Below are 241951 nucleotides of genomic sequence, written 5' to 3' on the forward strand. Positions count from 1 at the left end.
AGGCCTCTCAACACGTGGTCACAATTTCACCGTAACTGCAGAATATTTAACAGTGATGGACCCACTCAGGGCTAGGCTTTCAGCAATAGGGTTTTATTTACCTCTAAAGAGAGGAACAGATGGCGTCAGTTGTATCTACAGAAGATCCCTCATCTTTAAGAATGGAGGAATTAGGAATAATGATACAAATGGCAAATATGTTACATTCTATCAGAAATTCTAGCAGATCAGATCCTATGCAGATGTGTCCTCCCCTACTTTCCTCGTGACTGAGCATGTGTCACAGGCTAAGCACCTTTTCTAAAAGGCAACATGATCTGATAAGTTAAAGGAGTCGTCCACTTTCAGTAAATGAATTATTGTGAGTTATTGTTTGTATACGTAATTACATTTTTTTTTGAATTTTCCAACATACCTTCTGTGTTAATTACTCACAATTTTTCAGTAATCTGCTTGTTGTCATTCATTCTGCTTACTTCCAGTTTATAAAAATCAGTCCATGGTCATGTGATGGACAGACAAGTTCACAGCTCGTTACAGGACAAATGTCTAATTACTGTGGTGTGACTGTAATAAGCTGTGCACCTGTGTCCATCACATGACCATGGACTATATATCACATGACCATGGACTATATATCACATGACCATGAACTATATATCACATGATCATGGTCTGATTTTTATCCTCTCAAAGTAAGAGATCTAGAAAACCATGAGAAATTGATAAATAAAAATTGTATAACTCATATGAAGACAATACCATTTGTTATTTGTTTACTGTCTGAAGGCTAAACCAAACTAGGATCTTATCCAGAACCGAGTGGCAGTTAGCAATGTTGTGATGTTTTAGTATAATATATTTAGTATACTCCATCAACTGTACTGAGTGTAATGTCCTATTCTGATGAGTATCAAACCAGTATGCCGGTTGTCATGTAGTCCAAGTCTGAAGGAATAGGTATGGACTGCACATGGACTCATGCACAAGTTTTGGTCCTTCGGAGATAAAATAGCGATAATACACAGAGTCCGATGGACCCCACTGACCGTTATTAGAAAACTGGAACCAGTGAACTGATGAAGGAAAAAATCCTCCATGCAGAACTTTTTCCTCCAGCAATTTTCAGGAGGACACTACGTTGGAGTCTTCAACAGAAATGTGGACGTAGCCTTAAAAAGTATGCCCTATTTTGAGCCATTTTTCGGAATCAGAATAGCATTTCCATGTGCAGTTTGACATTTCCTGTGCATCTGTTTCTTCTCCCTTATTAGCTGTGGTTTCTGGGGCACCTCAGAGGAAAAAATATTGGTTGTGTGAATAGTGCCTAAGGAGTACAAATTGTCATGTAGTTTATTTTAGTAAATTTTTTCTCTCTACATAGACAAATAGAGAAATAGATTGTTTTTATTTTATTTATTTTTTTTTTGCCAGTTTGTATGAGTTTTTCATAGAGCTTATTGAGAAGTGTTATCCCTGCACTATTTCATCCGACCCCGTACAGATGTAGCACCGTTTAGCAGACCCTGCTCCGCAGTTTTGATGCTGTCTGACTGGTATGTGTTCAGGAAGCTTGAAATACTTTTACAGTCTGCTGTGGTTTGAGAAAATACAAAGAAGAATTTCTCACTGGTCTTTTCTGTTGTTTCCATTTGCACTGCACATCATAGATGTAGACTTGCATGTCAGAGGAGTAAGACACATATAGCATCAACCCATTAATGATCTACCTGGGCATCGAATGAAGCCTTCACACTATAGACAAGCAACAATTACTGATACTAATATATCCTGATATTGTCTGTACATATAGAGTCTATATTATAGACATTACTCTACCTGTAAATACCAGACAAGCTTGTAACATCTAATCCTCTTCTAGGTCTATTGACTGCTGCTTGACCACTCCTTTATCACATGCTTATTCTGTGACCATATGCTTTTACCATGTGAGTACTATGTGATACATGACAAGTATGCGCCCACTCCCATATCATTCAGTTGTTCTGTAATACCAGGTCCTGCATGTCCTTGCAGCTGTTTATGAATAGTATGTTGACCAGGACTCTTGGATGTGCAGTAAGTACAAAGTGCTGTTATATCTTCAGTGCCTGGAGCATTTTAGGGGGAACATAAATGGACCCTGGAGGTTATTTTTACAAGGTCAGTATTGTGCTGGACTTAAATATTGCTTTATGTCAACTATTGTATTCTATTTTCAGTCATCGGAAAATCAGATATATATGAGAAAAATATTGGCTGCAGACAGATGAGGGCTAACTCTGACACCACACAGGCCTCCTTGCCAACCTTAGGCTGGCTGACATGTAATTTTATCAGTGGTGCTCCACATCATTCTGCCCATCTCTCCTTCCCTCCACAGTGATTCCAGAGCCCTTGTATAGACCCCTCCTCTGCCTATATCCACATGTCCCCTTTCTTTGGGTGGTTTGGGTTCTATATTCCTTTCCTTCTCCAGTGTTGCCATGTCCATAGCTTTCAGTTGATGTCCAGGTCTCCCCACATGCCCATCATTATTTCAGTCACTTCATGTACTCTGTATTTTGTCCTCCTCTATGGAACATACATGCTTCATGTCACTTGTTCTCACCTGTAGTGACCATCCATCAGTATTTGGACAGAGACCTTATAGTACTACTTTGGTTTTCTTAGTACTTAGTCTACATGGCAGCAATTAAACTAAAGGCGATTTCCAAAATTCATGGTCCAGCTACAAACAAGTGTTTTCAGTTTATTTTTGTAAATTTTACAGAGAATCGGTCACCAGAACCCAGAATATCAACCCAACTCCTTGAATCAATGAGGGTGTTGCCACTTACATCTTTGGAGCAATGGAAACACCTTTGTTGGTCCAGAGAGACGATTTGTGATACATCGGCATCGATTCACAAGGGGAAAATGCCATCTGATTCAGTGGACCCTAACCTATCTATGTACAGGGTTGGGTTGATATACTGGGCTCTGGTGACACACTCTCTTTAAGGAGGAGTTCATTGGCAGTTGTATTAATTCCCATGTATTGAGCTCCCTCTAGTGGTGGCTCTGCAGGCAGCTATTTTTTCGCTTTCTAAAATTGAATGAGCTGTATAGAGGATTTTTATCAATGTATTTATATTAGTCATCTAGTGTAAATATATTGAAATATACAGACCATGTGAGATATGCCATAATTAATATCTTAATATGTATGGTGTAGCTGTTCATTAAGACTCGCATACTATATGGCAGTCTTAGGAAATTGATAGCATAAAGTACTAGGGTGTGAAATTTTCATTATTGAAAAACTTTCTACAAAAACATCACAGGGTGGGGGGTCTTGGGGGGATCACTATTGGGCCTATGATATTGAGAAGATGACGACTTCTGGAATTAGTGGGCCGGAAGCCCATGTCTTAAGAACATCTCCTCCTAGTATGAATTGCATATTATCTGACACAACTGGTTTTAGATACATTAACCCTTAAGGTTGTAAAATCAATGTAATTTGTGGGAACCACATTATAGAGCAGGGGGAGCTGACCAGATTGAGATATGTATACTTTAGTTTTGTGGGGTAAGAAGATTCAGTAAAACCTCTGATAATTCTATCCTTGAGCCCAGTGGCCGGTCTTTCTCAAAGATTAACAAGCTTTCTTGTATGAGCGTACAGTGACATCAGTCATTCATTGAGTAGTACCGCCCACTGGACTCTTATGCCCATAATGAGCGGAGAGCTAAATGAATGACTTTTAATGAAATTTTCCCACAAACCTATATGTGATTCTGCTCAGCTAATTTTGCTCTGTTAGGGCTAGTTCACACGTGAACTGCCCGCGCGGGTTTTGACACAGAGAGAGACGCGGCGAGCCGCGTCTCTCTCTTGTCAAAACCCGCCCGCCGCGGCCATCGCTGTCGCGGCTTAACCCTCTGCTGTCGGCTCAAATGAATGAGCTGACATAGGAGGGAGCTGCCGGGGGCGGAAGCCGCGCGGCTTCCGCCTGAAGAAATGACATGTCCTTTCTTTTCTCCGCTAGCAGCAGCCCGCCGCTAGCGGAGAAAAGAAGCCCGGCGGTCTCCATAGACCACCATTATAAGGGGTGGTTTTGGACACGAAATCCGCTGTCAAAAACCTCCCCTTATACTCACGTGTGAACTAGCCCTTACTTGGTATCTGCAGATTCGGACCTCATTTTCAATGTGATGGGTTTCAGCTGCAGTTTCTTTAGTATTTTTGACAGATTTACATAAAAATTCCCTTTTCTATTTAGTTGTAACCTACAATGCAGTAGGAATGGGCTGACTTGCAGACACGGACAGATTTTCTTAAGGCCGAAGATTAAAACGTGGTGACTGTCTGTAAAATATGCACATCTGCCCCAGTATCAGCAGATATTTTACTGTTTACATGTAAATCATGACTGGTTACTATTGACTTTCCCTTTTTTGTGGTATTTCTACCAGAATTAGGGTTTATTTTCTTGTCTGGGAATGTGACCCTTTGCATATATAGATATATACAGTATATAGCTGACGTTGACGGTGATTGTTTTGGGAAGCTCATTACGTGTAGCATCTATTGTCAGCAATATTCTTATTGATTTCCAATATTCCTATCATATTACTGGATTGTTTGTTGGGTAAGAGCTTAGAAAATGTAAACATGTAAAAGGATTTTCACTTTATTTATGCTTTATTATGGCGGCTGAAAAATAAAACCTGAACATTTATTTCTCTTTGTTTGTACAGTTCTGTGTCAAAGGCATTATGGGAGGAATATGCAAATCTGTCTCCCAAGATGTAAATAGGGAGACAGTGCCTCTGTTATGCTGCCCTCTATTGGAAGCACCCTGAACATCATGCCCAACTTTCCCAGAAGCCTTTACTGCATAATGTGGGGTTTTTACCAAGTCAATTTCTCAGCTACGGATGGCTGTTTCGGTCTGGTTGGACCTCGTCAGCGCAGTGTAGAGAGAACTGACTTGGTAGAACTGAGAGACCCGACCAGATAACAGAGGCACTGTCTCTCTATTTACATCTTGGGAGACAGATTTGCATATTCTTCCCATGTTTCCTTGAAGTGGAGCAACTATGGCTGTATAAGTCTCCACACACCTAATAGGTGGTTTCTCCTTAAGGAGGAACATTATCCCCAGGGCTGGCTCCAGGTTTTTATGGGCCCTTGGGCGACAGAGCCTCAGTGGGCCCCCTTGTAAAGGAGGCGGGGGAGTCGAGACACTGTGCGTCGCAGATGAAGCAAGTAACGTCATGCAGGAGTGTGGCGTCACCAACGCCATACCTCCCAATTTTTAAAGAGTAGAAAGAGGGGCAAAATGTGTGGCGCGCTCTGCGCGCCGCGGCACATTTGGCTCCACCCACTTTTGTTGATTCCACCCATTCTCATTAATTTATCATGTGCTCCCACACAGTACAATCCTCCTACAGTCACCCGTAAATTATATGCCCCCCCCTCCATCTCTCCCCCAGTTTCATATACACCCTTCCTCTGTCCCCAGTTTCATGTCCCCCCCTCCATCTCTGTCCCCAGTTTCATCACGTTCTCCCCCTTCATCTGCCCACAGTTTTATGTCCCCCGTCTCTGCCCCAGTGTCATGCTGTTCCACCCCTCCCCTTCATTTGCCCTCCAGTTTCATTGGGCCCCCTCCATCTCTGTCCCCAGTTTCATGCCGTTCTCTCCCCACCCCCTTCATCTTCCCCAGTGTCATGCCGTTCCCCCCCTCCCCTTCATTTGCCCCCCAGTTTCATGGGCCCCCTTCATTATGTTCCACCTTTATATTTAATAAAAAAAAAAAAACACTTACACTCACCTTCCATCACTCACCTTCCATCGTTCCCCCGACGCTCCTCTCTCCGCTCTCTCACTCCAGCCACATACGCGATTAAAGCAGGAGCTGTGAGTTCAGCTCCTGCTTAGCTGCGGCCCGGCTTGCGTGTGTAGGCGCGATGTGATGACGTCATCGCGCTTACACACGCAAGCCGGGCCGGAGCTTTAAAGCAGGAGCTGAACTCACAGCTACTGCTTTAATCGCCTACGTATTCAGCTCATCGGCGGATGGACGCCGATGAGCTGAAATCGTGACAGGCAAGTGCTGGGGCGGGCAAGTGCCGGGGGGGCCCCCAGAGGCTCTGTGGGCCCCGGCATTTGCCCGACTATGCCGTGCGCTGACGCCGGCCCTGATTATCCCCATAATCAAAGGCATTAGGCCATGTTCACAATTGGGAGGCTTTTTTTGGAGGCTGATTTTGAGGCAGATTCAGCGTCAAAATCAGCACCAAAAAACTCTGTGTGCACTTACCCTAAGGCCCACGTAGCTAAAAAAAGACGCAGCAAAAAAAAAAAAAAAAATGCTGTAAAATCAGATTGGGTTTTTTCCTGCAGGGTTTTTCACTGTGTTTTTGCAGTGCTTTTCTCTGTGGTTTCCACAGCTAAAATTGACATGCTGCATTTTTTTCCCCAAAAGTTAGCTTTTCTGCAGAAGTTTTTTCTCTCTGGTGTGGGGATGGGATTAGCCAAAATCTCATTCACTTTATAGTTACTGTAAAACAAACGGGTTTTTTTTCTGCTCCATTTCTGCAGTAGGCAAAAACACTGCATTTCTGCAATGTGGAGTCTTATCCTTAAAGTGTTTTTCCCATCTCGTAGAGCAATAGTGTGCTCTCTATATTCTCTAGGATATGCCATCATTTTATGATTAGTGGGGGTCTGACCTCTGGTACCATAACCACTCCTGAGAATGAAGGGAATACAGCTCTGATTCAGTTCAGCAGCACTTTCAGTGTTCACATTATCATCATTACCTTCCCTCCATTATCCTCATATATCCTTCAAGCCTGGAGTCAGTGAGCCATCTCGAGCCATAAATTCATGCCTAACTGAACTACAAGAATGGATTAATGCCAGCTGGCTAAAGCTGAACCCAGACAGAGTCCTCATGGATGGAGGTCAGCGCTTAATGGCAAAATGTCAACTTGTACATCCAACAGCTCTATTTCTAAGAAACACAACCCATCAAAGCTCAGAATAACTTGGTCATAGTTATTGATGGAGAACTGTCTCTCAGGACCAAGGTATCCTCCATTATCAAATCTTCATACTTCCACCCGAGGAACATTGTAAAAATGAAACACCTTATTCCAATGTAGACCTCTCTACTCTGGTCCATACCTTCATAACATCACATCTGGAATACTGTCCTAAATGAAGGTTTTCCAGATAAAGAAATACATTGCCTTCAGCAAGTCCAAAATGCTTCAGCAAGGTTAATAACTAGAGATGAGCGAGTAGTACTCGATCGAGTAGGTATTCGATCGAATACTACGGTATTCAAAATACTTGTACTCGATCGAGTACCACTCGCTGTTCGAATGTAAAAGTTCGATGCAAAACCAGCATTGATTGGCCGAATGCTATACAGTCGGGCAATCAACGCTGGTTCTTCTCCTACCTTTAGAAGTCTTCTCCGTGCAGCTTCCCCGCGGTGTCTTCCGGCTCTTCATTCACTCTGCCAGGCATCGGGCCTGGGCAGAGCCGACTGCGCATGTCTGCTTGTAGTGCGGGCATGCGCAGTCGGCTCTGCCCAGGCCCGATGCCTGGCAGAGTGAATGAAGAGCCGGAAGACGCCGAGGGGACGCTGTAAGGAGAAGACTGCACGGAGGATCCAGCCCGACCCTCACTCGTGGACTTGGTAAGTATAATTTGATCGAACGTTGCCTACCCCTGAAACAAGCATTTTCCCCCCATAGACTATAATAGGGTTCGATATTCGATTCGAGTAGTCGAATATTGAGGGGCAACTCGAAACGAATATCGAACCTTGAACATTTTACTGTTCGCTCATCTCTATTAATAACCAAACAACCCCCATTAAGCCTATGATAGATGAGAGCACTGGATTTTAATGGCAGCCCTGTGAACTTAGTCTTTCTTTGCACAGTGTTATGTCCAGACACTGACTGTTTTGGGAACTGCATCACAGATTTGAAGATATGAGATGGGAATACACAGCACTCAAATAAGTTTCCAACAGCTATAAGATGGCAACCCCAAGTGTACCACTTACCGTGAATGTAATTCTGTAGTTGTAGCAAAAAGAGTGACTGAAGTGATAGCTAGAACTGTGATAGTCTCTCCCCATATCCTGTATAGGATATCTCTCCCACTCTCTGCATCCTTTAATAGGCGATGCTGCTACGCAGATTCCAGTTCACAGTTAGAGTTCCTCTCTCTCCCACCATTCTTGATTAATCAGTGTGATTAGTTTTGTGTCTGATATAATTAGGCTTTGTATTGTCCAGTGGGTGGTCTCAGACAGGAGCAGCCAGGGGTGTGATTCTGGACTCTGTTATACTGTCTGCCTCTGAGTGGACAGAGCTCTTAATAACACCCCCTTGACTGCTTCTGCCTGAGACCACCCACATGACAGTACAAAGTCTAATTAGCATGTCAGACTCCAAAACTAACTGTATTGATTGCTTGGAAATGGTGGGAGCTAGAGAAAAATATTCAGCTGTGCTAGAATCAGTGGGAAGGAGCCTATAAAAGGATACAAAGAACTACAGTTGATGGAGGTGTTATCCTCATATATACAGTGGGGCAAAAAAGTATTTAGTCAGTCACCAATAGTGCAAGTTCTCCCACTTAAAAAGATGAAAGGCGTCTGTAATTTACATCATAGGTAGACCTCAACTATGAGAGACAAAATGAGAAAACAAATCCAGAAAATCACATTGTCTGATTTTTTAAGAATTTATTTTCAAATTATGGTGGAAAAGAAGTATTTGGTCAGTAACAAAATTTCATCTCAATACTTTGTTATATATCCTTTGTTGGCAATGACAGAGGTCAAACGTTTTCTGTAAGTCTTCACAAGGTTGGCACACACTGTTGTTGGTATGTTGGCCCATTCCTCCATGCAGATCTCCCTTAGAGCAGTGATGTTTTGGGGCTGTCGCTTGGCGACACGGACTTTCAACTCCCTCCAAAGGTTTTCTATAGGGTTGAGATCTGGAGACTGGCTAGGCCACTCCAGGACCTTGAAATGCTTCTTACAAAGCCACTCCTTCGTTGCCCTGGCGGTGTGCTTTGGATCATTGTCATGTTGAAAGACCCAGCCACGTTTCATCTTCAATGCCCTTGCTGATGGAAGGAGGTTTGCACTCATAATCTCACGATACATGGCCCCATTCATTCTTTCATGTACCCGGATCAGTTGTCCTGGCCCCTTTACAGAGAAACAGCCCCAAAGCATGATGTTTCCACCCCCATGCTTTACAGTAGGTATGGTGTTTGATGGATGCAACTCAGTATTCTTTTTCCTCCAAACACGAAAAGTTGTGTTTCTACCAAACAGTTCCAGTTTGGTTTCATCAGACCATAGCACATTCTCCCAATACTCTTCTGGATCATCCAAATGCTCTCTAGCAAACTTCAGACGGGCCCGGACATGTACTGGCTTAAGCAGTGGGACACGTCTGGCACTGCAGGATCTGAGTCCCTGGCGGCGTAGTGTGTTACTGATGGTAGGCTTTGTTACATTGGTCCCAGCTCTCTGCAGTTCATTCACTAGGTCCCCCCGCGTGGTTCTGGGATTTTTGCTCACCGTTCTTGTGATCATTTTGACCCCACGGGGTGAGATTTTGCGTGGAGCCCCAGAACGAGGGAGATTATCAGTGGTCTTGTATGTCTTCCATTTTCTAATTATTGCTCCCACAGTTGATTTCTTCACACTAAGCTGGTAGCCTATTGCAGATTCAGTCTTCCCAGCCTGGTGCAGGGCTACAATTTTGTTTCTGGTGTCCTTTGACAGCTCTTTGGTCTTCACCATAGTGGAGTTTGGAGTCTGACTGTTTGAGGGTGTGCACAGGTGTCTTTTTATACTGATAACAAGTTTAAACAGGTGCCATTAGTACAGGTAATGAGTGGAGGAAAGAGGAGACTCTTAAAGAAGAAGTTACAGGTCTGTGAGAGCCAGAAATCTTCATTGTTTGTAGGTGACCAAATACTTATTTTCCACCATAATTTGAAAAAAAATTCTTACAAAATCAGACAATGTGATTTTCTGGATTTGTTTTCTCATTTTGTCTCTCATAGTTGAGGTCGACCTATGATGTAAATTACAGACGCCTCTCATCTTTTTAAGTGGTGGAACTTGCACTATTGGTGACTGACTAAATACTTTTTTGCCCCACTGTATATGCGGTTTTATATACCGCTAGAAAGACGACAGTGCATTGAATTCAGCACACTGTTGGCTTTCCCGGTGTGTACCCTGGGGCTTGAGATATTGGTAATAAAAATTAATCTATGCCCACTGTCAGAAGGGTGTTCCTGACAGTCTAGCATCATCTCTGGGCTGTGAGGAATGACCCCCTTTCTCCTATAAAGTACTCGTCCATAGTCCTGCACTGTTAGAGGGGCATTCCATATCGCCCAGCAATGACGCTGAGCTCTGAGGAACACCCCCCAGCACAAGTCTATGACGCTAGACTGTCAGGAACGTCTTTCTGACGGTGGGGAGAGAGTAATTTCAGCACATGATGGGGCACATACTGGGAAAGCCAACAGTGCACTGAATTCATCGCATCGCATTCATCAGCTTTCTAGCGGTATATAAACCACATGTGTCCGAGGACAGGAAAAGTCCTCTTTAACTGAAAATATCCTATATGGACTTTTTTTCCGTATAATGATAGAAGACAAAATGAAGGGGGGGTTTCCAGGTATAAAAATATAGAACAGACTTTACTGATGGGATCTTTTCATGTGTTTCTGACGTATCAGGAGATTATTCTGCCCACACTTCCTCTTAAGAAAAGTAAAACAGGAAAAATCAGTTTCTCAAAAAAGAAGATCTATAAAAGGGAAGTATTATGATGTGTGCAATGGATTTCTTTTAGCTCTTTTTCCTCAAAAACCACAGATTACAAAATTAGGCAATGGGGGAAAAGTAATGATTTTGTGTTAGTTATATATGAGACACAATGGAAGGAGGTACGTGCGGTAGACTGTACTATTGTGCAAGGTAAAGGGAAAGAAGGGAATTTTTCTGTCCAACAAGGCCAGGGTAGTTTATTGGTCATTTAGTGAGAATTATAGGTGTTGTCCGGGGAGTATTCATTTTCTTACCAGATCCTGGTGATGCTTCCAGGGATGTCACAACCTCCAGGTCATGTGATCCAAGGCAGTGTTCACCTCTTCCCCACACTTAGGGGGCATTCACACGGAGTAACGCCGGGCGTGTATCACAGCTGTACACGCCAGCGTTACGGCAGACTGCCGAACACTTCCCATTCACTTCAATGGGAGCGCTCATAACAGCGGTGTTTACGAGCACTCCCATTGAAGTGAATGGGAAGTGTTCGGCAGTCTGCCGTAACGCCGGCGTGTACGGCTGTGATACACGCCCGGCGTTACTCCATGTGAATGCCCCCTTATATATTGTTATATAGCTGTAATAGAAAAGTGTTTTGGTTTTGACATTCCTCCCTTAGCCACAAGCAAACAGAATAAGAATCTCATTGACTAGCGCCATTTTGGAGAATCTGTACTATACTTTACAACAAATCTGCCACTTGTTATAATGAGGCCTCTGTTCAGTAGACGACTGCATTCCTCTGTTATTCCTCCTAGAAATTTAAGAATAAATTGACAGCTGGGTGTTACCATTTAGGGGAGTGTCTCTATATACTCAAGCTGTTTAATCATTCAAGAGAGTGTCTGATTGTATAGGAACATGCCCTGCTTTCCAATACGGTGATAACACCCAGTTGTCAACTTATTTCTTCTAAAGTTTTTAGGAAGAATAAAGAATCACAGAGATGTAAGAAAAGATGCACTAGAAGGTCTTCTTTTGACTCAGGTCTTTTTTTGTTGCAGATTTAGCTGCATTTAAATAAAAAAATAAAATTAGGCAAACCCAGGAGTGGTTACAAAAGGAATAGGAAATATAAAGGAAGCTGTTATATTTCTCCCTTCTGCTTAATGCACATCTGGCTTTGGCTTTAAAAAAAACACAGCAAAATCCACAACAAAAAATGCAGCTTTTCCTCAACATGGGCCTGGGGCCCACGGGATGGAAACTCCGCAATTGAAAAATCGCGGTGTTTTACAGTACGGGCAAAGTGGATGGGATTCTAGCGAATCCCTCGTCCACATTGCAGTAAAAACCACCATGCAGACACACCGCGATTTCCAAAAGCGGGGCGGTTTTGGAAATCGCTGCATGTCAATTATAACTACAGAAATGCCGGCGGTTTCCCATAGGTATGATTGTAACCGAAAGTCCACAGAAAAAATCTGTTTAAAGTGCTGCGGGATGAACTGCGATGCGTTGCTGCTGTGGTTTTTCCCACAGTGCTTTTTGCTGCGGGACATCCCATGGGGTCTTAGCCTAAAGTGGTTTTCAAGGAAAGCTAAATTGTCAGCCTTGGCCAGATTCTGCAGGTTCAGATTTTCAGCTCTGAGAAAAGGGATGGGTTTTGCTTTTCAAATTAGCAATCCAGCCAGCCCCATACTATACAGTATATCACACCAAGCAACAGGGAAGAGGAATGTGGTGCTGGATACATGAACCTTTGTCAGAAACATGGTGGGCGCCCAAAGTTCAAAACCTGTAGAATTCAGGCCAGATGCTTGTAAATTACCTCCCCTGGACAATCCCTGTAACCCCTCATTTGTTTACTCGCTTGGATCCACTAGAATTATTATATCCGAGAATAGCATGATGAACCTATCATAATGGCTCACATTTAGTAAGTTCCTTTCCTCTCCACATGTTCTGTGCAGAGATCTGGCAGCAAGCACACGGACCCAATTATAGTCTATGAGGTCTGTGTGCTTTTACTGCACAGCGTTGGCAATTGCGTTTGGTATTCTGTTCGGGGGGTTCCCATGTGGACTTGCCCAGACGGAATACAAACGCAGACGTGAACCAACGCTTACCCTCTAGGCTACATTCACTCGATAGTGAAATAGCCAGACATTACATGGATGAAACTATTAGTTTTTAACATGTGTTTTCTATCAGTATATCACCTATTTTTCATGTTTTCTGGTTGTTTGTCCTTTTTAGGCCAAGGCCCCACGTAGCTGGCTGCAGCGAAAAAAGCCCTGCATGAAAACTGCAGCAGCAATGCATTGTGGCTTTTCCCGCAGAGCTTTCACAGAAAGTCTGTAGAGGTTTCCTGTGCGGACTTTCTGCATCCATTACACCTATAAGGAAACCGCTGGCGTTTCCGTAGGTATAATTTACATGCTGAAATTTTCAAAATTACGACATGTGGATGGGATTCACAGAGCTGAACATTTTTGCAGTTTATGCCACGACCTAAATTTCCATTTTGCATCAGTTTGTCATTAGAGATGGGCGAGTACTAGTGGAAACGGCCGTTTCGAATAGCACGCAAACTTTGCCGGCGGCCGGCCGCTTAAACCCCTGCATACATTCATTCCTATGGGTGCATGCTATTCGAAACGGGAGTTTCGAATAGTACTCGCTCATCTCTATTTGTCATCCATTTTTAATTGTGAGCTAGAAAAATGGATGAACTACACTGGTCTGTTTTTAATAGTCATCACATGGATGCAAATCCATTTTGACAGATGTTAAAATTGGACCTATTGACTTAGGCTGAGTTCACACAGAGTTTTTTGGTCAGGAATATGGTCAGGAAAAATCCACTCAAGAAAATTCCCGAGGTGTTTTTTGAGGCGTTTTCCGCCTGAAAAAATCTATGCAAGTCAATGGGAGGTGGAAAATCTGCTGGGCGTTTTTTTAAGGCCTTTTTTTGACAAAAAAAAAAGCCTCAAAAACGCCTCAGAAAACACCTCAAATAAACACTAGCAGTTTTTCCGCTTCCCATTCACTTGCATTGATTTTTTCAGGCGGGAAATGCCTGAAGAATGGACATGTCGCTTCTTTTTTCTGCTAGCATAAAATACGGTAGTGGAGAAAAAAAAAAACAGGTTAGATAGGACTGTATGGTGAAGCGTTTTTTTGGAGGAGGATTTTGAGGCGGATCCCTGACCAAAAAACTCTGTGTGGGTAAGTTCATACAGGCCGCCTCAGGTTCCAGACAAAAAAACGGGTAGCCGCAACTGAAAGCCGGTGCATCCAGTGGTGCTCTCCGCTCTGGATTAGGCACAATGAATGGGCCTAGACGGGAGGAGGGAGTGTCTTCAGGCCAAATCGTGAGACGACTACGCCTGAACAATGAGCATCTCGCTTTTTTTCTGGGAGCCGGTACAAACCGTTTCTTCTGGCTCCTGGAAAAAAGAAGCAACTTGCTCATTGTTCAGGCCGATTCACTTCGCGAATTGGCCTGAAGACACTCCTTCCTCCCAACTAGGCCGATTTGTTCAGGTTTCGGAACAAAATACCCGTGTGAACTTACCCTTACAGTTAGGAGTCAGTTACCATCAGGGCTGTGGAGAAATCAACATTCAGATTCTCTTTGTATGCAGATTTGTTGTAGAAGTTTTCGGTATTGTCCCATTTATTTGAATAAGTGGATATTCAGACTAATGCGTCGTACACCCAAGGGAAATCCCTCATATACTCAAGTCTATGGAAATGGCATGTTTTATTCATTTAACGGATCGGTCGCAAGGACCATAAAAAAAAATGGTCATGTGAATAGGTCCATTAATGTCTGTGGGGCCATGTACAGGCTGTTAATTCAACGAATAGCTCATGGCCAGAGAACCCTGTCGTGTGAATAAGCACTTACAGAAATCTCACCATAAGTTGCAAAAATAATCATAAAATAAAATGTATGCAACATATACTGTATGGCACATGCGACAGTACCTTCACCACGCATTGGCATAGAATTTATAAATTCCCAAAATCTATGAGGAAACTGCTCATACTACAATTCTGTTTTCTAACAGTACAGAGTTATAAGACAACTCTAAAATGTAACCTTTGGTAGTCACTGTTGCTTTATATAAAAAGACTATTTCCCCCATTTTCCAACAAGCAAATGCATTATTTGCACAGATGATTTTAATAGAAGAAGCGTAGCATTGCAAGGCTTTTCTTTGGAAATCAGAAAACAGGAAACCTTGGTCTTTTTTCGATTCCAGAATTCTTTGGAGCCTGTTCCGTGCCCTGATGTCTGTGCAAGTGTTCAGTTACAGTGGATGAAGTCTTTTCCTTTAGCTGCATCCAAGCTATTTAGTTGTGATCAGATGATCCGGGCAGCAGGAACTGATTGGAGCGGCTGCTGGCTGCAGCTGCAGTGTAGGCTGCTTCCAGGGACAAGGAGCCACTGTTGTACAAACACAGCAGCAACATAGAAGTTATTTTGTGGGCTTCAGGATGCAGATATGGGCTGTGCTGCCAGCATTGTTCTGCTCCAAGCCTTTCGCTCTGTGGTACAGAGGAGCTGTCCTCACATTTGCACAAGACGACAAGAAGATCTGTCACATGAAATTGTGCTACAGGATGATGTGGATGAAATAAGCAGACCCAGAACTCTGATCATAATGGTAGAGTATGCCTTTGCAAACTGTGACAGTGGCGACGGGATTATTTATACAGATCCAGCTGTGGCATTTCTATTAGGAGTGTGCACAGGGGCTTAATCCCTTTCATTTCTGCATCCTTTTCCACGCTGCTCTGTATAAATGTTATATATTGCTATGTCCAGGCTAAAGCTGTCTATACCTTATGTAACACTGCTAGGATTTGCTGGTGCTTGTTGTGACTTCTGCTGCCTGCTGTTGCTTACATGTTTATGTCTGATAGTTCTGGATTAATGACAGACACTGACGTATGGAGTGGTATGATGTAGGTAATAGTACGTATAGGCTTCCTATTTTTGGCACAACCTGTATCGCATACCTGACTATTTTTTTGGACTTGTGCATTTTTTTTTTAGTGTTTATTATTATAAAATAATTCTCAATTATGGTCTTATTTCCTTTAGTCAGTGGGATGTAGAAGTGATATTCTGCAACGTGTAACATTAGGAAGGCCTGTAGAAAGCAGAGTAAATGTTTGTTTTATTGTAATGGGCTGGCTGGCTGGTAAATATTCATGGGCACTTTTGCTCTCGGCATTTTCTACAGTTGAGGAATGAAGATAACATCAGTGCACGGCTTTCAGTATCTGACATGTAAAGGTTTCTTGTACATACACAATGGTCATCATTATAATATGCTCCTTGTCTTTATGTACATTAGACCTCCATTGGGGATACAGCATTGGGTATATGTGAATAAAATACAGGGTCGTCTTCTTTTACAGCATCTATGTTGGTGTTGGCCTTTAGACTAGTGTTGACAAGCAGGCCAATAAAAACTGGCTACATGGCAGCTCCTAGAACCACAGAATCTTCTTCTTTGGGCCTAGACAAGGTTTGCAACACAAGGAACCTGTATACTCTATTACAGAATAGTCCAATTCAAGCTCTGTGTTCCAGATTATTTTGGCCACTTGTTAACAAACTACTTAAAGGGCCACTAACATTAAAGTTTATAGCAATACAATTTGCTGTGCAGTTTAGTGTAGTTTATTAAATCTATTATTCTCTGTTATCAGTCATTGAGATATAGTGTTCATTGCCAATACCAAACCCAAAAATGTGTCTGTTTCCATGTGTGCTGCTGGGAGCCTCCAAAAACATGTGTATGGTTGGTACATGCAGCCCTTCATATATTGCATTTTTTTACCCACTTACTCTACAGGGATGTGTAGTCGGTAGGCGAAATTACTGACTCTGACTCCTCCATATTTCCTTCAAGAATGGACAGACAGAAGCAGTAAAGATCCTCTGATACATTCAATAGCTAGAGATTGACTTTCTATCAAAGTAAATCTGTAACAAACTTTGTATCTAATTTTACATGATTGATAATTGTATATTATAATTATTTTTTTTTTTTTTTTAAGTTGGAGTAGGTAAGTTTTTTCCAATTCCACCCAAAATTGGTTCTGACTCCAACTCTGACTCCACCGCCCTGACACTCCACTATATTGCACTGTATTTCAATTGTAGGATATCCTTGTACATGATATGATAGAATTCTCTAAGTAGCCCAAACCAAAGCTAAATTGCTAATAAACCCATCATTTTACTATGTACACGTCTTGACTCTGACACTGTCTTAGACATAACTTAAGTCCATAGAAATTGTAATGTAATAGTAATAATAGAATCTAATGTATCGGTAATCTCATGGAGAATATGCACAGTCACAAGTTAGTGCAAAAGTCTTGCAGGCAGAATTAAAGGGGATGTCCAATTTAAAAATCTTTTTTTAAAATTTTTTTATGTAACCCTTTTAGGGAATTCTTCATTATCAGAGGGGGTGTCAAACAAATATTTTTACAGTAACAAATGTTAATTTTGCAATTTCTGCGTTATGCTTCTCATTCAATGTAATTGGGGGTTGGACTGTGCAGTTTGCATAAGTTTGTTGTATGGCTTCTACATCTGTACCCCTAAACATATAACCCAATAATTTTAAAGGTTCTGGGCATAACTTCCAGGGTAGCAGACATAACAGCTTTCCTGAGACCCCGCAACAAATGGGGCCAATTCCACTGAAACTAGGGTGCGGTTAGTGATAACTATGGATGATGGAATGGGATGTCAAAAATGGAGTGTGTCTCCTTTACTTCACTGGAACATCATAATGACTGCATGTAACATTATAATTACCATTTTCATATGTGATATCACACTGCACAAAGTATTATCCCTGAGTTATGATGCCATAGTGGCCTTAGTGCACTGTGTATATATCTCTGAGCTATGTCATAGTGGACATTATCCCTGCACTGTGTATATTATCCCCGTCTTTTGACGTCATTGTGTAAATTATCTCTGTACTTTCATGCCACTGTGTGCATTATCCTTATACTGTGACATCACTATATGCGGTATCTGAAATCTAAAATCACTAGGTTGGTTATATCTGTATACAAGACAAACCAAAATAGTCACACTTTTCAAGTTCTGAACTTGCTGCTTAAGGTGGTCCTGGTAGAGAAGAACCCTATAGCAAGTCTTGATATAGAACCCAAGTTTATTTGTTACATCCCTGAATGGACACTAGGTATTATTTAAAGGGGTTGTCCAGGCAAAAATGGACAACTCTTAACTTTTAAATCAGCCAGAGGCATTGAAATTTTTTTTTTCTTTTTTTTTTTTTTTTAAAAAAATGCATACTCTGTTCTCGATGCTCCAGTGTCCTCCACGTGTCCCAGTTCTTCCTCTTTGGCGGCTTCTCTCTGGTCTCTATTGGAATTCCGCTGAAACTGCTGGTTGGCCTTAGCGGTCAGATGATCACTGAGGTCAATCAGCAAAGATCCTGCAATGTCATTACCTGTGAAGTAGTCACCGTCAATGTCACTACCATGTGAGTATGCATTTTTTTTTTTTTTTTTTCAATTCCCCTAAATTATTTTAAAGTTAAAAGTGTTGTGTCCATTTTTGCCTGGACAGCCCCTTTCATTTTCCCTGTGGTATCACTGCAAGGAAATTGCACACTTACTGAGAGGTTTTCCTACAGAATCCAGTGGTAGGATACTTTCTTATCTGATGATTGCCCTGGATCCCTGGAGTAAGGGTAAGGTCAGCTAAACATTGTTTTCTCCAATGTTGTCCCAGTGTTTTTGTCAATATGTATATTAACTACCGTATTTGAAACAATGAGGGCATTCCCATTGCTCCAACAATAATGGGAATGCCTCTAAGAGGTAAGCTACAAAGTTGCCATTACTCCAAAGAGGTCATTTGCATATTGATAACAAATAGTGCTTTCGAAAAACAACAGATAAGTAGATAAGTTAGGGTCACATGAATCAGTCTGTGTGTTGTATTCTGGTGACAGATTCCTTTGAAATCCAAAGTTGACAACCTTTTAAAGGGGGCTGTCTGGTTTAGTCAGGGTTCTTTTCCATACACTGTTAGCGATTTCTGAGTTAATAGAGAAGGCCTCTTGTACAGAACCCTACTCTGTTAGCCACAGGATATTGCAGCTACAAAGCAAACCTCTCCTCATGAGGAAGTAACATATGAATGTATTTCATGCACTGTCCGTTGATTTTAATTGGCAATGTGTTATACTACATTCCTCTTATGGTGGCGCTGCAGCTCCTTTAAAATCAAGGAGGTATATACAGATATTAACATAGAAGGTGGATAAAGACAAAGGTCCATGAAGTCCAACCTATAATCTTACAGAGTTGATTCAGATGAAGACAAAAGACCACCATGATGCCAATTGTCCCATGTCAAGAGAAAAAAATTCCTTCCAGGCTCTGGCAATCCATAAACCCTGGATCAACTTGTCTTTCGCCAATAATCAAAGACTCATAACCTGTAATATTTCCTTTCAAGAAACACATCTAAACCCTTCTTGAACTTATACAATGAATTCACCATCACCACATCCTGCGGCAGTTTCATAGTGTCGCTGCTCTTATAGAAAAGAACTTGATGGGTATAGAGCAGGGGTGCTCACACTTTTTCAGCATGTGAGCTACTTCATAAACTGACCAAGGCAAAAGATCTACTACCCACTTCTTGTGGGCGGGGCCGTGGCGGGCCAGTGGGCGGGACGGGTCATGTCTGTGGGTGGGGCCGGACATGTGGGCGGGGTCGGGAGGAGCGTGAGAGTATGAGACAGCGGCGTTCTGTGGCCGCCCAGGGATCCCCGGTGCTTGCAGGCTGAGAGTTATCTCTGGACACTGGCAGGCTGTGATGTCCGGAGATGACTCTCAGCCTGCGCTGTGAACAAGCAGCACCCCGGCTCCCTCCATCCCTAAGAGCTGGGAGCGCGTCATCCTCCGGAGCTGCTGCTGCCCGGCCTGCAAGTGTCCGGAGTGCTTGTTCACAGCACAGGCTGAGAGTCGACTCTCAGCCTGCACTGTGAACAAGCAGACACCGAGGATCCCTGGCTGCATCCCGCGATCGACCCATACGTCCTTTGTGATCGACCAGTAGATCGCGATCAACGTATTGGGCACCCCTGGTATAGAGGATGTCCCCTAGTGACTATCACAGGCCTAGGAGAACAAAGATCATCAGAAAAGTCTTTATACTGTCATGTTTTTGCACAACCCATGGATATGTGACATCTACACAACTCCATTATTGTGGTTCAACGCTTCTTTTGACTGTATACAATTTGGATATGACCTGGCTATTTGTGACGTGAGAACTAAAGTTTTCATCTAGTTTTCTTATATGTCATTATACATATTTCAAACACTGTGTAGGTGACAATGACCCGTCAATCATGTTGTGAGGTAGCAGAAAACCACAGACCAAGGAATAGTCTGTAGATCTTCGTCAACTTTCTGTAGTGATGTGTGGCGGCTGTTAAACTGAAGCTGGAAATTTGTGGTATCAAGTAAAATATGTACATAGTGAGAATGTAAGATAATGTCATATTATATCTCTACAGAAAACATGAGTCACATTGCAACATTTCAGAGAGAAAGGTAGAAACAGACCACATATCCCAATATAATACATTGATATTATGCAAATTCTACAAAAATTAACACGAAGTTCTTAGTATACGTATTGATCAAGGTGTAAGCCCATTACCCACTTCACGGTGACCTCTATTTGGTGGGTCCCTATTCTACTGGGTATGGTGCGACACAGCAAACACCATCACCACAACACAAAGTTGCAAATTTACACCAATTTTCAAGACTGCTTAGTTAAAAAAATTCTCCCTAGTCACACTAATATTATAAATGTGAAACTTTGCGTGTTTGGATGTTTGTTAGTCAATCACGCAAAAACAGATGAATGGATTTGAATGAAATTTGGCACATAGGTAGATTGTAACCTCGATTAAAACATAGGCTACTTTTTATCCCAGTAAATTACATGGCTTCATATGAATTTATGTTCACATACTATATTTCAATGCTCTTGGCTGCAGCTTAACTCAGAGAGATAACAGACCTGGCTTTATCAGAAGCTATGTAAACACTCAGCTAACCCTCAGTGTATTCTGTACATGCATTTATACATATTATCTGATCAGCTCCAGGCAGTGCTGACACACTGGATGAGAAAACATTGTTAATCTAAATTGGCACTTTGCTACTTTTAAACATGCTGGGAAAAAGAAAATCTAATTTGTTGCAAAATTCTAAAAAAAACGACAGCTATGAATGTAGCCAGAAGTCAACAGAGTTCTCCTCAAGCGGAGCTGACGGGGATCATCAGTGCCAAAAACACGCTCATTATATGGTGTCCCAGTGAGCTGCTGAGATTCCAGAACAATCACAGGCACAGTACGAGGAATGAGTTCAGCGGCAGGCCAGCTTAACAGCTGCCGAAACACTAGAGCAGGCTGATTATCAACTCCAACTACATGCTCATTATATGGCGTATCAGCGAGCTACTGAGATGTCGGAACAATCACAGGCACGGCGTGAGGAACAAGTTCAGGAGCAGGACAGCTTAAGATCTACCAAAACACTGGAGCAGGCACACCATCGATGGCAGCAATTTGCTGAATATAGGCGGATCATCGACGCCAACAAAACGCAGACAAAGTCGTGGGCAGAGAAACACACACAAACGACATACAAAATACATGAGTGCAAAACTGGGCAATTCTTATAGGGCCACTACACAAACAAAAAATAAATTATACCCGTGCGAAGCCAGGTCCTCCTGCTAGTATATAATAATAAAACAGTGACCGCTATCTCTGGGTACACTGAGTCAAACATGGAGTCATAAATGGAGGACTGCATGCCACTCGTAGGACCGCCCCTATGACTAGATCACTATTTCTAAGCAAAAAAAAGCAGAGATATGCTGTAAATCAATCTGTTCAGCTCCTCCTGCTGTATAACTTGCTGCCCATATAGATATGACTGTAAGCACAAGGCTATACATTTCCTTTATTCAACGTTACTTGCTAGATGAGTTTCTTAATTTTTCTTTTCCTTTTAGAAGCACTTAATGGGGTTATCCAATATAGAAAAAAACCTTCTGCCCAGTGGTGGTAGGGCTTTTTCTTCTTTATACAGGTCCCTAAGCTGCGGTCACCAGTGATGTCCCGTTTCAGCTGAGTGATTGCTGCAGTCAATCACAGGCCTCAGCAGTGACCTCTTCACAAATGGCACATGACTGGTGTGACATCCTGTTTGTGAAGAGGTCACTGCTGAGGCCTGTGACTAGTTGCCTCGCTCGACTGGCACAAATAACAAAAACTGTAAAGAGAAGACCGGACCTCTCACCATTGTAAACAGAGGCCTGTGTAGAGAGGGGTAATAAAAAAAATAGTCAGACAAATCCTTTAGGCGGTAAAACACAGTCGTAAATCATTTCCAAACTACAAAGTTTAGAGGGAAAATCCTCATTTGCCAACTGATGGAGACTTGTGATAACATTTGTCACATGTGGATGGTTATGATCACGTTTGTCCTTATTTTATATTAACAAAGCACAAAAATATAAGGACTATGGGGTCAAACAGATTTAAGTACAATCTATGCATAGCTAAGATGACGCATATACTGAACTTATTACATACATAAGTGAATACATACAAAGTGACCTTGTGTCAGAATCTGTAAGTAAAGTCTAGAAAACAAACATTTACTTTGGTCATGAGGACTCATGTGATGTATTCATGGCGTCTTCTCCCCCCACTTATCAGCTGTATAACTGAAGATATACATAACTTATGCACAGTATGACATAATACTCTACCTAGCAAGCAGTAACTTCTCTAGTAACAGCACCCAATCACTCTGGATTTAATAGGAAAAGACTCTTTATTATGGGTTGTCTGGCTTGGAAACACATTTTCTCCACAATGTACATCTCAAACTCCATTACAGTTTTTAAAGGTGTTTTCCTACCATTTGTCCTTATTGCTTATCCACTATGTGAACGGAGCAGTGGTGCACATGCCAGGCCACGACTACAGCCACTTCTATGGGACCAGATGACAATAGGGTGAATGAGGCAATGGCCAAGCATGCTTACTTCCACTCTATTCTCAGTGGGCATTTGAGGATCCTCATTGTCCTCTCAGGTGCGGGTCTCCACCAACAAGGCCTGAACCTGAAGTGTCCGTATAACACAGCACTAGAATATGACATCTCAGGTTATGTTGGTGACATGTCAGTTGCTTTGCAGATGACTCTAACCTATAACCTTAAAGCCTTCACTTTTATTATAGGCACCAAATGGAATCCTAAAACCTGTCATAATCGATCTTTCTATAGTTTCACCATGTACTTCTTATTCAGGATCATTACTAGATGGAAACCTTCTTATAATGAGTCTAATGCATTGTTCCTCACAGGATCAGAGAATAGATTTGCAGTCAGTGATGCTGGCAAGTATCATAGCCGCACCTGGGTGTAGATAATGGGAGAAATGTCAGAGAGAATTGTACAATTACCATATAGGCCGCATGCTTATTACTGTCATCCCTCGGAGTAATTACTGGAGCCTTACCTATGAACCACAGTGTAGAAGAGAGATCCTTATACTCCATTGTTCTTTCATCTTTCTCTAGTCTCTTCTACCATAGCCACTTAGTGTTGGGTTTAATGAGTCGATGGCATTCTCTGCTACACAGTTCAGTAAGCCGGCTGCACACGAAGGGATTTATTACCATTATCTGCTCTTTTTTATGAAGATAGAAGCAGAATATATATTCATATAGTCAAGTATTGTTGCTTAAAGACTTAAACGAGCCATATAAATTAGAGTTTAGACTGCCGAAGCGGCAGATTTTAGACTGGCCCATATAGCCAACCATTAACTAAAGGTGATCAGAACCAAAATCTGTTGTGATCTGTTGTGTATGGGCTAGACTGACTGACCTGTGGGAGATTTTTGTATTGTGGCCAGTTGGTTTGTACTACTAATAGACCCACAAAGTGTCCATCATTTCTTGTTTTCAGCATTTCATTATCATTGAACGATATTCATAGACTCTTCATGGAAGGTATTACGGCTGATTTTGAAGTTCATGTCAGTAAGTCCTTAAAGACTTATCTGTTACACATGGGGGGGGGGGGGGGCTTTAGGCCCCAGGCCCCAGTCCTCACAATTTTATAAAAACGATGGCGGACATGACCAGTGGTCACACAGCACATCTTATTCCAAGAGAGAAAAGAGGGAAAACAAACAATGTGTCAGGTTAGCAATAGTGTTCCATAGGGTTCCATCACATTTCTTTATTCTTTTATTTCATAATGACTCATATATACGATCACTTTTACAGAACTTATGTGAATTTGGGTGATATTTATTATCACTAGAACATTTCCACCTTGTATTTTAATTTTTATACAATGTATAATACAGTAAATGTCTAATATTATAGTATCAATTATTCTAAAACAAGTACAATCTCTTGTATTTTCTACATGTTCCCTAAATCCTACCCTGTCAGAGGAAGCAATGGCTGGCTACCTTGTCTACTGTATGGGAATGTGATATTACACATTGCCTGTTCAAATAAATAGGGGGTCATGTCATACATGGTTTTACCAGACCAAATCTGCTCTTTTGCAGTGGCTCCGCACTATGGCTAATGGACCTCTTTGATATATGCCTCCATACATCCCAATGCTCTCGCCGTTTTCAGATAACTGTTTTAGTCCAGGACTCCACGTGCCTTAAATGCTTTGGTTTGGCTGTAGCGGAAACGCCGTGGCAAAATCGTGGCATTTTACAGTCACTGCAAAATGGATCCCATCTAGCGAATTCCATCCACACATAGTGGAAAAATACATGCAGCGGACACACTGCGATTTCCAAAAACATTGCAGTTTTGGAAACTGCAGCATGTGAATTATACATACAGAAACACCGGCTGTTTCCCTATACGAGGTATAGTAGGTATAATGGAAGAAGAAAGTCTGCAGAGGAAATGTCTATGAAAAGTGCTACAGGAAAGCCACAGTGTGTTTTTTCCCACATCGTTTTTTTTTGCTGTGGTCTGCTACATGAGGCCTTAACCTCAGGCTAACTTCACATCGGTGCTCAGGTTTCCATTCAAATCAGTTTGGGGACCCCCTGAACGTTAACCTAATCTGCATAAAAAAGCGGTTACCTTAGGAAACCCGTGGACCCCATAAACTATAATGCCATCCACATGGTTTCCGTTCAGTTTCTGCCCTAAAAAGAGCAGAAAAATGCGGAGAGGGTAACGGAATCCACATATGGAGTACAAGCGCTAATGTGAACCGAGTCTTAGGCTGAGGCCCCATGGATATGAGAGATATATAGGAAGTATTTCTAGTTTTTCTAAGATAGATTTTCTGGATTTTTTTTAAAGCTTTTCTTGTAAATCTGGAGCCATGTTGGCTGCATATAGAGTTACAAAGCTTGTCCTGATCATAAGCTGTGTACACAGTAGCAAAGTTCTTTACAAAAGACGTCTTGTACATTTAGGTCTTATTCACACTTCAGTGATTTTTATCAGCAATTATCTGCAAAAGCAGAAACAGGTCAAAAACACAGAACAGGTACAAATCTTTCCATTTTACTGTATCTCTGTGTAGCTTCCACTCTTTTTTTGGCTTACAAGCACTGATGCTAATCACTGACGAAAATACTGATGTGTGATTAAGACCACAGATTGGATTGTACATTACAAATCCTCAGTACAAAACAAATGGATGCGGCTTTCAAAACCCCAAAAAAATTCTGAGCGAAAAGCAGAAAACCCTTTGTATTTTCACATTAATAGCATGCTCATATTGTTGCTAAAAGCACCAGATATTTACAACAAATTTTACCCTTTGTATGTGAAACTTGGCCAGATTTTGTAATGAATTTACAGTCAAAATTATCTGCTGGGCTGAACTTAGGCTTTAGGAAACCCCTCTATGTAGCTGCTCCACATACAGTCCTGTGTTTTGTACATCTTATTTTGCACCGTATGACATGCAGTATGCTATTTATTGTGTATTTGTCAATGACCCAGCTGTCCTGTTCTTGGGTGGTTGACGTAGGGAAAGGTACAAAGTAGTGCACTTGGCCTGTAGAGAGGGGGAGGGGTACGTGATCTACCCTGGTTCTTGGTGCCTTATAGGTTGATTTGAAACACATTTACAGTATATCATACATTAAGCTAAGTTCACATCTGTGCCGGAACCACTGCCACAGAAACCGCCTGAAGTCGTCAGACTGAAAAGTCCTATATAGAGGACGCCTGTGTCAGTCTACGGGGTCTGCTGGCGTCTGTGAGTAGCCACTGTTTTGGTTGTTGGACTCTCTGTCGTATGGGTACCATGGCGGACCTAAACAACAGAGAGCCCAGTGCAGATTTGAACCTAGTCAATGCACGTATCACATTGAAAGCAATAGGGAAAAAAGACTCCCATTGATTTCAATGGGTAGTGCTCGTATGCCGGCACCCTTTCAAGTCAATGGGAGCTGGTTTTTACTCGCTCATTCTGAACGACTTTTATGTTCAGAATGAGTGGAGTGTATACTCCGTGTGAAGGCTCCCTTACTGTTTTTTTATATGCTGTTTTTAGGCACGCAATACACATTAAAAAAAGAAAAGGAATGCAAAATGCACCAGAATTCTGTTGTAATTTGCGTAAAAAAAACAGTGTAACACTCTTCAGACAATTTTAAATTGTGTGAATATTCGCAAAGTTCACTTGCAAGTTTTAGTTTGGTTTGAAGTGGAAGTGCTATTATAATACCCGGGAGCCTCTTTAGACCCCAGAGCATAATATTCAGAGGCCCAGTAGCGGTGCAGAAAGATGAAAAAAAAAACAACTCATACTCGCTTTTCCCCATCTCTATAGGGCTCGGTCATAGTGTCCAGTCCTGGCCTCTTCCAGTGTCCTGCATGACGTAATTTGCCGCTGAAGCCTGTGTCTGGTGAACATGGATTAATAAATTCCCCCTGCAACAAAATTCAGTATAGGCCCAGGGAGAAATTTTGTAGACAACACAAAAGTAAGCCAGTGCTGCATCCTCTTCCTTCTCAACATGTGGAGCTCCAGTGGTTCCTATCAGAAAGAGATGACGTAGCAATGTGCCATCTGAGATGGGGCAATCCTGTGAAATACTAGAATTCTGTCTGCTGGCTCTTGTCATATGGCTTTATAGAGCTCTCTTACAAGGCATTAGTAGCTGTATACATCTGTACAGTATTTACTAAGCTCTGTTTTGTGGTGGTTACAAGTAAACATAAATTTATTTTCACACAACGAGGGAGATTTATTACCTTGTTGCCCAGAGCAACCAATCACAGTGTACCTTTAATTTAACATAGTGCTCTGAAAAAATGAAAGCTGTGCTGTGATTGGTTGCTGTTATACAATTTAATAAAGCTAACCAATTAAAACACTCCCTTTAAAACATGGCCTCTGGGGCAGTCCGCTGACCACCCTGCGTCCCGCCCTCAGGAACCCTGGCAAACAACCAGACGTGTAACTTGAAGCACCAGGGCCCTAATACAAAATTCCTCACAGTACAGTGCAATAGGCGCTACTGTGAGGAAGGGTGTTCCTGACTGACTGTCACCCTTCTGACGGTGAAGAGCTACAGTACTGGCACCGATAGCTCTTCACGGGGGACACAGAACGTGAACGCCGATAGTGCGCTAAATTCAGCGCACTGTCAGCTTTCTAGTGGTGTATAAAACCACATGTGCCCCAGGTGGTGAAAGGTCCTCTATAATACAAAAGTCCGTCAGGTCCAGGAGTCACTTGTGCAGCTCTCTGTCCTAGGGTTCCATATATATTGTTGTCTAACTGTAATTCTATAGGGATAGATATTGTCGCCACCCTTATGGAGTCCCTTACTATATACAGTCCTATGAAAAAGTTTGGGCACCCCTATTAATCTTAATCATTTTTAGTTCTAAATATTTTGGTGTTTGTAACAGCCATTTCAGTTTGATATATCTAATAACTGATGGACACAGTAATATTTCAGGATTGAAATGAGGTTTATTGTAGTAACAGAAAATGTGCAATATGCATTAAACCAAAATTTGACCGTTGCAAAAGTATGGGCACCTCAACAGAAAACTGACATTAATATTTAGCAGATCCTCCTTTTGCAAAGATAACAGCCTCTAGTCGCTTCCTGTAGCTTTTAATCAGTTCCTGGATCCTGGATGAAGGTATTTTGGACCATTCCTCTTTACAAAACAATTCAAGTTCAGTTAAGTTTGATGGTCGCCGAGCATGGACAGCCCGCTCTCAAGTGATCTGAAAACAAAGATTGTTCAACATAGTTGTTCAGGGGAAGGATACAAAAAGTTGTCTCAGAGATTTAACCTGTCAGTTTCCACTGTGAGGAACATAGTAAGGAAATGGAAGACCACAGGGACAGTTCTTGTTAAGCCCAGAAGTGGCAGGCCAAGAAAAATATCAGAAAGGCAGAGAAGAAGAATGGTGAGAACAGTCAAGGACAATCCACAGACCACCTCCAAAGAGCTGCAGCATCATCTTGCTGCAGATGGTGTCACTGTGCATCGGTCAACAATACAGCACACTTTGCACAAGGAGAAGCTGTATGGGAGAGTGATGAGAAAGAAGCCGTTTCTGCAAGTACGCCACAATCAGAGTCGCCTGAGGTATGCAAAAGCACATTTGGACAAGCCAGCTTCCTTTTGGAAGAAGGTCCTGTGGACTGATGAAAGAAAGATTGAGTTGTTTGGTCATACAAAAAGGTGTTATGCATGGCGTCCAAAAAAAACAGCATTCTAAGAAAAACACTTGCTACCCACTGTAAAATTTGGTGGAGGTTCCTTCATGCTTTGTGGCTGTGTGGCCAATGCTGGCACCGGGAATCTTGTTAAAGTTGAAGGTCGCATGGATTCCACTCAATATCAGCAGATTTTTGAGAATAATGTTCAAGAATCAGTGACAAAGTTGAAGTTACGCCGGGGATGGATATTTCAGCAAGACAATGATCCAAAACACTGCTCCAAATCGACTCAGGCATTCATGCAGAGGAACAATTACAATGTTCTGGAATGGCCATTCCAGTGCCCAGACCTGAATATCATTGAACATCTGTGGGATGATTTGAAGCGGGCTGTCCATGCTCAGCGACCATCAAACTTAACTGAACTTGAATTGTTTTGTAAAGAGGAATGGTCCAAAATCCCTTAATCCAGGATCCAGGAACTGATTAAAAGCTACAGGAAGCGACTAGAGGCTGTTATCTTTGCAAAAGGAGGATCCACTAAATATTAATGTCAGTTTTCTGTTGAGGTGCCCATACTTTTGCACCGGTCAAATTTTGGTTTAATGCATATTGCACATTTTCTGTTAGTACAATAAACCTCATTTCAATCCTGAAATATTACTGTGTCCATCAGTTATTAGATATATCAAACTGAAATGGCTTCTGCAAACACCAAAATATTTAGAACTAAAAATGATTAAGATTAATAGGGGTGCCCAAACTTTTTCATAGGACTGTACGTGACAGGGCAGTGAGATACGTAATAATTACATTATATATCATTTAGCGTATAAGTAAAATATCCTTCTTCTCAATGCAAAGCTCTTAAATCAGGTTAAAGTCCAAATCATTCTCTGTGGATATGGACTTTAAGTCAATACATTCACAGGCTCAGGATTCACATTGTAAGGCGCTAGACGTTTATTTATACATTAGGCTTCTGTGAGGTACGATCTTAAAGGGGTTGTTGGCTTAGACAAGCCTTTGTTATAAACCCCATGAGGGAGTCTTTATCAGAGAGGAGGATTATTGTGAATGGCCTCTGTGGGCCCAGAGGGCGCTCAGTTTGGGAAGAGTCAGTGAGAGTTATTTATCATTTGCATAATTTAATGAGCCTTCTTCACTTGTGACATTTTTGTCTTGCTAATTCATCAGAAAGGTGCACTTGCATCATAAATCTTGCATCATAAATTCGCTCCGTGAAAATGTTCTTACTATGCTGAATTAGATGATGGCATGATGGCCTTTTTTTTTGCATTTGTGACTATTTTGTGCCTTTTTAAAATAGCCACATTTTCGAAATGTGTCAAAAAAAAGACACAACATAAACCACAACCTATTTTTTATGCTCCACCACTCAGGCCTTGACTAGAAAGGGAGGTACTATGAGCACTGAGCCACAGACTGATCTAGAGTCAGAGCCTGCAAGCAGCGCTGTGGGAAAGGAAATAAGTCAGCATGGTTAGTATTTTTGTTTGTTTAATGTATTATATTGTTGGACCACTGGAGGGAAATCTTAAAGTGTGATTGGCCACTTAGGGGTCATCTTAAAGGAGTTATCCAGCTTTCAAATGCATCCACAGCAGTGCTAGATACTCACTGCTCTCATGTGCACACTTTGGTTGGCTTTATTTTACTTGCTGTGCTTTGTATCAGTGTCATTTACATGCAGCGAATATGTGGAAATAGTACATTTCCCTTGATTCATCTGCCTGCTCTCACTTCCTGTGTACCACTCCCCCTTCCACTTTTCCCTGCAATAAAATCACAGGTTATAAATCACTTCCACATCTGAGGTTACATGCTGCTGTGAAGTTTTCCTTGATGGTGAACACTGCTCACAGGGAGGGGTAGTCAGCTTGTAAACGAACCATTACAGCTGAGTAGAGATGAGCGAACACTATTCGAAACAGCCGTTTCGAATAGCACGCTCCCATAGAAATGAATGGACGTAGCTGGCACATTTATTTCTGTGGGAGCATGCTATTCGAAGCTGGATAACCCCTTTAATGTGTGATGGGCTACTGCAAGGATGTGTGGTGGGATATGGGGGGGGGGCATTTTAATGTGTTTGGACCACTGAGAGGACACTATATTATGTGGAGCCACTGCAGGGTCATTTGACTGTGTGATGAGCCACTGAGGGGCATTATATTGTATGGAGCCACTAATGGGCCATTTTACTATTTACTGGACCACTGAGGTCGCATTATATTGTATGGGGGCCACTGAGGAGACATTATACTGTGTGAGGCCACGAAAGGGCATTATACTATGGGGACCACTGAGGGGCATTATACATGGTGGTGTAGACATCATCACTATATGTTATAATGGGCAATATTACTGTGATAGCGCAGAAAGAGACATAATAGAGATGAGTAGGGTCAAAGTGGACATGGTCAGGGGAACAACCTAACCCAAAATAATTTGCTGCACGCTGCCACACTAATCCATCTTTGTGCTGTCTGAAAGTTGGGACATATATCAAATCAAATCAAACAGGCTTTATTGGCACGTCTGAATAGATATTTGGCATTGTCAAAGCTAGTAAAGTGTGTGGTGGGGGGGGGAGTTGGAGTCTGGGGGGGCGGGGAGTGGTGGGTATGGGGGGGTGGGGGGGTTGATTTGGGGTATAACAGTCCGTGGAGTCTCATCTTCCTCTTAGTTGGTGGCCGCTATATGGGGAGGTGGGGCGGGTGGTTTGGGGTATAACAGTCCGTGTGGTCTCATCTTCCTCTTAGTTGGTGGCCGCTATATGGGGAGGTGGGGTGGGGTGGGTGGTTTGGGGTATAACAGTCCGTGTGGTCTCATCTTCCTCTTAGTTGGTGACCGCTATATGGGGAGGTGGGGTGGGGTGGGTGGTTTGGGGTATAACAGGCCGTGGGGTCTCATCTTCCTCTTGTTTGGTGACAGCTGGACACGTATTGGACAGCGATCTCCACAGTGGCCTACTCGTCTCCCAGTAGGATGTAGCGTTTCCTCTTCTCGTCTGCAGATGTGAAGTCTGGGATGTGGGTAGAGAGTCTTTGGAAGTAGACGGCCCTCACAGCTGAGTATTTGGTGCAGTGTAACAGGAAGTGGGTCTCGTCTTCTAGGGCCCCCTGGTCACAGTGCTGGCACAGTCTGTTCTCCCGTGGCTTGTACGTCTGCCTGTGTGTGTATCTAAGTGTGGTTGTTGGGCGGGCACACTACTGACACCTTTGCACTGGTTCCACCAATGTGTTAAAACAGCCCTGCTAGCAGATTCTAAAGCCTGAGGCCAATCCATCATCCATAGACTACATAGACTATATAAAGCTGACCAAAAGGTAGGGTGCCAGTGGCAAATCTCTTGACTGCCTGGCTTCTGGAATTTGTCTGTTACACCCACAGACATGCATGTAATAATAATGCCGTATGTCTGACAATACTAAACCTGAATATTGGATATGTGAAGTACCATGTATTTGTAACTAGCTTTTACCCACGACTTCGTCTGCGGTGATTTTGAGAATTGGGCGGACACAGACGTGTGAAACTGTAAAAGTGCTTTAAAAAGTTTGGTGGGATAGCAAATGTGATGTGTTATATTGTGTATGTAGTGATACAGACAATGTGATGTGTTCTATTGTGTATGTAGTGATACAGACAATGTGATGTGTTGTATTGTGTATGTAGTGAGTCAGACAATGTGATGTGTTATATTGTGTATGTAGTGATACAGACAATGTGATGTGTTATATTGTGTATGTAGTGATACAGACAATGTGATGTGTTATATTGTGTATGTAGTGATACAGACAATGTGATGTGTTATATTGTGTATGTAGTGATACAGACAATGTGATGTGTTGTATTGTGTATGTCAGGGGTCCTCAAACTGCGGCCCGCCAAGCACCTCTGTCTGGCCCCGCCGACAACGCCGGCAGGCGTGCATTTATGATGAAGCTCCTGGGGAGCTTGGGCCAGGCCATGGAGCGCACTTCACTTTACCTATTGGAGGGCAACGCTCCCGATGTCTGTGCGACCTGCTCTGCCTCCGGCCCACTGTTTAAAAAGTTTGAGGACCCCTGGTGTATGTAGTGATACAGACAGTGTTATGTAAATGTGAGTGAGTAGAGTGAGGGCTACTCCTGAGGCGACAGTAAGGAGTGTGCAGGCAGGTTGAGGCAGGAAATGCCAGGCAGTGTGTGTGAGTGTGTAGGTAGTGATACATACAATGTGATGTGTTGTGTATGTAGTGATACAGACAATGTGATGTGTTATGTGAGTGAGTAGAGTGAGGGCTACTCCTGAGGTGACAGTAAGGAGTGTGCAGGCAGGTTGAGGCAGGAAATGCCAGGCAGTGTGTGTGAGTGTGTAGGTAGTGATACAGACAATGTGATGTGTTGTGTATGTAGTGATACAGACAATGTGATGTGTTATGTGAGTGAGTAGAGTGAGGGCTACTCCTGAGGTGACAGTAAGGAGTGTGCAGGCAGGTTGAGGCAGGAAATGCCAGGCAGTGTGTGTGAGTCTATAGCTGGGGCTAGGAGTCCTGCTTTTGTGAGTCTCCTGCTAGGAAGCCATGTTGTTTAGTGGCACCAAAAGTAGCCTGTGACTCAATCCTAAGGGAAAACTATGTTTTATGACTAAGCAACTAGTACAGAAGAAAAGCCTTTTTTAGGACCTTAACCACTCTGGCAGTCTAGTTTCACCACATTCATGAGCAGAGACCCCCATGATGATTTCAGAACAGCATATAACAGTTGCCTATATGAGTCTTAGTGGGCATTGCCCATTAAAAATTTCCCCATAGAGAGGTAAACTTTCCCTTTTCACTTGCGGTCTCCTGTTTCACCACCTAGTCCTTCTGTGCACTCTATGTACCGATAGTAAAACTGAGGAACTTACAATATATGGCCAATATTTCACATCTTTAGGCTTCGCTCACATGTGCGTTCGTGTAAGGTACAGTAATAGAAGTCCTGGATCTGATGACTTATGGCACCTATGGCACCATGATGGGCGCCAGCATTTTGTCCAGGATTTTTAACAAACATTGTGATGGCGGCTCCTAAAGAATGAATGAAACCTTACATGCATTTATTTGCATCCTGTATATAGGCATCACCAGGAGACGTCTATAGGGTCATTTATTGTATTAACAATAACTGATGTTTTCTTTGCATGACAATGGTTGTACAATTACTGCTAAATGATCTGTTCTTTCCTTATTACTATATTTTTAGTAATTGACTCATCATTATCTTCCAGGCACAAGTTATTATGCTCCGCTATATGGTACAAATGAATACGACATTAGCTGTAATTTGGACTATCTTAATGTTATACCTGATGATAATGATGAGGTTAAGCTTAAGGTCATCTTTCTTTATGTCATGTGATTAGAATAGAGACCTATGCTCGTTGTATTACATATTTTTGTGTATAGTCAAGAGAATGAAGTTGACTATACACCACATATATATGTGATTGTAAAGACTGTACCTATTGCTGTCAATTGCCTTTCATATATGTTCATTGACAAGTAAAGAAGGCTCTGAAGGCTTAAAGAACTTTATTTCACACAGATTGTGGGATATTTTTTTTTAATGTAGATTGTGAGCTCCCATATAGGGATCACAATGTATATATTTTTTTTACTATCAGTATGTCTTTGTAGAATGGGAGGAAATCCACACAAACATGGGGAGAACATACAAACTCCTTGCAGATGTTGTTCTTGGCGGGATTTGAACCCAGGACTCCACTGCTGCAGTGCCAACTACTGAGCCACCGTGTTGCCCCAGGGATTGCCTTATTAAAACTGGCGTGTAGTATTCCAGACCTAATAATCCACTGCACTGGAGCGAGATGCACTAAAATTATTAAGAAGGCACACACCTCTGGTGATCCAGGCTCCTGATGCTGAAATACATTTTCTGGTGCGAATAAGGTTACATTCTCCTCCTCTCTAGTTCTTGAAGTGTTTTCCAGTCATCTTGAGGTCAGCACTCTTGGTGCATTCCTATGAGAGCCCACATCTCACTTCCATAAGATTTCCTTGAGTATCTTGAGTGTCTTCTTCTGAATTGGCTGCCAAAGAGGAGTTCACATGGGGCAGCGGTCTGCAGGATGAAGCAAAGTGTAAATTAATGTCAGGAAGGGGTTAATTGTATGGCTGATCCCTATATTTTCCACAAGGGAATATGTTATCATATTGACATCATATTGATTCTGTTGATTTTGTCCCGATTTTGATAGAAAAAGCCTCCTATATACAGTATACATAGGGTGGTAATACAGCCATGTGTTTGAGGCATACAGTAAGTGAGAATCTATATATATATATTTATATACAGTACTTACTGAAAATATTTTAGTAAAATAATAACTACTGTGAATATATAGACACATTTCAATTTTCAGTTCAGTAGATTCAGAAATGCACATTAAAGTAGGAAAGGAACCTGTAGGCGCCAAACTGGTATAATGTGGGAACGCTCTTGGCTCTGTGCCTAATCTTTGCAGCTGGCAGCATGGACATCTGGAGATAGTAAACTGTGGAGTAAATCTACGAAAATAGTCTGACTGACTATAATGAGATGTAACCATGTTACAGTATGTGTGTACACATGGTGCATTCACTGCAGGTACAGCATTATACACATACTGTAATAGGCACATGCAAAATATTGGTACAAGCTGCATTAGTGGTACATGGGGAGCACCTTATTTACATGGCGTCTGGGCGTCACTTTGTTCATCTTGGCTAAAGCTTTCTACTTATGGGGTGGTCAAAAGTACTGGAAATATGCTTCATGTATGAAGGGATATGATCTACCTCAGGAAGCCTTTGGCCACATATGACTACAATTCCTGGCCAACGACAGGTCTAAAGACTCAAACATCATCCTAGGCATGCAGTGTATTTCAGGCTGCACACTACTTACATGGTGCTCTGTTGGTGTGTATGCTGGGCAAATCTTTGGGTGTACTCACTGACATACCTATGGACGTAGTAACCAAATTTGCAATAGCCAAATAGTATATTGTTTAGACTGAGATAGGTGAGGATCGTGCAACGCCAACTTTATTGAACATTGTAGTCACATCTATTAAAGAGATTTTCTAAGCCAAAAATATTGATGACCTATCCTATAGTTATCAGTAGCTAATACACATGAAAATGGAACAGGAAGTAGACAGCGCTGTTCTCTTTGTAATGGCAAAACCGACTCATTGCAGCTTAGCTCATGTTCAAATTAATTGGATCTGATCTGCAGTACCCGGTCTGACCACCACACGGAGAACAGTGCTGTTTGCTTCCTGCTCCATTCTCTGTGTATCAACTGCTGAAAACAATTGATATTAGGTGGTGTCAGACCCCATCTATCTGGTATTTATTAGCTATTTTTATTATACAGCACTCATATATTAAGTACGGAAATCCCATTAATGAAAGACTTATACAATGTATAGGCATACAGATTCATATTTTTTGGTGATATGTTTGGGAAAGGTCAGCAACAAACCAACTGTGGACCATTTATCAATCCATGCATACTAATTTTGTGCTGAAAAAAAGATGTAAATTTCGGTGCATGCAATATTCACACTCACATTTGTTGCTTGAGCCTCTCACAACTTTCCAAAAGAGCTGTTTTTTTTTAGAATTTGGGCAGGGTGTTGTAGCAGAGATTCTTGCAGTTTGACATATTTGCGATAGTCTGCAACAGAAATTGATACTTTGACACTTATTGGTACCTCTTAAGCCATGACCCTTGAGGGCTACAGAAAAATTCCAACCAACTGTGCCAGAATCAGTGGAGCAGCCGCTACTAAGGGAGGCAAAGAACTGGAGTCGACGGACATGGTATAAGGTCCTCTTTGACCTGCCCAGACCAGACAAATCGAGAGAGGATGAGAAGTGTAAGAGAAGACTGCCACTTCTACTGGCCTGTTGTAGTTCTCTGCCACATATGTCATTGCTGTAGGTTATTTATAAGTCACCCATAGATTAGTGTACAGGAAGCAGTGAATCGGAGCAGACTTCCTGTATAGGGCATAGCATGTATTTTTATGGGGTTTTACAGCTGAATTACAAGTACATCTTTTATTCTTCTACTTTATAAAAAAAAAAAAAAAAAATATCTTTGGCAACATATAAAAGTTACTACTGCCAAAAATCACAGACCACCCATGTGTTTATCGGTTTGTAGTGACCTAGCTAACAAAGAGGTACAGCACGTAATATTATGGGGCCCAGCACTAAACTGAATGAATTGCTTTCCCTTTCTCCAGTACAGTAATAGCATTGGCTGCACCCAACACTAGAGGGAGCTCACTACAAACACAACTAGCTGATTTTTACAGTGCCCATTGAGTTTAATACTAACTGCATAAGCTTGTAGACATATAGCTTCCCCTAGTGGTGTCTGTTTGCAAATATACTTTTATCATGTAATGCTTTAGCTTTCTGAACAGAGATTTACAGCTGTATGTGTGAAAAATGTAGCCTATAGAGATAAATTATGAAACGATAGTGGGTCTTAAGGTTTATAAAAGCCTAATACATTGGGCACAGTTATCAGAAGGGGTGAGGCCACTCTGAATTTTACTATAGGGCTTTATGATTTCTGTGTACTTCCTGTTTCTTAATAGCTGCATCTTACAAGTTGGGTGTTGACCAAATTGTTTGCTATAACATTTACTAAACCTTAAAGGGGTTATTTGGAAATAAGATATTGATTGCTGTGGCCTCTTCTCTACGTATCAAGGACAGCACCATATACAGTCCTATGAAAAAGTTTGGGCACCCCTATTAATCTTAATCATTTTTAGTTATAAATATTTTGGTATTTGCAACAGCCATTTCAGTTTGATATATCTAATAACTGATGGACACAGTAATATTTCAGGATTGAAATGAGGTTTATTGTACTAACAGAAAATGTGCAATATGCATTAAACCAAAATTTGACCGGTGCAAAAGTATGGGCACCTCAACAGAAAAGTGACATTAATATTTAGTAGATCCTCCTTTTGCAAAGATAACAGCCTCTAGTCGCTTCCTGTAGCTTTTAATCAGTTCCTGGATCCTGGATAAAGGTATTTTGGACAAACAATTCAAGTTCAGTTAAGTTAGATGGTCGCCGAGCATGGACAGCCCGCTTCAAATCATCCCACAGATGTTCAATGATATTCAGGTCTGGGGACTGGGATGGCCATTCCAGAACATTGTCATTGTTCCTCTGCATGAATGCCTGAGTTGATTTGGAGCGGTGTTTTGGATCATTGTCTTGCTGAAATATCCATCCCCGGCGTAACTTCAACTTCGTCACTGATTCTTGAACATTATTCTCAAGAATCTGCTGATACTGAGTGGAATCCATGCGACCCTCAACTTTAACAAGATTCCCGGTGCCGGCATTGGCCACACAGCCCCAAAGCATGATGGAACCTCCACCAAATTTTACAGTGGGTAGCAAGTGTTTTTCTTGGAATGCTGTTTCTTTTTGGACGCCATGCATAACGCCTTTTTTTTTATAACCAAACAACTCAATCTTTGTTTCCAAAATGAAGTTGGCTTCTCCAAATGTGCTTTTGCATACCTCAGGCAACTCTATTTGTGGTGTACGTGCAGAAACGGCTTCTTTCTCATCACTCTCCCATACAGCTTCTCCTTGTGCAAAGTGCGCTGTATTGCTGACTGATGCACAGTGACACCATCTGCAGCAAGATGATGCTGCAGCTCTTTGGAGGTGGTCTGTGGATTGTCCTTGACTGTTCTCACCATTCTTCTTCTCTGCCTTTCTGATATTTTTCTTGGCCTGCCACTTCTGGGCTTAACAAGAACTGTCCCTGTGGTCTTCCATTTCCTTACTATGTTCCTCACAGTGGAAACTGACAGGTTAAATCTCTGAGACAACGTTTTGTATCCTTCCCCTGAACAACTATGTTGAACAATCTTTGTTTTCAGATCATTTGAGAGCGGGCTGTCCATGTTCGGCGACCATCAAACTTAACTGAACTTGAATTGTTTTGTAGAAAGAAATGGTCCAAAATACCTTCATCCAGGATCCAGGAACTGATTAAAAGCTACAGGAAGCGACTAGAGGCTGTTATCTTTGCAAAAGGAGGATGTACTAAATATTAATGTCACTTTTCTGTTGAGGTGCCCATACTTTTGCACCGGTCAAATTTTGGTTTAATGCATATTGCGCATTTTCTGTTAGCACAATAAACCTCATTTCAATCCTGAAATATTACTGTGTCCATCAGTTATTAGATATATCAAACTGAAATGGCTGTTGCAAACACCAAAATATTTAGAACTAAAAATGATTAAGATTAATAGGGGTGCCCAAACTTTTTCATAGGACTGTATTGTATAGTGGCTGTGTTTGGTACTGCAGTTCTTCCCATTTGAATGGGACTGAGCTTCCTTATTGCCATGTAACCAATAAACGTGACGTCAAAGTCTGAGAATAATAATAACTTTATTTATAAAGCGCTAACATATTCCGCAGCATTTTACAGATCAGAGAACAAATGAACAAAGAATATTTGACCTTACAATGTGACAAAGAATTAACACATCAAACAATAGGAGTGAGGGACTTGCTTGAATTAAGAATTCAGTAGTCTCAGACAACCCTTTTGGCCTAGGCTATCTTGGGTTTTGGACCAATGGAAATATTCTGTTTTGCAACAATCACTACAACACACATTACTGTGTAAAACTTCAGCTATGTGCATTATGTATGTTGATACATATGCAAAATTGAAAAGAGATAACCTGATGCATTGTAACAATGGATTTATATTTTATCATGTATAATGTATGCAGTTGTAGTAAATTCTATGCTAAGTACTACAGATGGATGTTAACAAGAAGGTTCCTGTTTACTGACAGCAAACACTCAAAGAGGACCTTTCATGTCCTCATGCATATGCAGCTGTCAGCTTTCCCTTTATGTGCCCCCGGCTGCCGTTAGTTTTGGCACCAACCTCTTCCCACTGTCAGAAGGGCATTCCAGAAAGTCTGGCTGGGCTGTGAGAAACGTCCCTCCTTACGGTACTTGTCCATAGACTTGTACTGGGGAGGGGGCCTTCCTCACATCACAGCATCATCACTGGGCGGTAAGGAACACCCCCTCTGACAGTACAGTACGGGACTACGGACAAGTACTGTACTAGAGGGGCATTCCTCAGAGCCCAGCTAGACTGTCGGGAACACCCTTCTGACAGTGGGCAGAGGTTGGTGCCAAAACTACCGGCACCGATATCTCCAGCCCAGGAGGCACATAAAAGGAAAGTTGCCCGCTGAATTTGGCTTTCTAGTGATATATAAAACCGCATGTGCAGGAAGACATGAAAGGTCCTCTTTAAAAGGGACTGAGCTGCAGTACGAGGCACAGCCACTACCAGATGTATGGGTATATTCACACGGAGGAATCTGCCATGGATTTGGGAGTGAATTCCATCCCAAATCTTCCTCCTGTTTAAAAAAATAGGAAGCAGAGATCACCGCAGGACATGGAAAAAAATCACTCATTCAGCAAAGGATAGTCACAGGATAGTGCAGGGGCATTGACATTGCGCAGAACAGAGCAGAGAGAATGGAGGGTGACACTCGGCTAGAACTGCATGCATGGGTGCGTGATCACTGTAGGAAATTACCAAACTCCCAGAATTATCTGCAGATATGTTATTGTGAATAGTCATCCCTTCATCAGGCTAGGATCATGAGAAGGAAGGGGAGTATACAATAGTAAATACCAGCGAAGAAAATTACACAATTAATGCAAAGGAGTAAGAAACTGGCAGAAATTCATCCCTTGCACCGTATTACTTGTATTATAAACCTGGGCTACGTTATCAAATGTGCAGGATGCAGAGTATACAAAGAGGGCCTGGTATAGGGCTGCCATATGGGAGCAGACTTAAAGGAGTTGTCCAGGATTGTATGCTTCCAACGTACTGTTGACTTTGTTCCCTGTGAAGTGACCGACTCCAGTAATGTAGCTCAATTCCCATTGACTTCAATGGATAGGCAATAAAATCTGATATCTTGGACAACCTCTTTTAATATTAGCTGAAATTCCCTTTTTCTAATACAAAGCTCAACGTTATTTGTATAATCAAAGACTTATACAAAAGATATAAAATAAATCTCCTTCTGTTTCACAACTAACCAGGCATAAAGATGAAAACGTTTGGAAAGTACAGAATAAATTTGGCGCATTTCTTGTTACCCATTTTTGCTTTGCGATAGAATTCTGCTGCATTTTACAGATGAGTATCGCAGACATGGAATAATAGTAGACAGCTATAAGGAGGCAAATACTGTAAATGCAGTAGATGCTAGTTATATGCTCTCCTCTGGAGGTTACTCATGTCTGCACTGTTGCTATGTTGACGGTTCATGTAAATGTAAAACTTTGTGTTTCTGGAAGGTGTGAGCAGTGCTTCTTCCTTTCAGTATGAGGCTAAGTCATACTTCCCTTTCACAGGCGTGTGACTTAGCGCCCTGTTCTATATAGCTGTAAGTAAGGCTTCACATGCAACCCGTCTATGGAGACTGTGTTACTTAATACAATGAGCTTGAAGGGGAAAGTGTTCCGGAGAGAGCAGTGCCCGGAATCATGGAAGAAGCGCAAAACCATGAGAAGAGTCTATCAAGGTGGACTTCCAAGAATGAGCTGTGTAGGTGATGACTCTTTCATGCTTTACATGTCTTCTATTCTTACTGTTTTGGTTTAGAAAGCCCTAAAGATAATGTATATGTAGTGTACAACGTCTGAACATACCAAGGATTTGTGTCCAACCATTGGTAGAATGTAACAAAATCAGTATAAATAGTATTCATAACAAAAACAGATGGTAGGTGGATCAGTATACAGATAGATAGATAGATAGATAGATAGATAGATAGATAGATAGATAGATAGATAGATAGATAGATAGGAGATCAGTATACAGATATGATTAGAAGATCGATAGATAGATGGATGGATAGATATTTTTTCATAGAATGTGAATAGTAAACTTGTGTTGGCTACATTTGCATTTATTGCGATTTTTGCCACTGGATCCCTGTTTACTATATCTGCACTAATGGGAGTTACCGCATGTTCCCCAGGTTATCCCTATAGAGCAGAGGTTAATAAGTTATTATTATATGCATATATTTATTCAGTATGTTACCGCAGACAGCATCTACACCGACAACCATTAGCATTCTGGATGCCACATGCTACAGGGTGTGACTAACCTGATTGTATCAGAAAGAAACCGAAGACACTGGTTATGAAACAAAATCTATCTTTGTGAAGGGAAATAATAATGGCTGTATAGAAGTTGTGTTACTTGTATTGGTATGTACTGTACTGTAAGGTAGATAGGTAATAGATATGTACCGGAGAAGTATCCTTTTACATGGACCTCAGTATAAAGTTGTAGATGTAGACAACCCATAACACTGCACAGTCTGTGGTTATCAGACAGTTCCGTTTCAGACAGTCTGTATCTGAGTCTTGTAAAGGAGGAAGTTTGGATTGTTGGGTTATTTGCAGCTATAAGGCGGTAAAGCTTGGCACACTGACTAGTTATGTACAAGTCTATATAAAATACTATTGTATTGCCTGGTATTGTAAAGTGACCCTTATCATGACAATTGAATATATTGCTTTTACAGTGTTACATGAATTCAGGGTTCACAGCTACTATACCATATATATTGCATCTATAGACAATTTATTCGAAATATCATAGAACTATTTGTTATGTACTGCTAGGTTATTATATAGTAACTGTGTAGAAAGATCTCCAGAAGCTCAGACTAGATAAATCATTACAAGTCATTCTGGAGAAAGGAGAAGCCTGCTGTAGAATGGAAAGCACCTGCTGTCCCATAAAGTGTCTGTGCACTTTGGTAGGTTCTTTGACTAAAATATTTAGTAACTACATTAGGTGCATTATGCATGCTGCATTATGTATATATCAGGGAACATTAGGTGCAGTTTCCTATTGCAGCATAATGTTATTGTCCAAGTCACTCTAAACGCAAGCAGGAGCAAACCAGACCTGGAGCATGGATGTCACGTGAACAATGAAACCCAACATGGCTTACCTAGGCTGCCTTCACATGTGACAAACTGGGTTGCACCAATTTCTGCAACGGGAAATCAGTTCCATTCATCTGGATAGGATTGTTTTTAGCAACAAGTGCATGTGTCTTTACATTAGTAAGTTATGATCACATAAAAAATACATTGCAGAATTCTTTGCAAGACTATCTGCTGCATATGAAGGTATACTAACAGGGCCATGACTGTACTATGGCAGTTTATTTGTGCTAGTGCCACTAGTGTCATGCACCTTCATTAATATTCTATTCAGCAATTACCCTTTGAGCAACTTTCTTCATGGAATTACTGCAGACAGCCCAGCGACTGACTGCTGCCCACAGGTTACGCAATTTGAGAATACACTTTTTACAGCACATGGTGTGTGTCACAGCTTTTTTCATTTACACTTTCCAAATTTACATTACCCTGCTGAGCACCTTGGAAGACTTATGGATTTATTCTTCTTTCTCGATTTGTCTCATGCTTCATTCTGACACATTGTAGCTGTATGATTTCTGTATATTAAATTACAATGAAATCTTGTCCATGAACCATGACTATATACTAACAGGCAGCTTGTATATGTCATGTTGCTCTGGTTATACACCATGCACTTATTTGGCAATGAGCCCGTAGGTTCTTCTGACAATTACCAGCTCTCACTTACACGGAAGGAGATATTCCTATGTTATACATCTACTGTGATCATACTGTTCATCACCCCCCCACCCCCCCCGCCCCCTTATTGTGCAAGTGATAAACGGTCAGAAGATGGGCGATTTCTCATTGACCACTGGTTATCTATATCTGTCTTCACAGTCCGTAATGATGCATTTCCAATGAACACATTGGATGACAGTGGTTGTCATATAATGTGACCATGGCAGGATTAAATGGAACCTATCACGTGGTTTTTCCACCATAAACTGTCCCCAACATGTACAGATGAAGTCATTTCCTTTCCATTGGTCTCCTCTATAATATTTCTGTTGTAGAAAAATAAAATTATAAATGTCACAAAACATAAAAAGTTACCCCATGTAGTCACAGAGGGCGGGGAGCCGCTTCATCTGAGTCACACTGTCCTCTTACTTATCACACCTCGTGGACGCGATTAAAATCTCCTCACAGTCCCCTCACTCCTTGACATCACGAGAACAATGTTAGTCATGTCCAGGAGGTGTGACCAGCAATGGGACAGTGTGACTCGGCTGCAGCTTCTCTCCGCCCCCCTGACTACTTAGGATAATTCACAGATGACTTTTTACAACTTCAAACATTTATAATTTCACTTTTCTGCACCAGAAAAATTACAAATGTGCACCAATGGGAAGTAAGCACTGTATCCTGCACATGATGGGGCCAGTTCATTGGAGAAAAACCACCTGCCAGGTTCCCCTTTAAATATAGCTATAAACAAGGTAAATCACTGGTTACTACTAGAGATGAGCGAACACTAAAATGTTCGAGGTTCGAAATTCGAATCGAACAGCCGCTCACTGTTCGTGTGTTCGAACGGGTTTCGAACCCCATTATAGTCTATGGGGAACATATACTCGTTAAGGGGGAAACCCAAATCCGTGTCTGGAGGGTCACCAAGTCCACTATGACACCACAGGAAATGATGCCAACACCTCTGGAATGACACTGGGACAGCAGGGGAAGCATGTCTGGGGGCATCTAACACACCAAAGACCCTCTATTACCCCAACATCACAGCCTAACAACTACACACTTTACACACTCAATACCACCTCTCTGACAGTAGGAAAACACCTTGAAACATGTGTATTTGGCACTTGCAGTGAGGAGAGCTTGTCACCAGCAGTGAATTTGGCCCTTGTAGTAAGTTGAGGTTGGCACCAACATTTGTTTTGAAAATCAGGGTGGATTGAGCCTCTAACCAGCAGAGTTTGGGCAAATTCATGGTGGAAGGAGCCTCTAAAAAACCCAGTTTGGACCAATTCATGGTGGAGGGAGCCTCTAAACAGCCCAGTTTGGACCAATTCATGGTGGAGGGAGCCTCTAAACAGCCCAGTTTGGGCAAATTCATGGTGGAGGGAGCCTCTAACCAGCCCAGTTTGGGCAAATTCATGGTGGAGGGAGCCTCTAAAAACCCCCGTTTGGACCAATTCATGGTGGAGGGAGCCTCTAAACAGCCCAGTTTGGGCAAATTCATGGTGGAGGGAGCCTCTAACCAGCCCAGTTTGGACCAATTCATGGTGGAGGGAGCCTCTAAAAACCCCAGTTTGGACCAATTCATGGTGGAGGGAGCCTCTAAAAACCCCAGTTTGGACCAATTCATGGTGGAGGGAGCCTCTAAAAACCCCAGTTTGGACCAATTCATGCTGGAGGGAGCCTCTAAACAGCCCAGTTTGGGCAAATTCATGGTGGAGGGAGCCTCTAAAAACCCCAGTTTGGACCAATTCATGGTGGAGGGAGCCTCTAAAAACCCCAATTTGGACCAATTCATGGTGGAGGGAGCCTCTAAACAGCCCAGTTTGGGCAAATTCATGGTGGAGGGAGCCTCTAAAAACCCCAGTTTGGACCAATTCATGGTGGAGGGAGCCTCTAAAAACCCCAGTTTGGACCAATTCATGGTGGAGGGAGCCTCTAAAAAACCCAGTTTGGACCAATTCATGGTGGAGGGAGCCTCTAAACAGCCCAGTTTGGGCAAATTCATGGTGGAGGGAGCCTCTAAAAACCCCAGTTTGGACCAATTCATGGTGGAGGGAGCCTCTAAAAACCCCAGTTTGGACCAATTCATGGTGGAGGGAGCCTCTAAAAAACCCAGTTTGGACCAATTCATGGTGGAGGGAGCCTCTAACCAGCCCAGTTTGGACCAATTCATGGTGGAGGGAGCCTCTAAAAACCCCAGTTTGGACCAATTCATGGTGGAGGGAGCCTCTAAACAGCCCAGTTTGGACCAATTCATGGTGGAGGGAGCCTCTAAAAACCCCAATTTGGACCAATTCAAGGTGGAGGGAGCCTCTAACCAGCCCAGTTTGGACCAATTCATGGTGGAGGGAGCCTCTAACCAGCCCAGTTTGGGCAAATTCATGGTGGAGGGAGCCTCTAAAAACCCCAATTTGGACCAATTCATGGTGGAGGGAGCCTCTAAACAGCCCAGTTTGGGCAAATTCATGGTGGAGGGAGCCTCTAAAAACCCCAGTTTGGACCAATTCATGGTGGAGGGAGCCTCTAAAAAACCCAGTTTGGACCAATTCATGGTGGAGGGAGCCTCTAACCAGCCCAGTTTGGACCAATTCATGGTGGAGGGAGCCTCTAAAAACCCCAGTTTGGACCAATTCATGGTGGAGGGAGCCTCTAAACAGCCCAGTTTGGACCAATTCATGGTGGAGGGAGCCTCTAAAAACCCCAATTTGGACCAATTCATGGTGGAGGGAGCCTCTAACCAGCCCAGTTTGGACCAATTCATGGTGGAGGGAGCCTCTAACCAGCCCAGTTTGGGCAAATTCATGGTGGAGGGAGCCTCTAAAAACCCCAATTTGGACCAATTCATGGTGGAGGGAGCCTCTAAACAGCCCAGTTTGGGCAAATTCATGGTGGAGGGAGCCTCTAAAACCCCCAGTTTGGACCAATTCATGGTGGAGGGAGCCTCTAAAAACCCCAGTTTGGACCAATTCATGGTGGAGGGAGCCTCTAAAAAACCCAGTTTGGACCAATTCATGGTGGAGGGAGCCTCTAAACAGCCCAGTTTGGGCAAATTCATGGTGGAGGGAGCCTCTAAAAACCCCAGTTTGGACCAATTCATGGTGGAGGGAGCCTCTAAAAACCCCAGTTTGGACCAATTCATGGTGGAGGGAGCCTCTAAAAAACCCAGTTTGGACCAATTCATGGTGGAGGGAGCCTCTAACCAGCCCAGTTTGGACCAATTCATGGTGGAGGGAGCCTCTAAACAGCCCAGTTTGGGCAAATTCATGGTGGAGGGAGCCTCTAACCAGCCCAGTTTGGACCAATTCATGGTGGAGGGAGCCTCTAAAAACCCCAGTTTGGACCAATTCATGGTGGAGGGAGCCTCTAAAAACCCCAGTTTGGACCAATTCATGGTGGAGGGAGCCTCTAAAAACCCCAGTTTGGACCAATTCATGGTGGAGGGAGCCTCTAAAAAACCCAGTTTGGACCAATTCATGGTGGAGGGAGCCTCTAACCAGCCCAGTTTGGACCAATTCATGGTGGAGGGAGCCTCTAAAAACCCCAGTTTGGACCAATTCATGGTGGAGGGAGCCTCTAAACAGCCCAGTTTGGACCAATTCATGGTGGAGGGAGCCTCTAAAAACCCCAATTTGGACCAATTCATGGTGGAGGGAGCCTCTAACCAGCCCAGTTTGGACCAATTCATGGTGGAGGGAGCCTCTAACCAGCCCAGTTTGGGCAAATTCATGGTGGAGGGAGCCTCTAAAAACCCCAATTTGGACCAATTCATGGTGGAGGGAGCCTCTAAACAGCCCAGTTTTGGCAAATTCATGGTGGAGGGAGCCTCTAAAAACCCCAGTTTGGACCAATTCATGGTGGAGGGAGCCTCTAACCAGCCCAGTTTGGGCAAATTCATGGTGGAGGGAGCCTCTAACCAGCAGAGTTGTGGGAAAGCAGGGTGGAGGGAGCCTCTAACCAGCAGAGTTGGTGGAAATCAGGGTGGAGGGAGCCTCTAACCAGCAGAGTTGGGGGAAATCATGTTGGAGGGAGCCTAGTATTAGCAGAATTGTGCAACGCTTATGGTGGATGAGTATGAGGATGCGGAGGAATTGGAGAGGTTGAGTACAGACATGGAGTTTCATGTTGGGGTGCTTTACACAGGTGGGCACAAAAATGAAGGCTCTATCCAGTGGTGGTTCATTTTTATCAAAGTGAGCCGGTCGGCACTCTCAGCTGACAGACGGGTGCGCTTGTCAGTGATGATGCCACCGGCTGCACTGAACACCCTCTCAGATAGGACGCTGGCGGCAGGACAGGACAGCACCTCCAAGGCATATAGGGCAAGTTCAAGCCACAGGTCCAACTTCGACACCCAATACGTGTAGGGCGCAGAGGGGTCGGAGAGGACAGGGCTGTGGTCGGAAAGGTATTCCCGCAACATGCGCCTATACTTCTCACGCCTGGTGACACTAGGACCCTCTGTGGCGGCACTTTGGCGAGGGGGTGCCATCAAGGTGTCCCAGACCTTAGACAGTGTGCCCCTCGTTTGTGTGGACCGGTGAGAACTTGGTCGCCTACTGGAGGAACTGTCCTCCCTGCCGCCAACGTCACATGCTGGAAACATCTCCATCATATTCTGCACCAATTGCCTGTGGCAAGCATTGATGCGATTGGCCCTCCCCTCTACCGGAATAAAAGACGAGATGTTGTTTTTATACCGGGGGTCAAGGATAGCAAAGATCCAGTACTGGTTGTCCTCCATGATTTTGACAATACGCTTGTCGGTTGTAAAGCACCCCAACATGAACTCAGCCATGTCTGCCACAGTGTTAGTTGGCATGACTCCTCTGGCCCCACCGGAAAGTTCAATCTCCATTTCCTCCTCATCCTCCATGTCTACCCATCCGCGCTGCAACAATGGGACGATTCGAAGTTGCCCGGAAGCCTCCTGTATCACCATCACATCATCGGACAACTCTTCTTCCTCCTCCTCCTCCTCCTCCTCCTCCATTAAACGCGATGAAGCGGACAGATGTGTGGACCTACTCTCCAGCTGTGACGGATCGGATGCTATCCCTGACTCCTCTGTGTGATCTGAGTTATCCCTGATGTCCATGGCCACTCATGGATGAGAAACTGAGGCAGCTGACTTTGTGGCACCCTAGGGTTTTGTAGCTGGTATTCCATCAAAGGTCTCTGCTGCTCAACCACTCTATTCAACATCTGAAACGTTGAGTTCCAGCGTGTGGGGACGTCGCACAAAAGCCGGTGTTGTGGCACATGCAGGCGTTGCTGGAGAGATTTTAAGCTAGCAGCGGCTACTGTCGACTTGCGAAAGTGGGCGCACATGCGCCGCACTTTCACCAGTAGCTCTGGAACATTGGGGTAGCTCTTTAGGAAACGTTGCACCACTAGGTTGAAGACGTGGGCCAGGCATGGAACATGTTGGAGTCCGGCAAGCTCCAGAACTGCTACCAGGTTCCGGCCGTTATCACAAACGACCATGCCTGGGCCCAGGTGCAGCGGCTCAAACCATATTGCCGTCTCATCGAGGAGGGCATCCCTCACCTCGAAGGCAGTGTGCTGTCTGTCCCCCAAGCTGATCAGCTTCAGCACAGCCTGCTGACGTCTACCAACGCCAGTGCTGCAACGTTTCCAACTCGTAGCTGGGGTCAATCTAACAGCGGAGGAGGAGGCGGTGGCGGAGGAGGAGGCGGTGGCGGAGGAGGAGGCGGTAGAGGAGGAGGAGGAGGGGGGTGTTCTTCTCGTGTCCCTGCCAGGAATGTTAGGCGGGGAGACGAGGTACACCGGGCCAGTTTGGGAAGCAGTCCCAGCCTCAACTACATTCACCCAGTGTGCCGTCAGTGAAATGTAGCGTCCCTGTCCGCATGCACTTGTCCACGCGTCGGTGGTCAAGTGGACCTTTGTGCAAAGCGCGGAACTAAGGGCCCGCCTGATGTTGAGTGACACGTGCTGGTGCAAGGCGGGGACGGCACACCGGGAGAAGTAGTGACGGCTAGGGACGGCATAGCGAGGTGCCGCAGTTGCCATCAGGTCCAGGAAGGTGGGAGTTTCAACAAGCCGGAACGCCAACATCTCCTGGGCCAGCAGTTTAGCGATGTTGGCGTTCAAGGCTTGCGCGTGTGGGTGGTTAGCAGTGTATTTCTGCCGCCGCTCCAATGTCTGAGAGATGGTGGGTTGTTGTAAAGAAGCGCCTGATGGTGCCTTTGATGGTGCAGGAGAAGGAGATAAGACAGGAACAGGGGAGGATGAGGGAGAAGTCAACAAAGTGGCGGAGGCAGATGAAGTGGTGTCCTGGCTCGTCCTCTGGAGTGCATCGCCAGCACAGTCAGCAGTGGCAGTGGCAGAGGCAGAGGCAGTGGCAGAGGCAGTGGCAGTGGCGTGAACGGCAGGCGGCCTTTGTCCTGCCGTTGCTGCCTGCCACTGATTCCAGTGCTTGGATTCCAAATGACGGTGCATTGAAGTGGTGGACAGGTTGCTCTTCTCAGAGCCCCTAATCAATTTCGAGAGGCAAATTGTGCAGACAACACTATATCTGTCCTCGGCGCATTCCTTGAAAAAACTCCACACCTTTGAGAAACGTGCCCTCGAGGTGGGAGTTTTTCGGGGCTGGGTACGAACTGGAACATCTTGGGAGATTCCGGGTGTGGCCTGGCTTCGCCTAAGCTGCTGACCTCTGCCTCTGCCTCTAGCTACCCTTTTTGGTGCTGCACTTGCCTCAACATCCACACTACTTTCCCCGCTTGACATCCCCCCTGTCCAGGTCGGGTCAGTGTCCTCATCATCCACCACTTCCTCTTCCAACTCCTATCTCATCTCCTCCTCCCGCACAATGCGCCGGTCAACTGGATGCCCTGACGGCAACTGCGTCACATCATCGTCGATGAGGGTGGGTTGCTGGTCATCCACCACCAAATCGAACGGAGATGGAGGAGACTCTAGTGTTTGAGCATCTGGACACAGATGCTCCTCTGTTAGGTTCGTGGAATCGTGACGTGGAGAGGCAGGTTGAGGGACAATGAAAGGAGCGGAGAACAGCTCTGGGGAGCAGGGACAGTTGGGGTTATTGTTCTGTGAAGCTTGGGAATTTTGGGAGGAAGGAGGACAAGACTGTTGGGTAATAGGAGGAGAGGAGGCAGAGTCTGACTGGCTGCTGGACAATGTGCTGTAAGCGTTCTCTGACAGCCATTGCAAGACCTGTTCCTGGTTCTCGGGCCTACTAAGGTTTGTACCCTGCAGTTTAGTTAATGTGGCAAGCAACCCTGGCACTGTGGAGTGGCGCAATGCTTGCTGCCCCACAGGAGTAGGCACGGGACGCCCTGTGGCTTCACTGCTACCTTGCTCCCCAGAACCATTCCCCCGACCTCGCCCACGGCCTCGTCCACGTCCCTTTCCGGGAGCCTTGCGCATTTTGAATTCCCAGTTAGAAATTGGCACTATATACCAGTAGCAAAAATTGTGGGTGCACGTAACCCCAATATATTCTTTGAATTCCCAGTCAGACAATGGCACTATATACCAGTAGCAAGAAATGAGGGTATTTATAACCCCAATATATTCTTTGAATTCCCAGTCAGACAATGGCACTGTATACCAGTAGTAAAAATTGTGGGTGCACGTAACCCCAATATATTCTTTGAATTACCAGTCAGAAACTGGCACTATATGGCAGTAGCAAGAAATGAGGGTATTTGTATTCCCAATATATTCTTTGAATTCCCAGTCAGAAACTGGCACTGTATACCAGTAGTAAAAATTGTGGGTGCAAGTAACCCCAATATATTCTTTGAATTCCCAGTCAGACAATGGCACTATATACCAGTAGCAAGAAATGAGGGTATTTATAACCCCAATATATTCTTTGAATTCCCAGTCAGAAACTGGCACTATATGGCAGTAGCAAGAAATGAGGGTATTTATAACCCCAATATATTCTTTGAATTCCCAGTCAGACAATGGCACTGTATACCAGTAGTAAAAATTGTGGGTGCACGTAACCCCAATATATTCTTTGAATTACCAGTCAGAAACTGGCACTATATGGCAGTAGCAAGAAATGAGGGTATTTGTAACCCCAATATATTCTTTGAATTCCCAGTCAGAAACTGGCACTGTATACCAGTAGTAAAAATTGTGGGTGCACGTAACCCCAATATATTCTTTGAATTCCCAGTTAGACAATGGCACTATATACCAGTAGCAAGAAATGAGGGTATTTATAACCCCAATATATTCTTTGAATTCCCAGTCAGAAACTGGCACTATATGGCAGTAGCAAGAAATGAGGGTATTTGTAACCCCAATATATTCTTTGAATTCCCAGTCAGAAACTGGCACTGTATACCAGTAGTAAAAATTGTGGGTGCACGTAACCCCAATATATTCTTTGAATTACCAGTCAAAAACTGGCACTATATGGCAGTAGCAAGAAATGAGGGTATTTGTAACCCCAATATATTCTTTGAATTCCCAGTCAGAAACTGGCACTGTATACCAGTAGTAAAAATTGTGGGTGCACGTAACCCCAATATATTCTTTGAATTCCCAGTCAGACAATGGCACTATATACCAGTAGCAAGAAATGAGGGTATTTATAACCCCAATATATTCTTTGAATTCCCAGTCAGACAATGGCACTGTATACCAGTAGTAAAAATTGTGGGTGCACGTAACCCCAATATATTCTTTGAATTCCCAGTCAGAAACTGGCACTATATGGCAGTAGCAAGAAATGAGGGTATTTATAACCCCAATATATTCTTTGAATTCCCAGTCAGACAATGGCACTGTATACCAGTAGTAAAAATTGTGGGTGCACGTAACCCCAATATATTCTTTGAATTCCCAGTCAGAAACTGGCACTATATGGCAGTAGCAAGAAATGAGGGTATTTGTAACCCCAATATATTCTTTGAATTCCCAGTCAGAAACTGGCACTGTATACCAGTAGTAAAAATTGTGGGTGCACGTAACCCCAATATATTCTTTGAATTCCCAGTCAGACAATGGCACTATATACCAGTAGCAAGAAATGAGGGTATTTATAACCCCAATATATTCTTTGAATTCCCAGTCAGAAACTGGCACTATATGGCAGTAGCAAGAAATGAGGGTATTTATAACCCCAATATATTCTTTGAATTCCCAGTCAGACAATGGCACTGTATACCAGTAGTAAAAATTGTGGGTGCACGTAACCCCAATATATTCTTTGAATTACCAGTCAGAAACTGGCACTATATGGCAGTAGCAAGAAATGAGGGTATTTGTAACCCCAATATATTCTTTGAATTCCCAGTCAGAAACTGGCACTGTATACCAGTAGTAAAAATTGTGGGTGCACGTAACCCCAATATATTCTTTGAATTCCCAGTCAGACAATGGCACTATATACCAGTAGCAAGAAATGAGGGTATTTATAACCCCAATATATTCTTTGAATTACCAGTCAGAAACTGGCACTATATGGCAGTAGCAAGAAATGAGGGTATTTGTAATCCCAATATATTCTTTGAATTCCCAGTCAGAAACTGGCACTGTATACCAGTAGTAAAAATTGTGGGTGCACGTAACCCCAATATATTCTTTGAATTCCCAGTCAGACAATGGCACTATATACCAGTAGCAAGAAATGAGGGTATTTATAACCCCAATATATTCTTTGAATTACCAGTCAGAAACTGGCACTATATGGCAGTAGCAAGAAATGAGGGTATTTGTAACCCCAATATATTCTTTGAATTCCCATTCAGAAACTGGCACTGTATACCAGTAGTAAAAATTGTGGGTGCACGTAACCCCAATATATTCTTTGAATTACCAGTCAGAAACTGGCACTATATGGCAGTAGCAAGAAATGAGGGTATTTGTAACCCCAATATATTCTTTGAATTCCCAGTCAGAAACTGGCACTGTATACCAGTAGTAAAAATTGTGGGTGCACGTAACCCCAATATATTCTTTGAATTCCCAGTCAGACAATGGCACTATATACCAGTAGCAAGAAATGAGGGTATTTATAACCCCAATATATTCTTTGAATTACCAGTCAGAAACTGGCACTATATGGCAGTAGCAAGAAATGAGGGTATTTGTAACCCCAATATATTCTTTGAATTCCCAGTCAGAAACTGGCACTGTATACCAGTAGTAAAAATTGTGGGTGCACGTAACCCCAATATATTCTTTGAATTACCAGTCAGAAACTGGCACTATATGGCAGTAGCAAGAAATGAGGGTATTTGTAACCCCAATATATTCTTTGAATTCCCAGTCAGAAACTGGCACTGTATACCAGTAGTAAAAATTGTGGGTGCACGTAACCCCAATATATTCTTTGAATTCCCAGTCAGACAATGGCACTATATACCAGTAGCAAGAAATGAGGGTATTTATAACCCTAATATATTCTTTGAATTCCCAGTCAGACAATGGCACTGTATACCAGTAGTAAAAATTGTGGGTGCACTTAACCCAATATATTCTTTGAATTCCCAGTCAGAAACTGGCACTATATGGCAGTAGCAAGAAATGAGGGTATTTATAACCCCAATATATTGTTTGAATTCCCAGTCAGACAATGGCACTGTATACCAGTAGTAAAAATTGTGGGTGCGCGTAACCCCAATATATTCTTTGAATTACCAGTCAGAAACTGGCAATATATGGCAGTAGCAAGAAATGAGGGTATTTGTAACCCCAATATATTCTTTGAATTCCCAGTCAGAAACTGGCACTGTATACCAGTAGTAAAAATTGTGGGTGCACGTAACCCCAATATATTCTTTGAATTCCCAGTCAGACAATGGCACTATATACCAGTAGTAAGAAATGAGGGTATTTATAACCCCAATATATTCTTTGAATTACCAGTCAGAAACTGGCACTATATGGCAGTAGCAAGAAATGAGGGTATTTATAACCCCAATATATTCTTTGAATTCCCAGTCAGAAACTGGCACTGTATACCAGTAGTAAAAATTGTGGGTGCACGTAACCCCAATATATTCTTTGAATTCCCAGTCAGACAATGGCACTATATGGCAGTAGCAAAAATAGTGGGTGTATATAGCCCCAATTCTATTGCTAGGGGACTTGCAGGGTATTTCTGGGGTGAAGGTGGGGGGGCACACCGTTGGAACGGGTATCGGGGGTATATATCGGGTATACGGGAATACACTGACAGTGTATTCCATTCAGGATCCTGGGAAAGCTGGGTTGCGGCGATTGAGCCCGTCAGTGCCACGTTACACTGACAAGCTTCTCCCTGGAATTTAGCTCTTACAAGAGCTGTTGTGGTTGTCTTCTCCTTCCTATCCTAGCCTGTCCCTGCCTACCCAGAATCTAAGCCCTAGCTAGCTGGACGGAAACCTCCGTCCTCGGTGAATTGCAAGCTCAGAATGACGCGAACCTGGGCGGCGCTGTTCTTTTAAATTAGAGGTCACATGTTTTTGGCAGCCAATGGGTTTTGCCTACTTTTCTCAACGTCACCGGTGTCGTAGTTCCTGTCCCACCTACCCTGCGCTGTTATTGGAGCAAAAAAGGCGCCAGGGAAGGTGGGAGGGGAATCGAGTAATGGCGCACTTTACCACGCGGTGTTCGATTCGATTCGAACATGCCGAACAGCCTAATATCCGATCGAACATGAGTTCGATAGAACACTGTTCGCTCATCTCTAGTTACTACAAGTACTAGAAGTGTAATGGAATTACACATCAGTACTTGTATTATTTATTGCTAGTTCCCTAGGAAGCTTTTGCAGCATGTTAGAAATATACCCTAAAATTAAAGAGCATTTCTTAAAGGGGATGTGCCACAAACAAGATATATCTCCTATATACAGTATAGGACATCAATTTCTGATGTGGGTCTAAACTCAGGGATAACCCTGACCACGAGAAAGGTGGTTGTGAATTTCAGTTATACAGGACTGCAAAGATTCTTGAATAAAGTGCCCAACTATCTTTGGCAGATTCCATAGAGTTGAATGGAGTGTCAGGGCTTATGCTCAACCACATCTACATTTAAACAGGGTGATCTGTGACCGTGACGGTCCCAATGGTCAACAGACATTTATTCCCTATCCTGCCACAGTCTTAGCACTTGTATGAATGGCTGGATAGCTATATATGTAGCCAAGTTTAACAGCATTAAATGAACAGTTTCAGCCATCTTTAACATGACTATTTCAATGGCTTTCTACGGCTATTGTTTTGCAATATCACAGTGCAGGAAGTTATTAGATTCAAGTTAAAGACAATTACACTTGTTTTTTTGTTTTTTTGGGTTTTTTTAAATGTAGATTGTGAGCCCCACATAGAGCTCACAATGTACATTTTTCCCTATCAGTATGTCTTTTTTGGAATATGGGATGGAAATCCATGCAAACACAGGGAGAACATACAAACTTCTTGCAGATGGTTTTTTGTCCTTGGCGGGATTTGATGATTGAAAGGATTACCACCCTGCAGAGTTATGATGAAGGCTAAGTAGTGGGCTGCAGCAAAAAAGTGATGCAGGAAAAAGTGCTGCGGCAATGCATCACAATTTTTCGCAAAAGTCTTTTTAACTGGGGTTCCCTCTGTGGACTTTCTGCTTCAGAAATTGTCAGTGTTTCCATAGTTATAATTGATAAGCTGTGATTTCCAAAGCTGCAATGTTTTAGGAAATCTCAGCATTTCCACTGCGCCTATTTATCTGCAATGTGCAGACAGGGTTCCCTAGAATCCCATCCACTTTGTGGGCAATCTAAAACGCTGTAGTTTTTGCTGCATCCTTTTGCTGGGTTCACACTACTGCTGCTGTCCACCCAGGGGTTTCCGTCCTAAACCCCAGGAAAACTGGACAGGGAACAAGCCGTTCACCTTTAAAACCCATTCATTTGCTGGAAACAGGTTTTTTTTGTACAAACTCAAAGTCGTACATGCAGGACTTTGTGTTCATTCTTTTAGAATGAATTGTACTTTGTATTAGATAGTTAGACATCCATTGCTTAACTGAGGTGCCAGTCTCAAACCACTTCTGCAGACTACACAGAATTTTAGCTGATGTTACTATCTCTGTGGTTTTTCGGACGTGATGTTCTAATTGTCTTGTGTTTACGTTTTTGTCTTTTTAGTTATATATTTGTCTTCTGTATAATAGAAAATGTATTTCTTAGTCCCCCTTTAATTACAAGGATCGAGCGGGATTCCAGTTATTATCTCACCTAGCAATGCTATTGGCAGTCCTTGTCTGAAATGCTGCCCACTTTTTACAACCCATGGTAATAGATTTATAACAAGCTCAAAGTGCTTGACCATTCACTATAATATCCAATAGGCAGGCTCTAAATCTATCTGACCACCAGACAGTATGCCTGCTTATAAAAAATATTAGCCTGTGGCTCAGCCCTAAGGTTTTGTGGTAGGATGGATTTGTGTGTTGTCTGCATAAAAACTTATCTGTTCTTTTTTTTATGGAGAATTGTGGGATTTTCACATCTGAAAAACTAGCTAGAAATTTCAGTGAACCCACAAAATGTCACATACAAGATCTCATACAGATTAGATCTCTTCTAGATGAAAGAAGCAGTCTTGGAAGTGCGCAAGCGACCCCAAAATAGCCTTAACCACCTCACCGAGCAGTGGTTAAATGATGCTAATAGGCGTAGGGTAGCAACTAGAGATGAGCGAATAGTATTTGATTGAATACCTCGCTCCCATAGGAATGCGTGTAAGCGGCCGAACACCAAGGGGTTAAGCGCATCGAATATTCACTGCGCTTAACCCCTTGGTGTTCGGCCGCTTACACGCATTCCTATGCGAGCGAGGTATTCGATCAAATACTATTCGCTCATCTCTAGTAGCAACCTCCTCTAGGTGGCACTACAGAGATGGTTTACTTTCATCTTAAGAAAGGGCTAATCTGCATAGATTTTTTCCCAGGAAGCATTACCTGGCTTAAGAGACTCTCTACTCTTAGAAACAGTTTCCCCAAGTCATATAATATCATAGTCATTTTTTTGGGGGGGAAATCCCAGCTGTTGTCTTCTCTGCCAAGAAAACTGATATTGTAGAAAACACCATGGGATGTCTACAAGTGGTAAGTATTTCTAATACTAAACCCATGCCAAGAATTACATAGAACACTTCTCGATTTTTCAACGCTATATGGCTACATAGCCCTAGTACCTTGTCCCAAGGCCTCAGTATCCCTATTTACCGTCTATTAGGTAATATGGGGAATACATTTTTCCCTACTGTCTTACTGAGTGTAGCCGCCTCACACTGAGTGCATTAAGGCTATGCTAGTAAGATATTGTTTCATAACACTGAGTGCTAGCTTGTATTTTCCAATTGCTTCACCTACGCATATGGCAGAAGCACATGGCAAGTGTTTAACTGTTTTACCAGTTCTATCATTAGGGGAATAATTTAATAGCTGTGATATGCAATATTAACTTTAATGCTCAGTAAAGCCATGTGCTGGAGGGGCGCCAGAATTGTCTCTGTTCTCTTCTGCCATATGTGCTGGTTGCACATTCCAGAGATGCAGAAGGAGGATGTGTCCCTCCATGACTCCTCCACACTCTCAGTTTACACGGAATTCACTATTTTCTTTACTGTCTGTAGTATAGTACAGACTATTTCATCGCTGAGTCTCTGAGTCTTCAATATCAGCTTTGCTGCAGCTTCTAAGTCGGATACACTATTAGTCTATTCTTCACGTTATCGCCTATTCAACCCTATGTAAACCTGACGTGCTGAAAAAGCACAGTAACATGAGACTAGGTATATAGCTGTAGGTGTAGTACACCTGCTTATTTTTTATACTGGTACTGATTCAGGGATGTGCAGTTTATTCTAATAATTCACTATTTTAAAGAATTGTGATCCTGATTTGCATCACTTTTAGCCCCACCAGGACTGTAATATATTCCATGCAGGCTTTGTCCTCCCCGCTGCAGACTACCATGAACAGTCTCTCTGCTGTAGGCAGTGGTTGGATAGTAAGAGAAGAAATCCTGCATTAAATATATCTATCTCTTTCTCCCGCTGACAGTTTGCATAACTATTTTAGTTTTTTAAGTAAAAATTTGGCTATTCCTTTGCATCTGTTTTTTGTATTCATTAATGGCTGCTGAGGGGCATTCACACTTGCGCCCGAGTCCGCCCGCCAGACATGCAGGACTTTGTGTCCGTCCAAAAAAAAGGCTGCATATGGACATCGGCGGTTTGCTTTAAAAACCGATTCACACGAATGGGTTTTAAAACTGACTGCTGGGAGGACGTCCCCTATGCAGTTTGCCTGGGGAATAGGATGGAGACTCAGTGGGCGCAAGCGTGAACACCCCCTTAAAGTGGTTGCTGGATTACTGTGCTGTGACTATGACAAGCTGTGCACCTCTGTGTCCATCACATGACCGTGGACCGGATATCACATGACCATGGACTGGATATTACATGACCATGGACCGGATATCACTTGACTATAGACTGTTTTTTTACCCACTGGAAGCAAAGAAATAAAGGAAGTAGAGATCTAGAAAAAATAAACAAATACAAGAAATTGATACAAAAAGTGGTTCAGAACATCAGAACATTATATAACTTTTCTTCATACGTTCAATAACATGAATTTTCTAAACCTGGACAACCCCTGTAGTTGATGCATGATATTTTTGCAGTAGTCTCAAAGTTGTGCACAAACTTATTTCACATAAAACATTAAAGATTGGTCAGCACATTGGACATGTCTTATTTGGTAAAATGAAATTATGATTCTAGAATGTGTTCTGCCGTTCCATAAGACAAGTGACCCTTGATCAGATGATGTCCACACACGTTTTGGCAGATGGCATTTAACACCTCCTAGACAAAGGCAATCTGCCAAAATGCATGTTGGGGTGAATGCAATCTGATCAAGGGTCAACTATCTCTAAAGATCAGGACTGATCATTCTGTGTGTTGACACTTGTTTTTATTAGCCATATATTAGGTTGGTTGTACCTGTATGGTTTAGGATAAACATTTATACTGCACTTTATAGTTGGCAGCTTCCATGAGCAGTTCGCACCTGTATTATTACATGTCTGTACTGTTTTGCTCCTGGCCCTTTTGACATATTAAGCTTAGTAATTTCTTACCTCATTCCTTTGTCTCCAGTTAGCAATAATTGTGTAAGTGTTTCTCTGGTGCTGGAAGAAGCCAAGGCTTATATTTTTATGGATATCCCCTTTGAAGTCATTGTGCGCTGTTTAGCTATAGCTATAATGAATCTGAAGCACTAGGGAAGCAAAGGCTGCTACAATGTAACATACATACATCATACTTTGTTCACTGGAAATGTTGTTCCTTTAGGCGTATTGCTCTGTAAAATGAATGAATAACGATGATATTATAATGTATCTGATCTTATTACTCTACTTGTACTCTATCTAATCTAATGTACGTCTTCTGTGAACCCATAGGCTATCCTTTATAAAGTCATTCCCTTAAGATAGTAGTGACTGTGGAGTCCATGACTTGGAGATGCTGGATTACCATTAATGGCTTACCATACGTTATACCATCACAGTAAAATAATAATGGCCAACGTGAAAGAGTCATAAATTTACTTTAATGTTTTCCTCTATATGCCGCTGACATACCCTTCAAGCACAATGTAAAGGTACAGTAGGCCATCAATATATGATGAATAGGGCACAACAACTCCCATCCTCATCATTGATCAGCTCAATAACAGAACTGAGTTATTGGAACATGTGAATAGACCCAAAGTACCCGTCATAATCGTGGCGGATGAGTTTTTGCTAATTGACAGAACTTTACATGCACTTGAGTTTCTTACTCTTAGATGCACACGTCTTATGGCTAGCTAAAGATTAGAGATATTATATCATTTATCTAACCCTTTAATGACACAGAGTAATTTTGGGGTGTTAAAGGGGTTGTCCTAGCTTAAATGGACACCCAAATTATATTTTTAAATTGGCGTAGGGTGAAAATAAAACAATACTCACCTGTCCCTGATACTCCGGTGTTTCCCCACACATTCCTGCAGCTCTGTTGTTGTCTTCTGGTGGAAGAGCCAGGCAGCAGATGGGTATTCCAATAAAGTAAATCCTTCCAAATTGCATAACTTGTTTATATTTCTACCGACATAGCTATGTGAAGGCTTATTCTTTGCGTGACAAGTTGTAATTTCATTTGGCACCATTTTGGGGTACATATAATGTTTTGATTATCTTTAAGAAACACTTTTCAGGGGTCCATGTTCAATTCTAATATTTTGGCATTTTGTTATCACAGTGCTCACGCTCCATAACGTGGCAACTTTGTCCAGCAGGTCATTACCATTACAGCAATACCAGATCGGCGATACCACATATATATTGGTTTTATTATGTTTTATCGCTATTGCTGAATAATATTTTCCAAAAACAAACGATTTTACTGTGGTCACCGTATTCTGATACTTGTAACTATTTTACTGTTTGATTGATGGAGTTATGTAAGATCTCTCTTTTTGCGAGGCAAGTTGTAGTTTTTATTGCCACAAATTTTTAACATGTATGACTTTTTGTTCACTTTTTATTGTTATTATGATTTTCATATTATGCTTTTTTTTTGTTTTTTTACAGTGTTCAGCGTATGTTATAAATAACACTATTTTCGATACTGTGCACTATAAAGACATATTGGAATACCTAATACTTGTCTCTGTTTGTTTGTTTCTATCTGTATCTTTCTGCTTGGCTCTTGCATTGAACTAGGGCCCATTTAACTCTGCGAGCCAAGGATATGTGCCCACACAGTTGTAGACCTCAGGCAGTAGCAAGAAGCTGCAGGATGACTGGTTATTGGGGTCTCTGTAATGCAGTTGTGAACATGGGGCCCAGGGAGGAAGGATACTGGTTGGCCTGAGTCTTCTCCTAGATGTCATTTCAGCATCTCAAAATATAAAAGTAAACTGCTTAGTTTCTTAAATAATCTGCCCAGTATATTATACCAACACATTATCTGGTAAGAAGCTGTATAATGAGTATGAAGTACAATGAGTTTGCTTTGCCATGCCAGGGTGAGCTGAGGGCCCACCTGTTTCAGGGGCCTATTGGGGGGATCACCTGCTCTCCTGCAGGACAGTGTGAGCCTTCACTTGTTTATTGGTCTTCCATAAGAGTTTAGAAATGTAATACCCATAGCACTAGCAAGGGACGTCTATTGGTCATTAACACTTGTAGATCCTTCCAACTTGGAGGGTAAGGGAAGTTTTGTGGTTCTTTCTTCTTCGGAGCAGGCTTATGTTAGGCCTCATGCGTCTGAACTTTTTATTGGGTTCACTTTTTATGGACTTGGTTATGACTAAAATATGTAGGTGCCTTTCCGTTTAGTTTAATGTAATGCTGTTTGAAACTTTTTGCTTTAAGGATTATTAATTTTAACTGAATTGTGAAGCGGTTTAATCTCTACATACACAGCTCCACATCCTCTCCTTTTTTTGTGGTTAACACAAGCCCGGAGGCTGTATTTCCAGCAACAGCAGAACGTTTCACTTACAAGGCCTGTACTCATGTTTTTCCAAATTGTGACTATAAAAATCTTATCATGCTATAGTCAGTTGTCACACTACCAATATACATGTTACCATTGCCATATTATTATTGGGTATAATTTAGCTATCATTAATCATGTGATGTGACCATAGTGACAACCCAGGTATTTAATGCAAATGAATAGGTGGTTGTTAGAGGCCTGTTCTATTAATAGTATCCGTGACTCATACGATACATGTAATAACAGTAAGATCTTGCTGAAAATCCTGTCCTATAACAGTACACATATAATTAATGAATAATTCGTCAGGGCTCCATGAATAAAGCTCCTTCTGAATTAAGTGATGGGCGGCATAAGCTAATAGCATTTGAGTATTTGGCTGAAAGTTTACAGTATTTTGTAACTATTTCTTGTGCTTTTCTACCTCGACTATAAAACATGGTGTATTTTATTTTGCAGCATGAAAAGCCTAAACTCCTAGAGCCATTGGATTACGAGTCCGCCATTACAGAGCTAGAAAATAGTTATTCCAACGACCCTCTAAAAGATCTTGTATTATTCCCTGAAGACGACTTTTCAGTAAGTACGCTTTTACAATGGCTTGCTTTATCTTCTAGGTGGTATTGTATAATCTATGAATCTCTTTTCATGAACAAAGATTTCAGTACATTGTAGCAGCGATGCATGGAATAATATGTAGCCAGCTGTTAGGGAGCGTTGTGTATGGTGGTATAGAAACATCTACTGCAGTCATATTTTATAGATTTATCCTTTCCATAACTCCATCCTTTATTACATTGGCCCCACCACTAAAGTTCACACAGAGTTTTTTGGTCAGGAAACTGACTCAAATTCCTCCTCCTAAAAACGCCTCGCCATAGAACTGTATGGTGAGGTGTTTTTTGGAGGAGTAATTTGAGTCAGTTTCCTGACCAAATTACTGACCAAAAAACTCTGTGTGAACGTAATATGATCTCTGGTTGTAATAAATGCTAGGGTGTTCTTGGATTACAAGGGTTTAGTCACCCCCTCCTTCTTTAACATTATAGTGTTCACACCTACAAACTAGGGCACATACAGTAGTACCTACATACCAGTGTCACCAATTTACCATTGTGCATAGAGATTTACTTAAAGCCACATATTAGCATCCATAGAAAATAAACTGCAATAGATGTGCCGATGCAAAATTGCTAGAAATATCAAAGTGTCTTCCTCCTTACTGTTTTTGATTTTTAATATCTTTTTGCAAATAGAAATGTGTCATCTTCAGTATTTATTAGTAAAGCATAGAGCTGACTATACATTTTTAAAGAACTGTCAGCTGAACAGATGTCTTCCATCACATCCCCATTACACATACATGTGTTTTTAGGGGGAATAAGTCACTGTTGCACACCTCTGGCAGTGGCTTTTCTCCCTTGAGAAGAAAGGATCAGACTGTAACATCTCTGCCTGTTCGGGCCTCTGCGCCACCCTCTGCTCGTGTGCTGCGGCGCAGGAGGCGTGTGCAGTTTGATAATCTGCTTAAAGTTTTTAGTCGCACTGTGTGAACTCAGCTCTAGTTCTGTGATTGCATTTGAACCACACCCATCTTCTGCCTATGTTGCCTCGGTCCATTAAGTGGTTAATCTGTCTTGCCTGTGATTGACAGCTTTCCTTCCTATCAGGTTCAGGGCGGGTTCTTCCTCCCCTATTTAGTCTTGGCTCACAGTCACACTGGTGCCATTTATTGCCCTTGCTTTCTGGTATCTCTTGCTGTTATTTACTTGTATGCTAATCCTTGACCTCTGGCTTTCCTACTGACTATTCTCTTGACTCCGATTTGGCACTGCATCGCTCTCTTGTTACCGAACCCTGGCTACCTGACCTCCCTTTGTTGTTGTACGTCTTGTCTGCGTTTTGTGTTTCACGTATTCAGGGAGGGATTGTCTTCGTGGTTGTCGCCTATTACCTAGGATAGGGTCTGGCAATAGGAAGGGCAAGCGGGGGGCTTCAGTTTAGGGCTCACTGTCCCTTGTGCCCCTCCCTCCAGGGTTCACCAGCAGCTTCTGGGGAATTATCATCTGGTTATTCCCTAACACAGACATGTTGAATTTCAGTACGTCCCACCCTTCTTTTCACAATCATCTTCTATCACGGAAGGTAGTTCAGTATCTCAGACTGTTACCTTGCACTGCTGGAGCCCTAGGCTTGAATCCAGCCAAAGGCAAGATCTGTTTGGCGTTTGTATGTTCTCAATGTGTTTGCATGGGTTTTCTCCCATACTTCCAAGACATATTGATATGTAAGAAGAGCTCTACTTAGGACAATGATTGATGACAGTATGTAAAGTGCTTCAGAGTATGTTACTGCTTTATATATTAGATGTCTTCTGTGTACAATGAATTTGTACAGTTGGATCAACATGCGGTACATTGAAAGAGTATTGACACTTAAAGAGACCTGGTCAGCAGCTCCTGTGGAGTGCACTAGAGAAGAAGCCAGGAAGGCAAGGTGTTATTTCTACACAAAGTGTTAATGTATTCAATATGGTATTCCCCAGTAATATTTGCAATGACACTAAAAATACCATTGTAGATGTTATTCCTCTAATTCAGGAAAAAGGCCATTTATTGAACCCCTATAAAAGAAAATATGCAGCAAGCCAGACATGTAAATAACTCTACGATACCAATAATTGTCTAATATCGTTAAATATAAGTAATTTTATTTTGAAACCGGAGTCAGTTACTTTTTTCGTACTCGACAACCCTGGTTTATATAAGGTACTGTGTGTGTATACCTTATTTTAGATTATACTGCAACTGAAATATAGTGGAAAGAGGAAATTGGTGGTCGTAGCTTAGACTAGGAAGGTAGTGCCAGTAATGCCAATGTCCCCATCTCTATTTTTACTTAGCGCCCGCTTACTGTTTATATCTTGGCGTCCATATACTGAAAGACATACTAACGTGTATTGCTGCACTTACTAAAATCAGTCCTGACTGCCTCATGGAGCAACCCCAAAATGGAGATCACTGTAAACATTTTAGAAAGCCGTAACGGTTAGAGATGAGCGAACAGTGTTCTATCGAACACATGTTCGATCGGATATCAGGGTGTTCGCCATGTTCGAATCGAATCGAACACCACGTGGTAAAGTGCGCCAAAATTCGATTCCCCTCCCACCTTCCCTGGCGCCTTTTTTGCACCAATAACAGCGCAGGGGAGGTGGGACAGGAACTACGACACTGGGGGCATTGAAAAAAATTGGAAAAAGTCATTGGCTGCCGAAATCAGGTGACCTCCATTTTAGACGAATAGTGGATTTCAAATCCGGGTCATATGAGAATGTGAACTTTGTGACTATGAGACAGGGATAGCTGTACAGGCAGGGATAGCTAGGGATAACCTTTATTTAGGGGGGAATGTTATTAAAAATAACTTTTTGGGGCTCTATCGGGTGTGTAATTGTGATTTTTGTGAGATAAACTTTTTCCCATAGGGATGCATTGGCCAGCGCTGATTGGCCGAATTCCGTACTCTGGCCAATCAGTGCTGGCCAATGCATTCTATTAGCTTGATGAAGCAGAGTGTGCACAAGGGTTCAAGCGCACCCTCGGCTCTGATGTAGGAGAGCCGAGGGTGCACTTGAACCCTTGTGCACCCTCAGCTCTGCTACATCAGAGCCGAGGGTGCACTTGAACCCTTGTGCACACTCTGCTTCATCAAGCTAATAGAATGCATTGGCCAGCGCTGATTGGCCAATGTATTCTATTAGCCTGATGAAGTAGAGCTGAATGTGTGTGCTAAGCACACACATTCAGCTCTACTTCATCGGGCTAATAGAATGCATTGGCCAGCGCTGATTGGCCAGAGTACGGAACTCGACCAATCAGCGCTGGCTCTGCTGGAGGAGGCGGAGTCTAAGATCGCTCCACACCAGTCTCCATTCAGGTCCGACCTTAGACTCCGCCTCCTCCGGCAGAGCCAGCGCTGATTGGCCGAAGGCTGGCCAATGCATTCCTATGCGAATGCAGAGACTTAGCAGTGCTGAGTCAGTTTTGCTCAACTACACATCTGATGCACACTCGGCACTGCTACATCAGATGTAGCAATCTGATGTAGCAGAGCCGAGGGTGCACTAGAACCCCTGTGCAAACTCAGTTCACGCTAATAGAATGCATTGGCCAGCGCTGATTGGCCAATGCATTCTATTAGCCCGATGAAGTAGAGCTGAATGTGTGTGCTAAGCACACACATTCAGCACTGCTTCATCAAGCCAATACAATGCATTAGCCAGTGCTGATTGGCCAGAGTACGGAATTCGGCCAATCAGCGCTGGCCAATGCATTCTATTAGCCCGATGAAGTAGAGCTGAATGTGTGTGCTAAGCACACACATTCAGCACTGCTTCATCAAGCCAATACAATGCATTAGCCAGTGCTGATTGGCCAGAGTACGGAATTCGGCCAATCAGCGCTGGCTCTGCTGGAGGAGGCGGAGTCTAAGATCGCTCCACACCAGTCTCCATTCAGGTCCGACCTTAGACTCCGCCTCCTCCAGCAGAGCCAGCGCTGATTGGCCGAATTCCGTACTCTGGCCAATCAGCACTGGCTAATGCATTGTATTGGCTTGATGAAGCAGTGCTGAATGTGTGTGCTTAGCACACACATTCAGCTCTACTTCATCGGGCTAATAGAATGCATTGGCCAGCGCTGATTGGCCGAATTCCGTACTCTGGCCAATCAGCACTGGCTAATGCATTGTATTGGCTTGATGAAGCAGTGCTGAATGTGTGTGCTTAGCACACACATTCAGCTCTACTTCATCGGGCTAATAGAATGCATTGGCCAATCAGCGCTGGCCAATGCATTCTATTAGCGTGAACTGAGTTTGCACAGGGGTTCTAGTGCACCCTCGGCTCTGCTACATCAGATTGCTACATCTGATGTAGCAGTGCCGAGTGTGCATCAGATGTGTAGTTGAGCAAAACTGACTCAGCACTGCTAAGTCTGCATTCGCATAGGAATGCATTGGCCAGCCTTCGGCCAATCAGCGCTGGCTCTGCCGGAGGAGGCGGAGTCTAAGGTCGGACCTGAATGGAGACTGGTGTGGAGCGATCTTAGACTCCGCCTCCTCCAGCAGAGCCAGCGCTGATTGGCCGAATTCCGTACTCTGGCCAATCAGCACTGGCTAATGCATTGTATTGGCTTGATGAAGCAGTGCTGAATGTGTGTGCTTAGCACACACATTCAGCTCTACTTCATCGGGCTAATAGAATGCATTGGCCAGCGCTGATTGGCCGAATTCCGTACTCTGGCCAATCAGCACTGGCTAATGCATTGTATTGGCGTGATGAAGCAGTGCTGAATGTGTGTGCTTAGCACACACATTCAGCTCTACTTCATCGGGCTAATAGAATGCATTGGCCAATCAGCGCTGGCCAATGCATTCTATTAGCGTGAACTGAGTTTGCACAGGGGTTCTAGTGCACCCTCGGCTCTGCTACATCAGATTGCTACATCTGATGTAGCAGTGCCGAGTGTGCATCAGATGTATAGTTGAGCAAAACTGACTCAGCACTGCTAAGTCTGCATTCGCATAGGAATGCATTGGCCAGCCTTCGGCCAATCAGCGCTGGCTCTGCCGGAGGAGGCGGAGTCTAAGGTCGGACCTGAATGGAGACTGGTGTGGAGCGATCTTAGACTCCGCCTCCTCCAGCAGAGCCAGCGCTGATTGGCCGAATTCCGTACTCTGGCCAATCAGCACTGGCTAATGCATTGTATTGGCTTGATGAAGCAGTGTTGAATGTGTGTGCTTAGCACACACATTCAGCTCTACTTCATCGGGCTAATAGAATGCATTGGCCAGCGCTGATTGGCTGAATTCCGTACTCTGGCCAATCAGCACTGGCTAATGCATTGTATTGGCTTGATGAAGCAGTGCTGAATGTGTGTGCTTAGCACACACATTCAGCTCTACTTCATCGGGCTAATAGAATGCATTGGCCAATCAGCGCTGGCCAATGCATTCTATTAGCGTGAACTGAGTTTGCACAGGGGTTCTAGTGCACCCTCGGCTCTGCTACATCAGATTGCTACATCTGATGTAGCAGTGCCGAGTGTGCATCAGATGTGTAGTTGAGCAAAACTGACTCAGCACTGCTAAGTCTGCATTCGCATAGGAATGCATTGGCCAGCCTTCGGCCAATCAGCGCTGGCTCTGCCGGAGGAGGCGGAGTCTAAGGTCGGACCTGAATGGAGACTGGTGTGGAGCGATCTTAGACTCCGCCTCCTCCAGCAGAGCCAGCGCTGATTGGCCGAATTCCGTACTCTGGCCAATCAGCACTGGCTAATGCATTGTATTGGCTTGATGAAGCAGTGCTGAATGTGTGTGCTTAGCACACACATTCAGCTCTACTTCATCGGGCTAATAGAATGCATTGGCCAATCAGCGCTGGCCAATGCATTCTATTAGCGTGAACTGAGTTTGCACAGGGGTTCTAGTGCACCCTCGGCTCTGCTACATCAGATTGCTACATCTGATGTAGCAGTGCCGAGTGTGCATCAGATGTGTAGTTGAGCAAAACTGACTCAGCACTGCTAAGTCTGCATTCGCATAGGAATGCATTGGCCAGCCTTCGGCCAATCAGCGCTGGCTCTGCCGGAGGAGGCGGAGTCTAAGGTCGGACCTGAATGGAGACTGGTGTGGAGCGATCTTAGACTCCGCCTCCTCCAGCAGAGCCAGCGCTGATTGGCCGAATTCCGTACTCTGGCCAATCAGCACTGGCTAATGCATTGTATTGGCTTGATGAAGCAGTGCTGAATGTGTGTGCTTAGCACACACATTCAGCTCTACTTCATCGGGCTAATAGAATGCATTGGCCAATCAGCGCTGGCCAATGCATTCTATTAGCGTGAACTGAGTTTGCACAGGGGTTCTAGTGCACCCTCGGCTCTGCTACATCAGATTGCTACATCTGATGTAGCAGTGCCGAGTGTGCATCAGATGTGTAGTTGAGCAAAACTGACTCAGCACTGCTAAGTCTGCATTCGCATAGGAATGCATTGGCCAGCCTTCGGCCAATCAGCGCTGGCTCTGCCGGAGGAGGCGGAGTCTAAGGTCGGACCTGAATGGAGACTGGTGTGGAGCTATCTTAGACTCCGCCTCCTCCAGCAGAGCCAGCGCTGATTGGTCGAGTTCCGTACTCTGGCCAATCAGCACTGGCCAATGCATTTCTATGGGGAAAAGTTAGCTTGCGAAAATCGCAAACTGACAGGGATTTCCATGAAATAAAGTGACTTTTATGCCCCCAGACATGCTTCCCCTGCTGTCCCAGTGTCATTCCAGGGTGTTGGTATCATTTCCTGGGGTGTCATAGTGGACTTGGTGACCCTCCAGACACGAATTTGGGTTTCCCCCTTAACGAGTTTATGTTCCCCATAGACTATAATGGGGTTCGAAACCCATTCGAACACTCGAACAGTGAGCGGCTGTTCGAATCGAATTTCGAACCTCGAACATTTTAGTGTTCGCTCATCTCTAGTAACGGTGTGTCATTTCTTATATATATATTAAAATGATGTGCTAAAAAGATTATTTTCATATGGAATCTGGCCGCTTGTGCTGGATACAAAAGCCATGTTTCCATAATGGAACATATACTTATTGCTGGCAAGCACTGCCTCATAATAATGAGAACAAGTTAACTCCAAGTACTTCAGCGCTCTGCTGTATATTGTGAGAAATGCAAGAACTGTAAATGTGGCTTATATATACCATAAGAATTACAGCCATTTACTGGGGGCCACAAAGTGACAATTGCTGCTCTGGGATAGCTACATGGAAATGGCAGTAGTCACGTTTCTTGGCTTTCCCATTGCATACATTGACCTTGACTTTATGCTGTGAAGATTCTTTATTCCAAATTTAGAAACCAGAAAAGCACACTTTTTTCTTAAAAAAAAGAGCTAAATACAACAATATTATTGTGGGCAAGTAAGACCGTTTGTTTCTCTTTCAGACGGTTTTATAAATCCCCTAAAGGAGATTGCTTGTTTAGTTTTACCTGTCTTAGGACAGACATGGATGGCCTACCTGCTATCAGTATCCAATGAGCGAACACTGCTGTGCACCTGGCGATCACTAAGCCAAAATTGCAGTTGCATAAGTGTTACTTTATCTCCTGTTGCCTCAGCTTGAGGTCGCATACTTGGCAATTTACTGTAATAGGTCAACCATGCAGCCTTAAGAACAAACTCATCAAATTTATTTTACCCACTAAATTGTATTATCCTTTATTAGAACTCTTTATTGTACCATTCCTCTGCTATTCTTCCTGGAAAGGTAATTGTCAATTGACTAGTGGTTTTTATCATTCTCCTTGTCAATAGAGTTTCTGTACACAGTCTATGTCTGTCTGTATACAGTCTATGTCTGTCTGTATGTTAGGATGGGGTCCCGCAGGCTTCCCGTCCAGCGCATAGCGCCACCTGCGGGCCAGTCCAACCCTCGCCTTCGGCATCATGCAGTGAGGTGTCTGGAGTCTAAATCCAGCTTTCGGCCCACTGAGCATGCTCAGACATTTTGGAGCCGCTCAGAGGCTAAGTGCCATTCTTTCCCTACTGAGCATGCTCAGACTTTTTGGAGCCGCTCAGAGGCTAAGTCCCATGTTGCCCATACTGAGCATGATCGGTGGCATCATGGCCACCGCCCTGTTGGGCGGGAACTAGCCTTTATATGGTATGAGCCGACGCCTGCCCGGTGCTCACACTTTCACTAAGTACCTTGAGACAGGAGGTTAGGGCCAGGTTCCTGTTAATGGTAGGAGCAGTCTCTAGGGATCTAGGTAGAATTCCTTGGTCCTGCCAGTGGGAATCAGTAGCCATTTAACTGTCTTCTCACTTTGTAGCTCCTAGCTGTTGCAGGAGCATGTTTTGTTGCTGACCTGGGGTGAAGGTTAACCCTTGGCAGCCTTGCTGTTTCAGCTGTACTGTGCACCTGTCCAGTAAGGTTAACTGGCAGGGTGTTGTTGCAGCTTGTTCACATTGTGTACTGCACCATGTGACTGCCAGTGCAGTTTAACTGGTAGCACACTGTTCAGACCTTACAGCCGCCCATCTGGGCCTGTGGACCTCGCTGCAGTGCCTTGTAGACAGTGCCAGATTGTCTAAAGATGTAGGAGAGCTCATAGGTCCTCTTTAAGACCAATATATATTATAGTTCAGTTTACTGCAACCATTCATCCCTACATCTAGTTTATCTACTACATTCACTATAGAAGTTATTACCCTTGGCATTTCCATAATGACCATAGGCCTCGTGGACGCTATAGAGCCGTGTACAAGGAGCCTGTACAATGAATCCCTACAGCTTCATGGTACAGATCTGGACCTATGAGTTGATTCTGTATGTATAGTTATGAGAACAGAGACATATATAGAAGGAGTAGAGGCCTATAGACTTCTAGGGGAGCCATGTGCAGGAGCTGATATCTATGAAATGTCATTATTATTGAATTTAGTGCTTATTTTGAGGAAAATTGCTGAAAATAACTATGCAGACTAATATAGATACCATAACTATGTAGGATAATAAGGATATAACACTGTGTACAGTGAATTACAAGAGACTCTAAAAGTTTTCTGTTTTATGCAGACGTTAAACATTTAACACATTTGTGGGATGGCAGTATTTCTTCTGAAAGATATATTCATGAAGAAGAAGCAATACAGTAGCTGTCTGGGCTGCTCATCTATTATGAATGTGCAGTGAAAGGTATCATCCACTACAATAAATGTGCTCGCTCAAGGAAAACATAGTACTGAGCGCTCGCCTCAAGCATCTCCCAGTAGCAGCTCTGCCGGCTCTTCCCTTCTGATTTGTGTTTTTATGTGAGTTCTGTTTTTTCTTCACGCATTTCTTTCAGTTTTGTAAGCTATAAGATGGTGGATAGAAGAGTAAAGGTCCCATTACTTTATTGTCTCAATATCCATAGTACTTGATTGGCCTTGACTAGCAGAGTCTCCACTTTGCCAACAGGTCAGAGTTTGGTGCTAGCTTCCAGGAAATTGCAGAGACAGATCAGTATGAGGATGTGGTCACTGTGGGCACCTTGGAGGTTGGTGTCACAGGAACAGAGCTCTTGTAGAGATTCGCCATCATATTGCCAGCTGGCATGCTGTGTGGTTTGGGGAGACGAGGCAGATCAGCAGGAGGACGATGTCATGGGGAGAATGTGCTGTGTGGTCAGGCAGTGCTATGGCATGGAGAATATAGTGCTGGCTACAGACACAGGGAATCGGGTTACCTGTTATAGGGAAGTTTCACGCTTATTGTAGGGTGGGATGTATAGAGAATGGGGCGTTGGGTGTCTTATTCTGATGTGGGGTACATTGCAGTGATCCAGAGCTCCACTTCTTCCTGAGGAGATGGCTGTGGTACAAAGTGTAGCAGTGTACATTGCACATTATCACGTTATAGCGTTCTTGTCAGGCGGTAGACCGCTCACTAAAGTATAAATATCTGGTATAATAGATATACTAATATCATGGTTGACTGCATGCTATAGTAACATTGAATCAACTTACAGATGAATGTATACTTGGCAGGCTCCATCACTTGGATACACATCAGGCCTTAGTGTAGAATCTTTCTTATGCCACTTTCATGTTTCACTTGGCATTTTTTATTGTCAGGATTGTTGCTATATATATTGATATGCCAGTAGAATTACATAAAAAGACCCTAATTTTTTTTCCCCTCATACACTCACAAAACCATAGTTACAGAACGTTGTATGTAACAGCGCCACTCCCCATCACACCGACCTGCCAAAGGGAGCAAACAGGTCACCTGGCCCGGCGGTACTCCAGTGCTTTCAGAGATTGGTCCCAAAGAATACGCACCGCACTCACAGGTCACAATGTCACTGGGCTCTACACTTGCCGGTGGTTACAGCAGGATTATGTAACAATTCACGAAAGATAAGATATACAGCAACTTTGTAGGTAACACAGAACACAGATACTACAGTGTTACTATAGTGTGAAGTCAACCACAACTGTGTGTGTGTGTTTTTAACCAATAATATTATCTAGGTGGCATAAAACCAGAGATACAACCATTTGATAAATGCTTCACCTCTGAATACTGCATTGAGCACATGTGTGATCCCTGGCAGGGCTTAGTTAGGGCATTGCTAAATGAAACTTTACAACCTGTTTTCTATTAAAAGAAGATTTGACACATAAAGTATATTGCAGAAATGTCTCCTCCTCCCTCCTCCCCGACACAATAGCAAAAAATAAAATAAAATGGGAATTACACTTTGATGTCAGTCAAGCACTTGAAGTCACTATTATGTCTTCCTCCACCTTACTTGATAGATGACTTGTAGGTAGAAATGGGACACAAGCAGGCATTGCAAAACAGATATCTGTACTGTTGGATATGGCAGTATAGCAGTATGGCGTTACGCCAGCTGCACGAGTGCGGACAACTACATGTGGTACCTAACAGCTTTAAGAGGTTGTTACAGGACTGTGGTACCTGTGGCACCTAAAAGCCCCTCTGCAATGTAATAACAATGACATCTGGCTCCAGTAATACGCTGACATTAAGTCAGCCATGAATGCTGGGGGGTGAACCCTGAAGAATAGTGAATACAGTCTGCACCGCAGTGTGAGCGGAAGAAATGTGATGTTATTTAGGCATGAAGATAAAGATATACAGTCCTCCTCCTCTGCATGTAACAGAAAGCCAACATTGATGATGGTATCTGTCGTGGAAGCGGGAGGATTTTCTATGCTAAAATGCGGTTATTACCCACAGATACTGACCTAACATGGCTCTCTCAGGTTTCTTCTTTTTCATGAAAAAAGTATTGCAGTAGGCTGTAGCATTATTACAACCAAAACGCAGTGAAAACCTGATGAAACAGACCCTCATATGAACAGGGCCTTATTCAGTGTATACTTTTCTACACTTTTTTTCCACTTTGCATGTATAACTATATGAATAAATGGGTATTTTCCATTCCACTTCTCATTACTACAGTATATATTTCTACATGATCTAACAATATCTGTACTAGTTGGACAGCACCCATCAAGATTCAGTATTGACAAGGTGGAATGGCAATACCCTGCTGTCTATTTATTCATACATTTCCAGGAGGAATAATAGAGGAACAATGCAGTGCAGGGCTCCAAGAAAAATATGTTCCAGAAATATTCCATGGAAGATACAGAAAGATTATGAATGATAATCTGTTTTCCCTTAGCCCAAACAGCAGCACAACTGGGGTATTTCTGCCCCTATGAGCTGTTAGGACAGGTGGAATTTTTAATTACCTAACAGCTTTTGACCCCTATAAGAGGCCGGAAGACCTGCTCCTCCCTTGTGTTAGTAACAAGTATGATATACAGAGAGCAATTTATGCCAAGAGCTACACACACATACACAAATCTGTACAATAGCACCTCTTAGGGAGGGAGCCTTGTGCTGCTGTTTGGGCTAAGGGAAAACAGATTATCATTCATAATCTTTCTTTCCCCCTACGCCCAACAGCAGCACAACTGGGGATTTAGCAAGTATTATCTCCCCTAGGGCGGGACCTCCTGGCAGGCTGATGCCAAGACGGAGTGCCCAAATGCTGTAGCATCGGCCGTACGCCAGTCCAATCTGTAGTGTTTGGCAAAAGTCAGCTGTGAGCTCCAAGAGGCTGCAGCACATATCTGCTCTAGAGAGAGGAACCGTGGAAGGGGGGGTGTACTGAGAGGGAATTAGAAGGGGGCATTCTTACGGCCACGAGATGAGCCCCGACCTCTTCCTCTCCCGGATCGCCGCTGGCCTCTGGTGCCTCTCCAGGTGCCTCTTCCTCGAAAGGAGGTACTCCGACCTTCAAGAGGCTGTGGCAGGTTCTTGCCCTTGGAGTCAGCCCAGCCTTCCATGATGTGGTCGAGCTCCCTTCCGAACAGCCATCCGGGCTCAAAGGGGAGACCACAGAGGCTATTTTTGGAAGTAAGGTCAGCCTTCCAGGGCTTCAGCCATAGGGGTCGGTGAGCCACAGTAGCCAGTGCCATGGATCTAGCCGCCAGACGGGTCTGAAAATGGGTAGCCTCTGTCAGGTGATCCACCAACAGCGTGATGTCGGACACTGCCGTGAGGAGATCATCACGATCCACGCCGGAATCGATGTCCTTGGCCAGGGATGACAGTTCTGCGCGTAAGCTCATTCGCGACCATGCCCAAAGAGGCCTGGGCAGAGGCGGACGAATATACACGCCTCAAAGATCCTTCGACTCGGCGATCCATGGGGTCCCTGAGGCCCGAGCCGTCCTCTGATGGAAGGATGGAGCGCCTTGATAACTTGGCCACGGCGACGTCCACCTTTGGTGTGGGACCCCACGCCTTTAGTTGACTTTCAGAGACGGGAAAAAGTGCCTTGAAGCGTGTGGATGGCGCAAAGGATTTCTCCGGGTGCCTCCATTCGCCCTCCATCTGGCAGAGCATCTCCGAAGAGGGCCTGAAGGTACGAGACCTATGGCTAGAGCCTTCCCCGCCTTCCCGGTCTCTCATTCTTAGGGTCTTGAATACTCTGGACATTTTGTCCAGGGGAAAAATCTCCTTCTCCTCCTCCGTACTAGAAGACAACTCCACATCCCTGAGGCGCAGTTTTTCCAGAGGCAGCAGGGACAATTCACAATCCAGCCATGGCCTCTTGGCCAGGGAGACGGCTTCCATCCTTTTCATGGAGTCCTGGACGTACCCCTTCACCCAGGAAACCATCTCTCGCATGGGAGTTGTTTCAACAGAGGGGGCCCTTCACCCCTGACAGAACCGATATTGGGAGTCATCAGGCAGCGGCACTCTACAGGAAGCGCACGCCAGATGCTTCCTTTTGGAAGCAGCCTTCCTTCTAGGAGGAACAGTGGAGGAAGAAGAAGACATTCTGAGGAGGAAGAAAAGGATACACTAACTACTTACTGCCCCCAGGGATGCAACTCCACAACCTCCCCCCCCCGGCCATGTCCACCAAACCTTAGTCAATGAAGACAGCTCTCCAGCAATGAAGTGACCAGGGAGCTTCACCAACTGATGTGCTTGCAACCGGAGCGACAAGCACTAACTGAAGCTCTATGGGGACTTAAATAGGCCAGGGGGCAGGGTTTTGCCCGGAGCCCCGCCCAGGGGGCAGGGGCTACAATGGAGCCAGAATCTCCATGAGAAAAGGGGAGGGGGGAAGACAGGGGGGAGGGGGGGGATCCGACTCAGGTATGGTCCCAAGGACCGGGGGACCCCCCCCCCCCCCCCCCGAACTACCACGGCAATGCTCGTGTCTAGGGGTTATTCTCTTTCCGTCCGCCGCGAGACCAGCGCACTGCGCATGCGCGGCGGACCCTGCTAGACGGCGGACCCGAGGAACCTGAGAAAGGTTCCTAGGCCTAGCGTTCCTATATCCGGGAAAAGCCCCGACCCGGCACGCCAGCCAGACAGGAGCGCGCACGAGCCAGCAGGGTCCCCACCGGGAGAAGAGGACCCCTGCTGAAAAAAGAAGAGGATGTCCAAGAAAAAGATCTTCCGCTGTCAGGTACGGATGGGGGAGAGTAGTGGACCCCTATAGGAGGTCAGAACACCTGCTCCCCCCCTGACCACCTGTCCTGTCCCACAGGACAGAAAAAAACACAAGGGAGGAGCATGTCTTCCGGCCTCTTATAGCGGTCAAAAGCTGTTAGGTAATTAAAAATTCCACCTGTCCTAACAGCTCATAGGGGCAGAAATACCCCAGTTGTGCTGCTGTTGGGCTTAGGGGGAAAAGTATTTAGTGCAAAAGACATATCAGAGGAGCTGATAAAGAGACGAAAGTGCCTTATGTAGCAAAGTTGCTGCGAGAAGTCAGAGGAACGTTAAAAGGGCTTATCTTTATGTTTTGATCCTCCTCTAATAATTAAAGAAAAATGAATACCTCTCCTATTCTTACTACTTAGAATCCTCTCTGTGCAGAGATGTACCAATCAGCTTCTAACCACATTTGGCCACATCTCCTCTCCTGTTCCTGTAACATAGTCAGACGTCTACACACTGACAGAGTAAGATCACTGGAACAATAACTAGCCATATCTAGTGGTTAGTTTCTTGTATGGGAACCACCAGGAGGAATATATACAGCTAGTGTTACTGTACTTAGCTATTGCTTCAGAATATAGGCAGAAATCTTTGGTGTTATGTACTTTCTTCTCCCTGGTGCCATCCCACCCCTCTTTTCACTTGGAAGAAGAAATGTCATTTAGACAATGATCATCAATTTAATTATCAGTTTTTTTCCTATTTCACATTTGTGTCCAGTTTTACACTATATTTTTTTCTGCACTTTTGTATCCAGGTTTCGCATACATTTTAATGGCATTTTTCTCACTGTGGTCAGATGTTAATTAATTAAATTTTCTTTGGCTTTTTTCACATTATATGTCATCTTTTGTTCTCTTGCTTTTTTTTTTTTAATCTAGAGCCTAGAGTGGCTTGAAAGGAATGAGACTTATATAAGAAGCTCTTAGGATAAGGCCTCATTGGACAGAAACGCAACGCGGGAACAACTGCGGCGTGAACGCATTGTGGTTCTTCCTGCAGTGCTTTGAACAGAAAGTTTACTGAGTTTTCCTCCGCTGACTTTCTGTTACAATTACATCTACGGGGACGCTGCCAGCGTTTCCGTAGATATAATTGACATGCTGCGATTTGCGAAGCCGCAACGGTTTTGGAAATTGCAGCGTGTCCGCGCTGCGATTTTTTTTTCCTGCAAAGTGGGCATGGGATTCGCATGAATCCCATCCACTTTGTAAGTACTGTAAAACGCCTCAATTTTTTGCACCGTAGGCAAATTGCGGCGTTTCCTGCCTGTGGGGCCCTAGATTTATAGTTTTGCATTCTGTTAAATGCACTCCTGGCTCTGGCTTAAAAAACTACAGCAAAATCTGCAACAACTAAAAAATGCAGCTTTTTCACAACCTGTGGCACCATTCCTGCCAGATTGTCTGGTATTGCAGCTCATCTCCATTAAAAGATGTTACAAAGTTACTGGGAGAAAGCCAAAATGTATTTCATAACCTGTGGCAACCCTTTTAAATGTATAAAGCCTCAGAGAACACCATCGTTTAGACAATTCTGATCATCCAAGCATTGCATTGCAAGACGAATCTATTCTGACATTGCCATACATATTTATTTCCATAGTCTTTCTCACCCCTCCCTCTCATGTAGCCATATTTTTAATTTTAGCCTGTATGTTACTCATATGGTTGTATGACTCACATTATGCACAGAGGAACTGTATCTTCCCCATTCTCACTTCCGATAATTAGTGTCAGTGCATCTGATTTTATGTAGTTAAAGGGGTTGTCCCATCACAAGGATCCTATCTATACTGCTTGTTAATGTGGATGTAACACTTTTTCCTAAATACACTGCTTCAGCAAAACTGCTTTGTTTGTCCACTATCTTACTTTATTCAATTCTTTGTGGCCACAGCCCTGACTTAGCTGCTCATGAGTCAAGTGATGTATCTGCTGCTCTCAGGGGGAGGAGGATGGGCTAAGTGCACGGGAGCGAGCCTGTGTATCTAGCTATTCCTGTGTCTACACCATGTGACCTAGGTTCCTATTAGCAGATAGAGGAGAGGAGCTGCTTTCATTTCTTCTGTTCTCCCAGTTATCAGGCTAGCTAATTCAATTGTGTTCATTATGGCAGAGACAGGCAGTCTCTGTATGTAACACAGAATGGAGTTGCTGCTGCCTGTACTTCATAGTCCAATATGGGGGGCGGAGCTAACGGCAGGTTGCATGTGAAACCCCGCCCACCAAATGATGCAAGAAACCAGGAAGAAAGAAGATTTTACATCAGTAAAGACTGGTGAGTATGCGACGTGGGAATACCCCTTTAAAGGGGTGGTCCAATTTCAGACAAAAACAGAGACTGATGTTATTTTTTTGTAGAGTGAAAAGTTATGTCATTTTTCAATGTACTTTCTCCATCAATTCCTCACAGCTTCTAGATCACAGCTTTTTACATTCATTGCATAAAAATCCGACCATGGTCATGTGATTTACGGTCCATGTTCATGTGATTTACGGTCCATGGTCATGTGATGGACACAGGTGCACAGCCTGTTACAGTCACAGCCCAGTAATCAGACACCTGCCTAGTAACGAGCTGTGCACCTGTGGGCAATGTGTACAAATTGTAACATTTTATCTATTTTTTCACTGGTGACAAAGTCACATACAGTGTGTTTATTGTGTTGGCAAACCGTCCGGGGGAGTCTGCATGAGGTTCACCCCAAATGGACTACTGAATGCATTGGCAAATGTGTGCAGTGAAAGCACACGGACTTCAAAGACTATAATGGGGTCCGTGTGCTTTTCACACGAGTCAGGAAAGTAGATCGAACTCCCCCGATCGGATTACCAACGCAGATGTGAACGAGGCCTCACTTGCATTGGAATAAGTGGGGATCTCCAGCACTGTGTGAAGTGGGTGGCTGCCTGTGATCAGAAAACCACTAATCTTGGACATTTAACCCTTTGGCAGCTTTTTTTGTTAAAGATTTTGTTTTCGAGCCAAATCCAGGAGTGGAATGAGCAGAAGGAAGAAGTATAAGAACTTTCTATATATCGCACATTCCTCTTATAGACATTCTTGGCTTTCACTCAAAAAAATGCAAAATCTGCGACAAATTTTTGCGAATCCCATACCCACCTTGCGGTAAAAACTTGCAGCATGTCAGTTATATCTATGGAAATGCTGGCGGCTTCCCTGTAGATATAATTGTAACTCAAAGTCCACGGAGAGGAACTATGCAAACTTTCTGTTTAAAGCGCTGCAGGAAGAACCGCTATGTGTCGCCGCAGTTTTTCACGAAGTGCTTTATAGCTGTGGGTTGTCCCGTGGGGCCATAGCCTAAGACAGCATTTTTTTCCACAGCATTTCCAGCATGCTAAAATTCCTCCAAGCTGATGTGCAAGACATATGGAAACATATACAGTAGATGCAGTTATATCTGCAAAGGTTCACATACTTTCACCACTTACAGATATGGGCTGTTGGATCATTTTCTCCTATAAATTAATGACCAAGTCTATTATTTTTTACTCTTATGTTTGATTTGGTTTTCTTTATCTACTTTTAGGACTTGGGTGAAAATGTAAAGTAGTTTTAGGTTAAATATAGATAGAAATATAGAAAATTCTGTAGGGTTCACAAACTTTCCAGAATTACTGTATTTACAAACTGCAGATCTGTACTTTTGGCATGAGGAATGTTCTTTTCACGCTTGACATCATCAGGACTGCATTGAAGTTTAATGGGTTTATGCTCATTATTTTTAAGCATCAGTCATTGCTCCGTCGATATATAAAATCAATCTGCGCAGTGTTTTGTAGGATCCTTGGAGCCAGAACACTCTGACCTCTATTATGATAAATACTCTTGGAGGATGCCACCAGCAAACGTCATTTTTTAGTTCTGAATGCAGTATGTATACTTCTTACAATAGATCTTTACTAGGAAAGGTTGGTGGCTGGAAAGAGGTTGTAAACAATTGTATTACCTTTGCGGATTGCGAACTGTCTATCTAATAATACAGTATACAAATAAGAGGCCAATACTGCATAGCAAGTGTGGAGAAACTCATATAGCAATAAATAGAAAAAACTTTCACACTCTAATAGAATAAAACTATTCAAGTTTAAGTAATATCTAAATAGAAAAAACATACAGATACAAATAACATCATCTAATAGAAATACAAATATTGTGGGGAATCAAAGAGATAATAGTACCAGTAAACACCAAGGTGGTATGTGTAGTACAAGGTGACACAATAAGTAATAGGTAGTGAATAGAGTATCTGTAAAAAGCAATATATATGCCCATAAGACCATAGTATATATTATGCACAAACCCCATTACCCTTGGACTTTTGGTCCTTTATCTACAGACTTTAGTTAAAATAGTAAGGCTGCCTTCACACGGAGTAACGCCGGGCTTGTAAAAATCCTCATTCACAGCCATACACGCGAGCACTGCGGAAGGCTCCCGAACACTTCCCATTCACTTCAATGGGAGCGCTCGTAAAGCCGGCTTTACGAGCGCTCCCATTGAAGTGAATGGGAAGTGTTCGGGAGCCTTCCGCAGCGCTCGCATGTACGGCTGTGAATGAGGATTTTTACAAGCCCAACGTTACTCCGTGTGAAGGCAGCCTTACTATTTTAACTAAAGTCTGTAGATAAAGGACCAAAGTCCAAGTGTAATGGGGTTTGCGCAGGACTAGTATTAGAACCAAGTAAGGCTAGGTTCACACCTGCGCCTATAGAGGTTCCTCTCTGGCGTTTCCCTAGGTATAATTAACATGCTGCAATTTCCAAAACCGCGCCAGATTTTGAAATCACTGCGTGTCTGCAGTGCAGTTCTTCCCGCGATGTGGGCATGGGATTCACTAGAATGTTATGACTGTAAAACGCCCTATAAAACGCCTCAGCCTTAAGTGGATTAGGTTTCCATTTATCGGGTCCCCAAGTGGATCCAAGGAACGGAAAGCCGAACGCGGTTGTGAACCTAGCGTAAGATCAGGCAAATGCCAGGATTGGCAGGAGGAGGAAGGGTGGACTGCTTCTGTCTACTCTATATCCATTGTAGGTTATCTTACACAGAATAGTAAAAAAAATAACTACGTAGGATACTGCAGTGTTTTCTCTGCTGTCTGTGAGAGGATTTTCTAAATACTACAGTAGTAATGTGCTAATATAAAGAGATAGGTGTCTAATCTCAGTTCCTTTCAAGACCTTATTCTTCTTTTTGCTGTTATGTGCAAGATTTGTCTTTTGCATCCCCTATATTGTGGAACTCACTACCATGATACATAAGAGGACCCTGAAGACCCACGTCTTCAGGAGAGCCTGCCACGTTCAATAACCATACTACCACCACATCACTATTAGAGGAGCTTTGATCCTGATACTGACTCTATCCCCGTTCCTATAGATTATAAACCCGATAGAGGCTGGGTCCGCTACCCTTCTGTACCAGTTGGTCACTACATTAGTGTATTCTGTTTGTAAACCCTCACCAGATATGCACCATGGAATTAAATATAATAATAATAATAATAATAATAATAATAATAATAATAATAATAATGATTAATAATAATAATAAATGTATCTCTGTAAGGAAAATATGTAAAGTTACTACTATGGTTTTCATAGCCAAATGCTCAGATACCTGAAAAGTGAACTGAATGAGTATATGTTAATCCAATCTGTTTCACGGTTAGTCCTACATCAGCTCGCTGTTCATACTTTACCTGCAATATCTGTTGGAAGGTTATGGTAACCTTGAATAAACTTTTTCAAGATTTTGGAATGAAGGTTAGAATATTTTTGAGTCTGTACACTGTTATATCCTTAGTGTTGTTGAGGTCCCGGTGGGTTTTGTATAAAATAACCACCAATACAGTATTTTTTATTCTTATTTGATGCTTTGAATAAAATAAAGTTGTTTACTTGAAAGCATCGTACAAATCTTCAGGTGGTGAGACTGAAATTTTACTTGCTAATACAAGCTTTTTACTATCTTACCTCAGATATAACCATTTGTTATGACAGCTATGCTACTTAGAAGCGAATATTTTTGCATATTTATAGGAAGCAATGACACACTGAAAACTGGAAAACCTTGGGGAATCCCACACTAAAATGCACCTGCCCGAAACTGAATGTACTGTAATTATTAGACCTTGTTCTTCAATGTAACTGTATTAAAGACTAGATCCAGCTGAGCTGTGAGGTCAGGATGTGTACAGCTGGTATCGTTGGATGGTTTCATATCAGATCTGAATGGAGCGCTTCATTGTTATTCATATTTTTCTGTTACTAAGAATCGGTGGTGGTTTGATACATTGTTCATTAGTCATAAAGGGATGAAAGTGATGTCACTGACACCATGTTCTTCACCCAAGCAGGATCGACAGGCCTTGCATTGAAAAGATATTATAAAGGAATAAAGGGTTGTTTTAGCAATGGTTTGGTCTGACTAAGGCTGGCCATACATATTACATTTCAGGAGAGCGCCATGAGAGCCGTCCAACTGATTATAAGATTCTTCATACTATATGATCAGCAGTGTGAATAGATCTCTTATTTTCTATAGGACCGAGCACATGGCCATCAAACTCTGCAGTGTGAATACAGATCAAAGAGATCAACAATAACACTGTAATAATATTACCAATGTAGTATAATAATATATCTCTCATTATCACAGACAGCCTTTAGTATGAAAGCCGACATCCAAGAAACAGCTATTGGAATATTCTTTTATACAGTTTTGTTGCCACAGCCTCTTAGGAGCAATATGTGATACATGCTATTGTTGAATATAAGAATAGGGGGAGTCCTCATTGAACAACTCAATTCCAAAATTAGAAGACTCACTTTTTTTTTTACAGATTTTTTAATGCTGTATATAGATTTTTTTTTTGCTATGTATATACTGCCATAAATTAGTGCATCAATCACTCAAAAGACTTCAGACAGTAATAGACCCTTCTTCAGTCAGTGTATGCAGTAGTATGCATGTTGCTTCTGATGGGACAACCTCTTTAAAGACGCCATTCATTTGCACATAATTATTGCTCTTGGCAACAATAACATTAAATAAAATTACAACTAAGGGGGAGTTCACACTTGCACCTGCTGCCAGTCCATCATGAGTCCGCATGAAATTGCAGAAAAACAAATTGGGAACAGTTAGCAAACAGGCCATTTTAAAACCTATTCATGACCATGGGTTTTTAAAGCAATCCGCAGATGTCCATTTGCAGTCTCTCCACCGTGAATCTGCTCTTTTTGGACGGACACAAAAAGTCCTGCATGTCCAACTTTGTGTTCGTCTAAAAAAAGCGGATTCATGGTGGAATGGCTGCAAATGGACACCTGCGGATTGCTTTAAAAACCCATTGTAGTGAATGGATTTTTAAATGGACCAATTGCAAACCATTCCCAATGTGTTTTTCTGCAATTTCAGTGGATTCCCGATTACTGTGCTCTTCATTTCTGTAATGCTGTTTTATAAGTGGAGGTAAACTTACTACTCTCCTATAGCTCCCAAAGACATTGGTATTGAAAGCAGCATACATCATAAGCCCTGCACTTGTCCATTACTGGCACATAACCTAGCAGCACTGGAGGATAGAAGAGTGTGCCATGTTCATACATGATATTAGAAAAGTAAGGTTACTTTCTACCAGATTCACCGCCACTCTCGTCTATGGGCTATGTATGGTTTTGTAATATAACACCTATATCTCTCATAACGGTGGTTGTTTTATATAAGCTACAGATACAGTGTCACTCTTGTCTATGGGCTGTGTGTGTTATTGTAGTTTAATGCCATTTAGGTGGGTTATGGGGCTGTGAAAGAACAAAGTAGCCATATATAAGTGAACACAATTAAAGCAAAGCTTCTACAGTATATTCAGTGGTCTGTACTCTGTATGTATATGTTTTATTGCTGTGTAAGTAATGAGTGAAAGATAATATTCATTGAAAAGTCTGAGGGTTTCACTAAAGAAAAATCACAGTGCATTATCTTTTATGTGCACATATGGATTAAATTAACTCCTAAATGTCCACCAATAACCATTTTAAGATGGTCATTATGGAGCTTTATTGTACAGTGCTGTAGAATAGCTCCTGTGCCATCCTATAGCAGGTCCTCTACTGATGTGATGGCTGGGATTGGAGAAAGTATACTAGTACGTTATTAGCTTAAAATGAAGATAAAAATAGTCATATCAGAACGTTAGCAAAATGTGGTTGTTTTATAAAACAACATTTAAGCAAAACTGGAACAATTAAAACCAATCAACAGAACTTTTACTTTCTATTCTGCATTCACACTTTACTGAAACCTCTTTTTACCTTTGCATCCTGAAATGGCTTCCTATTCTCTTTGAAGTTTTTTACCGGAAACACCCTGCATTGTGTGCACAGCGTGCAGAGATTGCTTATACATGACACTTTTCTAATAAAGATACTTGCTTATTACTAAGACTTGTACATAGAGTTGTCAAATCTCATATGATGCTGATTATTTTCCCAAGGAGATTTACTTTCTATTCAAGTGAACAGGAGTTGAGTTTCTACACAGAGAATAGAGCTATCTGCTTCTCGCTCTGTTCTCTGTATAGTGACTGCTGAGAACATCTGGTTGTCAGTCCCCCACCATACTGATATTGATGACCTATCCTAATAATCAGTATTATTAATTAACCAAAATAGGATAATAAGCTGCATACTAAATCCAGTACAACAACCAGGAACCCACTACACCTAACCATATATCCTACAAATGTTTCTTAGAAAAATCCAACAAATATTTGACTTATCATATCGAAATAACATAATAATAGTAAACATATTTTTATTACACCAAGTTATACAGATATCTGAGGGCGGGTTCACACCTGCGCCCAGTCTCCGCTTTGTGGGTTTCCGTCTTCTGCCCGAGAAACTGAACAGGAGACGGAAACCCGGCAGTCAGTGTCCGTCCGTAAGAGTCGTCTTGTCTCCACGCCAAAACCGTTTTTTTTTAACTGGACACAAAGTCCTGCATGTCTGATTTTATGTTCGGTTAAAAAAAAATGGTTTAGCGGCAGAGACGAGAAGACTCTCATGGATGGATACTTTTCAAACCCATTCAAGTGAATGGGTTTGAAAACTGACTGTGGATTTCCATCTCCTGTCCAGTTTCTCGGGCAGAAGACGGAAACCTTCAAAGTGGAGACCAGGCGCAGATGTGAACCTAGATAGAACAGTGTGACATGCACAGCAATACATCACAATTTATTACAAATGAAGATACTGGCAAAAGATCGCAATTCATATATAATAACTGATAAATGGATACATAAATAAGTCTCCTGCTTACCTGTATTACCACCAATATATCCACTAACTCACAAAATATACGCAAATTAGATTCCAAAGTACCCGCTGTGATTTATTGGATATATTGGTGGTAATCCAGGTAAACAGGAGATACAGGACTAGGAACCTATTTGCTCAGGCATCTTCCTGTGGGGGAAGGTGCCTTAAATAGTAACATGTGTAGGAAAGTGGCTGGGAACAGATAGAAGAGTTTTACCATTTCTTAAAGGGTCCTGTGGGAAATGATTAGAGCATGGTTCCCTAGACCTGTAAGAGTAGTGAGGCAGGCAGAGAAAGAAGGCATAGTAAGTTAGACAGTTTAGAAAAATTATCACTTATTTTGCCATCTCATAAAATATTGCATTTTGTATATCTCTGTTTTTGTCTTAATGTTGTAAATCATAAACAGCTTCAGAATACTCTAAATGTGTGTAACCAGGCTTATATTAAAGTTACGACTGAGTAATATGGGTTTTGATAGTAACAGTACTGATCTAGCGCTATAGAGTATAATGGTAAGTGCAGCCGCTATCAGCTAGAGGGCATCATGCAGCGACCAGGAGAGACTTATGTGACTCTCCAGCTACTGGTTTATATTGTGCTGACCATATTTTACTCACTTTAACTCTTTTACGTCAACAGGTAGAAACAATTCCCCTGGGTATTGAAACAGTGTATTCTACTGTACCCGAAGATGCTGAACAGAAAGCTGAGCACTTATTGGTCAAAGAGGTAACTATGAGATATTTCTATAGTAATCACATTTTACACATACTGTATAAAAGTTAATGTTGTCGGTTCCATGTGCATGGCCAAATCACTGGACAATCTGCATATTTGGCACAAAGATAAATCAGGCTCTTCTGAAGGGTTTAGCCACCTCTCAGCCCTCTAGGACTTTCCATTCTTCACATAGTCACAAAACCAAATATAGCACCATTGGCTTCTGTGTGAAGGGTCTTCCTCCATATCCCATCCAATGGTCCATATTAGCCAAAAGAAGCTTGCAGGTCCTTCATTCCTGGCAGCACTGACATACACACAGTTGTACTGTTTTCTGTATAATGAACTAATCTATTACAATGTTTTTTTGTAGTATAAGGATGACCTTATCGGATATATTTTGGCTTCATCAGTAGCAAAGAATGTTTCTAACCACACACACAGACAAAATAGACCTGTGCGAAGCTGAGTCGTTCTACTAGTACAGTATAATACCGAAATGTTCTAGGTAGTTCACTAAATGTGAATATTATATGTAAAAACAAGTAGAAGCCAGGACAGATCTCTGATACAGATTATTAGTATATACACTCACCGGCCACTTTATTAGGTACACCTGTCCAACTGCTCGTTAACACTTAATTTCTAATCAGTCAATCACATGGCGGCAACTCAGTGCATTTAGGCATGTAGACATGGTCAAGACAATCTCCTGCAGTTCAAACCGAGCATCAGTATGGGGAAGAAAGGTGATTTGAGTGCCTTTGAACGTGGCATGGTTGTTGGTGCCAGAAGGGCTGGTCTGAGTATTTCAGAAACTGCTGATCTACTGGGATTTTCACGCACAACCATCTCTAGGGTTTACAGAGAATGGTCCGAAAAAGAAAAAACATCCAGTGAGCGGCAGTTCTGTGGGCGGAAATGCGTTGTTGATGCCAGAGGTCAGAGGAGAATGGCCAGACTGGTTCGAGCTGATAGAAAGGCAACAGTGACTCAAATAGCCACCCGTTACAACCAAGGTAGCCAGAAGAGCATCTCTGAACGCACAGTACGTCGAACTTTGAGGCAGATGGGCTACAGCAGCAGAAGACCACACCGGGTGCCACTCCTTTCAGCTAAGAACAGGAAACTGAGGCTACAATTTGCACAAGCTCATCGAAATTGGACAATTGAAGATTGGAAAAACGTTGCCTGGTCTGATGAGTCTCGATTTCTGCTGCGACATTCGGATGGTAGGGTCAGAATTTGGCGTCAACAACATGAAAGCATGGATCCATCCTGCCTTGTGTCAACGGTTCAGGCTGGTGGTGGTGGTGTCATGGTGTGGGGAATATTTTCTTGGCACTCTTTGGGCCCCTTGGTACCAATTGAGCATCGTTGCAACGCCAAAGCCTACCTGAGTATTGTTGCTGACCATGTCCATCCCTTTATGACCACAATTTACCCAACATCTGATGGCTACTTTCAGCAGGATAATGCGCCATGTCATAAAGCTGGAATCATCTCACACTGGTTTCTTGAACATGACAATGAGTTCACTGTACTCCAATGGCCTCCACAGTCACCAGATCTCAATCCAATAGAGCATCTTTGGGATGTGGTGGAACGGGAGATTCGCATCATGGATGTGCAGCCGACAAATCTGCGGCAACTGTGTGATGCCATCATGTCAATATGGACCAAAATCTCTGAGGAATGCTTCCAGCACCTTGTTGAATCTATGCCACGAAGAATTGAGGCAGTTCTGAAGGCAAAAGGGGGTCCAACCCGTTACTAGCATGGTGTACCTAATAAAGTGGCCGGTGAGTGTATAATTCCCCATGAGATTTTACATTGTACTGAACATTTGCATTCTTTGTCTAATATATTTCTCCCTTTATCTTTATTTTATATTTTTCCCATTTACAATGCTTGCTATAGATTTTACAATTTGTGAAAACCCCTATAATGCCTGTGGTTACATAGTGAATGCAGAGTCACACCTAATATCCATCCGAGATATAAGAAGACTTCTGTATTAATGGGCACATGCTAGTTGAGAAACAGGTTACAGATTTTGTATTGGGGCATCTGGAGCTTCAAGTTATGTATCTGTAGCAAAGTGTATCCCCCTGAAAATATGTTGTCTTCAGTCCTGCTGCCTCTAATACATCTACAGTACACATAAAGAAGTCTTCAGTCCTGCTGCCTCTAATACATCTACAGTACATATAAAGATGTCTTCAGTTCTGCTGCACGCGACACACCTACTGTATATATAGAGATGTCTTCAGTCCTGCTGCATATAACACATCTACTGTATATATATAGGTGTTTTTTACGGTGATGGCCATTTCAGTAAGCTCTGAGTGATCACGTATTCTGAGCTAGATTAGAAAAATAGCAATGCCTGGTTATTGTGGGTAAGCCATATAAATGTGTTTACATCAACAGAGTGCTTATTGGCAGACAGAAAGGACCGAAGCAATCTGTCTAAAATATCATCAGTGGCAGATCATAAAATCTACATTATTGAAACCAACCGCAAAGTCAAAGCAGACAAAGGACGACTGCGCTTGTACAGAAAGCATTACCTAATGCTGCATTTCTGTCATAATATCCGTGTAGTTTACCTGTAATCACATTATGACTTATCTGTGGATGGAGGGGTCAGCGGCAAAGTGACAATACGCTGTGCCCTTCATTTTATCCCTGATGGAGTGGTGTTATCTGTGAAAGACTACAATAGGAAAGGGTTTAAAAGCCTCTAAATAGAGAAATATGGAACCTCGAGAGGCCTGCGGTATCGGTAAGATAAGTCATGATATTTACAGGAAACGTATATCATGTATCGCATATGTCTTTGGGGTTAAACTTGACTTGGTGACGCTCTGTAAATCCTCATTTCATGTCCGAAACTGTGAAGCCATCTTTAGACTGAGGCCACACATTGTCAAAAAGCTGAATTTGTTGTTGAAAATTTTGCAACTAAGGCCAAAAGTAATGGGAAATATAAGAATACACTTATATCTATGTCAGGAGGCAGGTCAAATTAATACCAAGATGCTACAAGTATGCTATTATGCAGCTGGGGTATGAAGTATATGTATCAAATGTGTGACAGCTGACCATTGCGGAAATCTTAAAATTAAGTAAATTAAGTTATATCTTACCGGGAAGATGATGTTGGGGGTCCATTTAACTTTTCAGCACATGCCCATTGTGCCTGGTAAAGCTCAGTGTGTTAAGTATGTGCAGTATGGCATACTATGGCATACTGACATTGGTTTCCTTCATCTCCATATAACTTTATTTACTATACATTGCCAGAATGGCTCGCTGTCATGTACCCAGGTATTGGACCCTAAACCTCAGCTGCATAATGACATGCTGGCAGTTCAGTGGCCCCGAATCAGCCGACAGGTCACCTATAAGTAAACAAAATGCAGATGAAAAATGCCATGGAATTCAGCAAATACCTTATATCAATAATCCACAGTCCCAGAGATTAGCGCTACTGTGTGTTAGATACTATTGGAGCGATGCAATTTCATGGGGAATGAAGACCAGCCTGTAGCTGCTGATCTGTAAGGTCACCGGTCACAGCAATAGAAATATGCAATGATATTCTTTTTTCGCTCATTTCACTGTCATGAATATTATTAAGACTAATGATATTTTTCCAGGCTTGTAGATATTATAACTCCCACTGGCATGTAGTGAATTTCAAGTATGAACAATACTCTGGAGACTTCCGGCAGCTGCTTCAGTAAGTAAATCTATGCGTAAATAAGAAGGGGTGCACATTGTACCGTATAATGCTGAGATGTGGTGCTGTCATTACAGTCTAGGCAGGTCTGTCTGCATCACCGTCACCTCCATCTATTTATGTCCCACTGACTATTAGCATAGGTTCTTTTGAGTTTTGAGGGGGTTTTTTTGTTTGTTTTCTAAACTTGCAACAAATTGTAGCATGTCATGGTGTGTCTGGTTGTGGTTGGCATAAAATGACTAAAATTTACAGCAGCAAATAATGAAATGAAATATATATCAGGATTTTATTTCTATTCATAAGATTCATGACACAACCCTGCTATAGAAATGGGCGGTTTGTCATCTTGGCGCTACTTGTAGAGAGGAGACAGCTCTGAAGTCAGTCTGCTGAAATCTTATTGTGATATTTGTAGCTTAGGTCTGCTGTTATACACAGTGCTGTGCATTGTACGGGTATTTGGAGGTTTTCTTTGACTAGTGTAATAGGTGCCTGCCAAATATAGCAATTAGAGATGAGCGAGTAGTACTCGATCGAGTAGGTATTCAATCGAATACTACAGTATTCAAAATACTCGTACTCGATCGAGTACCACTCGCTGTTCGAATGTAAAAGTTCGATGCAGAACCAGCATTGATTGGCTGAATGCTATACAGTCTGCCAATCAACGCTGGTTCTTCTCCTACCTTTAGAAGTCTTCTCCGTGCAGCTTCCCCGCGGCGTCTTCCGGCTCTTCATTCACTCTGCCAGGCATCGGGCCTGGGCAGAGCCGACTGTGCATGTCCGCTTGTAGTGCGGGCATGCACAGTCGGCTCTGCCCAGGCCCGATGCCTGGCAGAGTGAATGACGAGCCGGAAGACGCCGTGGGGACGCTGCACGGGGAAGACTTCTCGGAGGACCAAGCCAAACCCTCACTCGTGGACTTGGTAAGTGTAATTTGATCGAATGTTGCCTACCCCTGAAACGAGCATTTTCCCCCCATAGACTATAATAGGGTTCGATATTCGATTCAAGTAGTCGAATATTGAGGGGCTACTCGAAACGAATATCGAACCTCGAACATTTTATTGTTGCTTTGTACATGTAGAATTCCATAGTTTTTCATCTATGACAAAGATGGAGTACACCCATCAAATAAAAAATGAAATGTCGGTGTGCTGTACATGCATCATTCTGGGGTTTTCCGTCTGTGACATGGGCTGAGTCTACTGCACTACTGCAATTTATGTAATAACTGTAATTTTGGGGTTTTCCTAAGAGTCCGTTCCAATATAGCAGCATAGGGATGAAACGTCAGCCACCAGTGATCGCACATATATACAGGTAAAAGCCAGTATAATTGTGGGATCATAGAGGCCACGTGTGAGTTGGGTTTCATCCACATGTCGCTTCTGCTTCCTTTGATTACATATCCCAATATTGGGGCATATTTGTCCATTTCACAGCGTTCACATGAATCAAAGGCAGACGTGATACACACATATAAAATGATCTATCTTACTGCGTAGTTCTGTTTTACCGACTAACCTTGGAGAGCACATTCACTAGGTACTTCTTTTTTTTTTTTTTTTTCATCTCTCTTCTTAAGGGGAGTCTGTCACCAGAACCCAAGCATATCGACTCAGTCCTGCAGATAGATAGGTTGAGTCACCTGAATCCATCAGTGTTTTCACATGTGAATGTGGTGCCTCTATGACCAAAATATCACAATTTTTTTTTTTTTTTTTCTGGTAGATTGCGAGCCCCATATAGGGATCACAATGTACATTAAAAAAAAAAAACTATGAGTATGTATTTGTAGAATGGGAGGAAATCCACGCAAACACAGGGAGAACATACAGACTCCTTGCAGATGTTGTTCCTAGTGGGATTTGAACCTAGGACTCCAGCGCTTCAAGGCTGCAGCGCTAACCACTGAGCCACTGTGTTGCCCCTTGAAATATCACAATTTTTGCCAATATGCAATGAAGCTCTCTAGGGCAATGAGAGTGTAGTCACTTACGTCTTTGAAGGAATAGCAATGCTCTCATTGCATATTGACAAAAACAGGCTTTGATCCATTTGTCGATACTATTTGATTTAGGAGATCCTAACATAGCTGCGGTGTTGGGTTCTGGTGACAGAAGCAGAGGTCGAGCATGCATCTGTAAAGGGCCAAGTGTTGTTCTCTTACCTCTGTCAGGTCCATAGAGTTCCACAGCTCTGTTCCAATGCCTTATTGTGGTAATACAGTAAGATGAAAGAGGGGGGTTTAGAATCCCTGTTCTAGTGATCAGTGGGTCTCCCAACAATCAAACAGTAGTTATAGTATAACCTAAGATATACAGTATATACTGTATATGACATAAGATAGTCCCGAATCCATTGATAAGACAAGAAATACAATTGCAAAACTATTTTATATACAAGTAATACTGTAAATAACTAATATAAACAGGGTTTAAGGCACCAGAGATTCCAATATAATATCCACCTGGGTTCTATACACTTTACTCAATATATGGTGTGACATAGGATGACACTGGCAGAGGGCTAGTGCTGTCAAAGTGACATGATACATGATTATATAGATGCTTACGAGCACATAGCATGGCTTGGAGCAACATTAGATGGACATTGAGAATAGAAGGGATTAGTAAAATATGATAACACCAAGCAAAGGAACACCCTAACTTCAAGGAATTTGGAAGGCAGTCAGATATTAGCACGCGATCTAGAATACGTTTCTGGTCAAAGTACTGGCTCATGGTGTTTCCCAGCTGTGGGTTTATTGTTTTTTTATTTATTTTATATGCTTATAGTCTATATTGTTTCTAGTGGATTGGCCAAACTGGACGTGACTTTAGAAAAGGTGTGGTCAGCGTCATGGGGGTTCATTAGCTGTCACATGGATGGTTGCTTGAAAAAGGCCTCTCATCTTGTTTATATGTGATTGTGTCTGCGTTTTGGTGGAACACCGCACCAATAACAGCACAGAGTGAACCAGGTGACGCATGGTGCCTGGCTATAACCTGTACATAATAAATGACATGATCATGATAACATTTAACAGGTTTTTCATTTTTGCACAGAAATGAATCTAAGAATGAAAAGCTTCCTTCCCATTCCTTCGAAATCGACCATGAAGAAGCCGACAAGGATGAAGTAAGCCGCATGGAAATCTAAAAATGCAGAATCCTCTTCTAGGATTGCTTAGAATAATGAGCTCACTTGATCGACTTGTGATAAAATTGTGTTCTAAAAATGCATTGTTCTTGTGTTATATGAAGAATGTATGTTTCTGTTATGTCATTCAGGATACAACGTCCCTGTCGTCTTCTAAAGGAGGTGGCGGTGGCGGAGGAGGGTCAGGAGTTTTCAAATCTGGCTGGCTGTATAAAGGGAATTTTAATAGCACTGTGAACAATAGCATTACTGTACGGGTACGTAGACTGCATTACTATGCCTTTGTATAAGCAGAGCTGACGGCCCCCTCAGTTTGGGGATAGTTGTATATCATTACGTAGAGTGTGTGTGTTCATGGGTAGAATTGAGACTTTGTTTCTAGGCGATTCTGTAGTAGACGTCTTGGGCTATCTAAATATTTCTTTCATTTTGCTCTTTGTTTCAGTCCTTTAAGAAACGTTTCTTCCAGTTGACTCAGCTTTCTGATAACTCGTACATTATGAATTTTTACAAAGATGAAAAGATCTCTAAGGAACCAAAAGGCTGCATATTCTTAGACTCGTGCACAGGCGTTATCCAGGTTGGTGATAGTTGAGCTTCCTTTCCCTTAGCTGTGGGAATAGCCTTATAACTAATGTATAAATAAGAGCTCATAAACATTATTTGGGCCTTTTGCTGGTTATAAATTGATTGAGCAATTAGCACGTTTAATCTTTTATATCGTCTCCATAGACTTTCACTTATTCTGCTGTTAATGAATAATACATCAATAAATCATATAGTATTTTACAGCAGGCGCAAGTGTTCACAACTCACAAACACTTAGTAGGTGTTTTAGTAGTCACCCTATAGCTAATTATAAGTATACATTGTAGCTGTGGTGTGTATATATATATATATATATATATATATATATATATATATCATGCACTATGATGTTAGCGTGTCACCAGACGCACAATGATTTGCCATAGTTCATCTCAGATATTGACATTCTTTACTCTACTTGGCTTAAAGAGATTTCTGTTCTAAAAAAAATTGATGACCTAAGGATGGGTCATGAGTATCAAACCTGGAGAAGGTCTTATACCCATCACCCCACAGATCAGCTGTTCTCAGCAACTTCTACACATAATATGATCAGGAAGCAGACAGCGCTACTTCCTGTATAGTGGCCAGACCAGGGTGTTGCAGATCAACTCCCATTCAAGTGAAGCTGCAACAACTCGTTTCAACCACTACACAGAGCTGTCTGCTTCCTGATCCATTCTCTGTATATCAGCTACTAAAAAACAATCTCATATGGAAGACCTAACCGTAGTATCCATGCTAGACATTTCAGTTGTTTTCATGTATCTTACTGACCCTCCTATGCTCTTTTTGGGATCTCAGCCTCTTTTTTTAATTAAAGCTCAGCATGTTGTTGCCAATTTTAGGCACTTGTATATAGGAACGACATAAGGAAAATGATTCCTTTTCACTTGACAATCCCTTTAATAAAAAAGATTTCTGGGTGTGATGTTGTTATAAGTAAGTTCTGTATGTTCTGTTCTGCTTACTTATTCTGCTTTGTCTGCCTAACAACAGTGAGGTAGTAATGGAGGAGAAGCTGAGCTTAGGGGGAGGAGTTGTTAGACAGGGAGCCATGATGGAGCATGGAATAAAGTGTTCTGATCTACAAGAGTAACCATCTCATAGTGGACTTATTCCAGAAGACCTCCATCCTCACTACAACACTACAATTGGCGACGAGGATTAAAAATAATCAGCTAAAGGTATTTCACTGCTACAGAAAACTGTTTACAAGACTGCAATCCTAGCACCAGCCATGGCCTGCTTACCCTCCTTTGCTGTATTTGATGTGCACCAGCCCCAAGCAAACTTAGCAGCATGCTGGAATAAATGGCTGAAACGCTTTGAGATATTCCTGCAAGCAATGAACATTACTGACAATGCAAGAAAGAAAGCCATGTTATTACACTATGCAGGGGAGCAAGTCTATGATATCTTCACAACTCTGCCCAATACAGGGGAGGACAGTGACTATGAGTTATGCAAAGCAGCACTAACTAAGCATTTCTCTCCATACATAAATGCAGCTTTTGAAATTTTCAAGTTTAGACAGTCAAAACAGTCAGCAACAGAAACCATTGATGAATATCATGTCCGCTTAAGACAACTTGCAGCTTACTGTGAATTTGCAGATATAGACAAGGAAATTCTGATGCAAATCATACAAGGTTGTGTGTCCTCTAAGTTAAGGAGACAAGCACTCAGAGATCCCACCATGACTTTAGCAAAGCTACTGGACGTTGCACGTATTCATGATGCAGCAGAGAATCAAGCTAAACTTATAGAGAACACAGACTGTATACTAGAGCAGCCATCTTCTGTAGCAAAGCTCACTCAGAAGCCACATGTGCCTCACACACAGGCTGCAGCCTGCTACAACTGTGGAGGTCCTTATCCTCATCAGAAACCATGCCCAGCAAAGGGAGTAACTTGTCATAACTGTGGGAAACTAAATCACTTTGCAAAAGTCTGCAGATCAAAATCACAATCTTCTCTCTCTGCTAAACAAGTGATGCCACAGAAAGTCCAGGCAGTGCAGTCAGTGTCCCCTGCTGATGAGCCCTGCAGCACCTACTTATTCTCAGTGACTGAGGGGTCTCACAATGTGCATGCAATGTCTAATCCCAAACAAGTCATCTTAATACATGGCAATCCGGTGGAGACACTGGTAGATACAGGGGCGTCTGTCAATGTTATTAGTCATGCCACTTATAGCCAGCTAAAGAACAAACCTGCTTTGCAATGTACTAACCTGCAGATATATCCTTATGGTTCAGCTACTGCATTACCCCTATGTGGCAAATTTCAGGCATTACTAACGGCTGAAGGGAAATCCATCACGGACACTTTCTATGTAGTGGAGTGTTCTGCAGACACTCTTCTCAGCTGCAATAGTGCGGTATCTCTGGGCCTAGTGAAACTGGCAAACAGCGTAACACACTCTTCTGTCCAAACTATTATGCAGAAATATCCTCAACTCTTTCAAGGCATAGGAAAGCTGAAAGACTTTCAAGTGAAATTACACATTGACCAGTCAGTCCAGCCGTCAGTTCAACCTCACAGGCGCATCCCATTCCATGTCCGCAAGCTAGTGGAGAAATGTTAAATATCTTGTATTTGCCGGTGAGACTTGTGTCCACTGTTAAATATCCGGACCTGGCCTTGTCCACGATAGGAAGAAGTCAGCTTGTTATAAATCAGTGTAGAGGTTTATTAATATCTTGAAGGAAAACACAGGAACAGGGAAAATGTCCAAATAACACAAATATCAGTCAATTGTCAATAGCTTACATCTTCAGAGAAGTTAAATCATCTGGATATCTTGTAGTTACAGCTTGGTTCATGCTTGTCATCTGGTTGGTGGACTTGGGCTGGTTACGACGTCCATGGATGTCCATCTGCCTGGACCACCCACCCTGGTGTTCCCAAAGACAGACCTCCTGGTCTTCCCCTGGTCTTCCCAAAGACAGACCCAGACATGTGTATTTCTTCCTCATTTATATTCATGAGAGTGGGTGTTACCTTCCATCTTGTAGCTATGTAAGGAGATTTCTAAAATGGTCTACTCTAACCGCACCCATGCACCCAAAATATAAGACTATGATGTCAGTAGAGTGTTAACCCCATGTCTGCTAGAGAATATTGTAAATATATAATATTTAACATTTCCCCCTTTTGAGAGTGAAATATCTGTTTGAACTCTCAAGATATACCATACAACAATATTCATTCAATTAGATTATATCTTCTTTCTTCTTTGCTGAATACTGGAACTTAATTTTCATTAATTGTCCATATAATAATTTCATCAATTTGCGATACATTTTGACATTAGTAAACGTTATGGTATGTTATGGTAAACTGTGATCAAAGATGGAAACAATTTGATCCACTATCTAACCTACACCTGATGAAGGCTCTTCTTTCATCGTCTGGTCTTCTGGTCATCTCTTCTTCCGTCATAATAGAAGGCTTATTACCACAAATGTAGTTCTTGACTTAAAGTCCTTTAGATTTCCTCCGTGTTGTGCAGATATTATAACATTGTCCATTAAAGTTCATATTGAGAAGATATTGATATAACAACAAAGTCCATATGTTTCACTTCACCAAGACAGACTGTAGAGGAGTTTCCTTTGGTAATTCCCTTGACCACCTGTCACTGTACAATCATGTGACACTTCTGGAGCAATACTGCAAAAGCAAGGCAAGTGTGAATTCTGACATCATCCCTGCTGCTTGTCAGTAAGGTTCAGTCCTGGAATCTCAGTCTCTTGGATACACAATATCTGTATTCGGGTTTTATCATTCACAACCCTTTTGCTCACCAAACAACTTGAAGTCTTGAAATAGAGAGGATTCCACCAAACATTGATGAGGACGTCTTTATATCTGTCCAATCATCCGCTGATCAAAGGTTCCAAACTCCAGTAATAGTTTTTAAACACAGTCCTTGGCATAAGCTTAAGCATATAGCATCATACCTTCAGATTTTGTCTTTTCCCGCACATCTTCTTCTTGTAACTGTTAAAGTCTTTTTATTAACATTTGATATCAAACTTTATCATAATCTTGGACTTGATTGAAGATAAGTTTTCCTTCCCTAATAACCAAGCCAAATTAGGCAATTTACTAAACTATAATATCACAGTGTACCATACCATTCATTTATATATCATACTTCTCTTTATATTGTATCAATATTTATATTTGACTTGTAAAATATTGATATTCAATACATTTATCAAACTATCAGATAATCAGATAATAGTACTTTGGATACAATTATCTATGTAAACATCATATATCAACATATATATCTTTATATCTATATGCATGAATATATATGTGTACTTTACTTGTGATGACAAATTGCAACATGACTTTGACATATAATGTGATTATTAATTACCATTCTATAGACAATCACTATATTTATTCTTTAGTTAGAACTTTTCACCAATTATACTAAACATATGTTCCTATATGAATGTGTTATCATACTTAATCATACATTTTCCTAAAGTTTAGTCACTTTATTTACCTTTTTTAATAAGAAATAATTTTATTTTGAACATTACTTTATTAAATATCATTGTGTTCTTTATCTGAGACACAATATTAACCCTTTATTCATAAAAACTTATGTGACTAAAGTTTCCTCTTAACACCTCGTCTCTTCACAGACTCCTGTGTCCTTTTTTAACCTTTCAGATACCTCCAATACCAAGAATAGAGACAACACTTGTGCCAACACACTCTTGTCTCTGTCTTAAACTTAACTGTATATATTCTTGTGTACTGGCTGTATATGAATACCATATATATGAAATAAGTATATAAACATAAACTTTTCAAAATATGTCACATCCTATAATCAGAAGTTTGAAGAATAAACCAGAGACTATCTCTCTTGATATCCCATATCCTTTGATGATATTATGCTTCTCCTTTCATGAAGATGATTAGCTTATCTCATTTGCATATAAGACATATTTTTCCCAATGTTTGTTTTCCCAATGTTTGTTTTCCCAATGTTTGTAGATGTTGATGTGTGTAAGTGTATGCAAGTGTGTGTGTACATGTAAGAATACATAATGAATAATAATACAATAAATCAATACTGCAATACTGGCTATAGCTAACTAGATTCTTCCACCATACCTAATATATTTATTATCCCATGATCCAATTACCCCAATAAGCCTTTATTATTTGTCAGGTTTGAACAAATATATTGAAGATTATCTGTATCTTCTCAAAAGCTACTTTTTCCTACAGAATGTTCACCTAAAATAACCTTGCTTTGTAGTGCAGCTGTCACCTTTTCTCTCAGCTCATGTGACTTAAACACTTGGTTTTCCTGTAGGTATAAACATATGAGGTTCCTTTCAATGGATTTCACATATATTTGCTAATTTCCCAATTTAATATAGAGGATCATATAAGATAAAAAATAGAAAGAAATAGAAAAAGAAAATAGAAATAGAAAATAGAAAGAAATAGAAAATAGAAAGAAAATAGACGTCTCTTTGTTGGATATATTTTCCTTTTTTCCTTGTTGGATGCATCCTGATTTTCTTAGGCCTATTTGTGATGTCACAGATCTGTTGTATACACCAGTGGACACATAACACACATAACACTTATACTGACCAGCCCATCAGGGTCACAGGTCACAATGTGTTGCTGTCAATCAACTGACCACATGAACGAACACTTAATTCACAGTAAGAGCTCCATGCCTAGTTGCATGCCTTTAAACAAAATGGATTATAACTTGAAAATCCTAAAAACATGGACTTTACATGAAACTATTGAAAAACATGCTTGAGGTAAGTTAGAACTTCTATCACTTTATCATGCATTGTTATTAGTCACACCATGTTAATTTGTTTACTCATTAATCGTTAGACACTCCATGCATTCTTTTAGCTAGAAGGAAAGAATGATGAATGAATGGACATCACTGATTGAACTGATCCATTTTTCCATATATCTATATCTGATGAGAAAAAATAGATAAACTTTAGCAAAAACCAAATTAATACAATAATGATTTTAACCAATGGAAAATTTAATAACGTTATGGATCCCTAGTACTATTTGATCATATTCATATAATGTACATAACATGTTCCTCCTCTCTCTGCATCCAGAGAGTGGACTATGACAAAAATCTGTCACCACACATCAGGCTCTCCTCCTATATGTGTGTGTATATATATAATAATATGATCCATAGTATTATTCACAATAGCATAATTAGGATTATTTTACAAACATTATCACATAATCATGTGGGTTATACCTGATCATTGGACTTCTCCTCATGTAAAAGGGATTTCTCTTTACATAGCCAGATAGTACATAAGTAAATACTAGAGATGAGCGAACACTAAAATGTTCGAGGTTCGAAATTCGATTCGAACAGCCGCTCACTGTTCGAGTGTTCGAATGGGTTTCGAACCCCATTATAGTCTATGGGGAACATAAACTCGTTAAGGGGGAAACCCAAATTCGTGTCTGGAGGGTCACCAAGTCCACTATGACACCCCAGGAAATGATACCAACACCCTGGAATGACACTGGGACAGCAGGGGAAGCATGTCTGGGGGCATAAAAGTCACTTTATTTCATGGAAATCCCTGTCAGTTTGCGATTTTCGCAAGCTAACTTTTCCCCATAGAAATGCATTGGCCAGTGCTGATTGGCCAGAGTACGGAACTCGACCAATCAGCGCTGGCTCTGCTGGAGGAGGCGGAGTCTAAGATAGCTCCACACCAGTCTCCATTCAGGTCCGACCTTAGACTCCGCCTCCTCCGGCAGAGCCAGCGCTGATTGGCCGAAGGCTGGCCAATGCATTCCTATGCGAATGCAGACTTAGCAGTGCTGAGTCAGTTTTGCTCAACTACACATCTGATGCACACTCGGCACTGCTACATCAGATGTAGCAATCTGATGTAGCAGAGCCGAGGGTGCACTAGAACCCCTGTGCAAACTCAGTTCACGCTAATAGAATGCATTGGCCAGCGCTGATTGGCCAATGCATTCTATTAGCCCGATGAAGTAGAGCTGAATGTGTGTGCTAAGCACACACATTCAGCACTGCTTCATCAAGCCAATACAATGCATTAGCCAGTGCTGATTGGCCAGAGTACGGAATTCGGCCAATCAGCGCTGGCCAATGCATTCTATTAGCCCGATGAAGTAGAGCTGAATGTGTGTGCTAAGCACACACATTCAGCACTGCTTCATCAAGCCAATACAATGCATTAGCCAGTGCTGATTGGCCAGAGTACGGAATTCGGCCAATCAGCGCTGGCTCTGCTGGAGGAGGCGGAGTCTAAGGTCGCTCCACACCAGTCTCCATTCAGGTCCGACCTTAGACTCCGCCTCCTCCGGCAGAGCCAGCGCTGATTGGCCGAAGGCTGGCCAATGCATTCCTATGCGAATGCAGACTTAGCAGTGCTGAGTCAGTTTTGCTCAACTACACATCTGATGCACACTCGGCACTGCTACATCAGATGTAGCAATCTGATGTAGCAGAGCCGAGGGTGCACTAGAACCCCTGTGCAAACTCAGTTCACGCTAATAGAATGCATTGGCCAGCGCTGATTGGCCAATGCATTCTATTAGCCCGATGAAGTAGAGCTGAATGTGTGTGCTAAGCACACACATTCAGCACTGCTTCATCAAGCCAATACAATGCATTAGCCAGTGCTGATTGGCCAGAGTACGGAATTCGGCCAATCAGCGCTGGCCAATGCATTCTATTAGCCCGATGAAGTAGAGCTGAATGTGTGTGCTAAGCACACACATTCAGCACTGCTTCATCAAGCCAATACAATGCATTAGCCAGTGCTGATTGGCCAGAGTACGGAATTCGGCCAATCAGCGCTGGCCAATGCATTCTATTAGCCCGATGAAGTAGAGCTGAATGTGTGTGCTAAGCACACACATTCAGCTCTACTTCATCGGGCTAATAGAATGCATTGGCCAGCGCTGATTGGCCAGAGTACGGAACTCGACCAATCAGCGCTGGCTCTGCTGGAGGAGGCGGAGTCTAAGGTCGGACCTGAATGGAGACTGGTGTGGAGCGATCTTAGACTCCGCCTCCTCCAGCAGAGCCAGCGCTGATTGGCCGAATTCCGTACTCTGGCCAATCAGCACTGGCTAATGCATTGTATTGGCTTGATGAAGCAGTGCTGAATGTGTGTGCTTAGCACACACATTCAGCTCTACTTCATCGGGCTAATAGAATGCATTGGCCAGCGCTGATTGGCCGAATTCCGTACTCTGGCCAATCAGCACTGGCTAATGCATTGTATTGGCTTGATGAAGCAGTGCTGAATGTGTGTGCTTAGCACACACATTCAGCTCTACTTCATCAGGCTAATAGAATACATTGGCCAATCAGCGCTGGCCAATGCATTCTATTAGCTTGATGAAGCAGAGTGTGCACAAGGGTTCAAGCGCACCCTCGGCTCTGATGTAGCAGAGCTGAGGGTGCACAAGGGTTCAAGTGCACCCTCGGCTCTCCTACATCAGAGCCGAGGGTGCGCTTGAACCCTTGTGCAGCCTCGGCTCTGCTACATCAGAGCCGAGGGTGCGCTTGAACCCTTGTGCACACTCTGCTTCATCAAGCTAATAGAATGCATTGGCCAGCACTGATTGGCCAGAGTACGGAATTCGGCCAATCAGCGCTGGCCAATGCATCCCTATGGGAAAAAGTTTATCTCACAAAAATCACAATTACACACCCGATAGAGCCCCAAAAAGTTATTTTTAATAACATTCCCCCCTAAATAAAGGTTATCCCTAGCTATCCCTGCCTGTACAGCTATCCCTGTCTCATAGTCACAAAGTTCACATTCTCATATGACCCGGATTTGAAATCCACTATTCGTCTAAAATGGAGGTCACCTGATTTCGGCAGCCAATGACTTTTTCCAATTTTTTTCAATGCCCCCAGTGTCGTAGTTCCTGTCCCACCTCCCCTGCGCTGTTATTGGTGCAAAAAAGGCGCCAGGGAAGGTGGGAGGGGAATCGAATTTTGGCGCACTTTACCACGTGGTGTTCGATTCGATTCGAACATGGCGAACACCCTGATATCCGATCGAACATGTGTTCGATAGAACACTGTTCGCTCATCTCTAGTAAATACTCAATAGACAGTCATTCCTTCAGAGATACTTTTAAACTCGACCCCTGACCTTCCTGTCAATCACATCCCACAATAACTCCACCAGGTCATTAGAGAATGCCAAGCTTGCCCTTTTCCTAAAAATATTAGGTAGCTCAAATTCCTCTTGGTTACTGGGAAGATCTGACATTTTGGAGACAACTGGTACATTCCCAGATACATTCTTTTGCAGATACTCAATAGATTTGGCTGGCTGCAATTCTTTAATTTCAGTTAATACTGGAATTTCAATTTGTGGATTTTCTTGCATGGCATATGGTTTATATGCAACATGTAATTTCCTACGTTTCTCATAGATTTTGTCACTTTCCCTCCTATAAATAGGGGAGACTTTAACCTGATTTGACAGATGTCTCTTAATAGGCTTTGCTTTTTGCTTTGGACATACTCGGTTTACATTTGACATATGTTTCTGATGTCTTCTGGCCATGTCCAATAAACTAGCAGCTTCAAATAAAGTCTTCTTATCTGAGGCACTGGCAAGGGTGAGTGCATCCAAGAATTTGAACTTTTTAACAAAACTTTTCACCATAGATGAAGAGTTCACCTTTTGAATGACAGTTTTGTATGTTCTCTCAAATTTAGACATGAATGCATATGTACATTCTTTTCTGCCAATCTTTATCTCATTCAGTATATCAGGTGTTGGCATGCTGTCACCTCTAGTGCACCAGATTAGTTTCTTTAATCTATCCACATCACTGTCTTTTAACCATACATTTGACTCATTATCATAAGACATTTTTGCAGATAAACGTTCTGTAAAATCAATAGGAAGCCATAATTTAAACAGTTTATTTCTCTGTTCAGTATTTAGATCAAATTTCTCTGCATGGCTTTCAAAAATTTCTGAGTTTCTACACACATGGATCTTTACATCATATGTGGGAATGGCTTTACTCAGACTCATCAAATATTCTTGAGATTTTAATTTCAATTTAGTTTCTTGTATCACTTGTTCCTCACCGTCTATGGCCATTAGTGCCACATGGTGCTCTTTGTCAACATATTGAGATTTCTCATTATCTGTCTGAACAGATTTATGCATACTATTACGTAATTTCTTCTCTGTTACCACATCATTAAAAATCTTTACCAAAGAAGCAATATTCCTAAATACCTGCTTCTCTTTTGTAGAACAAATTCTATTTTCAATCTTAGAATTTGCCTGTTCACATTGTGTATATAAATCTTGCCATATACTCGCTAAATTGTCACTAGACACAATTTTAAACTCAACGTTACATTTCTTAGACAATGACTCTAATTTTTCCATACTTTAAAAGTAAAATCTTTACTCACCACTGTAGAAAGCTTCACCTTTAGCTTGTCCTTGGAACAGCTGGTCCCTGTCATCAGAACGTCTCAGTACGTCTGGCACTTGTGGTCCTTCTGTGTTTCCTCACTGGCTTTCCTCACACAGGCTTCCGTATCATATAACACGTACAACAGTCATCTGTATCTCACCAATATAAGTTCTTTTTCGAAGTCTTCCTGAATCTTGCAATTCATACAACTTGCAAAATACACCTCTCTTCCCCCTTAATTGCAAGTGAACGGAACAAGAAAAATAGGAAAAAAACCAACCGTGCCTGGCTCGCCACTGTTAAATAGCCATGAAGTAACGGAGGAAGGCTGGCTCGCCACTGTTAAATATCTTGTATTTGCCGGTGAGACTTGTGTCCACTGTTAAATATCCGGACCTGGCCTTGTCCACGATAGGAAGAAGTCAGCTTGTTATAAATCAGTGTAGAGGTTTATTAATATCTTGAAGGAAAACACAGGAACAGGGAAAATGTCCAAATAACACAAATATCAGTCAATTGTCAATAGCTTACATCTTCAGAGAAGTTAAATCATCTGGATATCTTGTAGTTACAGCTTGGTTCATGCTTGTCATCTGGTTGGTGGACTTGGGCTGGTTACGACGTCCATGGATGTCCATCTGCCTGGACCACCCACCCTGGTGTTCCCAAAGACAGACCTCCTGGTCTTCCCCTGGTCTTCCCAAAGACAGACCCAGACATGTGTATTTCTTCCTCATTTATATTCATGAGAGTGGGTGTTACCTTCCATCTTGTAGCTATGTAAGGAGATTTCTAAAATGGTCTACTCTAACCGCACCCATGCACCCAAAATATAAGACTATGATGTCAGTAGAGTGTTAACCCCATGTCTGCTAGAGAATATTGTAAATATATAATATTTAACAAGAAAGAGCTACAAGACCTTGAGACAGATGATGTTATTGAACGTGTGGAGGGCCCAACTCCCTGGGTCTCACCAATTGTTGTTGCGCCTAAACCTAAGCAGCCTGGTAAAATCAGGTTATGTGTGGATATGCGACATGCCAATCGAGCCATTCAAAGAGAAAGGCACATTACGCCTACCATTGATGATATTCTCACAGATCTAAATGGTGCAAAAGTATTCTCAAAAATTGATCTAAAATCTGGTTATCATCAGTTTGAATTGCATCCAGACTCCAGATATATCACAACTTTTAGCACTCATGTCGGTCTAAGGAGGTTCAAGAGGCTGAATTTTGGCATTTCATCGGCTGCAGAAATCTTTCAGAATGTTATCAGGCAGGTTCTTTCAGGAATACCTGGAGTCCTCAATGTTAGTGATGACATCCTTATCTTTGGCACAACCCAAGAGGAACATGACAATCACCTAGAACAAGTTTTTCAGAGACTGCAAACCTGCAATTTAACTGTTAATCCATCAAAATGCGAGTTCAACAAGACGTCATTGAATTTTTTTGGCTACATTTTTTCTGAAAATGGTGTTTCTGCAGACCCTGAGAAAGTAGCTGCCATAACCTCTGCTAGCCAGCCACAAAATGTCTCAGATGTTCGAAGTTTTCTTGGTCTGGTCACATACTGTGGACGATTCATACCTGATCTGGCTACTGTTTCTGAACCCCTACGACAACTCACTAAAAAGGATACTCCTTGGTCATGGACAGTTGAACATCAATCAGCTTTTGATACACTTAAGTCCAGTCTTTCTAGTGACACGGTCATGGCCTATTTTGACCCACTAAAGTCTACTGAGCTCACTGTGGATGCCAGTCCTGTAGGCCTTGGTGCAATTTTAACTCAGGTGTCTAAAACTGGCAGTATCTCTACAGTCTCCTATGCAAGCAAGGCTTTAACAGAAACGGAACAGCGCTATTCTCAAACTGAGAGGGAAGCTCTCGCAGTTGTATGGGGATGCCTTCATTTTCATCTTTACCTCTTTGGTCGTCCATTCACAGTGGTCAGTGATCATAAACCACTCATTCCAATCTTCAATAAACATTCATCAAAGCCACCCCCACGACTTGAACGCTGGCTACTCCGCCTGCAGAACTATCGCTTTCACTTGAGATATGAGGCAGGAGCTGGGAACCCTGCAGACTATTTTTCAAGACACCCTTCACCACAGTCTACCAAAGATGACTTGCCTGCCACTGTCTTAGCTGAGGAGCATGTAAATTTCATTGTTACACACTCTGTGCCAAGAGCAATGACCCTCGAAGAAATTAAACATGCGGTGGATTCTGATCCCCAACTTCAGTTGGTAATTGACACTGTTCGGTCTAAGAACTGGAACTCTTTTCTAGCTGAGACTCGTCTTCAACCGCAGGGCCAAACAGCATATTTGCAGGCCTTCTTTAATGCAAGACACTCTCTTTCTGTATCTGACTCAAACATACTACTACGTGACAACCGCCTGGTCATTCCTCAGAAACTTCAGAGTAGAGTGATCGATCTGGCCCATGAGGCTCATCAAGGTATAGTTAAAACAAAGCAATTACTTAGGGAGAAAGTATGGTTTCCTGGACTAGATAAACAAGTGGAAGCACTTATTGCCACATGTATACCTTGCCAAGCAACTACGGTGGACCATAGCCGAGCACCAGTACAAATGACACCTCTGCCAGACAATCCATGGACTGCTGTGAGTGTTGATTTCTGCACTTTGCCAGATCATTCCTATTTACTGGTTGTCATAGATGATTTTTCTAGGTTTCCAGTCATTGAACCCGTTTCCACCACCTCTGCAAGAGCTGTCATACCAAAACTGGACAAAATCTTTTCTGCATATGGCATACCTGAAACAGTGAAGACTGACAATGGGCCACCTTTCAATAGTGCAGATTTTCAGTCTTTTGCAACTTATCTTGGTTTTAACCACAGAAAAATAACTCCTTACTGGCCTCAAGCCAATGGTGAAGTGGAGCGCTTCATGCAATCAATCAACAAAACTCTTCGCATTGCTACCATGGAACACAAGGATTTGCAGCAAGAATTGTACAGGTTCCTTAGACAGTACAGAGCCACCCCACACTCTACTACAGGAACTCCGCCAGCGACTGCACTTTTCGGCAGGCCTTTGCGCATTAAGCTTCCAAACATCCCAGTAGTTCACGTCCAGACTCCATTGGTCCTCAATGATTCCCTTGCCAAAGGCAGGATGAAAAGATATGCAGATAAGAGAAGTTGTCGCTTCAAACAGCTGGATGTGGGAGACTGGGTCCTTGTTAAAAGGCTGAGACCCAGTGACAAGTTATCATCCCCTTATCATCCAGAACCCTTTCAAGTCACACACGTCAAAGGTACCATGGTTACTGCTCAACGCCAGGGTCATCAAGTGACACGAAATGTCTCCCATTTTAAAAAGCTTTGTGACTTCAACCCAGGAGCAAGTGCAGAGGAGACAGATGATGAGGAAGTTTCACCAGGTACAACTGGTTCAGCAACACCAACAAGAGACACCTCCGAAAATTCACAGACTGTTTCTAATAACGAGATGTCTCAACGCTACCCGACAAGGATAAATCGAAGGCCACCAACGCACCTCAGGGACTATGTTCTGCAGTAAAATTTTCTTTTCAGTTCGGACCTTTTATTTATTGTCCATTCATAATGTTTGCATTTTATTTTATTTTTTTTTATAAGAAGGGGAGAGATGTGATGTTGTTATAAGTAAGTTCTGTATGTTCTGTTCTGCTTACTTATTCTGCTTTGTCTGCCTAGCAACAGTGAGGTAGTAAGGGAGGAGGAGCTGAGCTTAGGGGGAGGAGTTGTTAGACAGGGAGCCATGATGGAGCATGGAATAAAGTGTTCTGATCTACAAGAGTAACCATCTCATAGTGGACTTATTCCAGAAGACCTCCATCCTCACTACAACACTACACTGGGAAACCTAAGCAAAAGGAGATAAAATGAAAATATGTAAAATATCTGTGTATTGTCAGAACAAGGTAGCGTATGTATGTGCATTTAAACACACACACATATATAATTTTAGACATTACATACAGCATTTACTACTTAGTAGTAGTTTTTATATAAGTAGTAGTAGTTTTTATACAAAATGCTGATTTATTAGAGGTCAAAAAATGCAACCAAAGCAGATCCGTTTGTAAATGACAGCCTTCCGGTACTTCTATATGATGTCTAATTTGAGTATGGGTTGCTTTTCCCCTTTCTGTTTGTTTCAGAATAAACAGCTTAGGAAGCATGCCTTCGAGCTGAAAATGAATGATCTGACATACTTTGTGCTGGCAGCTGAAACTGAGCAGGATATGGATGACTGGATATCTACTCTCAACAAAATCTTACAAATAAATCCTGAAGGAACTATTCCAGAGAGGAAAAGTGCAGATTTATCTGATCACAAACTCGGTACAAGCAATATTTTACTCAGTCTAATTATTTCCAGTGACAGGAATCTATGTTATACGGCTCATTTCGCAGTGTCACTTCATTTTATAGTAATTGAATTCTCCGAGCAATATGTCAATAAGAGGAAAACTGTGTAATGCAGGATCCCCAGTGGTCCTATAGATGTGCTCATTCTTTTACATCGAGCAACCAGCAAGACAGGAGAGGACGGATACAGATAGCTACTAAACAGATACTGTAGATAGATAGATAGATAGATAGATAGATAGATAGATAGATAGATAGATAGATAGATAATATACAACACGTGAACATAGTATCTTATCGTAAAAGCTATGTACACCTTTGTTAGCATTATTGTGCCCTTCTCTTTCATTGAAATATTTGACATTCCCTATCCTATCATGTCTACAGCTCTTATGCAGACTTGTTTTTCTCCACTGGTACATTTATACATTTATAGTACTAAATATATCACAGGTGTCAAACATAAAGCCCATAGGCCAAATCCTGCCCAAGGCCTTCTGTTTTGTGGCACAAGGCCGCTTTAATAGTGTTGGAAAGTCCCCAGCACTCTATAACTGAGGAGTGCTGTGGACCCTACGGCCGAAAACAGAGTAAACAGCTATAGGCAAAATCCAATTGAACCAAAAATAAACTATAATCCAAAGGCAAAAAACCTAAAACTTAACTTTTATTTTCTTTTTATAAAAGATCAATCCCGAGTATAAAATATCAAAAATAGGTTTCCTAACACCCAACCAAAAAGCAAAGGAATATTAGCGTATTTCTACTTCCATTCCTATTCATTGACTAGGACCTGCGTTCCAAAATTATTGAAATGATCGCGCTTGGTCCTCGAAATAGTTGGTATAGGTGTATAACTTTCTCAATCCAAGTTAAAAATTGTTTCACCTCAGATCAGTAATAAATGAGTGACTGCATTGATGAGACTCCATTAACTTATCCCATTTCACTCTTAAACTCATGTAGCGATTGTCAATGCTTTTTTATATAAATAACAGGAAACCTAATGGTGTCTTCTAGGTCCCTGTTCACATATAAATATTTCCATTCATTAATTTTGGACTCTATCTCACTAAACTGCTGTAGCAATATTATCAGCGCTTTATGTGAAACAGGAGGTACTCTGACGCCCTCTAAGTCCCTGTTCACATGTGAGTACTCAAACTCAGTTGCAGATTTAATTCTGTCTCACTCTGTCTTGTCTCTCTTGTCTCAACGCGTTTCCCTCTCTAAAAAAGAGTTCATCAGGAGACCCAATACTCAATCTGAATGTTATAGTCTGCCCCTTTAAGTCAATGCTATGGCAGCGCAGCCCTTCCAAGCCTAGTATCATCTATCATTGGCCTGTGAGGTTGCCTCAATAGATCAAAGTGTGCTTCCTCAATAGTAACGATGGGCAGTGAAAACCGCCGTTCCCCGTGCCTTGATGGTAGGCACGGGTAGAGAGGTGAAAGCCGAAGGCATGACGATACTACACGTCCCTTTATACCCGGGACTACAGGTGCGACTTACCCGATCTCCCGCGCGTCCCGCTCCGGAGTGAGGGCGCATCCCGGGGAACGCCCCCAGGACACGCCCCCACCCACCCATTGGACAGCGCGCGCGAGAGTCGGTTACCATGATGACGGTGACGCTTATAGCGCACCGTACATAGCAGGAAGACATAAAAATGATCTGGAAAGCCGGGGTCATATCAGAATCCTTAAGATATACCATATTTCCTACCAGTTCAGTTATCTCCAACTAGCAGAGGGTAAGCTGCTTATGACACATACAAAAATAGGGAACGCCGGATGTAAATAGGAGTCAGCGTTCTCTAAAATGAAAAAACGCAAGATGTGAATACATGTCAAAGTTTTCTAAATAAAAAACGCAAGATGCAAATATGAGTCAATGTTTTTTAATGGTAACCCGATCCACCAGAAATGGATAACCGCATCATATAAATAAAGGTCAGTGTTTCTTTAGAACAAAAAAACGCAAAATGTAAATAGATATCAGCGTTTAATGATGATAACCTGATCACATCAGAATATAATGAAACTTTATAGCTCAAAACCATTCAGACCCAAGCGTTTTATACCAATAACAAGCAGCCCAAAAATTATAGTTATCCCCAACCTAAACCCCCAGATCACTTGTAACACTCCCTCATTGTCCATTCAGACCACCATTTTTTATATATCATGTCATCTCACAAGATCAATCAATCGGTCCAAGGAGAAACCGGAGGTGATCACTTAACCAAAAATGGCGTAATATCGGTATACGATCAGATCACACCTTATTATCCAAACCAAACCCTAGCCCTGTTCCCAGCATACAGTAATTCTAGAAGAAAAATTTTCCTCTTAAATAAATGCCGCGAAGGAGATGGTCTCATTGAGACCATCCGGTTTCAAACTCCTTAGTCTATAGGTCCATTTGGCCTCTTGTTGTAACAACCTCCTATCCAGATCACCCCTTCGTATGGAGTGTCTTACCACTTCAATGCCCTGAAATGTAAGCATTTTGAGGTCACCGTTGTGTTCTTCCCACAGATGTCTACTAAGGGGTTGATCTTCTTTCCTATTCACATAGCCAATATGCTCCAGTATTCTTCGTCTAAGCTCTCTTATGGTCTTCCCTACATAGTTCTTACCACACTGACATGTCACCAGATATACCACTCCACAGGTTTTACAATTAATGTAATCTCTTATTTCATATGAGATCCCAGTTTTTGCACTCTTAAATGAATGACCCTTTTTCACATATTGGCATGCCTTACAACCACCACATTTAAACATTCCTGTGGGGGCAGACTTTTCCAACCAAGTGTTCCTTTTGTTACTAGGCTCTAAGTGGCTATGTACCAAGTGGTCCTTCAAATTTCTACCTCTCCTAAAGGCTATAGAGGGTTTGGAGGTGATATTATTGCCAATGTCCACATCCAGCTGCAAAATTCTCCAATAGTTTTTAACAATATTCCTGACTTTACCATGTTTATTGTCAAATGTCCCAATTAATCTGATGATTCTCCCTTCCTCTTTTTTAGCCTTAGGCACTAGGAGATCACTCCGATCACACTCAGCCGCATGTTGATAAGCAGTTTTTATGGTTTCCTCAGGATATCCCTTATGCCTGAAACGTTCACATAGGTCCAAAGCTTTTTCATTAAAGTCACCCATATCTGAACAGTTTCTTCGCATTCTTAAAAACTGTCCTTTAGGGATCCCTTTCCTTAGCGGCAATGGGTGGAAGCTTTCCCACCTCAGAAGACTATTAGTCGAGGTGGGCTTACGATACACCGTTGAGCTTACTGTTCCTACATCATTAATTTTAATCTTGAGATCCAAAAAATTGATCTCAGAAGGATGTATCTCCGCTGTGAACCTCAAGTTCACCTCATTGGAATTCAACATCTCCACAAAGGAATCAAATTGCTCTGATGTTCCACTCCAAAAAATTAAAATATCATCAATGTAACGGAGCCACATTAAAATGTGCCCCGTCCATTGATCCATCTGATCTGAAAAAACAAGGCGCTCCTCCCACCAGCCCAAAAACAAGTTGGCATATGTGGGTGCAGCTGGACTCCCCATAGCTGTCCCTTTGAGCTGGTGGAAGAAGCGCCCGTTAAACGTAAAATAATTCCTTTCTAGAATGAACTCCAATAAACGGAGAATCAATTCATTGTGGGAAGATAGTTGGTTTCTCCTTTGTTCCAAAAAATAGCGTACTGCTCCACAACCTAAGTTGTGTATAATTGAGCCATATAGACACTCAACATCTAGACTAGCCACCATAATACAAGGGGGTAGAACCAGACTTTCCACCTGTCGGAGGACGTCCATCGAGTCCCGGACATAGGAAGGCAACGCAGTAACAAAAGCTCTTAAAACAGTATCCACATATGTACTGATATTCTGCGCCACACTCCCTATGCCCGAGACTATCAGACGCCCCCTCAGTGGCTCCACCCCCTTGTGCACCTTCGGGAGTGCATAAAAGGTGGCTATTTGTGGTTAAACAGCTATAGGGGTCACAGCTGTCACCCTTGCAACTGGACCCCTAAGCTAGGGAGCCTGATAGGCCCCCTTAACACACTACGGTCACTAGGTCTAGATAATTTCATAGTTACCTCTTGTTCTTGCAAGATACGACTCCCGACTTTTTCTAATGCACTGCAGGGTTTGCACCTCTTTTATTGTCCATCCAGCAACATGTGTCTTGTGGGGCCATAGAGCAGGTGACAGGGTAGCCAGGATGACAATAGACGAGTTGCACAACCGGACATGCATAAGAAGAAGCCAGGCGCCACATCTTACAAGAAGAAGAGGTAAGTATGAAATTAAGTATGTCATTTGATGTGGGGTGAGGAGAATTATTTCCTATGGAGGTCACCATTATCTATGTGGGAGGGACTATTACCTGGGGGGTGGATAATTAAGGCATTATTAAATATGGTAGTGGGATAATTACGCCACTATTACGTATGGGGGACTGTTACTTGTGGTGGGCATAATTAGGACACTATTACCTATCTGCGGTGGGCCACTGTAACCTATGGAGATACTATAACCTATGGGGGGATAATTAGGACACTATTACCTACGTGTGGAGGGCAGTATTTACCTATAGGTGCACTATTACCTGTTGGGGATAATTAGGACACTATTACCTACGTGTGGAGGGCAGTATTACCTATAGGTGCACTATTACCTGTTGGGGATAGTTAGGACACTATTACCTATGATAATACCTTATGGTTGCCTTGAACAAGCTAAAAAAGTAACTACACCTAACTAGCATAGCTACATTTATAAAGTTGCAGAATTATGGCCCTTTCAACTTTTAAGGCTGATGTGACCCTCGGTGAAAATGAGTTTGACACCCCTGTAACATATTATAACAGGACGTGAAGGAAAGATGGAAGGCAGTATATTGGATAAACTGTATACATAGTGTTTGAACGGGATCTAGTAACCCAAAATGGCAAGAAGTTATTCATAAAGGTGCAAACGCTTTTATTTTTGCTGCATGAAAGTAATAAAATATGAAAGGTTACTTATAATGCGTCAATAGGAAGTCTTTTCCATTACAGGCCATCTGAAAAATTACTCTTTGTAGTCATAGAAGAAGGTATTGCCAGTGGTCTTGAGAGCATTGATTGTAAATCTTTGTTCCATTCTGTTTCATCTCAGGCATAAGAATTTCTTCCATACTTAATAAATGACCATTAACCTTTCATACTTTTATTGCGCTATATTACAAAGTATTCAGTAATGCCAAATATATATTCCAAAATTCAATGTATACACACAAAGGCAATTGCCACAGGCAACCGCAGGAAGACTTTGGTATATTCCTATGTATATGCCAGACTACATATTACAGTATTCAGTGGTGCTCTCTGGAATTATTTTGGTTTTTAATTGTGCTAGGATTGGCAGTTGTTCACACTAGTGGTTATATATTTGTGTTTATAATGCTAGGTGGTATTTGCAGTCCTCTTGTCAGAGTCCATGCCAGGATTTATGTATGTTATACATAAGACTTGAATTATCATGATCATAACATGCACTGTAGCTGCTCACACTAAGCAATATGCCCCATACACTTGTAGATGCAATCCTCTTGCGAGGATCTATGCCAGTGGGTTTTTTTTGTTGTTTTTTTTTTTTTTTTTTACTGAGATGTATTCTTATTCATGCTATTCTTAGAATTTGGGAATTTTCTTGACTCTCTGGAGTAGTTCACACCAGGGGATATTCCTCATATATTTGTGTATGTAGGGCTATGTGATATTCAGCAGTCGTTCTGCCAGGATCCATGCTAGAATTCCATTGATGCATGCCAGATATGACTAAGGGGCCAGCACTCCCTGAAATACGCAAGAGTTTTTCATGGCACCCCATGGACTTTAATTAATGGAATAAAAGTGAAGTTTTAATTGTCTGTTGCAGTGCTAGACACAAAGGCTCCACATTGCAGAAACACAGCAGAAAAAAATGCTGCATTTTACAGTACCAGCAAAGTGAATGTAACTCTGGCTAATCCCATCCACACCACACCTTGTGGAAAAACAAAACACTGCAGAAAAACTGCTTTTTTGTCAAGGGAAGAAAAACACAGAGAAAAACTACAAGTAAATGAAAAACGTTGCAGAAAAAAATGTGATGCATTGTCACTACGTTTTTTTTTTCCTGCAATGTTTATTAGATGCATTCCCCAACGAGGGGCCTTAGCCAAATACATTTTTTAAGACACATACACCAAATGTCCTGCAGATTTACTCTGGTAAACCACACGATAAATGCAATACTATTCAGATTAAGATAGAAAGCAGCTAATGCCATCAAATAGACAATGGTGGCAGGCTGAAACAGCTGATAAAGTGCAAGATAATGTAAAATGTTCTATTAACAATTCATAATACCATCATGTACAAAAGTCTGGACTGATAAAGAACATGATAAAGAACAGTGTATTGTAGGGAATTCATAATACCAAAACACAGAATAATACCAGATACACAGTGTTATAAAGCACTATGCATGGAATAATACCATATACACAGTGCTATAAAAGTACTATGTACAGAATACTAAATATTGCTATAAAAGTACTATGCACAAAGTAATACCAGATAGACAGTGTTATAAAGCACTATGCACGGAATAATACCATATACATTGCTCTAGAGGTACTATACACAGAATAATACCGTATACACAGTGCTATAAAAGTACTATGTACAGAATACTATATATTACCCTTCAGGGAAATAGAATACTATATATTGCTATAAAAGTACTATGCACAGAATGATAACATGTGCATTGCTATAAAAGTACTATGCACAAAGTAATACCAGATATACAGTATTATAAAGTACCATGCACAGAATAATACCAGATACACAGTGCTATAAAAGTACTATGTACAGAATACTATATACATTGCTATAATAGTACTGTACACAGAATAATACCATATACACAGTGTTATAATAGTACCATGCACAGAATAGTACCAGATATAATGCTACAAAGGTATTATACCATTTCAATTGATGAGTTCCCATTTGCTGTATCAAACACATTGACATCGGCATTTGTGTTTTTACTGGAAATTGTGTATTTGGCATTGCTGGATACTTTTTAATATTGGAAAATACATAAGGTAAGTATTAAAGGTTAACCGTGTCAATGAGAAGTGTTTTTATCTTTGGGCTTAGGGTGGGTTCACACCTGCGCCCCCCGTTCTCCGCTTTGCAGGTTTCCGTCTTCTGCCCAAGAAACTGAACAGGAGACGGAAACCGGCAGTCAGTTTTCAATCCCATTCACTTGAATGGGTTTGCAAAGTGTCCGCCTGTGTGTGTCTTCTGCCTATCCGCGGCGAAACCATTTTTCTTAACTGGACACAAAGTCGGACATGCAGGACTTTGTGTCTGGTTAAAAAAAAAAATTATTTCATCGCGGAGACCAGAAGACGCTCATGGGCGAACCTTGACTGCCGAGTTTCTGACTCCTGTCCAGGTTCTCGGGCAGAAGAGGGAAACCCACAATGTGGAGACTGGGCGCAGGTGTGAAGCCGCCCTTACTCAATTTGTTTTCAGTGAAACATAGTGCTAATATCAGAATAAAATGAGAAGACGTATAATATATAATATTATCATAGGTTGTATCTGTGCTGGGGGTTCCCTTCGGAGCCTTTGTTGCAGGTTCCTTCAATAACTTTTTGTCCAGCAAAATAATGAACACAATAATACACAACAATATTTGAAGTGGGAATTGTTGCTGTTCATCATATGCCAGATTCCATCCATTCCTGTAGTGGAACAGAAAAATTTATGTGACTATATCCTTATACCAGTAACTTCAGATATAATGGGAATTCACATAACCTTTAACAACACTTTTACTTCAGAGGATCCGGGAGAGGCCCTACTTAACTATGAGACTCCACAAGAAGAAGCAGATTGTGTAGACAACTCCCAGCACCCTGATCTGGCTAAGGTGAGATGAAATTGTCATTCATAGTAGTTAATAAATATAGTATAGTCTGTAAAATACATCTCCAACTATACATCATCTTTTCACACATGAACAGTACAAGTGAATATAAGAAACTGTTTACAGATGTTATTTATTAGTCTATGGAGAGCAGAGGGGGGAGAAAGAGGCAGCTGGAAAAGACATACAAATAACTGCAGCTGCTACACTCTGCTATTCTGAGAATCAGGTAGCTCTTTTAACACTACCGTTTCAAGATCTACTACTCCACAGAATGAGGCAATAAATTAAAAATGAAAAGCTTCCCTTCCTACATAGAGTCCTGTGTGTAAGGTAAATGCGGAGACAGTTCTATATAAATATACAACATGCTATGTGCGCCAGCCTCAGGAAAGCCTGCAACTGGCACAAGGCACGCCTGAAATATCAAGAGGTGCTAGCCTGTTAATAAGTCATGGGTATGACCTTGTGCAAGAATGGAAGTCTATGCAAGTCATGAACTGGTGTAGAAACCTGAAGTGGGTTATAGTAAATATGTTGGGCCAAGGATCCCTGCCCAATCCCACATTCTCAGAAAGTGGCTAATAAAACTCAGATAGAGAATGGGGTGCGTGTTTGGTATAAGATGTGCCCATTATCAGACATCTACGCCAGAGAATTCCCCCTCTGTCTAAGTGAAAACAGGAGGAGGAGAGCAGTCTAATAAAAGGAGAAAGAAACAGATTTCTTTAATAAGATACTTTACTAAGTTTCTTATATTCACCTTTACTATTTATTTATGAAAAGTTGTTCTGAAATAGTTACCATATACCATGAAAGATTATTACATTATTTTGAAAAGACTTCTTTATAGAAACCAAAAAAACTTGAAAAAGCTGCAATTTCTTTATATATAACCATCTATGATAAAAGAGAACACAGTAGGCTGTTCTTTGCAGTTTACTTTTCAGCATTGTTTTGCAGACTGGGACAGGTTCAGCAGAGTTATCGCATTATCATTCATTGTTGTGAAATTTAATTACAGATTAGAGCCTTAATGCAGCGCTGGATACAACAGAATTGTAACTATATATACGTAGAAAAGTCATTTCCCTAGTGAAAGAAGAAGGGTTGTACCTCCAATAGAGCAGTATGTTTTATATTAAATTGTATCTTTTTGTGCACGGAGAACAGCTCCCTCATTGCACCACACAGTCCTTTAGCATATCAAGTACAAAGGTAATATCTCAGCAACAGAGGCGCCAGTTTGGAAGCAGAAAATAGCTTTTTATTCAAGTAAACCCCAAGTATCTGACAAAAGTTTTTAGATGTTGCATTGAATTTTCTGCTGTTTTGTATAGTATCTTTCAGAAACGGATGAATCTATAAGAACTACCAGGAGCTTGGATCGGCATAATCTGTTTTCCTTAGACCCTGATCTATGTGTAAGTAACTGAACCACATGTACAGTCATCTCATCTGTAGTTTTAATTTGATATATATGTTTACAACTATATATACATGTTTTAGTTATGTTTTTACACACTGCTAGGCAGTAATTCCTTTCTTTTACATACACAATGGAAACCAAATATACAGCCATCGACTTACAAGTGTCACAAGTCTGGAGAGACTGAAGCTATTGTCTTCCTAGCTAATCTCTGTGTATTTTTAGGTAACAAAGCTGCAGAATTCAGCAAGTGAATCTGTGATCAAACCATTCGAGGAAAAGACAACTAAGAGGATTATGATATCTTGTAAATCTCTAAGTCTGAATCTTCAAGCTTGCATCAGAGAGAACGAGAGTGAACCAGTAACCAATGTATGTGAGAGGATTCTTCTTTTCTTGTAGAAAAATGGTATAGCATCATTGTTCTATAGATGTGATGGAATATATTAAATGCTATTACTAAAATCAGTGTTCTCTCTATATTAAAGGGGTTCTCCCTTAAAAATGATGTGCTGATGGTTTTAATGTGACATAGCTTATCACTTGCTAATAAATTGTCTATAGCTGAAATCATCTATAACCCTCTTTGTTATGCAGGGGTATGCCAATAGAGGCAACATCTGTGAGATGCTAGAGAGATCATGTAACTGTAGTCCTTTACATTGTTAATCCTGCCCCACTGCAAGCCCTGGCAGCATCAAAGCAAAGGTGCAGCACAGATACTGAAAAATTACTGCTATCCCTTGGTTGTATCATTGTGTGGACATTTAGACACATAAGGGGTACTTTGCTTCAATTTTAGAAGCTTAGAAAACTTCTTTACAACCTAAGTATTAAGGTGTATTTAAACTCACATGTTTGTTTCTGAAATTTCTGTGACTGAAAATCTGTTCCATGTATGTGAATGTAGTTGTGTCTGTAGCATTTGCAAGGATTTCTGCAAGATGGTTTGAGATAAATGGGACAGTCCGAGAAATTTATGCTTCAAAACTATCAATGATTCATGCAGGCAGTGTGCGGCAAGCACACGGACCCCGTTATAGTCTATGGGGTCCGTGTGCTTTTATAGCACAGCGTTTGTATTCCGTTCGGGGGGGGTCTCCATGCGGACTCTCCCTGGACGGAATACATACACTAATATGAACCAACCCTTATATGGGAACAAATTCAACATGCCAATCCTTCTTTCCCCAAGCATCTGACATTGTGGGAGAGTCATGAGATCCCATGCACACTGCGAAATTCAAAGATTTGGCAAACTTTTTACTAAGCTTTTTAATTGTGTAACCTTTCTAACTATGTTACAATAGATGTCTAATCATATCCTGTAGCTTATTTTTCTCTGTATCTGTAAAGATTCTGTTTCTTTTGGGGTCCTCTTAATTATTTAACCATGTTTGCCCATGTCCACAGATTGAACCCTTCTTTATAAGTGTAGCTCTCTATGACATCAAAGAAGGGAGGAAGATATCAGCAGATTTCCATGTAGACCTAAACCAAGACATTGTGAGACAAATGATTTGCACTTCCACAGGACCTGTGGGAAATGGTACAACATCACAATCCGTCAGTCCTGCCAAAGTAGTGGAGGAGCCCGAAGTCCGTGGTTTTCCTGAAAAATGGATGCAGTATCCTAAGCAGGTAGAGGAGAACTTTGCAGATCTTTTACCAATTAATACAATATTTTTTATCTTCCATAATAAAAAAAAAAAAAATTAGCTCTGATTTGTTTGATTTTGTATGACAAGTGAAGGGAACAGGTGACTTCTTCATTGTTTTTTTTATGTAATGTAGATTGTGAGCCCCATATAGAGCTGCTCACAATGTGCATTTTTCCCTATCAGTTTGTCTTTGGAGTATGGGAGGAAATACATGCAAACACAGGAAGAACATACAAACTCCTTGAAGATGTTTTTCCTGGCAGGATTTGAACCCAGGACTTCAGCGCTGCAATGCTAACCACTGAGCCACCATGCTGCCCCTAACTCCTTCATTGTTAGGATCAGTGGAGTCCCAAAAGATTGGCCACCTCAGATCAAAAAGTGAAGACATATCCTAGGAAAATGTCATAATTGTTTGTGGTAGGAAAGCTTCTTTAAATAGTACCTTTCACCATATTAACCAACTCGTTTTTATCATCTTTTCATAGGGGACTCTACACTCATTCCAGTGTATTTGGAATTTTTTCTCTATCCCCCACCATTCCCGAGCAATCAGTGTCCCTGATATGCTACTGGACTGTCAGGTGGGTAGTGTCAGATAGGAGCAGGAGAGGCACCATTCAGAGGTGGGCAGTGCCCAGACTCACACCCGCTTTCCTGCTTCTGCCTAACACTGCCCACTTGACAGTATAGAGCCTAAATAGCCTACTTGGCACCGTCGCGATCAGCACTTGCTGCTTTGGAAAAGTTGGGGCAAGAGAAAAAAATTAACTGTGCTGGAATCAGTGGAGCTGCCCATATTCAAAAATGGAAAGAGCTGGGTTTGCTGGAGGAGGTGAAAGGTCCTCTTTAATGAAAAATGTATTTTTGCTTTGGCCTATATGTTTTCATGGTTACAGACAACAAGCACATCTTGGGTTGCAATCACACTTATGTTTTTCACCCTACTAACTATATTACTATAAATGTCTAATGAAATCCTGTAGTTCAACAACAAAGGTTGGACCTTCTCCAGTGATAGCTACCGGTAAGCCTAAAAAAACCTTTGATTTAAAATAAACCTTGTTTAGTCTTTGATCTTTCCCCTACTAAAAAGTAGTAGATGACTGATGGAAACCACTATAACTGCAGGATAAGACTATACAGGGTTTGTTTTTATCTGTTTCCAAAGATACATATACCGTAAGTTTGCATTGAAGCTGTAGGCACAGAAAACTAATACATTTTAGTTAAAGGGGTTGTCTGTGGAGTATTAATGTATAGAGATGAGCGAGTACTGTTCGGATCAGCCGATCCGAACAGCACGCTCCATAGAAATGAATGGATGCACCTGGTACTTCCGCTTTGACGTCGGCCAGCCGCTTAACCCCCCACATGCTGGCTACGTTCATTCATTTCTATGCGAGCATGCTGTTCGGATCGGCTGATCCGAACAGTACTCGCTCATCTCTATTGATGTACAAAGGCTCCATCAAAGGGATTTTTCCAGTTCAAGTAAGTAAATTGCTTTCTTTTAATATGAGATGCAAAAAATACAAAACTAATTTGATGCTTATTTTCCTTTAACCCCTTCCCGCCGATGGCATTTTTTGATTTTCGTTTTTCGTTTTTGACTCCCCTCCTTCTAAACCCCATAACTTTTTTATTTCTCAGCTCCCAGAGTCATATGAGGTCTTAATTTTTGCGGGACAATTTTTTCTTCATGATGCCACCATTATTTATTCTATATAATGTACTGGGAAGCAGGAAAAAAATTCAGAATGGGGTGGATTTGAAGAAAAAATGCATTTCTGCGACTTTCTTACGGGCTTTGGTTTTACGGCGTTCACTGTGCAGCCAAAATGACATGTGCCCTATATTCTGTGTTTCGGTACGGTTCCAGGGATACCAGATTTATATGGTTTTATTTACATTTTGACCCCTAAAAAAAATTCCAAAACGGTGTTAAAAAATTTTTTTTCTAAAAGTCGCCATATTCCGACGGCCGTAACTTTTTTATACGTGCGTGTACGGGGATGTATAGGGCGTCTTTTTTTGCGGGACCAGGTGTACTTTTTAGTTCTACCATTTTCGGGAAATGTTATTGCTTTGATCACTTTTTATTCAAATTTTTATCAGAATTAAAACAGTGAAAAAACGGCGGTTTGGCACTTTTGACTATTTTTCCTGCTACGGCGTTTACCGATCAGGGGGTCTGATCACTAATGCAATGCATTACAATGCTAATGTATTGCAATGCATTGCAAAAAATCATCATCTCTTTTGCAGGCTGTATACACCAGCCTGCAAAAGAGAGAATTTGCAGACCGGCTGGGAGCCTTTAACAAGGCTCCCGGCTGTCATGGCAACGGGGGGTCGGCCCTGGAGCATGCTCCAGGAGCCGGTGATCCCTGCCAAAATGGCGGCGCCCATGCACCGCCGGGAAAATGGCGCCTCCGGCGCCTTTGACAGCAGCGCCGGAGGGGTTAATGCCTCCGATCGGTCCGGGGACCGATCAGAGGCATTAGAGCCGGTTGTCTACTGCTTAAAGCAGTAGACACCCGGCGGCTATGACGGCCGCCCGGCTCCCGGGTGGTCGCCATAGTTACAGACCCGACACGCGCCGTACTATTACGGCGCATGTCGGGAAGGGGTTAAAGAGGACCTTTCACCACCTCCACCAATTTAAGTTCTTAGCATCTGTTAATAAGGGCTGTTCCACTGATTCCAGCTCAATTGGAATTTTCTATCCACCATTCCGGAGCAATCAGTGCAATTAGTTTTGGTTCTAAATGTTCTATTTCAGCCCTGTAATGTCAGAAGTGCGGTGTCAGGCAGGGAAGGATGACCCAGAGGCAGCCAGTGTCAGAGCTCAGAATCACACCCCTTGTCTGTTTCTGTCTGACACCGCCTTCCTGACAGTACAGCCTAAATATATCAGGCAACAAAACTGACAGCATTGATTTCTCAGGAATGGTAGGGCTAGAGAAAATATTTCAGCTGTGTCAGAATCAGCAGAGCAGTGCTTATTAAATGATGCAAAGAACTGGGCTAGTGGAAGGTGGTGAAAGTTTCTCTTCAACAGGGTTTTTTTTTTTTTTTTTTTTTGTGAGCCTAGGAAATGAATATCTGGTTAGTGGAGCATGGCTACTGCAGCTCTGCTCATAAGCACTTCAATACTAGTGAGTACACTTCTAAAGTACTGAGCCATGGCTGCTATACAACAGACAGCACCTTCTGCTTCTGGCACTTTCCCCTATATAGCTGCTGTCATTCGGAGGCAGCCCGAATAACTGTTTCAGGGGTCAGACCCCACTGGTCAGATGCTGATGACCTATCATGATGATAGTATACTGTAGAATTGCCTAGGGAAAAAAACATGTCCCATACAATTTTTCTCTAATACCATTTCCTACTGGTGATTGACAGGTTCTACAATGCCATCATATACTTACATTCTCATATATTATGCTTTTTTCACAGGCCATTTTCTCTGTGACCAATCCACATAATGAGGTTGTGTTACTTGCAAGAATAGAAAAAGTTCTTATGGGAAATATTGCCAGCAGTGCTGAACCATATGTGAAGAATTCTGATTCTAGCAAGGTACATTGTGTGAAGTTAGAATATTATGTATAAAGCTATTCTGTAATTTTGTTCATATATATATATATATATATATATATATATATATACATACACACAGTATATAAAGTATATACACACACATACACACAGTGTATAAATCTGTGTTTCATAGCTATCATCCAGACTATTATAGATAGTCATTTGAGGACAATAGATGGTATGTTGAGTAAAGCAGAATATGTTGTCTTTGGGCACACTCCATTCTGTAGAAAAAACATCTCGGACTCTTGGGGGTAATGTCTTTCGGAAATAACTTACAGCAACTGCCTGTGAGCAAAAAATGCATTAGCAGGTCATGGAGTGAAGGCTTTTGAGTTCTTTCCATCTACAAAAACTCCTCAAGCTATATTTGACCCAGTAAAAATATTTGCTGTTTTTACAGCGTATCCTCTTGGTGTTGACATAAACTAGTCATAGATATGTTTTAGGCAAATTCACAAATACTGTATGATTTACACGTGTTGTGCATGTATTCTTTAGACAGCGCAAAAACTGTTGAAGTCAGCAAAGCAGTTTTGTAGCAGGTTGGGGAAATATCGGATGCCATTTGCATGGGCAGTCAGGTAATTATTGATATTAATAGTAATTAACTCCTTAATGACTCACCCTGTTTTGACCTTCAGAATGCAACCATTTTTTTTTCGCCACCACCTTCCAATAGCCATAACATTTTTGGCACTGTTTTTAGTCACATATAATGTATTGAAAATCTTTTTTCAAAATTGTTAGAGGGTTGACAGCTGTATAATACAGCACTCACCATTGTTATGACATATTATCATATTAGTATACAGTAATTGTATTCGCCTCCCAGCGAATGCTCTCGACCCCTCTAGTCCACCTTAAACTGTGCTTCCTGCTTAATTCACCTTTCAGAATCCGGCCCCCTTGCCTGTGCCTGTCTGAAGCCACTCACTTGACAGACTCTATCATATAATTCACAAAAACAGCATTTATTGCTCAGGAATGGTGGGGGCTACAGTAAAATTTCCAACTGTGCTGGAATCAATGGAGCTGCACCTATGTTACAAAGAACTGGAGTTGGTGGCAGTGGTTAAAGGTCCTATTAAACAAGATACCTTTTAGTAAGATATATTAACATGTATAACTGTCTTGTGATATTCCACCATGTTGTTATTGTTGCAGGCCGGTATTTAAAGACAACAGTGGAAACATTGATCGAGAATCCAGGTTCTCTCCTCTGTTCAGACAGGAAAGCAACAAGATCTCCACCGAAGACCTCATTAAACTGGTGTCTGAATACAGAAGGTTGGTTAATGCCGTCTGTCTCTCATACATATACTGCACATGGACTAGTAGTTGTCATTGTAGGCATGTGAGGATGTTTTCATATATTTACAGTGATGGCATGTAAATTGACTGAACTCATGAATACTGGTAACAACTGGTTAACAGCCTCAAAATGATTATATTATTAGATAAGAAGGACAACTCTGTAGTTTATTTTTCATCAGATTTCAGGAAATCATACAATACAGAAACTGGATTTAACAAAGTCTATAAAGTGTTCATAGATAATACCGTCATCATGACATGTAGGTTGTAAGCTAATACCTGACCTTCCTTATTGTAATGGAAGACATTATGTTTATTTGAGGAATCATAAAGTTGTGGACACAGTGAATTTCATTTAAATTGTGATTTTTCTTTCTAAAGACCCTCCCACACATACAAGTAGTCAGTGAAAGCCACTATCTTTCCTATGTTCTCAAAGGAGATTGGCCACCACCCTTTACTCATTGAGATCACAGGCAAGTTTGGCAGAACCAAGCATACACATGTAAGAGTGGATGGAAGGAATAACTGTTCGCTGACAGCAAATAAAGATATATGGCCATATTAAATGTCCTGGCTCCATATTGATCCAAAGGGTAGATTGATAGGGATCTTCCCTCTGGGGCCAGCACAATCTGCAAGAGTTCCTGTAGATATCTGCTTGAATTGAGAAACGGATGCAATGTCTGTTGTGCTTCATCCACGTCTATGGGACAGCTGGAGAATGCAAAGAGCTATAAGAAGAATACTACAGGACTCTTCTGGACCATATTGAGATCAGTGTGAGTCCTAGTGATTGCAAGCCCAGTGATCTGACACTATCTCCTATCCTGTGTGTACGGTATAGATATCAATAGTGACACAAATCCTTTAACCAAATACGATCAGTGAGTGTTATAGATTGTCCAGGCTCTCTGATCAGTACACCATGTGGCTATACAGAGACTAGTCAATGTAAGGACTGTTAGCCCCATAGTACATATCACTGATGCATAAGATGTTTCTGTTGAGGCATTGTGGACCTGAATGTGTTCACCTTTATTTCTTCAGTGCTGACACCATATCACCTGAAACATCTCACATTCTGTCTGTGCTATGTGCACCACTATAGGACACCCCACTGTCGAAGGAACTGATTTACATGAAGAAGCTATTTATAATAAAGTCTATGGGCTGTTCGACATTGTGCAGTCATGTCACCAATCTTTTGGGAATCTGTGTCATCCACAAGTTTAGTCACTTAGATGTGAGCACTTGCAGTGGGCTTATATTTATAAGGGGAGTTTTTTATTTAACTAACAACTCTATATAAGGGGTTGGGGCAGTGTTGAAAGGTGAACATAAATCAGTATTTATTCTTCAATATATGGCAAACGTATAAGAGATCCTTTGGATCCATAGAGCAGCCATATTTCCATGTAACTTTATGTCCTGTCTATTTTCTTTATACATAGGGCAGAGAAGATTAGCAAAATACAAATCATCCCTGGTAACCTGGATATATCAGTCGATGCTGTACCCATGGATCAGACAAGTAGGATTTATTTCTGCTATTTCCAATATATTGTAAAGTGGTATGCAGGAAGCCTTACAAGACTGAAAAGTTTAGTGTACTATATATCATTTGCCTATCTTTATCTTATACTATTACTACTACGTCGCTATTCATTGTCTTCATATCTACAAACAGTATAGTAATATTTGCCCTGCTATATTATTTTTTTGTTCTGTATGTGATCCTTTTGATATTTGCTCACTAGGGATAGATGAACTGTACCAGAGATAAAAGTTCCTTATGTATGTGCACTGGCCAGAAGCATTTTCTATCTCCTGTCATTTGCTAATACTAAACACGAGGACAGGGAACCATCTTCGTGATGTAGTGGACAGTTCCCTGCAGTCCTCACTGTTGCCTTGCAGCTAATACAGCTGCCCTCACAAATAATAGAATACCGTATTTTTCGGACTATAAGACGCACCGGACCATAAGACGCACTAAGGTTTTAGAGGAGGAAAATAGGGAAAAAAAAATTTTAAGGAAAAAAAATTGGTGAAATATTTAATAACCTAATAATATAATATTTCACCAATGTAAATAGAACCGGGGGCTTTCGGACACAGGGATACCAAATGTGTATGTGTTTCACAGTAATGTTTTTGTTTTATATGTATTGTAGGGCTATGGGGGTGATTTGAACATATCTATCTATCTAATCTATCCTATCTATCTAATCTATCCTATCTATCTATCTATCTATCTGTCTGTCTGTCTGTCTGTCTGTCTGTCTGTCTATCTATTCTATCTAATCTCATCCATGGATGGAAAGAGACACCCTGCAGTGAAGCTATGTAAGAAGAGAAAAAGGGGCGGGCCAGACGGGTGAAGGAGGTGTGGTTTTCTAAGCAAACTTGAAAACACACCTCTTTCACCTGTCTGGCTCGTCCCTCCTTCACTGCCTCTCAGATGTCGCTTCTGCAATGATGCCACACAGGCAGGGAAATAGGGGCGGGCCAGACGGGTGAAGGAGGCGTGGTTTCAAGCTTGCCGAGAAAACCACGCCTCCTCCTCCCGTTTGGCCCGCCCCTCCTTCCCTGTCTGTGTGGTTTCATTGCCGGAGCCAGATCTGAGAGGCAGTGAAGGAGGGGCGGGCCAGACGGGAGAAGGAGGCGTGGTTTTCTCGGCAAGCTTGAAACCATGCTTCCTTCACCTGTCTGGCCCGCCCCTACTTCCCTGCCTCTCATATCTCGCTCCTGCAAACACGCGACACAGACAGGGAAGGAGGGGCAGACCAGGCAGGCACCGTGCTGCTCTTCTTTTCATTCGCACAGACGGAACACAGACGCTGCGCACGCTGCATTCGGACTATAAGACGCACACACATTTTCCTCCCATATTGGGAGGAAAAAAAGTGCGTCTTATAGTCCGAAAAATACGGTATATGCTTACAACAGCCATTATTACATGAGAATTACACTAGTTCTTATATACATGATCTATGGAGAAACTGATCATAAACATGCCATCATATTCTGCAGAGATTTGCGTGATTGTCATTCTTTTCTTCAGTCGGCGCACAGTTTCATTTCCCATGTTCACAGCGTATTCAGGTGAAAATGCATGGCAAAGGCATTGTCAAATTTCCTGGTGTCTCCTTTTTATTTGCATTGTGGCCAATGTCCAACATATGCTAATGTATGACTTTATAGTGTCATGATCTTTGGCTATATGGTGACATTTGTTGAACATAAATTTCAGGAGATGCTCCCCTGAACAAATATGACCATGACCATAGTCTTTCTGACACAAACATCAGCAGTTTCTTGGGAAGCCAAGCAACCTAGAACATCAGTATGTTTTCAGCGTGCAGAAGGAGACATGAGCATTAGAACATAGGGAGAGCAAACTACATACAGATGTTCCATATGTTTGCCCTAAATTTAATAATGTGGTCCAGAAAGATTACACTTATAGTACAGCAAAAACTTTAGCAGGTGTGGAAAAAAAGCCGGAAGGTATGAATGCTTTTATTAAAGGAAGTGTTAATTGCATTTGACTAATTGACAGAAATAAACTAAATGACCAAATAAAGAATAGAGATGAGCGAACACTAAAATGTTCGAGGTTCGAAATTCGATTCGAACAGCCGCTCACTGTTCGAGTGTTCGAATGGGTTTCGAACCCCATGATAGTCTATGGGGAACATAAACTCGTTAAGGGGGAAACCCAAATTCGTGTCTGGAGGGTCACCAAGTCCACTATGACACCCCAGGAAATGATACCAACACCCTGGAATGACACTGGGACAGCAGGGGAAGCATGTCTGGGGGCATAAAAGTCACTTTATTTCATGGAAATCCCTGTCAGTTTGCGATTTTCGCAAGCTAACTTTTCCCCATAGAAATGCATTGGCCAGTGCTGATTGGCCAGAGTACGGAACTCGACCAATCAGCGCTGGCTCTGCTGGAGGAGGCGGAGTCTAAGATCGCTCCACACCAGTCTACATTCAGGTCCGACCTTAGACTCCGCCTCCTCCGGCAGAGCCAGCGCTGATTGGCCGAAGGCTGGCCAATGCATTCCTATGCGAATGCAGAGACTTAGCAGTGCTGAGTCAGTTTTGCTCAACTACACATCTGATGCACACTCGGCACTGCTACATCAGATGTAGCAATCTGATGTAGCAGAGCCGAGGGTGCACTAGAACCCCTGTGCAAACTCAGTTCACGCTAATAGAATGCATTGGCCAGCGCTGATTGGCCAATGCATTCTATTAGCCCGATGAAGTAGAGCTGAATGTGTGTGTTAAGCACACACATTCAGCACTGCTTCATCACGCCAATACAATGCATTAGCCAGTGCTGATTGGCCAGAGTACGGAATTCGGCCAATCAGCGCTGGCTCTGCTGGAGGAGGCGGAGTCTAAGGTCGGACCTGAATGGAGACTGGTGTGGAGCGATCTTAGACTCCGCCTCCTCCAGCAGAGCCAGTGCTGATTGGCCGAATTCCGTACTCTGGCCAATCAGCGCTGGCCAATGCATTCTATTAGCCCGATGAAGTAGAGCTGAATGTGTGTGCTAAGCACACACATTCAGCACTGCTTCATCACGCCAATACAATGCATTAGCCAGTGCTGATTGGCCAGAGTACGGAATTCGGCCAATCAGCGCTGGCTCTGCTGGAGGAGGCGGAGTCTAAGGTCGGACCTGAATGGAGACTGGTGTGGAGCGATCTTAGACTCCGCCTCCTCCAGCAGAGCCAGCGCTGATTGGCCGAATTCCATACTCTGGCCAATCAGCACTGGCTAATGCATTGTATTGGCGTGATGAAGCAGTGCTGAATGTGTGTGCTTAGCACACACATTCAGCTCTACTTCATCGGGCTAATAGTCTGCATTGGCCAGGAGGCGGAGTCTAAGGTCGGACCTGAATGGAGACTGGTGTGGAGCGATCTTAGACTCCGCCTCCTCCAGCAGAGCCAGCGCTGATTGGCCGAATTCCGTACTCTGGCCAATCAGCGCTGGCCAATGCATTCTATTAGCTTGATGAAGCAGAGTGTGCACAAGGGTTCAAGCGCACCCTCGGCTCTGATGTAGCAGAGCCGAGGGTGCACAAGGGTTCAAGGCTCCTACATCAGAGCCGAGGGTGCGCTTGAACCCTTGTGCAGCCTCAGCTCTGCTACATCAGAGCCGAGGGTGCGCTTGAACCCTTGTGCACACTCTGCTTCATCAAGCTAATAGAATGCATTGGCCAGCACTGATTGGCCAGAGTACGGAATTCGGCCAATCAGCGCTGGCCAATGCATCCCTATGGGAAAAAGTTTATCTCACAAAAATCACAATTACACACCCGATAGAGCCCCAAAAAGTTATTTTTAATAACATTCCCCCCTAAATAAAGGTTATCCCTAGCTATCCCTGCCTGTACAGCTATCCCTGTCTCATAGTCACAAAGTTCACATTCTCATATGACCCGGATTTGAAATCCACTATTCGTCTAAAATGGAGGTCACCTGATTTCGGCAGCCAATGACTTTTTCCAATTTTTTTCAATGCCCCCAGTGTCGTAGTTCCTGTCCCACCTCCCCTGCGCTGTTATTGGTGCAAAAAAGGCGCCAGGGAAGGTGGGAGGGGAATCGAATTTTGGCGCACTTTACCACGCGGTGTTCGATTCGATTCGAACATGGCGAACACCCTGATATCCGATCGAACATGTGTTCGATAGAACACTGTTCGCTCATCTCTAATAAAGAACAAAACTAAGTCACATCAATATTTGGTGTTATCACCCTTTGGAGGAGGAATCCTGGAAGTGATAATATGGCTGTCACAGAGCCCTAATCTCAACATCTTCCAGTCTGTCTGGCATTGGAAGAAGAGGCTGAAGGATTTCAGCAATCCTACGTCCACAGATGGGATCTGTGCTTAGTTCTCCAAGATGTTTGGAACAATTTCCCTGCTGAGGTCCTTTAAAACTGCAAGTGTACTTAGAAGGATTGATGGAAGGCAAAGAGAGGTTACACCAAATATTGATGGGATTTAGATTTCTCTTATGATCATTCACTTCATTTAGTTAATTGATAAGAATAAACTAATAACAGTTCTAGTTTTTCTAGCATATTTATTGTGCAGCTTTTTTCCACACTTGTCTAAATCTTCCTCATCAAAAAAGCAAAAAAATTTTCCAGCACGGTTTTTCTTCTTTATAAAACTTTATTCACACAGCATAGAAACAATGTTTATACATTTCGGCAGTGTGCCTTAGTCATAGTAAGCTGCACAGTGAATAAAGGCAAAGTTTTCTATGGAAGTAAACCCGTCCTGGAAAATGTTTTTTTTAAATTTTTTTTTATGTGGATTTCAACCTTTGGGAGGACGCTCCAATTTTTATGTACATGGATATAAGGATATTCACTGGTAAACTGGACCCTGCTATTGTACATGTCTACAACCTTAGCACAGTAATGTATGAAATAACAGATGTGTTGGTCATGGATTCACTATTCTGTTAGTTTAATGGGATCCTATCATTCACACACTATTTTTTCTAGGTACCACATCGGCATAGCCTTTACAAAGGCTATTTGTCTCCTACCTTTCCTTTTCTTCTCTGTGCTGCCGTTCGCCTACAATCCCGATTTTTCTCGGTATGTAAATGAGCTCTCTCGCAGCACTGGAGGTGGGCTCAAGCGCTCAAACAGCACTGGGGGCGTCCCCAATGCTGCCAGAGAGCTCTCCAGCGCCGCCTCCATCTTCATCTGCAACAAGGTCTTCACCGGGTCTTCTTTCGGTGGCGTCTTCTTACTTCTAGGCCTAGGGCAAGCCGACTGCACATTCCCACTGGCCACGAGAAAATGGCCGCTTACAATACTGTGGAAGCGGCCATTTTTCTTGTGGCTATGGGCATGCGGTGAACGGTGGCATGGAGAAGAAAAGGAAGGGTAGGAGACAAATAGCTTTTCTAAATGCTATTCCAACGTGGTACTTAGAAAAAATAGTGTGTGAATGATAGGATCCCTTTAAGTATTCACTAGTCATCATCTTGTTCCTTTATGGTTATTCTGCAGGCACGGGTAGACTGGCTCATGGGGCTGTAAAATAGCATTCTAGATCTCACTTCTTGACCCCAAATTTGGTAACTATTGTATCAATTTGCATATCACAGACTGTAAAATGATGTAATTTGGATATGTGTTATTCTGGTTTGTCTTGTGCAGACTGCCTTACCTCATCCCTAATACCAATAAAGCCATTTGGCGAAGTTGAGAAATATCCACCAACTGTTGAAGTAGAAGAATTTGTTCAGGCGTCTACCAAATACTCTCAGCCTTACAGGATTTATAAGAACCAAATGTATATTTATCCCAAACACCTTAAGTATGACAGCCAAAAATGCTTTAACAAGGTAAGAGACATGGACAGAAGATAAAATCTACCTTTGCGCAATCTTTCAGTCTTTTACAATTCATAAAATGATCTATATGAAGTGTTCATTGTATATGTCCCTGCACAGCCTGTATTATTGTCCAGTGCAGAATTATAGAATTTTGCTGAGTTTAGAGCTGAAATCTCCCAGCATTCCCTGCTGGATGAATGCCCTCACAAAGTTTTCTTTAAGCGTGTACATTCTGAAAAAGTTATCAAATATGGGAAGAACTGGCTTTCTCGCTGCATTAGAGCTGGTTAGCAAAAGGCAGAAGGGATCATGGCTTAGTGGAAGAGGACATGTCGGACCATAAAGGGCCTTGATGTGAGATACAACAAAGATAGACGACAACAAATAAATGGTATAAACTGTTCTCCAAATGTATCACCTGGCATCAGTCATTGTGACACAATTGTAATTTATGTACCTATATACATACACATATACACACAAGTAGAATATCTCAAGGCCCGATGCCTTGGGATAACCCTAGACTTTAAGCCGCACGTTCATATCCTCAACAATTCCTGCCACCTCCAACTCAAGAACATCCATCGAATCCGCTCCTCCCTCACTCCAGAAACTACTAAGATGCTAGTCCATGCCCTCATAATCTCCCACTTAGATTACTGTAACACCTTTCTCCATGGCCTCGCCCCCCCCCCCCCCTCCAGTCCACCTTAAACTGTGCTGCTCGCTTAATTCACCTCGCCTCCCGTTCTTCATCGGTTGCTGCCCTCTACCAATCCCTTCACTGGTTACCCATTGCCCAGCGTATTGAGTTCAAGCTACTAACGTTAACATACAAAGCCATCCATAACCTGTCCCTTCCGTATATCTCTGACCTAATCTCCCACTACCTGCCCACACGTAACCTCAGATCCTCCAAAGATCTCCTACTCTGCTCTAATCCGCTCCTCACACAACCGCCTCCAAGATTTCTTTCATGCCTCCCCCATACTCTGGATCTCCTTACCAAGACACATAAGACTGACCCCCACAATCACAGGCTTCAAGAAGGCCCTGAAGACTCCCCTATTGAGGAAGACCTACAACCTCCAATAACACTACTGTCACCACACCACCATCTGAACGGTCTCTCCCCTCACCTACTGTCTATATCCCTCTTCCCTCATAGATTGTAAGCCCTTGCGGGCAGGGCCCTCTACCCCACTGTGCCAGTCGGTCATTGTTTGTATTATAGCTGCTTGTACATTTTGTGTACTGTATGTGAACCCTCAAATGTAAAGCACCATGGAATTAATATAATAATGTGCAGCACCATGGAATTAATATACTAATGTAAAGCAACATGGAATTAATGGTGCTATAGAAATAAACAATAATAAATAAATAATTATTAAAGGAATGCAGGGAATTATGTCTATACAAAAGTAACCAGTATATCTAATATAGTAGCAAACTAACAATCATGTGCCATCAAGCAAAAAATAATAATAAGAACCAGTGATGATAATATCCATAAAACCAAAAGAGGAAGGCTACATGAGCTCTGACCCTAGCGCACTGTTCCCCACACACATATCTTTGCCTCCAAATAAATGTCATTGTATAATAAAAAGTTGTCCAATTTTCCAAAATACTTTCAGTTTCAATTCCTTGTGGTTTTCTAGATCTCTACTTGCTGTCATTCATTTTTAACTTCCAGTGGCATAAAATCAGTCCATGGCCTTGTGATGGATACACACAGGTCTTTACAAGACGTCTGACTACCGTGCAACTGTGTGTCCATCTCATGACCATGGACTTTCCATCTCATGACCATAGATTGATGTTTATCCACTGGATGTAAACAATGACAAAGGTTTCCTCTGCAGACTTTCTGTGAAAAGCGATGCGGCAAAAAACGTGGGGCCTTAGCCTTAAGGACAAATGGTAGTTTATGTAACTTTTTTTTTATCAGTCTACCATTGACTTCACTAATAAAAAAAAACCCGTACAAATGATGGTGGAAGTTATGATGGTTGATGTGCTTTGGCATTAGTTTGTATCCCATATAATTTAATAGGACCCATAGACAGATCATTCCAAACCATATTTTAGCCAAATGAAAGGGAAAGTATAAAGGAAACATTGTCTTTTCTTCTGTATTCATGTGTTTGGCTTAAAAACTGCATCAAAAATAGTTTGTGAATCTGTCCATATACAATAATATAATGCTACATGGATACACAAAAAGAGTTACTTGGTTTGTTGGAGTTCATGGCTACTCCCTTTATTTCTGACGCCAATAATTACATTGTGTTTCTGTAAGAAAGTAAAATAAACTAGTCATGGGATTCACGTTATTTGTTCCAGTGACTGCAGATATATTTGTTTATTCCACATCTGATCCAGATTGTGGTCTGAATGTCTTATCTTGCTGTTTTTGTAGGCGAGGAACATAATGGTTTGTGTTGAATTCAAGAGCTCTGATGAAGAAGGAAGCCAGCCTTTAAAGGTGACTAGTCATATATACTGTTGTACACAGACCGTATACACAATATGCATTAGTACCGTATACAATGTATTGTACACACCTGCACATTTGGGCATTGAATGTGATTCTTCTGTATGCAGAGGGTAAATGGCAATCAGGTGCTGCTAATTAATTGGACTTAAAGGGGTTGTCCAGGGTTGGTGGGGAAGGTGGACTGCCTCCCCCTGGACCAATCAGTTGTACGAAACTGCTTCCAGCACCCATCCTTTACACATTACAGGTCCAGAAGCAGAAACCTCCTACAGCTGAACCATATCCATACAGCTGATCAGTCTGTGATCCAGCAGTCAGCTCCCATCAATCAGGTATTTATCATGAGGATAGGCCATAAAAACCTTAACCCCATACAACCCCTTTAATTAATTAATTAATTGATTATCAGAAATGTGATCACCTCTATAAAAAATATATATATATTTGCCAGTTTGCTGGTCTGGAACAATTAGGAGGAAAGACATCAGTGGTGATCCTAAAGAAGCAATTGTTGCTGCCACTGACTCTGATATGGCCATTTCCAAACAATTTGAAGTCCTTGATTCTACAATGAAAAAACAATGGACATCCCAGCATATTCACCCCAAGGTCAGACAAATTGCAAAAAATCCAAGAACTGCATCTAAGGCTTTATGGGACTCAGCATGTTGAAGCGCATGACAGTACAATTAGAAAAAAGACTGTACAAGTATGGAAGGGTTGCCTGGAGAAAGCCGCAAGACTTCTAAAAAAAATCTTTGGAAAAACAAGACAAAAGTGGAGATTTTTTTTTACCAAGGTGTAACAAACAGAGCACATACACATCAAGCACAGTGGTTCGGAGTAGAGATGAGCGAACACTGTTCGGAACAGCCGTTCCGAACAGCACGCTCACAGCATGCTCCCATAGAAATGAATGGAAGTGGCCAGCACGCAGGGGGTTAAGCGGCCGGCCATCGGCAAAATCTGCGTGCCAGGTGCTTCCATTCATTTCTGTGGGAGCGTGTTGTTCGGATCAGCTGATCCGAACAGTGTTCGCTCATCTCTAGTTCGGAGGTGATCATATGGGCTGTTTAGTAGACACAGGACCTGGCCAGTGAGCAGTCATTCACACAACCATGAACTCTTCTGTATAACAAGAGTGGACTGTGAGGCCATCTATCCAACAGCTAAAGCTTGGTCAAAACTTGGTCATGAAAAATGACAATGATCCCAAGCACACCATCACATCTACAACAGAAAGGCTGAAAAAAAAGTCAGGGCCCATTCACACTACGGATACGCTGACTGATTCTGAACGTTAAGGGGGCTCCCATTGAAGTGAATGGGAAGCGCTCGCGTGTACGGCTCGGAATGAGCCGAGTGAGCCGTACATGCGAGCGCTTCCCATTCACTTCAAAGGGGAGCGCTCGTAGAGAAAAAAGCAGCCCATTCATTTTAATGGGGAGCGCTCGTATGTCGGCTCCCATTGAAATGAATGGGATCTGCTTTATACGCGCTGATTCTGAACGTGTTTTAGGGGGTGTTTTAACGTTCAGAATCAGTCAGCGTATCCGTAGTGTGAATGGGCCCTCAGGGTGTTACAATATCGCAGTAAAAGTCTAGACTTCAACCGAACTGTATTGCTGTGCTGGACCTTAAGAGAGCTTTGTATGTCCACAAACCGCAGTGAACCGAAGCAATATCGTAAAGAAGAGTGAGCCAAAATTCCTCCAGACTGGTGTAAATGACTGATAAAATCACATAGAGAACCATTACTTTGAGTTATTGCTACTAGAGGTGGATCTACAGGCTGTTGATTCATGGAGTATACTCAGCTATCCATACATGACTTTTCCATGTGGCTTCCATGTTGTTAAATAAATAATGGCACAATGTAATCTTGTGTGTGCATTTACCTAATTGTACTACTTTTCTTTTTTATTATGTCCTGATGAGTAGCATTATAGAATACAGTTTTTGCCATGACTATAGTCAGCATATGATTTGTGTTCCAGCTAGTCTCACTGCAATGCTTTTGCCAGTCTCCTATCTACTATACAAGGATAGGTGCACACCATGTTTGTGTATTTCATTTAATGGTTGGTAAATACATACAATCCTGATATATACCGTATGTATGGCTTCACAGTTCTGCTACTAGTAGACATTAAATATTTTTTTCACAAAAGTTGAATAGTAAATCTAGCTGTCTAAGCCTTTCATATCAAAGGAAATGTGGACATATTCACTAAGAAAAAAACCTTTTGTGTCTCTGTGTAAAATGGAGGGGATTGTAGAATTACTCAGTAGTCTTAGGGGTGGTATATTAGAAACACTTAGATCATGGATCTGTAATACCGCTGTGGAAAAGCATATGGTGTGAGAAGGATGTGGTTAGTGTGAGATAATCCTAGTTGAGCTACAGCTTGCTGTCTCCATGTTATAGGAAGCTGTACTTATGTGTATACGGTAATAAGATGATTCTTATGTATACTAGTACATTGTATTTATACAGCACCAACATATAATGCTGAATAGATATTTATAGATGACTAGAGGGAGGACCCGGCTTCGCACGGGTATATTACATGTTATGTTTGTGTAGTGGCCCCATAAGAATTGTCCAATTTTGCACTGGTGTATGTTGTATGTGGTTTCTGTGTATGTCCATAAGCGTCATGTGATTATGTGTATCTCATTTTGGATATCAGTGAAAAACCTGTGATCAGTTGTTATGGATACCTGGAGTAAAGCTGTATCTAATCCTTCCCCATGCAGTACTGTGTTTAGACGCAAGTATCTAATCCTTGTTGGTGTGGTACTGTGTACAGATGTGTGTATCTAATCCTCCCCCGTGTGGCATTGTGTGAAGAGGCACGTATTTAATCCTCCGGTAAATGAAACTGTGTGCAGACGTGCATATCTAATCTTACAGCATGTGGTACTATGTGCAGACGCGTGTATCTAATCCTCTGGCGTGTGGTACTGTGTGCAGACAGGTGTATCTAATCCCTGGCGTGAGGTACTGTGTGCAGATGCGCGTATCTAATCCTCCCCCGTGTGGTACTGTGTGCTGAGATGTGTATCTAATTCTCTGGCATGTGGTACTGTGTGCAGATGCATGTATCTAATCCTCCAAAGTGTGGTACTGTATTCAGACGCATGTATCTAATCCTCCCCTGTGTGGTATTGTGTGAAGAGGCGCGTATCTAATCCTTTGGCGTGTGGAACTGTGTGTAGACGTGTGTATCTAATCCTACAGCATGTGGTACTGTGTGCAGATGTGTGTATCTAATCTTATGGCGTGTATAACTGTGTGCAGACGTGCGTATCTAATCCTCTGGAGTTTGGAACTGTATGTAGATGCGTGTATCTAATCCTACGGCATGTGGTACTCTGTGCAGACGTGTGTATCTAATCCTATGGCATGTACAACTGTGTGAAGACACGTGTATCTAATCCTCCCCTGTGTGGTATTGTGTGAAGAGGTGCGTATCTAATCCTATGGCGTGTGGAACAGTGTGTAGACGCGCGTATCCAATCCCCCGGCATGTGGTACTGTGTGCAGACGCGTGTATCTAATCCTATGGCATGTGGTACTGTATGTAGATGCGCGTATCCAATCCCCCGGCATGTGGTACTGTGTGTAGACGCGCATATCTAATCCTCCCCCGTGTGGTACTGTGTGCAGACGCGCGTATCTAATCCTCCCCCGTGTGATACTGTGTGCGGAAACGCGTATCTAATTCTCTGGCTTGTGGTACTGTGTCCAGAGGCATGTATCTAATCTTCCAAAGTGTGGTACTGTCTTCACACACACGTATCTAATCCTCCCCTGTGTGGTATTGTGTGAAGAGGCGCGTATCTAATCCTTCCACTTGTGGAACTATGTGTAGACGCGCGTATCTAATCCTACTGCATGTGGTACTGTGTGCAGACGCATGTATCTAATCCTATGTCGTGTACAACTGTGTGCAGACGCGCATATCTAATCCTCTGGAGTGTGGAACTGTATGTAGACGCGTGTATCTAATCCTACGGCATGTGGTACTCTGTGCAGACGTGTGTATCTAATCCTATGGCGTGTACAAATGTGTGCAGATGTGCGTATCTAATCCTCTGGAGTGTGGAACTGTGTGTAGATGCGCGTATCTAATCCTACGGCAAGTGGTACTGTGTGCAGACACGCGTATCTAATGCTACAACATCTGGTACTGTGTGTAGACGCGCGTATCTAATCCTACGGCATGTGTTAATGTGTCAGACGCGTGTATCTAATCCTATGGCGTGTACAACTGTGTGAAGACACGTGTATCTAATCCTCCCCTGTGTGGTATTGTGTGAAGAGGCGCGTATCTAATCCTATGGCATGTGGTACTGTGTAGACGCACGTATCTAATCCTCCCCCGTGTGGTACTGTGTGCAGACGCGCGTATCTAATCCTCCCCCGTGTGGTACTGTGTGCAGACGCGCGTATCTAATCCTCCCCCGTGTGATACTGTGTGCGGAGACGCGTATCTAATTCTCTGGCTTGTGGTACTGTGTGCAGAGGCATGTATCTAATCCTCCAAAGTGTGGTACTGTGTGCACACACACGTATCTAATACCTTGTGTGCTATTGTGTGAAGAGGCGCGTATCTAATCCTTCGGTGTGTGGAACTATGTGTAGACGCGTGTATCTAATCCTACTGCATGTGGTACTGTGTGCAGACACGTGTATCTAATCCTTTGGTGTGTACAACTGTGTGCAGATGCGCGTATCTAATCCTCTGGAGTGTGGAACTATGTGTAGACGTGTGTATCTAATCCTACGGCATGTGGTACTCTGTGCAGACGCGTGTATCTAATCCTATGGTGTGTACAAATGTGTGCAGATGCGCATATCTAATCCTCTGGAGTGTGGAACTGTGTGTAGACGCCTGTATCTAATCCTTCGGCATGTGGAACCGTATGCAGATGCACGTATCAAATCCTTCAGTGTGTGGAACTGTGTGCAGAAGCGCGTATCTAATCCTCTGGCGTGTGATACTGTGTGCTGATCTGTGTATCTAATCCTCTGATGCGTGTATCTCAGTTTGGATATCAGTGTTGTATTGTGCATGTGGAGTAACTGTGTGTATTGCAGTTGGAATATGAGTGAAAGTCTTGCAGGTTTGTATTGGCTAAGGGGGGCACTGTGTTTGGAATGCTGTATCTCAGCAACGGTACATCCGAGCGAGTTGGAGTCTTGTCTTAAACCTTCCCGGATACCTGAAGTATCTCTGTGCCAAATTTGGTGAAGATCGGTCCAGCCGTTTGGTTCGCATTAGAGCACAGACAGACAGACAGACAGACAGAAATTCATTTTTATAATATAGGGAGACTAGAGGGAGGACCCGGCTTCGCACGGGTATATTACATTTTATGTTTGTGTAGTGGCCCCATAAGAATTGTCCAATTTTGCATTGGTGTATTTTGTATGTGGTTTGTGTGTATGTCCATAAGCGTCATGTGATTATGTGTATCTCATTTTGAATGTCAGTGAAAAACCTGTGATCAGTTGTTATGGATACCTGGAGTAAAACTGTATCTAATCCTTCCCCATGTAGTACTGTGTTTAAATGCAAGTATCTAATCCTACGGCATGTGGTACTGTGTGCAGACGTGTGTATCTAATCCTATGGCGTGTACAACTGTGTGAAGACACGTGTATCTAATCCTCCCCTGTGTGGTATTGTATGAAGAGGCGCGTATCTAATCCTACGGCGTGTGGAACTGTGTGTAGACGTGCGTATCCAATCCCCCAGCATGTGGTACTGTGTGCAGATGCGCGTATCTAATCCTATGGCATGTGGTAGTGTGTGTAGATGCGCGTATCTAATCCTCCCCGTGTGGTACTGTGTGCAGACGCGCGTATCTAATCCTCCCCCGTGTGGTACTGTGTGCAGACGCGTGTATCTAATCCTCCCCCGTGTGGTACTGTGTGCGGAGACGCGTATCTAATTCTCTGACTTGTGGTACTGTTTTTAGAGGCATGTATCTAATCCTCCAAAGTGTGGTACTGTGTGCACACACACGTATCTAATCCTCCCCTGTGTGGTATTGTGTGAAGAGGCGTGTATCTAATCCTTCGGCGTATGTAACTATGTGTAGATGCGCGTATCTAATCCTTCGGCATGTGGAACGTGTGCAGACGCACGTATCAAATCCTTCAGTGTGTGGAACTGTGTGCAGAAGTGCGTATTTAATCCTCTGGTGTGTGGGACTGTGTGGAGACCCGTGTATCTAATTCTACGGCATGTGTTACTGTTTGTAGACGCGCGTATCTAATCCTATGGCATGTACAACTGTGTGAAGACACGTGTATCTAATCCTCCCCTGTGTGGTATTGTGTGAAGAGGCGCGTATCTAATCCTACGGCGTGTGGAACTGTGTGCAGACGCGTGTATCCAATCCCCCGGCATGTGGTACTGTGTGCAGACGCGCGTATCTAATCCTACGGCGTGTGGAACTGTGTGTAGACGCGCGTATCCAATCCCCCGGCATGTGTTACTGTGTGCAGACGCACGTATCTAATCCTATGGCATGTGGTACTGTGTGCAGAGGCATGTATCTAATCCTCCAAAGTGTGGTACTGTGTGCACACACACGTATCTAATCCTCCCCTGTGTGGTATTGTGTGAAGAGGCGCGTATCTAATCCTTCGGCGTGTGGAACTATGTGTAGACGCGCGTATCTAATCCTACTGCATGTGGTACTGTGTGCAGACGCATGTATCTAATCCTATGGCGTGTACAACTGTGTGCAGACGCGCGTATCTAATCCTCTGGAGTGTGGAACTGTGTGTGGACGCCTGTATCTAATCCTTCGGCATGTGGAACCGTGTGCAGACACACGTATCAAATCCTTCAGTGTGTGGAACTGTGTGCAGAAGTGCGTATTTAATCCTCTGGTGTGTGGGACTGTGTGCAGACCCGTGTATCTAATTCTACGGCATGTGGTACTGTGTGCTGATCTGTGTATCTAATTCTACGACATGTGGTACTGTGTGCAGACGCGTGTATCTAATCCTATGGTGTGTACAACTGTGTGAAGACACGTGTATCTAATCCTCCCCTGTGTGGTAGTGTGAAGAGGCGCGTATCTAATCCTACGGCATATGGTACTGTGTGCAGACGCGTGTATCTAATCCTATGGCGTGTACAACTGTGTGAAGACACGTGTATCTAATCCTCCCCTGTGTGGTATTGTGTGAAGAGGTGCATATCTAATCCTACGGCATATGGTACTGTGTGCAGACGCGTGTATCTAATCCTATGGCGTGTACAACTGTGTGAAGACACGTGTATCTAATCCTCCCCTGTGTGGTATTGTGTGAAGAGGCGCTTATCTAATCCTACGGCATGTGGTACTGTGTGCAGACGCGTGTATCTAATCCTATGGCGTGTACAACTGTGTGAAGACACGTGTATCTAATCCTCCCCTGTGTGGTACTGTGTGCAGACGCGTGTATGTAATCCTATGGCATGTGGTACTGTGTGTAGACGCGCGTATCTAATCCTCTGGGGTGTGGAACTGTGTGTAAACATGTGTAGCTAATCCTACGGCATGTGGTACTCTGTGCAGACGTGTGTATCTAATCCTCTGGAGTGTGGAACTGTGTGTAGACGCCTGTATCTAATCCTTCGGCATGTGGAACCGTGTGCAGACGCACTTATCTAATCCTTCAGTGTGTGGAACTGTGTGCAGAAGTGCGTATTTAATCCTCTGGTCTGTGGGACTGTGTGCAGACCCGTGTATCTAATCCTCTAACATGTGGTACTGTGTGCTGATCTGTGTATCTAATCCTGTGATGCATGTATCTCAGTTTGGATATCAGTGTTGTATTGTGTATGTGGAGTGACCGTGTGTATTGCAGTTGGAATATGAGTGAAAGTCTTGCAGGTTTGTATTGGCTAAGGGGGGGCACTGTGTTTGGAATGCTGTATCTCAGCAATGGTACGTCCGAGCGAGTTGGAGTCTCGTCTTAAACCTTCCCGGGTATCTGAAGTATCTCTGTACCAAATTTGGTGAAGATCGGTCCAGTCGTTTGGTTCGCATTAGAGCACAGACAGACAGACAGACAGACAGAAATTCATTTTTATAATATAGGGAGATAGAAATTCCGATAACTTGGCAAAAGAAGGTGGCACGTTATGAGGTTTTTATTATTATTATTATTATTATTATTATTATTATTTATTCATGGAAACATCTTCATTGTCTTGACTGAAAGACTATTATGGTTTGTTTGACTTAATTTACATTATTTATTTTTTTATTATTTCTTACCAGTGTATATATGGAAAGCCTGGCGGTCCCCTGTTTACAGCAGCAGCATACACCACAATTCTTCATCATTCCCAGAATCCTGACTTCTATGATGAGGTCAGTATATGGTTTTACTCCGGACTATAGGCTTGCTTGATCTCAATATATAAGCTTGTTTATACAAGAGATGATTTATCAAATGAGAACCTACAGTAACCCAATGGGTTAGTATTTTAGGGGTCTGTTAAAGGGGTTGTCTGGAGCTGGGCAGTTATGAAAAGACTGTACATGGGTTAAAAAAGTACAAGAAGCAATACTTATCAGTTCCCTGCTGCTCCTGATCCAATGCTGCCTAGATAGACCGCTGTTCCTTCTGCTGGTCCCTCTCAACACACACAAAGCAACCGCCCACCCAATGATATAAGCTGTAGTGCGGACCCTCCTCAGCAGGTGATTGGCTGAGCAGGATTTCCTGTGTGTCAAGAAGGAGCAGGAAGTAGAGACTTGGCAGAGACCAATGAAGAATCAGAAAGGTGTTGGCAGGGGACTGGTTAGGTGGGTAATCCTTTTTCAGGGGTTTTAGCCCATTCTAAACTCTTTGTAGTCAATTTTTACCAAACAGACAAATATCTATTATTTAGCATTAAAAAAGCAAGCGCTTTGTCTTGCTGTATTGAGTTTTCTCCACCCAGCCAAGATGAATTATACACACACATATACTGTATAGTCAGATTATTAAGCTATTTTCTTTAAGTAAGTTACCAAGCACACTATTTTGCCATTCCGCCCTGTATGAAAAGCAATGTAGTTTCTTCGTTGTAGATGTAAACTGAAGTGATGTAGAAAACAGAAGTAGCCTCCAGTAAAGGAATCTTCTTTAGTTCTTTGAAGAATCAATGAGAATGTTACCAGCCCTGGTGTAAGCTGGTTTAATAACCACACAGTCCATTTAGTAAGACGACTGCCAGCTTAAGTGGTTCCAAGCGAGGACACTCCTTACTTCTAGCCAAGACTTCCTGGCAGTTTTCTCTTATATAAAGGGTTAGGCCAATTTCCAGTGAAGCATTTTCCAATGACTGCAATGGAAAGAGGAGAAAGTTACAGATACCACAGAAATTTGTTCTTTTCCTACAATTATTTTTGCAATGTATACCGGTAATACTTTTTACAATATTTATTATGTTCAGAATACTTTTCACTGCCTGCATTTGCAAGTTTTCTGTAATATAGGTTTACTCATTGAGACTCCACTGCGCTCTGTCCTGTCCTATTAATACAATTTTCTGGGGACCTAAACAGGCCATTCATTTTCTGAAGGTGGTTTTCACCATTAGAAACATCTTACGTCAGTATACAGGCAGCCTCACATTGACATATACTAGGATAGCAATAAGTAAATTTTTCTGCAAATCTGGAGAATTTCATATCAGTTAGAACATACCGAAAATACACAGATTTTTGAGTCTAATGTATGAGTTTTCGAGAATCACTATTTGCATTCTTTGTGCAGTACTTTAGTTCTACAGCTTCTTACTTGCACCCACCTGGGACCAACCTGCATATCAGATATTTTTATAATCTCTTATGGATTATTATAATTTTATTCCTTTACACAGTGTCAAAATATTCCATAGTGTTATACTGTCACTGGTCCCCATTGGGATTCACAATGTAAATTACAAATTAAGGAGGTTATCCAGGGATTCTTCTCAACCACTTTTTCTAGGGTTCTGTATGTGCCAAAATCCAGGTTTCCAGACTTACTCTGACACCAGGACACATAATGGGAACCAGCATTGGGGCCCTTCTTCTACTCGTCCCTCGTCTTGTTTTACATGTACTATGGGTGCTGCCTTTACTATTACAATGATCTAGACTACGATCTGATCTACCAGCCCCCATAGTACTTCTAACGTCACTGAAAACGATGAGGAGGCCAGAGAAGGGAGCCAGGTGCTGGTTTCGATCAAATGACTCAATTTGGAAACAGTTCAGAAACCAGAGATTTGGCACATAAAGAACTCCAAAAGAAGTGATCCCTGGACAATTCCTTTACTTATTGGTAATTCCATCTGGCCTATTGGTATGTTGTGTGAAAAGAACCTGGAGTGCCAGGAGGAAACCCACACAAACATGGAGAAAACCTACAAGCTCCACGCAGATGTTGTTCTTGGTCAGATGTGAATCTAGGACTGCAACACTGGAAGACCACAGTGCTAACCACTAAGCCACCAAGCTCAGTGGTTAGCCTCCAAACCATAAAACAGGATTAGCGCTTTAGTCTTATGTGACGTCAATGCTACTGTTATGCTATATGTTTAACCCCTCTAGTTCAGGCTCTACGATTGTGGTTCATTTAATAATCATGTACATACAAGTTGTTTAGGTGTCCGGTCTGTAAGTGACTAAGGAGAGGTGTAATATTTTACATTTCAGGTGAAAATTGAGCTTCCCACTCAGCTCCATGAGAAACATCACATTCTGTTTTCATTCCATCACGTCACCTGTGACATAAATGCAAAAGCTAATGCCAAAAAGAAAGAGGCTCTGGAAACACCAGGTATCTTTAGAAGGATTACATTCGCTGCACATTGTAACCATTTCTTGCAACCATGTGTCTCATGTACAAGTGGATACAGTATGTTAAGTTACAAGGATTTCTCATTCTTGCTACATTGAACTTCATAAGTGGCTTTCTCTGTTCATGTGGCTGTATACAACCTGCACAGTGAACGTCTCTTGTCTTCTATTGCCACAGTTGGGTTTGCCTGGCTGCCTTTGTTTAAGAGTGAACAGCTCACATCACAAGAACACCTCATCCCTGTCGCTGCCTATTTACCTGCAAGATACTTGAGTATAGAAGAAGGTTCAATGGGAAAGGTACTGAATGCTCCCCTTCCTATGTCTATCCTCTGGTTATCAACATACGTTTTGACATTTGTATTATTGCATTTAACTGTGCAACAAATATAGTAGATACTAGAGGGAGGACCCGGCTTCGCACGGGTATATTACATTTTATGTTTGTGCAGTGGCCCCATAAGAATTGTCCAATTTTGCACTGGTGTATTTTGTATGTGATTTGTGTTTATGTCCATAAGCGTCATGTGATTATGTGTATCTCATTTTGGATGTCAGTGAAAAACCTGTGATCAGTTGTTATGGATACCTGGAGTAAAGCTGTATCTAATCCTTCCCTGTGTAGTACTGTGTTTAGATGCAAGTATCCAATCCTTGTTGGTGTGGTACTGTGTGCAGATGCACATATCTAATCCTCCCCGTGTGGTATTGTGTGAAGAGGCGCGTATCTAATCCTCCAGTAAGTGAAACTGTGTGCAGACGCGCATATCTAATGACTCTGGCGTGCGGTACCGTGTGCAGATGCGCGTATCTAATACTCTGGCATGTGGTACTGTGTGCAGATGCACATATCTAATCCTCCCCTGTGTGGTATTGTGTGAAAAGGCGCGTATCTAATCCTACGGCATGTGGTACTGTGTGCAGACGTGCGTATCTAATCCTACGGAATTTGGTACTGTGTGCAGACGCGCTTATCTTATCCTTTTGCGTGTGTACTGTGTGCAGACGCACGTATTTAATCCTCCTCCGTGTGGTACTGTGTGAAGAGGCGCGTATCTAATCCTACGGCGTGTGGAACTGTGTGAAGAGGCGCGTATCTAATCCTACGGCGTGTGGAACTGTGTGTAGAGGCGTGTATCCAATCCCCCGGCATGTGGTACTGTGTGTAGACGCATGTATCTAATCCTACGGCATGTGGTACTGTGTGCAGACGCGTGTATCTAATCCTATGGCGTGTACAACTGTGTGAAGACACGTGTATCTAATCCTCCCCTGTGTGGTATTGTGTGAAGAGGCGCGTATCTAATCCTACGGCGTGTGGAATTGTGTGTAGAGGCGTGTATCCAATCCCCCGGCATGTGGTACTGTGTGCAGATGCGCATATCTAATCCTATGGCATGTGAACTGTGTGTAGACGCGCGTATCTCATCCTCCCCCGTGTGGTACTGTGTGTAAACACGCGTATCTAATCCTCCCCTGTGTGATACTGTGTGCTGAGACGCGTTTCTAATTCTCTGGCTTGTGGTACTGTGTTCAGAGACACGTATCTAATCCTCCAAAGTGTGGTATTGTGTGAAGAGGCGCGTATCTAATCCTTTGGCGTGTGGAACTATGTGTAGACGCGCATATCTAATCCTACTGCATATGGTACTGTCTGCAGACGCGTGTATCTAATCCTATGGCGTGTACAAATGTGTGCAGACGCACGTATCTAATGCTCTGGAGTGTGGAACTGTGTGTAGACGCCTGTATCTAATCCTTCGGCATGTGGAACCGTGTGCAGACGCATGTATCAAATCCTTCAGTGTGTGGAACTGTGTGCAGAAATGCGTATTTAATCCTCTGGTGTGTGGAACTGTGTGGAGACCCGTGTATCTAATCCTCTGGCGTGTGATACTGTGTGCTGATCTGTGTATCTAATCCTCTGGAGTGTGGAACTGTGTGTAGACGCCTGTATCTAATGCTTCGGCATGTGGAACCGTGTGCAGGCGCACGTATCTAATCCTATGGCATGTGGTACTGTGTGCAGAAGTGCGTATTTAATCCTCTGGTGTGTGGGACTGTGTGCAGACCCGTGTATCTAATCCTATGGCGTGTACAACTATGTGAAGACACGTGTATCTAATCCTCCCCTGTATGGTATTGTGTGAAGAGGCGCGTATCTAATCCTACGGCGTGTGGAACTGTGTGTAGACGCGCGTATCCAATCCCCCGGCATGTGGTACTGTGTGCAGATGAGCGTATCTAATCCTATGGCATGTGGTACTGTGTGTAGACGCGCGTATCTAATCCTCCCCCGTGTGGTACTGTGTGCAGACGTGCATATCTAATCCTTTGGCGTGTGGAGCTATGTGTAGACGCGCGTATCTAATCCTACTTCATGTGGTACTGTGTGCAGACGCGTGTATCTAATCCTATGGCATGTACAATTGTGTGCAGATGCGCGTATCTAATCCTTTGGAATGTGGAACTGTGTGCAGACGCGCATATCTAATCCTCTGGAATGTGGAACTGTGTGCAGACGCGTGTATCTAATCCTATGGCGTGTACAAATGTGTGCAGATGCACGTATCTAATCCTCTGGAGTGTGGAACTGTGTGTAGACGCCTGTATCTAATCCTTTGGCATGTGAAACCGTGTGCAAATGCACGTATCAAATCCTTCAGTGTGTGGAACTGTGTGCAGAAATGCGTATTTAATCCTCTGGTGTGTGGGACTGTGTGCAGACCCGTGTATCTAATCCTCTGGCATGTGATACTGTGTGCTGATCTGTGTATCTAATCCTCTGATGCGTGTATCTCAGTTTGGATATCAGTGTTGTATTGTGCATGTGGAGTGACCGTGTGTATTGCAGTTGGAATATGAGTGAAAGACTTGCAGGTTTGTATTGGCTAAGGGGGGGGCACTGTATTTGGAATGCTGTATCTCAGCAACGGTACGTCCGAGCGAGTTGGAGTCTCGTCTTAAACCTTCCCGGATACCTGAAGTATCTCTGTACCAAATTTGGTGAAGATCGGTCCAGTCGTTTGGTTCGCATTAGAGTACAGACAGACAGACAGACAGACAGACAAGAATTCATTTTTATAAGATAGGGAGATAAAATATCTATAAAATATCTATAAAATATTCTTATTAGTGCAAACTGTGGAGTCCATATAACACACTGTATATCAAAACAAGCATTATATGCACTAAAGCTGTATGTGCAAAAAGGTTGTCAAAAATGGATGCAACTTATGTGGGGGGGTTTTCATGTCCCAAAGATTTTCAAGGATCCCTCATAAACTTAGTATATTGGCAGAGTCACTGACGGGTAATTTACTCAAGGTACTAAACCACTGTAGGAGTAAATACTAAAACATAACTTTTACTAATATTTGTTTTAAAATTGGCCTAAATAAAATGATAACACAATTGCAGTATGACTTCACTATTATCAGGCAACAATTAGTATTTTTATTGCCTTCCCTATACAGTCATCTACAAAATAACTTTTTCCCATATGTAGCTCTCAGATAGTTTGTTGAGAACCACACAGTTTACCCCTTGATATCTGGGTACTAACAAATGCAGAGACCAGAGACCCAGTAGCAGTAGTAGTGGCAGTACAGAGGTACCGTGTCCCACCATCAGGGGCACGGGAATTGCAGTTTTAACTGCAGAGACATCGTTTCCCATATCAATATCCTCCTGATGAGCTAGTTACCCTAGCGAAACGCTGCATAGAGGAGAAACCAGGGACCTCTAAAGCAAATGGGGAGGACCTGGTAACTTAGTATAGCAGAGTAATTGGAGACTAAATAACTCTGGGGCCGTGTTGCATCTGGGCTCCTATGAGGCTGTAAGGTAAACAGTTTGACTAACACTACACAGGGAGAGATGAAACTACGGCTTGTGGCTAGGCTGCAGTGCTAGGAAGTGCTCCAGACCTTATTATTGGTATACTGTGGATGCAATGCTAAATACAGGCTCCACAATATAGAAATACCTAGCAGCATATGTGAACATCACTGCAAAACGTTGTGACTGGTATACTGTGGATGCAATGCTAAATCTAGGCTCCACAATATAGAAATACCTAGCAGCATATGTGAACATCACTGCAAAACGTTGTGATTAGAGATGAGCGAACAGTGTTCTATCGAACACATGTTCGATCGGATATCAGGGTGTTCGCCATGTTCGAATCGAATCGAACACCACGTGGTAAAGTGCGCCAAAATTCGATTCCCCTCCCACCTTCCCTGGCGCCTTTTTTGCACCAATAACAGCGCAGGGGAGGTGGGACAGGAACTACGACACTGGGGGCATTGAAAAAAATTGGAAAAAGTCATTGGCTGCCGAAATCAGGTGACCTCCATTTTAGACGAATAGTGGATTTCAAATCCGGGTCATATGAGAATGTGAACTTTGTGACTATGAGACAGGGATAGCTGTACAGGCAGGGATAGCTAGGGATAACCTTTATTTAGGGGGGAATGTTATTAAAAATAACTTTTTGGGGCTCTATCGGGTGTGTAATTGTGATTTTTGTGAGATAAACTTTTTCCCATAGGGATGCATTGGCCAGCGCTGATTGGCCGAATTCCGTACTCTGGCCAATCAGTGCTGGCCAATGCATTCTATTAGCTTGATGAAGCAGAGTGTGCACAAGGGTTCAAGCGCACCCTCGGCTCTGATGTAGCAGAGCCGAGGCTGCACAAGGGTTCAAGCGCACCCTCGGCTCTGATGTAGGAGAGCCGAGGGTGCACTTGAACCCTTGTGCACCCTCAGCTCTGCTACATCAGAGCCGAGGGTGCGCTTGAACCCTTGTGCACACTCTGCTTCATCAAGCTAATAGAATGCATTGGCCAGCGCTGATTGGCCAATGTATTCTATTAGCCTGATGAAGTAGAGCTGAATGTGTGTGCTAAGCACACACATTCAGCTCTACTTCATCGGGCTAATAGAATGCATTGGCCAGCGCTGATTGGCCAGAGTACGGAACTCGACCAATCAGCGCTGGCTCTGCTGGAGGAGGCGGAGTCTAAGATCGCTCCACACCAGTCTCCATTCAGGTCCGACCTTAGACTCCGCCTCCTCCGGCAGAGCCAGCGCTGATTGGCCGAAGGCTGGCCAATGCATTCCTATGCGAATGCAGAGACTTAGCAGTGCTGAGTCAGTTTTGCTCAACTACACATCTGATGCACACTCGGCACTGCTACATCAGATGTAGCAATCTGATGTAGCAGAGCCGAGGGTGCACTAGAACCCCTGTGCAAACTCAGTTCACGCTAATAGAATGCATTGGCCAGCGCTGATTGGCCAATGCATTCTATTAGCCCGATGAAGTAGAGCTGAATGTGTGTGCTAAGCACAAACATTCAGCACTGCTTCATCACGCCAATACAATGCATTAGCCAGTGCTGATTGGCCAGAGTACGGAATTCGGCCAATCAGCGCTGGCTCTGCTGGAGGAGGCGGAGTCTAAGGTCGGACCTGAATGGAGACTGGTGTGGAGCGATCTTAGACTCCGCCTCCTCCAGCAGAGCCAGCGCTGATTGGTCGAGTTCCGTACTCTGGCCAATCAGCGCTGGCCAATGCATTCTATTAGCCCGATGAAGTAGAGCTGAATGTGTGTGCTTAGCACACACATTCAGCTCTACTTCATCAGGCTAATAGAATACATTGGCCAATCAGCGCTGGCCAATGCATTCTATTAGCTTGATGAAGCAGAGTGTGCACAAGGGTTCAAGCGCACCCTCGGCTCTGATGTAGCAGAGCCGAGGCTGCACAAGGGTTCAAGTGCACCCTCGGCTCTCCTACATCAGAGCCGAGGGTGCGCTTGAACCCTTGTGCAGCCTCGGCTCTGCTACATCAGAGCCGAGGGTGCGCTTGAACCCTTGTGCACACTCTGCTTCATCAAGCTAATAGAATGCATTGGCCAGCACTGATTGGCCAGAGTACGGAATTCGGCCAATCAGCGCTGGCCAATGCATTCTATTAGCCCGATGAAGTAGAGCTGAATGTGTGTGCTTAGCACACACATTCAGCTCTACTTCATCAGGCTAATAGAATACATTGGCCAATCAGCGCTGGCCAATGCATTCTATTAGCTTGATGAAGCAGAGTGTGCACAAGGGTTCAAGCGCACCCTCGGCTCTGATGTAGCAGAGCCGAGGCTGCACAAGGGTTCAAGTGCACCCTCGGCTCTCCTACATCAGAGCCGAGGGTGCGCTTGAACCCTTGTGCAGCCTCGGCTCTGCTACATCAGAGCCGAGGGTGCGCTTGAACCCTTGTGCACACTCTGCTTCATCAAGCTAATAGAATGCATTGGCCAGCACTGATTGGCCAGAGTACGGAATTCGGCCAATCAGCGCTGGCCAATGCATTCTATTAGCCCGATGAAGTAGAGCTGAATGTGTGTGCTAAGCACACACATTCAGCACTGCTTCATCACGCCAATACAATGCATTAGCCAGTGCTGATTGGCCAGAGTACGGAATTCGGCCAATCAGCGCTGGCTCTGCTGGAGGAGGCGGAGTTTAAGATCGCTCCACACCAGTCTCCATTCAGGTCCGACCTTAGACTCCGCCTCCTCCAGCAGAGCCAGCGCTGATTGGCCGAATTCCGTACTCTGGCCAATCAGCACTGGCTAATGCATTGTATTGGCTTGATGAAGCAGTGCTGAATGTGTGTGCTTAGCACACACATTCAGCTCTACTTCATCGGGCTAATAGAATGCATTGGCCAGCGCTGATTGGCCGAATTCCGTACTCTGGCCAATCAGCACTGGCTAATGCATTGTATTGGCTTGATGAAGCAGTGCTGAATGTGTGTGCTTAGCACACACATTCAGCTCTACTTCATCGGGCTAATAGAATGCATTGGCCAATCAGCGCTGGCCAATGCATTCTATTAGCGTGAACTGAGTTTGCACAGGGGTTCTAGTGCACCCTCGGCTCTGCTACATCAGATTGCTACATCTGATGTAGCAGTGCCGAGTGTGCATCAGATGTGTAGTTGAGCAAAACTGACTCAGCACTGCTAAGTCTGCATTCGCATAGGAATGCATTGGCCAGCCTTCGGCCAATCAGCGCTGGCTCTGCCGGAGGAGGCGGAGTCTAAGGTCGGACCTGAATGGAGACTGGTGTGGAGCGATCTTAGACTCCGCCTCCTCCAGCAGAGCCAGCGCTGATTGGCCGAATTCCGTACTCTGGCCAATCAGCACTGGCTAATGCATTGTATTGGCTTGATGAAGCAGTGCTGAATGTGTGTGCTTAGCACACACATTCAGCTCTACTTCATCGGGCTAATAGAATGCATTGGCCAATCAGCGCTGGCCAATGCATTCTATTAGCGTGAACTGAGTTTGCACAGGGGTTCTAGTGCACCCTCGGCTCTGCTACATCAGATTGCTACATCTGATGTAGCAGTGCCGAGTGTGCATCAGATGTGTAGTTGAGCAAAACTGACTCAGCACTGCTAAGTCTGCATTCGCATAGGAATGCATTGGCCAGCCTTCGGCCAATCAGCGCTGGCTCTGCCGGAGGAGGCGGAGTCTAAGGTCGGACCTGAATGGAGACTGGTGTGGAGCTATCTTAGACTCCGCCTCCTCCAGCAGAGCCAGCGCTGATTGGTCGAGTTCCGTACTCTGGCCAATCAGCACTGGCCAATGCATTTCTATGGGGAAAAGTTAGCTTGCGAAAATCGCAAACTGACAGGGATTTCCATGAAATAAAGTGACTTTTATGCCCCCAGACATGCTTCCCCTGCTGTCCCAGTGTCATTCCAGGGTGTTGGTATCATTTCCTGGGGTGTCATAGTGGACTTGGTGACCCTCCAGACACGAATTTGGGTTTCCCCCTTAACGAGTTTATGTTCCCCATAGACTATAATGGGGTTCGAAACCCATTCGAACACTCGAACAGTGAGCGGCTGTTCGAATCGAATTTCGAACCTCGAACATTTTAGTGTTCGCTCATCTCTAGTTGTGATGAATGGAGCTATTTAAGGTCTGGCTGGGACCTGTTGTGCCACAGCCAGCCTTGCATATGTAGTATATAGACCACAGAGCTTTCATTCACCTGGTGGGAGATGTTGATTGCTACCTGATCAACTGGGTCTCTGGTCTCTGCATTTGTTAGTACCCAGATATCAAGGGGTAAACTGTGTGGTTCTCAACAAACTATCTGAGAGCTACATATGGGAAAAAGTTATTTTGTAGATGACTGTATAGGGAAGGCAATAAAAATACTAATTGTTGCCTGATAATAGTGAAGTCATACTGCAATTGTGTTATCATTTTATTTAGGCCAATTTTAAACAAATATTAGTAAAAGTTATGTTTTAGTATTTACTCCTACAGTGATCTAGTTTAGTATATTGGCAGATACATTTCTAACATTAAAATATGGATGAACTGCATTGGTCTCTTACCCAACCTACTGATCCATTTTTAATACTGCCGCTTGAATGTAAGTCCGTTTTGATGGATGTTAAAAACAGATCCCATTGATTTGTATTAGGTCTATCAGGACATGAAAATGGGCAAAAATAGAACATTAACCAAAGGGAAAAATGGACAGCACTCTCGAGGGGAGGTTGTTGGGTGCACAATTCCAGGGAGGACTGGCTGGACTCCTCCAAAATACATGTAACACTAGAAAAAGGATGGACAGCACTCCAAATGGTTTCTTTTGAGCTTGCTTATTTTTATTACAATATATCAAAATCCATGTATAATAAGAATCCACATTGTAATTTCACAAGAACAGAGAAGTTTAGGACGTAGTCAATAAGTAATGTTTCGGGTCATGAACGCCCCTTCATCAGGCATAATGAAAGTATGAATAAGGATAAGGCTGAAAAATGAGGCAGGGCTCATAGTAGACAACCTAGAGATACCTGTGATGCAACCGCTACAGACGCTTCTCCCTTGCATCACATGACTACTCTAGGTGGTCTACTAGGGACCCTGCCTCATTTTTTCAGTGTTATTGTTAGGGAATTACTAGTTTAGCAATTCCCCAGTGCTGATGCTGAAGCCTGGGAGGAAGGGAAAGATAGAGACAGTGAGTCCTAAACTCTACCCAGCCCTTGTCCCTACCTACTTGCCACAACTGTCCTAATGACAGGGACAACTGGGTGACAGTCCCTTCTCTAAATAAATGTAAACACTAAGTGTGGACAAGACAACACAACACATAAAAGTTGTGAGCAAACCAAGAAAGACAAAGCAGTAACAAATCATAATCCAAAAGAGTAGTCAAAAGCCAAAAAGCAGAGGTCAGTAAATACAATAAAGAGCAAGGAGAAACGCTTAACAAGAACAGAGTCACAATAACCAGCAATCATGTGTGGACTGATGACCAGTTTAAGGAAGTCCAGAACCCATTCCAGGCTTGATTAGCAAATAGGCTGTCAATCACCAGCACACAAAAGTTAACTCCATAGTAACCAGAGGACAAATAGCACTGGCTGAGCTGACACACTGCAACAAATCCGCTTCTGTGCTATAACAACAGGAGCAGATGATCATATATGGACACCCCTCCTGCGCCATAGCATGCGGCCGGAGGATGACACAGAGGCATGAACAGGCAGGGATGTTACACTTACCCCTTATACCTTCATTTTGCCTGATGAAGGTTATTCTTGGCCTGAAACATCGCTTATTGACTCTGTGCTAAAGTTTTCTGTTCTTGCAAAATTCTCTGATCTTATCATACAAGGATTCTGATCTATTATAATAAAAATAAGCAAAATTTGGACAATGGACAATTGAATACACCAGCAGGCTTTCATTGGTCTGAAAATGGCCATGCAAAGAACAGACATCACATGGCTGGTTTTTTTTTTGTTTTTTTTACTGACGTGCACATAAGAGATAAGAGTGCATCTATACATTTAGGTTTTTGTATGCAGATTTTGGAGTAAAAACCAGATATCGATTGAAAAAAATATACAAAGATTAGCATCAGTACTTTACGTTCTCTTTCCTTTTATGATCCACACCTGAGTTTAGCATCAAAAACCCCATTCAATAATGTAGGTAGTCTACTGGAAAGTCAGCTTTACTTGTGATTCTAGTTACTTTGTTTTGTATGAAATTTCCTAATAGTAATAAGGAATTAATAATAAAAAATGATTACACTTATGATCTAGCTCTTCAGTCAGACTTCTGCTGGCAGGATATGTCAACACTTCATTATTAGAGGATGTTCTTTTTGAGGACATTTAATGTTAGATACACATTTGCTATATTCATTATAAAACGTGGCCCTTGAGATGAATGTGTTGTGTATGGTGTACAGTCCAGCACTTCACTTACTTAGTGATTTATACAGAGTTCATCACTTTCCCTATTCTTCACATATGACTTTCTATGAGCAGAATCTAATGTGTGCTGCGTATATGATGCACGTTCATTTCCTACATTAATACTTCTTGATTGACCTCTTGTACTTGTTAATCCCCCTTCACCGTTCCAGGCTTTGTTGTGAGGCTCATAAATGGCTTATGATTTGTTTTCACATACATCTTGTACTGCCTGGACTCTGCCCAATGATAACCTCATTCATTGCTCACAGATGTGGAGTCTCTTCATAAACAAGTTACTGTTCTGCTGAAAACAAACCTACATTCAGAGACGGGTTTCATAGATGTTCAAGTTGTGTTTTCATAAGATCCTCCAATGGTTCACTGACAATTTTACTCCTTAGGGAATGTCTCCATAGAACTACCTTAAAGTGAATGTCCACCCTTGAATGTTATTGTATTTTTTAGTTAGTTTTTACATATGTGCGGATTAATATATTAAAATCTAAGTGGTTGGCACTTTGTCAGATACAGAGCCCACAATGTTCTGTATAGTCATAGACTTAAAGAAGAGCTTTCACCGCCTCCACCATTATCAAGCCATTGCATTCTTCATTAGACGCCTCTACACTGATTCTGGTGCAGTTGTAATTTTTTTACTGACATTAAAAAGGTATAATTCTTGGCACACACTGAATTTGCTTCAAATATAGCTGTTATTCACAATTAGGGTTGAGCGATCGTGTTCGGAAAGGAACGGAGTCCGATCGGCGATCGAGAAAATTTGACGATCGCGATTGGAATTCCGAACACGATCTTATTAGGTGGGTTCGAGATCGGTGATTATTTCCCACAATGCTTTGCTACTGACCAATCATTGTGGGAAAAGCTAACAATGTTAGCCTTCACACTGAGTATACGCTCCGCTCATTCTGAGCAGAGTGTATACTCAGTGTGAAGGCTCCGCTGCGGTTCCATAGGAATGAATGGAAGCAGCCGGCACACAGCCTTAACCCCTGCGCAGCGGCTGCGTCCATTCATTCTAATGGGAGACTAGCTAACATCTCCTTCAGAGATGGCTGGTCCAGTGCCCGTTGTTCTCGTTCTTCTTCGCCTCACTGCCCCCACCTCCCAGGTTAGTGTTAAAGAGCTAGGAAGAAGGCGGGGCTTGTGGCTTAGGAGAGTGTGGGCGGATACTGGGAGGGAAAACTTCACGTCTCCCTGCCCTGTACCCACTCACACTCTCCTAACCTGGGAGGCGGGGGCAGCAAGGCGAAGAAGACCAAGAACACTGGGCACCAGACCAGCCATCTCTGCAGGTAAGTGGACACCAGGGGGGACTAAGTAGCCAGAGGATTAAAAAAAAATCCTCTGGCTACTTAGTGATTAAAAAAAATAACGACACAGCGTGGATTCTAACAATTAAAGTGTTAAATTATTAGATTCCATGCTGTATAGTGAATAGGATTGTTTTTAAAATCCGATCTCCGATTAGTAAAAAAATCCCATTGATTTGCATTGGGATCGGAATTGGGATCGAGATCGGGTTCAAATGAAAACTGATCGGAAATCGGATTTCAAAATCGATCCTGAAAAGTCAAGATCCGCTCAATCCTATTCACAATGTTTCTGATCCTATTTCCACATTTATTTATTTTTTTAATGTGGGTGGAGCCTTCACAACCCAACTAACTTTACAATACTGACACCAGAAAACGGGTGAAAGTAAATCTAAGCTAGTGGCATAAGTTTTTGGTGCATGGATCATCCAAGATTCACCAAAATCATAGGGATAAGCCTATTCTGGAGCTTCTTATGCCAGTGCTACCTATCATTAAGACTGGCATACTACATACAAATCTTAATAAATTTGGCGCTATTGCAATCAATAATAATATAATGTAGTATGAAATCATCTTCTAAACTACATATTGGTGGCTGCAGCTAGCGTGTGGCAAAGAGTGTCTGTTTGGAATGGAGTACATTGGAGCGCTATGTATCTGCAAACCATTCTTTTCACTGTATATGAATGCAAAGTCTAATGGTCTTTCCTACACAGAGAGGTGCAGTAAAAAAAGTACACCAGACAGTATACGATATTTACAGAAATATATGGCCGATGTACTATATGTCTAACATGACATATGTAAATGAAGTATATGTATTTGGCTGTGTAGAAGACAGCATACTATATGTTGGGGAATATTCTTGACATATACAACAGCTGTAGCAATTGGCTCTATGGACAGGGGAGGAGAAGAAGAGACACAGAAATTTGAGGATGTTTAAGTGAGTCATTCTTTTAGGAAAAGGTGGTATAGTAATTCCTGATAAGCCAGCTGTTTTATGACAAAGAATTGTTTCTCTGTATTGCAGATGTCTCCATATTTGAGGGGCTCTACTTTTGATCCCCCCTCCCTTCTCCATAGAGTTCTATGTACAGATTTGATCTGTAATAGAAGCAAATAAATAAATAAACAGGCACTTTTCTTAAAGTATATTACAAAGCGTATTATCTTCACCTGCATTAAGGATTTATGAAATAAAAAAAGGTTTATTTTAGCCTAACAGTCTGTATATTGTATAAAGCTCCTGCAAATACTGTAGACAGTACCAAACTGAACTTTATTTATGTTACTGTGAAAACCAACAGGAGTCCTAGTATTACATCCCAAATAGGACTGTAAAATATGGTACAATGCACGTGACCTGACTATGGTATAATAGGGGATTACAAATTTGTACAGTTTTCTTATATATTTATTTTCTTTTTAGCAATGTTTTTATTGAGTTTTATAGCAAATGATTAACAGTTTCTTTCTTTCTGTCTTATAAATATTCTTCTTATCCTTTTCTTTATGTGACAGTATACCGGAAGTGATCTTAAATGGGTTGATGGAGGAAAACCACTATTCAAAGTATCAACAGTCATTGTATCAACTGTGTATACTCAGGTGAGAGACTCTCTTGCAATGCTTCCACTTCTGATGATACAAGGTACACATAGGAAAGCATTGAATTCTTGACATTTTTTCCATTTTAGGATCCATATCTAAACAACTTTTACCAGCAATGCCAAAAACGGGAACATGACCTTTCAAAGCCTCTGTCCCACAACTTCCTGGTGTCTTGTAAGGTATGGCTAGACCATTTTGCTAGTTCCCTCATTTATATACTAGACTTCATTCATCTTTGGTCAGTATCTCTAGCTATCTATAGACTTGATACATGTTTAGTAGGTTGGAAATTCCAACTACAGCAGATGATTGGCTATAAGTGTTATAAGATCAATGTCACATAGAAGTGCTTGTTGGGTGAAATGTATTCAATGCATTCTTTCATGCCAAAAACGCCTACTTTATTTTTACTCCTTTTGTGGAATGTAGAAAACACGTTATACCCTAGATAAAAAAAATAATATAAGGCAGCTGTTAAATAAATTTTTTATAATTTCTTTTTTTTTAAATTGTTGTTATTCTTTGCTGTAATTATTCTTTGTTACCATGGCATGTGGGCTCTAGTCAGGTTATTATACGGTTAGGCCATATTTCTGCACACATTGCCAAAAAGAAGTCCCCAAACCTGGACATGATATAACATGACACCTCCAGAGCAGAAATCACCAGTCCACTGCCTTTACTCTCCCGTTAATCTGTCCACTAGTTGGATAATGATCTCAGAAAGCCATGTATTAAGCAATATCACCACAAACTGCAGAATTCTGAACATGAATTAAGGTTTTTGTTTATTTTGTTTTCAAAAGGTAAGTTGTAATATTTATTATGATTTTTCTGTTCCTAGAATCTGCTGAATATTGAGAAGATCCACATGGTTATAAGCTTTCTCCCTGTGTTGTTCAATCAACTCTTCAATGTACTCACAAAAAATGATGATAATGTGATCACAGTTACTACCAGGTAATATTATTTATGTTGTCTGTTCTATAGACATTTCAGTCATTGTTATAAGCTCTTATAAGGTGGTTGTTCAGGATTAGAAGGAATAATACACCTTAAATAGCTGAGCATTGTATGTGCACTAAATAAGAAAAGGGGAGAAAGAAATCAAATGCCTGATCCTTATCATCCCAAATACTGCATCAGGTGACTGTTGGGAATCCCCATACATATTTCGTGGTCATCCTAACCCAGTGGTGGCGAAACCTTTACAGACTGAGTGCCCAAACTGTAACCAAAAACCCACTAATTTATCACAAAGCACCAACATGGCAATTTAACCTTAATACTGTCCAGATCCACAATTGTGGACAGTTACGGACCCGCAAAATATGGTCTTGTGAATGGGGCTTTACAGAGCTTTCAATAATACAAACAGCTTTCTACTGAAAAGTAAAAGTTTGTATTCGGTTTACTTTCAAACAATTAATGTTCACTATTTACATTGCACAGTATCAGTTTTATAGTAACCTTGCAATGTGATAGTAATATCAAACATCTGCTATAAAAATAATGTTTGATATAAATAGTGAAGGACCCCCACACAGTACAATTTTCTCCACAGTGGCTCCCCACACAATACAATCTGCTCCACAGTGGCCCCCACATAGTACCATCTGCTCCACAGTGACCCTTCACACAGTATATGCTCCACAGTGGCCCCCACACGGTATAATATGCTCCATAGTGGCCCTCTCACAGTATTATGTGCTCCACAGTGCCACCCACAGAGTGTAATATACTGCACAGTGGCCTAAACAGTATAATATAGAAGAGCAGCCGAACAGCCTCCTTCCACCACAAAGCAGCTCTGATAATTGATGTCATCATACCTGCATCAGGGCAGAGGTTTCAATCGTCTGTCAGTGTAAGCCGCGGTCCTGAAAGAAGGGCTCACTGGGAGATATAGGACACCTGTCCCAGATTCCACGTTAGCGAGCAATCCAGTAGCCTGGCTGAAGAGACAGCACGCCTGCCCACAGAGAGGGCTCTGAGTAACCCCCTGTGTGCATGCCATAGGTTCACTACCATGGTCAGTTGACTCAGCCTATACACCTATATATATGTACACCCTATATATCTAATGTTTATGGCAAACTTTACTTATGTCACAGAATAAGGATCATGTACATAATGATATACACATGGAAAATAGAAAACACAAAGCATAATGCAGTCACAATACATAGATAATGATGAACAGTAATACCTTTACCTACAGATGACAAAATAATGATATCACAGCAGCAATATACAGTAATGATCAAAATTAAGTATGCCTTTTGCCTTTAGGCATAATGACCATGGGAGTGGTAACTGTGACTTTACACTAGTAATAAAAATAGTGATGTCACAGTTCATTAATTATCCCAGTACATTTAGGGAGCATTCACACGGAGTAATGCGGCACGCAATTTGTGCGGCATAAACGCGGCTCAAACGCGACCGCAAACAAGCGCTGTTAAACACGCGGCGCAAACGCGCCAAATTGCGTGCCGCGTTACTCCGTGTGAATGCTCCCTTATGTGCAAAGCGAAGACACAATGCACAGATAATGCTGTAAACCCATGAAGTCACAGTGCATAGATAATAAATACAATGATGTCATAATACAGTTATAAACCCAGTGAGGACACTATGCACAAATAATGCTGTAAATACAGGGATGACACAATACACAGATAATAAATACAGTGATGTCACAATACAGAGAGTATGTATACTATTCCTGCAGTGCAGGGCTAATAAACACAGTGATACAATAGCCCACTAATGAATACAGTAAAGGCATAATGCAGAGATAATAAATATAGTGACTTCACAGCATAGAGACAATAAAAGTGATATATCTCCCAGTTATAATACAAGCAGAGCAGGTGAAATTACAGCAGAAGAGTAATAATCTCATTAATGTCATAATTCAGGAATTGTGCACACTGCAAAGTTACAGAACAATATTTGGATAATAAACTATAGAAAGTAATTAGAGATGAGCGAACACTAAAATGTTCGAGGTTCGAAATTCGATTCGAACAGCCGCTCAATGTTCGTGTGTTCGAACGGGTTTCGAACCCCATTATAGTCTATGGGGAACAGATACTCGTTAAGGGGGAAACCCAAATCCGTGTCTGCAGGGTCACCAAGTCCACTATGACACCCCAGGAAATGATGCCAACACCTCTGGAATGACACTGGGACAGCAGGGGAAGCATGTCTGGGGGCATCTAACACACCAAAGACCCTCTATTACCCCAACATCACTGCCTAACAACTACACACTTTACACATTCAAAAAAACCTCTATCAAAGTGGGAAAATACCTGGAAACCTTCTTTACTCCCCAAATGCATGGACACAAACCCCAATTTAAGCTCAACAAACAGTAACAACCACCCCTTTAAATCACGTTCCCCATGACAACCACAAATGAAATAGGCAATGGGAATTCCAAAAGCCCTCACCCTTAACTGTCATTTTGAGTGTGTGTGTGTGTGTGTGTGTGTGTGTGTGTGTGTGTGTGTGTGTGTGTGTGTGTGATGTGGTAAGACCTTCCAAAATTCACTTTTCTAGCCCTTAACATGAGCCCTTCCAAACAAAGTTACATGACCTTAAGCTGAGCTACCAGCAGAGATTGAGGCCCTTGGCATGAGTAGAGCCTTGCACCAGCAGTGTTTTTGGCACTTAGGGTGAGTTGAGCCTTGTACCAGCGTGTGTCCCTTAATATCAGGCGGGCCCTAAGTTCTGCGCTTTGCAAAAAAGTTCCACATTAACTAGGCTGAATGGTACAAAGATTAGTAGGCCCGAGAACCAGGAACAGGTCTTGCAATGGCTGTCGGATAACGTTTAAAGCACATTGTCCACCAGCCAGTCAGCCTCTACCTCCTCTTACCCAACAGTCTTGTCCTCCTTCCACCCAAAATTCCCAATCTTCCCAGAACAATAACCCCAACTGTCCCTGCTCCCCAGAGCTGTTCTCCCTTCCTTTGACTGTACCGCAACCTGCCCCTCCATTTCACGATTCCACGGACCTAACAGACGAGTATCTGTGTCCAGATGCTCAAACACTAGAGTCTCCTCCATTCCATCTCCGGTCGATTTGGTGGCGGATGACCAGCAACCCACCCTCATCGACGACGATGAGACGCAGTTGCTGTCAGGGCAGCCAGTTGACATGCGCATTTTGCAGGAGGAGGAGGCGAGACAGGAGTTGGAAGAGGAGGTGGTGGACGACGAGGACACCGACCCCACCTGGACAAGGCGGATGTCAAGCTGGGAAAGTAGTGTGGATGTTGAGGCAGGTGCAGCACCAAAAAGGGTAGCTAGAGGCAGAGACATGTCCAGAGGCAGAGGTCAGCTGCTTTGCCGAAGCCAGGCCAGACCCGGAATGTCCGAAGATGTTCCCTTTTGTACCCAGCCCAGAAAAACTCCCCCATCGAGGGCACGTTTCTTGAAGGTGTAGAGTTTTTTCAAGGAATGCGCCGAGGACAGATATAGTGTCGTCTACACAATTTGCCTCTCGAAATCGAGTAGGGGCCCTGAGAAGAGCAACCTGTCCACCACTTCAATGCACCGTCATTTGGAATCCAAGCAATGGAATCAGTGGCAGGCAGCAACGGCAGGACAAACGTCGCCCGCCGTTCATGCCACTGCCTCTGCTCACAGTGCTGGCGATGCACTCCAGAGGACGAGCCAGGACATCACTTCATCTGCCTCCGCCACTTTGTTGACTTCTCCCTCATCCTCCCCTGTTTCTGTCTTATCTCCTTCTCCTGCACCATCAAAGGCACCATCAGGCGCTTCTTTACAACAACCCACCATCTCTCAGACATTGGAGCGCCGGCAGAAATACACCGCTAACCACCCACCCACGCAAGCCTAGAACGCCAATATCGCTAAACTGCTGGCCCAGGAGAGGTTGGCGTTCCGGCTTGTTGAAACTCCCGCCTTCCCGGACCTGATGGCAACTGTGGCACCTCACTATGCTGTCCCTAGCCGTCTCAACTTCTCCCGGTGTGGCGTCCCCGCCTTGCACCAGCACGTGTCACTCAACATCAGGTGGGCCCTTAGTTCCGTGCTTTGCTGCAAGGTCCACTTGACCACCGACACTTGGACAAGCGCCTGTGGTCAGGGATGCTGCAGTGCTTATCTTTAATGACAGGCAGGGTGAATGTGGTGGAGTCTGTTCCCCGGGTGCAAACTGGGGTGGCCTATCTCCTCTCCCAGGCCAAAATTCATGGCAGGAGTAGACTGAAACCCTACGACGCTGCAACCTCCACCACAGCTACTAGCGGCAAACGCTAAAACACTGGTGTGGGGAGACGTCAGCAGGCGGTGCTGAAGCTCATCAGCTTGGGGGACAGACAGCACAGTGCCTCCGAGGTCAGGGATGCCATCCTGGCTGAGATGGCATTTTTTTTTCCCTGCTACACCTGGGGCCTGGCATTTTTACGCCTGTGATAATGGCTGGAACCTGGTAGCGGCTCTGGAGCTTGCCAGCCTCCAACACGTTCCATGTTTGGCCCACGTCTAACCTAGTGGTGCAAAGTTTTTTAAAAACATACCCAAATGTACCGAAGCTACTGTTGAAAATGCGGCACTTGTGCGCCCACTTTTGCAAGTGCACAGGAGTCGCTGCTAGCCTAAAAACACTCTAGCAAGGCCTACATCTGTCCAAACACAGGCTGTTGTCCGTCATTCACACACGCTGAAACCCTACAATACCATATCTTGAGCAGGGTGTGTGAGCTGCACAGACCTTTGATGGAGTTCCATCTACAAAACCCAAGGGTTCCTCAAAGTCAGCTCCCAAAGTTTCTGCACCATGAGTTTCCAGGGGTGGCAGAGTTATGGCTAGGGGCAGAGGCATGGATAGGGATGATGTCTAGGGGCAAAAGCAGTGTGGATGTGGAGGCAAGCTAAGCAGGAAAAACTGGGGGTACAAGCTAAGGCATGGACTGGGGTGATGTCTAGGGGCAAAAGCAGTGTGGATGTGGAGGCAAGCTAAGCAGGAAAAACTGGGGGTACAAGCTAAGGCATGGACTGGGGTGATGTCTAGGGGCAAAAGCAGTGTGGATGTGGAGGCAAGCAAAGCAGGGAAAATGGTGGCTAGAGGCAAAGGGATGTCCATAGGCAGCAAGGGCAAAGATGCAAAACTCTCCCGTTTCAAGAATTTTCCTGACTTGTCTCCCCACAAAACATTCCTGGGAGGAGGGCTGAAACACCACCCTCCTCCTCCTCCGCTGTTAGATTGACCCCAGCTACGAGCTGAAAACGCTGCAACACTGGTGTGGGGAGACGTCAGCAGGCTGGGCTGAAGCTCATCAGCTTGGGAGACGGACAGCACACTGCCTCTGAGGTCAGGGATGCCATCCTGGATGAGATGGCAATTTGTTTATCCCCGCTGCTCCTGGGGCCAGGCTTTTTTGTCTTGTTGGAGGGCTCTGGAGCTTGCCAGCCTCCAACACGTTCCATGCCTGGCCCACGTGTTCAATGTAGTGGTTCAATGATTTTTAAAAACATACCCCAAATTAGCTGAGCTAAGGGTGAAAGTGCGGCACTTGGACACCCACTTTCCCAAGTCTACAGTACCTGGAGCTAGCCGCAATACACTCCAGCAAGGCCTACATCTGCCTGAAGCACCTACTGTTGTGCGAGGTCACCACACGCTCTAACCCTAGATACCGTATGTTCAGCAGGGTGTGTGAGCAGCAGAGACCTTTGATGGAGTACCAGCTACAAAACCCAAGGGTTCCTCAGAGTCAGCTCTCTCACTTTCTGCACCATGAGTTTCCATGGGTGGCAGACTTATGGCTAGAGGCACAGGCATGGATAGGGGTGATGTGTAGGGGCAAAAGCAGTGTGGATGTGGAGGCAAGCTAAGCAGCAAAAACTGGGGGTACAAGCAGCCGGTGGCATCATCACTGACAAGCACAGCTGTCTGTCAGCTGACAGGCTGACTTTCACCAAAATGAACAGACAATGGATAGACTCATCATATACATGTCAGTTACATGACAAATTTAGTGCAATTTGCAAGTCCAAGATGGTTTGGAGATCTGCGGAGAGGAATCTCACCACCTCTTGCGGGTGCCATCATTTGGAAGGCAAGCCCTGGGCTCAGTGGGTGAGAGCAAGCGCAGGATAATCGTCGTTTGGCCTGGCGGCCACTGCCTCTCCCACTGTTGACAGGGCTGGCGCTGCAGTCCAGACCAGCAGCCAGGACACCTCCACATCTGCCTCTGACACTTTGGGGAGTTCACCCTTATCCTCACCTTTTCCTGCCATTTCTCCTTTTGCCCGCGCCATCATGTGCCTCTTCCCAGCAACTCCCCATCTCCCAAGCCTTTCATTTCATGCTAAAGTACAGCGCAACCCACCCACATGCCCAAGGCTTCAACGGCCTCATCTCAAGAAATCTGGCCCAGGAGATGTTGGAATCCCGGCTGGGGGACACTCTGCCCTTTTTGGGCAGAGTGTCTACTGCGCCACCGCACTGTGCCGTCCACACCAGCACTTTCCCCCAAACATGAGGCGGTCCCTAAATTCAGCGCTTAGCCCTAAAGTTCCATGTGACCAGTTACGAATGGACAAGTGCATGCGGACAGGGACGCTACCTTTCAATTTGGGCACAGTGGTTGAATGTAGTTGAGGCGTGGACCGGGTCGCAAAATGTGGTGGCCTGACTTGTCTCCCCACACAACATTCCTGGGAGGAGGGCTGAAACACCACCCTCCTCCGCTGTTAAATTGACCCCAGCTACGAGCTGGAAACGCTGCAACACTGGTGTGGGGAGACGTCAGCGGGCCGTGCTGAAGCTCATCAGCTTGGGGGCCAGACAGCACACTGCCTACAAAGTGAGTCATGCCATCCTCGATGAGACGGCAATGTGGTTTTTGCCACTGCACCTGGGCCCAGGCATGTTGTCATGTGTGATAATGGCCGTAACCTGGGATTGGCTCTGTAGCTTGGCAGCCTGCAACATATTCCATGCCTGGGCCACGTTTTTAACTCATTGCTGCTAATCTTTTGAAAAAGGTACCCCAATGTTCCTGAGCTACTGGTGAAAGTGTGGCGCTTGTGCGGATAGTTTTTAAAGTCTATAGTTGCCGCTGCTAGCCTCTATGCACTCCTACAACGCCTGTACCTGCTGGAACAACGGCTGTTGTGCGACGTCTCCACACTGCTGGCACTAAACATATCATGTGTTGAGCAGAGTGTGTGAGCAGCACAGACCTTTGATGTAGTTCCAACTCCAAAACCCTCGGGTTCGTCAAAGTCAACTCCCTCAGTTGCTCAACCATGAGTGGCCATGGGTGGCAGACTTATGTGAAATCCCATCCCATCCATTGCACTGGACATGAAACATTAGCATGCGCTCAGCACAACTTCGGATATGGCAGCTGCGTTAAGCAGGGTGCAGGGTGCAGGGTACAACACAGACCAGGCCCGAGCACCAGGAACAGGTGTTAGAAATACTGCAGCATCTGCCATTTCCTTCCAATTTTGGGGTTTTGGACCCGCCACCGACTTGTCTGGACCTAAGTGGGGATCATGAGACACAGTTGCCATCAAGGCAAGCTGTGGTCATGTGCGGTTTGCAGTAAGGGGGCAGTGCGCAATTGGAAGAGGAGTTGGTGGATGACGAGGCCACCGACCCCACATGGACAGGGGTGATGTCTAGGGGCTAAAGCAGTGTAGATGTAGAGGGAAGCTAAATCAACAAAAAACCTGGGTAGAAGCAAAGGCATAAACTGGGGTGATGTTTAGGGGCTAAAGCAGTGTAGATGTGGAGGGAAGCTAATTCAACAAAAAAACAGGGTAGAAACAAAGGCATAAACTGGGGTGATGTTTAGGGGTGAAAGCAGTGTAGATGTGGAGGGAAGCTAAGCAGCAAAAACAGTGGGTAGAAGCAAAGGCATAAACTGGGGTGATGTTTAGGGGTGAAAGCAGTGTAGATGTGGAGGGAAGCTAAGCAGCAAAAACAGTGGGTAGAAGCAAAGGCATGCAAAACTCTACCCTGTTGGAAGACTTATTCCTAGGTCTGGAACACGTTAATGGCCCCCCTGGACAAATTACTGCCACTCAGGGGCCTAGTGTCACCAGGAGGGACAAGTATAGGCGCATGTTGTGGGAATACCTGGCCGACACCAGCTCTGTCCTCTCCGATCCCTCTGTGCTCTACAGCCTACACTTATTTTCTCATCTTTTTTTCTGAACTGCACATCTCTTGCCTGCTTCCTTTGGGATCTTAGAAATGGTGGTCCACTTCCACAGATGGTAACTTCAATAGACAGTGTAACGGGAGTAGCTGAGGGATCGCTGTCTTAACCACTTTTTGGCACAAAATTAACTTCCAAAGCCAAATATGGTGCAAGTATATGATGCAAGGACACCTACACACCTATCTCTGACACATTGGGGAGTTCACCCTCATGCGCCCTTTTGGCCTGCACCATCATGCGCCTCTTCCCAGCCACTCCACATTTCCCAAGCTTTTCATTGCAGGCAGAAGTACAACACAACCCACCCCCATGCCCAAGCCTTTAACAGCCTCATCGATAAACTGCTGGCCCTGGAGATGTTGGTGTTTGTTTATGCTTCTGGAGACCCAGGCCTTCCGTCAGCAGATGGCAGCTGGGGCACCTCCCTATGCTGGGCCAAGCCGTTACTACTTCTCTTGGTGTGCTGTCCCTGCCTTGCGCCTGCATGTGTCCCATAACATCAGTCGGGCCCAGAGCTCTGCGCTTTTCTGCAAGGTCCACTTGACCACCGACACATGGACAAGCGCCTGTGGTCAGGGATGCTGCAGTGCTTATCTTTAATGACAGGCAGGGTGAATGTGGTGGAGTCTGTTCCCCGGGTGCAAACTGGGGTGGCCTATCTCCTCTCCCAGGCCAAAATTCATGGCAGGAGTAGACTGAAACCCTACGAAGCTGCAAGCTGCAATAATACTGGATTTTTACAAGCCTCGAACCCCGGTCTAAGTCTAATGTCTGTTCCTTTCTTATATAAGGGGAGAGGGAAAAAAAATTACTTCAGTGATACGTTTAGCGTACATAGACTGACTATTAATGTGTATCCCACTTAGTGTTGTTAGGGTTACACACCGTCACAACCTGGCTAAAGCTTCTATAGCTGTTAATAAAGTCAACATAACTTTACGGTATCCAAAAAGACAGCTGGTACCGACAGAGAGCAAGACAAATGTCAACCAAAGCTGTGAGCTCTGAACACCCACAGTGACTTTGGCGTCATCATCATTATAAGGGAGCGGGTGGTAATAAATAACTTGGCAGTGCCTAAAACCCAAAAAGCTTATACAACTATATTTACATTAAGATACACAAATGACACTTTTCAGTAGCATGTCATGAGACAAGCTGATAAGCTCTTCCTTTGTGCAGTGCTATTTGAAAGTTAAACGCTACCTTTATTTTAATTCTGGAGAAGGTGCAGACATTAGATTTAGAACATGTTGTCTTCATTGTCCAAATCCTCTATATAGGTAATGTGTTTTTCGGGCCGAGCTGTCTGGGAACGAGCTGGTGCAGCACTGACAACCTGGGTGAATATGGCAAGAGCCTGAGATGTAGGGTGAATGAATCCCCAAATTATTTGTGGAATTCCCAGTGAGACAATGGCACTATCTACCAGTAGCAAAAATTGTGGGTGCACGTAACCCCAATATATTCTTTGAATTACCAGTCAGACAATGGCACTATATACCAGTAGTAAAAATTGTGGGTGCACATAACCCCAATATATTCTTTGAATTCCCAGTGAGACAATGGCACTGTATAGCAGTAGCAAAAATTGTGGGTGCACGTAACCCCCATATATTCTTTGAATTCCCAGTCAGACAATGGCACTATATACCAGTAGTAAAAATTGTGGGTGCACATAACCCCAATATATTCTTTGAATTCCCAGTGAGACAATGGCACTGTATAGCAGTAGCAAAAATTGTGGGTGCACGTAACCCCCATATATTCTTTGAATTCCCAGTCAGACAATGGCACTATATACCAGTAGCAAAAATTGTGGGTGCACGTAACCCCAATATATTCTTTGAATTACCAGTCAGAAACTGGCACTATATAGCAGTAGCAAAAATTGTGGGTGCACATAACCCCAATATAATCTTTGAATTCCCAGTGAGACAATGGCACTGTATAGCAGTAGCAAAAATTGTGGGTGCACGTAACCCCCATATATTCTTTGAATTCCCAGTCAGACAAAGGCACTGTATACCAGTAGTAAAAATTGTGGGTGCACATAACCCCAATATATTCTTTGAATTCCCAGTGAGACAATGGCACTGTATAGCAGTAGCAAAAATTGTGGGTGCACGTAACCCCCATATATTCTTTGAATTCCCAGTCAGACAATGGCACTGTGTACAAGTAGTAAAAATTGTGGGTGCACATAACCCCAATATATTCTTTGAATTCCCAGTGAGACAATGGCACTGTATAGCAGTAGCAAAAATTGTGGGTGCACGTAACCCCCATATATTCTTTGAATTCCCAGTCAGACAATGGCACTATATACCAGTAGTAAAAATTGTGGGTGCACATAACCCCAATATATTCTTTGAATTCCCAGTGAGACAATGGCACTGTATAGCAGTAGCAAAAATTGTGGGTGCACGTAACCCCCATATATTCTTTGAATTCCCAGTCAGACAATGGCACTATATACCAGTAGCAAAAATTGTGGGTGCACGTAACCCCAATATATTCTTTGAATTACCAGTCAGAAACTGGCACTATATAGCAGTAGCAAAAATTGTGGGTGCACATAACCCCAATATAATCTTTGAATTCCCAGTGAGACAATGGCACTGTATAGCAGTAGCAAAAATTGTGGGTGCACGTAACCCCCATATATTCTTTGAATTCCCAGTCAGACAATGGCACTATATACCAGTAGTAAAAATTGTGGGTGCACATAACCCCAATATATTCTTTGAATTCCTAGTGAGACAATGGCACTGTATAGCAGTAGCAAAAATTGTGGGTGCACGTAACCCCCATATATTCTTTGAATTCCCAGTCAGACAATGGCACTGTATACCAGTAGTAAAAATTGTGGGTGCACATAACCCCAATATATTCTTTGAATTCCCAGTGAGACAATGGCACTGTATAGCAGTAGCAAAAATTGTGGGTGCACGTAACCCCCATATATTCTTTGAATTCCCAGTCAGACAATGGCACTGTATACCAGTAGTAAAAATTGTGGGTGCACATAACCCCAATATATTCTTTGAATTCCAAGTGAGACAATGGCACTGTATAGCAGTAGCAAAAATTGTGGGTGCACGTAACCCCCATATATTCTTTGAATTCCCAGTCAGACAATGGCACTATATACCAGTAGTAAAAATTGTGGGTGCACATAACCCCAATATATTCTTTGAATTCCCAGTGAGACAATGGCACTGTATAGCAGTAGCAAAAATTGTGGGTGCACGTAACCCCCATATATTCTTTGAATTCCCAGTCAGACAATGGCACTATATACCAGTAGTAAAAATTGTGGGTGCACATAACCCCAATATATTCTTTGAATTCCCAGTGAGACAATGGCACTGTATAGCAGTAGCAAAAATTGTGGGTGCACGTAACCCCCATATATTCTTTGAATTCCCAGTCAGACAATGGCACTATATACCAGTAGCAAAAATTGTGGGTGCACGTAACCCCAATATATTCTTTGAATTACCAGTCAGAAACTGGCACTATATAGCAGTAGCAAAAATTGTGGGTGCACATAACCCCAATATAATCTTTGAATTCCCAGTGAGACAATGGCACTGTATAGCAGTAGCAAAAATTGTGGGTGCACGTAACCCCCATATATTCTTTGAATTCCCAGTCAGACAATGGCACTATATACCAGTAGTAAAAATTGTGGGTGCACATAACCCCAATATATTCTTTGAATTCCCAGTGAGACAATGGCACTGTATAGCAGTAGCAAAAATTGTGGGTGCACGTAACCCCCATATATTCTTTGAATTCCCAGTCAGACAATGGCACTGTATACCAGTAGTAAAAATTGTGGGTGCACATAACCCCAATATATTCTTTGAATTCCCAGTGAGACAATGGCACTGTATAGCAGTAGCAAAAAATGTGGGTGCACGTAACCCCCATATATTCTTTGAATTCCCAGTCAGACAATGGCACTGTATACCAGTAGTAAAAATTGTGGGTGCACATAACCCCAATATATTCTTTGAATTCCCAGTGAGACAATGGCACTGTATAGCAGTAGCAAAAATTGTGGGTGCACGTAACCCCCATATATTCTTTGAATTCCCAGTCAGACAATGGCACTGTATACCAGTAGTAAAAATTGTGGGTGCACATAACCCCAATATATTCTTTGAATTCCAAGTGAGACAATGGCACTGTATAGCAGTAGCAAAAATTGTGGGTGCACGTAACCCCCATATATTCTTTGAATTCCCAGTCAGACAATGGCACTGTATACCAGTAGTAAAAATTGTGGGTGCACATAACCCCAATATATTCTTTGAATTCCCAGTGAGACAATGGCACTGTATAGCAGTAGCAAAAATTGTGGGTGCACGTAACCCCCATATATTCTTTGAATTCCCAGTCAGACAATGGCACTGTATACCAGTAGTAAAAATTGTGGGTGCACATAACCCCAATATATTCTTTGAATTCCCAGTGAGACAATGGCACTGTATAGCAGTAGCAAAAATTGTGGGTGCACGTAACCCCCATATATTCTTTGAATTCCCAGTCAGACAATGGCACTGTATACCAGTAGTAAAAATTGTGGGTGCACATAACCCCAATATATTCTTTGAATTCCCAGTGAGACAATGGCACTGTATAGCAGTAGCAAAAATTGTGGGTGCACGTAACCCCCATATATTCTTTGAATTCCCAGTCAGACAATGGCACTGTATACCAGTAGTAAAAATTGTGGGTGCACATAACCCCCATATATTCTTTGAATTCCCAGTGAGACAATGGCACTGTATAGCAGTAGCAAAAATTGTGGGTGCACGTAACCCCCATATATTCTTTGAATTCCTAGTCAGACAATGGCACTATATACCAGTAGCAAAAATTGTGGGTGCACGTAACCCCAATATATTCTTTGAATTACCAGTCAGAAACTGGCACTGTATAGCAGTAGCAAAAATTGTGGGTGCACGTAACCCCCATATATTCTTTTAATTCCCAGTCAGACAATGGCACTGTATACCAGTAGTAAAAATTGTGGGTGCACATAACCCCAATATATTCTTTGAATTCCCAGTGAGACAATGGCACTGTATAGCAGTAGCAAAAATTGTGGGTGCACGTAACCCCCATATATTCTTTGAATTCCCAGTCAGACAATGGCACTGTATACCAGTAGTAAAAATTGTGGGTGCACATAACCCCCATATATTCTTTGAATTCCCAGTGAGACAATGGCACTGTATAGCAGTAGCAAAAATTGTGGGTGCACGTAACCCCCATATATTCTTTGAATTCCCAGTCAGACAATGGCACTATATACCAGTAGCAAAAATTGTGGGTGCACGTAACCCCAATATATTCTTTGAATTACCAGTCAGAAACTGGCACTATATAGCAGTAGCAAAAATTGTGGGTGCACATAACCCCAATATAATCTTTGAATTCCCAGTGAGACAATGGCACTGTATAGCAGTAGCAAAAATTGTGGGTGCACGTAACCCCCATATATTCTTTGAATTCCCAGTCAGACAATGGCACTATATACCAGTAGTAAAAATTGTGGGTGCACGTAACCCCAATATATTCTTTGAATTCCCAGTCAGACAATGGCACTATATACCAGTAGCAAAAATTGTGGGTGTATATAGCCCCAATTCTATTGCTAGGGGACTTGCAGGGTATTTCTGAGGTGAAGGTGGGGGGGCACACTGTTGGAACGGGGATTTGGGGTGTATATATGGGGTATACGGGAATACACTGTCAGTGTGTTCCATTCAGGATCCTGGGAAAGCTGGGTTGCGGCGATTGAGCCCGTCAGTGCCACGTTACACTGAGAAGCTTCTCCCTGGAATTGAAGTTATATGTAAGCCCAATATATTCTTTGAATTCCCAGTCAGACAATGGCACTATATGGCAGTAGCAAAAATAGTGGGTGTATATAGCCCCAATTCTATTGCTAGGGGACTTGCAGGGTATTTCTGGGGTGAAGGTGGGGGGGCACACCGTTGGAACGGGTATCGGGGGTATATATCGGGTATACGGGAATACACTGACAGTGTATTCCATTCAGGATCCGCGGAAAGCTGGGTTGCGGCGATTGAGCCCGTCAGTGCCACGTTACACTGACAAGCTTCTCCCTGGAATTTAGCTCTTATAAGAACTGTTGGTTGTCTTCTCCTTCCTATCCTAGCCTGTCCCTGCCTACCCAGAATCTAAGCCCTAGCTAACTGGACGGAAACCTCCGTCCCCGGTGAATTGCAAGCTCAGAATGACGCGAAGCTGGGCGTCGCTGTTCTTTTAAATTAGAGGTCACATGTTTTCGGCAGCCAATGGGTTTTGCCTACTTTTCTCAACGTCACCGGTGTCGTAGTTCCTGTCCCACCTACCCTGCGCTGTTATTGGAGCAAAAAAGGCGCCAGGGAAGGTGGGAGGGGAATCGAGTAATGGCGCACTTTACCACGCGGTGTTCGATTCGATTCGAACATGCCGAACAGCCTAATATCCGATCGAACATGAGTTCGATAGAACACTGTTCGCTCATCTCTAAAAGTAATATGAATGGGATATTGCACAAAGTGATGCCCCAGTATGGAAATAATATTCCCGCTGATGTTACAGAACTCAGACAAGAAACTTAGTGATGTCACAGATAATAGTAACTGAAGTACAAACTGAATTAGCACAGTAATGTCACATTACAGGGGTCATATAGACATTGATGTCACAGCATGGAGATAAGAGATGTGTCATTCCCTTTAACTCTCTGGATGGGGTACAGTTACCCCTTGTGCCCCTTCTATAGACCTAGGGAGATATGTATAGCAACAACCTATTCTAGATTTATCCCATTGTTGAGTGCTGTTGAGATCAGCCAAAGATTTTTAACACACGGCATATTAAAAAAAATAGATTGCTTCATGACTCTTTTATTAAAGTGAAAGCACTTACAATAAATCATGTGGTATATTAAGAAATATTATGAAATTTGGGTATTTGGAGAAATTCCATAGTATAATGTGATTATCCAGATTGCTTTATTTGAATACCAATAGTACAGCAGAGAAGAAGTGGTCAAATAAAAGTTCCTGCTGGTTCTTTGTACCTCTATTCTAATAATGGAGTACTGACAAAGGAAACCATAAAACCATCCATCAGTACAGGCCTTAAAACTCACAGACTATGGACGGCCATAAACAGTAACATTATTTTCCATATAACTATTGCAGGGAATTCTACACTAAGAATCATTATAAGTCATTTGACAATGACATTCTAATAATACCAAAATCTTATATTTAAAGCAACATTTACCGTAGTTTCTTTTTATTTTTTTATGCAGTTTCGATGATACGAGACATCAAATTTCCTGCATAAATATACTGTAGATTTTAGATTGTAGATTGTAGAAATTAACATCCTGAATGCCTGTGCCCAGCATTAGAAGGTGTTTAGGAGCCTAGTGTCTACTGCAGACCTGGGCAATGTGCCACCCGCGGGCCACATCCGGCCCGCTGACTGCTTCTATCCAGCCCGCATAGCTAGTGGAAGGTTTTTGAAGGACCTGTGATGATGTCATCACAGCCTAGATAGGCTATGACTTGTTGGTGGGCGGAGCCACATGGGACTGTGTGCTTTCTGCAAGCTGCTGGCAATGGAGGCTGCTGGATGATAAAGAGAGAAGAGACAGCATGTGTGAGCAAGAGGGGGGAACTAGGGGCAGATGTAGGGGGGCAGTTACACTGAATGCACATGAAGGGGGGACATTAAACTAGGGGTCAGATGCAGGGTGACATTAAACTAGGGGGCAGATGGAGGAGGATATTAAACCATGGGGATAGCTGGAGGGGGACATGTCTGCCTCTAGTTGCCACCAGTTTAATGTCCCCTCTAGTTTCTACTGGTTTATACTGGGGCACCAGGAGAGGGACTTAATACTGTGGAACATTTGGAGGAAAATGTTATAATGTGGGGGTGTATAATGTTAGGGTGACTGTAGGAGGATTTTACTTTGTGGGGCACATGGAAAAATGATTGAGAATGGACGGAGTCAGCAGAGAAGTGGGTGGAGCTAAATTTGCCACAATGCGCATGGCCCTCTAGAACCGTTACAATTTCTCATGTGGCCACATGGGAAAATTAATTGCCCACCCCTGGTCTACTGCTTATTTATTGAACACCATCATTACACTGTATGCAGTATGCATCTCATCTACCCCTAGTGGCTGCTGTAGGTTATTCTCTGTTTAGGGATTCTGAAGCTATGTAGGAGAAATCTATGAAGATGCACTGACTTTCATTTTTTAAATCCTGCTATACCTGTCTCTAGGTGGACTGCAGATCACATCACTCAGATTAAACAAGTCTATGAAAGGGGAACTGAGCAGAGAGAAATAAAAGCAAAAACACATATTTAGTGTGATTCTGAAGCTAAATAGGAGCTTTATGTCACAGCCAAAATATTTTAATTATCACAATACATGTTCATACTTCTCTATGTATATCCTGCATGGTTCTGGGGCTGCTTCTGAGTGCCATAGGGACAGCTACGGTGCAGATTTTCTTCTACTTATTATTGCAGTTAGCTTTCACCCACCAGCTCAGTGAGAAATACAAACTACAGGTAGAGCATGCAGAGGTAAAACCTGCTAAAATTATAAAATCTATGCGATACAATGACTATATATTTAGTTATAGTATTATAGTTTATATATAGTGTTATGTCCATAGTGAGAAGTATTGACCTACATTATGATAATATCAAGTGTTTTGGTTGTGATAGTGCTCTTAGTTAGCTTCAGCATCACCATAAACCTAAGTTTCTGCTGCTATTTCTCCCCTCTGCTTTCCCCTCCCCCTCCACAGACTTTATAGACACTTGTGATCTAAATCATGTGACCTGCAGGCCATCTTAAGGATATATCAGAATTTTCACATTTTTCTCTGATGAGACAGATTACAAATTTTCATATAATTGCTTATACTGATGATTTCTGCAAAGTTTGTTGATAAGACTGTTCCTCCCTGCTCACACAGTACAGCGCGATAGGTGCTGCTGTGAAGAAGGATGTACCTGACTGACTGTCAGGAACTCCCTTCTGACTGTAAAGAGCTACGGTACTGGCACCATTAGCTCTTTAACCAGGGCACAGATAAGGAAATCCGACAGTGCGCTGAATTCAGCGCACTGTCGGCTTTCCGGCAATATATAGAACTGCCTGTGCCCAAATCAGTGAAAGGTCCTCTTTAAAGAGGACCTTTCACCATATCTGGGTACATGCAGTGTTATATACTGCCGGAAAGCTGACAGTGCACTGAATTCAGCGCACTGTCGGCTTTCCCGATCTGTGCCCGATGTGAAGAGCTTACGGTCCGGTACCGTAGCTCTTCTATGGTCAGAAGGGCATTTCTGACCATTAGCCAGAGACGTCCTTCTGCCTCGCGGCGCCTATCACGCTGTGCTGTGAGAGCCGGGAGGAACGCCCCCTCCATCTGCTCACAGCGCTCGTCCATAGACGAGTATTATCAGGGAGGGAGCGGGCGTTCCTCCCGGCTCCACAGCACAGCGCGATAGGCGCCGCGAGGCAGAAGGACGTCTCTGGCTAATGGTCAGAAATGCCCTTCTGACCATAGAAGAGCTACGGTACCGGACCGTAAGCTCTTCACACCGGGCACAGATCGGGAAAGCCGACAGTGCGCTAAATTCAGTGCACTGTCAGCTTTCCGGCAGTATATAACACTGCATGTGCCCAGATATGGTGAAAGGTCCTCTTTAAAGTAAATGTTCACATTTGCCATTTTTAGTACACACACATGGCAGCTTGTTCTGAAAAGTCAGATGAAACAACATCAAACAAATACGTTTCCATTACTGAGCTAAAAATGTTAGAAGAGTTGCAGTACATTAATGGTAATGTGCAACTCTGATCCAGGGGGCTTCCAGCTGCGTATACAAATAATATGGTAGCTGGGATGACACAGACACGTCTACTTTTCCCCGCCACGTTGTTCATCTTGTTCATCATTGTATTTGTCTTTTCATGCTGTATATCTACAGTTAGGTGAATTATTTGCTTCTCTATTGTAGGGTCCTAACAGACATTGTAGCTAAATGTCATGAAGAGCAACTGGAGCACTATGTCCATTCATATGTAAAGGTAAGCAAAAGAAATGACGTTGTGTAATGTACACATAGTAGAAAAGGACACGTTTAAAGGGACGCTCCATGAAACAAAACCTTTAATAGAATTACTGTCAGCGCACATCCATGTATTAACTATACAATGCTCATCTCTTTCTTAGTATGTGTTTAAAACACAGTCATATGGAGATCGGACAGTCCATGAAGAACTTGCCAAAGGGGTGACAAGTCTATTAAAATGCAATGAGCTGAATACAATTAAGCTTGTGCTAAGGGTAAGTCCTATATTTCTAGAGTATACGAGTATTTGTGAGAATGATATAAATGTGTACATGAAGCACATTAAAGGGGGATTCTGGCCTTAGGCCAATTAAATATTTGTACTGTATCATGAAAAGCTATTCATCTTTCCAAAATACTTTCCAAGACCTCTGCTTGCGGTGTGTAAGTGCAACTGAAAATCTGCGAACAAATGGTACTAATACAGTTTGATGGAATACTCCGACACATTTTATTATAGCTCCCGGATGGGTTCTTCATATTACTGACTGTCAATTGTTTAAAGGGATCATTGCACTCAGCAAACATTTTGGTCTTTTTATTGTTTACAAGGACATCATAGCTCACTAGTGGATGTTCTGGGTATTACAGCCTGTCCCATTCACTTAGACAGCTGGTCAGTAGGGCAGCTGAGATAACGATTTCATTCTGGTTCCTATAGCTGTGTCCGAGGAGATAAGCATACAGTAAACATGAATGTGCCCCTCTGAGGAAAAAAGTTGCAAATGTTGATGTTCACAAGAATTCTATTCAAATATAAATTACTTCTATTGTGGATATTTTACCTATAGGGAATTGCATGTAAGCCAGGGTAATTCCACAGTCTTATTCTGTGATCCACAGTAAGCCAGATGTTGCTATGTACCGCTAGTAGTCCTAGTGGTAGAGATCGGAATGGCAATATGGGAGATTGAAATCCTGCAGCCATTAGGCCATAAGAGCATATTAGAGAAATGCTGTAAAATGAATTATAAGATTATTAGTGAAGAGGATAACACCACTGGACCTGCACTGTAACATTGACTATCCCTCTAGATGGATTGCTCTGCAGTTTTCTTCCTGTAATCTTGTGATGTAATCTTATTATGAAGTCAAGTAATGCTGATTTAGTACTAAAATGAATAAGTGTTATGTGAGTGGTGGAGAAGCTGCATGGTGTCCTTAAAAGACCTTTATTGGTGCATTGTGGAAATGTGATATACTGTAGCCATTCAATGCTAACTGTATCTTACTTATTCAAAGCTGTCAGGGGTATAGATTTAGGATGCACTGAGGTCACAGTTGCATCCAGGTTCGTGTGCTTGATGTGACCCAGCAATCCCTGTAATATAAATGATGGTTTGGGAGCACAGTTACAGATTTTGCATTATGGTCCAGCACCCATCCATCTAGACCTATGGATGTGTAATAGCATATTACAGTAAATCCCATGAAACATCAGACCCAGAGCTGTCGTTTATTCTTTATAGAATATCCAATTTTAAGCAAAGTGAAAGCAGAGTCTCTAAATTTAGAAAGATCCTTACCAGGAATAACCAATGATTTCTGTTCTTCTGACAGCATTCACAGTTTTTCTTTGAGATAATTATCAAGTCCATGGCTCAACATCTCCACGATAAAGACATGATGCAGGTAAATTGCTCGTACATGTTATGTCACTGGGATAAATTCAAGACAATGAGCCCCATTTACTTCTATTTTCATCAAAGACATGTCTGAATTCTGCTCTAGCTTAGAAAAATGTAGTTGATTTTAAAGGTATATATATGTGTCTGTGTGTGTATAGCTTATATATATATAGAGAGAGAGAGAAATATATATTTAAAACAATAAAAATTTCAGTACTCAGTGTATGTCTGTGTGTGTATATATATATATATATATATATATATATATATATATATATATATATATATATCGGAAGTGTGCCACCAACGTTCTGAGCACCCCCTGCGTCATACCTGACCACCACCCCTTCCATGCTTGTGCTCTGTCCCATTTTTTTCTTCTTTGGAATTTGTGCTTTGCACAGGCCTCTGACGCCGCACTGTACCTATCTAAAATCTCAGGCATACACAGTCTGCTCTGCCACTACGGGTTCAGGCAGAAACAGTTGCGCTTGTCTTAGCTTCCATTTTGTGGTGCCCCAATAGTTAGATGGCCAGTTCATGCACAGTACAGTATGGGGAAAGACACGGTCATAGTGCACCCCATGCACGGGCAAGATTTTAGTGAGGGAGCTGTGATGTAGGCATAGTACACAAAGCTGCCTTGTGGAATTTTGACCTGCCCCCACAGTGTAATGCTCCACATGGTACAATATACTCCACAGTGCCCTCTAGAGTATAATGCTCCACAGCAGTTCCCCACAGTGTAAAATGCTCCTCTGAGCTCCCCCACAGTGGCCCCACACAATATGATATGCTCTCCAGAGCTCCCACACAGTATAATATGCTCCTCAGCAGCTCCATATAGTATAACATACTCCCCAGAGCCCCCCAGTATAAAGTTTCCGAGAGCCACCACACACGATAATGCTCCATATTGGCCCTACACAGTATAATATACTCCCCAGCAGTACTATGCAGTATAATAGACTCCTCTCAGTGCACCTTCCAGTGTAATGCCCCACAGTGGCCCCACACAATATAATATTCCCCCCACAGTGGTTTCACACAGTATAAAGAAGAAAATTTCTGGCACTCAAGGTATAAACTTCCAAATAGAACTTTTTTATATCCGAATTTACATAGAAGTTTCGGTCATGGAGACCTTCTTCAGTACTTTGGATATGGTCAAAAGAAAGTGTCTTCCACTCCAATTTCTTTGCACCGTAACCAATGTACTGAAGAAGGTCTCCATGACCAAAACATCTATGTAAATTCGGATATAATAAAATTCTATTTGGAAGTTTACACCTTAAGTGCCAGAAATTTTTTTCAATATATTATGGCTGTGAGAGGCCATTTCTGTGCACCGAAGATTTGACCGTGTGACGGTATATTATTACTCCACACAGTATAATGCTCCACAGTGGCCCCACACAGTATAATATATTCCCCAGCAACCCAACATAGTATAATAGGCTCCCCACAGAGCCCCCGCCAGTATAATGCTCCACAGTTTCCCCGCAGAGTATAATTTGGTCCCCAAAAATCCCACACAGCATAATAGGGTCCCCATAGTGCCTCCCCCCCCTCCAATATAACACTTCATTGGCCCCATACAGCATAATATACTCCCCAGCAGTCCTACAACATATAATAGGCTCCCTCCGGTGCCCCTTCAGTTTACTGTTCCACATTTCCACTACTAAGTATAATATGCTCCCAAGAGCCTTGAGCTGCTTTAGACAAAGCCCTCAGAATTTGCTTTGACAAATATTTGCAAGGTGCAGCCCTCTGGTTTGTTTTAGTGTTATTATTATAGTCTGAGTCTGAAGAAACCCTATAGGTAGAGGTATAATAAGTAGAGGCCCAATGGAGGTGACGGAAAATAGCAGTTATACTCATCTTACTTCACCTCACCTTGGCATCCTCGTATAATCACACAAGAAGCCAGAAATACATACAAGTACATAGGAGACTTTTTTCTTACATTCTAAACTGTGATGAGCAGAATCTTCAGTCCTTGCAGTTTGCAGGCATGTGTGAGGTTATGAGTAGGATCAGCCCCTCCTATCTGCATTCTCAGTATCTGCATTCATTTTGGTCCCGAATCACATGCTCTATGAGAAATAAGTTGTTTGAAAAGCTAGTGACCATTTAACTACCAATAATATATTAGACAATGACAACGAGTTGTAGTAATATAAACCACATATTGGTACATACAGCTATTTTAATGTATTTCCTATGGCTTTGGACATATTGATTTAATGCTGTTGCAAATGTGTCGCATGCACTAAATGGCACAATTATGTTTTGCTGTAAAAACAAGAAATAGACTGTCATATTTTTATATGTACAAGCTATACTTATGGTGTTATACACATTTTGCAGCAGGAATATAGAAGCAGTTATCAGGACTCTTAAAAGCATTGATATTATAGCTTGTCCCTTCCACCTGACATATGGCAGCTTTTAGAAGCATTTCTCGAGGTGTTGCATTTAGGTTTTCTATATTTGTGTTATGTCCAGTGACTGAGCGAGCGGCAATTTATCTTTGATTGAAACTTTCCTCTATTTGTAAGGTTGAGCGCACTAAGAGGTTCCCAAAAACCTTCCACCATGAATTGGAATTGCTTGTGATGAGCTTCTCAGACCATATTATTTGGAAGTACAGAGATGCAATGGAGGAGACGAAAAAGGCTAACTTCAGCCTTGCCTGTTTTCTGAAGGTGACTATTGTTTTTATTACTTTTGTTCCATTTGCCAGGTTTTTGTTTAGGAGGGATTTAATCGTAGAAAATGATCATGTCATAACAATTAGGATGTGTCTGCGCCCTTATCTAATTGTACCCTATGTTTGCATAGGTATAGCAGAGCTAAGTTGGTCATTTGGTAAACTTCCCATGTGTTAGCTTTGGTTTCAGATCCTAATTTCAGCTCAGAATGCAGAGCTAATGTATTTTTAGAATAGGGCTTCAATTTTAGGTCAATTGTGGACCTGGAAGAAACTGAGCTATAATACTAAAAGTAACATAATAGATAAAATAACGTTGGATAAAGAAACAAGTCTATCATATCCAACCTATAAACCCACCAAGTTGATCCAAAGGCAAAAAAAAAACCTACAACGCTGATGCCAATTGCCCCATCAGAGGAACCAATTCTTTCCCAAAGTCAAATTTAGCAATTGGACTAAAGCAGCCCATATACATTAGATTTTAGACTGTCTACTTTTGGTTGGTGGTACATAAACCTACGACAGTCTGTCCCATATTACCGACCACCAACTAAAGTTTGTCAGAACCAGAATCTGTTGTGTTGGATTTTTTTCTGCCATCTAGCTGCCATGATCTGTTGTGTATAGGCTAAACTGACAGACCTATGGAAGATGTTTGTATTGGCCTACGCCTATCACCATGGTTAATCCTTTTCTTTCTCTAGACATAGAAGTTGCCCCCTTGTCACAGTTTCATGTCTCGGTATAAAGAGATAAGAGGCACGATCTCTGTACTGTCCATTCACATATTTGTACATTATAATTTTGACACCCCTAAGCCTTCCTTTTCCAAACTGAACAACCTCAAGTTTGATAACCTGTACAGGGTATTGTTCAGCTGATCCTAAGGAAGACCACCTAAATGTTCTGTTAGCGTTTCTGTTGTAATGTTAAGTCAATGAAGCCTTATTATTTTCAATGACCCCCATACACACTTCCATGTATTTTCAAGGGTCTGTGAGCCCATGGCAGGACAGGTCCTATACATGTCCATTTTGTGGCCATTCTCACTGAAGGAAATTAATGGGTCTGTGAGAGATTTTCCATTAACCTTTTGCTGCGCTTGTTTGTGTGCATTTAAGCCTAACTTAATATGACACTTAAAATTTTAAGATGCAAATAATAAATACAGACATATCAATATAGGGAAAGCATTCCCAAAACATTGCAAAGGGTGAAATCCTCTGTAAGAATTGTTAGGCTCGGACATAACTGACATGCCACATACAGACATATTATACTGTAGTTTTCTATTTTTTTCAGCGAGGTTTGAGACAAAAATGCATAGCATATTTGTCATATGTGAACATTGTAATTGTAATTTCCATTTTTTTTAAATTGCAATCTTTGTTTTTTAGCGCTGTTTCACATTTATGGATCGTGGCTTTGTATTCAAGATGATAAGCAGCTGCATAAGCATGTTTAGTCCGGGAGACCACAAGGTAAGGGGTGGATTTACTTATTCCAGTAAATATGTTATGTTATGTTAATAGGCGTTCACACTACCACCACTTTCCGCCCTGGGGTTTCTGTCCTAAACCCTGGGGAAACCGTTTTAGCCTTCTTCGTTTGTTCAGGCTCCCAGAAAAAGAAGAGAGATAGTCATTCTTCAGGCCGAGTTGCCTCACTATTCAGCCTGAAGACATTCCTTCCTCCCGACTAGGCCCATTCATTGGGCCTAATCCAGAGCGGAGCGCGCGACTGGATGCCGCTGCAGTGCACTGGCAACTAGTCGTGGCTACCCGTTTTTTGGTTCGGGACCTGAGCGGCCTCCACCTCCGAAACAAAAAACTCACATGTGAATTTACCCTTAGTGTCTGTGATAGTAAGTAGTATATACTGTATACTCACATTTCTACTCCCAAGAATCTTAATTACACAGGAAATCTCCTACATTTCATGTAAGGGCTTGTAATTCAATCTTTATGAGTATATGAGTCGTGAATTGAAACCTGTCAGTAAAGATTGGAGTGATATTACAGAGAATATCCCACCATACATAAGCAAGTTGCTACTTGAAGGGGTTAATGCCACACGAGTATGGTACAATACAGTTCAATATACCAGACAAAACAAGGTAATTTTGATCCGTATTTTAACTAGGGGTTGTGAAAGAAGCCCGGGACCTTGCTTCTTGTTGAATGTTTGTTTGATATAGGACTCCCAGCTATAGAGCACCTCAGTAGAGTTGACAAACCTTTACTCTCCATTCAGGGCCGGCGTCAGCGCACGGCATAGTCGGGCAAGTGCCGGGGCCCACAGAGCCTCTGGGGCCCCCCGGCACTTGCCTGTCACGATTTCAGCTCATCGGCGTCCGTCCGCCGATGAGCTGGAATACACACGCGATGCAGGAGCTGCGAGATCAGCTCCTGCTTTAAAGCTCCGGCCCGGCTTGCGTGTGTAGGCGCGATGACGTCATCGCATCACGCCTACACACGCAAGCCGGGCCGGAGCTAAGCAGGAGCTGATCTCACAGCTCCTGCATCGCGTATGTGTTTGGAGGGAGAGAGAGAGGAGCGTCGGGGGAACGAGGGAAGGTGAGTGATAGAAGCTGAGTGTAAGTGTTTGTTTTGTATTACATATTAAGGTGAAACATAATGAAGGGGGCCCATGAAACTGGGGGGCAAATGAAGGGGAGGGGGGGAACGGCATGACACTGGAGAACATGAAGGGGTGGGGAGAGAACGGCATGAAACTGGGGACAGAGATGGAGGGGGCCCAGAGAAACTGGGGGGCAAATGAAGGGGAGGGGAGAACAGCATGACACTGGGGCAGATGGAGGGGGGGAGAACAGCATGACACTGGGGCAGATGGAGGGGGTGGGGAGAGAACGGCATGGAACTGGGGACAGAGATGGAGGGGGCCCAATGAAACTGAAGGGGCAAATGAAGGGGAGGGGGGGAACGGCATGACACTGGGGCAGAGACGGGGGACATGAAACTGTGGGCAGATGAAGGGGGAGAACGTGATGAAACTGGGGACAGAGATGGAGGGGGGACATGAAACTGGGGGCAGAGGAAGGGTGTATTTGAAACTGGGGGAGAGATGGAGGGGGGGCATATAATTTACAGGTGACTGTAGGAGGATTATACTGTGTGGGAGCACATAATGAATGAGAATGGGCGGAATCAACATAAAAGTGGGTGGAGCTAAATTAGCAGCGGCGCGCGGAGCGCGCCGCATATTTTGCCCCTCTTTCTACTCTTTAAAAGATTGGGAGGTATGGCGTTGGTGACGCCACACTCCTGCATGACGTCACTCGCTTCATCTGCAACGCACAGTGTCTCGACTCCCCCGCCTCCTTTACAAGGGGGCCCACTGAGGCTCTGTCGCCCAAGGGCCCATAAAAACCTGGAGCCGGCCCTGTCTCCATTACTGAATGTCTGTGCCCTTCTATTTTAATAAGTAGTTTAGTGGCCTGGAAAAGTTGCGTAATTAAGTAGTTGTATGACATCTGGCTGTCACAAGGTGAAGGGAAAGGTTTTTGTGGCAAATATTTTTTTTACACCACTATAGGTGAGCCAAATATATTGGATAGTTCCTTTCTAATTTGTGGCCACACCAACATCTGTCATAACTGCTAACATTTCCTCTCTTTGACGTAGAAGATTGCTATCAGGGCTGTGTAGTTTAACATATTTTCTTGATTCCTTATCTTATAGAGATAGGAAAACACGGCTTTAATGTCAGTATCTGAAATTGCATGTCTAGTTTTCTTTCCCATAATAGCTTTTTGCATTGTAGGACTTTGAGAGAAAATTAGAATATATGTTAGACATTGATTTGGCTTGAGGGGCAGCGGTTATTGCAAGCGTCTACAGCCAATTCATCTTCCAAGTTGCTGTTTAATAGTGCGAAGGAAAGATCTACATGTGAGATGAAAGAAAAGGGAGTGCAGGAAGGAGAAGTTTTCTCTGGTGTCTAAAAGGGAGTAGAAAAGAGAGGTCAACTTCTGTGTTATGAGGAGCTAGCTGGCGTAATGGGATGTTAAACAGGTCGGGCCAAGGAAAGACAACCACCATTGACGTCACTGAGGATCTTGGAGGAGGGTGGGATTTTGGAAGTAACAACTGTCCACAAGGTTAGGTGGATCACTTTGTATTATGTAGAGGTCAGAAGAGGCAAATCCACCATGTTCCCTTTTTTTTTTTGCACTGAAAGTGAGAAAGCCAGGCTTGGGGGTCTATCATGCAATAAAAAAGAGATATCACAGACCTTCTTGTGCAAAGACATTGGCAGTGCAGTGTGGAGTTGCATTTTAGTAAGACGGGGTGAGGTTTATAGAGAAAAGAAGTCGTGGATCTGCTGCAATTTGTATGTGCCATACTTTGAGTACTGAAGTCAATGAGAAGGGCTGATGGGCTTCATACGCAGTACAGTAGTCTGCTTATAGTTAGATATCTCTATAAGTATAATTAGCTGTCACAGACAAAAAGACCACATTGCCCAGCCAGTTCACTGGTAACCCTTTAGCTTCGGCCTGTCATGAACTGTTTTAGCCTTCTTGCCTGAAGAACCAGTGAAGTTTTTCAGTTTTTTTGTGACTACCTTTAAATTCCTCCATTTTCCACAGGTAACGTTTCAGCAATAACATTATATTAATACATTACTAAATTAACCAGTCCATTTGAAGTTATGAATATGAAGCTGCAGGTTCTATGGCTGACAGGTGTCATTTCATTTCAGATTTTGTACCAGTACAAGTTTGAGTTTCTCCAGGAGGTCTGCAGTCATGAACATTTTATTCCACTCTGTTTACCTATAAGATCAACTAACATTCCAGGTAATACATGGCAGAATACAAGAACCAAATACATAGCAACTGATCATACCTCTTAATCCCATTAATGGTGAATTCAGAGGTGCTATTTGCAAAAAAAGTATATTTTGTGCCTTGCTAGTTACAGTGACATTATTTTATTTATCACTATGGGAGTTCAGGACTACAGTCATTTTATATTTAAATATGAAAGTTAAATATTATAAATATATCTTTTTTCTTTCGGATACAACGTGAAGATTCAGTTACGCCTACAGACTCTACAAAAGCGTACCATGCGTTAGGTAAGTGCTTCTTTATAAAGGTTTATGAAAGGGAGTCTGTCAGCAATAAATTGAATATAAGTCCATTCTACCGTGTAGAGGTGATGATAGAGTTTCTAAATATGCCTCTTTTATTCAGTTTTGGTGCCCTATTTCTATTGCTGTTTGTTTATATGCAGATGTAGGACCTTCTCCATTTTGTGGGGTTCAGTCGAAGGACCCCTTATTAATTTAATAAAAAATGCAACTTTATTCATAGGGTCATTGAAATGAAAAGGTTTGTGCATGACTTCAAAAATATGGCTCCTTTCAGGAAGTGACATCATGTGCGTTGGTCACATGGCCATGCTGCAGCTCATCCCCATTCGTTTAATGGGACAGAGTTGTGGCATTGCCATGTGATCAATGGGTATCAGATCACTTCCTGCGAAGAAGAAATCATTTATGTTGTTGAAGTCCTGCACAGCCCCTTTAATTAAATTAATCCAGTAATATGAATCTGTAATAATGACTAGCACATGGAATAAAGATGTGGTTTTGTGCATAAGGCCTTAGGGCAAGTTCACACTGAGTTTTTTGGACTGGAACCTGAGGCGGAGGCCGCTTCAGGTTCTGGTCCAAAAGCCGGGTTGCCACGACTGAAAGCTGGTGCACAGCACCATCATCCAGCCGCGCACTCCACTCCGGATTAGGCCCACTGAATGGGCCTAGTCCGGAGGAGGGAGTTTCTTCAGGCCAAATCGCGAGGCGACTAGGCCTGAAGAATGAGCATCTCGCTTCTTTTTTCCGGGAGCCGGAAGAAACGGTTCCCGGAAAAAAGACCTGAGTGGCTCCCATTGATTTCAATGGCAGCCTCCTTTTTGGTCAGGGTTTTAAGGCGGATACGGTCTCAAAACGCTGACCAAAAAACTCTCAGGCTTCATGCACACAACCAAGTGTGCAGCCCGAGAATGTTTTGATGCTCTTTTTAGGCTATCAGAACAAGGCATTGTAACATCTCGGATCTTTGCAGATCTAATAACCGGATAATCCCCTTTAATTTCTAAGAAGAGTGATAAAAACTTTATGCAGCTGTAATAGTTCAGATTTTTTTTATTTTTTTTTTGTGAAGACATGCCAGAGTACACCTTAACAGATGACTTCTGTAGGAAACACTTCTTGATCGGCATACTACTAAGGGAGGTTGGTTTTGCATTGCAAGAAGACCAGGACATCCGGCATCTTGCCCTGACAGCACTGAAGAATATTATGTCCAAACACTCCTTTGATGACAGATATATAAATAAGGTAGCAAGACCCTTTATTGCTTTTATGCATGCTACATTCTGGTAAGCAGTCTATCCACGCAAAAATGGACAACCACTTTAACTTTTAAATCAGCTGGGGGCCATGAAAATTTTTTTAAAAAAATTCATACTCATCTGTCCCCGAAGCTCCGGTGCCCTCCCGACGTGTTCCAGTCCTACGACTGAATGGGTCTCTTGTGGAGTTCCACTGAAGCCAGTCAGTGACTGGCATGTCTTGTCACTACCTGTGACACCACAGGTCTCTTCCTAAAACCTGCTGAGGCCACTGATTGGTCATGTGACCACTGAGGCCATTTAGAGGCCTCAGTGGAAGGAATCCGTAATGTCACAGCCAGTGAACAATTTCACTTTGAGAAGACGCTGGAGCGGAATGACCAGACTGCGCGGGGAGGACACCAGAGCATCAAGGACAGGTGAGTATATATATATATATTTTTTTTTTCTTTCACTGCTCCCGGCTGATTTAAAAGTTAAAGGGATTGTTCAATTTTGCCTGCACAACCCCTTTGATGTATTATCATATGTCATTACAGCCTAAGAATACTTCTGTGTCTATTCTGCCAGTTTCTCCTAGCTCCCTCTTCCTTTCTCCCTCTCCAGCACCATACTGTTAAAAAAAAATTCTGTTAGTACAGGTCTTGAGACAAGTGAAAACCTAAGGAGCATCTCTGTGCTCAGGATACAATCAGAGGCAGATATTATGTATTGTGACTGTGGTATTCAGCTCCAGTCTAAAGGATCACTGATTCAAGAGAAGAGATAGACTAAGTAAGATTGGCAGCACTAACATTGCATTTTTATGTATTTCTTTTTGACATATTAATTTTTTTCAGTAAATTTTTGGTTGAGATTTTTATTATAGCTTCCATTTTCCAGCAAAGTTTAGTAAAGTCACCCCTATGTGTTTAAGTTTAGAAATTGTCTTACAAATTTAACATTACATAAGAAATAACATTGATTTTGTACATCTTATTGTTTTTTTGTTTTAGGAAAAGCAAGCTCAAATAGCTATTTTATATTTACCTCTCTATGGACTTCTCTTGGATAACATGTCTCGAATATTCATGAAGGACTTTTTTCCATTCTCTATTAATACATCCAACCAGGTAAGATTGGAAAGGAACCCAGTCAGAGCATGTATAGGGTGTGAAGAATTGCTGCTTTCAACATATCTGGTACCATGTAAATATTGTAAAGGGAGCAACTCCCAGTAACTGCAGTATTGGGGAACACTTTTCTTAGCACTGTAAATAAATTATATTATTATTTTACATTTGCTATCTAATCTCATGATAATATTTAACAGCATGTAAACATATACCTGTAAGTATAATTTCATACTATGTATCACATAGGCCTATGGCATCTCTACAATAGGAAAGATGTATTCTTTTATTTAGTCTATTTACTGTTTAAAAACAATGCCAGGATTTCTGTGTCTGGATTCAGCCTAACTCTCAAAAAATGAAATAAAATGTGATTAAAAGGTTGTGTGGTCCAGAAAGAGTGAAAACATCCAGCAAAAAACAAGTCCTCACATAGCTTCCTAAATGATAAAAAATATAATGTCTCTCAGTATAGCAACACAAAACTAAAGTGCTTAAACAAAAAAAAGTACACTCCATTGTACACTACAATGTAACATAAAATCAATATTATTAATAATAATAATAATAATAATAATTTTATTTATATAGCGCCAACATATTCCGCAGCGCTGTACAATTTGTGTTAACAATGCTATAAGAAGTTACTCTCTTTGTGTTACAGGGGTTATACAGTTTTTACTATTGATGGCCTATCTTTAGGACCCCCAACAGATCAGCTGTACTGAGACAGTGCCAATCCCATTATTGCTGACATCCCAGAGCTATGCTGCCCACTTGACAAACAAAATGTAGTGATGGGTGGAAGTTATGCAGCTCTGCTTCATAGACTTCAATGGAGCAGTACTGCAGAACCAAAAGCAGCCACTACTGTTTGTACTGCGAGTGAGCAGATCATATCCTCATATGTAAACTATCCTTGTTTACTTTCCTTGTTGTACTCTATGGTAAGGCATCTGCTTGCCCCTTCACCAATAAATGCCCAAAATGATCCTGTGGTTCTATTCAGAGACCTTATATAGTAAGTTCACTTCAAGTCTAAAATTTCATATGGAAGTCTCTTCCATAATGTATTATAAATGGACTTCTATTTTTAAGTCACTGCTGCACCTTTCTATAGCCATTCCAAAAACCCAGCAAGTCTCTATAAAGATAAGTCTTACTAGATTCTAAAGCCAAGGAAATGTTGAGATGGTGAATTTTTTATTGTGTCTCTCAGTTCAGTAGATGATTATAATAGGTAGTAGATGGATATATCACTTGCTATTGTATTGCTGGGATATGGAATACATTAAACTTTGTTACATTTTTGCAAATATTAAGATATTTGTTTTTATGGGTTTTTTGATAGGGCTCGAGAGATGACCTGAGCACAGCGACCGCCTCACAAAGTCAGTCTGCCATAAAACATGCTGCATCTGCAGATACCTCATTTTCTAAAGATGTCTTAAATTCCATAGCAGGTAATGTCAAGCATGTCAAGAATATTTTCTATTGCTTTATAGCAAAGTATTGACAGCTGAAGGACAGTAGATGAGCCCATCCGGTGTCTGCTGTGCATTGACAGACTACTGATGGGTAAACACAGAGTACATTTCACTGCAGGTTACTATTGGATGTATCCCATTCTTAAATGAAGTACTTTAGGTCATTAAATATGTGATGTAACATTATATTAGTCTAACAATTAGTCTAAATAATAATACACCCTGAGACAGGGAATGGTATAGCTTGACACTTATAAGCTGCTTTTCTCTTCTCTGCTATCAGTATGGTGCCAATATGACTTCCAGAGAATCATCAAAGTCCTGTATCTAGGGATACTGTAGGTCCTGTTACAGTCGTGTGTTGTAGATGTGGATTGTTTAATCTAGAATCCATTTGGACCTGCCTAGATTGGAGTACGGGCTCCAATAATGCAGATGTGTTCACCCTTAATCTCACCAAGGAGATATGGACTTTGCAGAAAGAGGGTCTCCAGTCTTTAGTCCCTTGAATAGTGCGAATCCAGTAGAAGCATAGTCAGGAGCCATCACCAGAAGAGCAGTCAGGATCTGCAGGCCAGGGTGCTAGACAGAAGTATAGTTAAAATGTAGTAAGTAGCTATAGCCAAAAGTAAAATAAGTACTAAACAAAGAATCCCAAGCGTGAGACAGAAACTGGATCAAGGTCAATAAAGAATCAAAACAAGATACAATACTAGCAACTAAGTTGGCCATCAGGCCTGATGTCACTTTTGGGCCCCAATTTCCTCAACCTTCCACAGACAGCCAGAATAGTAGACAGGAACAGAGGAGCAACCACGCAGCTTACCGAGAGGTGTCTGTCTTGAATTACAGTATTATAATATATATTACGTACTATTACATATATCTGTAAACTAATGGCAGTGGAAGTGAAGTGACAAAGAAGACTGCTATGTTCTCCCTATTTCCCCGTGTCGGGAAATGCTGCAGATTCGCTGCTGCAGAAACACAGCAGCAAAGACCACAGGGTTTTACAGTCACAGTCTAGCGAATCTTATCCACACATTGCAGAAAAATATGCGCAGTGGAAACATCAGTTATAGCTACAGAAACGCTGGCAGTTTCCTTATAGATATGGAAACCTCTGCAGACTTTCTGTGAAAAGTGCTGTGGGGAAGACCGCAATTTGTTGCCGTTGCGTTTTTTCCCACAGCGTTTTTTCCTTAGGTTGAGACCTGCCTTCAAGTTCCTCCAGAGTTTTACTTCACTTCAGTTTTAAAGACAAAAGCTCTAAGATTGCTGGGTATAGAAAGTATTATGTTTATCATATGTTATATTGCTTTATAGATCCTGTCAGTTTTCTGAAAAAGCTGCACTATGCCTCATATTTATAAAATCCTTGACATCTATGCTTTATGTATAGATGGTGATCGTTGAAAATAATGTCCGTCCTATCACTTTCAGCGGCATCATGTCTCCTTGTCATTGAACTGTGTGTAGCTGTATACTCATCTGATTTTCTCATCGTATGTGTTGTGCTGTCCTCTCATCTCATCACTTTACTCCTACAGCTTTCTCATCCATTGCCATCACTGCAGGGAATAATGCCGACTCCCAGGCATCACTGGCCAGCCTTGAATCTATCCCAAGTGCCAATGAGAAAAGTGAGAAGACCGAAAACTGTGAAAAGGTAAAGGACCAGGAGCGCACACTCTGCTTTACTTACAGTCCTATTCACCTTTTTAGCAGCCAGTGTTTTGCAGAGGTCTATCTGTTGTTCTTTGTTTAAAGCGATTCTATCATTAGAATCCTGTTGTTAACTAAGCCCATGTCGGATTAGCCTTAAAAAAGGCTATTCTTCCCCTAACTTTAGAATTCTCTCGGCGCCATTCGGTAGATATTCCGGTTTTCGTCGGTATACTAATGAGACTCCAGACAGCACAGGGGGCGTTCCCCCATGCTCTAACAGCACTGGGGGCATCCCTTGTGCTGCTTGAAAACTCTCCAGTGCCACCTCCATCTTCTTCCCCAACTCCGCCTCTTCTCCTGCGTCACCGTCACATCTTCATCCAAAAGTGCCGACTGCACATGTCCATCGGCCATTTTCCTGTGGCCGAACAGGAGAGGTCACAGGAAAATGGCCGACGGACAATAAATATTTGATCAAAATTGTCTGAACCCACTAAGCTCGACAGGATCTACTGGTGATTTATTGACCTATATTCCCCAATGATATACTTTGGGATAAAGAAGACATATATGGCATCAGCTTACACTCTAACATTAAAATAAACATTCACAAATGTACATATTAAAGAAAAGGTCATGTGGATACTTGTCAGCCTGTGTGCAGAAGACAAATATCTGTGGTCAAGTCTGCACTTTTGATAGTAACTGCATGTAGAAGGCATTACATTATGTTAGATAAAGTGATTAAGAACAATTCTGCATCATAATACCATAACAACAAGTTGCCACACTGTTGGAAGTCCAACTGCTGGGTCCACTAGTGATAAAGAGAACGGGGGACTGAAACTACCCCTGAACCCCACTTGTAAATAAAGCAACCGTTTCTCCCCAAGGGTGTCAGTCTAAACGCTATACCCATGCTTCAGTTCTGTGGCAGACACTGCTCCGGCTGCCTATTCACTATAGCAGGGGTCCTCAAACTGCGGCCCGAGGGCCACATGCTCCCCATCAAGCGCTTCTGTCTGGCCCCGCCAACAATGCCGGCAGGCGTGCATTTATAATGAAGCTCCTGGGGAGCTCGGGCCAGGCCATGGAGCGCACTTCACTTTACCTATTGGAGGGCACCGCTCCCAATGTCTGGGCGACCTGCTCTGCCTCTGGCCCACTGTTTAAAAAGTTTGAGGACCCCTGCACTATAGAATACAATTTAGACTTATCACCCTTATCTTTAGGGCTCTCCATATTGCTGCACCTCCCGACATTTCCTCCCTCAGCTTTGTCTAACACCCAATCCCATGCTCTCCGTACAGCCAAATACCCAAAACTTACTGACCTAAACCTGTGCTCTCCCTTATTGCACCACTTCTCTGGAATGCTCTACCGCGACAATCAGATTAACTCACAACTTTTACATCATCAAGTGCATCCTAAAGATACATCCCTTCAAATAGGCCTTATCACATTTCCTAATCTAAATCCTTTTACAGTTATACCCTTTAAAACTAGCCCTACTCTGTTACGACCCCCTCATTATCCCTCAGGACATGATGTCTTATCATACTGTAACCCTGTATGCCCAGGCACTTTGAATCTGTTCACAAAAGTACATGGCTGGTGACAGCTCATACAGCTTTATTTATTTGTGTAATTAAAGTAAGTGTTATCATAACCACTGTATAAGCAATGCTGCCTCCTATGTCGCCCCTTGCAAGCAGGACCCTTACTCCTATTGTGTGAATTGATATATTTCTCTGTAATGTCTTATTTCGTCTGTACTTGAACCGTACGATTTGTAAAGTAATGCGGAATATAATATAACGTAACATATATATATATATATATATATATATATATATATATATATGTATTGGCGCTATATAAATAAAATGTATTATTATTCTTATTATTCTATATTTTCATTTTATTTTGCATTTTAGACTATGGTATGACGCATCATAATTTTATTACATTGAATGAATTATTTTATAAACCTTGCATAATTAAAGGGGTTGTCAAGGCAAAATTTTTATATTTTAAATAGGCCGGGGAAGGTAAAAATAAAATTATACTCACCTTTTCCCAGTGCTCCAGTGCCTTCCAGCACAGTCTGGTCCTCCCGCTTTTCTTTTGGCGGAAGTCCCTACCACATGTGACCGCTGAGGCCAATGAGCAGCCTAAGCGAAGGGCACATGACGTCCTGTGACGTCCCGGAGTCTCTTCCTGAGGCCAATCAGTGGTTTCAGTGGAAGGGATCCGGGACGTCACATCTGGTGTGGAGTTTCACATTGAGAAGACAGCCCAGCAGAAGGGCCAGACCATGGTGGGAAGGCTCCAGAGCTTCAAGGGCAGGTGAGGATGATTTTTTTTTTTCACCTCCTCCAGCCTATTTAAAATATAAACATTTTGCCTGGACAACTCCAGGTTAGGTTCATTGGATTGTCTCTATACCACATTGTTTAGTTAGAAGGCAGCTCTGGCCTTGCGTATGTTTGTAGAGATCATGACTGTGATACCCGTCTCCTCATTTTACAGATCACAAGGCCACTTTCTCTGATCGGATCATCCCTTCGATTTGATAAACTTGATCACAGTGAAACAAAATGCTTGCTGCTCTGTTTCCTCCATATTATGAAAATGATATCCGAAGGTAATCAATAAAACATGTCTTCATTGACCCATACAAGAACATGCACAGCTGAGCTGTAACTAATCCATGGCTCTTTCCAGATACATTGGTCTCATACTGGCAGAGGGCTCCAAACACTGAGATCTATGACTTCTTCAGCATCCTGGAGTAAGTTAATATTTTCTTATTACATGGTACTGGATGTAGACTGACTACACATTGTAACCCCATGGAGATATTTTATAGTCCATAATAATGTAACAGATGTTACTGCAATGAAGGACTTCATCCTTACTTTATCTGTCCATATTGTCCATGCTGTAAGCAGGCAGATGGCTCATGGGAGCTTAGGATAAAGTGACTGCCATTTATGTCTTTTGACTACCTGCTAAATGTACATAATGAGGAATCAATGATAATAACTAGGATTAGTATGGAACATAACTTGAGGTCAACATTTCTATAAATGTGCCCATACACCTTCTATAGCAATTGGCTGAACACTCATCTGGCTGAGAGCTTTTCTTTATGGCTTCCCTACACACATGCACACCACCCCAGAAATAAAGCAAGATACAATAACAGTGTGAAAATACATAATCCATATGATGTTTTATTGCCTGTTTCTTGGATAGTGTTCTTAAATTTCCACAAATCAACAATACATAGTACATAGTGATCAACAATCCCCACAGACCCCCATAGACTATAATGGGGATTGCCAGGTTTCCGCTCGACTTCAGCCCGAAAAATGCAAGCTGGATTTTGATCTCCACATTTTTAAAACAGAATGGGGAACGGATTTCTCGAGAGGAGATCAGGTATAGGTGTGAACCTAGCTTGAGTGGGCAGAAATTAAGTTTAGCTCCTGAATTTCTTTTAGGGTAAATTTACACGGGTTTCTTTGGACCATAACCTGAGGCGGAGGCTGCATCAGTTTCCGGTTCAAATTACAGGCAGCTGCGACTGGATGCCGGTGCAGTGCACCAGCATCCAGTCACGCAGTCCACTACGGATTAGGGCCAAAGTAATGGGCCTAGTCGCAAGGCGAATCCGCCTGAAAGAATGAGCATCTCGCTTCTTTTTCTAGCAGCCGGAACAAATGAAAAAATAACTCACTGGCTCCCATTGATTTCAATGGGAGACGTCTTTTTCGTCAGGATTTTGAGGCGGATACGGCCTCAAAATCCTGACCAAAAAAACCCCGCGTGAACTTCCCCTAACTGCTTCTAATATCAGGTGTGGCGTCTTTCACAAAGGATTTTACAGCCATTCTGATATGGATATTCATACACCAGCCTATTGCATTGTGAAATCTGGGGCCATTCCTTCTGAAAAGCCATTTGAAAAATGAAATGTCCTGACTGTAAATACTACTGCATAATGTTCATCTAGATGATCAATGTCTGTTCTCCCTCCAGAGTGTGTCTGCAGAATTTCCGATACCTGGGAAAAAGAAATATTATTAGGTGGGTATCACATCATTACATTTGTCATGATGCTCTTTGTTATATCGGTTAGATTTAAGTGCAGATGAATCGTAGACAGAGAAAGGCCTTTGGGTTTATATTGTATCTAAACTTTGGACATTTCAAACAATTTCCACGTTTGCTACAATATCTAGCTTTTATCAAAATGACTTTCACTTTATAAATGCAACTTTGTATTATAGTGAGCCAAACAACTTGAAATCCAGGCTGACACATTGTTGCAAACAACCAGAATGATGTATTAATATAAAACTGGAAACAGTCAGATACAGTAAAGCAGATTACTGCATGTTTTATGTAGAGTGGGGAAAGTTCTAATGGACACCTGCTTATTGCACATAGTATTCAGTTTCTGCACATCAATGCGTGTTTGCATGAAGATCAGCTTTGGATGTCAACCCTGATCACAGAAAATCCTGTCTCATCACATTATTGGATGTCATAATTCCTTTGAGTAGAAGAACATCTTCTGTAGAGAAAATCTGCCTTAGATGTCACATGTTCTTAAATTAGTACTCTATTAGTATTGACTTGTGAAACCTTTACTACAGTATTTAGGTAGATAGATAAAAAGTAGAATATATAGTGAACAATAAGGGGGTATTCACATGCGGCAGATTTGTGGAATCCGAATACCTATTTACTAGAGATGAGCGAACACTAAAATGTTCGAGGTTCGAAATTCGATTCGAACAGCCGCTCACTGTTCGAGTGTTCGAACGGGTTTCGAACCGCATTATAGTCTATGGGGAACATATACTCGTTAAGGGGGAAACCCAAATCCGTGTCTGGAGGGTCACCAAGTCCACTATGACACCCCAGGAAATGATACCAACACCCTGGAATGACACTGGGACAGCAGGGGAAGCATGTCTGGGGGCATAAAAGTCACTTTATTTCATGGAAATCCCTGTCAGCTTGCGATTTTCGCAAGCTAACTTTTCCCCATAGGAATGCGTTGGACAGCGCTGATTGGCCAGAGTACGGAATTCGACCAATCAGCGCTGGCTCTGCTGGAGGAGGTGGAGTCTAAGATCGCTCCACACCAGTCTCCATTCAGGTCCGACTATAGACTCCGCCTCCTCCGGCAGAGCCAGCGCTGATTGGCCGAAGGCTGGCCAATGCATTCCTATGGGTATGCAGAGACTTAGCAGTGCTGAGCCAGTTCTGCTCAACTACACAGTGTGCCGGTCAGCCCATCTGATATAGCAGAGCCGAGTGTGCACATCAGATGTAGCAGAGCCGAGGGTGCACTAGAACCCTTATGCACGCTCGGCTCTGCTACATCAGATGTAGCAGAGCCGAGGGTGCACTGGAACCCCTGTGCAAACTCAGCTCACGCTAATAGAATGCATTGGCCAGCGCTGATTGGCCAATGCATTCTAATAGCCCGATGAAGTAGAGCTGAATGTGTGTGCTTAGCTCAACTACTCCACCAACGTAGTGCACCCTCGGCTCTGCTACATCTGATGGGCTGACCGGCACACGGTGTAGTTGAGCAGAACTGGCTCAGCACTGCTAAGTCTCTGCATTCCCATAGGAATGCATTGGCCAGCTTTCGGCCAATCAGCGCTGGCTCTGCCGGAGGAGGCGGAGTCTAAGGTCGGACCTGAATGGAGACTGGTGTGGAGCGATCTTAGACTCCGCCTCCTCCAGCAGAGCCAGCGCTGATTGGTCGAATTCCGTACTCTGGCCAATCAGCGCTGTCCAATGCATTCCTATGGGGAAAAGTTTATGTCACAAAAATCACAATTACACACCCGATAGAGCCCCAAAAAGTTATTTTTAATAACATTCCCCCCTAAATAAAGGTTATCCCTCGCTATCCCTGCCTGTACAGCTATCCCTGTCTCTTAGTCACAAAGTTCACATTCTCATATGACCCGGATTTGAAATCCACTATTCGTCTAAAATGGAGGTCACCTGATTTCGGCAGCCAATGACTTTTTCCGATTTTTTTCGATGCCTCTGGTGTCGTAGTTCCTGTCCCACCTCCCCTGCGCTGTTATTGGTGCAAAAAAAGCGCCAGGGAAGGTGGGAGAGGAATCAAATTTTTTTGGAGTTTGCACGTGTTGTTCGATTCGAATCGAACACATCGAACAGCCTGATATCCGATCGAACATGTGTTCGATAGAACACTGTTCGCTCATCTCTGCTATTTACGTACGAATTGGGTTATTTTTGCTATGTGTGCTTAGATTTCTGTGGGATTCAGTTAGATTTGTTTTTTTTTTTTCTTATCAGCTCTTTGTTTTCAATGTAATGTTTATTATATTCGCAAACTATTCATTGAACAGATGAGATTCTGCTCTGGTTGACTCCTTATCTCTGTATTTACCTCCTCATATTACTGGAGACATTGCAGCGGTCTGCAATTAATTAAATTGTTATTATTCTCTATGCGTCATTACTCTCTGGGAAACAGGAAATACTGTAGGACAAGCAGTAACTCCTGACCGGATCACAGTAATCCTCTTTCATTTTAAAATGCGCTTGTTTCATTCTGACATGTGCGCAATAATCACATGTCACAGTGACTGCACACATAGCATGGTGGCAATGCTGCACACTAATATGTACAGCAATATACAATGCTGTAAAATGCAGGATAAGCCATGCTTTAATAGTATAATTCTACCCCAATTAATTGGACAAAAACAAAGAAAAAAAAATTATATGTAAAAAAACGCGGCGTGCACGCGCCGTAAACGCGCCACAATGTGCGGCGCGTTTACTCCATGTGAATGAGCCCTTAGTGTTCAATTCTTCTGTAGCACCACCATAGAAGAGATGAAGCACTACATGGTTACCACTGGAAAGGAAAATGCAAATAAGTCCCCCTTGGTGGATATGGGTAACTTGCTCAAGCACCACCTTTTGGAAGGTATCTCCCTATAGATCAATGCCTGGTTTTCCTGAAACCTAATGGCATAATCTTGGAATAAAGACAAGCCAGAATATCTTTTCCAAAAGGTAGAGAAACCTATCTGCATAGAGCTGTTTAGAGATTATTGCCCCTCACCAGTACAGAGCAGGGAACTGATTCAGATGTAGGTAATAAGGGCTGCTATCTCTTCTTAAGGAGATGTTGTATGCCATGAGGTGGCTAGCACTGAAATTACAGGTAATGGTTATGTAATACATGGACATGGCAGGTCCTTCATACTTCATAGTTAGATACTATTTGAAGCTCTTTTCCAGTCTGGTTCATAGATGAAGTTTAACAAGTTTGGAACTCTCTAGCAGGGTATTTTAAGTTGGATTTCCTAGCCATAAACTCATTTTACCAGGTCTGGAAGTGTATACACAACTTTTTTTGCATGTTGATCAGAAACCGCAACTAAAAAGTTTTAATGCTATTTTATCTGAACAGGAAAATAACAGCTGCTTTCAAGCTAGCCCAAGCAACTCTCAACAACGGGACCCTGAAAGGCTCATCTTCACAAGCTGGTCTACTGCCACAGTGGTAAATCCTTCAACCTATTAATAGTCACTCTGCAACAGGTCACATTTATTGAAATCAAAAGCTATTTCAATCAAAAATATCTTAACATGCCAAGTTACAAGTTACATAGGGCTCCTTTGATCACCTTCACAATTCTTGCATCCATTGAACTGAACTTAACTGAACCAGAGCTGCTGTTTTCATGTCCCCTCCCCCTCACCATTTTAGATCTCAATAAAGATGAGGCCAGAGGAGGCTGGTGGCCACATCGTGAGTTTCTCTCCTTTAATGTCCATAGCAGTCAATGACTTAGAGGTGATCTTTGCTGCATGTAATGGTGCATTGTCAAGCATGAAGATGATTTTGCTACGGAATTCACGGATCTTCTTTTTGCATCATGGAAGAAAGTGGTCAGTCAGAAACTTTGTAATAATTTGCAAAGGTCATTTCCGCACCTTCTGGGACCCTAAAATGCCTAACAGCTCTCTACCCATGACTCCAACACCTCTGTGCTTATGTTGCAGCCTTGTTGGGGTATGGTGGCCACTCACCATCTAGACAATCTAGAGTCACACAGTACAAGATTGTTTCCAGATTAGTCTACATGTATGTCTGAGCCCACTGCAAGCATTTCTGCTTGTGAGCACTGTTTAGGGGTCAGCAAATTTTAGGTTTATGCACAACTGTAAGCCTTTGGAGGATCCTGCACCTTGAAGTTCATGGGATTCCAGTACAAGCAGCTTCAAATACCTGTTTGCTGCTTTGTAATTGAATTTTAGCAGCTGCTCACTTAATCCAATGAATAATGCCTTTATCTGCACAAACCCTTCTGTGCTCCGAATCAGCCACAAATCTCTTCACAGTACAGTGATCAAGCTTAAGTTTCTGTAAAATATCTAATTTTGTCATAACTTGTCCAAGGCATTGCACAACTTGACACGTTTCAGCAACATAGAGATATTTTTCCTTTTCCATATTGTTTGAATATGCTTCTTAGACCCCACGTTGCGGAAACGCAGCATTTTTTTCTGGGGGGGGATTTGCTGAAGTTTGTTGAGCCAAAGTCAGGAATGGCTTGAAGAGGAATTGAAAATGTAAAGGAAGTGTTTATACAATTCCATTCTGTTGAATCCACTCCTGACTTTGGCTCGAAAAAACATGGCAAAATCTACAACAAAAAAGGCCTTAGGCTAAGGTCCCATGTACTGAGCCACAGTGAAAAAGCACAGCAGAAAAGACTGTAGTGGAAACACGTTGCTTTTTTTTTTTGCAGCACTTTTTAGAGAAAGTCTGCAATTTTTCCTCTGCAGGCTTTCTGTTCCTGTTATACCTATATGGAAAATGCCAGCAGGTATAATTCACATGCGGTTTTTGAAATCGCAGCATTTCTACTGTGGAAATTTTTCTACAATGTGTGAATGGGATTAGACATACTCCATCCACTTTAAAGCAATAGACGCATGTAACCGCTGCTCCATGAGACCCCATTCTCATGATTGGTGGGGGTCCTAGTGGTGGGACCCCCAGTGATCAGATACTTATCCCTTTATTGTGGATATGTGAAAAGTATTATTCATGGGAAAAAAAACATTATTCATCAGGAAATACTCTAAATATATTATTACAGCTTGCATTTTTTCATTAGTTTGGCATTATAGTGCCTTCTCATGTTAAAGTGACATATCTCATACATTACAAATTCTTGTTAAATGGGGTTCTTTCTCTATAGGTCATATAAGGTTTTACGACTTATACTATAAAATTTATAATGTATGTAAAACTGAACAACTGTGAATGATAAAACTGAATTATAGTGTGAGCAGTCCGTAACTAAGTGGTTAAAATACATGTCTCTATGAGAAATCCAATACATAACAGTTTCTGGCCATTCCCACAAATCTGCCTCTGAACACCTGCTTGTAGGATCTCATTCCCACATTGTAAACTAAGCTTCTGGCACTGAGACAGAGAGACTTCTACACTGGGACACTTGTGTATTGTATCCAAGAAATACTCATTTACACAGCTGCAATATCTGCACTGTTGCATTGTGTCTGGATGGTGCTGAGAACAGTAGCAGATAACAGTGTGAGCTATCTGTATTTCTGTCCGTCTATAACATGCATTATGTGCGAGATATATATTATGAGCAGACTGCCCTGGATCTTTACTAAAGTTGTGAATTTAGGGTGGACTCTATGTACATGAAATGCTTTATGAGTCATAGACTATGGAGAGTCAGCAACCGTTTCCAGTTAGATTGCTGAGATTTTCCACATTTACACTGCTTACCTCCCTATAATAATGCCTTGTTTTATGTAAACCACTGTTGTTTAGATGTCTCCTCATGGTCCAGCTCTAGAGCTAAGGTCCCAAGTTTTTAGCTTTTGTAAAGCACTTGATTTAACAGTACCAGCAAAGTGAATGAGATTTTGGTTAATCTCAGGTACATATTGTGGAGAAAAAGCAGCAGAAAATCTGGAGAAAATGCACCATGATCATTTTAGATGTGAAATGGCAATCACTTCCCCTATAGAATTAATAGGGGAAGAAAAATGAATAGGAAGCAGCCAAAATGCAAAATGTTTTCGCTGCATTTTGCTATGTGGGGTGTTAGGCTCAGGCCCCATGGGACAACCCGCAGCTATAAAGTGTTGCGGGAAAAAAATGCTGCAGCAACACATCACGGTTCTTCCCGCAGCACTTTAAATGGAAAGTTTGTGGAGTTTTCTTCTGCAGACTTTCTGTTTCAATTATATCTATGGGGAAATCGCTTCTGTAGATATAATTGACATGTTACGATTTTCAAAAACGTGCTGATTTTGGAAATCATGATCTTTACAGCAAATTGGGCATGGGATTTGGAAGTTTCCGACCCGAGAGGCACCGGCCTAAATGTGATTTACAAAATCAGAAAAAGATGAATACTTTCTTCTGGTGAACAACACTACATCTGTGGCTGTGTAGGATTTTATTGCTCGGCCAGATTAAAACTAATGGGGATAGGTTGCATTAGGGTAAGTTCAAACAGATATTTTTGGCCAGGATTTTGAGGCCGCATTCACCTCAAAATCCTGACCAAAAAGATGGCTCCTATTGAAATCAATGGGAGCCATTCAGGTGTTTTTTCCGGGAGCCGGCTTGTTCCGGCTCCCAGAAAAAGAAGCAACGTGCTCATTCTTCAGGCTGTTCCGCCTCGCGATTTGGCCTGAAGACACACCCTCCTCCCGACTAGGCCCATTCATTGGGCCTAATCCGGAGCGGAGTGCACGACTGGAAGCCGGTACAGTGCACTGGCGTTCAGTCGTGGCTACCCGTATTTTGGATCTGAATAAGAGGCAGCCTCCGCCTCAGGTTCCGGTCCAAAATACCCTGTGTGAACTTACCCTTAGAATACACAACCTGTGGACAGGAGTGGCCCTGTTTTTGAAAAATCAGTTGTTTCCTATCTCAGACAACCCTTTAAGTTTTGAACGTTCTTGTGCGACCCAAGATATGCTTTACTAAGAACTGATCTCAACCATTTTATAAGCTCTTTCGACCCTCAATAGATAGAGTTCCAAGATGGGAAATGTCTCAAAGTTTTGGAATGTATCTCTTTACAAATGAGGATTAAATGAAGCAAATATTGCCAGGTGTATCAAAATGTTACAATGGATTGATAAATTTAGCCGAACAGCTTGAGAAGTTCGGCAGCTCTTCTTTATTCTCGTACATCTTGGCTCCAGTATGTGTTTTGCACCAAACAAATTAGAACTTTACAATATGTTGGTCCCCTAAAATTCCTCCTAGGAATATAAAATATATTGTAATGATCTCTAGTTGTTACCATTTCACTGGGGGGCATGGGACGTCTCTGTACACTCTCACAGTGTCCAGTCATTGTTTATGGTGTCAGACTAGGTTACATTTAACTGGCATGGAAAATGGTAATACTAAATAGTTTATTTAATGCCAGAATTATTTGGAGGGGCATATCCCCAATTGTGGAGGGGCACATCCCAACTAGTAACACCCAAATGCCAATCCTTATATTTCTTTGAGGAGTACATAGATAAGGAATGGAACCAATGGAAGTTATCCTACTGTTGTACCCTACATTGTCTTCTCTTTTACAGGATGCAGTCTGCTCATGACAGCCATAAACACCCAAGATCTCAAACCCTTCCGATAATTCGAGGAAAAAATGCTCTTTCCAATCCTAAACTACTACAGATTATAGAACTGACAAGTTCCATACCTAGTAAGTAAATGAAAACATTGTAAAATAACATGTCTTTTTCCATCTTAATACCATCTGCATTGATATTTCACCATTGTATGCAACCTAGTACGTAGCGCATACACCTTACTTCATCCAAATTATTATATTATATAGTTTCACCTAAACAAAGACTACAGAATAGATTCCCTATATAAATGTAGGGTCAGGGGATAATCGTACACATCATTATAGTCTCTCACTCTGCCAAATCAGTATCCCTGCGCTATGCTGAGGAGGCCCAATAGGCTGAAACAGCGCTGTCCATAGCTGGGAATCTGTTCCTTTTGGAATAGAAATACTAATTTGGCAATTAAATCCGCATCATGATAGTAGACTTTTTAACTGAGTCATGCATGATGTTAAGGATGCTGCCCTCTAGAGGGCAGAGTACAGAGTGCACTGTTCTCCTAATTACATCCTGGAGAATAGATTTGCATATATTTTACACATTTATATAAATATAGTCACCTAAACCTTTCGCTCTAAATACAGACCCAGGACATACTCACTAAGTATATTTAGATACCAGGGCCCTATTATGTTAAAGACCACCCCGAAACAAAAAAACAGACCCCTAATTAAATTCAGATACCCAAACCAGACACTCTAAATACTTACGAAAATCAGATCTTCAAAATGATTTCAGACTCCCTAAATAGAGACCCAGGGCAAACTCCCTAAATACATTTAGACACCAGATTCCTATTGTATTAACTCTCGCTTTAAAAAAAAAAATACAGAACTCTGACTAATCCACCATACGAGACCCTCTAAATACAGATCAGACCAGACATGTTAAATAAATACAAACCCCCAAATACAGACCCTGACCTAACCCCCTTAATAAATACAGACAGACTCCATAAATTTATAAAGACCGCTAGACCTTCTAAATAAAGACCTGGACCAGACCTCCTAAAGAAATTCGTACTGAAGACCAAAAATTACAGAGCTAGGGCAAGGCCAATAAATGCAGACTGTAGATCTAACTCTCTTAATTTCAGACTCCATACACTTACTGATGGAGCTCGCTTTACTGCTTTCCCCTCTGGCTTCAGGATCTTCAGATGTCTAATTGACTATGGCAGGTCCTACTGATGATAAAGATTCATTACAGAAAGTGCAATAAACTGCAGCACACCTAAGGGTGAATGTTTCCCCCTCCAGGAGCTTCATGCTCTAGATGCCCTAGGAGGGGGCGTCTAACCACCCATGTTGTTATCTGTTACTAGGTTCACTGCTATGGTCACAGCATTCATAAAGTATTGTGTTACAGGTAACTCCAATGAAACTGACATTGTGCACCACATTGATTCGGATGCCAATATTGCCACAGAGGTTTGCCTCACTGTACTGGACCTACTTTGTCTTTTTAACCAAAGCCACCAGGTAGGCAACCTTCCGCAGAATGCTAAGCTCTCTTCATATTTCCGATGTTTCCAATGATAGACCTGCTCCTTTGGATGTCAGTTTGTTTGGTCCTAGATATGTACAGTATATAAATGGTTTGTCTTCTGTCTTCTATTCCCAGAAATTATACCTCTCTGACAGCCAGAGTGTATTAATGAAGAAAGTCTTTGACACACATCTCCTCTTCCTGCAAATCAACCAGTCAGTAGCATCGCTCCGCCATGTATTCGCTGCACTACGGATGTTCATATGCAAGGTACCGATACAGGATGCATAACATTCATATCAATTAGATGGTTTATTTAGTATGTGAGATATGAGTACATCTATGTCATTGGCTTCTTGGCTTCTGTTATGATAAGAATATTCATGTATTTTAGCTAAAAAAATGTAAAATTAATTCAATATGGTGTGAGCATAATGATATGAAATATTCAGTAGAAGACTATTTATTTTTGGCAGTTACCACATTGTACAGCGATAAGGCTGTAAATCTTAATATATGATATGTTATATATACATGCAATGCATTTATTTTAATTACAATGATCTGAAACTGTTGAAGAAAGTAAATGTATACTATAAAGGCTGTGATTCATCTGATGTTCACACATAACATGTTCAGATTTCCTTTGCAAAAAGCCAGAGAGGCCAAAAATAAGTTATTTCTGTGTGGCCAGTATTTATATATATGGAATAACATGCTGTTCTGTTCCGCACAGTATAATGCGCCCTCAGTGGTCTCCGCAGCATATGATGCTCCCTACGTTGTATAATGTCCCCATTAGTGACCCCATGCACAGTATAATGCTTCCTTGTGGCCCTCACATAGTATAATACTTACTTTAGGCCCTTGACACAATATAATTCTTTATTATGCTCAATACACTATACGCCTACAGTTCCCAAACAGAATAATTCCTAAGCCCCTATATAGTATAATACCCTAAGCTCAGACCCTACACAGTATAGTGCCCCTAGCCCCAACATAGTATAATTCCCAAGCTCAGCCCCTATACAGTATAATGCCGTAAGCTCAAACCCTACACAGTATAATGCCGCTAGCCCCCAAACAGTATAATTCCCTTAGCCCCAACACAGTATTAGCCATGTCCGCCTCAAAATCCTGGCCAAAAAGACGGCTCCCGTTGAAATCAATGGGAGCTGGTCAGTTCTTTTTTCTGGGAGCCATTTGTTCTGGCTCCCGGAAAAAAGAAGCAATATGCTCATTCTTTCAGGCGGATTTGCCTCGCGACATGTGCCTGAAGACACTCCCTCCCGACTAGGCCCATTCATTTGGGCCTAATCCAGAGCGCACTGCACTGGTATTCAGTCACAGCTACCTGTATTTTGGTTCGGAACCTGAGGTGGCCTGTGAAAAAACCCCTGTGAACTCACCCTAAGGAGCCCTAGGTGTGGTGCATATTGAAATTCTACTCCCCTCCACTAATCCCTGGGCCTGACCTGTGAGCAATGAACTCTCATCATCATCATTCAAGAGAGTGGTGGCTTTTCTTGGTCAGCAGTGATGCTGTTTTAAAGAGGACCTTTCATCATATTGGGCACAGGCAGTTCCATATACTGCTGGAAAGCTGACAGTGCGCTGAATTCAGCGCACTGTCGGCTTTCCCGATCTGTGCCCCGGGTAAAGCGCTATCGGTCCTGGTATCGTAGCGATTTATAGTCAGAAGGGCATTTCTGACAGTTAGCCGGGACGCCCTTCTGCCCAGCAGCGCCTATCACGCTGCACAGTGTGAGCGAGGAGGAACGCCCCCCTCCCTCTGCTCACACAGCTTGTCAATAGACAAGTATAGTCTATAGGGAGGGGGGAGTTCCTCCCCGCTCCACAGTACAGCGCGATAGGTGCTGCTGGGCAGAAGGGCGTCCCTGGCTAAGTGTCAGAAACGCCCTTCTGACTGTAAAGCGCTACCGTACCGGGACAGATCGGGAAAGCCGACAGTGCGCTGAATTCAGCGCACTGTCAGCTTTCCAGCAGTATATAGAACTGAATGTGCCCAATCTGATGAAAGGTCCTCTTTAAATGTGAATCCAACCCCATGTATATGCCCCTTGTTATAGCATATTTTATAGATAGACGTGTTTCATGTTCTAAGACGTTAATAATAACAACAGTATTATATCTGTTATGTCTTACTTTCTACCCTATCTTGAACAAACATAATTCATGACGTTTGTCTTCCAGTTTCCTTCTGCATTCTTTCAAGGACAAGCTGACCTTTGTGGTCCTTTCTGCTATGAGGTTCTGAAATGTTGCAATCATCGTTCCCGCTCGACTCAGAATGAGGCCTCAGCTCTTCTCTATTTTTTCATGAGGAAGAATTTTGAGTATAACAAGCAGAAGTCAATTGTGAGGTCTCACCTCCAGGTAGTTAATCCCCAAATCAAGTGCTTCTTCATAGATTTTGTCTCAGTAGAGGGGTCAGCAACCTCCGGCACTTCAGCTGCTGTGAAACTACAACTCTCAACATGCTCCATGGGAGTTCCAAGAAAAGCAGAGCAAGTATACATGCTGGGAGTTGTAGTTTTACCACAGTTGGAGTGCTGAAGGTTCCCTACACCTGTCTTAGTATAATGTGTCAAAATTGATTTTTAACTAAATAGTAATGTATTGCTTGGGGTGGCATCAATATGGTTTGATCATGGCCTTATGTGACAGTTCACACATGACTTAGCACCTTGGCTATACTAATTGTTGCTTTGAAATATGATATTAAAGGCTTCCTATTACTACGATTTACCCCTATACGATAATCCCACCACATTGTCTGACCTAAAAATACCTTCCTAAAGTAATAGAGTTTGCTCAATTAATTTTTATGTATGTATATGACAACTGAAATGCCCACTGGGTTGAGCAGGAATCTGGCACATACTAAGTTGGGTTTGTGTGGGCAGAGTTATCAGTATAGTTCTATGCATGCTCCAGTCCCAAGCCCAGGTCATCGGCTTCCCCCAACCACTTGTCTACATACAAATGTGCAAAAAAATGTTTACTCTGCACACACAAGGACAAATCCACTGTGAAATGTTCAGGTTTTTTGGTTCTAATGTGTACAAGATTTTTTTGAGGATCGTTAGTGATGCTGTTTTTTGCATGTCCATCAAAGGACCAGAGGAGAAACTTAGCAAAGTTTCAATAGGATTCCTTGCTCAACCAATACTGTGTGTCTGGCAGACATGAGTGGTCATTCACAAATAGCACAGGATTTTATTAAGTTAATTTTAGGTATGTTTTAATTGACTAGTGGTGGTCTTTTGGGGTCAGACAGGGTAGTGACATTGATTTATAATGCTAAATCCTATAGATGGGTTCTTCTGATAAAGATAACCAGCCTGATCAGTGCTCATGGGATCATCTAAGTAAGAATTTTCATCTGCATAATATAATGAAGCCCTTTGAAATATTTCATACATGAGCTCCAGTGACTGAGTGCAGATTGTTTTCTGAGTAATATGAAACATGCCGATAAGGATGAAGTTGCACAATACATCACCAGCGTCCATGTTGTTTCTATTAACAGCTCATAAAGGCAGTAAGTCAGCTGATCGCTGATGCAGGAATTGGTGGCTCGCGATTCCAACATTCATTGGCAATTATCAACAACTTTGCAAACGGAGACAAACAGATGAAGGTAATGGGTTAAACTCTTGCTTTATAGCTTCATGATACAAGTTGAATGCAGAGGCTGAGAAATTTAATGGAGTCCCTGAATTGTGCTCAATGTATGTTGGTGGAGTGGAGGTAATAAATAATTTTGGAGTGAATATACAGTGTAAATCATCCATAACCATGCAGATATCTTTATAGGAAACCCATCAGTGTAAATGCTGTCCAGTCTGTCACCAGCATGTTATAGAGCAAGAAGAGCCAAGCAGCTTGATATACAGTTTGTGGGAAAAGATTCAGCATAACCTGTAAAATATTCATTTACATCTTTGCCCATTCTGAGCTTAGAAGTCCAGCGGGCGGTCCTATCAGTGATTGATTTCCTTCACTATATGAGTGGGCATATGAATAAAGCTGTTAATCACTGATAGGACCGCCCGCTGGACTCCTAAGCTCAGAGTAAGCACAGATATAAATGAATAAATCTCAAAAACAAAAGGGAATATGGACACCGAGCAGACCGTAGTGTAGTATTCTTATAAGCGTTTAGAAAATTAAACAGAGGAATGACGCTCACCTTGTAGGGTTGTGAGCCCAAGTCACAACTCTGAAATCACAATATGAGGTGACCGAAGGGTTACTCTTCGGATTGAGGCAGCATGTTCCTAGCACCACATGGGTGTATAGTCGTATACACAAAGGACCAAACAAACCGGATCCCAGATGAATCCGGCAAAAAGGAACTGCGCTCTTCTTGATCGGAAAATACAGATTTATTGGCATCAAACTCACACACACAATGGGTCCATTCTCCCAGCGGTGAAGAAACTATTACACCTGAAGAAGGGCGTGGTTATACGCCCGAAACGTGTTGTGTGTGAGTTTGATGCCAATAAATCTGTATTTTCCGATCAAGAACAGCGCAGTTCCTTTTTGCCAGATTCATCTGGGATCCGGTTTGTTTGGTCCTTTGTGTATATAAATGAATAAATGACAGGTTATGCTGAATCTTTTCCCACAATTTATACATCATTATGTTCTTCTCCTTTTGCTCTAGAACATGCTGCCTGTAGATTACACTGTATTTTCAATATAACGAGTTTCCTATAATTGAACAGCTTCAGTCAGACAAAACATCTCTCATGTCAGAGCCATGTTCCAAATTCTTGTACACATAGCCAAAGATGTAATTAATGGTGAAGTAAAAATATGGCTTAAAGGGGTTGTCCAGGATCTAAAGATATGTGATACTGATGACCTATAATGTGAATAGGTCATCAATATCAGATCGGTTGGGGTCTGACATCCAAACCGCTGTCTATTAGGTAATGTGTCCGCTGGAGGTTATATACTAAGTATAAGGCCAGAAGCAGCCCTGTTCCTATTTAAGTGAATGGAAGCAGTGCTACAGTTTCCCAGCACCAACACTAAAGGGTATGGAGTCAGAGAACTGCAACCCGGTCCCATTCCCTTGTATAGAAACAGGGTTGTTTCATGTGCATAGGCCATAAATATCAAATATCTTCAGATCCTGGACAAAAAAAGTCACTGGATCCTTGCAAAAGACATCTGGATCACATTGCTTTGGCACCATTGCATACAATGCCACTGAATAAGCTAATTCTTTTTTATTGGCCAGTAGTTCCCCATTCTAGAGCAGGGAAAATTTGACAGAAGTTTCTTGGTTGTAAGTAATCTATCTATTAAGGCTGTACATAGCCTGCCTGAGGGAATACTGAAGATATACACTCCCATACATCCAGACCAATGTGGCTTGTCAGTGATATAAATGCGGCTACTTACACTTCTGCGGTCTATGTTTGCCCTTCTTCATTGCTTACGGTTTGTGGCATAAGATAGAAACTGATTTAGCTGGGGACATGGAACAATTTAGCACTAGGTTATTTGAGGATGTCACTATTCCCTTGGCAGTATTATAAGCCTTTCCTCCCATACAATTTTTTGTAGAAGTTCTTGTAGTGGACATATTGCTTATATGCTTTGTAGATCTGTTAAACTATCAACCACCCCCCACCAACAAGCATAGTAGTCAGAAACCAACATATAACACAATTACACATTTTATAATCACTTATTTTGTATGATGTTTCCTACATGCAATATATGGTATAAATACAGAAATGAAAATCTATCATAAATTTGCTAAGCAAACCTTCTGTCCTTTCCATAGAATACACTATTTCCAGCTGAAGTAAAGGATCTCACCAAAAGGATCAGGACGGTATTAATGGCAACTGCCCAGATGAAGGAGCATGAAAAAGATCCAGAGATGTTGGTGGATCTTCAGTACAGCTTGGCAAACTCTTATGCCAGCACTCCGGAGCTACGTAGAACCTGGCTGGAGAGCATGGCCAAGATCCATGCAAGAAATGGAGACTTATCTGAGGTTAATATCGCCTTGCCCTCCATATAGTTTTTCTACAATATATTCACGTGTACTTTATGTATATATTCATTATTAATTTACCTTTCCAAAAGTTTATATTGATGACTTAGGACACGTCATCTATATGAGATCAGTAAGGGTCTTACACGCTGGTATTTGCACATTGTACAGAGCCTGAAGCAGACGGCGCCATATACTGTTCAGTAGATATGCCGCGCTGTTGCAGCTCAGTTCCAAATCACTTGAAATGCCTCCCACTCCTCACTTTGGAGCTGTATAAGAAGAATTATCAAGACTGGCATTTTGTTATGCCAGGCTTGATCTCTTCTGACAGGAAATTCCTTGTAGGGTAAGTCAAGTCCTGCTTTCAATCTCATACATTACCCCTTAATGCTTCATGATACAAAATTTTCATAAATGAGGTGCATCTCTGGCTCCCCTTGCACCAGTTTCTATTATAAAGTATAGTCTATTTACTGGGCCATGTGAGGCCACACTCCTTACCACTAATCCCCAACAACTTTTTAGAGAAGTACTGGGGATGAAACACTCCAAGAAGCCACAAAAAGTTCAAGACCCATGTGCAATATGGTGCTGGGATGACATTGGGAGATACAAGGTGGAAAGAGGTGAACCAGTGCGCTGCAGTAAGACTCGGCAGGTTTGCAGGGGTCCAAAAATTATCCACATCTCCGACTCCCAGACAGCTGCCCCCTACTCGATGTATATTGGGAAGACAACTGACACACTAAATGCCTGGCTCCTGGCATTACAAGATGATGTGTTAGAGTAATACAAGAATTATGAGAAATGACAACCATGGATACCCAAGCTGCGAAAATTAGCAATTTTTGTACGCCTGGAAACTGGTGTAGATGTGAGAACTCCTTCCCAATGTGTCAATGTGTTGTTATGTCTGGACAGAAAGATTTGCAGCAGTAGGGTCGGCTTACCAATATTGATGCCAGTTCCCCTGATTGCTGTTGCCAAGCTTTCCCCAGCACTTCTGATGGAACAGGAAGGTTTTTGTTTGGCCAGCTCTGCTGGTGCTGTGATTTTAGTAACATGGCTGACCCCACTCTACTCTTGCAGCCTATACTCAGAATAGAGTCGTGACAAATAGTCAGCAGAGCATTCCCCCAAAACCTCAGTATTAGAGTGACAGGAGACTACATATACAGCACCATGGAATTAATAGAGCTCTAAAAACACATAATAATAATGGCCATCAATGAGTGGACCCTCCTGCTGCAGTGTATACTTAGCAGAATGCTTTTCCTCCCCACGTAGCCCCTTTAAGATAAAATGTGAACATTTATAATAGCTATTATTTGTGTGTTGTAAGATGGAAAGCAAACAGCAGCATTTTATCCACTCACTGATGTCATGACCTTCTCCGTATGTGGCTTTGGATGACAATCACATCTTCATGACATAGCATCTTTCTCTTACACTGTCGTCCATGGCTTAACCACACACTTCTTGTGCACTTCATCACTTGTCAGCAACCGAAATAGGAAAGCATGAAAATAATACAACCCAGAAATGAAATCCTAATGCAGGAATAAGCCATTGTCTAGACACAGCACATGAAGTGCAGCAAGTCTCTATGTGGAAGATGTTAAGCAGATGGTTTTGGTTAAGCAGAATACAGAGATCTGCAATTCCAAGATAAACTTTCCCTTTTGCTGCAGAGAAAATGGAATATGTGACTCAAAACCTAAGAGGCGGACTTGCTTTTTTCTTTTGTATTACTCTGCAAATGTGCACAGTCACTTTTCAATTTGTTACTTCCTCAGATAGGCTTAATCTTGTAATGTGGTAATCTCAGTTTGATGTAAGGCAAACCTTCTACTTCTAAGTAATGCAGGATTTATAAGTGTGGCCTTAAGGCCAGAGGTGGATTAAGCCCTATTGTATCTTCATATGTTTCCAGTTTGATATGGCATTCCTTGTATGACAATTCAAGTCCAAATTTCACGCCATTATATATCCCCTATACAGTAGTGCTGTACAAATACAACTCCAGACATATGGGATATAGCACCTATTCACATGTCAATGATTTGGTCAGCGTTTCGCATCAGTGGTTGTAATCCAAAACTGGGAATGGAGACTACACAGGGATGAAGTATAATGTAAAGATTTGCACGTGGTTTGTGTTTTTTGACTTGCTCCTAGTTGGGTTTAAAGCGCTGATACAAATCACTGCTGTGTGAATAAGGTCTTACTCCGCTCTAAGAGCACATGCATGCCTGGCCGATCCAAGTGTGCATGTGGATGGGGAGTTGGTAATAGTAGCTGTTGGCTGACTATTACCTCCTTGACATGTCATGACAGATACATCATATAGGCGTTTGACTCAAATAACTGTTTATAGGTTGTGTGAAATAATTGACCTGTGCTCGTGTCCTTTCAGGCGGCCATGTGCTACGTCCATATTGCTGCATTAATTGCGGAGTATTTAAAAAGGAAAGGTAAGACTGCTGTTAAGACTTGACTTAACCCTTAGCAGCCCTTTTATTTTAGCAATTAGTAATGTTTTATGAGAAAGATAACTCATTGTGGATACATTTGCCGTGTGGTAATTGTGCCTGTATAACTGAGCACTAAATCCATGTATCTTTGCCATTTGCAGGCGTTAAATTTGCATGCACTAACATTTCCTTATGATTCACTATACTAAAGTTTACTGCTATACTGTAGGTTACTGGAAAGGTGAAATGAGTCAGGCCCCAAGCATGCTCCTGGAAGAAGAGAATTGCTCTGATTATAACCAATTACTAATCTTCACCGGTGCAAAAAGTGAGTGCTCTAACACCGCATGTCATGTGCTCCATCAGGTCATGTGGCGTCTTACAATGCAGGCAACTTTTTGCAGTGAATGCATGGCTGTGGACTGTTTTGCTTGTTGTATATTGCCTTAATGTAATTGATATGACCATATGACATTGATATATTATTCTATGCATTGGCTTCTTACACATATGCATATTCATATTCTTAATCTGTTTACCTTTGTATTAGCCAAAGTTATTATACGTTATATGACATGACTGAAATCCTAATATATCAGTCAAATTAGAAATTTTAATCAATCGTATAATCACAGCTGAGCGGGTGGTTTCCTGCCAACCAGTTATCAGATTGCTGGCATGGATTACAGGCTTAATATGATTCTTATGCCAAGCATTAGATGCAAATCACACACATGGATGACATGGAAAGAATTGATGTCTTCAGTGTAATATTATAGTAAACACCTGCGGTCATGCAGGTGAGGCTGAACTGGGGATTTGGGACTCCCGTTCTAGTGATCAGTGATGATCCAGGTTGTATGGCCCCCAGGAACCAGACATGTATCATATCCCAACAATAGGTGATAAATGTATCCAGCAGGAAAATCCATTTATCAGTCCTATTGTAGAACATGCTGCCAAAGGATGACTACAGATTGCATTCAGATGCACAACCAAATGACTTCATCCTCTCCGAAGCTGGGATGCAGGTGCCATAGTAGACTACACAGTGTCAAACATATCAATTACCAGTGTAAGGTATCACATAGCTGTGTGTCTGTAAATCACAGTGAGGGAGACAGCTAAGACTATGGCTTTATTGACAGGTTTATTTTCCATGGGGTGGCCGGCGTTTCAGAGTATCACTCCAAATATCAAGGAGGAAGGAGCAATGAAAGAAGACTCGGGGATGCAGGATACCCCCTACAATGAGGTATGCAATGAACCATGACTAAGGATGTATGTAATATATGCCGCAATATAGAAGTAAATTATAGTAAAACTTAAGAGCATTGCATTGTACAGATTAAGGGCCCCTTCACACGGCGTAAGCGCTCAGCTCATTCCGAGCCGTACACGCAAGCGCTTCTAAACACTTCCCCTTCACTTCAATGGGAGCGCGCGTAAAGCCGGCTTTACGCGCGCTCCCATTGAAGTGAATGGGAAGTGTTTAGAAGCGCTCGCGTGTACGACTCGGAATGAGCCGAGCGTTTATGCCGTGTGAAGGGGCCCTAAAAAACTGTAATGCCTTTATCCAGAATTTTCAGGTCTAGTATTTATCTCTTGACTATTCTTAACTAATATCTTCTAAACAGTATCTATTAGTACTAAAAAAGCCAAGTCCTTCAGTGTGATAAATCCCTGATGAAATGAGCATTAGGCTAAGGCCGGGTTCACATGGAGTATTCTGGCTCATCATTTGGTACGTAGACGCCGCGGGAGGATTTGCGGGCCGTATACGCTCCCATTGTTTTCAATAGGAGCCGGTACCGTACACGCGGTGCTATTTTGCGGCCGTGATTTTGCGATGGGAGCGTATACGGCCCGCAAAAGATCCCGCGGCGTCTACGTACCAAATGATGAGCCAGAATACTCCGTGTGAACCCGGCCTAAGGCTAAGGACTCACGTAGCGAAGCACAGATAAAATGAACATTCTAAAACACTACTCTTGCTACTCTTTTCCGCAGCTCTTATCCCAGTGCTTTCTAAAGCTAAGGCCCACGTTGCGAAAACGCAGCTTTTTTGTTGCAGATTTTGTTTCGCTTTTTTGAGCCAAAGCCAAGAGTGTATTGAGCAGAAGGTAGAAGTATAAGAACTTTCTGTATATTTCCCATTCCTATTGTAGCTGTTGTTAGGTTTGGCTCAAAAAAGTGCAGTGAAATCTGCAACAAAAGAAGCTGTATTTCCGCAACATGGGGCCTTAGCCTAATAGATAGATTTAGGGTCAACTGAATCAAACCTTGTTTTCCTTTGCAAGTTGGTGCCTTTGTTGCTGAGATGTCGCATTGTCATCTACCTCTTTAGAGTAATGGTTGCTCCAAAAGCTCATTTTTTTTCTTGACAAAAACTGCAATATCTTGACAACAGAGGCACAGATTCACACAGGGAAAACACCTTTTAATTCTGGCATATCTAACCTATCTATCTGCAGGGCTGGAATGATATGCATTTTGGGGACAGAACATTTTAATTAAATTAAATGAATTATTAAAAATATTTTATTGTTCCAATTTTAATAGTCTGCAATTGTAAATATGGTTATGTTCATAGGGAACGTTGTATATTAGTGTCTGTACATGAACACTTATCATTTCTCCATTCTTTAACACACATCATCTGTGCTATCATTCACTACACTTTAGTCTCCAAAAAACTAAAAAAAATTGACCGTAGCCTGATACAGAAAGTACTGTCCTAGAGAATGTTGAGCCTATACAAGTCCTGCATATACACTAGCCATTGTTGCATATACACTAGCCATTGTTGTATACAGTTCTCATTTCATTCGTCTCTGCAGATAAATGAGTTGCTGACATATTATGCCTGTGATTCCTTGCAGAGTACTTTAGTGGAGCAGCTGGACCTATGTGTTGACTTCCTCTGGAAATCTGAGCGATATGAGCTTATTGCTGATGTCAGTAAGCCGGTCATTGCTGTATTTGAGAAGCAGCGAGACTTCAAGGTAACTTTGTCTTATCTCAAGTAGGTTGCCTATGTGATTGCCTTACACTGTAAACCAGTGGTTCTCAACCTGCGTGATGTCTACCCCAGGGAGTACACACTGTGGCTAATAGCCACTGGTCTATATTACATGCACTGCATGCAGGTCCCCCTACCCATGCCCGGCAGCAGGCGTGATGCTTACATTAGAGGAGTGATCAGCACTTCCATCAATACTGATGTTGGCGTTCATTGCAGTTAGTGGCACCCTGAGGATGAGTGGTGAGCGTCATTCATCACTCACCTCTCTGCTCTGGGCGCTGAGTGCTGACGTCACATCAGGAGCAGAATGGAAGCATGGAGCAAAGTGGTGAGTAATGAATGTCAGTAACAGTAACTGCAATGAGCACCTCCATTGTGTTTCATTATGTGGCAACTATTATATTTCACATGAGGGCACTTTTGGGGCCAGTCCCCAACCAGCTTCCTGCACCCTTACATGTGTGGGCATTGTGGCGCTGTGGTTGCCGGTTGGATCGAGACTCCATGCTGAATAGACTCCTTCATCTGGGCCTATTCAGTAGCAGAAAGCCACAATGGAGTGTCGGTACTCTGCACTGGCGTTCCGTCACAGGGAGCCGATGGCTGAAAAATGAAGAGAAATTCTTCATTTTCCACTGTGTGAATGGTCTCTTAAGGGGCACTTAAAGTTTCTTACAACTGTTGACTTAACACTTTAAGGGTCCTGCTACATTTTGCAGCAATGGATGGATGCTGGGCTGCGCCACCAGTGAATTCGCTAAATACAGTGGAACATTTATTGACTATTACCTTCTCCTTGTTAGCGGTAATCTACACAATCACATGAGCAATAACAGCGAGCAGGCAATAAGCAGTAAATGTCTTAATGTGTTTATTGATAGATCTAATGGTTTGACCTGGCAGCATCTCAAGTCATATCATATAGACGCACCCTAAGAAGCAAGTCAAAGTTTTTTACATCTATATTTGGGATTTTTGCACTAATTAGTACTTTGCCTCTTGTACATGAATACACCTGGATTTATACTAATGCCGGTGGAGGAAGGCAGTGAGGATGGGAGTAATAGTCAGTCACAATTGGGCTCACAGTGGCAGTAGTTGGCTCCAATACTCCTTCAGTAGTCCACAGGGGCTGATGCAGCAAATGATTTTCAGGCCTGCCTATGGGTGATGGTGATAGTAGTTCCTGTGAGGTAGTATGCCTCCCTTAGCCTAATAATGGTTGGGGTGCAGTATTAAGGACTCGGGAGACAATGATGAATAGTGGATAAAACTTACATTTTACTGTAAGTAAGGCAGGTAACAACAACAAACCTTCCATAAGATGGAGGCCTGAGCTTGGTAGCCCATGGGCTGGAGCTGAGGCTTAGTGATGTTGTTCCTAAGGGTCACGTAAGTGTCTTTCTAGCTCGCTATCCTTTATCTCTTTTTTTTCTTCTTTTTCTCTCCCAAAAAATCACAAATACCTGCAATTGTTCTAGCTGCAGGGTTTAGGTTCCTATAGGGTACTTGGCCTTGCCTAAGCCTCATTAGTCCCAGTCATAGCTATGAGTTTCATCCAGAAGTTCTGTTCACAGTCTCTGTCACACACAATTGTCCTAAAAAGAGAGTAGTGTTGAAGCTTTTTGACTATAATATTGGCACATCATGACTTGTACTGACAGGCAGGGTCAGTCTAACCACAAGAGAGAAGGATCTGTTTCCTCATGAAAAATATCACTTCAAGCCGGCTTTCATAGCCTAAGACATAGCTAATAAATGTGTATTAATAATTATTTGCTTTTCCTATGTTCACTTCATTTCAGCGTTTGTCGGAGCTGTATTATCGTATACACAGATCCTACCTAAGAATTGCAGAGGTTGTAAATGCAGAGAAAAGATTATTTGGGCGTTATTATCGAGTTGCCTTCTATGGCCAGGTAAGCAGGCTCTAGAATATTTACCTACCTGGATGTGTTTGGCAATGATCTGGTCTGTCATGAGTAGTACAATTGGTATAATCACTGATCTACAGCTTATCACTGGCTATATGGTCATATTGGTCTCTTTTATATGTTTCAGTGCTATGCTTACAAATATGCAGTATATACTGAGAATTAGCACAGTACGTAAGTGTAATATTCATAGGGTAGACTGGAGACTGGCAGCCCATGCATTTTTTACATGTTCTGAATTATTTATGTCTCATTATACATAAAAGATCGCTTACTTTGTTCAAGAATACAATTATTATTCATTGCGGTGTAGAAAAGACAGAAGCTTCAGCAAATCTTGTATCATAACTTCTATTGTGATGAAAATATTCTCAGATAAGATGCTGATAGCATCAACTCTATGTAAGAAATTAAATTAGATCAGATAAAGGACACATCATGGAGGACGAACCTGGCAAAGGGCTTAACAGTCTTCTGATATATGTATTTTAGATTAGTCAGGTCTGGTGCTTACTGGAGGGGATCTCATGTCTGGATTCACACTCATGCTCTGAACTACTATAAGGGATGAAATCTTTTTTCAGTTTCTTGTTTTAATAAGTTGCAAAAAATTTAATGAGTGGAATTTCTGTTCTGTAAATGGTTAAATTGGCAATCACATAAAGCCAGTTTTATTAGCTCAGGGGTGGGCCCTAGCTCCTCCCTATGTCTCCCCAGGGCCCTATGTCCCCTCCCATGCAGACCAGAGGAAAAAGCTCTACGAGTTTTCACTTCTATCAGAATAGATTAGAAGGCTATTTTTTGCAATTTTGTGCCATCGTAATCTAAAGGTATCAATCCATTGAAAACATTGCAGTTTGGTAAAGCATGTGCCCTGTCATTTATGTGTTATTTGTATCAAGTGTTAGTGAAACACATATTAAGAACCCATTATGATAACATGAAACTTCAGAAAACCATTAGAAAACTTATCGGAATCACAAGGTCACAGCAAAACTTACTTAATTTCCCAATCACAATAAAATAAATATATATATATATATATATATATATATATATATATATATATATATATATATATTATAACCAGCAACCTATGTCCTTGAAGGGGTTACCAAGGAACTCTTTATACTATGAAGGCTGTCACACTGGAACATTGTAATAGTAAAGTCAGCCCCCATAGTACATGTAATACCACTGAACTCGGAGAGGAAGAGGAGGGATTTGTGTGTTTGTTTTAGTCACATGACCCAATGTCAGTACCAGTCCAGAAACTCGAAGATCAGCACATAAAGAGCCCAGAGTCCCTGGATAATCCCTTTAATTAAGGCAGCTGTATTATACGACCCATATTACAGCTCCAAATCCTGTCCCAACCAACTGTCAAATGACCCATATGTATAATACAGCCATAGTAGAGGTGTCTGAATTAGCCCCAAAGTGAAGAGATATTTGACATGTATCAAGCTATAACAAGGATCCACTAGACATGCACATGGCCTCTGTATGACTATAGATGGAGCACAGTCTACCTTGATACTTGACGCATAAAATACATATGGCAGTAAACTTTAAGGACCTTTTCATTAGCTTTAAGTGAGTAGATATACAAGTCACCAGTATCAAGTAAAGGTTATATATATATCCAAATCTGAAAAAAATGTAGCATGCTTCATTGGACTCATTGGCGGTATTGCATCGCTTCCAGGGGAGAATATCTTTTGGTACATCACACCAGTGGAGCACTGACAGCAGTGTATGGAGATCAGGCAGATCTGTACTTGGGAGCTATACAGGTTCTCTGTACTCCTTTATAAACTCCGTGCATTATTCTACCTTGTACATGAACCCTTAAAGTGAGTCTGTCAGCTGTAAATTTGCTATCAAACTAATTATAATACCTTGTAGAGGGGAATTTAGTAGTTTCCAAATATTCAACCATGGATCCCCATATTCATGTATATTGATGTTTTATTCATATGCAGTCAAGGTGCATTGCTCAGAAATCGAGAACTGAGACCAACGCCCAGGCTAGCTGAGGCAACCCGAAAAGTACATGTCCTTAATTTACTTATGAATAAATTGTCTATTTACATGAAAATGGGTCTCCAAAGCTGAATAACAGACGTGTTTGGAGAGTGTAGAATCCCCTCTATAAGGTACTGTGAGGTTTATAACCAATTTACTGCTGACAGACTCTCTTCCATGTAATAAGCAATCAAAGCCTAAATATAAAGAACCCATAGCTCCCAATGTTTTGGACTGTCAGACAGGGACACTTATAGTTTACTGGGTGAAAGCGTAAAACTTGTTTGCATATCTAGATGCAGTTTAAATAGGGTTTTATTCAAATATTAGCATGAACATTAGACATTATAAGATCTAAACTATACCAAATTAGGATTTATTATATAGTTTGGATTTTACTATACAGCTAGAAACCAGACAATATAGTTCAGGTTATGAATACATATCTATTTTCAATATCAAAAGGAGGGACAATACTCAGAGGGAATTGGGTCAAACGTAGGGGCTGTCCCCCCAGAAGAGGGAGACTATGGTGGTTTGTACACTATTAATAAAATGCTTTGACTATGTCACCCCATCTAGTGGCTATAAGTGGTAATGCAACATTTCATAAACTAGTATTTGACCATTAGGAACCTATTACGCCCTTCCTTTTGACAGATTGCAGGGCACATATCTGGGGTTTCTGTAGCACACAGCTATTTATAGACAAGTAGTACAGGCTCCCATGTTACACTCATCTGAATCCGGCCTAGGAAGATAAACAATAGCTATGCCCAGATTTGTGGGTTTCAATTGCTTATATTTGTATCAGTTCTTGTGCCTTATAAAAGGTGAGGAATTTAACGCATAGGATAAAATGAAGCAGAGCTAACGCCAAGGTACACAGAGCTTGTATGTGCTGTTCCTGGAAGGTGAAGGCAATGGCCAAGAATAATAATGAAGGTGCATATAAAATAGGTTGTCTGCTGCGGCTCATTTGTAGAAAGGAAATATCTGGCTTGTGGACAGCAAATGAAATGTGACATGTTTAATCCACTTGGAAGTAGAGCCCAAATGTGTTCGGCAGTGACTGCTCCCTGGTATCAGGCTTTACGGGTCTCTCGGATCAAGTAGCCATCACTAAGTGATGATTTGTGGCCTGTGAGATCCTCTTGACTCCTGAACTGGAAATATCACAAAGTGCTATGACTTTTACAATTCCTCTTCATATTCCAACTCAATCTTAATGCATGAATTTGCTCTTTTTTTCCGTCTGATCCTATTGAAGGCTGTGGTAAGTGCCTCATTTCTGCTTGTCTATTTCTTTACCACTCACACAGACAGTGCCAGTTGTTTGCCCATGATGTCTTACATCTAATATATTAATACCAACTAAGATCTTCATTTGTCGCTTTCTTCTGGTGAAACGTGTGAGTGCCGTATTCATCTGTGTCTGTTTACATCCCAGCATTTATGACCGACTGTAATAATGCATCTATGTTCCCAAAGATACAGCTTTACATCATGTAGAATATAATAATAGAGAAAAACAAGGAGAGGTTTTTTTATTCCGTGCATTTGTCTGGTCACCATTCACACTAGTTTATTACCAGGCTTGTTTTTCTGGACTATAATAATAGACACTGTAGCAAGTTGTTCAACTTTCTTGAGTGTTGTTTTTTCTGGACTTGCACAAAATGTGGACTGATTTCTGTTGAATCGCAGAAGTTGCAGAGTTGTGATTCACAGAATTGATTTAGAAAGTACACTTTGTATAAAGCAATGCAAGTCTATTATGTATCTGGAAGAAGCCTCCCATTTACTAAGCTGCAGTATACAGTGTAAGGAGCCCTCTGCTTCTGGCTCCATACACTATATAATACCAGCTGCCAAAAAATAAGAAGTTGTTTGAAAGTTTAGGAATACGTTAAGGGGCCTTGTGCACTATGGAGCGCTACTGCAGCTCTCTCTAATTGATGATAATGGGAGAGATTAACACAATTTTACTTTTTTTTATAATAAAATAAATTACTGTGATTATATTTGGCTATTCTGCATGTGTAGCAGGAAAAGTATTATCTTCCTGCAATGTATAAGGTGACATTGGTTAATAATAGGAATGTGACATATTTGGAGGGATAAGATTTAGGTGAACATTTCACAACTTTCCTACTTAGCAGGAATTCCCACATTTTCTAAATTGTTCTGTTGAAATTTCTATCCAGGAAATGATCTTTAATGATCCTTTAACTAATCCTATGTGAATAGATAATGATATTTTATTGTTATAGGGACTATATATGCGGATACCTTTAGTACAAGGAAGACAGCTACACAAAAAAAGCGCACATTCAGTATGTAACATGCCTTTATTGCAACCATTACAGGCCAAAGGATATTAGAAACATCAATAAGACACAGACAACTCTCAAAATATATGGGTCCATCCAGGTCCAATAAGTCCCAAAGCTAAATAGCGATAAGGGTTAAAAAAAAAGATATACAAAATAACTATATTTTTCAGTATTTCATGAATAACAAGGGTCCCATGAGGACAACGCCTTCTGTAACCGAGGAGCCACTTGCATTTAGCCGTGTGTGATAGCACATTTCTACTGCAGCATCCTCTTTGGAGGAAATTCAATTGAATGGGTACCATGTAATACCTCATTCTTCCCAAAGTCTGAGCACATGTATTTTGGATTGCTCCATTTTGACCAATAGAGTCCCCTATAAGTCTATATAATGTACATATGGACAATAGTTATATTCGAGCAACAAGCATAATAACAATATTTGACAATTCCTTTAATAACATTTTACAGATCATTCTCATCAGCAGGGATTATGAAATAACTTGCCACTAGATGGCACTGTTGTATAGTCAGTTGTATCCTTGCTACAATTACTATTCTACAGGGTATAACATACATTAACATATATCAGCCTCTTGTTTCTGGAAAATAACATGAAATAGCATGTAAATGAAAAATCTGCCGTCAGCTTTCTTGCGTTAAAGCTTCATTACACCTATAGCAAGACATGTCCTTATTAAGTAGATATGGTGGAAGCTAACTGTAGCCTTTACATATCCGCTACTGCCTGCATTACATCAAGAACCGAGGTGACGCAGTAAGAACAGTAAAATGCTGCTAATATATAGGGCCAAGTCTTCTTACACAATGTGACACAGCACACCTATAGAGATTCTACAGGTTGGATGGAAATATCAGCACATGAATTTGGATGTCAGAAAATGTTCATATATGCATCAACTCTTTAATTTGTAATGGATACAGTGTTATAGGAAGTCTGTCACCAGAGCATATCTGCCCAGCTCCACAGATAGGTTAGAGTCACCTGAATCTAGCCATGTTTCCCCCTTTGCCTCCGTTGCTGACATATTGTCACTTTTGTCAATGTGCAGATGAGCTCTTTGGAACATGGGCATTGCCGCTTGCAATTTACAAAGGGAAAATACCATTTGATTCAGGTGACCTTAACCTGTCTGCTGGGCTGGACACTGGGGACGTAATGAAAATGAAGTAAAATGGATTCTAGATTGCTGTTGACTTCAATAGGTTTCTTCTAGAGTGCCGCCATTCTTTCTGCTTTAAACCAGCTAGAGACATTTATAGGGGTGTTAAATACTATATGTAATGTCTTCGTAGTATGGATAAGTTTAAAGTTTATGGGACTTGACATGCATATGGATTAAAGGGAGATTGTTGGGTCCAATTTTCTTCCATACCAATAATTGTGCTATACAGGGACTTTAATAGGTGCAGAAAAATACATTTTTGGCCACAAACCAAGGAAGCAATGCAGAAATAATCCATCTTTTTAGGAATATGCAAATCAGGCTCAAGTGCATTGGGGGCAGGGCCTGATTTACCCTGTCAGCCTACAGCGAGCTGCTTTCTCCTGGAACCAATGCTCAATACTGCCCCTTTATCCATGATGGGTATATTTAGCTTCAGTTTACATCACAGCTCCTTGTAGTCAAATCTGGGAAATTGGGACCTGCCATACAAGTCTGTGCACCTGCCATACAAGACTTTGCCATTTGCGTGGGACCTAACTCATTTTATAATCCTAAATATATGCAAGGAGATATTATAAGTGTATTGCAATGATCCTGTCCTTATACACAACCGAAGGGTGAACATGTCTACATAATAAGAATAAGGGAAAATATATCCTTAATTCTTCTTTTGCCTTTGTTCACATTGGTATTATGATTTGGTTCTTCTCATAGAAAGATATAGACTTCTGCACTAGTCTTGTTTGTTGTCTGCTATTAAAAAAGGCAAAATTGGAGCTCGCCTTCATCAGTCCATGTGCGTATATAACCTAAAATATGGTCCTTTTAGATGTTGATATTTTTGTAGATAGTGTTCAGGTGGCTAAAAATAGTCCTCACTAGTTAAAGGGGTATTCCCAACTCGCCTGTTCACCACCATGTAGGCTGATTGCTCTGTTCACTTCCTGGTTTTCTCTGTGCATTGGTGGGCAGAGTTTCACTTGCTGTCTCCCAGACAAAGCCAGCTCTGCTATCTCTCTTCATAGCAGTACATGTTTGCAGTCAGTAATGAGGGATGGTTGTAAATAAATTAGAACAGTATCACTGGAAGATGCACAATATGAAGCTGATGTAGCAGAGCTGGATTTGATAGGTGATGAGAATCCCAAATTTACATGCTACAGGAACAAGAGTCAGCTTGCAATCAACTCCATTTTAGGTCTGTGTTTACATACAGAGGTAACAGACTCCCTGTCTCAGCCCTTATCAGAAAAATTCAATTAGCAGACCTGATAACTGGGACATAAACAGCTCAGAAATACAAGCTCCGAGCACTCAGCTCCTCCTCCCTCCTGAGAACAGGGAGCTACATCACTTGTCATGGGCAGAGAGATAAGATCATCTCCAGGTCCGTGGTTATCTAAACACAGTGTAAACAATGAAGTGAATAATCTCAGATAGCGGCCAAACAAAGCAGTTGTATTTAGGAAAAGTCTTAAATCCACATAAGCTAACAATATAGATAGAATCCTTGAGATGGGACAACCCCTTTAAGTATACTCTGAAGGTCATTATATGCTATATATGCGGGGGTGGGAAGTTTGGGTAATAATGGGTTAGTTTTTGGAACACATTTACTAGTGCAGACTTTTTTTCTGCAATGTGTAGATAGGCTAAGCCACAATCTCATCCACTTTGCAGGTATTGTTGTACACAGTGTTTTTTGCCGCAGCGTTTCCACAACGTGGGTTCCCAGTCTAAAGGTGTTTTCATAGAGTTAAATTAATTTTAGCTGATCAGTGGGGGTCCATCACCCCGCACTACCACAATTGTTTGAACAGACTGTAGCATTCAGGTGAGCATTTTCTTGAATGGAACTGAACTGTAAATAGGCCACGTGTTGAATGATCATGACATCACTGGCTTGTGAAGCTGAAGCTGTCCTAACCAAAGCGCTACGGCTGCTTTAAGCAGCTGATCTGTAAGGGTCCCAGGATTCAGCCTCCAAAGCTCAGATATTGATGACCTATTGTAAGAATAATTCATCAATATTTAACCCCATTATAAATCATTGAGGCATGTCCATGTAAGATATATTTTTCTGTATTCTGGGAAATAGTAGAGTCGTGTTAAGTCTCAAAAAAAATACTTGAAGTCAGAATTCAGAAATGGTCCTTGCTGAGGCCGATCAGTAATATAGCATCACATATTGGCACACATTGTAAACCAGGGACGATGCAGAACAAAGTGGGATCATTTCATTGTAACTGCATGGAAATTGTCAGGATTTTTTTTTTTTTTACCGTCACTTAAAACTAAAGCGCAACTAAACCACGTCTGCATTTGTACAAGAATTGAGTAATGCCACTACTCCGAACACGAATCCTCATCATCCATTAATAATTCTGTTTTTAATGCATCAAAGCTTCCGCTTGCACATGTGTACTAGCTGTAGGGTGTGTGATAAACTCATTGAAGTGACTAACTGTGGAAGCCGCAGCTTTGGGGAATGAATCCCAAAGTACTTCCTTGTAAAATTGAAAAATACTAATCCTCTCTTTTCAGGGTTTCTTTGAAGAAGAAGAAGGAAAAGAATATATCTACAAGGAACCCAAATTAACAGGGCTATCAGAAATATCACAGAGGCTGCTCAAGTTGTATAGTGATAAGTTTGGCGCAGAGAATGTCAAGATCATTCAAGATTCCAACAAGGTGAGTACAGTGCTACAGAAAAGATATATAATAGACCACCAGGGTTGATCTGGCCCACCAGGGTACTAGAGCAGTGGTTCTCAACCTTTCTAATGCCATGACCCCGCAATACAGTTCCTCATGTTGCGGTGACCCCAAACCAAAAAATAATTTTGGTGGCTACTTCATAACTGTAAGGGCTAGTTCACACTGGGGGCGGTATAGTGGATTTATAGCGGATTTAGGCACTGAGAGTGATGCGGGGAGCCGTGTCACTCTCGGGTCAAAACACACTTGCCACGGGGCCACACGGTGGCTCAGTGGTTAGCACTGCAGCCTTGCAGCGCTGGAGTCCTGGTGTTCAAATCCTGCCAAGGGCAGAAAACCATCTGCAAGGAGTTTGTATGTTCTCCCCGTGTCTGCATGGATTTCCATCCCATATTCCAAAGACAGACTGATAGGGAAAAATGTACATTGTGAGCTCTATGAGGGGCTCACAATCTACATTAAAAAAAAACAAAAACACACTTGCCACGACTGTCACGGCTTTCACCCCCCGGAGTCGGCTCAAATTAATGGGCCAACTCTGGAGGCTGCTGTCGGAGAGAGGGCAGCCCGCTTTTTTTTTCCGTGAGCGGCATGTTGCAAAAAACAAGCCTGGCGGCCTAAATAGACCTCCATTGTGAGGGGGCGGATTATGATGTGGATTTCGCGCCATAATCTGCCCCCTCTGTGCCCGTGTGAACAGGCCTTAATTTTGCTACAGTTATGATTCAGAATGTAAATACCTGATATGCATTATGTATTCTCATTGCTACAAATCGAACATAATTTAAACATAGTGATTAATCACAGAAGCTCTACTCCACAAAATCTGCTGAAACCCACCCCCCCATTGCTCACACATAGCCTGAACCCATACCTCCGAACTTTTGAAAAGTAGAAAGAGGGACAAAATGTGCGGCGTGCAAAGCGCGCCGCGGCATATTTGGCTCCGCCCACTTGTATGTTGACTCCGCCCATTCTCATTCATTTTTCACATGCTCCCCGCACAGTATAATCCTCCTACAGTCACCCATAAATTATATGTTCCCCCTCTATCTCTCCCCCAGTTTCATATACACCCTTCCTCTGCCTCCAGTTTCATGTCCCCCCTCCATCTCTGCCCCCAGATTCATGTCCCCTCATCTCTGCCCCCAGATTCATGTCCCCTCCATCTCTGCCCCCAGATTCATGTCCCCTCCATCTCTGCCCCCAGATTCATGTCCCCTCCATCTCTGCCCCCAGATTCATGTCCCCTCCATCTCTTCCCCCAGATTCATGTCCCCTCCATCTCTGCCCCTAGATTCATGTCCCCTCCATCTCTGCCCCCAGATTCATGTCCCCTCCATCTCTGCCCCCAGATTCATGTCCACTCCATCTCTGCCCCCAGATTCATGTCCCCCCATCTCTGCCCCCAGATTCATGTCCCCTCCATCTCTGCCCCTAGATTCATGTCCCCTCCATCTCTGCCCCCAGATTCATGTCCCCTCCATCTCTTCCCCCAGATTCATGTCCACTCCATCTCTGCCCCCAGATTCATGTCCCCTCCATCTCTGCCCCCAGATTCATGTCCCCTCCATCTCTGCCCCTAGATTCATGTCCACTCCATCTCTGCCCCCAGATTCATGTCCCCCATCTCTGCCCCCAGATTCATGTCCCCTCCATCTCTGCCCCTAGATTCATGTCCCCTCCATCTCTGCCCCCAGATTCATGTCCCCTCCATCTCTGCCCCTAGATTCATGTCCCCCCATCTCTGCCCCCAGATTCATGTCTCCTCCATCTCTGCCCCCAGTTTCACGTTCCACCTCAGTGTACACATTAAACTTACCTTCTCCTTGCTCCCCCGCCGCTCTCTCTAACAGTTGTAGGCGTGATGTGATGTCATCACATCGCGTCTACACAGCGACTAGCAGCGGCAAAGCAAGGAGCTGAACTGGGACACAGCCTGAACCCCACTATTATGCTCACACACAGCCTGAAACACCCCCCATCTTGCTCACACACAGCCTGAACTCCTCTATCATACTCACACACAGCCTGCATCCCCTTCCCCCCCCCCTCTTGTTTACACTTGCTGTCTCCTCCCTCCATCTTACCTTCCAGTCTCCATTCACTGCAGCCTTCGCTTCCTGTGTAACTCGGCACTGTACTGAATAGCTCCGCCCACACCAGAGTCCGATCACATGGTCATGACGTCATCACAGGTCCTTCAGCCCACTAGGATCTACCCTGCAGCAAAATGTAATGTGGTTTCTCAGCGGCTAAAGCCATCGGAAATATGTATTTTCCAATGGCTTTAGGCGACCCCTGTGTTTTGGTCGTTCGACCCCTGCCGGGGTCGCGACCCACAGGTTGAGAACCGCTGTACTAGAGGATCCGCAGAATCAGCAGAAAACAACTCCTTATGGAGGTGACTTAGGAGCCTATTAAATGGCAATGGGAGCTATCACCCAAATCAAAATTGCAATTAATTGGGCACTTTATCTGTTATTATGATTAAAGGTGATTATTTAGGTCATGCCCCTTTTTACACCACTCCCCTTTTAAAGTATGAGTATCAGCGGTCACATGGGTCATGTAGCATTGTGAGATTTACGTCTATGTATCATGATACGACATGATCAGTTAAGGCCCAATCACAGGCGTCAGCGGTCCTTGATGTTAGTCTGAAGCACCGAAGACAGCAAGGAGTCAAGCCGAAGACCAGGAGAGGTTATTAACAGTGTTTTTATAACTTATCATCTCTAGAGATGATCGAGTAGGTGTTCGATCGAATACTACGGTATTTCAAATACTCGTACTCGATCGAACACTACGAGCTGTTCAAAGTTTAAGGTTCAATGCAGAACCAGCGTTGACTGGCAGAATGCTATACATTCTGCCAATCAACGCTGGTTCTTGTCTTACCTTTAGAAGTCTTCTCTGTGCAGCGTCCCCGCGGCGTCTTCCAGCTGGAATTCACTCTGCCTAGGCATCCGGCCTAGGCAGAGCCGACTGCGCATGCACGGGCATGCTCTCGCATGTGCAGTCGGCTCTGCTCAGGCGTCGGGCCAGTCAGAGACGACTGGGCATGTGCAGTCGGCTCTGCCTAGGCCCCGATGCCTAGGCTGAGTGAATTCCAGCCGGAAGACACCGCGGGGGCGCTGCGCCGGGAGAATTCAAGGGGAATCCAGCCCGACCGTCACTCATGGACTTGGTAAGTATAATGTTATCGAATTTTGCGTACCCCTGAAACATTGCGTACCCCTCGGACATTTTAGTGTTCGCTCATCTCTAATCATCTCCCCTGGACCTCCACTTATTGTACTCTGGGATCTGAAGCGACCCCGGAGTATAATAGCAGTTCCAAAGTAACTGAACTGAAATAATTGACTTGAACAAACTCACGGAAGTTATCCTGGATGATGTTCGATTTTGGATATTTTTCAATTACGGCCAAGCCTTAGTTTACACAAACATTTTAAACTTTTTAACTCCAGAATAATATAAAATACGCTTTTGTAAAATTCCTCCAAAGTGTTAACTGCAGGTTCCTATGGAACTGGTTGCTCCTGTAGATCTTGTGCCTGAATACTGTTAAACAGCAGCTCAGTCAAGATGGCCCCCCCATCAATATGTGCAGAAAATAATAAGAATAAAAAAAATCAACAATTAGAAAGATTAGTGGAAAAACATGTTTCACAATCTGGTATTAATTTGCAAAAAAATAGGTGATACATTCCCTTTATGCTTTTCTGTATAATGTTACTAGAACAGCTGAAACAACAGGAATGGTAATGGGGTATCAAAGGTGATAAACGCCTGCCAAAGCAACATATCTCACACGTATCCCATGCAAATGCCCATCTGTAGACATGCTTAGCATTCACATGCATCATTTAATAACACAACAGTATTAAGAGGGTTATCCGAGAGCAGTGCGCGTTCCCTTGAGGGCTTGTATAGCTGACAGAAGGGTTGTCCATCTGACTCCTCTAATAACTACAGAACCACATCAGTAATGATCTTTGCACTGGAGCACCAATGGGATTCCCTATGTAGTGATCACAGTGTGTGCCCCCATTGCGGTTTGTATGTGTTGTTTGGCCCCCTTTGGCTAATCAAAAGCCTTTGTATGAGTTGCAGAGAAGGGATACACATAGAAATATTGATATCCGAACTGGACTACTTTGTTAAAGGGGCTCTATCAGCAAAATCATGCTGATAGAGCCCCACATATGCGTGCATAGCCTTTAAAAAGGCTATTCAGGCACTGTAAAAGTTAAATTAAACTACCCCCCGTTTTAAAATAATAACTTATATAAGAATGTTCTCTATTTACGGAACGTGTACCCTGAGCGGGCATTCAGGGTGCGCCGTCTTCTTCTTCCCCGCCTCTTCTTCCTCTGACGTCTTCGGGTCCCGTCCTCCTCCGGCGCTTGCTCGCGGACACTGATAAAAAAAAAATAGCCCGGGCGCATGCGCAGTAGCACGCGGCTTCTACTACGGCTACTGCGCATGCGCCCGGGCTATATTTTTTTATCAGTGTCCGCGAGCAAGCGCCGGAGGAGGACGGGACCCGAAGACGTCAGAGGAAGAAGAGGCGGGGAAGAAGATGAAGACACACCCTGAATGCCCGCCCAGCGTGCACGTTCCGTAAGTAAATCACATTCTTTTTTAAGTTATTATTTTAAAACGGGGGGGTAGTTTAATTTAACATTTACGGTGCCTGAATAGCCTTTTTAAAGGCTATGCACGCATATGTGGGGCTCTATCAGCATGATTTTGCTGATAGAGCCCCTTTAACTTATAACCTTTCTTAATGTTTATTCAGGTGAATCCTAAAGACCTGGATCCCAAATTTGCCTACTTTCAAGTAACATATGTCACACCTTACTTTGATGAGAAAGAGCTTGAAGACAGAAAAACAGATTTTGAGAGGCATCACAATATAAACCGATTTGTATTCGAGACACCATTCACCTTGTCGGGGAAAAAACATGGCGGAGTGGAGGAACAATGCAAGAGGCGCACGGTGCTGACTAGTAAGTGAGCCCTGTATATGTACACGTCCATTCTATGGCCAGTTTATGATGCAGTAAATTCATCAACTACTCTTATTAATCCACAGCCAGTCATTCATTTCCATATGTAAAAAAGAGGATCCAAGTTGTCAGCCAGACAAGTACAGAACTGAATCCCATTGAGGTTGCAATAGATGAGATGTCCAAGAAGGTTCAGGAGCTACATCAGCTTTGCACAATGGATGATGTGGACATGATAAGACTGCAGCTGAAACTTCAAGGGAGTGTTAGCGTCAAGGTGAGAAGTGCAAACAGCAGTCAAAGAGCATTTCCACTTACAATAAAACATTGCAAGAGCTGTACCTTCTAGTTTTGTAGAAAAACAGCCAGCAAGCTAAAAGTCTATAAAATCTTCTTTTATCGCATTGTCAGTACTTGCAAAGTTGCTTCATTGTTTTAAAGCGTAATAACTTTTCATAAATGAATAGTGCATGTGAATATAAGAAACTCTATAATATATCTTATTGAGGAGCTCTGTTTCCTTCACCACTTATTAAGCTGTTCTCCTGCTCCTTATCTTCAATCCCACTGCTAGTATACATTATATCAGTGTTCAGCCTTACAGTATTGGCACCCCTGTAATTCTGTCAGATAATACTCATTTTCTTACAGAAAATGATTGCAATCACAAACTCTTTGGTATTATTATCTTCATTTAATTTGTCTTCAATGGAAAACCACAAAAAGAATTGTCAAAAAGCCAAATTGGATATAATTCCACACCAAACATAAAAAAAGGGGTGGACAAAAGTATTGGCACTGTTTGAAAAATCATGTGATGCTTCTCTAATTTGTGTAATTAACAGCACCTGTTACTTACCTTAGGCACCTAACAGGTGGTGGCAATAACTAAATGGTAGATAAAGAACCTCGACTAACATCCAAACAAGTTCAAGCTGCCCTGCAGTCCGAGGGTACAGCAGTGTCAACCCGTACTATCTGTCGGCGTCTGAATGAAAAGGGACTGTATGGTAGGATACCCAGGAAGACCCCACTTCTTACCCAGAGACATAAAAAAGCCAGGCTGGAGTTTGCCAAAACTTACCTGAGAAAGCCAAAAATGTTTTGGAAGAATGTTCTCTGGTCAGATGAGACAAAAGTAGAGCTTTTTGGGAAAAGGCATCAACATAGAGTTTACAGGGGAAAAAAAGAGGCCTTCAAAGAAAAGAACACGGTCCCTACAGTCAAACATGGTGGAGGTTCCCTGATGTTTTGGGGTTGCTTTGCTGCCTCTGGCACTGGACTGCTTGACCGTGTGCATGGCATTATGAAGTCTGAAGACTACCACAAATTTTTCAGCATAATGTAGGGCCCAGTGTGAGAAAGCTGGGTCTCCCTCAGAGGTCATGGGTCTTCCAGCAGGACAATGACCCAAAACACACTTCAAAAAGCACAAGAAAATGGTTTGAGAAAAAGCACTGGAGACTTCTAAAGTGGCCAGCAATGAGTCCAGACCTGGATCCCATAGAACACCTGTGGAGAGATCTCAAAATGGCAGTTTGGAGAAGGCCCCCTTCACATCTCAGGGACCTGGAGCAGTTTGCCAAAGAAGAATGGTGTAAAATTCCAGCAGAGCATTGTAAGAAACTCATTGATGGTTACCGGAAGCGGTTGTTCGCAGTTATTTTATCTAAAGGTTGTGCTACCAATTATTAGGCTGAGGGTGCCAATACTTTTGTCCGGCCCATTTTTGGAGTTTTGTGTAAAATGATCAATGATTTGACTTTTTTTTCATTCTCTTTTGTGTTTTTTCATTGCAAGCAAAATAAATGAAGATATTAATACCAAAGAGTTTGTGCTTGCAATCATTTTCTGGAAGAACACAAGTATTATCTGACAGAATTGCAGGGGGGCCAATACTTTTGGCCAACACTGTATATCTACAACTATGGGGCAGGTAGAGGCTGAGCAGAATTCTCCTGCAGGCTGGTTAATTGATTTATTGTCTCATTCTGTGTATTATCAGTTTCTTATCTACAATTTAGCCAGTATAGTGAGGATAGCATACAGTCAGCATTACATTACCAGCTACCAGCAGCCCCAACTGTGTAGCCCTGATCTGTCTACAGCAGTGCCATGCTACAACCATGGTGTCTTGATGGAAAATAGGCATGGGCTCCTACCCCTCTGGGAAGGAAACGTCTTTAGGTCAAAGCTCCACATTGCTAAAACGCAGTGTTTTGATGCATATTTTGCTGTGTTTTTTTGAGCCACAGTCAGGAGTGGCTTGCAAAGGGATAGAAAATCTAAAAGGAAGCTCTTATGTTTCCCATATGTTAAAACCACTCCTGACTTTGGCTTAAAAACCTGCAACAAAAAAAGATAATTAAAATGTAAGTACTTTATGTAAATATTATAATATATACTATAAAATATATTTACTTTACATAATATAAATAGCAGACACAATTTGCTACAGATTTGATACATATCTCACCTGATTGTTTGCATTCACATGTATAGGAAAATATTATTATATTTTTGACATAAAAGTCTAGTTCTCCTCCATTGTATGTTTATGCAGATGCATTGAATAGATGAGGTTCTAACAAGAAGTGACATTTTATCCTTATCGTGGACTATTCAGCCTGGCGCTTCATGTTTTATGTAGGGCTTTTATAGGTTTGTTTATCAGCCGAACATTAACATTTCTCTACTGAAGTCTAATTTGCTGGTTTTCAGGTGAATGCTGGACCGATGGCATACGCAAGAGCGTTTTTAACAGAGACAAATGCCAACAATTACCCGGAAAGCCAAGTAAAGCATTTGAAAGAAATATTCAGGTAACATCACATACAAAACACTGTTTTATATTATGAACAGAAGCAAAACTAGAAATCTTGTATAACTGATGCATCAACATCACTGACATTAGGTGCTATTGTCCAGTTCAGTTGCTCCTTTCCATGTAAGACCCTGGTGACTTACACACTGGGCGATGCCATCTGCTGTTTTGCCAGGCTAACAACTTGGTAAATGCCCACTTTTTTATGTAATAAATGCCTACAATGCTCCAATGCTTCTGTACAGACCATGACTCTTGGAAGCGTCTTGACTAGAGATGAGCGAATAGTATTCGAAACTCTAGTTTCAAATACCTCGCTCCCATAGGAGTGAATAGAAGCGGCCAAACAGCAAGGAGTTAAGCACCGGGCGCCAGCCACTTCTGTCATTCCTATGGGGCGAGTTATTCGAAACTAGAGTTCTGAATACTATTCGCTCATCTCTAGTCTTGACTCTCCCCATGGCAAAATTCAGGGGAAAGGAAACGTGGGAATGTTTGTTTTTTTTTCAACATCTCTGATGCTGAAGAGAGATAAGACCCCACCAGAGGTGTCTGGCAGTGCCTTATTCCCTTTCCCCTATGAAGAACACAAATGCAGAGTCAAGAATACATATGTATATGGGGATGTCGGATGGAATAACAGAATAGCCACTTTTTCCGCTTCCAGACCACTCTTTGACTATATACAGTGGCGGCCAAAAACCCGCACCATTTCACAAAATGTAATGATTGCAGCGAAAATGATTTGTCTTTTTCCATTTCTATCCTCTTCTCTCCTGGATGACGAGTATTTGGCAATTTTGTACATATCATGTGACATGTTTCAGTCAATTTTGTAGTAGGAGGTATACATATCATCTGCAGGGACTCAATTTATACGTATCACATACATCTGACAAAATCCACTGGTGGTGCATTGTTTTTTTTGGCTGTCACTGTATGTGTCTGGGTGATCCACTCTTGACCCTACAAGAACGTCCCCATATATTTTTGCATTGTTGAGCAGGTGCAGAAGCGGGGATCCAGCTGTAAGAACAGTTGGACCTCCTGTAGGGAAGGCAGAGATAATTTATTACCGTCCATGCCTTCCCGATCCCTATGTACAATGCTCAATGAGTGCTGCGTACACAGCTCTGGTTGACCATTGTAAAATCTTCTCATCCACCTCTTCTCATTTATGATTACGTTCCTGTATTCTATTTTCAGACAATTTGCAGATACTTGTGGCTTGGCTCTAGAAGTAAATGAACGCCTCATAAAGGAAGATCAATTGGAGTACCAGGAAGAGATGAAATCTCATTACAGGGAAATTCTGATGGAACTCTCTGAAGTCATGAATGAACCGGTGAGCTGATGGAAGTAACCTAGCATTAGTCACCATAGGGAATATTCTTAGCTAGTGTAACACTAGACTAGTGACAAATGCCCGAAACTGTCTGGCCTTAAATTTCAAATTTCTTTGTGGATGTTGCCTGTGACCTGCTCATTGTCAAGTATATCGGATATCGCTGTCTGTGAAGATGGCTCTCATCTATCATTAACCCAAGTGAAATCTAGGTAGACCATAAACAGGTAGAACAGTATTGGTAGACTGAGTCATGTGAAAACTGAACATGAGGATAGGGAAGTTATTCTATTTTATCTATGATGTATGTATCATGTATGTATAATGGTGGAAATAGTCAAACAAATGTAAATAAGCAGTGCAAGATATGGATAGACTCTAACATACTACTGTATATGGAATATTATAGAATATTATGATAGGAATAACAAGTGAAAATGGCCAATGCATTACTATTCCTAACCTACTTTCAAGTGCTAGTTACACAAGGTTTTTGGTTAGAACCCTACATCACAAAAAGGGGTACATAGTTTTGACAAGACGTTTCTGTAGCTGGCTTGTAAAACTTCCCTTCCATTCGTCTGAATTTTACTTTGTATCGGAGTTCTGCTTTAATAGATGCAGTGAAGTTAAGCATTGACTGGTAGAAAGCCAAGTGTCAGGCTGGTTCTTTCATCTTCCTTGAGTACCAGTGGGATACTGATAAAAATGCATTGAGGAAGAACTCTGCATGTAGTATGAGCAGTGGTCAGTAGTCGGAGTAACCTGCCAGGGCCCAGAATTAAATACACAGATGAACTAGAACTGAAATTCCTATTTAAAGGGAGTTGTCGTCAGAACAGTCCCTATTGAACTTCCTGATTGGTGCCTCCATTGCTAAAATATTAGCTTTTGCACCAGAACCCTGCCTTCCAGCATCGAGTCCCCTCATCTCACCCCCTACAAGGTCTGGTCCGGTGTGCCATAGCAGTGAGGTAACCCTCTGGTACAATGACCGCAATGGTGACATATTTGTGGTCTGAAACAGCTCATTAGCATATCAGGAAAAAAGGTAAGATCTCAGCAATGGAGGCACTGATCAAGAAGCAGAAGCAGGGGAACCCCAAATATCTTATTTCAATAGGGTTTGTTTTAGTGACACACTCCCTTTAACTTTTCATTCATATACACAGTGTTATTACAATAATAGTTAATTGTCTCGTAATAATAATAATTACAATCCCGTCTTCTACACCTAAAAGCAAATACCATTATCAGTGTTATATACTCTGTATATATGCCCTCTGTAAGAGTTTACAACTAGAGATGAGCGAGTAGTGTTCGATCGAGTAGGTGTTCGTTCGAATACTACGGTATTCGAAATACTCGTACTCTAGTACACTACTAGCTGTTCGAAGTTTAAGGTTCGATGCAGAACCAGCGTTGATTGGCAGAATGCTATACATTCTGCCAATCAACGCTGGTTCTTCTCTTACCTTTAGAAGTCTTCTCCGTGCAGCGTCCCCGCGGCGTCTTCCGGCTGGAATTCACTCTGCCTAGGCATCCGGCCTAGGCAGAGCCGACTGCGCATGCGCAAACACTCTCCCTAATGTGGACGAGTGCCCCCATACCCTTGACTATAGGACAATGAGACTATCACACTGACATAGTGGGAGTCAGAGAATCTTTTCTTACATCTGTACTTTGTGGCTTTCCTCAGTTATGTCTCCTAGAAATTTAGGAATACACTTTAGTACAATAATATGAGACTTATGTAGAGACCCTCACACTCAGTTTGTAGGAGTAATAACAGGAATGGCAGAAGATGCTTCTGAATTATTTCATGGCGGATGCAAGTATTTACTAACACACGTCAGGGGAGGTGACAGGTCCTGTTTAAGTCTGTGTCTAGTATTCTCGATGTTACATTGCTATTGAGATTCATCACATTCGCTCTTGTGTAATTTTCCATTCCATCTAAATAAAACCATTCATGTGAAGATATTTCTCTCCTGTCCAGCATAACACAAATGCATGTTAAATGTACATGTCTGTATGGTTATGGATCCCGGTCGTAATGCATTCCATTCTCTCTCTCCTCTCAGCTGTCATGTGACCCTTGCCTGTTCCGCTTCTCTTCCTCTTTGTCTAACATTTCACTGAGTACTTTAGGGAATATCGGTATGTTCTTTACTTGTCTTCCACTACATGGCTTGTGCATGCTAATCCTTACTCACCTTCCGCCTCTTCTTATGCATTCTATGCATTGACTCATGATGGGGTTACATTATATTGTAGTGTTGGTAGCAACAGCAATGGTGTGTTTTACAAGGTGCATACAATAAGTCATTCTATAGGTTGTGTTCCCTTTATTTATATTCACATGGAAGTCTTACAAACCTGTGTACCTTCCCTAACCTCTGGGAGAATAGCACTTTTCAGCCTTTGATTCCTGCTTTCCCCTAGTGACTGGCTGTAACTATTATATAGACAGCTAGTGACCTGAAAGTCCCAATTGGACACCGCAGCGCCACAGCTGCCAGTAGGGAGTCTGTGAAGGGTGAAATTGTCAAGTGAACCGCAACAAAATGCTGCGCTATGTGTTTTCATTTTTGAAGGTCGCTGCCCATCACTTTGCTGTCAGACTGAGAATCTGTTTTTCTTCCCTCTTTCTATGAAAGATCACTTATCGGGAGGACCCAGCAAAACATCCCACAGCTGAGAAGCAATGCACCCTTCGATCAATCAATAGGACAAATACAGGGCTGCCAAGCACATCCGCGAAAATTGACTCCTGATTGGACCTCTCCATTCCCTATACCATGGACTGACCTGATCAAGGACTTGCTTCTTCAGGACACGGATTGTAATTCTAATTTATTCTAAGGTGTTACCGCCAGTGCTGGCGTAATAAATCTGCTGCCTATCCAGTGGACAAAAACAGTGTTTCAGACCTCTTTGCTGCCAAGGGGTTAACCAATGGCAGATGAGCACTCCCTATATGACATGGTTGTCATTGTCGATGCTAAACCTAATATTATTTTATCTCTGGCATCTATTTTAAGAGTCTTAATTCTATGTTTTATAATAAATAAGCATATTTACATTGAAGATTGTAAATAGGAGATGTGTAAAATTTGTCCTTTTTTATAGAAACGAGCCCATATCCACAAGATAACTAAGATTCTATAGAAATCCTTAGATAAAGATTTATTAAAGTATTTGTGAATGTGCATAGTTATTATGTGGTTATTCTGCATGCTGAGAGCAAGACACAGCTCAGAGGATGGAAAGAAATTAATAGATGCGCCCGGGTGATAATGGCAAAATAAAAAGGTGCAATAAATCAGACGGTTAATGCCACTACGAGGTGACGTACACCAGTGTCTCTGAGCGTGGCGTGGCGTTGTTGTACCAATATTGTATGATTTCTTACTGTGCTTTCTAAGGTCATCTCAGGTATGTGGAGCTCTTTTTTTAAGGATTTTTACATTCAATAAGTGACACTACTAGAAGGGTCACAGCAAAATAAACTGATGACATAGTGTCCTGCGGCTGGGAAACCTGGCTATAATCTACAAATACATCTCTTGTAATCTACAAAGAAAGTGGAAGCAAGTATGTAATTTCTCAGCACTATCACAGAAGAAACCAAGTGTTACATTACATGGTCTCCAATGAAATCAATGGCCCGTCCACGTAACCTCTTTGTATCCATCTTCTACTCTTACTAATCCATGAGAGTTACCAATAGGACCCTAATGAAGGCAGCGCTTATTGGTATATATTTAAAGCATAACTAAACTTTTGGACAACTTTTGACTTTCTAGCAGTATTTGTGTCATTAATAAATAAACAAAACAGCAGTATATATAAAAATGGGAGGTATATTTAGAAACTGTAGAATTCCTTCTAGGTACTGAGATTGGGTTTAGAACCAATTTCCTGCTGACAGACTCCCTTTAAAGAGACGTGAGAAGAGCTAACAGGTCTTGTAACTATTCTCAGTTTTTAGCATCGTTAGAAAAGGGAAATAGAGGTGAAGGGTAGAAATTGTGATATCCTGCGTATCCTACTATTCTAGTCAATCTAGTCATGCGGCTACAGTACATGCAAGTTGACTTTCCATGGTTGAGCAGCTTCACATAAGTCTGAGTTTATCATGCATGCATGGCTGGAGGTATGTAGCTTGCACCATCATCCGACCGGGAAGCGGGGAAAATGCATTCTCAGGAGCTTTAATCACACTTCACCATCTGCCAGTCTGAATG

General features: G+C 42.4%; 1 protein-coding gene across 4 annotated transcripts; it reads left to right on the forward strand.

Annotated features, from left to right (window-relative positions):
• The first annotated feature begins 15139 nt into the window (after positions 1-15139).
• On the forward strand, positions 15140-240848 carry DOCK10 (dedicator of cytokinesis 10). 4 transcript variants are annotated; one of them, XM_075268832.1, is made up of 56 exons: positions 15140-15508; positions 62468-62587; positions 86620-86709; positions 90366-90448; positions 93523-93595; positions 93748-93873; positions 94062-94196; positions 108889-109072; positions 117014-117102; positions 118440-118523; positions 118754-118900; positions 119942-120169; positions 123652-123774; positions 124297-124379; positions 124963-125085; positions 126567-126646; positions 132323-132510; positions 134927-134992; positions 143300-143392; positions 145712-145835; positions 146034-146155; positions 159022-159108; positions 159198-159290; positions 159956-160071; positions 178426-178495; positions 178641-178754; positions 180100-180171; positions 182732-182878; positions 184284-184367; positions 187612-187708; positions 187945-187989; positions 189080-189255; positions 190265-190381; positions 191733-191844; positions 193419-193537; positions 196069-196183; positions 196264-196330; positions 197584-197631; positions 201026-201118; positions 205216-205340; positions 206638-206750; positions 206893-207027; positions 208975-209157; positions 210314-210424; positions 212591-212806; positions 215226-215283; positions 215513-215611; positions 216432-216538; positions 218166-218288; positions 220114-220227; positions 228341-228487; positions 233322-233532; positions 233619-233809; positions 236254-236354; positions 237563-237701; positions 240362-240848. In XM_075268832.1, the coding sequence occupies exons 1-56, from the start codon at positions 15347-15349 to the stop codon at positions 240476-240478; spliced, it is 6585 nt and encodes a 2194-aa protein (XP_075124933.1). In that variant the 5' UTR covers positions 15140-15346; the 3' UTR covers positions 240479-240848. The 4 variants fall into 4 exon arrangements, with proteins under 4 accessions (XP_075124933.1, XP_075124934.1, XP_075124935.1 ...); XM_075268833.1 differs by having other exon boundaries at positions 193446-193537; XM_075268834.1 differs by lacking the exon at positions 215513-215611.
• The last annotated feature ends 1103 nt before the right edge of the window (positions 240849-241951 follow it).

Source organism: Leptodactylus fuscus, chromosome 3, assembly GCF_031893055.1.
Source record: "Leptodactylus fuscus isolate aLepFus1 chromosome 3, aLepFus1.hap2, whole genome shotgun sequence".
Taxonomy (NCBI): Eukaryota; Metazoa; Chordata; class Amphibia; order Anura; family Leptodactylidae; genus Leptodactylus; species Leptodactylus fuscus.

Bases quoted from the DNA above. Each gene is read 5' to 3' on its own strand.
- DOCK10 (XM_075268832.1), top strand. From the start codon at position 15,347: ATGGGCTGTGCTGCCAGCATTGTTCTGCTCCAAGCCTTTCGCTCTGTG. The intron at 187,709-187,944 runs GTAATACATGGC...TACAACGTGAAG, and splicing joins AAGATCAACTAACATTCCAG to ATTCAGTTACGCCTACAGAC. The intron at 218,289-220,113 runs GTAACTTTGTCT...ACTTCATTTCAG, and splicing joins AGAAGCAGCGAGACTTCAAG to CGTTTGTCGGAGCTGTATTA.